Raw genomic sequence first — 288,358 nt, forward strand, 5'->3', positions numbered from 1 at the left:
TAATGTATCCAGTGTATCTAACAACAACCAGCCAACTTCTCTATACTTCCTATTTCCAAAAAACTCCATAAAGGTGTCAAAAACATTATTCTCCAGAGCCTGACTTTGTACAAGTGAAGCATTAGAAGAATCAAATGGTGATGTTTTGACTATCTCTTTGGCCAACTGACTGCATGGATTTGCAATGCCATTCTGATTATGGGAATTAGAGTCCTTAGTGCCTTTGGGACAGTCAGAGTAGAAAACCATTCATAAGAACTCATTTTTAAGATTCTGTTTCTTAAGAACCACTCCTGGTCCAATGTTGTATTAGAGTTCTCTAGAGAACAAGAATCAACAGGAAATATTTGTAAACATAAAATTTATAAAAGTGTCTCACATAACTGGGAATGTAGAGTCAAAATCTGTAGGGCAGACTGTGAAGCTGATGATTCCGACGGAGGGTCTTGATGAACTCCACAGGAGAGGCTTGCCGGCTGAAGCAAGAAGAGATCCTGTCTCTTCTGAATCCTCCTTAAAAGGCTTCCAGTGATTAGATTAATCATCACTCATTAAAGAAGACACTCCCCTTGGCTGATTGCAAATGGAATCAGCTGTGGATGTAGCCAATGTAATCATGACTTAATTCTATGAAATGCCCTCATTACAAAAGACAGGCCAGCACTTGCCCAAACAGACAAACAGGTACCACCACTTGGCCAAGTTGACCCATGAACCTGACCATGAGACAAATAAAAATGGTAGGAGACAGGAGAGTACAAGAAAAGTATATGTGCATACTATGAAGCTAAGTTGGTATCAAACCAAACATAATTATGACATATTTATGATGTTAACATTTAACCCCATGGTAACCACAAGGAAAACAGATTAATAACATATAGAAATAAGAAGGCAGTCAGTATGGTACAAAACAAGAAAGCAAATAAATATAAAAGTATGCTTTAAAGGAAATGAGGGACATAAAAGGTAAAAGACCCACAAATGTTAACTAGCAAAATGTCAGGATAAAATCCTGTATTATCAGTACTCACTTCAAGTGTAAATGGATTAAATTTTCCATTGAAAAGAAAGAGATTGCAGTACAGATTTTAAAAAACATGACTGAACTATATTTATCTACAGGAAGCTCACTTTAAAGTAAAAGATAAAGTAGGTCGAGGATGAAAGGATGGAAAAAGAATTCCATGTAAATAGTAGCCAAAAGAGAGCTGGAGTGAGTATGCTAATATCGGATGAAATAGACTTTCAGTCAAAAAGAGTTTTGAGGGGCAAAACTGGTCATTACATATTGATAAGGGGGTCAATTCAAATGGAAGATGCAATAATCATAAATATATATGAACCTAAAAGAAGAGCTCAAAAATATATGAACAAAATGTTGGCAGTATTAAAGGGAGAAATTGGTGGTTCTATATTAATAGAAATATATGATAATACACCACTCCCCATAATGGATAGAACACATAGTCAGAAGTTCAATAAGGAAATAAAAAAGTTGAATGATGCTCTAAACTAACTAGACCTAAAAGACAAAAAATAGAACACTTCATGCAACAAAAATAGATTACACATTCTTCTCATATGCACATGGACCATTCTCCAGGATAGATCTTATTTTGGATCACAAAACAAATCCCAACAAATTAAAAAATATTGAAATCCTACAATGTATATTCTCCAACCACAACTGTATAAAGCCAGAGATCAGTAACAGAGGGAAAATTCACAACTATGTAGAGATTGAACAAAATAATCTTTAACAAATAATGGGGTAAAAAAGAAATCAGAAGAGAAAATAGGGAATATCTTGAAGTGAAAGAAAATGAAAATACAACATACCAAGCTTATGGAATGCAGTGAAGGCAGTACTGAGAGAGAAATTTATAGCACTAAATGCTTACACTAAAAAACAAGAAGAACTTCAAATCACATACCTACCCTCAAAACTAAAAAAAGTATAAAAAGAAGAGCAAACTAAAACCAAAGTGAGCAGAAGGAAGGACATAGATAAAATAGAGATAAATGAAATAGAAAAAAATAGAGAATCAACCCAAGCAAAAGTTAGTTCTTTGAAAAAAATCAATAAATTAACAAATCTTTATCTAGACAAAAAATGAAAAAAGAGGAAAGATACAAATAACAAAAATCAGAAATGAAAAGGAAGATATTACATCTGACTCAGTCAAAATAAATAGGGCTACAAGAGGACACTATGAGCAACTGTATGCCAATAAATTAGATAAACTAGATGAAATGGACAAATGATTACAAACAAACAAAGCATCTATATTGACTCAAGAAGAAATGAAACATCTCAACAGACCAATTAATAGTAAATAGATTGAATCAGTAATCAAAGACCTTGTGCTAGTTTGAGACTGCTATGTACCACAGAAAAGCCACATTCTTCTAATCAATTCTTGTGAGGGCAAACCTACTGTTCAGTGGGCATTTTTGATTAGATTGTTTCCATGGAGATGTGACTCTCCTCATTCAAGGATGGTCTTAATCTGATTATTGGAATCCATTAAGAGAGACATTTTGGAGACAGCTATGGAAATCAGAACACAGATGTCTGGAGAAAGAAAACACCCCAGCAGATGCTAAGCTAAGAGATGAAATTCAGAGTTTGCTCCAGAGAAGCTAAGAGAGGACCCACATATGTTAAGAGAAGACCCACAGGACACAGAGAGAAAGCCACTGTAATCAGAAGCTGAAAGCAATGAACCAGGAGCAAGAAACAACAAATGCCAGCCACATGCCTTCCCAGCTGACAGAGGAGTTCCAGATGTCAGCTGCCTTTCTTCAGTCCAAGTATCATCATGTCAATGCCTTAATTTACATATTTCATGGCCTTAGAAATGTAAATGTAAATTTATAGATACAATGCCTAATTTATTACATGACCTAATAAATCCCCTTTGTAAAAGCCAGTTCATTTCTTGTATATTGCATTCCTGCAGCTTTAGCAAACTGAAACAAACCTCTCAACAAAGAAAAACCCAGGAACAGATGGAGTCATAGGGCAATTCTAAAAAATGTTACAAGAAGACAACTGCAATTCTTCTCAATCTCTTCAAAAAAATTGAAATGAAAGGAACCCCCGCAAACTCATTCCACAAGACCATCATTACCCTCATACCAAAGCCGAATAAAGATACCACAGGAAAAGAAACCTACAGACCAGTCCCTTATGAATACAGACATAAAATTTTTCAAAAAAATACTAGCAAACCAAATACAACATCCTATTAAAAGAATTGTAAACCATGATCAAGTGGGATCTATCTCTGTTAAAATCAACTAATGTAATAAACATTAAAATAATGAAGGAAAAAAATGACATGAACCAATTTGATGCAGAAAAGACATTTAATAAAATTCAGCACATTTTCTTGATAGAAACACTTAGAATACTAGGTATAGAAGGACACTTCCACAACATGATAAAAGGCATATATTAAATGCTTACTGCTAGTGTCCTACTTAATTGTGAAAGACTGAAAGCTTTCTGTCTGAGATTGGGAACAAGACAAGAATGCAAACTGTTAGCACTGCTATTCAACAGTGTACTGGAAGTTCTTAACTGAGTAATTAGGCAAGAAAAAAAAAAGACATCCAGCTTTGAAAGAAAGAAGTAAAACTTTCCCTATTTGTAAATGACATGATCCTATATACAGAAAACTCTGAAAAATCCACAAAAAGATCCTAAGCCAATAAATGAATTAAGCAAAGTGACAGAGTACAAGATCAACACACCAAAATCAATTGTGTTTCTATGCACAAGCAATGAACAATAAGAAGAAAATTTTATTCACAATAGCAATCACAAACATTATATATCAGTATAAATCTAACCAAGGGGCTAAAGTACTTGTACACAGAAAACTACTAAACATTATAAAAATAAACTAAAGAAGACCTAAATAAATGGAAGATATTTTGTGATCATGGATTTGAAGACAAAATATCATTAAGAAGTCAATATTTCCCAAAGCAATTTATAGATAAAATGCAATCCCAAACTTCTTTGCCAATATGGAAAATCAATCACCAAATTTATATGGAAGATTATGGGATGCTGAATATCTAAAGCCATCTTCAAAAGGAAGAATGAAGTTGGAGAAATCACACTTCCTGATCTTAGTAGTTATTACAAAGCCACAGTAATAAAAAGAACCTGATATCGGCACAATAATTGAGAACTCAGAAATCAACCCTTGCTTTCATGGCTGTATTAGTGAGGGTTCTCTAGGGAAACAGAACCAAAAGGAGATATGTGTAAATATGTGATTTATGAAAGTGTGTCACACAACTGTGGGGATGCAAAAGTCCAAACTCTGTAGGGCAGGCTGTGAGGAAGGCAATTCTGATAAGTGTCTTGAAAAACTTCACAAGAGAGGCTCACTGATTGAGGAAGCAGTGAAAATTCTCTCTTCTTCCTTAAAAGTCTCAACTCATTGGATCAAAACTAAGTGATTGGATTCCCTCATCTGTGGAAGACACACCCCTAGTTGATCATAGATGTATTCAGTCACAGATTCAATCAACTGACTGATAATTTTAATAAATTGACCTACTGGTTTATCAACCAGCCATGAATTATCCTTGCAGTAATGGTTAGGCCAATGCTTGCCTGATAAAAAACTGGGCACAATCACTTACCACGTTAACACCTGAACCCAACAATCACAATGGTCAGCTGATATTATTTTGTTATTTAAATGTTAAGTATTTAATTTTAAAAACAATTTTATTCACACACCATACAACCCATTTAAAGTGTACAATCAATGGCTCTTTGTGTAATCACATAGTTATGCATTCACCACCATGAACAATAAGAGGACATTCTCTTTTCTCCTAGAAAAAAATCCTATATCTTTTATAGCCCTTATTATTGATGCTTAACTTTGATATAATGCCTTTTTTACTATTAATGAAAGAGTATTAGAATGTTACTGATAATTATTGTCCTTAGTTTGCATTAATTGCATTTTTCCATACACCACTCTATTATTAACACTTTGTAATAGTGATGTACTTTTTAAAATTCATGTAACAACTTTCTTATATTTGTACAATTATCTACAGTCATTGTGGTAGTTAGATTTAGTTGTCAACTTAAAACCAGGTAAAGGTACCTAGTTCTGTTGCTGTGGGCATGAGCCAATGATACGTGAAACTCACCTGTTGCTCATTACATCTGCAGTCAGCAAAGAGGTGTGCCTGCCATAATGAATGATGTTTGATTTAATTGGCTGGTGCTTATATGAGAACGTTCAACATAGCACAGCTCAAGCAGCTCAGCATACCTCATCTCAGCACTCGCAGCTCAGCCCAAGCCTTTGGAGATGCAGAAAGAAATCACCCCGGGGAAAGTTGTTGGAACCCAGAGGCCTGGAGAGAAGGCCAGCAGAGATCATTCTGTGCCTTCCCACATAAGAAAGAACCTCAGTTGAAAGTTAGCTGCCTTTCCCCTGAAGAACTAATGAAATAAATCTCATTTTATTGAAAGCCAATCTGACTCTGGTGTGTCGCATTCCAGCAGCTAGCAAACTAGAACAGATTTTGGTACTGGAGAGTGTGGTGCTGCTGCAGTTTGCAAATACCAGATATGTTGGAACGGTTTTTTGGATGGCTAAGGGGAAGATTTTGGAGGAACTGTGAAGAGAATGGTGGTGAATTCCGGGAGTGCTTAAAGAGACTGTTGGTGTAAACAGACTCACTGCCAATCTGGACAAAGTGGGACACAAAAGGGACAAATTGGAGTTTGCAGAGTGAGAACCATGGAAGCTCAGGTTTGAAGCCAAGAAACCTCAGCCAGGAGAGTGGACCCACCCATATACATGGAGAGGATGAGCCTCCCACCTCATTGCAGTGGAAGGGTTGTGCCACCTCAGGCCTTGGAAAAGGTACAGCATGCTCCTTATGGACTTGGGAGAGCCTGGCTGCCACCACATGGAGGGGTTAAGCGTGTGCCCTGGAAATGGCAGAGAGCCTAGGTGTGGCCCCGATGCCTGGAGAGAGTGGAGCCAAGAGAAAGGTGGTCTCCTCAATGTTCCCCAAGGTTGATTTGGAAAGAGGCGGGCCACTGCATAGGTCCTTGGAAAGGGTGGAACTGCCACTTTCTAAAGCTGATGGAGAAATGACTTTCAGACTTTGAAATCCAATGGTGTTTGCCCTGAAGATTTTCCTTCCAGTTTCTCCCTATAGATCCTGTGACTGTCCTCCTTTGCATATTGGCTCCAGATAACTTGTTTTGCGATTAATAGGTCCACAGCCAGAAGAGATTTTTTTTGCACCTTAATATTGTTTGAGGTGATGTGTGTAGTTGCCAAATTGACAAGGGGTGGACATGTGGTAGTTAGATTCAGTTGTCAACTTAAAGCTAGGTAAAGGTACCTGGTTCTGTTGCTGTGGACATGAGCCAATGATACATGAACCTCATCTGTTGCTCATTACATCTGCAATCATCAAAGAGGTGTGCCTGCTGTAATGAATGATGTTTGATTTAATTGGCTGGTGCTTAAATGACAGCGTTCAACATAGCACAGCCCAAGCAACTCAGCATATCTCATCTCAGAACTCGCAGCTCAGTCCAGGTCTTTGGAGATGCAGAAAGAAATCACCCCAAGGAAAGTTGTTGGAACCTAGAGGCCTGGAGAGAAGGCCAGCAGAGATCATCCTGTGCCTTCCCATGTAAGAAAGAACCTAAGTTGAAAGTTAGCTGCCTTTCCTCTGAAGAACTAATGAAATAAATCCCTTTATTGAAAGCCAATCGTCTCTGGTGGGTCACATTCTGGCAGCTAGCAAACTAGGACAGTCATCATCCACTATAGGTTTTCTATGTTATACAGACCCATATTTTTATGCTCTAGATTTCCTTGTTGTGGCGTACATGACCCTTGCCGTCCCCTTTCAACCGTACTCAAACTCAGCATTATTACACTTACAGTATTGTGCCACCATCACATAGTATTGTGTTATCCATTTCTGAACTCTTACAATCAACCTTATTAAACATTCTTTACAAATTAAGCACCACTGCCATCTGATGATATTCAAGACCATAGCCTTCCCCTTTCAACAATTCTTACATTTCTTAGATTACTTAGGTTTAGTTTTCTGTTACTATCATGCAGTATTGTGCTATTAATTTCTGAACATTTACACTCAATCTTATTAAACATTCTGTACTCCCTAAGCATCAATTGCCCAATATTTATCCTCTTTCTAGCTCCTTGTAACCTATACTGTAGATTTTAACTCCCAGAGTTTGCTCATTATAATAAGTTTGTATTAGTGAGACCATGTAATTTTTGCCCTTTTGTGTTTAGCTTATTTCACTCAACAAAACATCCTTAAGTTTCATCCATGCTGTTGAATGAATCAGGAATATCTTCCTTCTTTGTTTCTAGCTAAGGGTTTGCCAATTTTACTGATTTTCTCAAAAAATCTACTTCTGTTTTTTTCTCTATGTAGTTTTTGCCCTCCATTTCATTAATTCCTGCTCTACTTTTTATTTCCCTCCTTCTGTTTCCTTTGTTTTTGGTTTGCTGTACTTTTTCTAATTCCTACAGATATGAAGTTAGGTCTTCTATTTTAGTTCTTACTTCTTTTTTAATATAGGCATTTATTGCAATAAATTCCCCTCAGCACTGCCTTCACTGCATCCCATAAGTTTTGATTTGTTGTGTTCTTATTTTCTTTTGTCTCAAGACATTTACTGATTACTCTTGTATTTTCTTACTTGATCCACTGACTGTTTAAGAATGTTTTCTTTAACCTCTCTAAATTTGTGAATTTTATAGTTCTCTACCTGTTCTTGATTTCCAGCTTCATTCCATTGTGATCAGAGAAAGTGCTTTGTATAATTTCAATAATTTTAAATTTAGTAATTCCTGTTTTGTGGCACAGCATGTGGTCTATCCAGGAGAATGATCATTGAGCACTTGAGAAGAATGTATATCCTGCTGCTATGGGGCACAATGTTCTATATATGCCTTTTATGTCTAGTTTAGCTATCATATTATTCAGGTTCTATGTTTCCCTATTGAATCTCTGTCTAGATGTTCTAGCTATTGATGAGAGTGGTGTAGTGAAGTCTCTATTATTGTAGAAATGTCTATCTCTCCCTTCAGTGTTGTCATTGTTTCCCTCATGTATTGTGGGGCACTCTGGCTTGGTGCATAGATATTTATCATTGTTATGTCTTCTTAATGAATTGTCCCTTTTATTAATAATATCCTTCTTTGTCTCTTTTAATTGTTTTGCATTTGAAGTCTAATTGGTCTGATATTAGTATGGCCACCTCTGCTCTTTTCTGGTTGTTGTTTGCATGAAGTATCCTTTTCCAAGTTTTCACTTTCAACCTGTTTTTGTCCTTGTGTCTTAAGTGAGTCTCTTGTAGACAGCATATAGCTGGAACATATTTTTATCACTTCTACCAGCCTATGTCTTTTGATTGGAGAACTTAATCCATTAACATTAAAGATCTTATGGTAGAAGGTGGTTTCCTAAACCTCACAAGCAAAATACAAGCAATGAAAGAAGAAATAGACAATTGAGATCTGCTCAAAAATTGAATACTTTTCTACACAAAGGACTTTATCCAGCAAGCAAAAAAGCAGTCTATGCAAATGGGAGAAAATAATTGGAAGCCACATATCAGATAAGGGTTTAATATCCAGAATATATAAAGAGATATTACAACTCAACAACAAAAAAGATAAACAACCCAATTTTAAAATGGTTAAAAGACATGGGTAGACAGTTTTCTAAAGAGGAAATACAAATGGCTCAAAAACATATAAAAAGATGCTCAACTTCACTAGCAATTAGGAAAATGCATATCAAACCCACAATGAGATATCAGCTCACATGTACCAGAATGGCCAATATAAAAAAAAAATAGAGAACTGCATATACTGGAGAGGATGTGGAAAAATAGGTATACTCGTTCACTGTTGGTGGGTTGTACAATAGTGCAACCTCTCTGGAAGGTAATTTGGCCATTCCTCAGGATGCTAAGTACAGAATTGCCATATGATCCAGCAATTTCTTTACTAGGTATATACCCAGGAGAACTGAAGGCAGGTATATGAAAGGACATTTGCACACTGATGTTTATAGTAGCATTATTCATGATTGCCAAGGGAAGGAAACAGTCCAAATGACCATTAAGTGGTTAAGCTCTCCATACAAAAGGCAGGGATTGGAAGCATGGATTAAAAAGCACGATGCACCTATATGCTGTCTGCAAGAAACTCATTTTAAAGAAAAAATACAAGTAGTTTAAGGGAGAAAGGATGGAAAACATATACCATGCAAGCAATTGCCAGAACAGAGCTGTGATATTTATACTACTCTTGAATCAAATAGACTTTAAGTCAAAGCAGATAGAAGGGACAAAGCTAGTCATTATATACTGGTAAAGGGGATATTTCAACAGAAGGATGTAACAATTAGAAATATATTTATTTCAAAATAAATATATATATTCTAATATATATTTTTCTAATACATTTTTCTCATATGTACATGGATAATTCTCCAGGATAGACCATATATTGGGTCACAAAACAAGTCTCAATCAATTAAAAAATAGTGAAGACACATAATTAATACTCTCCAAGAAAAATGGAAGGAATCTTGAAATCAATAACAGAGAGAGAAATGGAAAATTCACAATTTAGAACTTAAACAACACTTTTAATAAAGTAATGATATAAGGAGGAGTGCAGAAGTGAAATTAGGAAATATCTTGCAGCAAATGAAATTGAAAATACAACACACCAAAAGTTATGGATGCAATGAAGGTAGTACTGAGAACAAAATTTATAGCTTTAATTTTTTTTTTTAATTTTTTTATTAATCAAAAAAAGAAAAGAAATTAACACAACATTTAGAAATCATTCCATTCTACAAATGCACTCAGTAATTCTTAGTATCATCACATAGATGTATGATCATCATTTCTTAGTACATTTGCATCGATTTAGGAAAAGAACTAGCAAAACAACAGAAAAAGATATAGAATGTTAATATAGAGAAGAGAATTAAAATAATAATACTAATAATATATATATATATAAAAAGGAAAAAGAAAAAAAACAAAAACAAAAGATACAAACACACAAACAAACAAACAAAAAACCATATTTCAGGTGCAGCTTCATTCAGTGTTCCAACCTAGTTACATTACACTTAGGTATTATTGTGCTGTCCATTTTTGAGTTTTTGTATCTAGTCCTGTTGCACAGTCTGTATCCCTTCAGCTCCAATTACCCATTATCTTACCCTGTTTCTAACTCCTGCTGGTCTCTGTTACCAATGATATATTCCAAGCTGATTCTCGAATGTCGGTTCACATCAGTGGGACCTTACAGTATTTGTCCTTTAGTTTTGGGCTAGACTCACTCAGCATAATGTTCTCTAGGTCCATCCATGTTATTACATGCTTCATAAGTTTAGTCTGTCTTAAAGCTGCATAATATTCCATCGTAGGTATACGCCACAGTTTGTTTAGCCACTCGTCTGTTGATGAACATTTTGGCTGTTTCCATCTCTTTGCAATTGTAGATAATGCTGCTATAAACACTGGTGTGCAAATGTCCGTCTGTGTCTTTGCCCTTAAGTCCCTTGAGTAGATACCTAGCAGTGGTATTGCTGGGTCGTAATCCATTCTGCCATTCTATGTCTTTTGATTGGGAAATTCAGTCCATTAACTTTTAGTATTATTACTGTTTGGATAATATTTTCCTCTAACATTTTGGCTTTTGTATTATATATATCATATCTGATTTTCCTTCTTTCTACACTTTACTCCATACCTCTCTCTTCTGTCTTTTCATATCTGACTCTAATGCTCCCTTTAGTATTTCTTGCAGAGCTGGTCTCTTGGTCACAAATTCTCTCAGTGACTTTTTGTCTGAGAATGTTTTAATTTCTCCTTTATTTTTGAAGGACAATTTTGCTGGATATAGGAGTCTTGGTTGGCAGTTTTTCTCTTTTAGTAATTTAAATATATCATCCCACTGTCTTCTAGCTTCCATGGTTTCTGCTGAGAAATCTACACATAGTCTTATTGGGTTTCCCTTGTATGTGACAGATTGTTTTTCTCTTGCTGCTTTCAAGATCCTCTCTTTCTCTTTGACCTCTGACATTCTAACTAGTAAGTGTCTTGGAGAACGCCTATTTGGGTCTATTCTCTTTGGGGTGCGCTGCACTTCTTGGATCTGTAAATTTAGGTCTTTCATAAGAGTTGGGAAATTTTCAGTGATAATTTCTTCCATTAGTTTTTCTCCTCCTTTTCCCTTCTCTTCTCCTTCTGGGACACCCACAACACGTATATTTGTGCGCTTCATATTGTCATTCAGTTCCCTGATCCCCTGCTCAAGTTTTTCCATTCTTTTCCCTATAGTTTCTGTTTCTTTTTGGAATTCAGATGTTCCATCCTCCAGTTCACTAACTGTAGCTTCTGTCTCTTTAGATCTACCATTGTAGGTATCCATTGTTTCTTCCATTTTTTCTTCTTTGTCTTTCACTCCCATACGTTCTGTGATTTGTTTTTTCAGATTTTCTATTTCTTCTTTTTGTTCAGCCCATGTCTTCTTCATGTCCTCCCTCAATTTATTGATTTGGTTTTTGAAGAATTTTTCCATTTCTGTTCGTATATTCAGCATTAGTTGTCTCAGCTCCTGTATCTCATTTGAACTATTGGTTTGTTCCTTTGACTGGGCCATATCTTCAATTTTCCGAGCGTCATCCATTATTTTCTGCTGGTGTCTGGGCATTTGATCAGATTTCCCTGGGTGTGGGACCCAGCTGGTTGAAAGCTTTTTCTGTGAAATCTCTGGGCTCTGTTTTTCTTTTCCTGCCCAGTAGGTGGCGCTCGTGGTGCTCGTCTGTCTGCACGGCAGTCGGCCCGGGAAACCGCGCGTGGAGGGCGGGGGGGGTGTCGCCGGCCGCCCTGGCTTGGGGGAGTGCCGGTCCTAATTGCCCAGCTGGCCCGAAACGCCAAGCGTGAGGGGAGGGCCCCGCTATCCAACGTCCCCAGTCAGACCGGGGAGCCACGTGCGTGGAGGGGACCCCAGTCGCCAGCCGCCCCGGCCGGGAAAACGCGCGCCCCTCGGGTAGCTCACCGCAGCAGATTCTCCCTGCCCGTCAGCTGTTCCAGAATGGGGTACGCTGTCTTTTTGGTCTCTGTCGTGACTCCGGGAGCTGTTTCGTATTGTTTCTGTTTCTTTAGTTGCTTTTCTGGAGGAGGAACTAAGACCCGCGCGTCTTACTAAGCCGCCATCTTCTCCGGAAGTCTCTATAGCTTTAATTTAATATAAAAAGGAAGAAAGATTTAAAATCAAAGATCTAACTTTAAAACTGGAAGAACTAGAAAGAAAAGAGGAAACTAAACCCAAACAGGCAGAAGAAGAACAAACGTGGGTTAAAGATTAGCAAAATACAAAGCAAAAACTAATACAGAGAATCAACAAAACCAAACTTTAATTCTTTTAAATGATCAATAAAATAGATAAACCTTTAGATATACTGATGAAGTATAAATAAAAGATTACAGAAATAATTAAAATCAGAAATAGGAAGGATGGCATTACTATCAACACCACTGAAATAAAAAGAACTATAAGAAGGTACTATGAACAACTGAAAACCAATATATTAGATAAACAAGTTGAAATGGATTAATTCTTAGAAGCACATAAAGTGTCTACATTAACTCTAGAAGAAATGGAGATTTCAACAAACTAATAACTACTAAAGAGATGGAATCAGTGACCAAACCCCACACCACAAAGAAAAGCCCAGGACTAGATGGCCCCACAGGGGAATTTTACCAAACATTGAAAGGAGGATTAAAACCAACCATTCTCAAATTCTTTCAAAAAAATTGAAGAGGTGGGATCTCTCCCTAATTCATTCTACAAGGCCAAGAATACCCTCATACCAAAGTCAGACAAACATAGCACAAGAAAACAAAATTACAGAACAATATCTCTGATGGATATAGATGCAAAAACCCTCAACAAAATACTCCAAACAGAATCCAAAAATACATTAAAAGCATTATATGCCATGATCAGATGGGATTTATTCCAGGTATGCAAGGGCAGTTCAACCAAATAAAATCATTTAATGTAGTAAACATTACATAGAATGAAGGAATAAAAACACATGCTCCTCTCCATTCATGCTGAATAGATATTTAACAAAATCCAGCATCTCTTCTTGAACAGAGCACTTACAAAATATGAATAGAAGGAAACTTCCTCAACATAATTAAAGACATGTATGAAAAATCCACAGCTAACATCCTACTTAATGCTGAAAGCTTTCTCTCTAAGATCAAGAACAATATAAGGATGACCACTGTCTCTACTGTTGTTCAACATTATACTGGAAATTCTAGCCAGAATAATTAGGCAAGAAAAAGAAATAAAATTCATTCAGACTGGAAAGGAAGAAGTAAAACATTCCTTGTTTACAAATGACATGAACCTATATACAGAAAATTATGAAAAATCCCCAACAAACCTCCTAGACCTAATAAATGAAATCAGCAATGTGGCAGATACAATATTAACACCCCAAAATAAATAGTGTTTCTATACACAATGAACAATCAGAAGGAATTAAGAATAAAAAAACCCATTCACAATAGCAACTGAAAGAATCAAATTTATAGGAATAAATCTAACCAAGGATATAAAGGACTTGCACACAGAAAACTACAAAACAATGCAAAAGGAAATGAAAGGAGATCTAATTAAATGGAAGGACATTCTATCTTCATGGATTGGAAGACAAAATATCATTAAAATGTCTATTCTACCCAAAGCAGTACACAGATTCAATGCAATCCCAAGTAAACTTACAACAATTTATTTGCAAAAATGGAAAAGCTAATCATCAAATTTATATGGAAGGGTAAGGGTCCCCGAGTAGCTAAACCTATCTTGAAAGAAATAATGAAGTTGGAGGAGTCACACTTCCCAATCTTAAAACTTATTACAAAGCTACAGTAATGGAAATATGTTACTGGCACAAGGACAGGGATATGGACAAATGGGATTGAATTGACTGCTCAGAAATCAGCCATAATATTTAGACCAACTTAATTTTGACAAGAGTGCAAAGACCCTTCAATTTGGAAACTATAGTTTTCAACAAATGGTGGTGGGAAAACTAGATTTTCATTTGCAAAAGAATGGATGCAGAACCGTACCTCACACCATATACAGAATTCAACTCCAAATGAATCAAAGACCTAAATTTAAGAACCAGAACTATTTAAACTACTGGAATAAACATAGTGAAACACTTTCAAGACATTGTGGTAGGCTATGGTTTTAAGTAACAAAGAAAAAATAGATAAATGAGATCTCATCAAAATTAAAACTTTTGTGCCTCAATGGGATTTATCATTGAAGCAAAATGACAACATACACAATGGAAGAAAATACCTGGAAAGCACATATCCAATAAAGGTTTAATAACCAGAATATGCAAATAAATCTTTCAACTCAGCAATAAAAAGATAAACAGCTCAATTTAAAAATGGCAAAAGACTTGAATAGACACTTCTCCTAAGAAGATATACAAATACCCAAAAAGCACATGTAAATATGCTCAACTCTATTAGACAATTCAAATTAAAATCATAATGAGATTCCATTTCACACCCACTAGAATGTTTGCTATTCAAAGAAAAACAAAAAGTAACAAGTGTTTAGAGAATACAGTAAAGTGATAAAACTCATTCATTGCGGGTGGCAATGTGAAATAGTGCATCCACCATGGGAGACAGTTTGGCAGTTCCTCACAGAGCTAAGTATTTAATTCTCTTATGATCTGGCAATTCCACATCTAGGTATATACCAAAAAATTTTGAGAGCAGGTATAGTTAATAGTAAAAATTTTCAAATGTCTTTTCCTTAATTTTGACAAGTGTATTACATGAATGAAGGGTGTTAATAATAGGATACTATAAAAGAATCTTATATTTTATGCATAATTGTTCTGTGGAACAACAACTTGTCTAATAAATTAGTAGGTAGTGAGTTGTGGCTTCCCCTTTAGAAGGAGTATGAATTTAGTTCATCACAGCCTCCATCATTTTATTTTGACTTACAGCCTGTGTGCATTATATAATCCTTTGAGTTTATAACCCTTTCAACGAACATATCATTTAAGAATATAATGTAAAAAATCCTAATTCAATGGTGTATTGAAATAATAATATATCAGACACAAATAGGATTTTATCCAAAGATGGAAGGATTGTTTATATTAGGAAAACTATTAATTTTCTGTATCATACCTTTATTATTCATACATTATCATGTTCCAGAAAGATTTTAATGTGGCTTAAGTAGTATATGAAGTGGAGGAGGTAAAATATATGTTGAGTGAGAAGGAAAAAATAAAAATAAAGGCAATTTAAATGGAGTCAACATGGTCATCTTAATAGGCACTGAAAAGGGATTTGATAAAAATTCCAAAAGCCATTTTTATTTTACAAATAAATCTTCAAAGAGCAGGAATAACTATGCTCTTATCATGACAAGAATATCAATCTTAAATCAAGTCAATATTATACTGAATACTAGAAATACCCCCACTAAAACAATAGATTAAAACATAGATATCTTTTGCAACCATTATGATTAAATATAGTTTGGAAAGTTCAGACCAATCTGATAAGATATGAATTAGAAATAAGTATAGAGATTGGAAAGAAGAGAAAATTACTCTTAATAAAATACAGCACTACCTAGAAAACCTATCAATTATAAAATCACAATGGATAACATTTCTAAGTGCTCATCATATATGTGCCAGGGACCGACCTAAGTACTTTATACCTTAACTCATTTATTCCTCTTAACAATTCTATAATTAGATACTATTATCCCCAATAGACAGGTGAAGGAATGCAGGATAAGATATTAAGTAACTTGCTTCTGGAATTACATAAATGTCCAAGACTAGATTCAAACTCAAGCAGTTTGACTCTAGGTAATGGCTCTTAACTGCTACCCTATATTGCTTCAATAGGATAGAATGAAAAGACGCACAGCATGACACATGGCCCTTGGAACTGTCTCTTGCATCGATAATGTCTGGCTGCAACAGATCCACAGAATGTCCCTCTCTAGCCTCCAAGCATCCTCTGACTTTCTCCCCAATCGCATCCTCCAGAACTATTTTCTTGGCCATCTCATGCTTCATAGGGTAACCAACAGTTATATTGTGTTTAGCTGCATTTGACTGAGCAACTATGAGAATACAGAGCCACCAGAATCATTCTGTAGATGTTGAGGCTGTCATTATCTGTCTGTGGCAACATGTATCAAGCATAAAATTTCCCATTTTAACCTAATTGAAGTACACAATTCAGCGGTATTAATTATATGCATGATGTTATACTAATATCATCATCATCCATTACCCAAATTTTTCATCACCACAAACAGAAACCCCGCATTCATTAAGCATAAATTCCTCCATACCCAGCCCTTCCCATTTCTCCTGGTAACCTGTAATCCACTTTCTGTCTCTATGAATTTTCACATTCTAGTTATTAAATATAAGTGAAATTATACAATATTGTCTTTTTAGATCTGGCTTATTTAGACTCAGTATGATGTCTTCAAGGCTCATCCATATTGCAGCATGTAGCAGAGCTTTGTTCTTTTTCATGGCTGAAGAACATTACATTGTGTGTAGATACCACATTTTGTTTATTCATTCATCCATTGATGGGCACTTGGATTGCTTCTACTTTTTGGCCATTGTGAACAATACTGCTAATAACATTGGTGTACAAATATTTGTTTGAGTCCCACATATACTTTGGGGTATGTACCTGGAAGTAGGATGGTCGGATCATATGGCAATCCAATACTTAACTTTCTGAGGAATTGCCAAATTGTTTTCTATAGCAACCGCATCAATTTACATTCCCACTAACAATGGAGGAAGTTTCCCATTTTCCCACTTCCTTGCCAACATTTGTTGTTTTTCCTTTTTTAAACAGTAGCTATTTTAGTGGATGTGAAAAGATATCTCACTGTTGTTCTGATTTGTGTTTCCCTAGTGGTTAATTATGTTGAGCATCTTTTCATATACCTATTTTCTATTTGTATCTCTTCTTTGGAGAAGTATCTATTCAAGCATATTGACTTTTTTTTTGGCATGGGCAGGTTCCAGGAATCGAACCTGGATCTCCAGCATGGCAGGTGAGAACTCTGCCACTAAGTCACCATTGCACCACCCTTGACTTTTTTAACTGGGATCTTTTTCCTTTTCATTGTTGAGGTTCAGGAGTTGTTTATATATTTTGGATATTGAACTCTTAAAATATATATGGTTCCTGAATGTTTTCTTCCATTCTATAGTTTGTCTTTTCACTTTCTTAATAATATCTTTTCATATTCAAAAAGATTTAAATTTTCTTGAATTCCAATTTAACTATATTTTCTTTTATTGCTATGCTATTGTTGTAAATTCTAAGACTTCATCATGTAATACCAAATACTAAAGGTATTTACCCATGTTTCCTTCTGAGTTACAAAGTTTTAATTTTTATAGATTTAGGATGTTGATAACATTTTGATTTAATTTTTGTATTGGTGTGAGGTACGGTCTATTTCATTCTTTTGCATGTGGATATCTAGTTTTCCCAGCAACATTTGTTGAAGAGAATACTCTTTCACCAATGATTGGACCTGTCACCCTTGTAAAAATCAATTGGCCATATGTGAGGGTTTATTTTTGAACTTTCATTCTATTCCATTGGGCTGTATGTCCTTCCCTGTGTCAGTATGCACCAGGCACTTGATTACTCTAGCTTTGACATAACTTTAGAAATAAGGAAATGTGAATCCTCCAACTTTATTCTACTTTTTCAAGATGGTTCTGACTACTTAGGGCTTCTTGCCCTTCCATATGAATTTTCTAAAATTCAATTTTATTGAGATATGTTCACACACCATATAACCATCCAAAATATACAATTAATGGTTCACATTATAAGTACACAGCTGTGCATTCAACACAATAGATTTTTTTTTAACATTTCATTGCTTGAAAAAATAATTAAAATAAGAATAAAAATAAAAGTAAAGAAGAAAACCCCAAACATCCCATATCCCCTGTGCTGGTTTAAAAGGATGTATGCCCCTAGAAAAGCCATGTTTTAATCAAAATACCATTTCATAAAGGTAGAATAATCGCTATTCAATATTGTACGTTTGAAACTGTAATCAGATCATCTCCCTGGATGATGTGATTTAGTCAAGAGTGGATGTTAAACTGGATTAGGTGACGACATGTTTCCACCCATTTGGGTGGGTCTTGATTGGTTTATTGGAGTCCTATAAAAGAGGAAACATTTTGGAGAAAGAAAGAGATTTAGAGAGAGCCACAGACATAGCCACGAGAGCCCACAAGCCAGTGACCTTTGGAGATGAAGAAGGAAAATGTCTCCTGGGGAGCTTCATGAATCAGGAAGCCAGGAGAGAAAGCTAGCAGATGATGCCTTGCTCGCCATGTGCCTTTCCATCTGAGAGAGAAACTGTGATTATGTTCATCATGTGCCTTTCCAGATGAGAGAGAAACCCTGAATATCATCGGCCTTCTTGAACCAAGATATCTTTCCCTGGATGCCTTTGATTGGACATTTCTATAGACTTGTTTTAATTGGACATTTTCTTGGCCTTAGAACTGTAAACTGGCAACTTATTAAATTCCCCCTTTTAAAAGCCATTCTGTTTCTGGTATATTGCATTCTGGCAGCTAGCAAACTAGAACATCCCCTATTAATTATTTATTATTATCTTTATTTTCTTATGTATCTGTCCATACACAGGATAAAGGGAGTGTCAGTCACAAGGATTTCACTATCATACAGTTGCATCATAAAATCCATATAGTTATATAATCATCTTCAAGACTCAAGACTAATGTATTACAGTTCAAAGGTTTCAGGCATTTCCCTTTAGTGACTCCAATACCCCAAAAACTTATAATGCATAAGAATAATCTCCAGAATGATGTCTTGACTCCATTTGAAATCTCTCAGCTATGGAAACTTAATTTTGTTTCATTTCTCTTCCCCTTTTGGTCAAGAAGGCTTTCTCACTCCCTCAATGCCAGGGCCAGGTTCATCACCAGGAGTCATTTACAATGCCACGGAGATTTACAATCCTAGGGGTCATTTCTCATGTGGGGGGGATGGCAGTGAATTAAATGTGGAGGTGTGTTAGAGAGAGAGGCCACATATGAGCAACAAAAGATGTTCTATAGGGTGACTCTTAGGCATAATTATAAATAGTCTTAGCTTCTCCTTTGCAGTAATATGTTTCATAAGGGCAAACCCCAAGATTGAGGGCTTGGGCTATTAAGTTGGTAGCTCCAGTACTTGCAAGAATATTGTGTTTTCCCCATATTAAATACTAAACTGGGGAAGTTTAATATTTCCATATTTTCCCCCATTCCCTTAAGGGGCCTTTGCAAATACTTTTTAATCTTCTGCCCAGATTACTTGGAGATGTATCAGAGCATCACACTAACCTGTAAAAACCAACAATATCTCACTCCCTATTCAAAGTTCCATGTAATTATGGTGTTTGAATAAACTGACCATACAAATTAAATTAAATACTCTGCTACAAAAAATATAAATGTTGCTTCCAAAAACGTCTCTTCCTTTGGTCATACACAGAAGTTGAAGTTTTAAAATACAGTCAATATCATCCTTTACCCTTTAGTCTGATTTACTTAGTCCTAACCATATAGGCTTCATTCGTATCACAAATTGAAGTCTGATACCCTTTTGAGCTTTTTGAACAGTTGCTGTATGGGGAACTGTGGACATTCATAGCTGCAGAACTCTAGCTGTGAGTCTCAGGTGTCACTGAGACTCAAAGTTTCAGGGAATGACCAGGTTGTACACAAAGAGCTCAGCATCTCAGAATTTAGAAAAAACAATTACAACTCAGGAACAGATGTGACTGCTGTAAGAGCTTATAATGTATGAATCTTTATAATAAGCCTTCCCCTGATAACTTATGCTCTCACATTCACTTCTCAGTGTTTGCACATTGTATTTAGTCCATAATGGCGAGGCATTATAATACCTATTTGTTCCTGACTTATTTCACACAACACACTGTCTTCAAGGTTCATTCATCTTGTTGCATGCCTCACAACTTCCTTTTTGCAGCTGCTCAAAATTCCACTGTATGCATACATCACAGCTCACTCTTCCATTCATCAGTCAATGTAACCTTTGGCCACCTCCATCAATGGCAAATTGTGAGTACTGCCAACATAAACACCAGTGTGCAAATGTCCAATTGTGTCCTGTTTTCAGTTCTTCCAAGTATATAACCAATAATGAGATTGCAGAATCATATGGCAATCATGTACATTGCGTCTTGTGGAACCAACACACTGCTGTCCAGTGGGGCTGCACCATTTTACTTCCCTACTGACAGTGAATAGAAACATCTCTTTCTCAAAACTTTCTCCAGCACTTGTAGCTTTCTGTTTATTTTAAAACAGTTTTATTCACAAACCATGAAATCCATCCTAAGTAAAAGATCAATGGTTCCAGTATAATTACATAGTTATGCACTCATCACCACAATCTATACAAGGACATTTCCATGTTTTCGGCAAAGAAATGGGGGGGGGGATAAAGGATATAAAATAAAATAAAATAAAAAGAACAACACCATCAAGAATCTCCCCTCTTATTGATGTTTAGCTTTAGTATGTTGTCTTTGTTACATTTAATGGAAGCACATTACAATGTTACTGTTAACTAAGGACCCTAGTTTGCATTGATTGTATTTTTTCTGTATACCATCCTTTTTCAACACCTTGCACTGTTGACATTGATTTGTTTTCCCTCATGTAAAATCATGCTTATATTTGGACATTTAATCACCATCATTGCCCAGCCTAGGTTTTGCTAAGTTCTACAGTCCCTGTCTTTATCTTTCCTTCTGGTGTCATACATGCCCCTAGCATTCCTCTTTCAACCATACTCACACTCAGCTTTATTCAGTTTACTTACAGTACTGTGCTACCATTAGATAATATTGTGTTGTCCATTTCTGAATCTTTACACTCAATCTTGTTGAACATTCTGTACTCCTTCAACGTCAAATGCCCAATCTCTACTCACTTTCTATCTCCTAATAATCTGTATTCTCAACTTTTAACTCTCAAATTTCACTTATTAATGCTGGTTAATGTTAATTAGAATATACAGTATTTGTCCTTTTGTTTCTGGATAACTTTATTCAACATAATATCCTCAAGATTCATCCAAGTTATTCCATGTATCATGGATTTATTCTGATATATCATACCTTATTTTTCTCTCTTTTTACTCTTACTGATAGTCTTCATTTCTACATTCTTACCCAGACCTCTCTCTCCTGTCTTTTCCCTCTGGCTATAGTGCTCTTTTTAGTATTTCTTATAGAGCAGGTCTCTTGTTCACAAACTCTGTCAGTTTTGGTTTATCTGATATTATTTTAAACTCACCCTCATTTTTGACAAATATAGAATTCTTGGTTGGCAGTTTTACTCTTTCAGTATCTTGAATACCTCATGCCTTCTCACCTCCATGGTTTCTGCTTGAGAAGTTTCTGATCATAGTCTTATTGAACTTCCCTTATACGTGATGGATCAGTTTTCTCTTGCTGCTTTCAGAATTCTTTTTCTCTTTCACGTTTGACAATTTGATTTGTAAATGTCTTGAAGTAGGTCAATTCACATGCATTCTTTTTGGGGGTACACTTTACTTCTTGGATCTGAATTTTTATATCTTTCATAAGGCATGGAAAATTTTCAGGGATTATTTCCTCCATTATTCTGCTCCTTTCCCTCTCTTTTCTCCTCCTGGGATACCTATAACATGTATACTTGCATGTTTCATGCTGTCATTCAATTCCCTGAGACCCTGCTAATATTTTTCAATTCTTTTCCCTATTTTTTTCTTTCGTGTAAAGGATTTCAGACATCTTGTCCTCTAGTTCACTAATCCTTTCTTCTGCCTCTTCACAACTGCTATTGATAGAGACTTACAAAAAAAACAAAGACCCATTTTCTTTCGTCTGTTTTATTGTGCCTTTCATTCCCATAAGTTCTGCCATTTGTTTTTTCAAGATTTGAGTCTTTCATGGTCATACAATGTCTTCTTTATATCCTTCATATTTTTGCCATATCTTCCCTCAACTCATTGATTTGATTTTTTAATTGGTTTAGCATGCTTGTTTGAACATCTTTAATTAGTTGTTTCAACTCCTGCATCTCACTTAAAGTGTTTGTTTGTTCCTTTGGGCCATATCTTTGTTTTTCCTAGTATGACTCATGATTTTTTTCTGGTGTCTAGGCGTCTGACTTCCTTGATTTGTTTATTCTGGAGGTCATTTTCACTCTTTTTCCTAGGGGTTTCTTGTGGTTGTTCTCTATCTGTTCTTTGGCATTCAGTTCAATTTATTGTAGGCCTCAAGCATAGCTTCTGTTTAACTGACCAGAATTTTTCAGCTCTTGTTTTTCTGGTTCTTGCCTTGTATATATGGAAACTTTTTTTGTGGGGCATCTCCCCAGATACGATTAATCCCAATCAGATTTTCCTAGACAAAGCAGTATCATGTTTCCTTGAGGATGAGACCCAGCAAGTTGTCTGACTTTCCTATGGAGCCTCTAGACTCTGTGCTTTTACTATCCTGCTCAGCAGGTGGCACTTGTCAGTCCACAGCTCCCCACTGGCATAAAGTGGTGTGGAGCCTTTAATTGTTAGCCTGTCTGTGGCATGGTTGAGACAGAGGCTGAAGTGGAAGGCAAGCTTAAGCTGTTTCTGATACCTAGCTCCTGAGGTCTGAGTTCTCTGAGGAAAGGCTGACACTTGAGCTGGGCTCTGCCCCTTTTTTATTGGAGAAGAAATGCCCCATGGAGAATTACATCTTTCACCTGACTTGTTACTTTGTCTCTCAGACCTCTCTTAACTCATCCTTGCCTGGGTCAGCACTGACAATTTAAAATGCCTGAGGCTTTCTCTAATGAGTTATTTAGAATATTTTAAAAAGAGGCCTAAAAGAGAGAAATAAAATCCCTTTTCAAAGTCAGTCTCCCCAGTCCCCAGGGTTCACTAGTCAAGAGCTGGACTTGGTGCCTGGCTCTATGTGCACCTTTAATTGGGGCACAGTCCTTTTTCCAGTACTCTGAACTTGGCCAACTCCAAAAATCTCCTTTTACTTTTTTATTTATCAGCCCCATATCCTCTCTGCCAGAAGAGACCTCAGGTTTATTTTCCTGCTTTCTCTGTGTTTAATTGTGCTCAGATCTCATATTTGGCAGTCCTACTTTTTAAATTAAAACTGCAATTGGAGCTTGGTTGAGCTATATTTCCTTGCTCCTAATACAAACTGCTTCTTTTTTCCCGTGGGGAAGTGTCTCCAACAGAGCCTCCTGTGCCAGTGAGAGAGGAGAACCAGGCTTTGCGGTTTGGGAGCTTTACTTACAGTTCTGTGCTGTGATGTCAGCCCCTCCATCCATTCCAGACTGGTGTATGATGTGTGTCCTGTCGTGGATGTCCCCCAAAATGTTGTTCTACACAATTCTTGGCTATTTACTAGCTGCTCTAGAGGACTAACTAAATTCCACACCTAACCATGCTGCCATCTTGCCCCATATCCCCACATGAATTTGATGATTGTTTTTCCATTTCTGCAAAGAAGGCTGTTGGAATTTGGATCAGATGTGTTGAATCTGTAAATATCTTTGTATAGTCATTAGAATTATAATTTGCCATTGGTCTTCAACAGTTTACCATCTACATTTCAACTGTTTCAAAGTACAGTATTAAATTCTTTTTAGAGAAAGGTCTATAAATGCAGTTACTACTGACAATACAGGAAAGATACTTGCTGAATTCACTTTGCATGTCCAGGGGACCTGACTTCTTTAGACTTTTCCAATATTAATAATTTTCATGAGGATTTATTCTTATGTTTTATACCAATAATTTTAGAGTTTTAGCTGTTACAGTTAGGTCTAGGATCCATTTTGAGTTAATTTTTTCAAATGGTGTCAGGTAGAGCTCCAAATTCCTACTTTTGAATGTGGATATCCAGTTGTCTCAGTCCTACTTGTTAGACACTGTTCCTTCCTCATTGAATTAATCTTGACACCCTTGTAAAAAATCAACTGACCATATTTGTGAGGGTTTATTTTCTGACTTTCAATTATTTTCTATTGATATTTGTCTATCCTTTTTAGTACCCTCACTGTATTGATTATTTCAGCACTTTAGTAAGTTTTGAAATTGGAAAGTGTGAAGCCTCCAACTTTGTTCTTCAATATCAAGACTGCTTTGTTTTTTTCTGGATTCCCTTCATTTCTAAATGAATATTAGGTTAAATTTGACAATTTCTGCAAAGAATTCACCTGGGATTTTGATAGGGATTGTGTTGAATCTGTAGATCAGTTTGAAGAGTACTGTCCTCTTAACAATATTTCATCTACTGACCCATGAACATGGGGTGTCTTTCCATTTATCTAGATCTTCATTAATTGCTTTCAACAAGGTTTTGCAGTTCTTAGTGTACTAGGCTTGGACTTCCTTGGTTAAATTAATGCCCAAGTATTTTATTATTTTCATGTTAATGTAAATGGAATCATTTCCTTATTTTCATTGTGGATTGCTCATTGAAAGTGTAGAGAAATATGACTTTTTGTAAATTTATCTTGCATCCTGCAGGTTTGGGGAATGAGTTCATTTTTTCTAATAGTTTTTAATGAATTCTTTAGAATTGTTCATATGCAAGATCATGACATCTGCAAACAGAGATAGTTTTATCTCTTCCATAAAATCAGGATGTATTTAATTTAACTTAATTTTTTGCCTTATTGCCCTAGCTAAAACCTCCAGCATAATGCTGGATAGAAGTGGTGAGAAGAGGTATTGTTGTCTGTGTGTGATCATAGGGTAGTAACTGAAATTCTTTTACAATTAAGTATGATATTAGTTTTTGGTATTTCACAGATATTATTTATCAGGTTGAAGAAGTTCCCTTTTATTCCTAGTTTGTTGAGTTTTCTTTCTTCTTTTTTAATCATAAAGGGTTATTGGAGTTGTCAAATAGTTTTTCTGCATCTATTGAGAAAATCATGTAATTTTTGTCCTGAATTCTATTGATATGGTGTCACATTAATTGCTTTTTGAATATTAAACTTGCCCTACATTTCTTAAATAAATCCCACTTGGTACTGAGGCATAATATTTGTTTCACGTTTGGAATCAGTTTGTTGGTATTTTGTTGAGAATTTTTGCATATATATGAGACTTTTTGCATATATAAGAGATTCAGTTTATAGTTTTATTTTTGTGATGTGTTTGTCTGCTTTTCATTGCAGGGTAATAGTGACTTCACAGAATGAATAAAGAAGTGTTCTGTCTTCTTCTGTTGGAAGAGTTCATGAAAAATTGGTATTAATTATTCTTCAGACGTTTGTTACAGTTCCATCTAAGCCTTACAGTCTGGGAATTTTTTGTTGTTGTTGCTGTTGGGAGGTTTTCCTTTATTACTAACTCAATCTTATGGTTATAGATCTATTGAGAATTTCCATTCATTTTTGAATCAGCATTGGTAGTTGTATATTTCTAGGAATTTGTTAATTTCATCTAGGTTATCTAACTTGGTGTTCAATTGTTCCCCTTATTTTAGACCTATCAAAGCTTGTTTTATGGTGTAGCACATAATATATTCTGGAGAATGTCCCATATGCACTTGAGAAGAATGTGTATTTGGCTAGTATTGAATGGAGTCTTCTATAGATGTCTATTAGGGCTAGTTACATTATAATGTTGTTTAAGTCTTCTCTGTCCTTGTTGATTTCCTATCCAGTTATTTTATCTATCATTGAAAGTGGGATATGTGTTCCCAAGTGTTATAATCTGTTCTAGTTTGCTAGCTGCTGGAATGCAACACACCAGAGATGGGTTGGCTTTTAATAAAAGGGGATTTATTTAGTTAACATAGAGTTCTTCAGAGGAAAGGCAGCTAACATTCAACTGAGGTTCTCTCTTATGTGGGAAGGCACAGGGTGATCTTTACTGGCCTTCTCTCTAGGCCTCTGGGTTCCAACAACTTTCCCCGGGGTGACTCTTTTCTGCATCTCCAAAGGGCTGGGCTGAGCTGCGAGTGCTGAGATGAGGCATACTGAGTTGCTTGGGCTGTGCTATGTTGAGCTCTCTTATTTAAGCACCAGCCAATTAAATCAAACATCATTCATTGCAGCAGGCATGCCTCCTACCGGACTGCAGATATGATCAGCAACAGATGAGGTTCACATGCCATTGGCTCATGTCCACAGCAATAGAATTAGGTACCTTCAACTGGCCATGTTGACACCTGAATCTAGCTACCACATATCCACCCCTTGTCAACTTGGCAACTACATGTATCACCTTAGACAATATAAAAGTGCAAAAAATTGTCTTCTGGCTGTGAACGTATGAATCTCAAAACAAGTTATCTGGTACCAATATGCAAAGGAGAGACAGTCACAGGATACATATTTTCATTTCCATAGGGAGAAATTGGAAGGAACACATATGTTACAAGACCCAAATAGTTCTGAAAACCTATAGGGCAAACACCATTGGATTTCAAAGTCTGAAAGTCATTTACCTTCCGCTTTAGAAAGTGGTAGTCCCACCCTTTCCAGGGGCCTATGTAGTATCCCATCTCTTTCTGAATCAACATCTGGGGACATTGAGGAGACCACCTTTTTCTCAGCTCTACCCTCTCCAGGCATCAGGGCCACACCTAGGCTCTCTGCCATTTATGGGGCACATGCTTAACCCCTCCATGTGGGAGCAGTCAGGCTCTCCACTACATCTTGAACAACAAGGTAATATCTACTTAATGCGTAAGAATAACCTCCAGGATAACCTCTCCACTCTGTTTGGAATCTCTCAGCCATTGACACTTTGTCTCATTTTACTCTTCCCCCTTTTGGTCAAGAAGTTTCTCTCGATCCTTGATGTTAATTCTCAGCTCATTCTAGGGTTTTTCTCAGTCCCTTGATGCTGAGTCTCAGCTCATTCCAGGATCTCTGTCCCACGTTTCCAGGAAGGTCCACACCCCTGGGAGTCATGTCCCATGCAGAGAGGGGGAGGGTGGTGAGACTGCTCGTCATGTTGGCTGGAGAGAGGGGCCACATCTGAGCAAAAAAAGAGGATCTCTTGGGGGTGACTCTTAGGCCTAAATTTTAAGTAGACTTGACCTATCCTTTGTGGGGTTAAGTTTCATATGAACAAACCCCAAGACTGGGGGCTCAGCCTATAGCTTTGGTTGTCCACACTGCTTGTGAGAATATCAAGAATTCAACTTGGGGAAGTTGAATTTTTCCCCACTCTCACCATTCCCCAAAGGGGGCTTGCAAATACTTTTCCAGTCACTGATCAAATCATTCTGGGATTCATCGGGGGATCACTCTGGACAAACCAACAAAATCTCATGTGCTACCTGAGATTCCAAGTATTTATGACATTCAATCAAACGATCTACGTGAGTTATATTAGGAAATGCTCTAGTCAAAATCTAAATTTTTTAACAAATAAACATTTTTTGCTTTAGTCTCACACATAAGGTGACATTTTAAAGTATTAATTATCATCTATTTTCAGCACCCTGCAATAATGACATTCCTTTGTTCTTCCTCGTGCCAAAACATTTTAAAAATTTGTACATTGTACATTTCACTATTATTATACACTCTAGGCATTCCTAGATTATACCATCTCGATTTTTAACATCTTTCTTTCTGATTTCATTTATGTCCCCATCCCTCCTCCATCATTCTCGCATGCAGCTTCATTCAGTATTTTAACATAATTACATTACAGTTAGGTAGTATTGTACTGTCCATTTCTGAGTTTTTGTATCCAGTCCTGTTGCACAGTCTGTATCCCTTCAGCTCCAATTACCCACTATCTTACCCTATTTCTATCTCCTGATGGTCTCTGTTGCCAACGACATATTCCAAGTTTATTCACTAATGTCAGATCATATCAGTGAGACCATACAGTATTGTCCTTTAGTTGTTGGTTAGTCTCACTCAGCATAATGTTCTCAAGGTCCATCCATGTTGTTACATACTTCATAAGTTTATTCTGTCTTAGAGCTGCATAATATTCCATCGTATGTATATACCACAGTTTGTTTAGCCACTCGTCTGTTGATGGACATTTTGGCTGTTTCCATCTCCTTACAATTGTAAATAATGCTGATATAAACATTGGTGTGCAAATGTCTGTTTGTGTCTTTGCCCTTAAGTCCTCTGCGTAGATACCTAGCAATGGTATTGCTGGGTCATATGGCAATTCTATATTCATCTTTTTAAGGAACCGCCAAACTGCCTTTCACAGCGGTTGCACCATTTGACATTCCCAACAACAGTGAATAAGTGTGCCTCTTTCTCCACATCCTCTCCAGCACCTGTCATTTTCTGTTTTGTTGATAATGGCCATTCTGGTGGGTGTGAGATGATATCTCATTGTGGTTTTGATTTGCATTTCTCTAATGGCCAGGGACATTGAGTATCTCTTCATGTGCCTTTTGGCCATTTGTATTTCCTCTTCTGAGAGGTGTCTGTTCAAGTCTTTTTCCCATTTTTTAATTGGATTGGCTGTCTTTTTGTTGTTGAGTTGAACAATCTCTTTATAAATTCTGGATACTAGACCTTTATCTGAAATGTCGTTTCCAAATATTGTCTCCCATTGTGTAAGCTGTCTTTTTACTTTCTTGATGAAGTTCTTTGATGCACAAAAGTGTTTAATTTTGAGGAGCTCCCATTTATTTATTTCTTTCTTCAGTGCTCTTGCTTTAGGTGTAAGGTCTATAAAACCACCTCCCATTGTAAGATTCATAAGATATCTCCCTACATTCCCCTCTAACTGTTTTATGGTCTTAGACCTAATGTTTAGATCTTTGATCCATTTTGAGTTAACTTTTGTATAGGGTGTGAGATATGGGTCCTCTTTCATTCCTTTGCATATAGATATCCAGTTCTCTAGGCACCATTTATTGAAGAGACTGTTCTGTCCCAAATGAGTTGGCTTGACTGCCTTATCAAAGATCAAATGTCCATAGATGACAGGGTCTATACCTGAACACTCTATTCGATTCCATTGGTCAATATATCTATCTTTATGACAGTACCATGCTGTTTTGACAACTGTGGCTTCACAATATGCCTTAAAGTCCGGCAGCTTGAGACCTCCAGCTCATTTTTTTTTCTCAAGATACTTTTAGCAATTTGGGGGCAACCTGCCCTTCCAGATAAATTTGCTTATTGGTTTTTCTATTTCTGAAAAATAAGTTGTTGGTATTTTGATTTGTATTGGATTGAATCTGTGAATCAATTTAGGTAGGATTGACATCTTAATTATATTTAGTCTTCCAATCCATGAACATGGTATGCCCTTCCATCTATTTAGGTCTTCTGTGATTTCTTTTAACAGTTTCTTGTAGTTTTCTTTGTAAAGGTCTTTTGTCTCTTTAGTTAAATTTATTCCTAAGTATTTTATTCTTTTAGTTGCAATTGTAAATGGAATTCGTTTCTTGATTTCCCCCTCAGCTTGTTCATTACTAGTGTATAGAAACACTACAGATTTTTGAATGTTGATCTTGTAACCTGCCACTTTGCTGTACTCGTTTATTAGCTCTAGTAGTTTTGCTGTGGATTTTTCAGGATTTTCGATGTATAGTATCATATCATCTGCAAACAGTGATAGTTTTACTTCTTCCTTTCCAATTTTGATGCCTTGTATTTCTTTTTCTTGCCTAATTGTTCTGGATAGAACATCCAACACGATGTTGAATAACAGTGGTGATAGTGGACATTCTTGTCTTCTTCCTGATCTTAGGGGGAAAGTTTTCAGTTTTTCCCCATTGAGGACGATATTAGCTGTGGGTTTTTCATATATTCCCTTTATCATTTTAAGGAAGTTCCCTTGTATTCCTATCCTTTGAAGTGTTTTCAACAGGAAAGGATGTTGAATTTTGTCAAATGCCTTCTCTGCATCAATTGAGATGATCATGTGATTTTTTTGCTTTGATTTGTTGATATGGTGTATTACATTAATTGATTTCCTTATGTTGAACCATCCTTGCACACCTGGGATGAATCCTACTTGGCCATGATGTATAATTCTTTTAATGTGTTGCTGGATTCTATTTGCTAGAATTTTATTGAGGATTTTTGCATCTATATTCATTAGAGAGATTGGTCTGTAGTTTTCTTTTTTTGCAATATCTTTGCCTGGTTTTGGTATGACGGTGATGTTGGCTTCATAGAGTGAATTAGGTAGCTTTCCCTCCACTTCAATTTTTTTGAAGAGTTTGAGCAGAGTTGGTACTAATTCTTTCTGGAATGTTTGGTAGAATTCACATGTGAAGCCGTCTGGTCTTGGACTTTTCTTTTTGGGAAGCTTTTGAATGACTGATTCAATTTCTTTACTTGTGATTGGTTTGTTGAGGTCATCTATTTCTTCTTGAGTCAAAGTTGGTTGTTCATGCCTTTCTAGGAACTTGTCCATTTCATCTACATTGTTGTATTTATTAGCGTAAAGTTGTTCATAGTATCCTGTTATTACCTCCTTTATTTCTGTGAGGTCAATGGTTATGTCTCCTCTTCCATTTCTGATCTCATTTATTTGCATCCTCTCTCTTCTTCTTTTTGTCAATCTTGCTAAGGGCCCATCAATCTTATTGATTTTCTCATAGAACCAACTTCTGATCTTATTGATTTTCTCAATTGTTTTCATGGTCTCAATTTCATTTATTTCTGTTCTAATCTTTGTTATTTCTTTCCTTTTGCTTGCTTTGGGGTTAGTTTGCTGTTCTTTCTCCAGTTCTTCCAAGTGGACAGTTAATTCCGAATTTTTGCCATTTCTTCTTTTTTGATATAGGCATTTAGGGCAATAAATTTCCCTCTTAGCACTGCCTTTGCTGCATCCCATAAGTTTTGATATGTTGTGTTTTCATTTTCATTTACTGATTTCTCTTGTAATTTCTTCCTTGACCCACTGGTTGTTTAAGACTGTGTTGTTGAGCCTCCACGTATTTGTGAATTTTCTGGCACTCTGCCTATTATTGATTTCCAACTTCATTCCTTTATAATCCGAGAAAGTGTTATGTATGATTTCAATCTTTTAAAATTTTTTGAGACTTGTTTTGTGACCCAGCGTATGGTGTATCTTTGAGAATGATCCATGAGCACTTGAGAAAAAGGTGTATCCTGCTGTTGTGGGGTGTAATGTCCTATAAATATCTTTTAAGTCTAGCTCATTTATTGTAATATTCAAATTCTCTGTTTCTTTATTGATCCTCTGTCTAGATGTTCTGTCCATTGATGAGAGCGGGGAATTGAAGTCTCCAACTATTATGGTAGATGTGTCTATTTCCTTTTTCAGTATTTGCAGTGTTTGCCTCATGTATTTTGGGGCATTCTGGTTCGGTGCATAAATCTTTATGATTGTTATGTCTTCTTGTTTAATTGTTCCTTTTATTCGTAGATAGTATCCTTCTTTGTCTCTTAACTGTTTTACATTTGAAGTCTAATTTTTTGGATATTAGTATAGCTACTCCTGCTCTTTTCTGGTTGTTATTTGCATGAAATATCTTTTCCCAAACTTTCACTTTCAACCTATGTTTATCTTTGGGTCTAAGATGTGTTTCCTGTAGACAGCATATAGAAGGATTCTGTTTTTAAATCCATTCTGCCAGTCTATTTCTTTTGATTGGGGAATTCAGTCCATTAACATTTAGTGTTATTACTGTTTGGGTAGTACTTTCCTCTACCATTTTGCCTTTTGTATTTTATATGTGATATCTAATTTTCCTTCTTTCTGCACTGTTCCCCACACCTCTCTGTTCTGTCTTTTCATATCTGTCTCTAGTGCTCCCTTTAGTATTTCTTGCAGAGCTGGTCTCTTGGTCACAAATTCTCTCAGTGACTTTTTGTCTGAAAATGTTTTAATTTCTCCCTCATTTTTGAAGAATAATTTTGCTGGATATAGAATTCTTGGTTGGCAGTTTTCCTCTTTTAGTAATTTAAATATATCATCCCACTGTCTTCTCGCCTCCATGGTTTCTGCTGAGAAATCTACACAGTCTTATTGGACTTCCCTTGTATGTGATGGATTGCTTTTCTCTTGCTGCTTTCAAGATCCTCTCTTTCTCTTTGACCTCTGACATTCTGACTAGTATGTGTCTTGGAGAATGTCTATTTGGATCTATTCTCTTTGGGGTGCACTTCACTTCTTGGATCTGTAATTTTAGGTCTTTCATAAGAGTTGGGAAATTTTCAGTGATAATTTCTTCCATTAGTATTTCTCCTCCTTTTCCCTTCTCTTCTCCTTCCGGGACACCCACAACACATATATTTGTGTGCTTCATATTATCATTCAATTCCCTGAGTCCCTGCTCATATTTTTCCATTCTTTTCCCCATAGTTTCTGTTTCTTTTTGAATTTCAGATGTTCCATCCTCCAGTTCACTAATCCTAACCTCTGTCTCTTGAAATCTACCATTGTAGGTTCCATTGTTTTTTCATCTCTTCTACTGTACCTTTCATTCCCATAAGTTCTGTGATTTGTTTTTTCAGACTTTCCATTTCTTCTTTTTGTTCATTCCTTGCCTTCTTCATGTCCTCCCTCGATTCATTGATTTGGTTTTTGATGAGGTTTTCCATTTCTGTTCGTATATTCTGAATTAGTTGTTTCAGCTCCTGTATCTCATTTGAACTATTGGTTTGTTCCTTTGACTGGGCCATATCTTCAATTTTCCCGGTGTGATTTGTTATTTTTTGCTGGCATCTGGACATTTAATTACCTTAATTAGTTTATTCTGGAGATTGCTTTCACTTATCTTACCTAGAGTTTTCTTGCTAGATGAGTTTGTTGTCTATCTGTTCTCTGACCTTCAGTTCAGCTTTTTCTGGGCCTCTAGCTTAAGTTTTGTTTAACAGAGGGTAATTTTTCAGTTCTTATTTCTTGTCCTGCTTGTAAGGTGCCTTTTCCCTCCCCACCCTTAGGAGGGTCTACATAGGTATTATAGACTCCAGCCGGGTTTTCCCGGACTAAGCTGGCCTCCTATCAGGGGGAAGGGGTCACCTGCATCAGTTTTCCCTGAGGGTGAGACCCAGAAGGTTGAAAGACTTTCCTGTGAAGTCTCTGGGCTCTGTTTTTCCTATCCTGCCCAGTATGTGGTGCTTGTCTCTCTGCGGGTCCCACCAGTAAAAGTTGTTGTGACTCCTTTAACTTTGGAAGGCTCTCCCTGCTGGGGGCGTGGTGGAGACAGAGGAGTGGTTGTAGGCTGGTTTTAATGGCTTCAAATTGCCAAGCCCTGGGGTCTGATTTCCTTGAGAGAGGGATTCCACCTAAGTTGGGCTTCACCCCTCCCCTGGGGAAGGCACACATGGGAGATAGCCCTGAAAGCAGTCTGTTTCTGCCTATTCCTGGGGCAGTTGCAGCCCGAGTAGTCCTACCACTGAATCCAGAGGCAGCCAAGCCTCCGTAGAAACAGTCACTAAAACCTGTTTCATCCCCTTTCCTCTTTTTCAGTTAGCCCAATAAGCGACCTCCGCCTTGACCAGTTTCTCCTGAGCTGGGGGCCTATTTTTAGTAGTCAGAATTTGTTTATTAATGCCACAATTGGTGTTTGGTTGGACTGAGTCCCTGCTACTGTTAGAGTCTCTTTCCTTTCCCTCCAGGACACCGCCTATGGGGGACGGGTGCCAGGCGCTGGCCGCCGCGGCTTGGGGAACTCACTGTTCCGGAGACTTGCAGCCGGTCCAGCTGGTGCAGACTGAGGTACGCTGTGTGTCCAGTTACTATTTTGGCTCCAGGAGCTGTTCTGTACTTTTTCTGGTTATTTAGCAGTTGATCTGGAGGACGAACTAAAATGCACACATTGCTAAGCTGCCTCTTCCCAGCTCGGCTCAGCAATACATTTAATACACTTAAAAAAATCAGTTTAGAGATTAAAGAAAAATAAATATACCTTTATACTTGCTTTTATAATCATATAGTTACATTTACCTATTGTTATGGATGTCCCTGAAAAAAAATATTCAAGTCTTAATCCCCTATCTTGTGAATGTGATCTTATTTGGAAGCAGAGTCTTTGAAGATGTTGTTAGATAAGATGAGGTCAAACAGGATTAGAGTGGATCCTGATCCAATAAGACTGATGTCCTCATAAGAAGGGGTGAGGAAACAGGGATAAGGACACAGGGGAGAATGCTAAATGAACATGGAGACAAGAAAGAAGGCTATATGGAGATGGTGGCAGGAATGCACCTACAAGATAAGGAACACCAAAGGTTGTTGTCAAACTCCAGGAGCTAGAAGAATCAAGAAAGGATTCTCTTCTACAGGCTTCAGATGGAGCATTGCCTTGACAACACCTTGATTTATAAGACCTCCAGACAACAAATTTCTGTTATTTTAAGTAATTCATTTTTTAATACTTCCTTACTGAGCCCTAACCAACAAAGATACTAGTGCATGTGTATGTGTGTATATTTGAATTATTGTCTATTGTCACTTGCTTTCATTTAGTGTTTCTGGTAAAGACTGGTCTGTTAGCCAAACGTTCTCTCAGATTTTATCTCAGAATATATATGTTTCACCTTCAGTTTTGAAAGATAGCTTTGTTGGATATAGGATACTTGGTTGACAGTTTTCTTTCCTCTGAGTATTTTGAATATGTTATCCTACTGATTTGTGGTCTCCATTGTTTCTGATGAGGAGTCAGCTACTGATCTTTTGGGGTATCTCTTGTCTGCTGATTTGAAAGTATTATGTACCCCAGAAAAGCCATGTTTTAATCCTGATCCAATCATTTGGGGGCAGCTGTTTCTTTTAATCCTGACTCAATGGTATAGGTTGAAAACTTTTGATTAGATTATCTCTATGGAGAGGTGGCATGCCCAATTGTGGGTGAGGCCTTTTGATTAGCTGGACATGTGAGTCCACTCACTCTGGGTGGGTCTTGATTAGTTTACTGGTATCCTTTAAAAGAGGAGACATTTTGGAGAGGGTTATAAATGACAAAAGCCAACAGAAACTTCAGAGCAGAGCTGACACAAATGCTGATAATTGGAGAACAGAGACACAGATGTTTGGAGATGCTTGGAATCCAGCAGAAGTCACCATGAGATGTTAAGCAAGCTAGAAACTGGAGAGAACAAAGGGAAGCCAAGAGATAAAAGCAAACCCTGGGGAAGCAAAATGAGGAACTCCCATAGGAACAGAAGTTGAAAGCAATGGAGCCCAGGAGCAAGGGACCAGCAGGTGCCAGCCACCTGCTGACAGGTGATTTCCTAGCTGATAGAGTTGTTCCAGACCCATCAGCATTTCTTGAATTAAGATCTCGTTACTGGATGCCTTAGTTTGGACATTTCCATAGGTTTAGAACTATAAACTTGTAACTTATTAAATTCCCACTTTTCAAAACCATTTCAGTTCTGGTATATCGCATTTCTGCAGTTTGCAAACTAAAACACCTTGTGAGTATTGAGTCTTTTTTTTTACTGCTTTTAATATTTTCTTCTTGTAAAATAGTTCTCATCATTTTTACTATGATGTGTTTCTTTGTGAATATCTTTGAATTCAATCTACTTAGAGTTTGTTGAGCTTCTTGGCTCATAGTTTCTGGAAGAATATTAACACACTTCCAATATATGCTTGATGCACTTCCATTATGCACATGTTGGTGCACTAAAAGTTATCCCACATTTCTCTGAGACTCTGCTTATTTTTCTTCATTCTTCTTTCTCTCTGTTCTTTAGATTGCATATATTTGTGAATTACTTCTCCTGTCAGTTCAAATCTACTCATGTCCCTCTAGTGAGTTTTTCACTTCATTTACTATTATTTTTGAGTCAAGAATTTTCACTTGGTTCTTTTCTTTTAATTTCCACTTCTTTATTTTTATTCTGCACTTTTGTGGCATTGTCATCATACCTTCCTATATTTCTTAATCATGGCTTCCTTTAGTTCTTTAAGCATAATTATAATAGCTACTTTGAAGTCTTTGTTAAATCTGACATCACAATCACAGGCAGTTTATGTTGCCTGTTTTTTTTTTTTCTTGTGTGTGGATTATATTTTCCTATTTGCTTTCATATCTTTTAAACTTTTTCTTGGAAACTGGATATTTTAGATAATTATGTTGCATCAGCTCTGCAAACTGACCACATTTTTGGGGTTTGTTATTGTTATTTGCCTGTTACTTTTTAATGAATGATTAGATTATTTAGTGAACTCTAACCTACACACCTCCTGACATAGTGTGAAGCTCTGCTGTTGCACATCTTTGGATAGGTTCATAGTCACTCAATGAGAATAGGTTTCCCAGGGCTCTTTGACTGTCTATTTCTCTGAACAAACCTAGGCAAGTGGTAACCTCCAATATTTGCCTGATTTCCTCATTTTTTTCAGCAATGCCCTGGGACATAAAATGCTTCACAGTCTGTTCCAATCAAATTATGGCTTCTTTGAGGGCATATTTTCTAGGTCAATGTTGATATTTACTCTGACCTGAGAAGGGTTCATCCAAGATGTCTCCTTCTGTCATTTATATCTAGCAAACTAGTTTCACTATAGTATAGCTTATAATTCCAAGAAATCTATCAATCTCCCCCATTGCCGTTCACAATGACTTCACTGTTTCTGAGTGCGCTATTAGGCTTGAACTTACCCACACAAATGCAAATAAAATCAGTTCCTTTGAGGATAAATTAAGAATTATCTCTGCTTCTTCCCTCAAACAAAATCTTTGAGCCACAGCTCTGGTGCTGTAAGCAGGAAAAATGGCACATGTCTGGCTTACTGTCTTTACTGTGTTAGGATCTGAACACTTGGTTAAGAAGGGGGTCAACAGCCCCAAATGCTTTTTCTCTTACCTTTCTTGGTCTGGATCCATCACCCACGAGCTGTGGCAACAGTGACTTGGGACCCAGTTTTCTCAGTGAAACCATGACCAAACTAGAGGCTCCAGCCCCTGAGTGGAGGCTGGGCAGATTAAGTCATCCCCCACTTCTTAGCCACACGTGACCAGAATTTAGCCTCAGCAACAGGTAACAGGTAACAGAATAAGGAATGCTGACATACTTCCTGGTTTAGTTTTCTAAGCTGCTCAAGCAAATGCCATGAAATGGGTCAGGTTAAACAATGGGAATTTATTTGTTCATGGTTTTGAGGCTAAAAGAAAGTCCAAATCAAGGTATCATCAAGGCCATGCTTTCTTCCTGAAGACTGGCTATTCTGGGGCTGGCTGCTGGTGACCCTTGGTCTTTAGTTTATCACATGGCAAGGCACATGACAACACCCCTTCTCCTCTCCCTTATCTTCTGGGTTCTAGAGAATTTTAGTTTCTTGCTTTCTGTGACCTTCTCTCTCTGTCTGAATTTCATTCTGCAAAAAATGATTCCAGTAATTGAATTAAGATACATCCTGATTAGGCTGGGCCACACCTTAACTAAAGTAACCTCTTCAGAAGTTCCTATTTACAATGGGTTTACACCTATAGGAATGGATTAAATTTAAGAGCATGCTTTTCTGGGGTACATACGGTTTCAAAGCACCATACTTTCTCTCCTAGGAAGATTGCCCTCTGACTAGGAGTTGGGGTAACGGAGCCCTGTGTTCTTGGCTGTACCAGTTTGGAGTAGAGTCTCCATTTCACTAAACTGAATGCATTGAGGGAGGAAGGAGGTATTGTTTCAAATATCACACATTAACTGTTTTTACCAATTTTTAGTAGATTTTCTTGAATAAAGGTTTCTTAATTTGTTATATGCCCTTTGTACTCTTACCTAAAATCCAGAGATTTTAAATGGTTGGGTTTTTAAAATAATTTTCATTTGTTTTGTTGGGAGTGGGTCAGTAAAGCTCCTCATGCTGTCATGCTGTTAGCGAAACCTAATCCACTCATATTTGCTGTGGCTTGAATCATGTACCCTACAAAGGAAATGTTCAAGTCTTAATCCACATTCCATTTATATACCCATTTATAAATAGAACTTTTTGAAGATGTTATTATTAGTTAGAATGCGGCCAATTTGAATCAGTGTGATTTTTAATTCATATGACTGGAGGTCTTATGAGAGGAAATTCAGACACAGCCAGTAGAAACAAGAAACTAGAAGCTAGAAGTCAATGGAAGCTATAAGTCAGCAGAAATCAGAGGAAAAGACACAGGAGAGATAGATCACCATACGACAGAGGACTGCCATTGCCAAAAGGCCACTAACTTTGGAAGAAAGAATGGCCTTGCCAATATCTTGGTTTTGGACTTTTAGCCTGAAAATTATGAGATAATAAATTCTTGTTGTTTAAGCCAACCCACTGTGTGGTATTTGTCATGGCAGCTCTGGCAAACTAAGATAATATTAATGTTTATATTGATGTAGTTGGGTTTTCATTTGCCATTTTAATTTTGTTTTCTGTATGTCTCACGTCACTTTTGTTCCTCTATTTCTCTTTTCCTGTTCTCTTTTCCATTAAGTGAAATTTTCTAGTGGAGCCTTTAATTTCATTTTGTAATTTTTTTACTACTTTTTATTAGTTATTTTCCTACTGGTTGTCTAGAGCTTAGTATCTAACTCTCAATTTAGCAGAATCTACTTTAGTTTTATACTAACTTTAGTTCCTTTGAGCTATCAAATGTCTAGCCAAACCATCTAGCTGTATTTCCTCTCTTCCCTTTTGCCATTTTTGAATATCATTTACACCTATATAATAAGTTAAAATGTATAAACATAAGTTATGAAATATTTTTATTACATGTTTATGTTTATTACTTTAAAAATTTTTGTTTTAAAGAAGCTAAGAAGACATAAACTGTTTATTTGTAGATTTTGTTATACTAATTTTCTAATTTATTACTCTGCCCCCTCCATCCTAGGATTTTTTGTTTTTATTTTCTCCTTCATGGGGAGACCTGTTAACTTTTCAACCTTGATCTTCCATTATAATGCAATTTCTAAAGGACCAAAATAAAACAAATGATGAAGATAAAGAATGCAACATTAAAATGTTATATTACCTCTTTACTTAAATTGACATATTCAGATCATATTCATTTCTTTCTCAGTTTGCAACAAATTATTCTGTAAAATAAACAGTAAATAAACCAATAGTATAAAAGTTGAAATTGGGAACATATTATTTAAAATATATAATATAATAATGTATAATATTTTAAAATAATAAGCAATAATAACTAATAGGAGGTAAATGCTTACTTATCTACCAAGTAAACATTCCAGTGTTTTCATATCTAAACTCATTTTTGTTTTAGTTCATGAAATTTGCCCTACCTTCCCAATTAAGCCTTTGTTCACAGTGTTAAGTGGTGATTTTAATAATGAACGTATATTTCAGGACATGAGGCTAATGCTAAACACCAAGAAAACATTTTATATGAACATAGACATTTTAATAACATCCCTTTTATCTACCTAGTCATTATGGTCAAGGAAATAGCAGAGAATTGTGCCTTTTTATTTATTTATTGCTTCTCATCTCCAAATTCACCTTTATTGACTACCCTGCATGGGTATGTATGCTGTTTAATGGATGTATGCTGTTTAAATATTTTTTCTTTTGCATTGGGGCTTTTTCAGTAGAGGCCAGTAGAAAAACAGTGCAGGAAGAAAGAATTTTGCTTCCTGCTTCTGTTGTGCTCACTGGGCAGCCTTCTCCTACAGCTTTGTGCAGCTTCTTCAGTACCAGGATCCTGCTGCTTGTGCAGCTTTCTCCAGTGCTTGACTCCTGTGGTGCATGTTGTCAGATGCACCCTGCAGCTTTCCCTGCTAGCTTCCCTCTGATGGTTTTGTAGCAGACAGCCTTGTGCACATCTTTCCCAGGCCACTTCAAGGGCAGATTCCAGAGGGTGGGTTTCTAGCAATTACCAGAGGGCAGAATTCCAGCAACCTTCACAGGTTGAAGTTTCAGGAAGTTCTGCTTACAAGGCACCAGCGTCTTTCCTGTCATAGGGTGAGTCTCTGCTGGTTGTTTCCTCTCCAACAAGGTCTAGAGCTTATCTCTGGGCAGGAAGTGAGGGTGGAGGGTACGCCATCTTAGCTCGAGGAATGGTAGCTATTAACTTTTATTATATCTGCTATTATAACTGCTATTCATATATGCTTTAGAGTTCTCTTTACTCCTTACTAGCTAATCCTTTATTACGCGAATCTGTTATTATTAGTAATTCTTTATCCTAAATTTTCCCTGTCCAAATTACTGAGTGCTTTTTCTCTCCTGATTGCTCCCAAACTGATATAGAAGTGTTTCTGAAATAACAATACGACATACATTTTTTTTTTCCTATTACATGGGCAGGCACCCGGAATCGAACCCAGGTCCTCTGGTATCGCAGGCAAGCATTCCTGCCTGCTGAGCCACCGTGGCCCGCCCACAACATACATTTTGAAATATGGTGCAAATATATTCTCTCATGACTCTTCAGCAATTCCTGTGAACTATGCATGGCAAGCCTATCACTCATATTTAATAAATGAGGAATGAGGGTCACAGTATTTAAGTGACTTGTGTGAAGTCATATAGTTATTTTTATCACCTGTAAAAAGGGGATAATAATATAGCCTACCTCCTATGATTTTTGTAAAGATTAAATGAGACAAAATGCTCGGCACATGGTAAATGTTCCACAAAGGTTAACTTTTATTTGAACCGCACAAAATATTCAGGCATTTTGGAGATTTGCTAAAATACTTGCATTGAGTTGTCTAGGGCTTATATATCTTAGCAATATTTAATTTCTTTTAGTAGTGGCATTTATATATCAAGCACCATAATATAAAAACCAAATACAAACCTATCATTTTATAATGACCTCATGTGGTTTTTGCTTCTGGAGGGCAAAAAATGTAGTCAGAGTGAGAGCTAGCCAGCCTGGGCTAAATTTATGTCAGCATAATGAATTCTAGGTCCAAGGTGGTCAATGGCTGAGCTCTGGGTGGAGACACCAAATTACTAAGAACACAGCCCTAAATTTAGAAGGCAGCCTTCAAAAATTTGAATATTTAAATATAACTAATAAATACAGGAGACTTCTGGGAAGATGGCTGACTAGAGCAGCTCGAGATTAGCTCTGCTCCATGGAAAAGTTAGAGAAGGTATAGGAGGGGGACTTAGGTGGTAACTTGGGAGTGTAGCTGACCTGGGAGAGCCTTCTGCACCATATGCAGCAGCCCTGGTTGCAGAGGCTGAGGAATCAAGAGGGAGAAAGCTGGAGCCTGGCCTGGAGGTGCAGAGCCTGCAGTAGTGCACAGAGGGGAGCACGGGAATAGGAAGTAAGCCAGGCTGCATTCCTTGGGTGCAAGGAATTCCTGAACCCCTCCTGAACCCCTCCTGCAGGCTGTTGCAAGGCATAAAGGCTGTGTTTACTAGCCTCCATATCTAGGTTACCCCCACCCCCTGCCCACAGTGTCACACAGCCTCACCACACACTCTCTGAGCTCAGCGCATCCGTTTACAGGACTCCCAGGTCCACATGTGTGCATGGGCCCCCAATCATGTCATTCAGCTCTGGGCACCACACTTTATGGCAGTTCTAGAACTGTTCACATGCACAACTCTCAGCCTCACTTCCCAGCTCTGAGAAAGTGCTGACCTGCACAGCAGGTTCATATCTGCCCCCAATCCATGAAGGCATAATGCCGACCTGCTATCACAGCTCTACACATGTGGACAAAGAGTCCCATGACTTAAACCAATGCACCCAAACAGCTACATCCTCCCTGGCAGTTGGACGCCTATGTTCATAAGCATCAGTGTTACATCCCCAACCTGCACCCAAACCTGCCCTGAAATAACTCACCATACTGAGTGCTCCACCCCGTGCCCTGCCACCTGCTGTACAACCATTCTGCAAACACAAGCTTTAGATTACTGGAAGAAATCAATTCCCAAAGTAAATCAATCAAGGTATTCACATGTGATGAAGACAGCAGAAGATCACTAAGCATACCGTAATGCAGACATATATAGCCCTGCCAAATGACCAAATTAAATACCAGAGGAGACACACATGTTGGAACAAATAATCAAAGATGTTCATACAACTCTACTTAATAAAATAAGTGGTATCCCATAACAAATGACATAAAGGAAATCAAGAAGACAGTAGAAGGGCACAAAGAAGAACTTGAAAGAATAAATGAAAAAATAGTAGATATCATGAAGATTAAAGATTCTGTTGCCCAAATAAAAAACATAATAGAGGCACAGAAAACCAGATTTGAAGAGACAGGAGAAAGAATAAGTGATATAGAGGACAGGATAATTGACTTCAAAGGCTCAAAACAGCAAATGGCAGAAAAGATGGAAAAAATTGGATGGGAAATCAGGGAAGTGATAGACAAAACAAAGCACGCAAATATAAGAATCATTGGTGTCCCAGAAGGAGAAGAGAGGAGTAAAGGGCTAGGAAAAGTAGTTGAGGATATAATGGGGGAAAACTTCCCAACCCTCATAAAGGACAAAAATATGCAAGTTAAAGAAGCCCAAAGAACTCCAAACCGAATAAATCCAAAATGGCCTGCCCCAAGGCACATACTAATCAGTCTGTCAAATGTAGAAGAGGAGTGGAAAATCCTGAAAGTGGCAAGAGAAAAACAATCTACTACATACAACAGAAATCAAATAAGACTGAGCTCAGATTACTCAACTAGCATCCTGGAGGTGAGAAGGCAGTGGTGCAATATATTAAAGATCGTGAAAGAGACAGACTTTCAGCCAATAATTCTGTACGCAGCCAAAATTGTACTTCAAAATTGAGGGAGAGATTAAAGTTTTCACAGACAAAGAAATCCTGAAAGAATCTGTCGATAAGAGACCAACCCTAAAAGAAATACTAAAAGGAGTTCTGCCGGCTGGAAAAAAAAAAAAAAAAAAGGACAGGAGAGGGATGCCTGGAGGAGGGCAGAGAATTTAAGAGTACCACTAAGGGTAATTTAAAGAATACAAACAGAAAGAGGGGAAAGAATATATAGATCTGACAAATAAAATAAAAAAGATAAGATGGTGGAATCAAGAAATACTTTTGAGTAATAACTTTGAATGTAACAGACTCATCTTACCAATTAAAAGATACAGATTGGCAGAATGGATTAAGAAACATAATCCAGCTATATGCTGCTTACAAAAGACTCATCTTAGACACAAGGATACAAATAGATTGAAAGTGAAAGGATGGAAAAAGATTTTCCAGGCCAGTTGTAACCAAAAGAAAGCAGGAATAGCTAAAATAATATCGGACAAAATAGACTTTAAATGTAAAGACATCTTAAGAGACAAAGAAGGACACTATATACTAATTAAAGGGTCAATTCACTAAGAAGATATAACAATCATAAATGTTTATGCTACCAATCAAGGAGCCCCAATGTACATGAGACAGACATTGGCAAAACTGAAGCGAGCAATAGGTATTCAACAATAATAGTAGGACTTCAACACACCACACTCCTCTATAGATAGAACCAGATAGAAGATCAACAAGGAAACAGAGAACATAAATAAATTGATAAATGAATTAGACCTAACAGACATATATAGGTCATTGCATCCCAAAGGACAAGGTTATACATTCTTCTCTAGTTGCTCATGGAACATTCTCCAAGATAGATCATATGCTTGGGTACAAATAGGTCTTTATAAATTAGAAAACATTGAAATTATTCAAAGCACTTTGTCTCATCACTCACCATGGGATGAAGCTGGATCACAATAACCACCAAAGAATGAGAACATTCACAAATATATAGAGATTAAATAACACATTCTTAAACAACCAGTGGGTCAAAGAAGAAATTGCTAGAGAAATCAGTAGCTATCTAGAGATGAATGAAAATGAGAATACAACTTATCAGAACTTATGGGATATGGTAAAGGCTGTGCTGAGAGGGAAATTTATTGCCTTAAATGCCTATATTAAAAAACAAGGAAGAGCAAAAATTGAGGAGTTAACAGCAAACCTGGAGGAACTGAGAAAGAATAGCAAACTAACCCCAAAGCAAATAGGAGAAGAGAAATAACAAAGATTAAAGCAGAGATAAATGAATGGGAGAACAAAAGAACAAAAGAAAGAATCAATAAAGTCAAAAGTTGTTTTTTTGAGAAAACCAATAAAATTGATGGGCCACTAGCAAGAGTGAAAAAGACAAAAAGAGAGAGGAGGCAAATAAACAAAATCAGAAATGAGACGGGGTGTGTTACTACAGACCATGAAGAAAAGAAAAGAAATTATAAGAGGATACTATGAACAACTATACACTGACAAACTAGACAACTTAGATGAAAAGGACAAATTACTGGAGACATGCAAACAAGCTACACTGACTCAGGAAGAAATAGAAAATCTCAACAAACCAATCACAAGTAAAGAGATTCAATCAGTAATCAAAATCTTCTTACAAAGAAAAGCCCAGGGCCAGACGGCTACACAGCAGAACTTTATTAACATTCCAGAAAGAACTAACACCAATCCTCCTCAAACTTTTCTAAAAAATTGAGGAAAAAGGAACTCTACCTAACTCAATTTATGAAGCTAATATTATTTAATACCAACAATTGGGCATGGAAGAATTGGATATCAATAGCCAAGAGAATGAAAGATGCTATAAGAAAGGAAAACTACAAGCCAATCTCCTAATGAACATAGATGCAAAAATTCTCAATAAAATATTAGCAAATCGAATCCAACAGCACATTAAAACAATTATACACCATGACCAAATGGGGTTTATACCAGGAATGCAAGGATGGTTCAACATAAGAAAATCAATTATGTAATACAGCACGTTAATAAATCAAAAGGTAAAAATCACATGATCATCTCGATTGATGCTGAAAAAGCATTTGACAAAATTCAGCATCTTTTCTGATAAAAACACTCAAAAACAGGAATCAAATATAACTACCACAATATGATAAAGGGAAATATGAAAAACCGAGAGCCAGCATCATACCCAATGGAGAGAGACTGAAAGCTTTTCCCCTAAAATGAGGAACAAGACAAGGATGCCCACTCTCACCACTATTATTCAACACTGTGCTAGAAGTTCTAGCTAGAACAATCAGGCAGGAGAGAGAAATAACAGGCATCCAAAATGGAAAGGAAGAAGTAAAACTCTCATTATTTGCAGATGATATGATAATACACTTGGAAGATCCTGAGAAATCTACAGCAAAGTTACTTAAGCTAATAAACAAATTCAGCAAGGTGGCAGCATATAAAATTAATGTGTAAAAATCAGTAATATTCCTACACATGAGCAATGACATACCTGAGGAGTCAGTTAAGGAAAAAATTCCTTTCAAAATACCAACTAAAAGAATCAAACACTTAGGAATGAACTTTACTAGGAATGTAAAGTTCTTGTACACAGAAAACTAAACATTGCTAAAAGAAATCAAAGGAGATCTAAATAGGTGGAAAAATATTCCCTGCTCATGGATAGGAAGGCTAAATATAGTTAAGATGCCAGTTCTCCCCAAATTGATGTACAGATTCAACACAGTAGCAATCAAAATTCCAACAACCTACTTCGAAGATTTGGAAAAGCTTACTACCAAATTCATGTGAAAGGGAAAGAGACCCTGAATAGTTAAAAGCATCCTAAAAAAGAAGAACGAAGTGGGAGGATTAACACTCCCTGACCTTAAAACCTATTATAAAGCCACAGTGGTCAAAACAGCATGGTACTGGCACAAAGACAGAAGCACTGACCCATGGAATTGAATCAAGAGTGTGGAAACAGACCACCAAATCTATGGTCAACTGATTTTGACAAGGTCCCCAAATCCTTGGAACTGGGGCAATATAATATAGTCTTTTCAATAATTGGGCATGGAAGAACTGGATATCAATAGCCAAGAGAATGAAACAGGACCCCTACCTTATACCCTACACAAAAATTAACTCCAAGTGATCAAACACCTAAATATAAGAAGTAGCACCATAAAGCTTCTAGAAGAAAATGTGGAGAACAATCTTCAAGACCTAGAAATAGGAGGTAGCTGGCTAAACTTTATACCCAAAGCACAAGCAACAAAAGAAAAAAAAGATAAATGGGAACTCCTCAAAATCAAATGCTTGTGTACCTCAAAAGACTCTGTCAAAAGGTGAAGAGGAAGCCAACTCAATGGGAGAAAATATTTGGAAATCACATATTGGACAAAGGTTTCATTTTATATATATACAAAGAAATCATACAACTCAACAACAAAAGAACAAACAATCCAATTATAAAATGGGCTAAAGATATGAATAGGTGTTTTTCTGAAGAGGAAATACAGATGGTTCAAAAACACATGAAGAGGTGGTCATTTTCACTGGCCATAAGTGAAATGCAGATCAAGACTACAATGAGATACTATCTCACATCTATAAAACTGGCTGTTATTAAAGAAACAGGAAACTATAAATGTTGGAGAGGATGGGGAGAAACTGGGACACTTATGCATTGCTGGTTGGGAATGTAGTGGTGCAGCCACTATGGAACACTGTTTAGCAGTTCCTTAGGAAACTAAATATAGAGTGCCCTATGACCCAGCAATAACTTCGTATATACTACCAAGTATATACCAAACTACTTGGTATATACCCAGCAGAGCTGAAAGCAACAACAAAAAAAGACATTTGCACACCGATGTTCATAGCAGCATTATTCACAATCAGCAAAAGATGGAAACAAACCAAATCCCCATTAACAGATGAGTGGATCAACAAAATGTGGTATATACATATGATGGAATACTATGCAGCAGTAAGACAAAATGACGTCCTGAAGCATATGACAAATACAGATGAGCCTTGAGGACATAATGCTGAGTGAAATTAGCCAGACACAAAAGGATAGATACTGTATGATTCCAGTTTTATGACGAGCATAAGGGTGTAATCAGAGGCTAATAATATAGAATAAAGGGGACTTAGAGATGCATAGCAGCTAGAGATAGGTGAACTGTTAGCTAATGAGGTTGAAGAGAACAGATAGGAATAAAGGTGATCCTCTAGTGGGTCTAGAAGTAATATTACCACATTGAAGATGAACAAGATTGAAAGCGGTGAAAGGTATAGACCTGTGACCCACTCATATACATTAGAAATAGGAATGAGTTCCCATAACAATTACTTCAAAGATATGATTCTTATATAAAGAGTGTTTAAGTCCAGGGTACAGGGGGAAAACTGCTATTGCATGCTATGAGCTATGTTCAAAAGGAAACCATCAGCACTACCACAGCAACAGCAGAGGTAAATGATGGGGGGAGGGACAAGAGGTAAAAGGAGGTTTAGATTTCCTATATGGTCAGGGTGTGTTTATTGGTTTTCCATCTCTTGGGAACAATGAAATTATCTAAAATTGAGAATGTTGATGGACTGTGGACTTGGGCCCTCTACATGATGCCCAATGAATGCAGGTGACTGACGGACGTAATGAAGGAGAAGTAGATCGATGAATGATGGTGTACACTTATGAACGGAGTGGACTACTACAAAAAGGAAGAATGTCATGAGGCACGCAATGATGGGAATAAACATGTGGGACATTTGATGAAGCAAAATAAGCCAGAAACAAACAAAAAAACCAACAATGGTATGTCCACCTTTAGAAAATGGTTGTAAGAAAACAGGGGCCTAGATTATAATCTTTTAGAGCAGACACATTAAGTCACGAGTGGTGATTATTATTTCTGGATTTTGAGAGGCTATTTTATATATATAACCTGATATTTAGAGATAAGAACCAAGCCATACAGGTTGGGGTTAAAGTAATTCAGAACATAGGGGTAAGGAAGACAGTGTCCATATTTTAGAACCACACATACTCATTGAGACTAATGGAAGAAAGATTTATTTGATCTAGAACTGAAATTTTCTGTAGTGCAAAATCTAATTCAACCTATCTGTATAGTTAATTTGAACAACTGAAACACATGAAGCACAGAACAAGGAAGAGGTCCTTTAATCCTGTATAGATTATTGTAATACCTGGAAATATTCTAGAGTACATTAAGCAGGTAATCAAAATAGTGTCAAACTCCCCTGAGGGAGGGGAGAAAGATTATGGAACTGTTAAATCTTACCATCAGGGAATCTCCTGGTACTGTGACAAACTTTAGGGATACCCAAATTAATAGGCCATGCTCTTGATCATGAGGCTTGCTCTTATGAAACTTATGTAGGTAGCAGAGAAGCTTAGACTACCTATAGGCATGCCTAAGAGCTACTTCTGGAGGTCCTCTGTTGTTGCTCAGATGTGGCCTCAGCCTCTCTAAGCCCAACTCTGCAAGTGAAATCATGCCCCCCCCCCCCGCCACTATGTGGGAAATGACATGCAGGGGTGAAAGTCTCCCTGGTGGTGTGGGAGATGACCCCCAGGGATGAATCCAGACCTGGCACCGTGGGATCAACAACTACATCCTGACCAAAAGGGAGAAAAAAAATGTAAGTAATAAAGCATCAGTGGCACAGAGAATTTAAATAGAGTTGAGAGGCTACTCTGGAGGTTGCTCTTAAGTAAGCTTTAGGTAGACCTTGCTACCTATCATAACCTGCCAACCGCCAATCAGGACCATTCCAGCCAATCCTAAAGAACACCTAAGTCACTATATAAGATCCACAAGGGTTCCATGAACTAGAGTAACTTTCCAGAAACCTACAACTTCCAGATGGGTCCCTGGTCTAGATAAGTTCTGAAGCCTAGCCCAGCCTCTCCAGAACATTAGATACATCTATCTCCCTACCCCATATTTGTGACAGACCCTTCCAATATAAAAAATTTAGAATTGCCATAGCCCAAACAACTCCAAAGAGAGGTATGGTGTTCTAGTTTGCTAGTTGCTGGAATACAATATACCAGAATCAGAATAGCTTTTAAAAAGGGGAATTTAATAAGTTGCTAAGGCCGAGAAAATGTCCAATTAAAACAAGTCTACAGAAATGTCCAATCAAAGGCATCCAGGGAAAGATACCTTGGTTCAAGAAGTTCAGTGAAGTTCAGGGTTTCACTCTCAAGTGGAAGGGCACATGGTGAACAGAGTCAGGGCTTCTCTCTCAGCTGGAAGTGCATGTGGCAAACACAGTGTAATCTGCTAGCTTTCTCTCCTGGCTTCCAGTTTCATGAAGTTCCCCGGGAGGCATTTTCCTTCTTCATCTCCAAACGTCACTGGCTGGTGGACTCTCTGCTTCGTGGTGCTGCAGCATTCTCTGTTCTCTCTGAATCTCCTTCATTCTGCAAAATGTTTCTTGTTTTATAGGACTCCAGAAATTTCTCAAGACCCACCCAAATGGGTGGAGACATGTCGACACCTAATCCAGTTTAACAACCACTCTTGACTAAATCACATCATCCAGGGAGAGGTTCCAATCACAGTTTCAAACATACAGTATTGAACAGGGATTATTCTACTTTTATTAAATGGGATTTTGATTAAAACATGGCTTTTGTAGGGGGTATACTTCCTTTCAAACCAGCACATATGGAAAGATCAAAGGTGATGGTGGAATTATATATAGAGAAGATAGGACTTAACAAATGAATATGAATGTCCAATCATTAAATTGCTATCTCTATTAGTCTCCAGTATTTTAGGGCAACTGGAAGTAAAAACCCAAAATTGTGAAATTGTAAACCACGTCAAACTCTGAAATATGTTCTACAACTAATTGTGGTGCTGTGCTTTCAAATTTATAGCTTTTTCGTATATATGTTATTGTTCACAGAAAAAAAAGAAGGAAAAAAAAGTCGATTGTGAGGATACAAAAAGTATTTAAGCCCTCTAGCCTCCTACATTCTGGAGCAGCTAAAAGGAAAAATGTGTGCGGATTATATGGTAGCCCATGTCAAACTCTTTGGATCTGTCCTATATTCACTTGTTGAAGAGTGCTTTGAAAACTATTGCTTTCTTATTTCTTTGCTTTGTATATATGTTACACTACACAATAAAATAAGTTAAAAAAATAAATGCAGCTTAAACAACATTTCTAGTCTTGTCAGAAGACATTTCTAGCCTTATATTAGTTACTTATTTTGATCAAGGCTTGAGATGGGAACAAGATACTAAGGAAAATTAGGGAACGAAAGAGACCCAGTTTACTCTGTCTTCCCAATTATTATCTGCTACAAACTCATTGATCAGTAAACCTTTCAGTAACCAAATACTGTGCGAAGAGCTCGGGGTTATATATTAAACAAGCGGAGTTACAAACCTTTAGAAAACTACCTCACAAGAAATATGCAATTATATCTATCTACACATACACACATACAGACCACACATATATATTACCTGCTTAATGTATTTGAGCAGTATTTGAAAACAGGACTGAAAAATTTCCTATAGGAATGGGAAAGAGATGTGTTAAACTTTCATTAACTTTATGGCTGATTGAAAATTTCTCATGAAATATTCACCAGAACTGTGGGAAATTCTTAGAACTATTATTTCCTTTATCAATTTAAGCCTCGCACTCCGGGTCAGTTAAGGCAGAGCATTTTCATCTGGTACAAACCATTTTAAGGAGAAACAAGTGATGAAATAGGGGGCCTCTTTCCCTCCCTCGGGGATAAAACCCTTTAGTAGCCAGTCTCCATTCAGTAAAGTAGGGGGGAAACCGCTCTTACGCCCCAGGCAGCTCAGTTAAATGACATCCTCACAAATACTCAAGGTCAGGCCGAAAGGAAACGGTTCTCAATGGGAAAAGATCCGACTGTCCCGACACGAACCGCAACCGATGCAGGGATGCATCTAAGCGAACGCCACCACAGAGTTCTACGGCGATTGCCAGAGCGTCCGACGTCAGCTAGAGCCTCCTTCCTCCTCTTCCCCTGAGCATTACTGAGGCAACAATCGGCCCTCTGGGAGAGCAGAGGCCAGGCGGCTGCGTTAGCGCCCCTGGCGGCTAACAACCAGCGCTGCTGCAGGCCCCTCTCACCATTTTTACCCCGCCCCTGTCTCAACATCACCCCCCCACCCCCGCCCCGCACTCGCTCAGCCACTTTGGCTCCTCCCTCCTCTTTTCTATCTCTTCTTCCTCCTCCGCCTCCTCAGCTCTTGGGCTAGAAAATCTATGGGTCGAAACGTGATGCGATGAATCTGAGAGAGATCGAAACTGGGACGAGGAGTGCGGCGGAAGCGGCGGGATTCCTGGGCATGGGGGCTTCACCACAATAGAGGCAGTCCACACACCACCCCCCCGCCAGTCCCTCCGGAGCAAAGCCCCCAAACCCCCTCGGGAAAAGGATGGCGGCGGCCCCTACCCAGATCGAAGCCGGTGGGTAGCAGTATACAGGGCTTATGGGTTGCGGGTTTAGCATGAGGGCTGTCAGTTTCTTTGAAAAAAGCTTCTATTGCTCTTCTTTACCTCCCGCTCAACCTCTTTTTCCCCTTTTCCTCAGAGCTGTATTACCTGATCGCTAGGTTCTTACAGTCCGGACCCTGCAACAAATCCGCTCAGGTGAGGGGGAGAAGGAAATCTGGTAGTCGCGGGGAGTGATCCCAGTGGGGAAATCAAGGCAGCGGGGTGAACGGTTCCTCTCAGAGTGAGGGATAGGCCGGCCTTGACTAGTCCTCCCGTCAGCGGCTGCGTTCGAAGTGGGGAGGGAAGAATGGGTTGATGGCCCGAGCTGCTCCTCATATCCGTGTTTCCCTTTTGCTCAGGTGCTAGTGCAAGAGCTCGAGGAGCATCAGGTACGGAACCCCTCCGGAAAGGGGTGGGGAGGGTTGGGGTGAGACTGGAGGAAGGGGAGGGCAAGTCAGGGCGGAGGGCATGAAGTAGGACGGAGACTTGGATCTGGACACCCATAGCTGTTGTCACAGGAGTGAACTGCCTTCTTCTCTCAAAAGGGGTGGACAACGCTGGGGTTTTAACTCGCCCCCCTTTATGCCTGTGGGAGGTGTTTTTTCAGGATTTCCTCCCCCCCTCAAACACCCCCCCCCCCACACACACAAATATATACACACTCTTCTAGCTCTGAGGCAATAGCTACCGGATCAAGGGAAATAAAGACGCAAAATGGTCAAGGACCGGGACCTAGCTGGGGTCGGGTTGATGGGAAGCGGAGGCTTTGCCTTTATCGTTTGCCCCCCCCCCCCTTTCTTTTCCTCCGGCCCCAGCTGATTCCGCGGCGCTTGGACTGGGAGGGGAAAGAGCACCGAAGAAGCTTTGATGATCTGGTGAGTAAAGTTTTCATTTCAACTTAACCAACTCTTTCACCACTCCCTCCCCACCTTCTTCCCCCAACCGCCCCGGACCTCTGCCACCGACGAGCTAGGTGCCCAGCCCAAGAACGACTGCCCCTTCCCCCCTCCCTGCGAGGAGGAGAAAGGGTACCTTGCCCAATCCCCGGCCTCTCACGTTTCCACCCGAAAACTTTGAAGAATGTGAATTCCTTACCAGAGGTGTCTTATTGTGGATTATTAATATGTTACAAACATTAGGGAAGGCCCATTGTAGGAGAAGAGAGAAACCAGGGGGTTATCTTGGGGCACGTACCAAGGACTGACGCTGGCCAATGACAGCGTTGTTAACAGCCTGGAGTTCCGGATTATTGGAAGAAAACTGATTTCTGGTTGGCCCTGGCTTGAAATACGGGAACTGAGGCCAAGCTTGGTCTTTATTTCATTTTATTTTTTTTTGGGGGGGGTGGGGTGGGGTGGTGGTGGTGGCGGTCGTGAACAGCGTAGTTGACGGACCCTGGGCTGGGGAAAACCACACTATTAAAAATAGACGAGCGAATTCCAAAATTTGCCAGTTTTGGATAATCGACTACCGAATAAAAACAAAATCACATTTGTACAAATGCATTTCCACTAAATAAAAACTATGGATTGTGACCTTTTTGAGAGGCGGGGAAACACAATTTGGGGTTTTCAAAGGGACAACAATGGTCGTATGTTGTTTTTCCTGCAAAAATAATTCATGGTATAAATACACCTGTTTATCATTGCTAAACCAAAAAAGGTAATTTTTAAATTAAAAAAAAATAAGGTATTGCCTTGTGTTACTCTCTGGCACAGTGAATTGGAGGGGGAAAGAAGTGGTGTTACTAAAATCTGAATTCAGTTGTTTTTCCTTCAAATAAGATCTAAATGGAGGAAAATAGGGCAAGTTAAGGAAAGTTTTAGGGATATGGTAGACTTGAAATTAAAATATATATTTAAAATTTGCTTGCGATATGAGAGTATTTAAATTCCTTATGTGTTTTTCTGGTGTTTATCTTTTTATTAAATTATAATAGTTAGGCCCCATATTTATTACCAAATCTACTGACCAAAATTTTTGCTTATTTTTGCAAATCACAATGGTATAATAATTGTGATAAGGATAAACTTGACTCTCTGTAGTATTAATGGTAACAATTACCGAAATGAGTGAAAATTATTTTGAGAAACTGCACATAATGCCAGGTAATTTAATTTGTAGTCCAGACTTTTTGAAGGTCTTAATTAAGTCTTGCCTTGTAAAAACAAGGCAAAAACAGCAGTGCCTACCAGTAGCTGTTCTAACACTTTATAGCTCCTATTTGAAGATAAGTAAAATTTTACATGAAGTATATTCAAAATGTTTTTGTTTCCATTTGTCCATCTCACAGACTACATGCGTTTCGAGGCAAACAGTGGCATATACTTGGGCAAGTGGCAAAAGGAGAGTTAAAAAAATTTTTTTTTAACTAATTTGAGAGTGTTAAAAAAAAAAGAACATCAAAATAGTTAAGATACAAAGGCTTCTCACCAACATCTGCTTTACTAGACTTTTCATTTTCTTATATTGTAAAGGCATATTTTGATATAATTTTAATCAGTCTACTTTATGTTCTATATTTTAATGTTTTTATATATGCTTATCTGTGTATTTGAATAGTCATTTTAATGGTAAATTGTATTAAGATGCTATCTTATGATTCAAATGTGGTTAAATTTTAGATGGTATATATAGGATACCAGATAGAAATTAGAAGGAAAAACCCATGGAACTGCACGGCACAGTGAACCCTAAGTTAAAATACAAATAGTTAATAGTACAATTTAAAGTATGCTATCCTCTATTATAACAAATATTCCACGCCAGCACAAGGTCTTGGTGATGGGGTGGTATAGGGGAATCCTAGTATTTTATGCATGATTGTTCTATAAACCTATAACTTCCCTAATAAAAATAAATAAATGGAATGTCCCACTCCCCCAAAAAAGATTTTCTAATATATAAATGAAAGATATATACTCATTTAAAAAAATTATTCTCCAGCACAAATGTGACTGTTAGATGATTATCACACATCTTTTTCCTAATATTGTAATATAAACTGAACTAAGAGGGAGTAGAAATAAATATGTATTGCATATACACACCAACACTTCCAAAAGCCCTGCAAAACCCAATAGATTTAGTAAGGACAGAATTTGAGAGATTTTACTGGCCCCAAAACTTGGCTTTGTAAGTTCCTTTAAATTTAAAAATTGTTGTTACCATTTAGTGTTTATCCAAGATCTACTAGACCCTGTTAAGTGCTTAACAGATATTCTGATCTTCTCTATCACCATGCAGAGTAGGTATCATCATCCCCATTTTACACAAAGGAAAAATGAAGCTCAGAAAACTTAAAATGCTTGCTGAAAACCACAGAATTAATAAGCAGTAAAGACGGAGATCAAACCCAAGCGCTTTGCATTTTACCGTGTTTCCTCAAAGCTGTCAAGAATAGGTTCTGACTGACGCCCTTTGTGGAAAATCTAGGATATAAATAAGTAAGTTAAATGAATTAAAGTAGATTTTGTCTTTCTAAAATAATAAAAGATAGTATCTATTTGAATTGAACTTCCAGCAGAGCATTTGGGTTACTTCCAGTTTTTCAGTAATATCTTTGCATAGTTACGTGGTCTTTTTCTTCTTTTTCTCTTTACCTTATTTTTAAATTTTCCTGGACTTTAATCCTTAACATGGAATTATCAGGTAAAAAAGTCTCTTCAATTTTATAGCTCTTGTCATATATTGTAGATTGTGTTCCAGAAGTTATACTATTTTTATACTGTACACCTAGGTTTTTATTTTTCAACATTGTTATCCAGTTTTTCTAGATTTATACCTTGCTGATCACCATACCGTTTTTTTAAGTCAAATGCCTATTTTCTACTTATAGATCGTTTTGTAAGAAAGGTGGGGCAAATTTGAGTGCAAATTTGAACAGAAGGAAAAGGAGACATGTAGTGGCTGAGAACTGAATGTGCAGGGTTAAATTGATTACTAGATTCATCAGTTGAATTGTTGATTAAAATTCACATCTGACTTCTGCTTTTCAGTGTCTTCATTGTGAAAGAAATGGATTTTCTCTTTGGGTAGATATTTTTTAAAGTGCTGATAGAACAATGGGTTCATACAATATGATGTTTGATTTAGCTACATGTTCTGCTTTGAAATTTAGGACAAAGTATTAATAAATACTATAATCTTGATTTATCTGATGTGTTATAGTAGTATTTCAAATTTAAGTTGTACTAAGTTTAAAAAAAGAAAAATACAAATACCTAATAAAGAGGTGAAGAACTGTAAATGAGCATAACAACATGCCGAATTGGGGTCGAATAGTGGTGGTTACAGCATATTTGAAATAAAAATTCTGCATTTCTGTCCATATGTATGATTTCCACTCATTTTAATTGATTTTTAATACCACTTAGCTTAATTTATCCAGAAGAATACTAAGATAATGGGAAGTTGGATTTCATTATTAATGTTACTATTACATATTCTAGAAAATTCCCATTTTTCATCTGATTTAGGGTTTTACATATGATTTAGAACACAGGGGAAGGTGCTTTTTAGATAAAGCTACTGGCAGGCAAGTATTGACATATCCAGATCTGAAGTGCCTTTTAAAAATTATGAGTCTGTACATGAAATTTTTGTCAGTTTTTGTTGAACTGTAAGGCTTTTGAATATGGCTTTCAAAATAAAACATTCTAAATTAGTTTTCAGAATTTTAAGTAATGATATAGGGAGAATGTTCAGGTAATGGTATTGGTTTTGAAGTTTGTTCTGATCATTTTTGCTTTATTTTCTTTTTCCTAGTTAAGTGTTATTGATAACAATAGAACTAGATGATTTGCTCATTGCAAATAATCTTAAAGTAGAGCATTTAAAGAATTACAGATGTTCTTTCATTTGTGGTGACTTTATTGAATTGTTGCCTATTTTATTACTTCCTCCTTGGAGATTTATTGGGGACAAGAAACATAAAGTAATTGTGTGTATGTGTGTGTGTTTAAATGAACACATTTGTCAATATATAAATTTTATATTTTGAAATGATTTGGAAACTTTTTTTTTTTTGCATGGGCAGGCTCTGGGAATTGAACCTGGGTCTCTAGCATGGCAAGCAAGAACTCTACCACTGAGCCACTATTGCACCACCTTAGAAACTTTTTTAAAGGCACATTTAAAAGACTTGAATCGTTTTCAGGGGACTCCTATTATAAGACTGAACCCAGGGCATAATTATTTTTAGGTGTACTATATATTTTTACATTTATTCAGCATTTCTTCTTATCCATAGATTTGAAAGTGCCAGTTAATGCTTACGTTTGGAGTGACAGAGATTTTCTTACTCTTATTTTGTATATAAAAGATTTGAAACAATTTTATGTTAATTAAAAAAAACTTTTATCCAGATTATGTGTTCATTACTGACTTTTGACAGTTTACATTCATGTATGAGAACAGATATTAAAATAACTTGCATCTGCATATAACACATTTGAGTTTAAAAGTGTTTCCATGGTACCTCATCTGATCCTCACCAGCCACTACTGTATTTGAATTCCAGACATACGTGTATTTTTTTGTCTTACCTAACCCAACTGTTATTCTACAATTACTAGTAATAGCTTAAATTGTCTGTTAGAGCAGGAGAATGATCTTTGTGTGCTGGTAGCATAGTTACTGCATTTCTAAGAGTGGAAGCAGTTTAAGCATGTATGATTTATTAATTGCCATGTAGATACAGAGCCATGGTTTGTAAGAACAGAACATATTGTGGGAGAGCAAAAAGCGTATGCTGTTCAACCCTAGTGCAGTATAGGGTAGCTGATAAATATTATAGCAGAGAGCAATCAATGTCTGGAGTTCCAGTATTCCTTACTACTGACTTGCTCGGACTATGTATATTCTTGCTTTCTGTAACATGTAAAGGTAGGCTTCACCTACTTTTCAGGATTAATCCTTGGCTGTTTTTCAACACTTGTGCTCTAGGTACATACCTTCAATCATTAAAATCTTTTAGATTTATCATTACTCGTTGGAAAACTGGTATCTCAGTACAAATGAAAAAGCAATTTGAGAGTGAAGAGAGTTGCTGTTAGGGAGAAAGAATTTGATGAATTGATTGAATTTTCCTTACAAAGATTTGTCACGAAAATATCTTTGTCTCTTTTGGATAGTAGAGGGTTTTATTTTTTTGTTGTTGTAGTTGTTTATTTGATTTCAGCTGTTGTTAATTACTGGTTGATTAAAAATATTTCTTTCTTTGTGGGGAGCAAAATAATAATTTAAGGCAATGTAGTGTTTGTCATATTTTAGAGATGTTCTTGTTGGACATTTCTCACAATGGGATTTTGTGAGTGTCATGGTCAGGTTCATGTGTCAACTTGGCCAAGTGGTGGTACCTGTTTGTCTGGTTGGGCAAGTGCTGGCCTGTCTGTTGCAATGAGGACATTTCATAGAATTAAATCGTGATCATGTCAGCTGCATCCACAGCTTGGTTCCATTTGTAATCAGCCAAAGGGAATGTCTTCTGCAATGAGTGATGCTTAATCTAATCACTGGAAGCCTTTGAAGGAGGATTCAGAAGAGACAGGCTCTCTTCCTGCTTTGGCCAGTGAGCTTCTCCTGTGGAGTTCATCCAGACCCTCCATTGGAATCATCCGCTTCACAGCCTGCCCTGCGGATTTTGGACTCTGCATTTCCATGGTTATGTGAGACACTTTTATAAATTTTATATTTGCGAGTGTTTCCTGTTGATTCTGTTTTTCTAGAGAACCCTAACTAATACAACTTGGTACCCGAAGTGGTTCTTAAGAAACAGAATCTTAAAAATGGGTTTTTATAAATGGTTTTCTACTCTGACTGGACTCAAAGACACTAAGTACTCTGATTCCCATAATCATAATGACACTCCCAATCCATGGAGTGAGTTGGCAAAAGAGATAGTCAAAATATCACCATTCGATTCTCCTAATGCTTCACTTGTACAAAGCCAGGCTCTGGGGGATAATGTTTTTGACACTTTTATAGAGTTTTGTGGAAATAAGAGGTGTAGAGATGTTGGCTGGTTGTTGTTAGGTACACTGGATACATTAAGGAGTGAGAGGGGTGGGCTTAAGGCTTCAAAGGAGAAACTTAAGCACCGTCTGACAGATGTAGAAGTTTATGTGAGTATCCTGAAGGAAAATCTTATTTCCTGTAGCCGTAGACTTTAGATCTCTGAAAATCAGACTCAGAATCTTATTGTTAGAGTAGCAACTTTACAACGTAAACTGAAATCTCAATGTTGCATGGTGTCTGCCATCACAGTGAGTGCATTGATTGGAAAGGAGTGGACACTGAAAAATGGGATGGTGACATATGGATTGATAATGATAACGCCAGTGAGGTTGAAACCCTAGGTCATGCTGAGTCTTCTCTAGATAACCTATAATAGTCTGCCCTGAGGACATAGCTACCCCACCTCCAGCCTGCCTTGAGGATTGGCCACCCAAACTCTTCCTGAAGGGATTAGCCCTAGAGTGATTAACCCTTTTTCACCAGAAGAAACTGCAAATGAATGCCCTGAAGCAAATGACTTGGAAGATATTTCTAATTCTTTTCATAACCCGCCCCCACCACCCCTCATTTCTTCCAGACCTATAACTAGACTAAAGTCCCAACAGGCCCCTAAAGGTGAGGTACAAAGTATCACACATGAGGAGATAGGTTATACTCTGAAAGAACTGCGTGAGTTTTCCAATTTATATAGACTGAAATCAGGGGGATATGTGTGACAATGGATTTTAAGAGTGTGGGATAATGGTGGGAGGAATATAAGGCTGGATCAGGCTGAATTTATTGATATGGGCCCACTAAGCAGAGATTCTGCATTCAGTGTTATAGCTCGAGGGGCTAGAAAAGGTATTAACAGTTTGTTTGGATGGTTGGTTGAAACATGGATCAAAAGGTGGTCGACATTACCTGAGGTTGAAATGCCAGAACTGCCCTGGTATAATGTTGATGAGGGGATCCAGAGGCTTAGAGAGATTGGAATGTTAGAGTGGATTTATCATGCAAAGCCTGTTCTTACACCCCAGGAATGTCCAGAGGATGCACCTTTTACTAGAACAGTGAGAAATAAATTTGTGAGACTAGCACCATCATCCGTGAAGAGCTCTGTAGTTGCACTTCTCTGTAGGTCAGATATTACTGTAGGAACTGCTGTCACTGAGCTGGAATCCTTAAACACAATGGGTATGATGGGATTCCAAGTTGGCAGAAGCCAGGTGGCAGCACTTAATCGCCAAAGACAGGGTAGACGTGGCTAATAATAGACAGCAAACTCAAAGCAGGAGTCAGAATTATATGACTTGCAGAGATTTGTGGCATTGGCTAGTAAATTACGGGGTACCTAGAAATACAATAGAAGGACAGTCTACTAAATTCTTGTTCAAGCTGTATAAACAGAAGAGTTCTAGGTCAAGTGAACAGGAATCTAACCTGAATTACAGAAACACAGAGTTGTGGCCCCTTAATCAATTTCCAGACTTGAGACAGTTTACAGACCCAGAGCCCCTTGAATGAAGGGGAAACCAGGTCCATCTGGAGGAGAACCCTGTTACACTGCCACAAATTTATACTGTTAATCTTCCTCCAAGCCTTCCCCAAGGAGACCAATGGCCTTTTACCAGGGTAACTGTGCATTGGGGAAAAGGAAATGATCAGATATTTCAGGGATTATTAGACACCGGTTCAGAAGTGACATTAATTCCAGGGGACCCAAAACATCACTCTGGTCCACCAGTCAAAGTGGGGGTTTATGGAGGCAATGTGATCAATGGAGTTTTAGCTCAGGTCCATCTGACAGTGGGTCCAGTGGTCCCCCGGACCCGTTCTGTAGTTATTTCCCCAATTCCAGAATGTATAATTGGAATAGACATACAGAGCAACTGGCAGAATCTCCCCTCTCTAACTCGTGCAGTGAGGGCTATTATGTTAGGAAAGGCCAAGTGGAAGCCACTAGAACTGCTCCTACCTAGCAAAAAAGTAAATCAAAAGCAATACCAGATTCCTGGAGGGATTGCAGAGATTACTGCCACTCTTAAGGACTTGAAGGATGCAGGGGTGGTGATTCCCACCACATCCCCATTTAACTCTCGTATTTGGCCTGTTCAGAAAACAGATGGGTCTTGGAGGATGACTGTGGATTATCATAAGCTCAACCAAGTGATAACTCCAATTGCAGCTGCTGTTCCAGATGTGGTATCATTGCTTGAGCAAATCAATACGTCCCCTGGTACCTGGTATGCAGCTATTGATCTAGCAAATGCTTGTTTTTCAGTAGGTGTTAGTAAGGACCACCAGAAACAGTTTGCTCTCAGCTGGCAAGGTCAGCAATATACTTTCATTGTCCTACCTCAGCGGTATATTAACTCTCCAGCCCTATGTCATAATCTTGTCCGCAGAGACCTTGATCTTTTCTCCCTCCCACAAGACGTCACACTGGTCCATTATATTGATGATATGTTGATTGGACCTAGTGAGCAAGAAGTAGTAACTACTCTAGACTGAATGGTAAGGCATTTGTGTGTCAGAGGATGGGAGATAAATCCAACAAAAATACAGGGGCCTTCCACGCCAGTGAAATTTTTCAGTGTCCAGTGGTGTGGGGCATGCCGAGATATCCCTTTTAAGGTGAAGGATAAGTTACTGCATCTGGCCCCTCCTACTACCAAAAAGAGGCACAACGCCTAGTTGGTCTCTTTGGATTTTAGCGACAACATATTTATTCCTCATTTGGGTGTGCTATTCCGGCCCATTTATTGAGTGACCAGAAAAGCTACTAATTTTGAGTGGGGACCTGAGCAAGAAGAGGCTCTGCAAGAGGTCCAGGCTGCTGTACAAGCTGCTCTGCCACTTGGGCCTTATGATCCAGCAGATCCAATGGTGCTAGAAGTGTCAGTGGCAAAGAGAGATGCTATTTGGAGCCTTTGGCAGGCCCCTATAGGAGAATCACAATGCAGGCCCTTAGGATTTTGGAGCAAAGCCTTACCATCTGCTGCAGATAACTACTCTCCTTTAGAGAAATAGCTTTTGGCCTGCTACTGGACCTTAGTAGAAACTGAATATTTAAACATGGGCCACCAAGTTACCATGAGACTTGAGTTACCTATCATGAGCTGGGTGTTGTCTGACCCACCAAGCCATAAAGGTGGGCATGCACAGCAGTACTCTATTGTAAAATCAAAACAATATATACAAGAAAAGGCCAGAGCAGGTCCTGAAGGCACAAGTAAGTTACATGAGGAAGTGGCCCAAATGCCCATGCTCTCCACTCCTGCCACATTATGTTCTCTTTTCCAGACAAGAGCTATGGCCTCTTGGGGAGTTCCTTATAGTGAATTGACTGAAGAAGGGAAAACTCAGGCCTTATTTACAGATGGTTCGGCATGATATGCAGGTACCACCCGAAAGTGGAAAGCTACAGCACTACAACTTCTTTCTGGGGTGTCCTTGAAGGACAGTGCTGAGGGGTAGTCCTCCCAGTGAGCAGAACTTTGAGCAGTGCACCTGGTTCATTTTACTTGGAAGGAGAACTGGCCAGAGATGCGTTTGTATACTGACTCATGGGCTGTTGCTAATGATTTGGCTAGATGGTCAGAGCCTTGGAAAGAATATAATTGGAAAATTGGTGACAAAGAGGTCTGGGGAAGATGTATGTTGATAGACCTTTCTGAGTGAACAAAAACATGAACATATTTGTATCCCATGTGACTTCAGCAGAGGAAGGTTTTAATAACCAAGTGGATAAGATGACCCGTTCTGCAGATACCAGCCAGCCTCTTTGCCTAGCAACTCCTGTCATTGCCCAATGGGCTCATGAACAAAGTGTTCATGGTGGTAGGGATGGAGGTTATGAATGGACTCAGCAACCTGGACTTCCAGTCACCAAGGCTGACTTGGCTAGAGCCACTGCTGCGTGCCCAATCTGCCAGCAGCAAAGACCCACACTCAACCCCAGACACGGCACTATTCCCTGAGGTGACCAGCCGGCTACATGGTGCCAGGTGATTACATTGGAGTACTCCCTTCATGGAAGGGTTAGTGATTTGTTCTAACGGTAATAGACACATACTCTGGATATGCATTTGCTTTCCCTGCATACATTGCTTCTGCCAAAACTGCCATCTGTGGGCTTACAGAATGCCTTATCCATCGTCATGGTACTCCATGCAGCATTGCTTCTGATCAGGGAACACATTTCACAGCAAATAAAGTGCAGGAATCGGCACATGCTCATTGAATTCTCTCGTCTTACTGTGTTCCCCATCATCCAGAAGCAGCTGGATTGATAGAACAGTGGAATGGCCTTTTGAAAACTCAATTATGATGCCAATTAGGTGGCAATACCTTGAAAAAAAGGCTGGGGTAATGTTCTCCAGGAAGCGTTATATGCTCTGAATCAGCACCCACTGTATGGTGCTGTTTCTCTCGTAGCCAGGATCCATAGGTCCAGGAACCAAAAGGTGGAAATGGGAGTGGCACCACTCACTATTACCCCTAGTGATCCACTGGGAAAATTTTTGCTTCCTGTTCCTGCGACCCTGAGCTCTGTTGATCTACAGGTTTTAGTTCCAAAAGGGGGTGTGCTTCCACCAGGAGAAACAACAATGATTCCTTTGAACTGGAATCTAAGACTGCCACCTGGTCACTTTTGGCTACTCATGCCCCTGGATCAACAAGCCAAGAAGGGGATTACATTATTGTCTGGGGTAATTGACCCTGACTATCAGGAGGAAGTAGGACTGCACCTACACAATGGAGGTAAAGAATAGTTTTCTTGGAATATAGGAGATCCTCTAGGGAGTCTTTTAGTACTACCATGCCTTGTGATTTAAATCAATGGAAAACTGCAACCCAATCCAGGCAGGACTACCAATGGCTCTGAAACTTCAGGAATGAATGTTTGGGTCACTCCAGCAGGCAGAGAACCACGGCCAGCTGAAGTGCTTGCTGAGGATAAAGGGAACATGGAATGGGTAGTGGAAGAAGGTAGTGATGAATACGAACTACAACTGTGTGATCAGTTACAGAAATGAGAACTGTAATGCTGTTTTGTTCATGTTATACTATTTAAATTGTAAGATACCAAGTTTAAGAATGAATATTACCCAAGTACTTGCACCCTATTCTGGAGAGATTGAATGTGTTTCCAGTTATATGCAGGACAGTTGAGTATTGTTAGGTGAAAGAAAAACTGCCTGTTTTATTGTTTTTTATTTAGAAATTATGTATAGTTTAAGGTGATATGTATAGCTGCCATGTTGAGAAGGGGTGGACGGTCATGGTCAGGTTCATGTGTCAACTTGGCCAAGTGGTGGTACCTGTTTGTCTGGTTGGGCTTGTGCTGGTCTGTCTGTTGCAATGAAGATATTTCTTAGAAGTAAATCTTGATCGTGTCAGCTGCATCCACAGCTGATTCCATTGGTAATCAGCAAAGGGTAGTGTCTTCTGCAATGAGTGATGCTTAATCTAATCACTGGAAGCCTTTGAAGGAGGATTCAGAAGAGACAGGCTCTCTTCCTGCTTCGGCCGGCAAGCCTCTTCTGTGTAGTTCATACAGACCCTCCATTGGATCAGCTTCACAGCCTGTCCTGTGGATTTTGGACTCTGCATTCCCATGGTTGCGTGAGACACTTTTTTAAATTTTATATTTGTGAGTGTTTCCTATTCATTCTGTTTCTCTAGAGAACCCAAGTAATGCAGTGAGTTTTAGACAAGACTATAAGATGTAGTCTGGAAGATAGTCTTTTACTTACTGAGGCAAGTTACCAAACTTCTCTGAGCCTCATTTATAAAATGCAAATTCCTACCTGTTTTACAAGATTATTTTGTTGACCAAATGAGTTAAATATGAAAGGATGTATTCTGTTAATTGTAAATGCTAAGCAAATGCATTGATTGTTACATTTTAAAGGTAGGATAAAGAAGTTGAATAACTAGCAAGTAAACCTAAAAAACTATAACCCCAGAATTTATATTTTCTTAGCTAGCTAGTTATCACTTATTTTTCTAATATTTTTATAAGGTGATGGACATATAAGACAGTATTATAAAAATTTCTCAGAATTGAACCTAAAATGAGTGTTTTGCAATGCAATGTGTTTACTCAGACAAAAAAATATGATTGTTATGTCAAAAGATATTTAGTATTATTTGCATTTTTATGGATTATGTAAACATAAATCATTCAGGTGTAGTATTCACTTCATTTTTGAAAAACGGTAGGTATAGTTTGACTCTTTCAGGTATCTTACTGTAGGGATACTCAACCCTTCTGCTTGATTTCTTCTTCCCTGAAATTATTTTCTACACATTATTGATAATTGTTTTCTTATATTTTAAATTATCTTGCTGTAGGTATTTTCCAATGTGCTTTATAATTAGCAGGCAAGCTCTCAATTATGATTTGTTCAAATTTCTTAACTTTTGTTATAAACATTTCATGATATATTTTTTAGGCTTATTTAATCTGCTAGCTGATACTCACGTTTTTTTTGTTGGTTTGTTTTTTGTTTGGAATTTTTTCTACTGAGAAACTTCTAGAATGTGAGTGGGTCTCCTGTCCTTGACTTGATTTCATCTGCCCTCAAGGTTGTAGTACTTTTAGTGCTTTCTTGAGGCAGTATAACCCTGAGAATACTTGAGTCTAGATGGGTTGCTCTGACTGTCTTGTTCCTTGGGAAATTTTAAAACTAAAAAAAAGAAGTGGAGAAATTATGAGCAATGATTAAAATTTTCAAAGTCTCTAAAATCTTAACACTTTTTAGCCCACCCTGCTAACCAGTGATATGACCAGAAAAGAAAGTCCTGCCTGTTCTCTTTCTCATTCTTTTAATTTGTCCCCTCTCCTTCAAATTCAGCAAACATTAAAACCCAGCATTTAAATTATAAAGATGTACTATCAGGAAACATTTTTCTTTTACTGAAGAATGCTAAGAAGAAAATAAATGACTGTTAATTTTTTTTTGTTTTCTTTCAGTCTTTTTTTTCTTGTACAATTATGCATTTTTTTCTCTTTAAAATTGATCATACTCTGGATAGAGTCTGGTATTGCGTTTTTTAAACAATCTTATAGGGGAACACATTGAGGAAATATTGTATGCTAGTCACTGTGCTAAGTGCTTTTACTGGGTGGGGGTGCCTTTTTCCTTGTCTGGAATCCCTTTGTCCTGTGAATTTCTACTTATTCTTCAAGTGTAAAATTGGACATGAACCCCTACCAGAGGAAAAATTAGACACTTCTTTGCTTTCTTAGCTCTGTACTAACCTCTGAGCACTTAGAGCTTTGATTTTTTTATATTTACCAGTTTTTCCCTTTCTCAGACTTTTGGTTCCTGTAGAGCAGCAGTTCCATCTTTCTGTTACATTCCTATACTCTGAATGTCTGAATGCGTGATTTTGGTTTTGTCCTAACCAAATTATATGAGGTAGTTATTACCCCTATTTTATGGTTGAAGAAGCTCAGACTCAGAGAGGTAAGTAATTTTGCCAAGGTCACATTAGGGACTTGGGAAGCTGGAAGGATTTGAACTTAAGTCTGGTTTCTAGTATATTATCTTTCCACTGTATCACAACTGTTAGAAAAGAGTAGCAGTAAATTTTAGAGTCTTAATAATCCGGCTGTCAGACTTAAAAGTACCCATGCTTATCTTTATACTACACTTATGTTGATATATTCAAAGCCTTCCTGTAGTTTGCAAAATCTGTTTTCTTTTCTGTCCCTAAAGATTAAGAAATTATATGACTTTTTTTGTGCCTCTTCACACTCAAACCCCGAATTAAAAATATCAGAAAAAAAATCTATGTCACATTTTATTTCTATAGCATCTGATCCTAATTTGATTCTTTTTCTCCTACGTCTGTGGTCATGATCCTAGTTAGAAAACAAATACACACATACTCATACACACAAGATTCTTTGTTATATTTGTTTTTCTGACTTACATTTCAGATCCTGTTATTTCTGGAAGCCAGGATAAATATGATATTATTGTCATATGAAAAGTGGTACTTCAAATGTAGTGCCTGATGTTCGCCTGGCCTTTTGAGATTGAATACCTTTTGCATTTTACTTGGTGTTCCTCTGAGTTCTGTTTAATTAGTTGTGATAAGTAGGATCAACTTGGTGAGCTAGCTTTCTGTTCTTCGCAGTTGACATAATGATTTTGAAGTGTGGTAATGTGTTAGATTTGCTCTTTAGGTTAGCTAATCTTGGTACTGGAAAGCTTTTAATCTAGTGTTCATTTGATTTCTTTCGGTTTATTCAGATTTAAAGTTTTCATCTCTTTGCAGTCTGTGTTAATGATCTCTATCTTACTACTTATTCAATTACATTAATGGGCCAGTAGTGGAAAGAGGAGTGGGCAGACAAGATGCAGATCCTGTTCCACATTGTGACAATTGGACAAGGCATGTCATTTCTCGATCTGTTTTCCCTTCTGTAATGTGTGAAGTTAGATTGAATTTACATAAGGAGCCTTTCAGATTAAAAAATTATATAATTTAGCTCCTTGAAGCTGTTTTACAGAATAATACAGAAGTTTGTGTTATACTCTTGAGCTTTTTTTTTTTTAGAGAATGCTTTTCTGCAGATCTCAAAGCACTTGGTAAGTATTACTTGTTGGTCATTATATTCTAGAGAGAAATGTGGTTAAATGACTTGTCCTTGGCCAGCATGACACACTAAGTTTTAAGAAATGAGAATGTTGAGCTTTAATTGAAAACAGTGGATTAGAATATTAAACAATGCATTTTAATAGAGCAATTTAAAACACATACTTTTATATAATAGTTTGTTATAGAAATAATATTTATATGCAATTTTAATACAGAATTGTTAAAAACTTGAAAAAAATAAGAGTAGCTAAGGGTTCTTATGCTAGAAAAGATCACCTTTAAAAAACTTCAGCTTTAATCAAAAGCAAATGAATTCAAATAAATGTTAATTACCACTTATAAGTCCTGATGTCTGGTTTAGAAAAAAACTGTTATTGTAAGAATTGTACTAATATAGCCTAGAAACTTATGAATGTTGTTTAAGGAAGCCAGCATGTTTAAGCTGTATAATCGCCATTGTGTTGATAGAACTTATGTTTTTCTAGTACTATTTAATAATCAAATTTTTACTGATTTTGGAGGAATGGAATAGATCACTTGGAAATTTAGTAATTTTCTATTATATAGGGTGGAAATCAAATTTACTAGTTTATAAGACAGATAGATCTTCAAAGGGGGATCATTGGGGAGTAGATAAGCCTTATTTTGGTTGGTTAACATTATAGACTGATATGTAACCATTAATGGTTCTGTGTTTTTGAGTTTCTACTAAGAACTGTTGAAAGTTTTTATATAATTAGCTGAAAATCAAATGTCATTGTTCCTCTAAAATAAAGTAACCAAGGGGCTTTAAGATGTCAGTTTAAGATATAATTCTGACAGATATTCTCTGTTGGATAATTCTAAAAACCACAATTATGGAACTCCCGGTTTATGGAGTATATATTGTACATTTATTACAATTTTTAGTGTGATTAGTTTTTTTGTAGCAAATGACTAACACTTGAGTTGGTCAGGGGATTAAAAAAAGAAAATGGAAGAAATTTTCCAGTAAAAACATCAACTATCACAGAATATAAAACCATCATATAGCATTTTCTTGATGAAAAAGTAATGGCTGATGTTTGTATCCCAGTTTATCTAAGACGGTGTTGGGGAAAAACAAGGCATAATCTATGGATGTTAATATACAGTACTTTAAGGTTTTTTTTAAAAAGCTATTTGTATTTAAGTGTATTAACTATATTTGTATGTAGGCATACTTAGGAAGTGCTCTAATATATGAAGGGTATGAATTGCATACTAGTATTTTAGTGTCTATCAATATCTGTTGGTAGCAAGAAAGCCTTTTTGGATTGAATCATCAGCTCCTTTGACTTTAAAATTATCTTTATATATATATTTTTTTTTTTGCATGGGTAGGCACTGGGAATCGAACCCGGGTCTCCGGCATGGCAGGCGAGAACTCTGCTTCCTGAGCCACCGTGGCTTGCCCTATCTTTATATTTTATTGGAAGATAATTTTATATAGTTATTTGCTTAGAAAACAAAACAAGAGATGTCAGAAGTAGTTGAAATAATTTGCTTGATCCTCTGTTCCTGTCTAGAAGCCAAATCTTGTAGATGCAAATAAAAAATAATCAGGTTAAGTTTCCATTATTCGTAAGCATCATGACAGTTGCCCATACTCCAGTTGTTTTTTGTAGGAGCTTACAAAATAATTAAGTAATTAAATAATTAAAAATAAACAATAAATAATCACAAAAATAAACCCTTCTTCCCAGAATACTGAGTGCGTGTTAGTTTGTAGTTGCTTAATCATTGTTTTCTACAAAAACAAAAAAGGCGTGCTCATTTGAAAATCTTAAGATTTTTCACCTATGAATTCATATGATGGCATTGCATACAGTTAGATTTCACTTTGATTTTTATTTATTTATTCATTGATTCATTGGCTCATTCAGCAGGTATTTATTCAGTGCCTATTTTATTCCAGGTACTTTTCTGGATAGTAGGCATACAGCAATGAAGAAAACAAAATTTCTCTCTCATGGACATCACTGGGAATGATGTACAAAATTACTCTTTTGTATTGCACGGTTGTTCTTGACCTGGTGGTAATATACTGCTGTGTGATCCATGTGGTTAAAATATAAAATTTTTGGATTTTAATGTAGAACTTATAAAAGTTGACATTTTAGCCAGAAATAGATTATTATCAGGACCTTATGTCAAGATGGCAATGTAAATCCCAGAGTGATTTGAACAGTGAATAAAAAAGTATTTGCAAAGTCCCCTTTGGGGAATGGTGAGAAAGGGGGAAAATTCAACTTCCCCAAGTAGAATTCTTGATATTCTCACAAGCAGTGTGGACAACCAAAGCAATAGGCTGAGCCCCCAATCTTGGGGTTTGTACATATGAAACTTAACCCCACAAAGGATAGGTCAAGCCTACTTAAAAATAGGCCTAAGAGTCACCCCCAAGGGAACCTCTTTTGTTGCTCAGATATGGCCTCTCTTTCCAGCTAACACAGTAAGCAAACTCACTGCCCTCCCCCTGTCTACGTGGGACATGACTCCCAAGAGTGTGGACCTTCCTGGCAACGTGGGACAGAAATCCTGGAATGAGCTGAAACTCAGCATCAAGGGATTGAGAAAACCTTCTCGATCAAAAGGAGGAGGAGCAAAATGAGATAAAATAAAGTGTCAATAGCTGAGAGATTCTAAACAGAGTCGAGAGGTTATCCTGAAGGTTATTCTTATGCATTAAATAGATATCACCTTGTTAGTCAAGATGTAATGGAAAGGCTGGAGGGAACTACCTGAAAATGTAGAGCTGTGTTCCAGTAGCCATGTTTCTTGAAGATGATTGTATAGCTATATCAAAGCTATATTGAATGATATAGCTTTCACAATGTGACTGTGTGATTGTGAAAACCTTGTGTCTGACAACTCCTTTTATCTATGTTATCAACAGATGAGTAAAGCATATGGAATAAAAGTAAATAATAGGGAGAACAAATGTTAAAATAAATTTAGATTGAAATGCTAGTGATCAATGAAAGGGGTTGGTATGTATGAATTTTTTTCTCTTGTCTTTTATTTCTTTTCTGAATTGATGCAAATGTTCTAAGAAATGATCATGATGATGAATAGCCAACTATGTGATGATATTGTGAATTACTGATTTTATATATATAGAACAGGATGATCATAAGTTAAGAATGTTTGTGTTTGTTATATTTTTTTAAAAAAATTAAAAATTAATAAAAAAAGGTGACAATGTAGATGTTCTTTTTAATCTAAGGATTTTTAATATTCTAGTTTTCTCTGTTTACTGTTTTAATAATTGGGTATTTATTAAATACATCAGGGATTTGAACATTAGTTTAGATAAAAATGGAAATAACAAGTTTTTGTTGTTATTGTCTCATCCCTATCTACATATGTAGCCCATCTCCAGACATGTATTTACATGTTTTTGAAAATGAATTCATGTTACAGTTAATTTTGGCTACATAGCTCAGTTCAGAGCATGATATTTATAAAATTTATAAAATATTTAATTTGATATCCTTTTAAGACCAGTTAACTTTCCTGGGAAAAGACATTCTGCTTTATTGTGCATGTATACTCTTAGTCCTAAGCTGTCTAGAATGAGAGCTTGGTGCAAGTAATAATACCTTTCATTTGCATTCTTATGCATATAGATTGTGGATCTTCTGATTCTTAATCAGTTCATCATCACTACTGAATAAAATAAATAGTAATAGAGTTTACCTAACACCTTTGTACATTTTTTGATATTAAGCCTGCTTACATTTGCTGCTTTATAACACTTATTTTATGAGACTAACAGCTAAGCAAATGATTTATAAAAAGCATGTAAAAGTGAGTTAAAGTGCCATGTCATTTACCTGTATTTAATTTTTGTAGCTGTTTCTTAACTGTGGTTGAAGTATTAAATATTTGAAATTTTATTAATCTAATTCTATATTTTAAAATTTTCATAATTTGTGCCATGATGGGACAGTTTTGTAGTGGAATACATTGACACTTTTAAACCAAATTTTTTTCCTGTTTTATGTCTTTTAGGTAGCAGCCAATGCACACATTCCTCCAGACTACCTCCTTAAAATCTGTGAGCGGATTGGTCCCTTACTAGATAAGGAAATCCCTCAGAGTGTTCCTGGGGTACAAACATTACTAGGTGTTGGTCGGCAGTCTCTGTTACGGGATGCCAAAGGTAAGAGTTTCACAATTCTAAAGTACAGATATCAGAGGAAGGAGTGAAGAGCAACATATTTTTATGTTAAGTAAATGTTCCCATGTCTTTCTAAATACTCATTTTATTTTAGTTTTTATTTTACTAATCTTCTTATTTTTTTAATGCACTATATTAATTTTTACAGATTTAAAAGTAGCCTTTTTCTGTGAAATGGTGAATACTGTTTCAAGTAAAGAATAAAATCCCTTTGCAATCCTTTGGCGTAGAGATCTCCACAATTGCTGCCTTGGCATAGAGATCCCCACAATTGCTGCTTTGAATAGTACAGTATAAATGCTTAAGAATCTTTCATTACATTATAATGTTCTTACTGATAATACCATCCTATAGTAACAATACTGTTACATTGCACCTTTCATAAGCGTTAAATGAAATTTATGATATGTAAAGATTTTTATAATTGAAAATATTTAAACAAAAATACCAGCCCACTGGGATTTTTCATAACATTTTCTCTAATTCAGAAATTTTAAATTTTTTATGGATTTTCTCCTAAAGTTTTACATGGACCCTCAATATGGAAAAATATGTGACGTGATCTAGAAAACATAAAAATGTGAAATTGTGGTTAAGGATGTCTCTTGAATTAATAAATACTTTAACTCTAGAAACCCATTTGTACCTATGTTTTGTTTTATTAGTGTGATTTTTAAAAAAAATATAATTCACAAAGATAAATAGTTGCGTAAATGAAAAGTTTTTGAACATTTCATTTTATAATTCAAGGAGATTCTTCAATCCAATTAATTCGGAAGCTTTGAAGGGAGCCGTAGGATATTTTTCTTTCAAAACGGAATTATTCAGAATATTTAATATTTGCTTGAATTCCTGGACATAAATATAAAAGTAAGACAAAAACCACAGCTATTTATAGTCAAGTGTCATATGAGATGCATTGTCATTACATAATATGGCATGGCTGACAGGTACTCTATAACCTGAAGTATAATTGACCTGAATTTTGCCTGGCACACTTATTCTAAAGTAGTACCTTGATTTAAATAAGCAGTTTTATTTTAGTGGACATGTGTATGCATAAAGATCAAGAAGGACCAATGCAAACTTAAAACCTTATTAATCAGTGACGTATTAACCAAAGATTCACATATATGCATAAGAAAAACCTTAGTTTGGGATCAGCCCAGAAATAAAATATCCTGATGATATGTTAAGGTGTTGTTGGATACCAGTCATAATTTGGTTTGTGTTATATTTAAATATATTCATGTTATTTATATTGTGTTTCTAATGGTTAAACATAAAAATAAATGAAATTGAAATCAAACACTTACCTACCTCTAAAACATAGTTAAAAAAATCACCACTCTATTCTTTCACATAACTTTTGATCATTTTGTATAGACTGTAAGAATACACTATGGAATGGGTCTGCTTTTGCCGCTCTTCATAGAGGCAGACCTCCAGAACTACCTGTAAATTATGTGAAACCTCCAAATGTGGGTGAGTAATATACAAGTGTTATGAACACATCTTAATTCATTCCTTCCTGAATGCATTAGAAAGCCAAAAATGGGTTTCAGATTTAAATTTGAAGTATAAGCAAACTGGTTACATTCTTGAGGAGTTTCATGGCCTAGATTTTTAAAGCATTTATACCTAAAGCAGATGTAATCTTGGTTTTGTGAGAGGTGACCTTTTTTCTTTCTTTCTCAGCAGAAACATTTCCTTCTTATAAAGTACAAGTGCTTGTAAACATATGAATGTCTGTTTACTTGTCTAAGTGCTCAGCTTGTCAGATATTTTATAGGAAAGTATATAAAGATGGTGTTCAAAAGGAAACAACAGTACATTCTACTTACATTTGTTTGCTAAACTTACGTTATATATTTTTATATATCCTTATTAAACCAAAAAGTTTTGAAGAGTAGTTTTTGTTTTGAAAACTTTGTAGTAGATAAAATTAGAATTTGAAAGTAAAGCAAACTCTGTTGCTGAGCTATTCTGTCATTTCAGAAGTAATTTGAAAGGGTGTTTCATGTCTATTTGAAATATATATTTGGAAGAGCTAATATTGTAATTATTATCCATCATGTAAAAATTTCAGAAATTTTCTTAATTATATTGTAAAAAATTTTCACAAATTCTCAGAATTGGCAACAGAATGGCTTTTTCATTCTAATTTGAGACTGACTTGCTTCAGGAACAAATGTTCATGCTTGCTGTTTTAAAGTGAGTCAAGGGTCTGATTTAATAAGACTGTTTTTAAACCTTTTTTTTTCTTTCTCTTTTCAGTACAATTGGCATATAGCAATGTCCTGTAATTTAGTTAGTAGGCCTTTAATTAACATTGCATATTGCTCAGGAGGCTTGCATTAATTCTAAAACCGAATTAATATTTACGTGTTGCCATGAACTTCCATTTAGCATTGATTGGCTCTTGACTTACTAACCTTTACATAGTTCTGTGTCACACTTAATGGGAAAATTCACTTGGAGGTGAGAAACCTTTGTCTTGTTAATATGCAAATGTAAATTGAACTAAGGTTGTTTAATTTAAACCCATTTTTATCTGGCTGAGGTGATTGGGTTTTTTGCCAGGAATATTTTGTCATTTTCCCTTTCTGATTTTGCATAGTTTCTACATCTTCCCCATGGATTACACTTTTGCAAGGCCTTGCTTTGGTTGTCCACCACCCTCCACTTAATACTTTCCTCCTTTTTGTACTCACATGATTGTGCTTAAAAGAAGTTGTTTCTAAAGGCCTTACTTTTATGTATCCGGAGAGAAGCAAGGGATACCTGTCACACCTGCAAGTAATTAGAACTGGAATATAAACTCAGAATCTTTTGTATGTGCCACATTGTGGGTGCTCACTAAATATTAAATGAATGGATGTGCTATAATTGCTGCCATATGGAAGGTGAAACTCCCTTTTAAGGCATTTATATTTTTTTATATATAACTCATATGAATTTTTAGCCCCTTCTACCCATTTCTGGAATCAATATTGCATTAACATTAGGATTAATAATTTTAATATCTTCATTTAAAAGAAAAAAGAGTTTATATTATATGGGTGCTTTTCATCATATAAAATATAATGAAAAAATAATTTGTCTGTTTAGTCGTATTGTGAATATATTTTTCTTTCCTCATTATTCCTTATCATTCTTTTAGCTTGTTCTTTTCAGCACGCACCATTCTAAAAGAATCTTTTGCTATTTGTCCTATACATTTAACTCAGTACCTCATAGAGATGGAACTTTTATTGTTGTCAACAGAGAGAGGAAAAGGCAGTCTAAAACTTGTTGTAAAATAACCAAATCAGTTTAAAAGGTTTTAAAAAGGAAAGAAAAGTAAAGATTTGGGATATTTATTCCCAAATTATATTAAGTAAGCCTTGAAGAAAGTTTGAATGAAATTGGAAATAAGGGATCATTTTTGGCTATGTCTCACTTAATATTATCCTAGCAATTAGTACGTTCAATGATCATGAATATCAATAGCCTTACTAGGTACAACATAAATAGCACTAGGACATACTGTGTTGTACTGTGGAATGTGTTGTGACATGAGATTAGACTCAGTCTTGAAGACTGTAAAGCTTTTACTATGTGTAATTAAATTTTTAGAGACATAATTTGATCCATAGTAGCATCAGACCCATGAGAGAAATAATTCTTTTGTTTTGTGCCTTCCTGGAATTTTCATGCTTTAGTCACATTCATTTTTGCTTCTTTCAAGACTTTAAATCTATATTAATTTTTTTTGGTTGATAGAATGTTTTTTGGAAATCCCCCATCAAACTTCCCACAAAAAGCCCTACTAAACATTGTAAATCTAGATTTTATGGGTCACTTTTCCAGTGTTTTTGCCAGAGTAATTTCTCAGCCTATTATTGTCCTTTCTACTTATAGAAACCAAAATATTTACTGTATTTTAAATAAACAGAAGGTTGCGTGTAGCTACTCTATTTTCTGAATTAAAATTTTTTTAAATACAACTATTAACTTTGACAAAGTAACTTTTATTTATTTACTTTTATTTTTTAGCAACTTTTTGTTAAAGAAGAGGAAATACTAATCTAAGATATTTTATCCCTGTTAATTACAGCTTGACTTCTGAAAAATTCTTTGTGTTTGAAGATGAGGATATTGATGGTGATAGTTGTAGTATAAGAAGCCTGATTTGTGAACACCAGTCTTTCTGCCTTCTATGTATAAAGCCTTAAGACGGTTATTTGGTATGCATTTATTTGCTGAGACTGGTATTGTTTTTTATTCAGTCTTAAGCTTTTGTTGGAAGTACCCTTTTTCCTGCTTTATCCCCTAACCCCATCCCAACATTTTTAATGTTTGTATTTGAGGTAGCTTTGCCCCTACTATTTCTTAGAAGTTGAAAACTCTGCTTTAGTGGATTTAAGAAACATTTTTTCTTAATCCTTTAGATATCATATTAGAACATTATTTTGGTACCCCTATGTCTTTCATTCCCCTCATAAAGCTGGCCAAGCAAAATTGGGTTGAGATCATTATTTAAAATAGCATCGTCTATTTTCTAAAGCCTTTTTTGTAAAGAAGCACTTGAAACCTGGGTTGTTTCTGTCGCACTGACTATCTAAAACAGTATTTTTAAGCAACTTTATTAAAGCTTAAAACATAATTTTGTCTTATTATTTACCATGTAACAAATAAAATATGGCTTCTATGGATATGAAGTTAGCTTGATACATGACTAAAACAATTTAAGTTCTCCTCTGTTGTTTTGGTTTGTTAAAATTACTGGAATGCAATATGCCAGAAATGAGTGGCTTTTAAAAAGGGGATTTATTACATTGCAAGTTTACAATTCTAAGACCATAAAAATGTCCAAACCAAGGCATCAAGGGAAAGATACCTTGACTCAAGAAAGACCATGGTCCCGGAACACCTCTGTGAATTGGGAAGGCACATGGCTGGCGTCTGCTTGTCCTTTGGCTTCTGGTTTCAAACAGCTTCCCTGGGGGGCATTTTCTTTCTGTGTCTCCAAACATCTAGGTTTCCTATTGGCTCTGTTGCTTGTTAACTCTGTACCTTTTTCCGAAATGGTTCCCTCTTAAAGGACTCCAGTAAGTAACCACACCTTGAATAGGTGGAGGCACATCTCCGTGGAATCAGCTAATCAAAAGGTTCCACCCACATTTGGGTGGGCCACATCTCCATGGAAACAACTTAATCAAAAAGATCCCACCCAACAATATTGAATCAGGATTAAGTACATGTCTTTTCTCGGGTACACAACGATTTCAAACCAGCATACCTGTGAAAAGAAAATCTAATTTGTCTTTCAAAATTCCATTTACTAAATAATTGGAAACATTCTATCATATATGTATAATTTGTATTAAAGTTTAAAAAGTAGAAGTTAGCAAATTATACAGGAATTTATGAACACTGGGTATTGCACCATTCATTATTAGATTTTGTTTATAGGTGATAGATAAAATTGCTCAAGATTCATGTGACCCATTTATATTAAAAAGATAAGATAATATTGCCAATTTCTATACTTCTGGTTTTATCAGGAGCTTTGTTCTAAATTGATGATAAATTCTTTCTCAGTAGATATGGTATTTACCTGTTTTGTTTTAGCCTAGAAACATTTTCTGACACAAGTTCAAAGTTCCATTTCTGTGTAAAATAGTTTTAATATAGTCAGATTTTTTAGAGAATGAATGAAGTAGACTAGTGGTTTAAAAACTCTGATTTGACCATCTTAGAATACTTTTTGGATCTTGGCGAACTCTCCAGTGGAACCCAATTTAGTAGCCACCAGGGTTTCAGCTGATTGTGTAGTGTGCCTTTTGAGGATAGAGGTAAGATCAAGGAATATAATGTAGAATTCTGCTGGTAAAGTTATTTCCTATTTCAGGCTCATAACAGATTATTTATATAAGGTTATTAAGTAGAGAATGTTGAAAAATGGGAAGAATACTGAACTAGAATCAGGGGACCTGGATTGAACCTAGTGTCTGCCACGTATTGGTTCTTTGATAGACAAGGCATTTAGTTTCTTTAGACTTTAATTTCCTCATTTATAAAGTGAAGAAAATGCTTGTCTTCAAATCTTCAGGATTACTGTGAACTCAAATGAGATGCCTGTGGAATTCAAGTATAAATTTTAAAATGTTACACAAATGTAATTTGTAATCATGATATTGGATTATAGGTAATGATAATGTTTCTCATGATAATAATAGCTCAGAGATTAAAAATCCAGTATTTAAGTTATCTTCATGAAAAGACTATTTAGTTCACATGCAGCTATAGCAGGTTCTATTTTAATATCCAAACTTCATCAGAGATCTAAGTATTTTGTCTCCAAATCCAGTGCTCTTTCCACTAAATTACCTTTGCAAATTAATTAATATCCATTTCCTAGTTACCATAATGGAATCTATTGTCAACCATTTCAGGTGCTCTGAGATATTTATAATGCACGCATTTGCTGCCTTTTTTGCAATTAGTTTCCAGCCTCTGATTTCTGTTTAAAATCATACTTTTCACTTAGTTGTATTTATTTTAAATAAGACATGATAGAATATAGTGGGACTTGGAAAAAGCTATCATTTTATTTAATATACTTTGAGCCCCTGATTTATCAGGTATAGATCCTTAAAATAATTTATGGTTAATAAATAGAGAAGGGCCTCTTTGTTGAAGTTTGATGCCATAAGAGCCTAAAGTTTGTGTCAGAAAATGAAACCAGAAAGGTAGGTTGAGGCCCAATTATTCTGAAACCCCTGTATTAAGAGTAGTCAAACTTTGTATAAAAGGCTAAATAGTAAATATTTTTGTCTTTTCAGGTCATTTGGCTCTGTCACAACTACTCTGTTGCAGCAGGAAAGCAGTCAAAGACAATATGTAAATGAATGGGAATGGCTGTTTTCCAATACATTTTTAATTACAAAAACAAGTGGTGGACTGAATTTGGCCTGTGGTCCTTAGTTTGCCAACCCTTGCTCTACATTATACTAAGGATTTTAGATTTTATCTATAAGTACTGAGAACCATTTGATTCTTTTTAACTTTTTTATTGTATAGTATAACATATATACAAAGCAAAGAAATAAAAAAGCAATAGTTTTCAAAGCACTCTTCAACAAGTAGTTACAAGACAGATCCCACAGTTTGTCATGGGCTACTATATGATCCTCTCAGATTTTTCCTTGTAGATGCTCCAGAATATAGGAGGCTAGAAGACTTAATTTTTTTTTACATTAGATGCTTTTGAATAAGACAAGTATATGGTCAGATTTTTATTTTGAAAAATTTCAGTTGACAAAGTGTAGGATAAATTGGAGAGGAAAGACTGGAGGAGATAGGCAGAGGAATCAGAGGGGAACCTATTACTATAGGTATAGATGGGATGATAAGTCTAGAAGCAGTAGTAATAGAAATAGAGATATCAAGATTGATTATAGTGAGAATAGAATTTGGTTGGGATATGGGACATAAAAAAAAGAAGGGTTAGTGATAGAAGTAAGGAGAGAAGGAATATAGGATGCTCGTGATGAAAGGATGATAAAACTTGATTTGCGAAATCTCTTCCCCTGTGGTACATCCAGGTAGAGGGGATGGATGTCTGTTAGGTAGTTGAAAATATGGGCCTCTAAGGTGACAAGTAAAGGTTAAAAGTTAAGATTAATCAGGAATTAGTATGTAGGTAGGTATGATCACTTATGGAGAGGATGAAGAAGAGGGAGAAGAGAGCCCAGAATAGAATTTGAAGAAACCATTGGCATTTCAACAAGGGTAGGTCAGGATAGAACAATCCAATATAAGAAACTGAGAGGCAAGGTTTAAGAGAGGCAAGAGGAGAATCAGGAATGATATGTCTTAAGAGAATTTAAAGATTTGATCAACATTCCCTATAAGACTTACTTTCTCTATGGAATTTATATTATCAATAGAATTGGAAGGTTAAATGATAATCAGAATTACTTATCTTTCTAAAAATGTGGCTTACTCAATTCAGCAAATAATTGTTGAACACCAAATATATACAAAGCATTTTCCAAGGTGTTGAGGGCAAGTCCTTGCTGTCAAGGAATTTATTATTTGATTGGGAGGGTTTAGACATATGCTCAAAGGGAAGATTTAGATACATGCTCAAAGCTAATAATAATGTAAGACATAGACTAAGCGAGTTTTCGGAAATATGGGGTGTAACAGGTGTTCAAAAGGGATTGATGAAACTCATCATAGAAACGAGGAAAGGTTTTAAGGAATAAATGGGCTGTGAGATGAACTTTGAAGAGTTAATTGTAACTTGAAGAGTGGAACATACCAGGTGAAAGGATATATGGGTATGCCAGAGGAGGAAGATGTTGGATATCAGGTGGAGAATTTATATCTTGGAAGACTAGGAATTATAGTTAGCTATTTTAAGATTAATTAATTACTTTTTTGCCTCCGAGAACTGAGTTAGTCAATGCATGATATATTAGACATTAATCCCTATCCTTAAAGTGCTTAAAATCTCAGAGAGATCAGAGATATGCTTAAGTAACTAATACAAGATAGACCATGATAAGGTCTAGAAGTGAAGCAGGAAAAGTTCACTTTTGGCTGAAGTGATTGAGGAAGGGGTCATGAGAAAGGAGGTACTTTTAGACTATGCCTGAAATAGTAAGTAGGATTTTGATAGGCTAAAATGGTGTAAGCTAAAAGAATAGTAAAAGCATAGGTGCTGGGGTGGTGAATTGGGAGAAGTTTGCTTTAATAAGACTCGTGAGATTGTCTGTGGTTGTATTAGATGTCCTGAGTTTTATTTGTATTTATTTATTTATTTGTATTCATTTTGGTATGTGTGTGTGCATATGTACTAAGGTCTATACAGTTTTTAATCACCTGTGCAAGCACCACCATAGTAAAACTAACGAATGATTTCATCACCACAAGGATCCTTTATGTTGCCATTTTATAACTATACCTACCTGCCTCCTGTTTGACCCCCTTTCCAATTCTTGTCAGTTACTAGTCTGGCAAAAGATGGTATGGAGTGTGAGATTTTATAAGAAATAATCATTTTAATTTTAGGATGGAACCTTTTTGAATAGGTTAGCAAATAGAATAGAACTCTTAAGATACTTAGGAAATTGAATTCTTTGTTAAGTAAATAAAATATAAAACCTTAAATTTAGTGTACAATGACAAAATTTTATACCTGATTATTATTCCCAGTTCTTAAATTATTTAGTACTTTAAATTTTTTTGCCTCTGCCCATTGTATAATTGTTTCCATATGTCTCAGCATAGGTTTCCTCATCTTATTTGGACTAATAATATAGGGAATAACTTAGGGAACGTGCTTTGAGATATTTTTCATAGAAAATACACATTTGCAACGCTCCTTCTATTTCTTCTTGCTTACTGACCTGGGTGTTTTGATGCGATTGACTGAGTGTAGGAATACAGGCTGCAAGCTTAAACTGTGGTAGGAATAATATGAAGCATTTACAACATTTTCTTAGTACAACAGCCCTCTAATAAATCCTTATTTGGGGGATTATTAAATGCCTTCCCCCCCTTAGGTTTCTTTATTATCAATTAATATTCAAGGGTCCGGTTCTATGTTTTTAAGTCAAGATTGTAAATCATGTACATCATGTACCACACTGTATAAATATTCTAGAATAGGCACACTTTTTTCAAACACTAGGGTTTTTAACAGATTATTGGTAGCTCTTTTCTCTATATAATCTGATTGAGTGGATAGCTAATGGAGAGGACAATGAAGACAGAAGTAAAGTAAAAAAAAAAGAATCATATCTTATAATAGATACAGGATACCACATGGTTAGGACGGCAAAGCTATCATTGAAGAATACATGAAGACAGTATTCATCTGAAGGAAACAGAACCAACAGGAGATGTGTGAAAATATGAGATTTTATAAAAATGTGTCATGCAACTGTGGGGATACACGAGTCCAAATTCCATAGGGTAGGCTGCAAGCTGATTATCCCTGTGAATGTTTTCGATAAATTCCCCATGACAGGTTGGCTGGCTGAAGTAGAAATGAAAATTCTGTCTTCTGATTGCTGAAGTCATCACTTCTCCTTTTAAAGCCTCCAACTGATTGGATTAAATGCCTCATTGCTGAAGACACTCTCCTTAGTTAATTGTAGATGTAATCAATCATAGATGCAAGTTAATGATGATTTAAGTCCAAGAAGTGTCCTCACAGTAATGGTTGGGCTAGTGCTTGCTTGACCAGAAAACTGGGCAACGTTACCTGACCAAGTTGACACATAAATATAATCATCACACTGGTGAAAGAACCCGGTTTTAAAAAATATAAATGATGAAAGATAGCAGGTGTAACATAGAAAGAAGTTGCACTGTGGAGGAAGTGACCAGTAATTCACAAGAGAAAACTTTAAGGGTTGGACAAAATATTTATATCAGGTATAATACAACAAAATGAATGAGAAAATATAATACAAGGAGATATAGAAACTTTGAATGCTTAAAATGTGGTAAAAGTGGGTATATTTGTTCCTAAATGGATGTAATAGATGAAGAGTAGCAAGTTAAATGTATTAGACATTTGCAGACCAAAATATGGTTATAGTATGAAAAATGGTGAGTGCAGGTAAAAGGAATGAGAAATCTGAGAATATACTACAGACTGACCAGATGAATAGTATGTATGATGCTTTCCTAATGGGGAGGCAAAAAAACAGTATACCCAGATCAAACCAATGCTTGATGCATTTCCCCAACACATTCCAATTATAGCTATTATATTGAGCCATATGAAACTGTAAGTGTAACAAAAAGGTTGAATATCAGCAATTTGATATGGTTCAACCCAATAGGAATATCTGAAAGGACTTTTAAAGTTCTTATTAACATATAGGGAGGGGACCTATAGATTTATTGCATGAAATAGATGGCATGATATATATAGATAAAATATAAAAGCTAGAGAAGTCATAGTTTGCTTTAGTTTTTGCTATTAAGCAGATGATATAAAAAGTAGAAAGTGAAGAGAAAACATGGTTAAAGGAAACAAACCAAGATACGTAAGTACTAGCTGCTTTAAGAGGCCCAAATGAATTAAATCCTGGTATACTGAAATAGTTTTCACTGGCAAATATTCTTGGTGAAATTAGAGCATATTGGAGAAATGCAAATGACCCACGGAACAAGTATATAAAAGGGAACAAAGAGTAGATTTCAGAATCATTAGATTAGTGAATTAGCTTTAACTCCAGGCAAAATTATAAACAGTTTTATTACAGGTGGTTTATCTACTCTTAGAAAAGAGAGGTGATCAGTAGGAACTTAATGTATCTTTATTAAGAAAGAGTAATGTCAAATTAATTGTATCTCCTTTATTTTGATCGCAAGATATTCGAAAGCAGCTGATTTAAGAAATGTAATGCAATCTTTTGTAATCTTGAGCTGTATTAATAGAAGTATAGTTTTCTGAATAAGGGAAGTAATCCCTGTACTCTGTGCTGATCAGACCACTTAAATATTTTGCTCTGTTCTTGTTATTTTAAGAGACTTAGACTTTGATGAACTAGAGACTGCCCAGAGGAAAATAACTGTTCTAGTTTGCTAGCTGCTGGAATGCAACACACCAGAGATGGATTGGTTTTTAATAAAAGGGGATTTATTTCATTAATTCTTCAGAGGAAAGGCAGCTAACTTTCAACTGAGGTTCTTTCTTACATGGAAAGGCACAGGGTGATCTCTGCTGGCCTTCTCTCCAGGCCTCTGGGTTTCAACAACTTTCCCCGGGGTGATTTCTTTCTGCATCTCCAAAGGCCTGGGCTGAGGTGCAAGTACTGAGATGAGGTATGCTGAGCTGCTTGGGCTGTGCTATGTTGAGTCTCTCATTTAAGCATCAGGCAATTAAATCAAACATCTTTCATTGCAGCAGGCACGCCTCCTAGCCAACTGCAGATGTAATCAACAACAGATGAGGTTCACATGCCATTGGTGCATGTCCACAGCAATAGAACTAAGCACCTTCACCTAGCCAAGTTGACACCTGAATCTAACTACCACATGTCCACTCCTTATCAACTTGGCAATTACACTCATTACCTTAAACAGTATTAAACTGCAAAAAATTCTTTTCTAGCTGTGAACCTATGAATCTCAAAACAAGTTACCTGGTGCCAGTATTTACAGGAGGATATTGACAGGATACAGGTTTTTGTTTCCATAGGGAGAAATTGGAAGGAACACAGATGTAAAACCTGCAGGACAAATGCCATGGGATTTCGAAGTCTGAAAGTCATTTATCCTTCGGCTTTAGAAAGTGGCAGTCCCACCCTTTCCAAGGGCCTATGCAGTGGTCCACCTCTTTCTGAATCAACCTTGGGGAACATTGAGGAGACCACTTTTTCTTGGCTCCACTCTCTCCAGGCATCGGGGCCACCCCAGGCTCTCTGCCATTTCCGGGGCACATGCTCAAACCCTCCATGTCGTTGCAGCCAGGCTCCCCCAAGGAGCGTGTTGTACATTCTCCAAGGCCTGCGGCTGCACAACTCTTCCACTGCAACAAGGTGGGAGACTGATCCTCGCCCTTCAGGGTAAACTCACCCTCTCCATGTATATGGGTGGGTCCACTCTCCTGGCCAAGGTTTCTTGGCTTCAGACCTGAACTTCCATGGTTCTCACTCTGCAAACTCTAATTTGTCCCTTTTGTGTCCCCCTTTGTCCAGATTGGCAGTGGTTCTGTTTACACCAACAGTCTCTTCAAACACTCCAGGATTTCTCCATCATTCTCTTCACAGTTCCTCCAAAATCTTCCCCTTAGCCATCCAAAAAATCATTCCATCATATCTGGTATTTGCAAACTACAGTGGCACCCCACTTTCTGGTACCAAATCTGTTCTAGTTTGCTAGCTGCCAGAATGCAATATATCAGAAACGGAATGACTTTTAAAAGGGGGCATTTAATAAGTTGCTAGTTTACAGTCCTAAGGCTGAGAAAATGTCGCAGTTAAAGCAAGTCTATAAAAATGTCCAAGCTAAGGCAGCCAGGGAAAGATACCTTGGTTCCAGAAGGCTGATGACATTCAGTGTTTCTTTCTCAACTGGGAAGGCATATGGCCAACGTGGTGATGTCTACTAGCTTCCTCTCCAGGCCTCTTGCTTCATGAAGCTCCCTGGCAGCATTCTCCTTCTTCATCACCAGAGGTCACTGGCTGGTGGACTCTGTGGTTCTCTCATCATTCTGTCGTGGGTCTGTGGCTCTCTCCTCATTCTCAAAAGGGTACTCTTTCCAAAATGTCTCCTCTTTTATAGGATTACAGTAAACTAATCAAGACCCATGTAGAATGGGTGGAGACATGTCTCCATCTAATCAAGTTTAATTCCCGCAATTGATTGAGTCACATCTCTGTGGAGATGACCTAATCAAGTTTCCAACCTATGTACTGAATAGGGATTACAAGAAACTGTTGCCTCCAAAAGATTGATTAGCTGCCAGAATCCAATAAACCAGAAATAAAACAGCTTTTTAAAAGAGGAATTTAATAAGTTGCAAGTTTACAGTTCTAAGACTGAAAATATCCAAATTAAAGCAAAACTAGAGAAATGTCCAATCTAAGGCATTCAGGGAAACATACCTTAGTTCAAAAAGGCTGATGACATTCAGGGTTTCTCTCTCAACTGGAAAGGCACATGGCAAACATGGCACATCTGCTAGCTTTCTCTCCTAGCTTCTTGTTTCATGAAGCTCTCCTGGGGGCATATTCCTTCTTCATCCCTCAAATATCTATGGCTGGCAGATTCTCTGGCTCTCTTGTCATTCTGTCATCATTCTCTGCTCTCAGAAGCTCAAACCTTTCCCAAAATGCTTCCTCTTTTAAAAGATTCCAGTAAAGCAATCAAGACCCACCTGGAATGGGTGGAGTCACATCTCCCTCTATTGAAAAGTTAATATCCATATTTGGGTGAGTCACATCTCCATGGAGATAACTCAGTCAAGTTTCCAACCTACATAACTGAATAGGGATTAAGAGAAATGGTTTACCCCACCAGATTAATTAGGATTAAAACATGGCTTTTCAAGGCCCATAAATCCTTCCAAACCAGCACATATACCAAACAATACACAATAATACCGGCATTTATAATTACCCAAAGGGTTACCTTTACCAAGGTCTTCATTTCTTTATGCAGCTTTGAACCACTGTCTAGTGTTCTTTCCTTTTTGTCTGAAAAACTTCCTTTAGTATTGCTTATAGGGCTGGTCTAGTGGTGATGAACTCCTTCAACTTTTGTTTAGCTGAGAATGTCTTAATCTCCCCTTCATTTTTTTCAAAGAGAGTCTCACCAGACATAAAATTCTTGGCTGGTGTTTGTTTTCCTTCAGGATTCTAAGTATTTTAACCCATTGCCTTCTTGTCTCCATGGTTTCTGAGGAGAAATTGGCGTTTAACCTAATTGGGACTCCCTTTTAAATAACAGATTGCTTTTCTCTTGCAGCTTTCAGTATTCTCTCCTTGTCCTTTGCATTTGATAGTGTGATCAGTGTATGATGGGGTGTGTTTTTCTTCATGTTTAGCCTGTTAGAATGTTCTCTGAGATTCCTGATGTGTATATGCACATCTTTTGCTGAGCTTGAAAAGTTCTGTATCATCATTTCTTTGACTATTCCTTCTGCCCCTTTCTCTCTTTCTTCTTCTGGAAATAACATAATGTGCATAAATGGTGAACTTAATTGTGTCCCATAGCTGTCTTTGGCTATTTTTATTTTTACTATTTCTTTCTTACTTTACACTCCTTAGTCTGACTTACTTCAAGTGCCTTGTCTTCAAATTCACTGATTTTTCCTCCTGTAGCTCCACTCTTCTGTTCAAATCCTCCTGGGCATTTTCATTTCACTTATTGTGGTTTTCAACTCCAGTAGTTTGGTTTGGTTCCTTTTAAAAATTTTTCATCTCTTTACTTAGATTCTCATATTGTTCATTCTTTGTTTTCCTGATATCTTTAGTTCTTCTTCTGTACCTTCCTTCAGCTCCTTGAGCATTTATAGGATCATTTTTTTAAAAGGCTTTGTTCTGTATATCCATATTCTTGTCTTTTTCTTGGTGTTTTCTTCTATTTTTATCCTCTTTCTTTGGATGGGCCGTTATCTCCTTCTTCTTTATCTTGTATTCTTTGGTTGCACACTTTATTATTTTAAAATGTTAACTCTGGGGTCTATTCCCTGGGATATCTGTTTCTTGGTTTTATAACTAGCTGGGGTTGAGACAGATATTCTTGAGTTTCAGCCCTTCTATCAAGAAGGTCTGCCCAAGACAAATGCAGTGTACAGGGTTTTCCTTGTCTTTCTGGGCTTATGTCTTATCCTGGGCTTCTGCTTAGTTGTTTTAGAATTCCCCTGTTTATAGGAGTTTGATTGTCTATTCTGTTTCCCAGGAGTCAGACCTCACTCTCCTGGGTGGTTGAAGCTGGGCAGGCCTTTGTCCCAGACTGTTTGCTTCTATAGTTTTTTATATTCCTTTTGTTTATTTAAGCTGCTTTTGTCTGTCAGGAAAATTCTGGGAGTAGGGTCACCCCAGAATGTATGTTTCCAAGTCAGTGTTTCACAGCCATAATAGGGCCACCGGCCCATGAAGAGGGCACAGATTGGGTGCACTGTACCCTTGGGGAGGTCAGGAAGTATGCAAAAAGCTTCTCCCAAGGCTCACCAAAGCTGAACTTACCTGGCCTGCCCAGCAAATTCAGCCCTTCAGCTAAGTGTCCCCAGCATCCCTGAGGAAGTACTGCTTCTTTCAATTTCCACCACCATTGCCCCTGTCTGGGGAAGATTGAATCAATGGCTGCCACTGCCTTTGTCCAGGGGCAGGTTGAAATAATAGCTGCCACCAGACCTGGGCCCCCAGTGATCTTAAACAAATGCTGTGATCAGCGATTGGCTGTGCCCACCCCTATTCTTGAGGAAGAGGACTTTTAAGTCTTTTTCTGCCATCAATAAGCTAACTAGGTAGTGGACTCCATGGTGGTCTGCTGTGTGAGTGAGGGATAGGTTCCAGTAGCCACTGCAGGGAAAGAGCAATTTATTGTTCTTGACCATAGTTCACCAACCTCTTCCTTCTAATCTTCTGTGGATGCTCTATAGTGTTCTTTTGGTCTCTGAGGTTTCAAAAGAGTTGTTTCAGACTGTTCCTTTCATTGTTGTTTTGGTGGAAGGACTGAGTCCTGGAGCTCCCCACTCTGCCATTTTTCCTGAAGTATCCTCTTGCCTTAATTTTGCCTTGCTTAAACATAAAGCTATTATCATTTGTACTGTATTATTTATGAAGTGAAATAAAATGTCACCTTTCCTGAAAGTGACTTTGAACTTATAAGGATACTATGTTTTGATTAAAATATACTGTGGTTAGTATTAACTATTTTCCTTGTATAAGGGAAGATGGGAGACATTTTACAGGGCATGTGGATGGTTGTAAATCCTTACGTGGGGATTCCCATTTCAGGGAAATGAGCAGAATCCCGATGGTATTGTGAAGAGAATTTTGCAGATTTATTCTGTATTTCTTGCAGCTTTTTAAGAAAATTAAGAGCAAGGCAAAAACCAGCAAATAAAGAAACAAGAGAGGATCTAAGATGACCTTATAGGAGATGAAGCCTCAAAAGTTCATTGATGACTAGAGGGAGGGAGAGCTTCCAGATTCAGAAACCAAAATGAAGAGAGCTCATAAGCAAGCCTAGAAAGGATTATTTGTTATGTAAGACCAAAGTGGTATCATCATTTCTCTTCTCTTTTCACAATATAGGTCTCTTGGATTTCTCTCTAGTTTTTAGGGACAGCTATATATGGGGTAGATGGGGGTGAAGAGGGAGACATGAGTTCTTAAAAACTTCTTTATAATTTTAAAAGATGTATTATATTCAATCAAATGTAGTTTTCATTCCCTGTGGTATAGTAAGATTTACCTATATATTTAAAATGACAGTGTCTTTGACCATAGTGTATTGAGAAAGACAAAATGGGGATGTGCTTAGGAAACTACAGTGAGGCAAACAAGGATTTAACAGAGCAGTGTTCTTTAGGGCAGTGAACTTGGTCCATAAAATCATGAAGTTTATGAATTTAGAATTCTCACAGGGTAGAATCGCTTTGGTGTGTTTATCCTATTTTGTTTCAACTTAATATTTAACATTTAACTTAATGCAGTAGGTTTCAGTTTTAGGTTTTAAGAGGTAAATCTCCTATTTTTTTTTTTTCCAGTGAATATCACCTCTGCCCGGCAATTAACTGGATGCAGTCGCTTCAACCATATTTTCCCTTCGTCTGCTTACCAGCACATTAAGATGCATAAGAGGATTTTGGGGCACTTGTCATCTGTCTACTGTGTAGCATTTGACCGAAGCGGGAGAAGAATTTTTACAGTAAGTTTAAAATTTATGATATTTTAGCACATTAGAGATTTATAATGATTGATTCTAGACTTTACGGCATTATAATATGTTTTAGAAACATTTCTACCTTTTCGGATATATGAACTCTGAGAAAGTTTAAATGGAAATTGGAAATATTTTTTCATTCTATATAAGCAAATGGATGAAACCTGATGTCCACTATCTTTGGGGAAATTTAATTTCAAAAATTAAGTCTTCATAGGGCTTCATTTCATATTAGCAATCATTTATTAAACTGAATTTTCCATTTGTAACTTGGTATAATTGCTACCAGTTTTGCTTAATTAATGATTATATCATCCTTATGATTGAATGTTTAAACTACACAGTAATAAAAATTATAGTTAATACTGGTTATTTTTTAAATTGTTTTTTTATTGACCAGATCATGTATGCTTTTGAGTACAAAATTGTAGCACACTAATATTTCTCAAAAGAGGCTTAGTCTCATTGCTTCAGTACTAAGTTAAGTTAATAAAGAAGTAAGGGTAATGGCATCATTTTCTTTTTATATTTGTGTGCTAAAATAAAGGAAGTGGTTTTACAAACTCTTCCATTGACTTCATCATGATTCCAGATTGTAACACCTCAGCAATTGAATGAAGATGATCATAATGAGGATAATGATTGCCATATTTTTTAAACAGATAATTATTTAATAACTTATCTAGCATATTAGAGTAGAATTGATTTTAACTATTTTTTAAAACTCTTTTGAAATTCTTAATAGAAAGTTCAACTTAATATTTTTACCAGCATTATTAACAACCTCATGTTTACTGACAAATGCATACAGTCTTTAGATTATATTTATAAGTATTTGTAGAGAAAAATGTTCAAGTTTTTAAGAAAAAAGGATGCCACGCCTAAAAAAAATAATGCAGAGATGGTTAGTAGTACATCATTTAAAAGTGAGTTAAAAATATTTTGAGATGTATGTGTTGAGTTCTTCACAAATGCCATTGTCAGTTTGGACAATGCCTTGTTGGTGCTGTCATTTGGTCATTATTTATATTTACTACTGGATGCATACTGTAGACAGAGGAGACTAAAATGTAAAAGCTTATAAGTAATAATAAAATCCTTCCTTTGTCTCTTTTTTGTGGGGGGGGCAATTTCTGCTTCACTGTAAATCTGTCCTTTTGTGTTACTATAGGGTTCAGATGACTGTTTGGTGAAAATATGGGCTACAGATGACGGACGCCTCCTTGCAACACTTCGAGGGCACTCTGCTGAAATTTCTGACATGGCTGTTAACTATGAAAACACTCTCATTGCCGCAGGCAGCTGTGATAAAGTTGTAAGAGTGTGGTGTCTTCGAACTTGTGCACCAGTTGCAGTCCTTCAGGGACATTCAGCTTCTATTACTTCCATACAGGTAAGGAAAATGAGAACATACCTCATTAACATATATAATAACGATGAAAATTCTCTCAGTTATATCGTGTCAGGGTCATCCAGAGAAACAGAACAAATCAGATGTGTGTGTGTGTGTGTTAAGAAATTTATTATAAGGAATTAACTCATGAGATTGTAGGGGCTTGCAAGTCCAAATTGATAGGGCAGGCCAGAGGCTGGAAATTTTGGTGAAAATGGTGTTGAATTTTTAAGACTGAACTACTCAGGCTGTAAACTCAGAAAGAAGTGGACTATTACTCTTGAGGCAGAATTCCTTGTCATCTCTGGAACCCTTAGTTTTTGCTGTTAATATCTTCAACTTATTGAATGAGGCCTACCCACATTGCTGAGGATAGTCTCCTTTATTTAAGGTCAGCAGATTGTAGATACTAAATCCCATCTATAAAATAACTCCACAGTAACAGCTGGGCCAGTATTTGACCAAACAACTGGATACCATAGCACAGCCAAGTTGACATATTAAATTAACTGTCACAGTAGGACAAAGAATAGCAACAGAAAGATGTTGCTTCTTTAAGGGCTTTGCTCCCATCCTGCGGTCAGATTTTTTTTTTTGTAAATACCTTTTCACATGAATCTGCTTCCTTTAGAGATAAGCTATAAGATGATTGAAGAGGTTCTTCAAATTCAGGGTGAAACATCTTATGCATTTCATTTGACAGTTTGCAAAGAAGGGAGAAGACTTGTAAATACCATAAGGAGCACACTAATACCTGTCTGTCAGGATATAAACAAGTTCTAACTTGAATATTTGCATAGTTTGTGGTAATATTTAATACAAGATGTTTGTCAGTCACATTTGGCAAGTGTGTGTCTGTGTCTCTGTCTCATTGTGTAGTTTGATGATAGGGAAAATTTTATTCTTAGTTTCAGTGAGTTCTTATTTTAACTCTTTGTTTGACATATACAACTTTAATATAGATACATTGGTTTCTTTTAAATATTTGTCCATCTAGTGTTTTTACCAGATGTTGGTAATGAAAGTCCTGGATACCCCCCCCAAAAAAACACTTTTATTCAATAAAACTAAGCAGGATTGTACTCCTCTTTGTGTTGGGAGCAAATCAGAAGAATCCTTCTGAAACTGTCTTACTTTGGTCAAGGAGACTGCTTTCATGGGTGAGATAAGTACTCCCATTGTTTTTCTTTGTTTTTTTTTTTTTTCAGTCGAGAATGAGTATGCCAGTCATTTTTTTTGTATTATTTAAATAGAATTTCACCTATTTATGGGGAGCTAGCAAAAGTTGGTGTCAATATGTATTGGATATGAAAGATGTCACATCAAAATTTTTATCAGGTGAAATTATTTCATGGATTTTGTTTTGAAAGATTACCAATTACTTGTCTACCGACCATCTGTTCTGATTACTTCTGGAATTTTGAGATACTCTCATAGAATAAAAAATGATTGTTTGAATACACTGAAAAATGTTTGTGATACTGTTTAAGCTCCTTCATAGTTTCATTAGCTTGTTTTCTCTCATTTCGTTTACTTCTGCACAGAGTTCAAGTACTCTCATACCCTATAGATTCATGGACTTCTTCTTTAGCACACTCTTTCCCTTCGAATTTCATAGAATTTCATGGCTTTTTTTTTTTTTTAGAATTTCATGGCTTTTAATGTCATTTATCTCCATCTTGGACCTTTCATTTATCTCCATATTTGTGTATTCATCTACCCACTTGGCATTATCACTGAATGTTTATTAGGCATCTCAGATTTAGCATATTCAGTTTTTTCTGTTTTAAACTTTATTGTGAAATTTTCAAGCATACATGAAAGTAAACAGAGTCTTAGACTCCCATGTAACTATCACCTACCTTCAACAATTATTAACATTTTGCTTGTCTTGTTTTTTTCTGAAATATTTTAAAGCAAATCCCTCACCTTGTTTTATTTATTTCACTATATTTTAACATATAACTTTCAGATAAGGAAATTCTGTTTAACAATAATGCTACCATATTTAATAGAATTATCAATATTTCCTCCATATCATCTAAAACACAGACCCATGTTCAAATTCCTCCATTGTCTCTAAAGCATCTTTATATAGTAGATTTGTTTGAATTGGGACCTAAAGGAGGTCGACTCATTGAATTTGATTGATGTGTTTTTAAGTCTATTTTAGTTTGTATCAGCTTATCCCCCTCACCTTTTGTCATGCTATTTATTTGTTGAAATAACTGGCTCAGTTACCCTGTTGAATTTACCACATACTGAATTAGGATAATTGCTTCTTTATGGTCATTTAACTTTATCTATCCCCTATATTTCCTGTAAATGGGTAGTTAGAGCTAGAGGCCTGAATATGAATTCAGCTTGAATTATTTTGGTGGTACTTCCTACCGTATCACATCAGAAAGATTGTTATGGTTGTCTCCTCTTTAGTGATGCTAAGTTTGATCATAGGGTTCAGGTGCTATCCATCTGGTCCAGCCATTATGCTATACACTTTTAAAAACTTTATTGTAGTAACATACAACACACAATATCCTATTTAATCACTTTCATGTGTACAATTCAGTGATATTAATTACATTCACGGTACTATGCTATCACTATCATTCATTCCCAAAATGTTTAATCAATCCAAATAAAAACTCTTTACCCATGAAGCAATAATTCCCCATTTCCCCTCCTCCTCCAGCTCTTGGAAACCTGTAATCTTTGTGTCTCTGTGTTTGCTTAAACTAGATATTTCATATGAGTGAAATCATACAACATGCATTCTTTTATGTCTGGCTTATTTTACCCAACATGATGTCTTCAAGGTTCATCTATGTTATTGCAGATATCGGAACTTCATTCATTTTCATGGCTGAATAATATTCCATTGTGTTGTATACATAGCCATACTTATGCTCCTAGGCCTTAGGCTTCAGATTCTTCTTGACCAAACTAGGCCTCAGTTAACTTCCTCTCTAGAAACGGCCCCAGCTTTCAGCTATCTGCCCAGCAACCTATGACAAGTATATCACCCCACATGCTAGCTACCTCTTCATAGGATAGCATAGTAACCGCATATATCACCTCATAGCATACCATCCTGCCTCTCATACCTGATAGGACAAAAGCTAACCACACATTATAATGTTGCTTAACTCATTAACATAACTGCTTAACTCATTATCATGCTAATATAACTATACGTGCAAACCCCGCGCCCAATCGGAAACAAACACATATCCTACCCAACCAATCACTATCAGACACCATCCCTTCTCCCAGTTATCTCCACCCTCTCCTTACCGCTATATAAACCCTTGTATTTCCTCAAATAAACGTCCTGGTGTGCAGACTTGCTATCTCCTCCTGGTCCCGTGGTCGTCATTTTCTCTCGTCGACTGCGCGCACTCCGAAACCAGTTCGAGCCCCCCGGAGGCGACTGATCATCGCCACCGCCGTTCGCTGGCGCGGAGACCCCTCGAGACCCGGACTTAGCAAATCCCGGCCTCCCCAGGCCGGCAGAGCGCGAGAAAACTCGGCTGCCGACCCCGCACCATTGTATTTATGTACTACATCTTGTTTATACATTCATCCATTGATGGACACTTGGGTTACTTCCACCTTTTGGCTATTGTAAAGAATGCTGTCATGAGCATTGGTGTATAAATAACACATTCAAAATCGAACTCTTAATCCTTCTTTGACAGATCTGCTTTTCCCAGTGCTTCCCACACCTTAGCAAATGGCAGTTTCATCTTTCCAATTTCTCAGGGTAGAAATCCCTGACTTTTTACACCCCCCCCCCTTATTCTCTGTATCTAACTTATCAGCAAATTATGTTGGCTCTACCCTTAAACTATATCCAGAATCTGAAAAATTCTCACAACTTTCATCACTATCACCCTGATCCGAGCCAATATGATCTCTAGCCTAGATTGTTGAAATAGTGTTTTAGATGTTCTTTGTGCTTCTTCCCTTCCCTTCCCTCTCCACCCCAGCCTAACTTCCGCATAGCAGCCAGAATGATATCAAAGTGGGGGTTAGATTGTGGCACTCAGAACCCTCAGTGGCTTCCAGTCTCAGAGTTAGAGCCATAGCCTTTACAATGACCTGCAAGGCCCTACATTCTCAGCCCCTTTGTTCTCTTTCACTTCATTTCTCTTTCTTACGCTGCTTTAGCAGCTGGCCTCTGCTTTTTTACTTGAACAATCTAAACAGACCCCTGCCTTTTTTCTTATTGCTTCCCGTCTCTGGAATGGTCTTCTTTGAATATCCACATGGCTTTTTCCCTCATTTTTTAAGTGCATTATGCACATGTCACTTCTTAGGGAGACCTTTTCTGACTACCTTACCACTATATTTTAAATTACAGTCCTCTCCTCCGTACCCAGGAACACTGTATTTCACTATTTTAGTTTCCCTTTGCTAAAACAAATACCATACAATGGGTTGGCTTAATAATAGACATTTTTTGGCTTATGGCTTCAGAGGTTAGAATGCTTGTTTCCTCCCTTTGGTATCATATGGCTGGCTGGCAGTCTTTGATGTCCCTTGTCTTTTCCACCCATTAGCAATACACATGGCTATGTCTTATTTCTCTTCTGGGTTCCATTGACTTCCAACTTTTAGCTGCTTCCTGTGGCTTCTCTCTCCGTGTGTCTGAATTTCATGCTACATATAAAAGACTCTGGTAATCCAGGTTAACCTGATTCAGGCACAACCTGAATCAATTAGGTCATACCTTAACTGAAGTAACATCTTCAGGAGATCCTATTTACAGTGGGTCTACACCCAGGGGACTAGTGATTGGGACCTGAACATGCCTTTCATGGGGACCATGATTCAATCCCCAATGCTGCCCTTCTTTAATTTTATTTTTGTCCATAGTAATGGTCACTGTTTCACATATTATATGATTTACTTATTGTTTTGACTGTCTCTACTAGCATCATGGTATATTATCCTCTCGCTTCTTTCTTTCTTTCTTTTTTTAATTTGCAAAGTTAGAATACTATTGCTTAAGGTTAATAGTGGTTGTCTCTGGGGGGTAGAATTATAAGCATTTTTATTCTGTTTTTCTGTATTTCCTACATTTTCTACAGTAAATGTGAATTAAAGTATACATCAGAATTGAGCACAAGTAAATGTTTTTTTTTTTTCATTTCTAGCATGATTTCTCATTGAAAAACAACCCAGTTAAGGTACATTTGATGGGCCACATCTCCCCCTACTTGTGATTGATGAAGCAATTTAAATATAATGGGGATAATAAAAGCTTCAGCATTTCTTAAAACTTTATTCTTTTTCATATTTAATGATTTCTTTCCTATAGATCAGAGTACAGCAGACTTATAGGCCATATAGTAAATATTTTGGATTTTGTGGACTACACGGCCTCTGTTGCAAATACAGCACTGCAGTTGTATTGCTTGAGAACCCTTTGACAATACTGTTAGGTGGCTGTGTTACAATAAAAACTTTATTTACAAAACCAGGTAGTAAACTGGATTTGGTTGGTCTATGGGCCATAGTTTGTGGACTCTTGCTGTAGATATAGATTGAGCTTTCTAATGCAAGGTTCTCTATATTAGAAATGGAAATATAGGCATGCTACCTGAGTACTGGTTTCTTTTCTGTGAATATATTGTTAATCTGTAGTCTTTAGGAATTCTGTATTTACAAAGAAGAAACTGGGTAAATAACAGCAAATATTTATAATGATTGTTTTCTGTTGATTTGAATTGAAAATGAATTCAAATCTTGTACAACCTGATCCATTATCATGATCTCAATGGAAGTTGTTCATTATCTTTTTTGCAATTTTTAAAACTCCAAAACTCAGCATAATATATAGCCTGGTCTGAATTTAATCTTTTCCTGTGTCCAAGGCATCAAGAGTCCAGTGGCTCTTCCGTCCTCTGTGATTCCCTTCTGAGAGGGTATAATCTAGAGTCAGAGTCTGACAAATTTTTATGATAAAGGTCATGGTCGAGCAGGAATAGTAGTAGCCCTTTTAAGTTGGCAACTGAAGTGTACTTTTCTTAATCTATTTTTCTCATGATATGAACAAAGATTTCACTATTCTTCAAAACAAATTAAAATGGGCCAAATTTTGAAGGGACAAAATTATGCCATTGCAGTAGAATTTCAAACTAAAAACCCAAATGCTTAGCAATTAACTTTCCTAATCATCGTTTTTAGATTTATTTTTGATGTTCTGTCTTTATGAGCTATAAAATTTCCACAGTTGTTGTTATATAAGTATATATTTAGCAAATTTGTAATGATTTAACTAGTAGTGACTTTATGAGACAAAAATATTAAAGTCTGATGTGGAATTATTTTAAAGTAAATTTTTTTTAGGAGTAAAATAGTTTATCCTAAATTCAACTACTGACATTTAAAAAAAACTTTTTGGATGGTTTTCATTAATCTAGGAAATTTAAATTTCTAAACTCTTGAAACTGAAATTCTTAACTGAGTTTGTTTCAAATTTTTATTAGAGTTATTATAATTTAAACTATATATGTTTATATATAATTTAAATTATATATGTTTGAAATGATAAGTTTTAACATGAAAGCTATCTATTTGAATTTCTTTTTAAGTTTTGTCCATCAACTAAGGGCACAACCAGATACCTCACTTCTACTGGTGCTGATGGAACAATATGTTTTTGGCAGTGGCATGTCAAAACAATGAAGTTTAGGTAAGTATGGAAGTGGTTTAGAAATTTTGTGAAACAGCAAGCATATCTATTTTTATTTAATACTTTGAGAGATTCTTAATAGTCCCTGTATTTAAATATATATAAATATAAGTAATATATATGTATGTATAGTATATATATATATATATATACTTGTATATGTATATATAAATTATATACTTCAATTGGATATTAGAGATATGTTGGAATAAAATTTTTGTGAAGCTGATGTTGATGAGACTTAATGATATGTAAAATTTTGGTAAGGAGTATTTGTTTCATTTCATCCCTTGGTAAGACATTGAACTACTCATAATAGTGATAGTAAGTGACATGGTAATTTGTTTGAAAGGCTATGGTAATAATACTAATGTTATAAAGTGTATTTGCTAGGTTAAATGCATTTTTTTTCCTGCTGTTGAGAATAATACTTATTGACCACTTCAATTTATGGTTTCTATAATAATGATGCAACATCTGTTAATATCAAGTGCTGTGCTGAGATTTTTGCCCATTGCATGATCATGATGAAAAAGAAAAACACCTTTTCTCTTTAGAGATCGCCCAGTGAAATTTACTGAGAGATCCAGACCTGGAGTTCAAATATCTTGTTCATCTTTCAGTTCCGGTAGGCATAAAAATGGAATATTTCTAGTGCCTAATATATGATTCAGTTGTAAAAGATAGATTTTTCTTTTTTTTGAAGGAAAAAAATGCATATGTTTCAGTGTTAATGGAAGCATATGAAAAATGTTAACCGTAGTTATAACCCTTTTGAATACTAATTAATATGTAATAGCAGTTCAGTTTTTACACTCTATGGCCACTATAGAGGAGATTTTAGATATGGTTCACTTTATAAATAATTTTGCAACATTATGTTTTTGCATAAAATATAAAGAAATTAATTCCTCAAAGCTGTGACCTTTAATACTTATGATCCAAAGGCCTGTATTTGGTATATACTTGGTGGATTTGGTGGGTGATTAATATAGTTGTCCCTTAAATATTTTTTTTTAATGAATTTTCTTTTTCTCTGAAAACTTAGTATGTCTTTATTGGTTAAAATATAGTCTTGTGTTTCTTGAAGCTCTTTCACTTATATTGGGTAGCATACCACTAGAGAAGCCATCAGAGTGTTTTTAAAATGTCTTTGTATTCTTTCTCTCTTTTTTTAATCCTCTAGGTGGTATGTTCATTACAACAGGTAGCACTGACCATGTGATTAGAATATATTATTTGGGTTCTGAGATCCCTGAGAAAATTGCTGAGTTAGAATCACATACGGTAAGAACAAAATGGGAACCTTAAATATATTGCTTTCTTTTTTAACATCCCTGGAAACTTGGTTCTTATTTCTTTATTTTTTTCTGCTGTGTACTCTAGTTTAATATAAATTGATGTTTTAAAAGCTTTATAACAAGAATGTCTTTTTAAATTAGTGGAGAAAAATATGAAATTCTGGATTTAGTATCAGGTAGTATTTAAGATAAATTGTATTTGACTATATGGAGAAAGAAAAAATACACACACGCACACACAACAGTAATATTTGTTAAAATCCTTTTTTAGTCTGCTGAATTTAATTAGTTGTATAAGCTGCTTGTGACTTTAAAATCTGCACACTTAATAAAATATGTTAAATATGTCTACAGAAATTCTTTTTTACCACTTTTGACCTTAGTATGATTTTTTTCTGAATGTCATCAAAAACTTATGGAATCTAATCCCAATTAGTTATCAATAACAGTCTTTCATACAGGGAACAGCTGTATAACTGGGATGAAAACCATTCTTGGTTGTCACTCCCCTGTGCCTTTTTGGGTAAGCTTGGAGCCACTATTGCTTAGTTATATCCCTGTTCACCTTTCCTACATGTATTCCTCTTCTTTCTTTCCCTTCCTTCTTCTCCAGATGATTTTTTATTGTGAGTGATGGGAGTATGTTATGCCATATTGTCAAAACTTTATAGTCAGGAATTGAAAGCATTCAGATTTGCAAGTCTTAATGTTACTATTCTAATAACTATTGACACTTCATTTGGAATAGTATTAGTACACAGTAATAAAACACGTTTTCCTTGAAAGATGACTTTTACAGAAAATAAACTTTTTGAATTGCAGAATCAGTCATGTTCTTGAAAATTGTCAGAAAATAGACCCCTAATAAAAATCTACTTGAGATTTTGCAAGCAGTCTCCTGCTTTTGGTCTTATCATACAAATGTAATTGGACAGTCTTCTTGTGAAGACTTATGGAACCCAGCTGTGCTCTCAACTTGTTGTTACTTGTTTTTGGACCCTAAAATCCTGGAATATCATTTAATTTGTGAAAGAGAAAAATTTAGGAAATATTTAAAGGTCTTGATCTAAGACAATCCAGGGGGAAAAGTTCATTTATGATAGAGCATGCAAAGGAGGCATCATTGCAATTACCACCTAAGCAGGGTGTGGGTATATATAAAAGTGCTATCAAGTTCATCGAAAGCTTAGAAGGAGGGAAAAATTGAATGGGAGGGAATTAGTTGATGAAAAGATGAGGAAAAATTGATGAAGTTTTATTTGCAATGGTCCTGCTAAGAAGTCAAAAGAAGTAAACACTCCCTGCTGGAATTAGTGGCATTTTTAGTGACTGAAGATAAGATTTCCCTTCAGAACATCTAAAACCAAACATTGCAGCAATCATCAAGAATCCAAAATCTCTCAGATGAAGTAGTACAGTGAAATCTTAGAGCAGTATGAATTAGGGATACTTCTGAACATATGAAAACAGTTTGTTAATTTTTTTAAATGAAAAATAATTAAAGTCATTTAGTATTTTGGAATTTTATTAGAAGTTAAGTTTAAATGCAGTTCAATAATTGCATAATTAATGAAAATGTGTCCAGCATTTGTGGGTACATTTTAGCTTTATTATCCAGAAATAAAATGAAGGAAAACATGCATTTTAGTTTACACTTTAATCTTCTCATCACCACTATACATGTCATATTTATAAAGGTCTGGGTTAATCATTTTCAAAGAAGAATCAAACAGTAGTATCTAAACTATAATGCCTGTAGGCTATTGCATGAATTCATTGCAAAACAATTTTTAAAACCATGGGAAATTTGATTTTATTAAATTTTTTAAAAAGTAATTTGAAAATTTAACTACTATTAAATCCATTATTTTAAAGTTGTGTCTTAGGTTAGCGTGCTGTCTTATTATGAGGGACATAGTAAATAATTACTTATTTAGAACTACCTGGCTTATGAGATTATGGTTTCAAATCAGGTCTGCTTGTGTGGTTTATCTCACATTACTGCTGACAAATAGGTCTCTTAGTTAACTAATACAATGTTTCAGTGCTCATTAAGATTCTTTTATAGAAAATTAGAGTTTTTTAAAGAAAACTATAACATTAAACTATTCATCCCATAATGCTTTTTCATGTACATTGTTTTGGGAAAAACACTCCACTTGGTTTACAAATAAATTAATTCTAACCAAAAATGTTGTTTTATGTCTTAGGACAAAGTTGTTGCTGTTCAGTTCTGTAACAATGGAGACAGGTAATTATGTAGTATATATCTAAGAAAACAGATGTTTGATATGTTTTATGATACTATTCCCTCAGAAGCACCTCACTTTGCCTCAGACACCTTATTTCTGTCCAGCCACTTAGGTTCAAAGCCCTTTCTGTCTGTAATGACATTCTTACCTTAACCCTTCCAAACTCCCATCTCATTCAAGTAGTAATCATAGTCTATTAGTTCTTCCTTGTTTGATTTTTTTGTTTGTTTCTTTTGCTCTTTCAAATTCTTTTGTCACTTACCTTAGTCAAGAATTCCATTATGGAATAATGTCATAGTTTCTCTGCCTTCAGTTTTCTTTCTCCTTCTGATGCAACCTGAGCAGCTCTGCCAGATCAGTATTCCTGAAACATTGCTCTATTCAGAAATCTATAGTGTCTCTTCCTTGTCTATAGAATAGAATTTAAATATGTTAATCTGGCATTCAGAGTTTTCAGCAACATGACTTAGACCATATTTTTCACTTTTATTTCTCTATATAAATCTTTAGATGCAGCCTAATTCGTTTACTCATTTTTCCTTTTAAATATCCCATGAATATTTTTTCACTCATTTCTTTTCTTTTATTTTTCCTCACACCATTCCTACCCAGAAATGCTTCTCCCTGCTTTTCCCTTCCCTCTTTCTCTTTCCTTTCTACTAATTGTCTCTTTACCTCCCTTCTCTTTCTCTTCTGACATAAATCCTTTCTTCTTTTTTCTTCCTATCTTTTTTTAAGTTTATACCCTACCTGAAGCCATTTCTGATTGCTCAAACTATTAACTTTCTTGTTTTCCTTTGAATAGTTGTATCCTTATTGTCCCTGCTACCCATGTGATACATATTTCCTACATTTGTAAAATTTCAGAAATTATATACAAATGTCAATGTATCCCCAAAATTGTCTGATCCCTAAAAGATCATAATCTTCTGCCCTGAGCTAAAAGTTTGCCTTGAACAGACTAAAAAATTAAACCACTTTGCATAAATTCGTATCCACATATTTCTGTAAAAACTTTTTGTCTTTTTTTTTTCATTTTATTTAAAATTTTTTTCATTTTATTTTAATTTCTGCTTTGTTTTTATTAGGGAACTTTGGGGTTTATAGAAAAATCATGCATAAGATACCGAGTTCCCATATGCTACCCTATTATTAACACCTTGCATAAATATGGTACATTTGTTAACATTGATGAAAGAACATTTTTGAAATTATACTTTTAACTGTGGTTCATCATTTACCAGAGAATTAACTGTGTTATACTGTCCGATTATTTTTGTTTTTATGCTATTAACATATATACAACCTAAAAATTTCCTCTTTAACTACATTCAAATATATAGTTCAGTGCTGTTATTTATGTTCTCAATGTTGTGCTGCCATCATCGCCATCCATTTTATTTTTAAGTATTTATTTCTTGGGCAGTAGTTTGAGGACAATGATTAATTTGTTTATCTTTGTTAGATGCTGGGAGAGTAAATAATGATCACAAAAAGTGGTGTTTATTTAAGAATAACAAAACCTTCAAGTAATTTTTGAGGTTTATTTATTGCAATATATTGAGTACATCTGAGGACTTGTACAGCTACTATTTTTTCATGGATGAGGAGTATTAACTTTTTATTCCTTACCTCCTTTCTTATGAGAGAAACACATTACTTTATCTTAATTATTTATGTGGACAAAAACACATCAAGAGACTTCCAGGAAGATGGCCAAATAGAGTAGCTCAAGATTAGCCGTGCTCCATGGAAAAGTTAGAGAAGGGACAGAAGGGCGACTGAGATGACGATTCCGGAGTGTGGCTGACCTGGGAGAGCCTTCTGCACCATATGCAGCAGCCCTGGTTGCAGAGGCCGAAGAACCGAGAGGCAGAAAGCTGGAGCCTGGCGCGGAGGTGCAGAGCCCGTGGGAGTGCACGGACGGGAGCCCAGGACTAGGAAGTAAGCCAGGCTGCGTTCCTTGGACGCGCTACCCTCACCAGTGCAGCCCCATGACAGGTGACTCATCTCACACCCCATGCACCCTAACCCCTTCACCCGCTCCCATTCCCTGTGCTCCAGGCTCCCCCACCCCACCAGCCCCCAGTGCATGTACCTGCCCCTCGCCTCCACGCCAAGTGCAACCCAACCCACCTCTCCTGCACCCCTCCTGAGCACTACCTCCCCCTCCCTGTTCCCTGCAGGCTGCTGTCAGCACATAAAGGCTACGGGCACTAACATCCATACCTAGGCTACCCCTGTCGCCCTGTCCGTAGTGTCCACAGCCTCAATCCCCCCTGCCTGACCTCTGCACATTCATTTATGGCACTCCCAGGCCCACGCATGCACACGGGCCCACCATTACATCATTCAGCTCTGGGAACCACGCTTTACAGGAGTCTTAGAACTGCGCATGTGAACAGCCCTTAGCCACAGCTCCCAGCTCTTAGCAAGTGCTGAGCTGCACAGCTGGGTCTCATCTGCCCCCAATCCATGAAGGCATAACGCCGACCTATTGCCATAGCTCTGCGCATGCGAACAATGGGTCCCATGCCTTAGAGTAGCACACAACAGGGTTACACCCCCCAAACTGGTGCACCTGCACAGCTACATCCTCCCTGGCTGCTGGGCACCCATGTTCACAAGCATCAGCATAATATCCCCAACCTGTACCTATACCTGCCCAGAAACAAATCACTGCACTAAGTACCCCAACCCATGCCCTGCTCCCTGCTGTATAACCATCTTGCAAACTCAAGGCCTTATACTACTGAAAGAAATCAGCTCCCAAAGTAAATCAATCAAGATATTTACATGCCACGAAGACAGCAGAAGGTCACTAAGAATATCATAATGCAGACAGATTTAGCCTTGCCTAATGACCAAATTAAAACACCAGAGGAGACACACACACATTGGAAAAACTAATCAAAGATGTTCATACAACTCTACTGAAGAAAATGAATGGGATAGCAAATAACATAAAAGAGATCAAGAAGACAGTAGAAGAGCATAAAGAGGAACTGAAAGAATAAATAGAAAAATAGTGTATATCACAAAGATTAAAGACTCGACTAAATAAAAAACATACTAGAGGCACACAGCTCCATTTGAAGAGACAAAAGAAAGAATAAGTGACAGGATAATTGAGTTGGAAGACTCAAAACAAGAAATGCGAAAAAGGCTGGAAAAAATTGAATTGGAACTCAGGGAAATGATAGAAAAAACAAAGCCCACAAATATAAGAATCATTGGTGTCCCAGAAGGAGAAAAGAGGAGTAAAGGGCTAGATAGAGTAGTTGAGGATATAGTGGGGGAAAAGTTCCCAAACCTCATAAAGGACATAAATATACAAGTCAAAGAAGCCCAGAGAACTCCAAACAGAATAAATCCAAATAGGCCTTCCCCAAGGCATATAGTAATCAGTCTGTCAAATGTTGAAGAGAAGCAGAAAATCCTGAAAGTGGCAAGAGAAAAATAAGGGAAATCAAGAAGATTGAGTTCAGAGTACTCAACTTGCACCCAGGAGGTGAGAAGGCAGCGGTATGATATATTCAAGATCCTGGAAGAGAAAGACTTCCAACCAAGAATTCTGTATCCAGCCATACTGTCCTTCAAAATTGAAAGACAAAGTTTTCAGACAAAGAAGTCCTGAAAGAATTTGTCAACAAGAGACCGGCCCTATAAGAAATACTAAAGTTCTGCCAGCTGAAAAAAAAAAAAAAGACAGGAGAGGGAGGTCTAGAGGAGGCTAGAGGATTGAAGATTACTACTAAGGGTAATTTAAAGAATACAAAGAGAAAGAGGGAAAAGAATATACAGATCTGACAAATAAAATAAAAAAGATAAGATGGTAGAATCAAGAAACGCCTTTTCAGTAATAACTTTGAATGTTAACGGACTAAGCTTACCAATTTAAAGAAACAGATTGGAAGAATGGATTAAGAAACATAATCCAGCTATATGCTGCTTATAAGAGACTCATCTTAGATGCAAGGATACAAACAGTTTGAAAGTGAAAGGATGGAAAAAGATGTTCCATGCAAGTTGTAACCAAAAGAAAGCAGGAGTAGCTATACTAATATCAGTAGGTATTTGGAAATGAATGAAACTAAGAATACACTTATCAGAATTTACGGGATGGGGCAAAGGCTGTGCAAAGAGGGGAATTTATTGCCCTAAATGCCTACGTTAAAAACCAGAAAGAGCGAAAGTCGAAGATTTAACAGCACACCCAGAGGAACTTGAGAAGCAACAGAAGACTAACCCCAAAGCAAATAGAAGAAGAAAAATAACAAAGAGTAAAGCTGAGAAAAATGAATGAGAGAACAAAACAATAGAAATAATCAATAAAACCAAAAGTTGGTTCTTTGAGAAAATCAATAAAATTGATGGGCCACTAGCAAGACTGACAAAGAAAGAGAAGATGCAAATAAACAAAATCAGAAATGAAAGGGGTGCATTACCACAGACCCTGTAGAAATAAAATAAATCATAAGAGGATACTATGAACAACTAGACGGCAACAAACTAGACAACTTAGATTAAATGGACAAATTCCTGGAGACATACAAACAAGTTACACTGACACAGAAAGAAATAGAAGATCTCAACAAATCATTCTCAAGTAAGGAGGTTCAATCAGTCATCAGAAATCTTCCTACAAAGAAAAGCCCAGGGCCAGATGACTTCACAGGGGAATTTTATCAAACATTCCAAAGAGAACTAACACCAATCCTGCTCAAACTTTAAAAAAAAAGAAAATTGAGGAAAAAGGAACAAAGATAGAAGTATTGGCCAATGGAATCAAATTGACAGTTGAGAAATAGACCACCAAAGCTGTGGTCAACTGATTTTTGACAAGGCCCTCAAATTCACTAAACTGGGACAAAATAGTCTTTTCAATAATTGGACATGGAAGAACGGGATATCAGTAGCCAAAAGAATGAAAGAGGACCCCTGTCTTACACCCTACACAACTCATAATGGATCAAACACCTAAATATAATAACTAGCACCATAAAGCTTCTAGAAGAAAATGTAGGGAAACATCTTCAGGACTCTAATAATACGAGGTAGCTTTCTAAAGTTTACACCCAAAGCACAAGCAACAAAAGAAAAAATAGATAAATGGAACTCCTCAAAATCAAATGCTTCTACACCTCAAAAGAGTTTATCAGAAAGATGGAAGAGGCAGCCACTCAAGGGGAGAAAATATTTGAAAATCATTTCAAATGAAAACATTTCAGACATATGTTTGATTTCCTGTATATACAAAGAAAGCATACAACTCAATAACAAAAGAACAAACAACCCAATTATAAAATGGGCTAAAGATATGAATAGGCATTTTTATGAAGACTAAATACAGATTGCTGAAAAGCACATGAAGAGATGCTAATTTTCATTGGCTATAAGGGAAATGCATATGGAGACTACAGTAAGATACCACCTCATACCTAAAAGAATGGCTTCTCTTAAACTAACAGGAAACTAAATGTTGTAGAGGATGTGGAGAAACTGGGATACTTATGCCATGCTGGTGGGAATGTATAATGGTGCATCCACTAGGGAAGACTGTTTTGCAGTTCCTTAGGAAAATACGATGAAGTTGCCCTTTGACCCAACAATAGCACTACTTGGTATATACCCAGAAGAGCTGAAAGCAATGACATAAACAGATCTTTGCACAGTGATGTTCATAGCAGATTCACAATCGCCAAAAGATGCAAACAAACCAAATGCCCGTCAATGAACGTGTGGATCACAAAATATGGTATATTCATACGATGGGATATTATGCAGCAGCAAGACGAGATGACATCCTGAAGCACATGAAAAGATGGATGAGCCTTGAGGACATAATGCTGTGTGATATCAATCAGACACAAAAGGATAGATACTGTATGATTCTACTTTTATGACCAGCATAAAGGTATAATCAGAGGCTTATAATACAGAACATAGGGGACTTAGAGATACATAGAAGCTAGAGATGGATGATCTGTTAGCTAATGAGGTTGAATTCCAATGAAAGGGAATAGATAGGATCAAAGGTGGTTCTCTAGTGGGTCTATAAGTGATATTACCATATTGAAGATGAAAAAGATTGAAAGGGGTTGTATGGACCTACGTGTCCCACTGATTAACACTAGAAATATAAATTAGTTCTCCCAAGAATTACTTCAAAGATATGATTCTTATATATAGAGTGGTAAATTCCAGGGTACAGGGGGTAAACTGCTATTGCATGCTGTGAGCCATGTTCAAAAGGAGACCATCAGCACTACCATAGCAACACAGAGGTAAATAATGGGGGAAGGGACAAGATGTAAGAGGAGATTTAGATTTCTTATTTGGCAATGGTGTGTTTATTGGTTTTCTGTCTCTTGTGAACAATGAAATTTTCTAAAATTGAGAATATTGATCAACTGTGGACTTTGGGCCTTTTACATGATGTCCGATGAATGAGGTGGCTGAGGATGCGCTGATGGAAAGTAGATTGTCGAATGATGGTGTATACTTATGACGAAGGTTGTGGTGCTACAAAAAGGAACAAAGTCGTGGCGTGCAACGATGTGAATGAACATATGGGACATTTGGTGAGGCAAAATAAGTCAGAAACAAAAGAACAACAATGATATGGTCATCTTCAGAAAATGCTTCTAAGAAAACAGGGGCCTAGAGTATAAGCTTTTAGAGCAGACACATTAAGTCTGGAGTGGTGATTATTATTTCTGGATTTTGTGGGTCTGTTTTATATATATAACCTGATATTTAGAGACAAAAACAAAGCCTAACAGTTTGGGGTTAAAGTAATTTTAAACATAGGTATAAGGAAGACAATGTCTATATTTTAGAACCGCACATACTCTTTGAGACCAATGGAAGAAAGGTTTATTGGATCTGGAACTGAAATTTTCTGTAGTGCATAATCTAATTCAACTATCTGTATAACTCATTTGAACAATTGAAACACAGGGAGCAGAGAATAAGAATGTAGTCCTTTAATCCTGTATAGATTATTGTAATACCTGGAAACATCCTAGAGTATATTAAGCAGATAATCACAAAGGATTGGTGGCAGTGCAGTGGTGGCCCACTGGCAAGAATTCTTGCCTTCTGAGGTGGAGAACCAGGTTCGATTCCCGGTACCTGCCCATGCAAAAAAAAAAGCATTGGCAAAGTCCCCTGAAGGATGGGAGAAAGACTGTGGAACTATTAAACCTTACCATCAGGGAATCCCCTCATATTGTGTCAAACTTTGTGGATTCCGAAACCAAATGGGCCATGCCCTCAATCATGAGGCTTATTCTTGTGAAGCTTAGGTAGGTAATGGAGAAGCTTACACTACCTATATACATGTCTAAGAGTTACTTTTGGAGTACCTCTGTGGCTCAGATATGGCCTCAGTCTCTCTAAGCCCAACTCTGCAAGTGAAATCATTGCCTTCCCCCCTACATGGGACATGACATCTAAGGGTGAACGTCTCCCTGGCAACATGGGAGAGGACTCCCAGGGATGAATCCAGACCTGGCACCATGGGATCAACAATTACATCCTGACCAAATGAGGGAAAAGAAGTGTAATTAATAAAGTATCAGTGGCAGAGAGAGTTCACATAGAGTTGAGTGCGTACTCTGGAGGTTGCTGTTATGCAAGCTTCAGGTAGACCTTGCTACCTATCATAACCTGCCAATCCACAATCAGGACCATTCCAGCCAATCCTAAAGAACATGTAGGGCAATATATAAAATTCCACAAGGGTTCCATGCACTTGAGTAACTTTGCAGAAACTTACAACCTCCAGATGGGTCCCTGGTCTAGATAAGCCCTGAAACCTAGCCCCGCCTCTCCAGAACCTCAGATAGTTTCATCTCCCTAACCCATATTAGTGACAGACCCTTCCAATATCAAAAATGTAGAATTGCCATAGCCCAAACAACCCCAAAGAGAGGTATGGAAAGATCAAAGGTAATGGTGGAATTATGTAGAGAAGACAGGACTTAACAAATGTATATGAATGCTGAATCATTAAATTGGTATGTCTTTTAGCCTCCAGTATTTTAGACCAGCCAGAAGTAAAAAACCTAAAAGTGTGAAATTGTAACCCATGTCGAAGTCTAAAATATGTTTTACAACTAATTGTGGTGCTGTGCTTTGAAATTTATAGCTTTTTTGTATATATGTTACTTTTCAGAAAAAGAGTCGATTGTGATGATAAAGTATTTAAGGGCAGGCCATGGTGGCTCAGCAGGCAGAGTTCTCGCCTGCCATGCCCGAGACCTGGGTTCGATGCCTGGTGCCTGCCCATGCAAAAAACAAAACAAAACGAAAAACAAACAAACAAAGTATTTAAGCCCTCTAGCCTCCTATATTCTGGGGTAGCTAGAAGGAAAAACATGAGAGGATCGTATGGTAGCCCATGACAAACTCTGGGATCTGTCCTGTCACCACTTGTTGAAGAGTGCTTTGAAAACTATTGTTTTTTTATTTGTTTGCTTTGTATATGTGTCATACAATACAATAAAAAAAAATCTTACCATCAGGGAATCCCCTGATACCGTGTCAAACTTTAGGGACACCCAAATCAATAGGCCATGCCCTCAATCATTAGGCTTACTCTTGTGAAGCTTTTGTATATAGCGGAGAAGCTTAGACTACCTATAATCATGCCTAAGAGTTACTTCTGGAGGACCTCTTTTGTTACTCAGATGTGGCTTCAGTCTCTCTAAGGCCAACTCTGATAGTGAAATCATTGCCTTTCCCCCTATGTGGGACAAGACATCTAGGGGTGACAGTCTCCCTGGCAATGTGGGAGATGACTCCCAGGGATGAATCCAGACTTGGCACTATGGGATCAACAATTACATCCTGACCAAAAATGGGGAAAGAAGTATAATTAATAAAGTATCATTGGCAGAGAGAGTTCAAATATAGAGTCGAGAGGCTACTCTGGAGGTTGCTCTTATGGAAGCTTCAGTTAGACCTTGCTACCTATCATAACCTGCCAACCCCCAACCAGGACCATTCCAGCCAATCCTAAAGAACACCTAGGGCAGTATATAAGATTCCACAAGGTTTCCATGCACTAGAGTAACTTTCCAGAAGCCTACAACCTCCAAATGGGTCCTTTGTCCAGATAAGTCCTCAAAACTAGGCCAGCCTCTCCAGAACATCAGATAGTTCCATTTCCCTACCCGTTACTAATGACAGACCCTTCCAATTGAAAAAAATTTGAATTGCCATAGCCCAGACACCCCTAAAGAGAGGTATGGAAAGATCAAAGGTGATGATGGTGGTATACGTAGAAGATAGCATTTGACAAATGAATGTGAATGCTGAATCAATAAATAGATATCTCTTCTAGTCTTCATTATTTTAGAGCAGCTAGAAGTAAAAACCTAAAATTTTGAAATTATAACTCACGTCAAACTCTGAAATATGTTCTACAACTGATTGTGGTGCTATACTTTGAAATTTATAGTTTTTTTGCATATATGTTGTTTTTCACAAAAACAAAAGGTAAAGTCGATTGTGATGATAAAAAAATATTTAATCTCTAGCCTTGTATATTCTGGACCACCTAGAAGGAAAAATATGAGCAGATATTATGGTAGCCCTTGACAGCTCTGGGATCTGTCCTGTAATCACGTGTTGAAAAGTGCTTTGAAATTTACTGCTTTTTTATTTCTTTGCTTTGTGTATATGTTATACTATACAATAAAAAAAAGTTTAAAAAATGGGGAAAACCACATCTTGGCAAACTTTCAGAAAATAAAATTGTTTATATATTAGTAAAAAAAGGAAAATAAAAAACATCAAGAGATGTCTAGTTTTACTAGTAATCAAATAAATGCTAATTAAATAACAGTAACATAATTTTTCTATCAGAAAGTCAATATAATAAAGAAGGATAATATCCAGTATTGTCAAGGCTTAGGGAAAATTTACACTTCCTTCCAATTTTTGACAAGAATATAAATTGTTAACATAGAAAACTATATCTAGGTAACAATTTGGTAATACCCATCAAAAGATTTAAAAATATTCCTACCCTTTGATCCAGCAAAGATATGTATAAGATTCTACAAAGATATGTACAAAAAATGGTCATTACAACATTTTTTATACTGGTGAACATTGGAAACGGTATATATTCATCATTAGGGAATTGACTAAATAAATTTTGATATATCCATACAATTGGACTCTTTTTAAAAGAAATAGGAGGGATTTGTGAGGAGATAGTAAAGTAGGTAGCTCCAGGAATCCTTTCAGCAGAACAACTGTTAAACAGGCAAGAATTGTCTGAATCAAGTATTTTGAAACTCCACACTTCAGTAAAATGCTGTACATCATCCAGAGAAGAGAAGGAGGAAGAGGCTTGTAAATTACAGTAAATAATTGTAAGGTTTACATTCCACATGGTGGTTACCAGTACCTAACCCCCACTCTCATGGCAGACCACAGTGGGGTCTAGTCACTGATGTAACTTAACTGGTTCCAAAAAAGGACAAAATCCACTTCCACAAGATCTGAGGTGGACACAGGCTGATAACCGATCACAGCTTTTGATTATTCAGATCATTGGCCCAGCTTTGAGGGTGGCCATCGTCCCAACCTGCTCTGAACAAAGGCAGCAGAGAAGACTTAAATATGATAGGCTTCCTCAGAGCTTCAGAGGACAGGTTTACTGAACAGATCAAGAAAGCTCAGGTTTGGGGGAGCTTTGGAAGAACCTCCTTGTGCCCTTCTTGGCCACTCCCTCATCCCCACTACAGAGAAGTTTGGAGTCTTCCTGCAGTCCCTTTCTGGGTCCCTGGCCTTGTTCCCACGGTGTAACCCTGACTTGGGAAACTTTTCTCCAGCATGCTCCCCCTCCCTGAATTTGTCTTCCATTCACTACAGCTTCTTATAGTGTAAGAAACAATTGAGATAAAGAGGAAATCCCAAAGGAAAGTAGGAAATATCTTGAGGTAAATGAAAATGAAAACACAAAATGGCCAAACTTATGGGATACAGCAAAAGGCAGTGCTGAGAGGGAATTTTATGGCTTTAAATGTTTACATTAAAAAAGAAAAACTTCAAATCAGAGTCCAAACCTGAAATCTGAAAGAAGTAGAAAAAGAAGAGTAAACTAAATGCAAAAGTGAACAGGACTGGGAAAAAAAAGAAAATCAAAACATTAATGAAATGGAGAAAAAACAAGAGAATAGACAAAACTAAAAGTTGGTTGTTTGAAAAGATCAATAAAATTGGCAAACCTTTAGCTAGACTGACAAAAAGAGGCAGAGACACACTTAACTAAAGTCAGAAATGAAAAGCGGGACATAACTGACTCCATTGAAATTAAAAAAAACTATGAGAAGATACTATGCACATGTTTATACCACCAAATTAGATAACCCAGATGAAATGGACAAATTTCTAGAGACACAAACTATCTACACTGATGAAAGTGACATAAAAGTGCTCAACAAGCCAATAACTAATAAAGAGATTGAATCTAGTAATTAAAAACCTCCTAACAAAGAAAAGCCCAGGACCAAGATGGTTTCATAGGGGAATCCTACCTAACATTCTAAGTGTTAACTCCAGTTCAGCTCAAACTGTTTGCAAAAATTGAAGTGGAGGGGACACTCCCTAACTCATTCTAGGAGGCTAACATCAACCTCATACCAAAGCCAGATAAAGATACCACAAGAAAAGAAAACTACAGACCAATATCGATTATAGATATAGATGCAAAATTCCTCAACTAGCAAAATTGAGGTCTCCATTTGCAAAGGAATGAAGGTGGACCCCTGCCTCTTTCCATACCAAAATCAACTCAGAATGTACTATGACGTAAATATAAGAGATAATATTATCAAACTTCTTAAATAAAAAATAGGGAAGCATCTTCAGGACTTTGTGTTATCACTGGTTTCAAGCAACAAAAGAAAAAGTGGATGAATGGTACTTTATCAAAATTTAAAGTGTTTGTACCTCAGAGGAGTTTATCATGAGAGCAAAATGTCAGTCTACAAAATGGGAGAAAATATTTGGGAACTCATATCTGGATAAGAGTTTAATATCCGGAATATATGAAGAAATCCTTCAACTCAACAACAACCACAAAAAAAAGACAACCCATTTAAGATATGGGCAAAATACTTGAATGTACATTTCTCCAAAGAAGTTATATAAAGGGCCAAAATACACATGAAAAGATGCTCAACATCATTAGCCAAATGCATATTAAACCACAATGAGATATAATAATAATAATTATTATTATTATAGTAATAGCTATTATTTAAAGATGTGAAGAAATAGGAATGCTCATTCTTTGCTTATGGGAAGATAAAATGTTGCAGCCACTGTGGAATACAGTTTGGCAGTTCCTCAGAAAGTTGAGTTTAGAATTACCATATGACCTGGAACTCTTACTTCTATGTAAATACCCAAGAGAATTGAGAGCAGGAACTTGAACTGTTATTTTCACACTGATGTTCATAGTAGAGTTAATCACAATTGCCAAAAATGGAAGCAACCCAAGTGTCCATCAACCTATGAATGAGTAAACAAAACCGTGGCATATACATACGATAGAATGTTATTCAGCTGTATGAAGAAATGAAGTTCTGGTACATGCAACAGCGTAGGTGAATCTTAAGATGTGTTGAATTAAATTAGCCAATCACAAAAGGACAAATATTTGTATGATTTCACTGATGTGAAATACTTCTGGATAAGCAAACTCATAGAGTCAGAATCTTGAATATAGGTTACTAGGGGATGAGGAAGGTGTAGGGAATAAGGAGTTAAGTCTTAAAATGCAGCTTCTACTGGGAAAGGGAGGAATGTTTTGTTAATAGATTGTGGTGGTGGTAACACACAATCATGTTTGTAATTATCAGCACAAATTTATCCGAATTTGGTTGAAAGGGGAAATGTTAGACTGTATATATGATACTAGAATAAAAATTAAAAAGAAAAATCCATGCAACTGCACAACACAGTGATTCCTAAGTTAAACCATAGACTACAGTTAATAGTACAACTATAAAAATATGCTTTCATCAAACTTACAAATTTTCCACACCAGTGTAAAGTGTTAATAATAGGGGTGGTGTTTGGGAATTTGGTATTTGGTGCATGATTGTTGTGTAAACCCACAACTTCTCTAATGAAAAAAAAAGTTCTAATAGCATATATTGCAAATGATGGTTGTAGAGATTAATGAGGTAATACATGTAAATCACTTAGACTAGCACTTAGCAGTTAAGAATCACTCAGGAAACATTAGCCATTTGTATATTTTTCTGTATTTCATTTCTCGAAGTCCTGTACAAATGGCAATTAGAATTCTGGTCAGCCTGAAGAATTACTGCTTCACAGAGTTTTTCAATTATGTCAAAATACAGGGAACATTTTGGTCTGCCTCTGAAACTTAATTAAAAAATAAAAGTATTTAAAAAAACTGATGGTATTTTTTGTGCCTCAAAAGACATTATCAAGAAAGTGAAAAAATGTATATAATGGGAGAAAATTTTGAAAATCATATATTTGATAAGGGTTTAGTATCCAGAATATATAAAGAGCTACAACTCAACAACAAAAAAGAACAACTCAATAACAATGAGAAAAGAATTTGAATAGATACTTCTCCAAAGCAGATACAGAAATGGTTGGAAAGCATGTGAAAAGATGCTCAATATCATTAGTCATTAGGGGAATGCATATCATAACCACAACGATCTGCTACCTCATACCTACTTGGATGACTATTATCTTAAAAAAAAGGAAAATAGGTGTTGGTTAGTATGCAGAGATATAGGAACCCTTGTACATTGTTGGTGGGTATGCAAAATGGCTTAGTCGTTGTGAATGTCAAATAGATAAATACAGAATTACCTATGACCTGGCAATTCCACGTCTAGGTATAACTCAAAAGAATTGAAAATAGGAACTTGAAGCAATATTTGTACACAATGTTCATAGCAGCGTTATTCACAATAGCCAAACACTAAGAGCAACTCAAGTGTCCATCAACAGATGAATGAGCAAACAAAATACATTGTGTGTGTGTGTGTGTATATATATATATATATATATATATATAAAATCAAATGTTATTCAGTAAGACAAAGGGATGAAGTACTGCCGTGTACTATAATGTACTTGAATCTTGGGGACATGTATGAAATAAGCCAGATGCAAAAGACCAAATGTCATGATTTCGTTTATATGAAATACGTGGAAGAAACCAATACAGGTTACCGGTGGCTGGAGGGGAATTAAGGGGAAGTGTGAGAAAGGAGAGTCATTGCTTGATGGGTACAGAATTTCTGTTTGGGGTGATAGGAAAAGTTTTGGTAATGAATAATGGTGTTGGTAGCACAATATTGTAAATGTAATTAATATCACTGAATTGTACACATGGTAGTGGCTAAAATGGGAAATTTTGTATTGTTTATATGTTACCACAATTAAAAAAAACGGTGATGTTAGTTTTGTGCTTTTAGACATAGAAATATATCTACAAAATACAGTTGTTAGGGAAAAACAAAAAACATGCTGTATAATTCCATTTTCTTTGGGGGAAATATAAATATATTCATATATTTTAATAAAGTCTGAAATAGAAACTAAAGTCTTAACTGTGATTGAATTATGGCTGCTTTTACTTTATTGCCCTGAAATTTCACAATAAATGTATTACTTTTTTTGACAACTTCATCAAGATATAATTACGTACCACAAAATTGATTGGTTTTTAGTGTAAAGAATTATGTAACCATTACCACAATGAATTTTATAACAGTTTCATTACCTCCAAAAGGAAAACCCATAGCCTTAATCCATACCTTTTAGCCGTCACTCCCAATCCTTCCATCCTCCTCACCCTCAACTTTAGACAACCACTAAACTACTTTCTATATGTATAGTTTTTCAATTCTGGACATTTCATATAAATGAGTCACAGAATATGCAGTCTTTTATGACTAGCTTCTTTCACTTACCATAATGTTTTCAAGGTTCATCTATGTTGTAGTATGCATGAATTTCTCATTCCTTTTTGTTGCTGAATAATATTCCATTACATGGATATACCACATTTTGAATGTCCATCAATTGATGGACATTAAGAATTTTTATTATGAATAATGCTGCTATGAACATTTATATGGAAGCTTTTACACGGACATATATTTTCCTTATTCTTGCATATATATCTAGGATTGGAGTTGATAGGTCATATAGTAATTCTGTGTTTAACTTTTTGAGGAACTGCCAGACTCTTCCAAATTTGCTGCAACATTTCACATTCCCATGAGGATGAATGTATTACTTTTATAATCACAAGAGAGTGATTTCCTTTTTGGCAATAAAAAATAACAAGTCTATTTTCACTCTTTGTCTGCAGTTTAAGATTTGTTAGTGGAAGTAGAGATGGAACAGCAAGAATTTGGCAATATCAGCAACAAGAATGGAAGAGTATAGTGCTAGATATGGCTACTAAAATGACTGGGTAAGAATGGATATTAGATATTTCAGTAGTTCTCATATGGTATATTATCTTTTAAATTATTTTAGTATATTAGGAAATGAACAAAAAGTTATCTTTATAAATTAGTAAATGGTTTGAAATTAATTGGCACAAAATATTTGTATTTTTATTCTGTCTCTAAGTGTCTTTTCTTGTTGATTGACAGACTAGATGATAGAAACTTGCTGATGCATTAAAAATTCTGGTCTGTAGTGACTCAGAGATTCCTCTCTGCAATTGCCCACATAGTCTTTTCTGTAGATCATTTAAAAAATTATGTATCTACTACTTTTTACCTTAAGGGTTGTCCCTATTAAATGTCACCATTTACCTTTATAATATATCATGGTGTTAGCATTCCTATTCAACATCTGTATATTTATTCAGCATTCTGGTTCATCATTCACTGTTGATTGGAAGATATATAATTACCTTTTTAAGATACTAGAATTTCTAAAGGATATGGCCCTGAAATTGTCTTAATTTTAATAATATAGAACTGATTTTGTAGCCATAGTTATATTGATGGTATCATATTAGATTAAAATGAAAGTTACCAAACTTTTTACTGTTTTTATAAGGCATGTCACTTAAAGAAATATATTATTTAAGAGACTAAAGGACATTATAAGTTTTCATATTTTCCGTTTGTTACCATAACTGTTTTGCTTTTCAAGGTATTTGTAGAATTCTTTCTAGTTTACCCTTTTTATTCTCAAAGAGCTATTTGTTTATCAAATTATTGTCATTTTGAGTCATTTTTCTCCATGAAATAAGCTTATGGGTATTGCCCTACATGTATACATTTATTTTTTTCTTTTATGAGTACTTAATATATTTTAGGATTTTTTATCTAAACAACTGCATGATCCTGAGGAAATTGTTATAATTTGGTATTTTACATGTATCCTTGGTATAGTTGGACAAGGTGTGAATATTTAAAATTATTTTATTTAGGAGCAGTTTGCCATCCGGAGAAGACAAGGTCACTAAACTTAAGGTGACTATGGTGGCCTGGGATCGCTATGACACCACAATTATTACTGCAGTGAACAATTTCCTTTTAAAAGTATGGAATTCCATTACAGGGCAGCTTCTTCATACTTTATCTGTAAGTATTCTATTTTTAGAGAAATTAAAATGGTCAAAAAGGGATTTATTCTAGGAGGCAGAAAATTTAAGTTCTATTTTGTTTTCTATGACTTTGCCCTTGGGGAGGGTACTTAATTTTGTGGGACATCTGTTGACATTCCTGTAAAGTAGAGATAATGCATGGCAAATATATACCAAGAGAACTTTCTGAGGTCCTTTCCAAGTCTAATATCTAGTTATTTATTATGGTATAGTATGCAGAATCTAAATTATTTTGTTTTTACCAGGAATTAGGACTTTTTGTTGTTATTACTGTTTTGGGGTTGAGGCTAGCCTTACTTTAACAAGCATGTCCTTTATACTCTTCCTTCAGGGATTAGTTTTTGGAAGAAGTAGGAGATAAAAGTGTTTCTTCCTCTTTTTTATAAAAAAATATATTTGTCATAGTTAAAGACTGATATTGGTATTTTAAAAAGTTGGTAGAGGATTAGTAGCAGAAATCACATGAATGGCGTTGATGATTGCCAGTTTATTATTAATATGGGTTGACTTTAGATTAAATTGCATTTAAAAGCTTTATTTATTCCCAGTCTGCTTCAATTATGGATTCATTAGCATTTTAAAGAGAGAGACCATGTAATTGTGATATGTTTATGCAGTGGTGAGTAACAGGAGAAAGCCCAGTTTTCATGACTCTTTTCTGTTTTTAGTATACCATGCTGCCATCTTTCTTTGACTCCTATATGAAATAATTTTAGCATAAGACCTCTCAGGTTTCTAAAATTTGTTTTTCAGATTTCCAGTTTAACTTTCATATATCTTTCAAGTCTTCTTTCCTATATATACTCCTACTACTGTGTTGGTGGAATCCTAGGTTCTTCCTTTTATCTGTTAAGCCAGTACTTACTTGGTTCTGTTTTACCCTATGCCCTGATAAATTTCAGTTAATTTATCTGGGAAATGTATACTGTTTGCTTGACTCTTTATTAGGACATGTTTGTAGCAGCACTGTCCAATAGAAATTTAAGATACATATGTAAATTTTAATTTTTCTAATAATGGCAATAATAAAACGAATGAGGTGAAATTAATTTTGATAATTGATATATATCCAAAATACTAGCATTTCAACATGTGATTAAAAAAATTATTAATGAGGTATTTTACATTCTTTTTTGTACCTTGTCTAAAATCTAGTGTATATTTTATACCTACAGAATATCTCAATTCATACAAGCTACATTTCAAATACTTAATAGCCACAATATGATCTACTATCATATTGGACATCACAGGTCTGTGTCTTTAAAATCACAATTTTAAAGGCCATATTGTATCCACTGGTTTTATAAATCCATGTAAAACTCCACTTTAATAGGTATTTTAATGTAGAGTCCAGTTTAGTGGCACTCTTCCCATGGGTCATCTGATTTTGGTGAATTTTTTTGAAGAAATTTTAGCCCTGAGTTTTTTTAGTCCTTGCAACAGTCAAATCTACTTAGTTTTGTTGTAATAATTTGTATGGCAGGGTTTTAGTGGAGTATAAAGTTCTTCCATTCAGCAAATACTTATTGAACATGTACTGCATACAGGCACTGAGCTATATGTTAGGGATAAATGTTAATTAAACAGAGTCCTTGTTTTGGAGCTGATGACCTGTTAAGAGATAAATAACCTTTAATCCAATAAGTGCTAGGAAAGTACAGTACAAGATGCAATGTAAGCTTCTAACAGAGTGCCCTAATCTTGTCTGGGAAAGTAAAAAGCTTCCTGAAGAAGTGAAGTTTGGATTAAGATTTGAAAAGTGACTAGAAATTATCCGTCTCAGCTTAAATATCCCCTTTTTGACAAGACCTTCCCCACTCAAACAGTCTAAAATAGCTTGCAGTCTTGCTCTTATTAGATCACCTTGCTTTATTTTCATCATAGTATATATCTCTACCTGGTATTTTCCTGTTTACTTTCTATCTCTATGCGGCAGGGGCTAAATAAATATTTGGTGAATTTCCTATGTGAGGAAGTTGGTAGGTTTTTCCAAGAAGGGGGAACTGCACCTGCAAAGGTTCTAAGGTAGAAGGGAACTGATAAAAAGCCAATCTGGCTAGTTAACAGAGAGCAGAAACAGTGCTACCAGATAAAAACTGAAGAAGTGGACAGGAGCCAGACCATTCAGGGTCCTGTAGGGTCCATCCTAAGACCAATAGGAAACCATTAAAGCATTTAAAGCAAGGGAATGACATATGAGTTTTCCTTTTGAAAAATGTCTTGTAATTCTGGCTACAAGATAAAGAGAATAGAAGGAGTAGGAATAAGAGTGACTGTGGGTAACCTGTAGAAGTTGATTGTAGTAGCCAGGATGAGACGTGATGATAATTTTTACTTGTTTTCTGGTGGTGGAAATAGGTGCTTAATTTAAAACATATGTGATGAGGGAATTAAGGTAGTTATCAATTCTTGGGGAGGGTTATATATGACAAACAGGAAAGTTTTAGGGTATAAAAGGGTCAGGTACTTTGAGTAAAGTAACAGTGGAAAGGATAAATACAAATACCACAGATGATATATCTTAAGATGTTACTGAGTTTTACTAGGTTTTGCTCTCCATAATCCAATGTTTATGCCTTCACCCTAAGGCATATAACTAAAATATAAAACTCCCTGTTTAAAAACCACTCTTTCCCAATGTATACTGAAGTAGTTGCATCATTTAAACATTCTCAACAAAATAAACCATGCTTCCCTCCATTCACTGTAGCAATAGGTTTCCATTTCACGATACTTAACTTTTTTCCCTTTATTAGAGAAGTTCTGGTTTTACAGAACAATCATGCATAAAATACAGGATTTCCATATACCACCCCACCACCAACACCTTGCGTTGATATGGAACATTTGTTACAATTCATGATAACACATTTTTATAATTGTACTACTAATTACAAAGTCCATGGTTTATCTTAGGGTTTACTATTTGTGAAGTGTAGTTCCATGGATTTTTAAAAAACTTTTTATTGTTACCATATATGCAATTTAACATAGTGTAGTTCCATGGATTTAAAAAAAAATGTTTATTGTTACCATATATGCAATTTAGCATTTCCCCTTTTAATCATATTTAGATACATATTTCATATCCTTAAGTTTAACAAAGTAACCTTATTGTTTATTGGTTAGGAACCTGAGAAAATATTGGCTATATCAAATTGATTATTCAGGAGGAATTTTTTATAACAGATACAGAGCTTTTTCAGTAGTCACTGGGAAAAGAGTTTTGGTAAACTTTCATTTGTGATAGGATTTTACCTACTCGTAACGCTCTGCGTTTTGAGTCACTCTCCCACTATTTCTTAATAAGGTTTATTATTTTTTTTTGTTCAGAGTTGTAATATGGTAGGATACTGTATTAGTCCATTTTTTTAATATCATGATTTGGGTTAAATGCCATTTTGGGGCATTTAGTGTATGGTCACTTCTACAAGCACTTGATGTATATATAATATGCTGATATTTTCCTAAATGAAATGCCAACTTCAGGATGTTGTGTATACTTTTTTGAGATTTCGCCTGTTGTAAATCATGTACTTTCTGGTAAGGCGTTAGGTTTTATGAAAATCAACAATGATCTAAATGAAGAGTTGGTAAACTTTTTCTGTAAGAGGCCAGACTTCTTAAACTTTGTAAGCCGCATGTGTCTCTATTGCATATGTGTTGTTTTTTCATGTTTTTTTTAATATCATTTTAAAAATGTAATATCATTCTTAGCTCATAGGTTATATGTGCAAAAATGTCTCACACCTGAATTTGGTCTGCAGGCTATAGTTTGCCAACCCTTGATCCAAGGTCTCTATATACTGGTATACATTGATTGATTGGGAGGGAAACGTAACATAGAGCATTAGTTTTCAAACTAATGTATTTTGTAGTAGCAAATCCAATGTTCAGATAACATCTTAAATGGAACCTCCAAACATAAAACAGATATAGAACAGATCCATTGAGCTTTTTCCTAGAATATATTATGGGCCCTCCCCAAATACAGTTTAAATACCACTGATACAGAGTGCTGGATGAAGTAGAATAAAGGTTTGTCTGTTTTCATTGTGGCAGAATTGGATGTTAATGAAAGATTCTGATTTTTTTGTCACATTTTTTGTGTTCTTTTAAATAGCAGAGTCCTGGAAATACCAATTATACTTCATGGGCCTGGTTAAATAAGCTGTGACTGTTGGACTATGCAGTCTGTTGATACTTTATAAAATCAGCTATTGTGCATATAAGTAATTTTAACTAAATTATATTATTCATGTAGTGTCCATGTAGTAAATACAGTTAAATTGGTAAGCATGGATTCATCTGAACCAAATTGATAACTCTTATAATATAAACCAGATGTTTGATTTTACTTTTCATTTTTAATATTGATTTTATCATAGGGACATGATGATGAAGTATTTGTTTTGGAAGCACATCCATTTGATCAAAGGATCATACTTTCAGCAGGTCATGATGGAAACATTTTTGTTTGGGACCTTGACCGGGGGACCAAAATTCGAAATTACTTTAATATGGTAAGGAAAATCTGTGTTTTGATTCATATTGAAACTTACTTCTCTTATATGATAACTTGGTAATTAAAGTATACCTACTGCATATAACCTATTGTCATCTATGTTTAAATCTATAAAGTAATTCAGGAAGTGAATCAAGACCTGAGAGTAAAGGGACCAGAATAAGACCTTCCAGGGTGACTCTATTATCTTGGCATTGTCCACATTTTCCAACTTTTGGTCCCCAACTCTGAAACTCTAGAAACTCAAATTCATTAAACTTTTAGAGTTAACATTAGCTGAACTCATAAAAGCATTAATGCTTAAACTATAATCCTAATTTATGAATGACTGTAGTGACTGTCAGTACTTGTGTCTGCCTCCCATAAACCCCATAATGGCTTAATCAGTAATCAGAAGGTTGTTTGGTAAATATGGAATTGGAGATATGGATACTCTCAAAAATATATTTCATGCAAACCATTGAAAAATCTGGTGAGCTACCTCTTTTCCCAGTAGAACACCCTTCTGTAGTGATAGACCCTTCTATAGTGATAAGAATACACATGATTTCCATATTTTATTTCCCTCTCTGAAGAACAGTTCTAACACTTCTAAACTGGTGCCCTTTGAGCTCCCTTTTATAAGCTTTATTCAGATCCACAGTGTTAATAATACTCTCTCTTTCATTAGTAAAATTGATTTGTGTTTTAATTTTAAGATGATTATTTTAAAGCTTAATTGAATTACAACAGTAGATATGAAGGTAATATATTAACTTTGCTGAGACTGCATCCTTCTCAATTTGGTTGGGTATAGGTCTTTTTAAATCTCTTCAGTCATCCATTAACTATTTCTTAAGGTGTGACATTGCTGGTAAGGATTAATGTCATCCATTGCATTTTGATTCTCCCTAATTTCTCTCAGAGCTTTTCTGACAAGGGTTCTGGCTACAAAAGCCAGAGAGTACATTGGAATGTTGATGCATCACAGAATCCAAGGTATTAGCAAGGAGAAGCTATCACCTATATATTATTTGAAAATTACTCATAAGATGACTTAGAGAAACTCCTGAATTTCAGATTGAAGGCCAAGGCCATGGTGCAGTGTTTGATTGTAAATTTTCACCAGATGGAAACCATTTTGCCTGCACAGATTCTCATGGACATTTGCTGCTTTTTGGTTTTGGATGCAGTAAATTCTATGAAAAGGTTAGTATATTTAATTTTTGTTGTAGACTGAAATTTGGGATTATATCATTCATAAATTTTGTTTGAAGTCTTCCAGTTTATTAGGATAATTATGTATCAATATATGTAAAGTAAGAAAGTTACCTTTCTTGGTCAGTTTTTCCATCATTGCCTGCACATCGGGCTTGGAGTAGGAACAATTCTTAACATATATGGTCATATAGATATAAACATTCATTAGGGAATCCTTTTGCTTGGAACAGATTCTCTGGACTGCCTTTCAGGTTTAACAGGGAATGACTCAGATTGTATCCTTGGCTTACAGTAATTTATTTGCATGGGAATAAAGATCTGGTGACTCACTATATATATTTTCTTGGTTGGCTATTTTACCTGTTATTGATCCTGTTAAAATAATTTGAAAGATAACTTAATTGGTTCATTACAATTTATTAGCTGTGAGTTTGGAATAGATTTTAGCATCTTAGTTTTGGCAGAACTCCAAAACATGAATTTTGCTCAATAGTTGTATCACCTGTTAGGACATTTGATATTTGCTGGCTAACCATTTATATTATACTTCATTTATCATTATTTGAATAAAATAAGCAAGAAAAACATGTAGATTTTTGCAACTTAAAAAAATAATGCCGGGCGGGTCATGGTGGCTCAGCAGTCAGAGTTATCGCCTGCCATGCTGTAGACCCTGGTTCGATTCCCGGTGCCTGCCCATGCAAAAAAAATAAAATTAAAAAAAAATGCCTAATTTTATTCACTGTACTCGGGGTAAGGGCCAATCTTCCAATATCTGTGGGGAAAATATGGGGCCACGACTACAAGAGAATACTTGATTTAAAAAACACATTTTCTCTAGTAATGAAATTAAGTGCTATGAACTCCCTGTGTATTTTAAATACTAAAAAAAATTGTCATTAAGATTCCAGATCAAATGTTCTTCCACACGGATTATCGACCTCTTATTCGTGACGCCAACAACTATGTATTGGATGAACAAACCCAACAAGCTCCTCACCTCATGCCTCCTCCGTTCTTGGTGGATGTTGATGGAAATCCTCATCCCACAAAATTCCAACGGCTAGTACCAGGACGGGAAAATTGTAAGGATGAACAACTTATACCACAGTTGGGATATGTGGCTAATGGTATGTTATCTCCAAAATTAAATTTAAAACATTTTATAAAATGTTATACTTGTTGCTGTTCTCTTTATGATGTATGCCCCCTTGCTAAACTCTGGAGTAAGTTATAATATATATTTGCTTAATACTTACATTAATTTTCAGTTGTATAATACATTTTACCTTACAGAATATTTTTATATTGTTTATCTCACCTGAACACAAATAAGCAGGTTAGTACAAACATGTATATGCTCAAGCAGAAAATAAGGTGAGCTACCTCCCTAGAAATACTGAATATATGATTCTGTTGTTCCCTATAATGTTTGTGTCTAATAATAATTAAATGAACTAACTTTACTGTATTAAGCTTTTATTTGCAGTCAACTTCCATTACTCCTAGTATGGTATTTTAGTTTGAGGGTCTATAGTTAATGGACCTTAGAAGAAGGAACTTCAAAAACCCCAAACTGAAAAGTAGTTTATTTGCCTATCTTCATGTTTGAAATGCAAAGAATTATTGTGTGTTGGGAAGGGGGCAGTGAGGATATTGAGGAAGCAAAGACGAGTGTGCTGCATGATGGTAGGATAGAGTAAGAAACTGAATAAGCTATTCTATATTAAAACAACTTGGATTCTTCTGATTGGCCCCCATCCTCACTCCTGAACCCCCTAAAATACTTTCATGTCTTAATTTGTTATATGCAGATTTTCTTTCAGGTATGATGTGGTGAATTACTTATTTGCAGATAAAATTTTATTTCTTTACCAGATCTTTATAGGGTGAAATGCTGCATATTCATTTAATATGTTCTCTCTAGCAAGGGTCTGTAGAGAAATGAAATGGTATTAAATATGTGCTAATAATTTCTCTGATGGTGTTATATTTATTAAACCAGAGGAAAAGTGAATATTAAATAAGAGATGAATTGAAAAACATCTGAGTAAAAAGGTGTATTTTAAGCATACTTCATTTTGGATAATATCTGATCTCTTGGTCACTATCAGATACCATTAGTCTGACTAGAGCACAAGATGAAAAATAGGTCTAAGATGTATTTAAGAAAGAAAAAGATTATAGAAGTCAATAAACTTTGTATTTATAAGTGATCATTAAATTTCATATATCATAAAAATTAATTTTTCTACTCATAAAAATACTGAGGTCTTACCAAAACACAGTATGTGAAAGACCATTATTTTGACTTCTTTCAAAAAGGAAATTCTCATGCAAGAAAGATGCGAACCATTTTAGGTATCTGTGGGTGAGCTTAAGTAAACTTCACTTGAATCTCTATTTCTGACTTTTAGCTTAGAATTTACCATGGAGAAAATTAATTTTAACTTCAGTAATTATTCTTTAAAATGAGAAGGCCCTCAGTAATGACTAATTTGGAGACGTAAGTATTAAATCAAACACTCAAGCTGACACATCAAACATTTTTAAAGTTCTTTAAAAAATGTATTGTTTGATATATAATTTATTTTAACTTATTCCTGTTCTTTATTATTAGTCTAGAAATTAGTGGACAAGTTTGTTTTTACTGTACTTTGGGTATATGTAGTGTACTTAATTTAATTGGTTTTTATTTCTCGTCTTGTTAAGGTGATGGTGAAGTGGTAGAACAGGTAATTGGGCAGCAGACGAATGACCAAGATGAGAGTATTCTTGATGGAATAATCAGAGAGCTACAAAGAGAACAAGATCTGAGACTAATGAATGAAGGAGATGTTCCACATTTTCCAATTAACAGATCATATTCTGTTAATGGTGGTGGTAAGTATTTATATATTTGTAAAGGGTATGTACTATAATCATTTTGCTTGTATCAAGTCATTACATGTGAGGAATATTTTATGTTTTTAAAAAAGAATAACAAAACCAAACTATAAAGTTTTCAAAATTAAAAACTATCTTAAGTTTAGAAATGATTACGAAAAATATACCCTCCATTGTTGAGAAGAAAGCAGCATATCACCTTCCTCCCTTGAGCTTATAAAAATACATCAGAAGACAGAAAGCTTTCTTAAGAAATGCAGAGGCAGCTTATCAATTGACTTTCTCAACGGTTTGATTGTAATACCAGTAGAAATTACCGTATAATCGATTTTTCTATCTTAAAATGAATTCTCTATAAGCTATTGTATTTATTCCTTTACTTTATATGAAATGTACCTATGCAGCTGAATTTTATATAAATTATAGTGTCCAATTTTAAGTTTATTAAGAGCTATTAGTTCTTCAAAGTGCAGTCTGTTTGTGGGAATTGGGTGTTTTTGTTTTTCTACACTTACGTAATACATATGGGGATCATTTATTTGAGTAATCTGTCAATTTGAGGTCTGCAGAAATGAATAAGGAGTTTCAATTCATGGTGATTCACAATATTTTACTCATTTCCTAATTTCTTCAGTATCCCATACAATTAAAATTAAAACCATTCTTCATTCAATTGGAGCACCTAGCATAAATAAATAAGCTTTCCTGAACCTGGAACAAAATGAAAAGTGGCCTCATAATCCTATATTCAGGCCCTTTGTTCCTAAAATGTAAATCTTAGAACCCTGATTTAGAAATCCATTAATTAAGTCAGCATTCATATATATCTGCCTTTAATACTGGATTTCTGTGGATAGATTTGAAAGGCCATTAGTTAAAGGGACCATTTTGACTTCTGTTTGCAATATTCATTTCTTTTTTTTAAGTTTCTATTTTTGTTTTATTTGCAAATATAAGAAAAATAAACTAAGGCTCTTTCTGGAGGATTAAAAAGAATAGTAAAAATTATGTTACTTCTTATCTTTCATTGTTCACCAATCTTGAAAATGAACTTTTGATAGTTAAAATCTTTATTTATAATTTTTCTCTTAACTATTTTGGAAAAGTTTTATTTATTTAAGCTTTATTCAGAAACCTTTTAATGGAGTAGATGAAGAAAGAATTTAGATTAAAAAGCTGCTTGCTGATTGACTTACTGACTTAGTACTAGTAAATAGTAAACACTGTGAATCCCTGAAGTCGTGTTAAATACACTTTTTGTAATTTTTGATCATTTAGTAGATGACAGATGTGGAAGTGCTTTGACAAATATTAAAAGAACTATGGCAACTTTAAACATTTATTGAATGCCTGCTTTATTCATAACATTAGAAAAATATAAAGAGGATACAAAAAATGTTATACAAAGGAATATTAATATTGTCCAGCAGTACCATCTTTGAATCTTCTATTTTACTTAGGGCTCTGATCTGGAAAAGTTTGGTGCCTTTGCTCAGAAAGTGGTACCTTTCTCTCTCTTTATGTTAGCTCTGAGAAGTCCAAATATGGACATATCGTCCCCAAATATTGGACTCCGACGTAGTGGTCAAATTGAAGGTGTCCGACAAATGCATAATAATGCACCTCGGAGCCAGATGGCCACTGAACGAGATCTCATGGCATGGAGCAGAAGAGTGGTGGTCAATGAACTAAATAATGGGATTAGTAGGTAAGTCAATAAGGTAACATTCATAAGAAAATTTAAAGCTGTATTTTTTAGTAAATAAATCAAAGTATACTGTTTAAACCTCGTTAACTGAAGTTTTTCTTTATCCAAGTAAGTTGTACGTTAGTATTTCTACATTGTTCCCATTAGATCATTCTTTAAGAAATATTTAACAATTATCTTCAATTTGTGCTAAATTCTTTAGGGGATGCTGAAAACTGCAAAACATGGTCTCTGTCTTCCATAAGTTTATATTCTAGAATATAAATATTATTAAATATATGAGATCATATGTGACTAAATTAGGTGAGTCATATATGGACCCCAGATTTAACAGTGGTTCAGAGGAGAAGGACATCAGCTCAGTCTTAGAGCAGTATGGATATGTGATATAAATATGTACAATGGTACTTAGGAGATGTTTAGAAATGACATTTGATTAGACCTTATGGATGAAAGGATTTCATTAGGATAAATTCCATAATTAGAATTCTATTCTTATTTGCAAACTTTAACATTTGCTGTAAAGTCAACTCTAGAAAATCCATAGCAATAGGAAATAGATCTAGAAAAGTGAAAAGAGATATAAATATAAAATTCATTTTAATCGCTTATTTCCCTAATCAAGTGTTTTACTTGTAGCAAAATTAGTTTGGTGTCACCTTTTTTTTTTCTTCTGCTTTCTGCCAAGTAGACAGCAGTAATAAGAAAAAAGAAGAAAGCTAATTTATGAACCGAATGCTAACCCCTCACAGTAGAACAATTTAGAAATATTTTTTTCACTCAACCTTTAAAAGTATTTTTGTTATCTAGCTCTTAGATTATTGGCTTACTTTATGATGATTTTCTGTTACTTAAGTTGACTTTTGATTTGTTATTAGTGTTCAGGAAGAATGTCGAACTGCAAAAGGTGACATAGAAATTAGTCTTTATACAGTTGAAAAGAAAAAAAAGCCATCTTATACTACTCAAAGGGTAAGTTTGTTTAATAGTACTTTCAATACACTGTTGCAAATGCTTACAAATACCAGGTTTTTGAAGGTGGCAGTTGTGTAATGTAGTTAAGGCACTGTTTTGTGTGTGGGGTAGGGTGTTAAGGATTGTGCATATGCCTCCATTCTGGAGACACTTCTTGAACTCAAAATTGAGATGTTTATTATTAGTAAGAATAAAATTATACAATGTCAAGGCTATTCCAAAATCATAGCTATGTGGTCATCATAGCTATGAGTAGCTATGAGGTATTATATTAAAATGCCATTTTCATATTGTTCAAGTAGTACCTTAAAAATGTTGCTTCAACAAATACTTGCCAGAGGTTGTCAAACTATGGTCCATGGGCCAAATCCAGCCTCTTACCCTTTTCTGTTTAAGTAAAGTTTTATTGGAACTTATTCCAATAAACTACGCTTATTCATTTGTATGTTGTGTATGGCTGCTTTCATGCTATAAAAACTGAGTTGAGTAGTTGCAATAAATAACATATAATCCACAGAGCTGAAAATACTCACTTTCTGGTCCTTTGCAGAAAAAATTGGCCAACACCTGCCCCAGGTCCATTCCTGGCCTACCTATTCATATGGGAGCAAAATCAGTTCTATACATTTGGAAGTAGGACTCATATTCCCAGTAGAAACTGCTAAGCAAAGAGCAGGATTTTAGTACTCCATTAGGTACATGGTAAGCTCCTTTCTAGGATTCTCAGATTCACCAAGCTAGGGACATAAGAATGTGCACTTTTGCTCTCAGATCTAATGATAACTCTTGAAGAGCTAACTTGGAGAATCTAGGCTGATTTTGTTAAAGAAATCTAGGAAATGGACCCTAATTTTAAATGATTTTTCACTGTTAATGAATAATTTTAAGTAGTTATATAAGAATATATCCAAATATTAGATAATCTTGATGCTGGCTTTTAAAATTTCTTTTGTGATGGAAAAAACATTTCTTTTGTGGTTTTGTTAACTCATTTGATATTCTCTGGTAAAATTATTTTGTAGAAATTTTGAATGACACAGATCTATGATTTTTATCCTTTTTTATTGCTAAACTGATTTCTTAAAGATCAGATTTGATTGAGGTGGTGGATAGTATAATTGGGTCTGTAGACATTTTTATTTATATTGAAAATGAGGAAGATTTACATATTAGATGAGAAATTAGTCCCTGACATTGATTTAAAAGACCTAAACTTGTTTACTTCTAATGTAAACTTGTTTAGTTCTAATACCTAGTTCTCCTAAAAGTTTTTTAGAGAATTAAAGAATATATTAAGATATGTATATATACACACACAGATGTAGATATCTGTACATACATACACATATATATACACACATAGCTATAAATATCTGACTTCTTTCAGTAATAATAATAATAATGATATTGTACTTCTAAATTCTAACTGAGCAAATTTTTGCAGCATAGACTTTCAGCACAATCTTTAATTTGATCACAAAATTCTCAAAATAGGAAAGTGATTAATATTAATGGAAAATAGGTTGAATATTTCTAAGTATAGTTATATCTTGTTTATTTTTGTATAGTCACTGAATTCTTGATTTTCGTTGTTTTAAATCTCTTTTTCTTCTCCTTTACAGAATGATTATCAGTCTAGCTGTGTGCGGTCTTTACGAAGGACACAGCGCAAGCGTCAGCATACTTATCAAACACGTTCCAACATAGAGCATAATTCACAAGCATCATGTCAAAATTCAGGTGTACAGGAAGACTCAGACAGCTCTTCAGAGGTTAGATATTTGCTGCTGTTTATTCACTGTAATTTTTAATTTCCCATTTCATTTCTTCAAATTGGGTTTACTTTTTTTTAATGCAATTATTTTATTTAATGCAAATATTATATATTCACATACCATTTCATCTAAATTGTACAATCAATGGTTCACTTTTTTTTTTCTTTGCATGGACAGGCAGCGGGAATCAAACCCCGGTCTCCAGCATGGCAGGCAAGAGCTCTGCCTGCTGAGCCACCATGGCCCACCCTCAGTGGTTCACTTTTAAGTGTCACTTCTTTAATAGAAAATCATTTTAGTCATTTTCTTATAAAAGGTTTATTCATTAATAAGGCATTTGATAGAAAAGTTATCACATCATATAAAAGTTAGCATATCATCTTTACATGTCTTACCTGATTTGTACCAAAGATATTAACTTGGGGAGGGTATCAAACATGCCAGCAAAAATTTGGCTTTGGGAAAATGAGAAGGCTAGTGAAGAGCAATCTGCCTAGAAATCGAAATTGACAGACTATAAACAGTGATAACATGTTAAAAATAGTCCCAGAAATACTTGGCTGTATAATCAGTGTAATATACATATTTTCTATTATTGTTGATTTTACCAGTCATGGAAATTATTGTATATCAATTGTTCTCAGATCTACCCATTTCATATTAATGGAATAAAGAGAATAGCAGTTCTTTTCTTTTTGTTCCTCTCTTCTCCAGTCCTTTCCTTTTGTTTTCTTAACAACTTTAGTTTTTAATTGCATAATGAGGGTTTAATCATGCATTAACAATGTATGCCACACTCATTCTTCTCCTGACTGACATTTTATAATTCTTAAGCTTCTTCTTATATAAAACATGTCTCCCAACAGGAAAATCCTGATCTTAAAAGAATTATCACACGGCAGTGTGACAGTGGCTCAGTGGCAGAATTCTCGCCTGCCATGCCAGAGACCTGGGTTAGATTCCCAATGCCTACCCATGCAAAAAAAAAAAAAAGAAGAAGAATTATCACATATTCAGCAATTGATGGTCTTTTTGTAATGTGATACTGGTATTATATTGTGGTTGTGATTTAAGAAAAGAATCTTGATCTTTACTTAGTAAATATTTTGGGGTAGAATGACTTTTTGTCTTGAACTTTCTTCAAAATAATCCTTAGGGTATGAGGTAGTGGGTGAAGGTATAAATTAACAAAAAATAGGCCATTAGTTAATGGTATAAGTTGAATATTGTTTACAAGAGATTCATTTTCTATTCTCTCTAATTTTGTATATGTTTGAAATGTTATATAATAAAAAAGTTATTTTTTTCACAGAGTAATTATATTAATTTCGTGGCGGCATATAGCTAATTTTAATGCAACGCTCTTGGCATTTTAAGAGGGCTTAAGGAGTCTCTTTAGTATTTGGAATATTAAATATCACATATCAATAAACTAATATATGGCAGAATTTTTAAAAACCTGGTAGGCTTAGTAGTGAGTTACAGATATATGTATAAAGGTGATTTATGTATATTTTAACTATAATGTTTTGGGACATAATAGAGGAAATGTTAAGCAGGTAGCATCCACTAATTAATAATATGCTAATTAATAATAGCCATATATCTCAATTTTTTGCTCTTATTGCAGGAAGATGAAACTGTTGGCACAAGTGATGCTTCTATAGAAGATCCTGTCATTGAATGGCAAAGTGAAAGTTCCTCCAGGTAGTTTAAATGTTTTGTTTTTGGTCACAATTATTCATCAACACAATTATGTCATTGTTGGATTTTGGTGAAGCCAAAGTTAAAATATTATGGTGTAAGAGAAAGAATACTGGGCCGGAAGCCAGGAGACCTGTGGTTTCATCCTGGTTCTTCTAATATATTTTTGGGTCTATCACTATGGGCTATAGATCCTTATCTATAAAATGAGGTCCTTTTTAAAATCCACAATTCTATGTCTTGGCAGGCTGTGTATATTTATTTCAACTTTTAAAAACTATATAGAACCATTTCCAAAATAAGGGTCCTCTTTAAAGAAGCTGTTGTGGTGTGAATAGGAATTTTAGATCCTGTTATAGAAAACTAAGCATTATACTTTATCCAAGAAGCATTTCATTAAAATCACTTAGTTAACTATCAAAAATCTATATTATTTTTTCTCTTAGTTTGAACAAAATCAAACCATGTCATTTGTATTGCTGCTTAATTACAAAATGATCATCTTTCAGTTATGAGGCAAATTGTTCTTTTCTAAACTTAGGTATTCATATAATTTTGATTTGCTTACAGTGATTCATCAAGTGAATATTCTGATTGGACAGCAGATGCTGGAATAAATTTACAGCCTCCAAAGAGACAAACTAGACAGGCAGCTCGGAAAATATGCAGCAGCTCTGAGGAGGAGAATTTGAAGTCACTAGAAGAAAGGCAAAAGAAACCTAAACAGACTAGGAAGAAGGTCGATAATTTTACAGTTTTTGTTTCCTTTTATACTTGAATATTTAACTGTAGCACTCAACTTTCTCCTAAAAGTAACATTCCATTTGGGAAACTTAAGTAAAAGTCTTTTAAATGACTATAAAATATAAGAATTTTTTGAAACCTTTCTGTTACCAAAATTACAGTCTAGAATGTCTTTTTCATTATGATTTTAATTACTATTAAAACATGATAAATGTTTGTTAAAAAGTAGTAGAGTTCTAAAGTAATAGGCCACTTTAGTATAAAAATGTTGTTCTTGTTTGTGTCACTGGTCATAAATTCCTATACAGTTTTTACTTGAAAATGAGGAGTATGATAATTAAATTGTGTAGGGTTCTTCTTGCTTTTCTTTCATCTTAATCACTGTTTATTTTACCCACTGTTATTTCATTTACATGAAATAAAGACTTAATCCACACATCTCTTTATGTTAATTTAAAAATTTCTCATCTAAATAGTCGGTAGCCTTTGGTTATAGTAGACAGGATTGTCTTCTTCATTACCATTGTATTATTAGCCAAAGTTATTGTGTTATTTGAATTCATCTTGTAGTCTTGGTATCAAAGAGTAAAATTTATGGTTTTTAGATAACATATGGTATCAAATTATCATCTGCCAGCCTAAACTGAGCAACATATTGAATAAGTCACTTAGTTATTTTACTGGTACAAAAGCTGTGCATTTTGTTAAAGGAAAATGTTTAAAATTTGTATATTTTAGGTTTTATTGCAATTATGTTTCTAACATTTTCCACCTGTAATTTTTCATGCTATTGATCATACAGTCATGGTTTATATGTTTGCAAACTATGTTTTAGAGAGGAGGACTGGTTTCTATGGCAGGTGAACCCAGTGAAGAATGGTTGGCCCCCCAGTGGATCTTGGATACCATCCCTAGACGTTCCCCATTTGTCCCACAGATGGGAGATGAGGTAATTGCTACCCGTTGTAACCCTTTTATCTTGAAACCCCAAGAACACTTTAATTAGTCTTAGGGCATTTATATTATTAATTTTATTATAGTTATATATACTTTTAGCTGCTCTGTTCAGTTGTATCTTTCTTGTGGACAGTGACTGAGTCTTATTAGTCTTTTTATCCTTTGTAGAGCCTAGTAAAGTGTCTTCAATATAGTAGTTGTTCAGTGAACATTGTGATAAGTCATAAAAATAATTATCTTTATTTTTAGGCTAACTGCCATTTACTAGAATTGAATGCCATTTTGAGAACTAATTCAAATCCTAATATTGTTTTAAAAATCCCATGCTCTACACACTTTCAGTGCATAGGGGAATGTCATTTTGCAAACACAGCTTTCCTGTTAGCTTATGATTAAACATAAACAGCCATTTTCATGATTGTTCAGTCAAAAATTAGTTAAAATTGTGCCTGTTAAAAATTTTTAATTTTAATTTTCTTATGAAAATTGTGGTAACATTTTGGAATATTTGACCTCAGGTTGTTGGCTTGTATAGTCTCTAACATATTTACTAATCTTTTATTTTTTTCCTACTTTTTTCTTAGAGAAGTTATAGGTTTACAAAAAATCATGCCTAAAGTATGTAAAATACTGGGGTTCGCATATAACCTCCTATTGTTAACACCCTGCATTAGTGTGCATATTTGTTATAATTCATTGATGAATGCTTTTATAATTGTACTTTTAGCTATAGTCCATCTTTTCCAAATAGGTTTCACTGTGTTGTACAGTCCATGTTTTTTTCTTAACTTTTATTTTAGTAACATTTATACAACATAAAATTTTCCCTTTTAACCATTTTCACATACATAAACCACTGCTGTTAATTACTTTCATAATTTTGTGATACCATCACCATCAACTATTACCAAAACTTTATAATTATCCCAGAAAGAAACTCTGTATAATTTAAACATTTTCTCTCCATTACCTAACCCCAGCCCAGCCCCTGGTAACATATATTCTAGATTCTGACTCTGTGAGTTTGTTTATTCTAATTGTTTCATATCAGTGAGATCATATAATATTTGTTCTTTTCTGTCTGGCATATTTCACTCACCATGTTGTCCTTAGGTTTCATCCATGTTGTTGAATGTATCAGAACTTTATTGCTTTTTATTGCTGAATAATGTTCCATTGTGTGTATGGACTACATTTTCCTTATGCTATCATTGGTTGATAGACACCTGGGTTGTTTCCATCTTTTGGCAATTGTGAATAACTTTACTGTGAACATTGATGTGCAAATATCTGTTGGAGTCCCTGCTTTCAAATCAATTTCAATTCAATTCAATTTAAATACCTAGAAATGGGATTGACAGGTCATATGATAATTCTTCTCTTAGCTTTCTGAGGAACTGTCAAACTGTCTTCCATGGCAGCTTCACCATTTTACATTTCCACCAACAAGAATGGATGCTCCTATTTCTCTACATCCTCTCCAAACTTGTAATTTTCTATTGTTTAGTAATAGCCATCCTAGTTTTGTGAAATTACATCTCATTGTGGTTTTGATTTGCATTTCCTAACAGCTAATGATGTTAAGACTCTTTTCATGTGCTTTTTGGCCATTTGTATATCCTCTTTGGCAGAATGTTTGTTCAGGTATTTTGCCCATTTTAATTGGGTTGTTTGTCTTTTTTAAGTTGTGAGATTTCTTTGTATATTCTGAATATAAAATCCTTATCAGATATGTACCTTCCAAATATTTTCTCTCATGGAGTGGGTTGCATTTTCACTTTCATGATAAAGTCCTTTGTTGCACAAAAGGTTTCTTAAATGTTGATGATGTTGTCTATTTTTTCTTTTGTTGATTGTGATTTGAACATAAAGTCTAAGAAACTATTGCCTAACACAAGATCCAGGAGATAGTTCCATAAGTTTTCTTCTAGGAGTTTTTTTTGTCCTAGTTCTTTTATTTAGGTCTTTTATCCATTTTAAACTTATTGTTGTATATGCTGTTAAATAGCGTTCCCCCTTCATTCTCTTGCATATGGATATCCTGTTCTCCCAGCACCATTTGTTGAAGAGACTAAATAACTGTCTACTTCATCTTACTATTAAGCCCTCATTATTTTGCCTGGAATACCCTACCCGTAGATCTTTGCCTCTCACTCAAAATACTCATTCTTCCAGGTCTAATTCAAATGTCAACTTTTTCTGGATGTTAGCTTCCTTATCTTCCATGTGCCTGGTCCTCCATCCTCTTTCCCACCTAAATTATTTCTCTATTATGATACATATTACATTCTGTCTTGCATTGTAATTACATATCTATGTATCCGTTAATCTCTTTAGGAGAGGATTTTATTTTTATTCCTCATCACAGCAACCTATGCCATACACAAGGATGTTCAATCAATATTTAAATATAGGAATGAAATATGACAAAAGATTTATGAATAACATAGTCAGTATTGTTTTTTCTAACCCCCAAATAATTTTTATTCTCTAAGATTTAAATGTATCTCATTTTCTACTTTTATCTTTAGCTTTTAGAAATTCTGATTTAGATGATGGCAATTGGTAGTTTATAATGGTGTACTTTTATAATGTGTAGTATGGCAATTTTTATATTACTTTCTTCTATTTATTTATCTCTACCAACACTTTAAATTTAATGGGGAAAATAAACTTTTTTTAATGAATTGAGAATATGGTTGTAAATGCTGTATTAAAAGCTGAAGGGTCTTACCAAATACTTGAATTTATTTTCCTTACATATCATGCCAATATTGCCCTGAATTCTTTTTTTTCCCTGAATTCTTATAACAGGAATTTTAAAATTTAAATCTTGAAATTACTTCATTTAGTAGCCTGTGAGTAGAAATATATATATAAATTTTATAAATTGAAAATAAAATGTTGATATTTAGAATATAAATTATATTTGCAATAGAGTATTTTAAAATACTTTTAAAAATGTAAAAACATTTTTACATTTTTTTGAGTGTACATTTGTCATTAGTCTCTGTTTCTTCAGATTTATAAAGCTGCAGGAGAAAAGGGACAGTATGTGCAATATTTATACATGACTACATGGGCAGGACTACTGTATGAACATCACTAGGAGATAAAATCCACCTCTACTATTATTATAACATTTTTATCAAAATGATAATTATATATTTTTGTTACAAACAAAAGATAATATTTGTTGGAAAGTATATTAAGATGTATAGAATTGTCACATAAGATATTGCAATTCAATACCTTATATATTTTATTTTAGCTTATCTATTTTAGGCAAGGACATGAAGCTTATGTGCGGGCTGTAAGGAAATCAAAAATATACACTGTTAATTTACAGAAACAACCATGGAATAAAATGGACCTCAGGGTAGGTTTGCCAGATTCATAAATTATGCCATTAAAGTAGCTTTGGAATTAAGTTACTTGCTTATAAGATTTTTTTCTCAATTCCATGCATATGTTACTGTTGATTGTGTAGTCCAAGATGATTTACAGTTTTTTCAACAATTCAGAATTGTGGGTCATATTTTATATTTTTCCTTAAATTTATATGCCCTCTATTGTCTTGATCATTTGACCTAATTTCTTTTGTTTTTTAATTTTTTATTAGCACAGTTGGAAGTTTACAGAAAAATCATGCAGGATGTACAAAGTTCCCACAACCACCATCCCCCCCAAACACACACATAGTTTTCCCTATTAACATTTTTTCTGTGATTCATTGTTTTTCAAAAGTAGAAACCCTCACCAAGCTCATACATGTACACATACCTCTGCATACTTGCATACTTTATTTCTGCTAGAGGAGTGATTCTTAGCAAAGGGGAGCATCATAATCCCTTTTTTTTTTTCCCAAATATATGTGACTGGACTATATTCCAGACCTACCAAATTAGATTCTATAAGACTAGGATTTAGGGACATGAATTTTCAAAAGGTTCCCCAGGAGATTCTGCTGCTTATCCTTGGTTTTTAAACTACAACCTCCAAGTAAGAGTGACGACCCATGTTTTATTACCTTTAATGCTTGGTTTAGTGCCTATCACTTGGTGGGCAGTCAATAACTATTAAGTTATTCAATTATTAATAAATATTATTTGAGTAATAGGCATATTTATATTGAAACTAATAATTAATGGTTATTCTCATGTATAGGAACAGGAATTTGTTAAGATTGTAGGAATCAAATATGAGGTCGGACCACCGACACTGTGCTGCTTGAAGCTTGCATTTCTGGACCCCATTTCAGGCAAAATGACTGGGGAATCTTTTTCTATTAAGTGAGTAGCTGCCTCTCATTGAGTGTGTATTTGTGTGTATATTTTAATACTTATTCTGTATTCTGCAGTTCTGCAGAGTATACGGCTTGATGGGAGAGGAAACACTATAGGCTTTAGAGTTATAAAGAGCAGAGTTTAATTCTTGGTTTCTCCACTTAATATCTATATCACCATGAACAAGTTAATTAACCTCTCTGAATCTATTTCTTCATCTGTAAAATGGATATTTATATCTTATTCAGAATAGTTGTGAGGAATAAAAGAGAAACCTTTATAAAATGACTAGTAGTACGCTTGAAACATGATAGTTGCTTTTATTTCTGTTAATAAGTCAAGGCACATTTCTTGAAATTTAGATGAGGTTTAGGGAGTTGAAAGAACATCAATTCATAACCCAATTTATACTCTTTTCAAAAAGTCCTTTATAAAAGAATACCATTTATTAAGCTTTAATTTTATCAAAATGATAAAACAGTAAGCAGGGCACTCCAAAACATATAATAGCAGATGGGATTTAATTTAAGTAAAGACTTTTATTGTGACTAGAGCTTTTCAAAATTACTTGATGGCTCCACAATAAAAGTATTTCATTAAATATTTAGTAAGTAACATATACTCGGATCTTTTTGTAGATTCATATATGCTTTGTTTTCTGTACAGGTACCATGACATGCCAGATGTCATTGATTTCCTTGTGCTGCATCAGTTTTATAATGAAGCCAAAGAAAGGAACTGGCAGATTGGTAAGTAGAAAATTGTCACTTAATAACGTAAATTTTTTTTTTTTTTTTTTGCATGGGCAGGCACCGGGAATTGAACCCGGTCTCTGGCATGGCAGGCGAGAACTCTGCCTGCTGAGCCACTGTGGCCTGCCCAATAACTTAAATTTGAAGTTGAGTAAGTAACTTTTATACTCATATTTAACAGAAGGAAACTAGTGTAACACGTAGATGGAAAAAGATGTTAGCCAAATTAGAAAAATTAAATTGAATTTTCCTTTTGATTTATTGTTCTGTTATTTTATGCACAGTGTGCAAGGCATATGACCTCTAGGCCTTCTACAAATACCTAATTCTATTATAATACTAATCTGAATAAATAGTAAATTCTCAAAAGTCAGCTGCCCTAAAATAGAGTACTCTACACTTGGACTGTTAAATAAGCTGATTATGATTTGCTTCTTCCTTCCCTTCCTTCAAATAGAAAAATCAATAAAAAATGATGTTAGGAAAAAAGATTAAAGAAATTTGCCGGATGAAATATAAGGACTTTATTGTTATATACTGTCTTTGCACATTCACTTATAAATATATGAATTTTTAAAATATATTTATACTCATAGAAGCTACATAATTTTGAGAGTGTAAGGTCTGACAGTCTGAATTGGAATCCTGGCTCTAACACTAGGTGTTTGATCTTGGGCAAGTTTTTAACTTCTCTCTGCCTCATTTAACTCAACTTTAAGATGAAGATTACATCAGTACACACCTGCAAGGTTGAAGTGAGAAGTAAACGAGTTAATATATAGAAACCACTTAAAATGGTACCTGGTTAGAACATTGGGTGGGTAGATAGCAGGCTAGGAATCTCCAGGAATCCCTCCACTGAAAAATTATTGACCTAGCAGAACTCTCTGAATCAGCTATTTTGAAACTCTGGAATCTAGTTGAACGCTGTACAGCATCCAAGGAGGGACTGAAGGAAGAGGCTATTAAATTGTAAATGTTGGTGAATTTCATCTTCACTGCAGTGGCTACAATCCCCTATCACCCAGCCAAGTGGCAAGCACAAATAAGGACTGTAGCCCAGGATACTGGTACAACTTGCTGGTGCCACGGTAGGATATAAAGACCTAGACCACCAACTCAGGGATGTGAGGGTCTGATCTCTGATTGCTTTTGATCAGCTACTTTAGATTGATGGGGGCTGGCTCTGAGGGCTGCCATTGTTCCAAGCCCCCTCAGGCAAACGTGGCAGAGAAATCACAAAGACAGTACCTTTTCTAAAATCTACAGAAAAATTTAAAGGCCTGGAATAACTGGGTGAATTCTCATTCAGGAAAATGCAGCTTTAAAAGCCATGGGAGAAGCTCCTGGTGCCCTTGCTGGACTTTTTCCCACCCCTTCCACAACTGAGTGTGGAGACAGACCATGTTCCCATTGTGGGTCCCTAGCCCTATTCCACAGGGAGCAGAGTACCAACCCCTATGTGCATACTAGGATGGCTATATGTAAATACCAACCATCCTGTGGAAGTCCTGAAGGCAAAGTAGCTTGCAGAGTATTCTAGTTTACTAAAGTTGCTGGAATGCAATATACTAGAAATTGGTTGGCTTTTTCAATAGGGATTTATTAGTTTACAAAATTGCAGTTCTAAGGCCATGAAAATGTCCAAATACCTTCTCTGAGGAAAGTCTGCTGCCACCTGTGTTTCCTCCATCACATGAAGAGGCTCATAGTGACATCTACTGGTATTTCTCTCCTGGGTTCTGGTTTCAAATTGGCCCTCTCTCTCCAAATGTCTCTGGGCATTTCTCTCTTAGTTTCTCTGAGCTCTCTGAGTTTCGTCTATCTTTTATCCTCTCATAAAGGATTCCAACAAGGGTATTAAGATCTTCCTTCAATGGGTTCGGTCACATCTCCGTGGAAGCAACCTAATCAAAAGGTCCCACCCAACAATAGGTCTACCCGCACAGGGATGGATTAAGATAACAGGGCCCTTTATGGGATACGTAACAGCTTCAAAACAGCACACAGATGAAAAGACTACCTGCATTAAGTCACACAATAGAGAACCAAGGATGGGATGAAAGTCTATTTCAAAGGGAGAAAAGGGGACATTCAAACTCCTGTAAATGGGAATTCGTAAGATCACCAGCAAGCAAAAGCTCAGGAAAAGAAACAGGCTTCAGGGCTCCGTACAGGCTCAGATAAGACTTAGAGGACCCTGAACTTTGCATTTGCTTTGGGCTAATCTTCTTTAGCGTAGTGGAATAGTTTGGGTAATGGATAGTAGTACAACACCGTGAGTGTAATTAACAGCAGTGAATTATATATTTTATGCGGGCAAAAGGAGAATGTATGTTGCATGTTTGTTAATAAAGTAAAAATTAATAAAACAACAGCATAGGACTGTACAACACAGTGAACCCTAATGTAAATCGTGGACTATAGTTAATAGTGCAATTATAATATTTTTGTCAATTGTAACAATTATACCACACTTAATGTAAGGTTTGCTAAAGTTGCCAGAATGCAATATACCAGAAATGGAATGGCTTTTAAACTTATTAAGTTGAAAGTTTACAGTTCTAAGACTATAAAAGATGTCCATACTAAGGCATCCAGAGAAAGATACCTTGATTCAAGAAAGGCCAGAATACCTCTGTCAGCTGGGAAGGCACATGGCTGGCGTCTGCTGCGATCTTTTGCTTCTGGTTTCAGAGAACTTCCTCAGGGGCATTTACTTTCTGCATCTCCAAACATCTGGGTCTACTGTTGGCTCTCTGTCAGCACTCCAAGCATCTTCAACTCTATGCATCTATGTCAGCTCTGGTTCCTGTCTAGCTTCTGTTGGTTCTGAACTCTATCCAAAATATCTCCCCTTTTAAAGGACTCCAGTAAACTAATCAAGACACACCTTAAATGGATGGAGTCACAGCTCCAAAAGGTCATACCCACAATTGACTGGATTATATGTCTATGGAGACAGTCTAACAAAAGGGTTCTACCCTAAGCGATATTGAATGAGAACATGGCTTTTCTGGGGTACATAACATTTTCAAACCAGCACAATGTGTAAGAAACATTTTTGTCCATGATTGTTTGATTTTGTAATCTTTAGCCATTTAGAAGCAGAAAACTTGTATGAAGATATTTTTAAAGCCATAAAGCTAAAAGCAGAAAAGACACAGAAAAAAACAACTGTATTAAGACACATAGAGTAAAATAAGGAGTATACCTAATGATGATTCAAGTAATTGATAAAAGCTAACTTATGTTTAGTAGCATTTATTTAAGATGTGGAAATATGTGATTTATTTCAGAAAGATTTCCACCATTTGAATATCAAAACACTTAGAAGATGGTAAAATATAAAATTCACTTATCTGGAAAACTCAGATGGAAACCTCTGATAATACTATATACGATGCTACTTCTGTATTCAACCAGTTGTAGTAACCTAGAGTGAGGATAAAGCTTATATTCTCAAGAGCATCCTTTTAAGAATTTCTTCCAACATTATAGGTGATAGATTCCGCAGTATTATTGATGATGCCTGGTGGTTTGGGACTGTGGAGAGTCAACAGCCTTTTCAACCAGAGTATCCTGATAGTTCTTTCCAGTGTTACAGTGTTCAGTAAGTGTGGTTTTGGTCTGTTATATTTGATATAGTACTGTAGTAGTATATGGGATTTCTGTAAATCTTATGAGGAATACCTTTTCTTCTGACTTATCTAGTCTTCTGATGTACATATAAGGAAGAAATTTGATGATATCCCTTTTGGTCCAATATGCATGTTAAAAGTAAAGTCAGAACTGAAGGCTTATTACTACCTCCCCTCTGTCCTTATTTTTACTTAGATATTTCTACTTTAGACAAGAATTGAAACCATATTTTTTTTCATGAGAATACCAAAATTAATTCAGTGTTTAAAGTAATTGTTACAGCTGAAATATAGCAATGAATGTTAGTATCTGTTCTTTAATGGTATGATTACAAGGTAGAAGTGATTGCATTATGCTGGTAGATACTACTTGTCTACAATATTTACTATAATTCTTCATGAGATCCCAGAGTTCTAGGAGTCCTCATGAATGAAGTTTATCTTCTCAAGCATAAAGAATGAAATATATATTCTGTGAAGATTGACTTTAGTCTCCATATTGCAGATCAAAAGGGAAAAATTAAAATTCTGGATGTTCTTTAGTAGTTAAGCTATATAAGATAAAGTAGATTATTTCTCAGAAAGAAATAATATGTTAAATTGACTTTCATAACTAAAAGATATTGTCCAAGGTATCTTCTAATTTTTTTCCTGGCCTAATATTGAATATATATATGCTTAATGATAGGGAGAAAAAAGTAACAAGTAAAACTGATAGTAGGCTTACTGCCCTCTAAGTTTCATATTGTACCATGTTTTCTTTGTTAGTGAATCATTGTTAATCTTTATGTAAACAACATTGTGCTTTAAAGAAAACAGAATTTCCCTTTTCCAAATTTCACCCCCTAAAAGATATGCAAATTATGCTGGTATATAAAAGCAGGTGTCACATGAATATGATTTACATCTTGTTATTTTTTTAATAGTTGGGACAACAATGAGAGAGAAAAGATGAGCCCCTGGGACATGGAGCCAATTCCAGAAGGAAGTAAATATGGTTTTTGTTTCACATGGGCAGGCACCAGGAATCGAACCCGGTCTCTAGCACGGCAGGCGAGAACTCTGCCATTGAGCCACTGTTGCCCGCCCAATATGTTTTTTTAAATAAATTATAATTGTTTTAAAAAAATTTTATTGTGATACACATATACCATAAAATTTGCCATTTGAACCATATTTAAGTGTGTAATTCACTATATAATTCTTGTAATAGTAAAATGACAATAGCATGATATTGAAAACAAATTATTTATGATTTTTATCTCACACCTAGCTGCCTTTCCAGATGAAGTTGGTGCTGGTGTTCCTGTCTCCCAGGAGGAGCTGACTGCTTTGCTATACAAACCCCAGGAAGGAGAGTGGGGGGCTCATTCTAGAGATGAAGAATGTGAACGGGTTATTCAGGGCATCAACCATCTTCTTTCCCTGGGTATGGTGAATGTGTAAGAATATTAGGAGGATGGAAGGGAGCTAGGAAAACCAGCAGAATTTTAAGTTCTAGAAAATAAAATGCATTTTCTCACTGTACTTCTCACTTTTTTAAATTGTTATCCATGTTGCAAGTTTTTTTTTTCCATGCCAGCATCAAGAAAAGCCTGTTCTATGGTTTGAGTTTGTAGTTTCTGCTTGGATAATGTGCTAATAATTATAGTTCTACTTCTTATTTACATACTTCTTTCTCTTTTAAATTATAAAGGGCTACTCCTATTTTGTTGCTTCAGAACACCACATTTTTAATTTGAGGCACAGCGATTCTAGTTTTAATATTAACATTTTTATATGCTTGGCCAAAGTAATGACTGATAAACTTTTCAGCACTCTTGGGGCTGATAGTAAAGGCAGGCATACAGATGTCTTTTTCTGAAGTCATTTTGGCTCTAACTATTCCCAGAGCCTGACTTTGAATGGGTTCCTTGGTAAAGAGAGTGGGGTGAGTAATCCATTTTACTTCCATGAATAATTATATTTCCTATAGCATATCACTTCAGAAGTTTGGCTTTTATCCAGGAAAGACATATAAATCTGAATGTAAATACAGTGCTCTTTTGGATTTGTCATTTTATCTGTTTGAACCAGAGTATCATGTATTATATATATATATTATGTCCTCCCAAAAAGAATAGCATTAAGAGAGTATTGGTGTAATATTCAGACAATTGAATTATCATTTTAGATATGTAATATATTGCTCCCCCAACTTTCTTATATTTGAACTTGTGTTTGTTAACATAAATATTAATGCCCTTTATAACTGCTTTTTTTGATTTTGGTAATTTTATAGATTTTGCCAACCCTTTTGCTGTTCCGGTGGATCTTAGTGCCTACCCCTTGTATTGTACTGTAGTTGCTTATCCAACTGACCTCAATACTATCAGGCGGAGACTTGAAAACCGCTTTTACAGGTCTGTTTGGTTTTATCATTTAATATAAAATTTACAGCTTTATGTCTTTGGCTTTCCTTTTTGCGGAATGATACATTGAAATCTGTTTTCATAGTGTAAGATAATCATTCAAAAGACCATTTCAAAATTTCTTCAAAAAATTTGAAACACTAATTTCCCTTTACTCAATAGATTCTTAGTCTTCCAGAATAATAAGTGGGTAGGGAAAGACAGGAAAGAAACTATGGGTAGCATAAATCATATTTAAAACAAGACTACAGTTTATTTTTTTTTAAATTTTTTATTAATTAAAAAAATTACAAGAAACACATACACTCAGCAGTTCACAATATCATCACATAGTTGCATATTCATCATCATCATGATCATTTCCCAGAACATTAGAATCAATTCAGAAAAAGAAATAAAAAGACAACAGAAAAATATGACAAACGGAAAAAAACAATTTTACAGGCCATACCCCTTACTGATCCCTTTCATTGATCACTAGCATTTCAAACTAAATCTATTTTAACATTTGTTCCCCCTATTATTTATTTTTATTCCATATGTTCCTCTCATCTGTTGACAAGGTAGATAAAAGGAGCATCAGACACAAGGTTTTCACAATCACACAGTCACATTGTGAAAACTATATCATTATAAATCATCATCAAGAAACATGGCTACTGGAACACAGCTCTACATTTTCAGGCAGTTCCCTCCAGCCTCTCCATTTCATCTTGGATAACAAGGTGATATCTACTTAATACATAAGAATAACCTCCAGAATAACCTCTCGACTCTGGAATCTCTCAGCCATTGACACTTTGTCTCATTTCACTCTTCCCCCTTTTGGTCGAGAAGGTTTTCTCAATCCCTTGATGCTGGGTCTCAGCTCATTTTGGGATTTCTGTCCCATGCTGCCAGGAAGATCCACACCCCTGGTAGTCATGTCCCACGTAGACAGGGGGAGGGTGGTGAGACTGCTTGCTGTGTTGGCTGGAGAGGCCACATCTGAGCAACAAAAGAGGTTCTCTTGGGGGTGACTCTTAGGCTTAATTTTAAGTAGGCTTGACATATTCCCTGTGGGGTTAAGTTTCATATGAAGAAACCCCAAGACTGGGGACTCAGCCTATAGCTTTGGTTGTCCACACTGCTTGTGAGAATATCAAGAATTAAACTTGGGGAAGTTGAGTTTTCCCCCATTCTCACCATTCCCCGAAGGGGACTTTGCAAATACTTTTCCACTCACTGATCAAATCACTCTGGGATTCATCAGGGCATCATCTGGACAAACCAACAAAATCTCATGTCCTATACAAAGTTCCATGTACTTAAGGTGTTCAATCAACTATCTACATAAGTTATATTAGGAGATGCACTAGTCAAAGTGTAGATTTGTACCAAATAAACATTTTTTTGCTTTAGTCTCACACATTAGTTGAAATTTTAAAATATTAAGTACCATCTATTTTCAGCACACTGCAGTAATGACATTCTTTTGTTCTTCCTCATGCAAAAACATTTTTAAAATTTGTCCATTTAGTCACTGTCATTATACACTCTAGGCATTCCTAGATTACACCATCTGAATCTTTATCGTCTATCTTTCTTTGTGATTTCATTTATGCCCCAGCCCTCCTCCCTCTATCATTCTCATATGCAGCTTCATTCAGTGTTTTAACATAATTGTATTACAGTTAGGTAATATTGTGCTGTCCATTTCTGAGTTTTTATTTTCAGTCCTGTTGCACAATCTGTATCCCTTCAGCTCCAATTACCCAATATCTTACCCTATTTCTATCTCCTGATGGTCTCTGTTACCAAGGAAATATTCCAAGTTTATTCACTAATGTCAGTTCATATCAGTGAGACCATACAGTATTTGTCCTTTTGTTTCTGGCTAATCACACTCAGTATAATGTCCTTAAGGTCCATTCATGTTGTTACATACTTCATAACTTTATTCTGTCTTACAGCTGCATAATATTCCATCTTATGTAAATGTCACAGTTTGTTAGGTCAACTGTCGGTTGATGGACATTTTGGCTGTTTCCATCTCTTGGTAATTGTTAATAATGCTGCTATAAACATTGGTGTGTAAATGTCCATTTGTGTCCTTGGCCTCGTGTCCTTTGAGTAGAGACAGCATATAGATGGGTCCTGTTTTTAATCCATTCTGCCAGACTATGTCTTTTGATTGGAGAGTTTAATCCATTAACATTCAATGTTATTACTGCATGAGTAGTACTTTCTTCTACTATTTTGCCTTCTGGATTTTATATGTCCTATCTAATTTTCCTTCTTTTTACCTTTACTCATAGTCTTCCTTTCTACACTCTTCTCCACACCTCTCTCTTCTGTCTTCATATCTGTCTCTAGTGTTCCCTTTAGTATTTCTTGCAGAGCTGGTCTCTTGGTCACAAATTCTCTCAGTGATTTTTTGTCTGAAAATGTTTTAATTTCTCCCTCATTTTTGAAGGACAATTTTGCTGGATATAGAATTCTTGGTTGGCAGTTTTTCTCTTTTACTAATTTAAATATATTATCCCACTGTCTTCTCGCCTCCATGGTTTCTGCTGAGAGATCTGCGCATAGTCTTATTGAGCTTCCCTTGTATGTGATGGATTGCTTTTCTCTTGCTGCTTTCAAGAGCCTCTCTTTCTCTTTGACCTCTGACATTCTGATTATTAAATGTCTTGGAGTATGTCTATTTGGATCTATTCTGTTTGGGGTATGCTGCACTTCTTGGATCTGTAATTTTAAGTCTTTCATAAGAGTTGGGAAATTTTCAGTAATAATTTCCTCCATTAGTTTTTCTCCTCCTTTTCCCTTCTCTTCTCCTTCCAGGACACCCACAACACGTATATTCATGCGCTTCATATTGTCTTTCAATTCCCTGAGTCCCTGCTCATATTTTTCCATTTTTTCCCTATAGTTTCTGTTTCTTGTCGGATTTCAGATGTTCCATCCTCCAGTTCAGAAATCCTATGTTCTGTCTCTTGAAATCTACCATTGTAGGTTTCCATTGTTTTTTTCATCTCTTCTACTGTGTCTTTCATTCCCATAAGTTCTGTGATTTGTTTTTTTCAGACTTTCAGTTTCTGCTTTTTGTTCTTTCCTTGCCTTCTTTATATCTTCCCTCAGTTCATTGATTTTGGTTTTTGATGAGGTTTTCCATGTCTGTTCGTACATTCTGAATTGTTTCAGCTCCTGTATGTCATTTGAATTGTTGGTTTGGTCCTTTGACTAGGCCATATTTTCAATTTTCCTGGTGTGATTTGTTATTTTTTGCTGGCATCTAGGCATTTAATTACCTTAATTAGTTTATTTTGGAGATTGCTTTCACTTCTTTTATCTAGGGTTTTCTTGCTGGATGAATTTGTTGTCTATCTGTTCTTTGACATTCCGTTCAGCTTTATCTGTTCCTTTAGCTTAAGTTTTGTTTAACAGAGGAGAATTTTTCAGTTCTTGTTTTCTTGTTTCTTGCTCTGCTTGTGTGGTGCCTTTTTACCCCCACACACTTAGGAGGGTCTACTTAGATATTATAGACCCCAGCCAGATTTTCCCAGACCAAACTGGCCTCCTATCAGGAGGAAAGAGTCACCTGTGTCGGTTTTCCCTGAGGGTGAGACCCAGCAGGTTGAAAGACTTTCCTGTGAAGTCTCTGGACTCTGTTTTTCTTATCCTGCCCTGTGTGTGAGATTTGTCTGACTGCAGGTCCCACCAGCATAAGATGATGTGGTACCTTTAACTTTGGCAGACTCTCCCTGCTGGGGGCGTGGTGGAGACAGAGGAGAGGTTGTAGGCTGGTTTTAATGGCTTCAAATTACCAAGCCCTGGGGTCTGAATTCCTTGATGGAGGGATTCTACCTGGGTGGGGCTTCACCCCTCCCCTGGGGAAGGCACAGGCTCCAGATAAGCCCCCCAAAGAGCTCACTTCTGCCTATGCCTGGGGCAGTTGCAGCCTGAAAAGTCCTGCCGCTGTATCCAGAGGAAGTCAAGCCTTTGTAAATACACAGCCACAAAAACCTATGTTTCCTTCTTTTTTTCCCCCCTTTTTCTGTCAGTCCTGCCCCCTTGGCGCCAGGGCAAAAATGAGCAACCTCTGCTTTGATCAGGTTCACCTAAGCTGGGGGCCTATTTTTAGTAGTCATAATTTGTTAATTAGTTCCACAATTGGCGTTTAATTGTGCCCAGTCCCTGCTGCTGGTAAAGTCCTTTCCTTTCCCCTCTGGGACGCAGCTTGTGGGGGAGGGGCACTGGCCCCCAGAGCTTTGGGAACTCACGGTTCTGGGGGGTGCTCACAGCCAGTCCAGCTGGTCCATGCTGTGTGTCTGGTCATTGACGTGGCCCCAGGAGCTGTTCTGTACTGTTTCTGGTTTTTTAGTAGTTGTTCTGGAGGACGAACTAAAATGCGCACATTGTTAAGCTGCCATCTTGACCCGGAAGTCTCAAGACTACAGTTAACTTTGGATTATTAAGGACAATAAGCGATTTGTGGATTCATCGTGCCTAGGGATGCTACAGAGATTTAGAGCATGCTTAAATTCTCTGCTGGCAAATTAGGCAGCAGTTAATTAGATTTAACTGCAAAATGCATATAGGAAAAGAGTAAAGTTAATTTTTGCTTTGTTTTGGTTTTGTTTGGGGACAGTGATTACAGGTAGGTTGTGGGGGGCAGCTATTAGCCTCTCTCTCAGGGTCCACTGTGTCATAACCACAATTATTCCATGAATACCAGTTATTAAACCTCTTAAAATTGAGAATTTGTTGTATTTGTGTAACATTATATATTATTTCATTCAGAATAAAAGTAATTAGATAAAAAAAATCTGTCTTTTTCTACAATAAGCATTTTTTTCCTTGTTACTATGGACTTTTTTCCCTGAAAACTAACATTCTCTTATCAAAAAAACAATTTGCTTCCATTTTTTTTGTTTGTTAGTTTCTCTTTTCACCTCTTTTATTTTTTTGATTTTTGTCAAATCACAATTTACCTATAATGTTCTGACTCAGTTTTATTCTAGGTTTTAATGTACAGTTCAGTGGTTCTAAATTCTTGCCTGTACTTCAAATATTGTGACTATATCATCTCTCTTTAGTGTACTTCAGTCACATATTCATATAGGAATACTTCAGCTTATCATAAGTGCCTACTTCTTCAATGTTGCCTCTTCCTAGAATATACTTAAAACATATCAGCCAAGACTAACAGATGGTGTTTTTATTTCATAGGAGAATATCAGCATTAATGTGGGAGGTACGCTACATTGAACATAATGCCAGGACTTTCAATGAGCCGGATAGTCCTATAGTTAAGGCAGCCAAAATTGTAACTGATGTCTTGCTTCGCTTCATTGGGTAAGGAGTAGTTTTATCTTCCATTAGAGCTAAAATCTGATTTTTTTCTTTTAATTATTGAAATGTATTTTGACTTATCTTGTTTCTTAGGGATCAGAGCTGTACTGATATACTGGATACTTATAATAAAATTAAAGCAGAAGAACTAAACAGTACTGATGCAGAGGAGGTAAGAATTGCAACATAATTAGCAGGAATGAATTCCTTTACTGAAATCAAAAGTATAGTAACCATTACATGTAAGTGTTGAAATTGGTTGTGAGCAGTGAAAACAGATTTCTGAAGGTTGGGTAAGCACCTACATCTTTTATTAAGAGTTTTATTAAACTCTTTAACTTATTTTAAATGGCATATCTAAAAATGCAGTAGTGCTTCAACATTTAGTCAGACAGATGGCCAATCATCCTGTTTGATTCAGTGGGTTTCAGTGATGAGAAATGAGCACTATTTTTTCAGTCCTTGACAATGAGATATTTTTGTCAGTATTTTTAAAAGAATGTTTAGTTAATGGGGATTTTAATATTAATTTAATTTCTGTACGTTGTATATAAAATATTCAAATATTTTAAAATAACAAATTTGAGCAACCCAAATTTTAGTAGTTTAATGGACTTGCTACTTGATTTGCTTTTTTGGAAATTTCTAAACATAAATGAGTCTTTTCTTAATGAAGTAGAATTACTACTATCAGCCTACCCCACATATCTGATTTTCCCATCTATCTATCTCCCTAATTTAAATAAAGTAATTTTTTATTTGAGGCTACAGTATAGAAAAGCAAAAACCTAGATAAGAGGGTAGAATAAAAATGGAAATTCAAAAATCCTTAGTAGAAATCAATTCACATAGGGATAGGTGACTCAAATATGCTAGATTCTAATGTAGTAGAATTAGCTATTTTGCCTGCTTATATTGTCTGTATTGTTACTTTCCAGAAGAGTAATTCTACAAGTTTCTTTACTATTTCAGGAAAATGTATGTGACTATCAAATGCTATCTTATTAGATTTAAATGTTATTTACATAATAATAAGGATGACCCAGATACACCAATTAGATACTATCCTCCTGAAACCTATAAAAATGTATTATTCATATTCCTTATATTTTCTCTGAACTTTCACATAAATGCATTTTGACTCAGGATTTGATATGGCAAAATTTCTCCTCAGAGTAGCACTACTCAGGTTAGAATAGAAAATTAAAGTGAAATGTAATTCAATAGTTTTATTTTATTAGAAAGGAATTCCAGTAGCTCATGAGCAACTTTTATTTGCTCTTAGGCATAATTCTTATAATTTGATTTCCCATCACCAGATGAATAGTGGTACCTAGGCCTTGCCTCTTTTTATTAAAAACCTATCCAAAGAGGGATAAATAACTTAATCTTAGGTTATAAAATACATTTATATTTTTGCTTTAAAATATAGAATTATTTCTTAAAATAGCAAAGTAGTGATCATGAGTAATTCATATTTTAGTATATTAACTTAGCATTCCATATAGAATTTTTTTTAAATACTAACATTTATTTCAATGCAATTTTAGTAAATACCAAGCACTACACTGTTTCCCTCATTTCGTATTCTGATTTAGAAAATAAATCAAGTCTTCCTCTCCTGGTGTATTTTCCAGCTTATACATAGCATGTTGGCAAATTTTGAAGTTAGACTCTCTCCAGCTTTTGTTCCTCTCCCTGCTCTAATGAAAGAAAGTTAATTGTAATTGTATTTGCCATTCATTTGTAAATGTCCATCTAACATTTAAGACTTTAAGTGTAATTTAACATCTTCTCCTACCCTCCCCTTTAATTTTAGGATACAGAAATGGTTGATTTAGATTCAGATGGTCCTGGAACTTCATCTGGGAGAAGGGTGAGCAAACTTCTGAGAAGAAATAATTTCAAGCTTCTTGTGTTGGGTCTTAGGGAAGACCACCCCTATATTTAGAGAGTCACTAGAAGGACTCACAGTGTATAGTTATATTTATGGCTAAGATTTATTATAGCAACATAAGAACATGCAGCTAGATCTTAAGGGAGAAAGATATAGGTAGATCTGGAAGAATCGATTAATGCCAGGCAAGAATAGCTTAAGACAATGAAAGTTTTTAAAACTATACAGGTGGACAAGCTGGGACAAAGGACTGTCATTATGCTCTGTTCCTCCTTTGAAGAGTCACACTGAGTGTACTCTTAACCCATCAATGAAAATGTAGCAACATGTATGATGTTTCTGCCCAAGGAAGTCCATTAGACTCAACTTCTGTGATTTTTACTGGAGGCTTATGATGTTGTCAACCTCTATATAGCATTTATTAAAATTCCAGACTCCCAAAAGGAAAGCAAGTATTCAGCCCCAAATATATTATTTGTACAAATGGTCTAGGCATAGTAAATCACCTTATTATTTAGGAAATAGTTCAAGTGCCAAGTTCTCAGATACCAGCTGAGGGTCATCCTTGCAAGCAGACCCTTCTAAAATCAGGAGCCTCAAGCCTGCTATGTTAACTCTTTACTATATACTTTCCCTCTATTATAATTAATTAGACATAGAGTATTTCTATTTAAAAAAGAAATTCCTTTGAAATCCTGAAAGATGTCATAAGAAAAAAAAGGCCTCATATACTAAAGACCAGAATTTATCGTGACCACAAAGATTTACTAAAATATATATATATATATATGTATATATACATTTTAAGTATGATTTTGCCATTGTCAAGTATCCGTAACTACCAGCAAATACTAAAGCATTATAACTGTTAATCTGGAAGTGCAAAAGACATTTCATTCTTCTGTTCTTTTTTGAGATCCAGATTTTCTTAAAGTGAAAATCCAGGATATTAGCGTTCTTGCCATGTACATAAATTTAGTGTCTAGCTTTTGTTTATAGTTTGTGAAGGAGAACACTATCTTATCTAAGCTAATATCTTTTACATAGTTTATTAATATTAGGAACACCTGAGAAAATCAGTATTTGAAAGGTTAAGCAAAGAACATTTATATATAATTCCGTTAAAATCTACAGGTCAAATGCCGAGGCAGAAAACAGTCTTTAAGATGTAATCCTGATGCCTGGAAAAAACAGTGCAAAGAACTTTTGAGCCTCATTTATGAACGTGAAGACTCAGAGCCATTTCGACAGCCAGTTGATCATCTTTTTTACCCAGTAAGCATACAGATGTTTAGATAATTGCCAATACCAGTTAACATAAATGTGCATGCTAAGATCTAATTCAGCCATTTTTTCCCTTTATTCCTCCCTTCCTCCCTTTCTGTCTTCCTAATTTATGTATCTATAAATCCTGAAAATGGGTAGCATGATTAGCCAGGATTTTTTTTTAATGCCTGTCATGTAATAAGTGTGTTAAATATACAGTTATAAAGCAAATTTGGATCTAAATTTCCTTTCTATTCTTTCTTGCTTTTATTTTGCATATTTGTTTAATACATTTTAATAACTTCTGTATACTACAGATGATCAGTGACATATGTTAATCATATTTAATTTGTCCTAGATATATTATCCAATATGGTCACTTAAAGTACCAAAGTGCCACTATTTCTTTTCACTGAACAGCAAAATATGAAAACTTACATTTTACGATTCCTATTCTAGAAGTATGTCTATTTATATGTTGAAGTGCTTTTTATTGAATAGTAAATATATTTTAACTTTTTCAGAGGAAAGGTGCAGCATTATTTATTTCAGAAATATATGAGACTATCATCTGAGTTTAGTGTGCATTAGTATTTTTCTTTCCATAAAACGGTTTTATTTGGACAAAAACGTCATTCAAATAAAGAAAAAATATTATGTTCAACAAAACCTTTTTGTTTCTTTGCTTGTTTGCAGGGAGTTTGGATAAAATAAATGAACTTGTGTATTTCTGTAGGACAGCTTTCTGACTGTAGAATCCTTTCACCTTAAAGTAGAGCCAGAAAAAGCATAATTCCTATTTATGGACCTCTAAGCCTTAAATCTTAATTGTATTACAAGCCTTGGTATTTTGATATTTCATTATGGTGGTTTGGACACAAAATATATGCTCTTTACCCTGATAGGGCCTTCAAGAGCAAGAGGGAGAATCCTCACAGTCAGTTACAGAAAGACAACAAGATCCATCTCTTTCTGAGGTAGGTCTAATAGTCTCTTAAAAGACATATACTGGTTGTTTTTGTTTTATTTTCTTTTAAAAATCTCTGTACTATAAATGAACTTTTTATACTATGATAAAATTGTATTCTCCATGTTTTGTGGAACTTCCCCAGGAAGATGGTAGAGTGGGATCTCTAGGATCAGTCCTTCTGCCAGTACAACTATTAAACAGGGAGAAACTGTCTGGAACAACTATTTTCAAACTCTGGAGGTCAGAAGAACACTGTACAGCATCCAGGGAAGAGTGGGAGGAAGAGGCTGATAAATTACAGTGAAAAGTAAATTGCACTGTCTGCATGGGGGCTACTGGTGCCCGTCCTCCACTCTCGCAGCAGGCTGCCGTGGTGTGTTAGGGGGACTCCAGCCTCTGCCTGGCTCACTGGTGGCAGAAAGGGACATAAACTTGTCTTCCCCAAGATCAGTGATGGGCAAAACCAATCACTGATCACGGCTTTTGATTGGTGAATTCATCATTACTGCAGGCTCAGCTCTGATGTCAGCTATTGTTTCAGCCTGCCCTGGACAGGAGCAGCAGAAACCATTGTTTCAGTTCTCCCTGGACATGAGCAGAGGCTATGGAGATTTGAAAATGTGGAGATTTGAAAGTATAGTTCTTACTCAGGGCTGCTGAGAGCAGTTAGGTTGGAGGGCTGTATTTGCTGAGCAGGCCAGGAGAACTCAGCTTTGGGAACCTATCAGAGAAGCTCTTGGCACCCTTCCTGATCTCTTCCCCAGGGCAGCGTGGAGGCCATCAGTGCCCCCTTCATGGGTCCCTGACTCTGTTTTGGATGGGAAAGACTGATTTGGTAACGTCTTCTCTGAGGTGACCCACTTCCCAGAATTTTCCCTCCAGGCAAGAATAGCTTAAGACAATGAAAGTTTTTAAAACTATACAGGTGGACAAGCTGGGACAAAGGACTGCCAACTACAAACACCTTGGAGAGTGAGATCTGTCTCCTAGTAAACAGAAGGGACAGCCAAGGTCCTGTAAACAGGGAAACTCGAAAACAACTAACAAGCAAAAGCCCAGGACAGAGGCTCAGGAAGACAGGGAGTATACAGCATACTACATTTGCCTTAGGCAGACCTTCCTGACAGGAGGGCTCAAGATAATCTCCGTCTTTTCTCCAGCTGGTTACGAAACCAGGAAACAGACATCTCAGGGAATAAACCCCACAGTTAACATTTTAAAACATGCAGTGTGCAAATAAAGTGTACAAGACAAAGGAACAGGAAAAAATGGCCAATCTAAAGGAAAAGAATAAAAATACAGGAAACACCAACAAAGAAGATGGAATGTAGACATACGGAACAAAGCCTTTAAAAGGATGATCTTGGAGTGGAGCGAGTTCACTCCTGCTCCGTGAAACAAGATAGGAGACTGCAGGTCTAGGGTGTGAGTAAGCTAGGAGAGTCTTTAGATAGTTTTGGGGAGGAGAGTATTGGCAGACTAGGGGAGAGCAAGTGGGTTGAGTGACCAGAATCCCCACTGGGTGGGCTGCGGTGCACTGGAGAGGTGCAATTGGAGGCAGCTGACCCTCTTCGGCTCCAGCCTGCATAGCTGCCTGCTGGGGAAACCTCCCCAGGTCGGTAGCCCAGAAGCCTGTCTACTGTGGGGAAAGCCTTGGGGTAGGGGGAGTGAGGTAGGGGGAGTGATCACCTGGTCTCGAGCTGGAAGAGCCAGCCTGCAGTTCCGGTGTCTGGCAGACCCACCATCGCTGCAGATCAGCCGATCCACACACGCTGGTCCACTCCCCACTCCCCCTGGCAAGAGACCCACCAGCGGCTGCCCCTAGTGGAGCAGCCCCCCTGCTGAGCACACCAACCTCAAGTCTCTTTGACCAGGAGGGGTGGGGCTGACGGAGGAGGAGCCTCCAGTGTGCCATCTGCTGGCCGGATGCAGTTAGTGCAGGTAGGCTGCACCAGACAGGGAGGGGAGAGCTTGAGGGAGAGGGAGCCTCATGGTCACCACCTGCTGGGGAGGAGGTATAAGTGCAGGCAAGCTAACTCCCTATCTGCCTAGGTCTTTATTTTTATTCATTTTAAATTTTTTCTTTTCAGCATTATTTTGCATTCTCCCCCTTTTAAAACATATTCTGTTTATGCATTTTATTAGTAATATAATTGTCCTTTTCTTTTTAAATTTTTATTGATATATTTTTATTCTTTATTTTCTGTTTTTTATTTCACATATTTTTTTATTGTTCCATTTCGTTATTATTATTATTACTATTGTTATTTTTCTCTTACATTTTTTCTCCCTCTGGTGGGCACCAGCCTGACTTCACTCCCAGTATATCCTGGCATGTCTCCTTTTGATTTTGGTGCCTACCACTGTTGAGGTGTATTTTACTCTGGTTCTTATTTTTGTGTTTCATATTTTTATTATATTATTATTTTACTTTATTATTATTATCTATTTTTTCTTCTTTTTTGGTGCATAGGCTGGGAATCGAGCCTGGGTCTCATGCGTGGTGGGCAGCCATTCTGCCACTGGAGTACCCGTGCACCCTGGCCTAGCTTCTAATAGACCTTTAAGTTGAATTGTATCCCCTACTTGAGATCCAGACTTTGATTTGGCAGAGAATAACTGACAAAGTGCAAAAAGAAACATTCAGCAAAACCAAATAAATACAAAACTTAAGAAGAGTAAAGGAAACCAACTTGCAAAATAATCATATCAAAATAATCAAATGCCCCAAACACAACAGAAAATAACAAAGCTCATGAAAATCCAAGCAGAAATGGCCCAGCCAAACAACCAAATCAAAATTCCAGAGGGGACACAGAATATGAAGCATATACTCCAGAGGAGACATAGAATATGGAGCAGTTACTCAAGATATTTATAAAGAAATAAAGGATATCAGGAAGAAACAAGAAGAATTTGGGAGGTTAGGTAGAAAAATGACAGATCTCACAGAAATGGAAAATACAGTAGACCAGATAAAAGATGTACTGGAGACACATGATAGCCGATTCAAAGAAGTAGAAGAAAGAATAAGTGAGCTAGAAGATAGAACAAAAGAACTAGAATGCACAAAAGAACAAAATGGCAAGAAAAATGGAAAAAAATGCAACTAGATTGTAGGGAAATGATGGATAACAAAAGATACACAAATATAAGAATTATTGGTGTCCCAGAAGGAAAAGAGAAGAATAAAGGGTTGGGAAACTTAGTTGAAGATATAATCAGAGAAAACTTCCCAACCCTTATAAAAGACATGAATATGCAAATCAAAGAGGCCTGGTGAACTCCAAATAGAATAAATCCGAACATGCCCACTCTAAGACACAGACTAACCAGACTGTCAGGTTTTGAAGAGGAACAGAAAGTCTTGAAAGCACAAGAAAAGCAATCTACTACATACAAGGGAAAACACATAAGACTGACTTCAGACTACTCAACAGGTACCACGGAAGCAAGAAGGCAGTGGTATATTTTTAAGATCCTGAATGAGAGAGGCTTTCAACCAAGAATTCTTTCTTCAGCCAAATTATCCTTCAAAATTGAAGGAGAGATTAAGCTCTTCAAAGACAAAGAAAGATTGAGAGAACTAGTCAATGAGAGACCAGCCATACAAGAAATACTAAAGGGAGCCCTGTCAGCTGATAAAATAACACAGGAGAGGGAGGTCTGGAGGAGGGCACAGAATTGAAGAAAATGAGTAAAGGTAATTTAAAGGAAAAGAGAAAGGGAAGGAAAATAATATACAGATCTGACAGATAAAAACTAAAGGATATTATGGTAGAGTCAAGAACTGCTTTTACAGTAATTACTTTGAATGTTAATGGACTAAAGTCACCAATTAAAAGCTACAGACTGACAGAATGGATCAAAAAACATAATCCATCTATATGCTATTTATGAGCAACACATCTTAGACTCAATGACACAGTTAGATTGAAAGTGAAAGGATGGCAAAAGATCTGTGCAAGTTGTAACCAAAAGAAAGTAAGAATAGCTATACTGATATCAGATGAAGTACACTAAATGTAAAGACGTCATAAGAGACAAAGAAGAACACTACCTATTAATAAAAGGGACCATTCACCAGGAAGAAATGGCAATCATAAATGTGTATGCCCCCAGTCAAGGAGCACCAAAGTGCATGAGGCACATATTGGAAAAACTGAAGGGAGTTATAGGCATATCAACAGTAATAGTGGGAGACTTCAATACACCACTGTCCACTGTAGATAACCACACAGAGGATCAACAAGGAAATAGAGAACCTAAACAGTGAGATAAATGAATTAGATCTAACAGACGTATATAGATCATTACATCCCAAAACACCAGGATACACATTTTCCTGTAGCGCACATGGAACATTCTGCAGGAAAGATCAAATACTAGGACATAGACTGAGTCTTTATAAATTTAATATGATTGAAATTATACAGAGCACTTTCTATGATCACAATGGATAAAGTTGAAAATTAACAATCACCAAAGAACTAGAACTTCCACAAATATATGGAGAGGAAACAAAACACTCTTAAATAATCAGTAGGTCAAGGAAGAAATTGCTAGAGAAATTAGTAAATATCTGGAGATGAATGATAATGAGAATACAACATATCAAAACTTATGGGATGTGGCAAAGGCAGTGCTGAGAGGGAAATTTATTGTCCTAAATGCCTATATTAGAAAAGAAGAATGAGCAAAACTTGAGGATTTAACTGTTCACCTGGAGAATTTAGAGGAAGAACAGAAAACTACCCCCAAAGCAAATAAAAGACGAAAATAATAAAGACTAAACCAGAAATAAACAAATTGGAGAACAATAAAACAATAGAAAGAATCAACAAAACTAAAAGTTGGTTCTTTGAGAAAATTGATAAAATTGATGGTTCCCCTAGCTAAACTAACAAAGAAGAAAGGAGAGAGGACACAAACAAAATCAGAAATGAAAGGGGGGGTTATTACCACAGATCATGAAGAAATTTAAAAAATCATAAGAGAATATTATGAGCAACTATATGCCAACAAACTAGACAACTTAGATGAAATGGACAAATTCCTAGAGACACATGAATTACCTTTACTGACTCAAGAAGAAATAGAAACCTCAACAAACCAGTTACAGGTAAAGAGATCTTATCAGTAATCAAAAATCTTCCCACCAAAAAAGCCCAGGACCAGATGGCTTTATGGGAAAATTTTATCAAACATTTCAAAAAGAACTAATGCCAGTCCTGCTCAAACGTTTCCAAAATATTGAAGAAAAAGGAAGGCTACCTAATTCATTTTATGAAGCTAACATCACTCTAATACCCAAACTGGATGAAGATGATACAAGAAAAGAAAACTATAGACCAATCTCCCTAATAAACATAGATCTGAAAATTCTTAACAAAATACTAGCAAATCATATCCAACGCCACATTAAAAGGGTGGTTCAACATAAGAAAATCACTGTGATAGAGCACATTAACAAATCAAAAGGGAAAAATCACATGATCATATTGATTGATGCTGAAAAAGCATTTAACAAAATCCAGCATCCTTTCCTGACGAAAATACTTCAAAAGTTAGGTATCGAAGGAAACTTTCTCAGTATTGTAAAGGGCATATATGAAAAACTCATAGCCAGCATCATACTTAATGGTGAGAAATTGAAAAGCATTCCCGTTGAGATCGGGGACAAGACAATGATGCCCATTGTCACTACTATTATTCAACATTGTATTAGAAGTACTAGCTGGAGCAATTAGAAGAAAGAAATAAAAGGCATCCAAATAGGAAAGAAGGAAGTAAAACTTTCATTATTTGAAGATGACATGATCCTATACTTAGAAAACCCTGAGATATCTACAGCAAAACTACTTGAGCTAATAAACAAATTCAGCATATTGGCAGGATACAAGATTAATGTACAAAAATCAATAATGCTTCTATTCACAATGACCTATCTGAGGTGACACCTAAGGAACAAATTCCATTCAGAATAGCAACCAGAAGAAATAGGTATCGAGGAATAAGCCTAACCAGGGATGTCAAGGACTTATACACAGAAAATTACAAAAAAATTGCAAAAGCAATAAAAAATGACTGAAATAGATGGAAAGATATTCAATACTCATGGATAGGAAGGTTGAATATCATCAAGATGTCAATTCTATCCAAACTGATCTACAGATTCAATGCAATACCAATGAAAATCCCAACAACCTACTTTGAAGACTTGGAAAAACTGATTATCAAATTTATATGGAAGAGAAAGAGACCTTGAATAGCTAAAGACATCCTAAAAAAGAGCGAACTTGGAGGTCTATTACTTCCTGATTTTAAAGCTTACTATATAGCACAATGGTCAAAACAACATGGTACTGGAGGAAAGACAGAAGGACTGACCAGTGGAATAGAATCAAACATGCAGAGATTGACCACCAAATTTATGAACATTTGATCTTCAATAAGGCCCCCAAATCCACTGAACTGGGACAGAATAGTCTTTTCAATAAATGGACATGGGAGAACTGGATTTCAATAGCCAAAAGAATAAAAGAGGGCCCTGACCTTACACCCTATACAAAAATTAATTCAAAATAGATCAAAGACCTAAATGTAAGAGCCAGTACCATAAAACTTCTAGAAAAAAAAGGTAGTGAAATATCTTCAAGATCTAGTAATAGGAGGTAGCTTCTTAAACTTTATACCTAAAGCACAAGCTGTGAAAAAAAAAAAAAGACAAATGGGAACTCCTTAAGATCAAGAGCTTCTGCACCTCAGAGGACTTTGTTAAAAAGGTGACAAGGCAACCAACTCAATGGGAGAAAATATTTGGAAACCACATATCAGAGAAAGGCTTGATATCCTGTCTACATAAAGAAATTATACAGCTTAACAACAAAAGATCAAGCAATCCAATTATAAAATGAGCAGAGGAAATGAATAGGTACTTTTCTGAAGAGCAAATACAGATGGCTAAAAAGCCCATGAAGATCTGCTCATCTTCATTGGCTATAAGGGAAATGCAAATTAAGATGACAGTGAGATATTACCTCCCACCTATAAGAATGACTGCTATTAAACAAATAGGAAACTGTAAATGTTGGAGAGGGTGTGGAGAAATTGGAATACTTATTCACTGTTGGTGGAAATGTAAAATGGTTCAGCTGCTGTAGAAGTCAGTTTGGCGATTCCTCAGAAAACTAAATATTGAATTGCCCTATGACCCGGCAATACCAATATTCCATATATACCCAGAAGAGTTGAGGGCAGTGACACAAACAGACATTTGCACACCAATGTTCATAGTACTATTCACAATTGCCAAGAGATGGAAATAATACAGATGTCCATCAACAGACGAGTGGATAAACAAAATGTGATATATACATATGATGGAATATTATGCAGCATTTAGAAAAAATGATATCCCAAAACATATGATAACATGGATGAACCTTGAGCGTGTAATGCTGAGTGAAATGTCAGATGCAAAAGGGCAGATACCGTATCATTCCATTATTATGACTCTGATAAAGCTGCCAGTGTTTTGGAGCAGCTAGAAGGAAAAAATCTGAGATGAGGGCATGGTAACCCATGACAAGCTCTGGGAACTGTTCTGTAGCTGCTTGTTGAAGTGTGCTTTGAAACCTTGGAAATATTTAGTAACATAGCTCACTACTATAGCAAAATTGATATTTGCAAATTACTTGATATTTTGAGAATGCTCACAGTTTTGATAGTTAATCAAATGATATTTATGGTAGTGTTTAATATTTAGAATTTTTAAAACTGATATCTCTATAGATTTTTTCTTTCTTTGATTTAATTTTAAATTGGTTTATGAAGCATAGTGTACAAATAGGCTTTAAGATGATTATGTAGATTTTTTTAGATATGCCTATGGATAAGCTAACTAATACATTCATTTTAGGTGGTTAAGAGTTTCATATGTTAATTGTAAAAATATCTGTGTCTTCATATTTTCCTGACTTCATTGGTTATTACTAATTGCAATGCAGATAATTGTAAGAACTTTCTACTTGATATTTTGAGAACGTTCATAGTTTTGACATCTGATCAAATGGTATCTAAGTTAGTGTTTAATACTTTGAATTTAAGAACTTTGCTATCTGAATTTGTAGATTTTTTTTCCTTGTTGCCTTAATTTTAAATTGGTTTATGAGACTTAATTTGCAAACACAGTCTTTACAATGATTATATGGTGTCTGTATTTAAATATGCCTGTGGTTAAGCTAACTAAGATATCCATTTTTGGTGTTCTAAGTGGATTGTTTTCTTAAAAAATGAGAGACAAAAAAGGGATGATCTTAAAAATGCTCAAGGAGATGAAGGAAAATACAGAAAGAACTGAAGGATATCAGGAAAACAATGATTGATCAATATGAGAGTCTGAGTAAGGAGATAGAGATTTTAAAGAGGAACCAAACAGAACTATTGGAGTTGAAGACCACAATAACTGAAATGAAGAATGCCAAGGAGCATTTCGAGAGCAGACTGAAGTGGGAAGAAGAAAAAATCGTCAAACTTGAAGACAAGGCCCTTGAAATGGGTCACACTCAGGAGCAGAAAGAAACAAAAGAAATATTAGAGGCGAAAGTAGCCTGAGGCAGTGCTGGGACACCAACGAGCACACAGAAATAAGCATTATGGTAGTCCCAGAAGGAGAAGAAAGAAAGGGGAAAAAGGGATAGTCAAAGAAATAATGACAGAAAATTCCCAAATTTAGCAAAAAATATAAATATGCATATCAAGAAGTTCAGAGAACCTAACAGGATAAATATGAAGAAAATTACAACTGTTCTAGTTTGCTAGCTGCCAGAATGCAACACACCAGAGATGACTGGCTTTTAATAAAAGGGGATTTATTTTGTTAGTTCTTCAGAGGAAAGGCAGCTAACTTTCCACTGAGGCTCTTTCTTACATGGAAGGCACAGGATGGTCTCTGCTGGTCTTCTCTCCAGGCCCCTGGGTTCCAACAACTTTCCCCGAGGTGACTTCTTTCTGCATTTCCAAAGGCCTGGGCTGAGCTGCAAGTGCTGAGATGAGGAATGCCGAGCTGCTTAGGCTGTGCTACATTGCACTCTCTCATTTAAGCACCAGCCAATTAAGTCAAACGTCACTCATTGCAACAGACACGCCTCCTAGCCGACTGCAGATGTAATTGGCAACAGATGAGGTTCACATACCGTTGGCTTATGTCCGCAGCAACAAGATTAGGTATGCTCACCTGGCCAAGTTGACAACTGAATCTAACTAACACAACAACCCATAATATATTGATTATACTTTCAAATGCCAAGGGCAAGGAGAGGGTTAAGAAAGCTGTAGTAGAAAAATAAATGGTTTCAATTAGATTCAGTGCCAATTGCTCATCAGAAACCATGGAGGTAAGAAGACAGTGGATTTAAACATTTAAAGTGCTGAAGAAAAACAACTGCCAGCCAAGAATTTTATATCCACTGAGATTTTTTTCAAAAACGGGCAGAGATTCACATATTCTCAGACAAACAAAAGCTGATAGAGTTGCTCACCAGTAGACCTGCCCTACAAACAATACTAAAGGAAGTTCTTCAGACCGAAAGGAAAGGACAATAGACATTGGTTCAAAGCTGCATAAAGAGATAAAGACCTGCGGTTAAGGTAACCATTTGGGTAATTATAAATGCAGTATTATTGTATTCTATTGTTTGCTGTGTACCTCAATTTCTTATTTCCTACAGATGCTAAAATTGCAGTTGTGTAAAGAATAATAATAAATATAAGTTTTTTGACATACAATGTACAAAGATATAAGTGATAAGAAGTACAGAAAAAATAGGGAAACAGGGGTGTAGGAAAAGTATATGTGCATGCTACTGAAGTTAAGATGTTATCAAACCAAAAATGATTGTTATGTATTTAGGATGTTTAATTGTAACCCCAAGTTAACCATGAGGAAAATAAATCACAAATATATCCAGATAGATAGGCACTAAATATGGTACAACATGAAAAAAGCAAATAAATATAAAAGTAGGCGCTAACAGAAGTATGGGACAAAAAAGTATAAGATTTACAAAGGGTAAAGAGCAAAATGGTGGAATACAGTCCTCTATTTTCAGTAGTGACTGTAAATATAAATGGATTAAACTTTCCAGTCAAAAGACAGACATTGACAGAATGGATAAGAAAGCACAACCCAACTATCAGCTATACGTAAAAGACTCATGTTAAATTTAAAGATACAAGGAGGTTGAGTGTGAAAGGATGGTAGAAATATATACCATTAAAGTAGTACCTAAAGGTAGCTATAATAATATTGGATAAAATAGGCCTTGCTTCAAGAACAGTTACAAGGGACAATGATGGTCATTATATAATGATGAAGGGGACAATTAAACAGGAAGATAGAACAATTTTACATATATATGCACCTAATAGCAGACCCCCAAAACATGTGAAGCAAATACTGACATATTTGAAGGGATAAATTGAAAGTTCTTCATTATTAATAGGATACTTTAACACACCACTCTCAGTAATGGAAAACATGCCTAATCAGAAGATCAATAAGGAAGTATCAGACTTGAATGATACACTAAACCAACTAGACCTAATGAACATATATGGAACATTGTACCCAGTGACAACAGAATACACATTCTTCTTGCATGCACATGGACCATTCTCCAGGATAGACCATTTGTTGAGTTATGGAAAAGAATGGAGTGGCTCAATAGGACCAAAGGTTTGTTCTTTGGAAAGATCAATAAAATTGAAAGACCTTTGGCTGGACTGGCAGGCAAAGATAAAGTGGATACAAATAACAAAAATCAGAAATAAAAAGCGAGGTATTTCTACCAACCCGTCTATAATAAAAAGGGTTATGGAAGGATATTTTGAGCAACAAATTGTATGCCAATGGCCTGGATAACCTAAATGAGGTGAACAGGTTCTTAGAAAGAGACGCAAACTACCTTCATTGACTCAAGAAGTGTAAGATGTCAACAAACCAATTACTGGTATAAAGATTAAATCATGAATCAGGGGCCTCCCAGCAGGGAAAAGGTCTAGGACTGATGGCTTCACAGAGGAATTCTACCAGACATTCCAAGAATACAACTCCAATTTTGTTCAAACTCTTCTAAAAAGTTGAAGAGAAGGAAATACTTCCTAACTCATTCTGTGAGGCCATCATTATCCTTGTGCCAAGGCCAGATGAAGATACCACAAAAAAGAGGGCTATAGACTAACATCTCTTATATATATAGATACAAAACTCCTCAACAAAATGCTGGCAAGCTAAATCCAATGGCATATGAAAGGCGTTGTATGCCATGTTCAGGTGAGATTTGTCCCTGGCATGCAGGGTTTGTTCAGAATGATAAAATCAATTAATGTGATACATCACCTTGGTAGAATGAAGGAAAAAGAAAACACTTGCTGCAGAAAAGGCATTTGACAAAATACAGCATCCTTTCTTGGGAAAAACACTTAGAACACTAGAAATAAAAGGAAACTTCCTCAAAATGAGAGTGGGCATGTATGAAAAGCCCACAGCTAACATCCTACTTAATGATGAAAGTTTTCCGTATAAGATCAGGTACAAGACAAGTATGCCCATTGTTACCACTGTTATTCAACATTGTCCTGGAAATTCTTGCCTGAGTAATTAGGCGAGAAAAAGAAATAAAAGATAATGAAACTGGAAAGGAAGAAATGAAACTTTCCATATTTGCAGATGATATGATCCTACATACAGAAACTCCTGGAAAATCACACAAAAAAATCTCCTAGAACTAATAAATTAATTCAGCACAGTGATGGGGTACAATATCAACACCAAAAATCAGTAGTGTTTCTACACACAAGCAAAGAACAATTGGAAGAAGAAATCAAGAAAGAAATTCCACTCACACTAACAACTGAAAGAATAAAATATCTGGAAATAAATCTAACCAAAGATATACAGGACTTTGTACTCAGAAAACTACGAAACATTGCTAAAAGTAATTAAGGTAGACCTAAGTAAGTGGGAAGGCATTCTGTGTTCATAGATTGGAAGGCTAAAGATCATCAAGATGTCAATAATATGCAAACCAATTTATAGATTCAGTGCAATCCCAATCAAAATTCCAACAGCCTTCTTTGCAGAAATGGAAAAGCCAATTGTCAAAAATATATGGAAGGATAAGAGGCCTCAAATAGCTAAAGCAATCATGAGAAAGAAGAATGTTGGGAGGACTCACACTTCCTGATCTTAATACTTATTACAAAGCCACAGTAATCAAAACAGTATGATAAGGGGCCATGAATAGCTGAAGCCATCTTGAAAAAGAATGAAGTTGGAGGACTCACTATGTGAACTTAAACTTATGAAATTACTGTAATAAAAACAGCATGGTGCTGGCATAAGGACAGGCATACAGACCAATAGAATAGAATTGAGAGCTCAGAAATCAGCTCACATTAATGACCAACTGATTTTTAATAAGGTGGCAAAGAACACTCAATTGGGAAAGAATAGTCTCTTCAACAAATGGTGCTAGGAAAACGGGATCTCCGTTTGAAAACAAGCAAACAAAAAAGCAGGAGCTTTATCTCACACCAAATACAAAAATCAATTCAAAATGGATCAAAGACCTTACTTACTTAAGAGGTAGAACTAATGAACTCCTAGAAGAAAACATAGGGAAGCATCTTGAGGACTTTGTATTAGGCAATGGCTTCTTAGACTTTACACCTAAATCACAAGCAACAGAAGAAAAAAATAAATAAATGGGACTTCATCAAAATTAAAAACTTTTGTGCCTCAAAGAACTTTGTAATGAAAGTAAAATGACAACCTATACAATGGAGAAAATGTTTGGAAACCACATATCTGATAAATGTTTAATAACCAGAATATAGAGAGATCCTTCAATGTAATCACAAAAACAAAAAGAACCCCTTTTTTTTTTGACATGGGCAGGCTCCAGGAAATGAACCCAGGTCTCTGGCATGGCAGGCAAGAATTCTGCCACTGAGTCACCATTGCACCACCCAAGAACCCAGTTTTTAAATGGGCAAAATAATTGAACAGATATCTATCCAAAGAAGATATATAAATGTCCAGGAAACACATGAAAAGATACTCAACATCATTAGCCACCATGAAAATGCATATCAAAACCACAAAGAGATACCATTTCACAACCATTAGAATAGCTGCGATAAAAATCATGAAATTTTTTATTTCATGTTGGAGAGTATTCAGAGAAATAGGAACACTTATCTGTTGCTGATTGCAATGTAAAATGGTGTAGCTGCTGTGGAAGACTGGCAGTTCCTCAGAAAGCTAAGTATAGAACTACCACATAACTTAGCAATCCCATTGCTAGTTATATACCCCAATGAATTGAAAGCGGGGACTCAGATATGTGCACACCAATGATCATCGCACCATTATTCACGATTGCTGAAAAATGGAAGAAAGCTAAGTGTCCATCAATTGTGGAATGGATAAACAAACTGTGATATATACATACAGTGGAATATTATTAAACCATAAAAAGGAGTGAAGTCCTGATACATGTGATAACAAGTATGAGCCATGAAGATGTGTTGGATTGAAATAAGCCAGACACAAAATGGCAACTATTGTATGAGCTTACTGATATGAAGCAATTAGAATTAGCAAACTCAAGAGTCAGAATCTAGAATATGGGTTACCAAGGGATGGGTATGGAATACAGAATGGGAAGTTAATTCTTAAAATGTACAGGGTTCCTATTTGGAATGATGTAAATGTTTTGGTATCGAATGGCAGGATGTTGGTGATGGAATAGTGTGTGGGAGCTCTTATTTGTCCATGATTGTTCTGTGGACCCATGGCTTCTCTAGTAAAGAAATAGAACATTTAAAAAGGGAAAAAAAATAGAGAAAAAAAAGGTCATGCTTTGAGTCACTTTGGTCGCTATGTCCTACCCATGCCCAAAGATTTTGAGATAATAATTGTATAGTAGTTAAGGGCACAGGGTCTGGAGGCACTTTCTGGATTTAAATCCTGGGCTACATTGTTTAAATAGCACAGTGGCATTAAGTGAATTACTCACTCTTCCTGTCTAGAGCTTTCTCATCTATAAATCATGTACATATATATAAAGAGCTTAGAACAGGGCCTGGCACATAATAAGTGCTATATAGTGCTATATGTATTTCTCTATTTTTCACATTTCTCCAAAATGTGAAAGTAGATGATTATGTATTAACTCTAGCAATGCAGTTTTTATATCAAGATTTTATTCAAAATGTTTTCATTCATTTAATAGCCATTATTAAGTATCTCCTCTGTATCTATCTGGCACCAAACCAGGCAGTAGAAATACAGTAATTAATAAGTGTGCATGGTTCCTTTTCTCATGAAGCTTACCCATGAAGTGATCAGTTAAAATCTAGTGGATAACAGGAGAAAGGAAAGAAAAGCCATTCACCGGAATTTGGCTAGGTACAAACTAGTAAAGGTTTTATCTCAGTTCAATTCAATCTTGCAAGTAAGTCTTGCAAATAATATATATATTCTTTGTTGGAGAGGTCGTGCGTTTGCAGAATGGTCATGCATGGAATGCAGGGTTCCCATACATAGCCTCAACACCAGGCTACACCAACATTGCGTTGGTGTGGGGAATTTGTTGCAACTGATGTTAGCCCCTCAGAAAGGAGTTGTTTAAAACAAGTCTTTGAATATCACTTTGCAATTTCAAGATGAAATAATTAACTTCTCCGACTCCAGTTAATTGTGTGATTTATGTAGTGCAAACATTTATAAAAGTCCAATTGCTTTTAGAAAAAAAAACTGCATGCAAACTCTACTCATTGTATTTTTCCTTGTTTGGCTTTTTTGTTATTGTTTATTTTTAGTTTTTTAAACAACCATCTGTTCTCAAGAGTGTTTTTTAGCATCCACATAAATATGTATTTGTTTATGTAGACCTAAAGCTAGTACAGCAGAGTAGAAAACCTGGATTAAAACAATATAATTGTGTCTGTATTGTGGTTTATTTTTCCCAATGGGAGTTCTTTCGTCAGGCTGCCTGGGTCTTTTGAGTTTTGATCATCATATTACACCAGTTTCACCATTGTTCTTCTGTGGAAAATTTAGTGTTTCATAAGCCATCCTATGTTGCAATACACCTTGGTTTTTATAGTTTAACAAAAAAATAGATGCATTCAGCTCAATTGTGGTTTTTCATAATTGGAAAAAATATTTTTTTTTCTTTTTATAATAACTTTACTCTCCTTCTAGTTCATTGGCTTTCTCCTTTAGGGGAAATATGGTGATTTTATAATGTAATGAATCTAAATAGAGTGAGGAATCTAATACTGACTATAGTTTTCACCCCAAAATATGTTGATTTATTGAGGGGTGTGGTGTATATAGGTGTACATTTCAGATGTAATTTCATATGATAACACTAGGAATATCTTACCTAGATTTGAAAGACTTTGGTTAAAGTAGAAAATATCTCCCTTCTCCCCTAAACAAAATGAAACCTGATTTTGAATCTTTGAGACTGATAATCTTAATATGAAGCAAAAGTATTCAAGTTGATTAAAAAAAAAAAAAGATAGGGGAGGAGTACAAACATGGCCAATTTGACTTTGACTCTCAATTAACACTTTAGGTAGACCGTCCTCATAGCTGGGAATATTTTGCAAATATGTAGTTATATTTACTTGTGGTTAGAATTGTTTACCTATAAATGAGAAATCCCATCTTCTAACTTCATTAAGCTGTTTGCCAGAGGGTTTGGGTGTTGCATTAGCCTTTAAGCAAGAACTGGAATTCCAAATTATGGATTCTAGGGAGCGAGTCAGTGGCTATGGATTTTCTGTTCTTTCCCTTCAGAGTCATTTAGCGCTATTGATTTCAGGGTGGGGGCTAAGGCTCTCCCTCAGTCCCCTACTGTTTTCCTAAGCCCCAAAAGACCTTTAAGGGAATGGTTTAGATCTGAGGGGTAGTTGGTGAATTGAAACTCAAAGTGTTTAGTTCATTGTGGTTTGTTAGCAATAGGTGATAAGAATTTCGGTCCCATTGTATTATTTAGTATTGTTACAAAGTTTGGATATTTATTAACACATTCTTCTTTGTAGGATCATCAAGATGTTATAGATACTCCTATGGACTTCAGCACTGTGAAAGAAACTTTGGAAGCAGGAAACTATGCTAGCCCGCTGGAATTTTATAAGGATGTTCACCAAATATTCAGCAACTCCAAAGCTTATACCTCTAATAAAAAGTCAAGGGTATGAGAAAACAACCAGATGGGTTAATTATCTGAGCAATTAGTTATATATATCAGGCAGTTTTCTTGCGCTAGTTTAAAAATTGCTGAAATATATACTACAATTCTGACATATTTACTGAAGTTTGAGTATCATTTTCTTTGAAACATGGCTTGTTTATTAGGTGTTTATAAAGATTCACTTAGCACTGTCATTCTGAATTTTAAGCACCTCTTCCTTTCTCTTACCTGCCTGTTCTTACTCATTCTTAATACTCATATCTACCAGAGAATGGTCAAGGAAGGCAGAGGTAGTAATTTGAGAACCTTTTAATATGCCCAATAAATAATCTCAGAAATAAAGATGATTGACAGTATGAATTTATATGAAATATTTAGATTAACTAGCTTTGAATGCTCATGTTCCCTTTATTATACAAATAGTGCACTATATTGGGGAGTAGAACTTTTTATTCATAGTCATATTCAGCAGTTTATGTTTTGTCAGAGCTTAAATATCTTAAGAACAAAAAAAATTAGTAATAATTTTTGCATTTTGTAATCACTGGTATCTGTGTAACTTTTAAATTAGTTGTACAATAGGTATATACTTTCTTACTTCCAGCTCATAGAAAGTGAATTTTCACTAGTTTCTGCAGGCATACTTTTTTTTCACATTTGATTTTTCAATCCCCTTAATCCTGATTATTAAAGTAGCATATATTCACTATAGAAAGTTTGGGAAATGCAGAGAATTATAAAGAAGGAAAAAAAATCACCTATAAATCCCATGATTAGGCTCTTTTTTTTAGCTCTTTAATTTGATATACTTTCAAACATACAGGGCAGTTGCAAAAATAATACAAAACCCTTACAGAGAACTCCAACATATCCCCACCCAGATACCCAGGTCCATCAACTTTTGACATTTCGCCTTACTTGCCAAGTCATTATTCTATCTCTCCATCCATCCGATACAGTCAGCCAGCCAGCTGTCCCATGACCTATTTTTATTTACAATTAATATTTAATATATTTCCAGTATTTTCTACACATGCATATATATTTACATATTTCTGTGTATATATATTCTTTACAACAAGTTTCATATTTTGAGGACTCTTTAAAAATCTTTTACATTATGAACATTTTCCCATGTCATTATGATTCTTCTAAAGCATAAATTTTAATGGCTGCATAGTAATCTACAGTGTGGTAGTTTTACGTTATTTAACCAGTGTCCTGTTGCTAGAGATTTAGTTTCTAGTTTTTCACTTTACATGAAATAATGCTTTGGCTAACATCTTTAACAGCCTTGAAAATAATTTTTATGCACGTGCAATTTTCTGATATCGCCTTAGGATAAATTCCAAAAATTGAAATCATTACCTAAAGAACGTGCATATCTTTAAGGCTTTTGGTATATAGTGCCAGATTTTTCTTTAGCGTATTGTTCTAGTTAAAATTTCCACTGGCAGTAGTATATGAGTCTTTCCTTTTCCTATCCTTCCAACATTAATATTTTCTTTTAAGAAATCTTTACAAATTTTTTAGTGAAAATGGTATCTTGTTTTATTTCTGCAGGTAGAATTTTTATAATGTATGAAATAGTGTATATATTTTGTTTGGAATGATGTAACTGATACTGTTCCAGGCATGTTGATACCTTTTATTTTTTTTATATAACAAATAGTTGGTAAAACAAGACTGCAATTTCCATCTTTTCAGATATATAGCATGACGCTGCGATTATCTGCCTTATTTGAAAATCATATTAAAAATATCATCTCTGAATATAAGTCAGCAATCCAGAGTCAGAAGAGAAGAAGGCCACAGTACCGAAAACGTCTAAGAAGCAGCAGCAGTTCCTTATCTAGTAGCAGAGCTCCTAGGTATATTACATGGATTTTTTATATTTTAAAAGAATTTTGAAAATGTTACCTAACTTCTTAAAGTTTATGAATAATTTGAGGGGCTCCAAAGAGATCTTTTTTCTTAGGACCCTTGTGCCTGTGTAAAGGTGGAGTTAACAACCCAAAGCATTGTTTATGTAGATTTTGCTCTATTAAAAACCTTTTTCTTTTACAAATGAAATTTAACTTTGTCAGATTACCTATTTGAGGTATTTTGTTTGAATTTTAGAGTATTTCCTCTTTGGTCAACTTAAGCATTTGTATCATACTGTCATAATATATTGCTAACATAGAAAAAATGCTCATTGTTACTTCTTTTTACTTGTAGTCCAAAAGGAAAACAGAAACAAATAAAGTTGCAACCTAAAAATGACCAGAATACCTCAGTGTCTTATGTCAGAACTAACTCTCCTTTCTCATCTCCTGGTAAATATGTCTTTTGTTTCTGGTATTCTGTATCTCATTTTAGTACCGATATTAAGGATATAGAAGAAGCAGCAAGGTTTATAGAACAAAAAGCAATGGATTTGGATTTAGAAAAGTTGTGTTTTAATGCTAATTCCATTTGCTAGCTGTGTAGCCATAGTTAAGATATTAGGCCTTAGGACTGTAGTCTCTTCATTTATTAAATGAAGATATTACACTAGATAAATTTTAAAATCTCTTTTAGTTTTAAATTCTGTGACTTTATGGTTTTTAAATAAATCAAGACACTCATCTATAATGTATTTGCGAACATGAAATTGAGGATTCATTATTTGTAGAGATGGATTCCTTGGATGAGTGTTTCTAACACTTTATGCTTGAAAGTTTGTGTTGATAAACCATTTGTTCTAAAAATATTCATATTTTTCCCTTAGGAAATTTTGATGTTAGAGGAAAATAATTGAATAAGATACAAGTTTAAAAATAGAGCACATTTAACTTTTCTGCAAACATAATAATTATGTTAACATTACAATCCTTTTAAACATAAGTTTCAGATGCTGCTGAAGGGCTTTCACTATATCTTTTTGACGATGAATTGGATGGGCCATTTTCTTCATCAAACTTCAGTGGATATAGCCGAAGTGGAAATAGCCATGATCCAGGGAAAGCCAAATCATTCCGTAATAGAGTTTTACCAGTTAAAGAAGGTAGGATATAAGTATGGACAAGTATTTATTCTTTGTTTTCTTACTGAGTGCAGATGAATTATTTAAGTGCTAATGTACTTAGATAGTAAAAATCTAGCTTGTCCTTATAGTTAGTGAGGATTTTAATATTGTCAAATTTTAGTTCAATAGGATTTCATATCCACAACTAGGAAGAGGCTGCTAATAGATTTCTAACAACTATTTTCAAACATATTTAAAGTCTGTTAAAATAAAATATAAAATGAATGGGGAGAAGAAAACTAAATGAACAGTTCTTTTCCCAAGCACATAAGAACCAGATGTTAGATTCATTTAGAATTGTTCATTTATTAAACCATAGTAGTAATTATTAATAACAATTAATAAAATTATCCAATGTCATCTTTAGTTCTAATTTGTATGGGCCACCACAATAAACCAGAGTTTGGGTTGAGAAATAAACTTCTTTAAATGAGCTCCCAATTCTACCAACTTCCTTTGATTTTCTAGTTACATAACTCAGATTCTGCCATCCCAAGGGACCTTCTCAGTGGCTTTCAGACTGTACTTTGCCAGTTTCTAGGGGATCCTCTGAGGTACTTCAGAAACTCAGAAGAGCCTTGCCTATTCAACCAGAACAGCTGTTTTTTTTTTGTTTGTTTCATATAATAGGCTTCCATAAAACTTTTTATTTGACTAAAAACTTCCTTGCTTAAAAAGAATTGCTGACCTAATTCATTATCGTGTGCATCCATCTTGGACCATAGCAAGGAGCATCAGCTCTCAGAAGTATTTGAAGGTTATTGTTGTTGTGTGAGCTTTCTTCTTACGCTTAGTCCTATGGTATTGGACCTGAACATGCTCAAAGAAAGTTCTAGTGTGTTCAGCTGTTTAAAGTTTGTGAAAAATAGTTCTTATGCTTTTACAGATATTTTATAGGAATATAGAGTTTATTTTATATGAATTTTTAATGAACGATCAGGTAACTTAACCATTTTTAATTATGCATCAAATAACTTTTAAAATAGGCTTTCCAAAGCTATATTTTATATTGGTAATATGAGAGAGCTGCCATTGAAACATATCTTATTACTTTAAAATAATTAGCACCTTTATTTCTCCCATTTGTATCTTCACTCTTTCTTCTGATTGTGCTGCGCTTTGTACTCATGCCATTTCCTTCCCTCATTTTGCCTTTCCCTTGACTATCAAGCTTTTCAATAGTAGCCTATATTCAGTACCTCTATTTTCTTTCTATCCACACATCCCTTTTTCCTTTGGAGTCTGGCTTATGTCCCCACCAATCCCCTAAAGTTCTTTTCTCCAAAATCACCAAGAATCTTCCCTTCCAACCCAGTATCCTTTCCTTAGTCCCTATCCCCTTGAACTTTCTGTATCATTGCATACTGTTAACTACCTTTTCAATAAATTTCTAGTTCCTGGCTCTATAGTGATTCTCCTAAGTCTTTGTTACTTTCCTAGTTCTTGTCATTGGCCTCACTTGCTCCCAAGTTGCAGTGTTTCCCACTTTCTTTGTCTTCTGCAAAAAAAGGAATCTGATGGTTGTTCCAATCATCTTTATGCTGATAACTCCCCAAATTTATAAATCTAGCCCTAACATCTCTTTATTTTACCAGTATCATTATTAATTGCTTCCTAAAAAAATTTCCTTTGGGTGCTTATTTGCTACAGTCACTATTTTAGTTAATGGTACCATCTTCTTCCTAGTTGCCCAACTTAAAATATTGCACTGCTGTTTGACTCTCCCTTTACCTTTTATCTAGTCAGTTGCCAAGTTCTGTGAATTCTACAACTCTTTAATCATCTTGTCTACAGTTTCTAATGCTATCAACTTAGTCTTTAGCCTAGACTATTTAAAATAATCTTGTAACAACTTCACCACAGAACCCTAATATTTCTTCCTTGCAATCCTTATGATCCACTCTCATGTTTTTCTCCTGCCTGAGTAGCCAGTCCTTCTCAATTATCTCTGCTAGTTCTCTCTTTAAGTGTTGGTGTATCCCAGGTCTTGGACCTCAGCCACTTTCTTTCTCTTTACTGCCTCCAGTGAGCTCACCCAGTTCTCATGACTCTAAATATTATATCCTTTACTGAAAATTTCCAACATTTTATTTCCAGCTTCCATCTCTCCCTTAAGCCTCTGACTGTTATATCCCCCTGTTTTGTGTGTGTGTTTTTCTTTCCTTTTTATGACTCTACTTGGATCTTGAGTAGCATCAAAAACTAGAATTTTGTTTTCTCTACCCCTCTGCCCAAACCTGTTCTTCTTCAGTTGTTCTCCAATTTAGAAAAATTGCTCACAGGCCATAAAACTGTGGATTCAGGCTTAATTCCATTCTACACACTTGATATCCAATCCTCCACAGTTCCTGCAATTTCCACCTTTAAAATTAAAGGTCGGTTCTGGTGACCCCTCTAGAAGGATATATTCCAAATTAATCATTCTTCATCACTTCTGTTGTGATGTGATCATTTTTCATCACTTCTGTCCTCATGTCTAATCTAAACTACTGCAGTAGTAGTACTACTTCCAATCTTCCTCCCTCTATAATCTGTTCTCTACCAGAATACTCTTAAAATCAGATCCTGTCATTCTCCATCTTAAAACCCTCAATTGGTGATCATCTCTAATCCCTCCCAGTTTTTGTATTCCACTCTAGCCACACTGGCCTCTTTCTGGTTCCTTTGCTGGAATATTCTTTCCCCAGATATAAATTCATTCAGTTCTTTGCTCAAATACCACCTCTACAGAGAAATTTTCCCTATTTAAAATCCTTCCCTCCCCTACATACTCACTATTTTGTTTTTAACTTTCTTTTCTTTTTCTTTGTAGCACTTAACACTACTTGAAATTATATAATTTATTTATTCACTTGATTATGTGTCAGTCTTGCCCAACTAAAATATAAATTACAAGAGCAGAGCCTTTGTCTCATTCATCACCATATTCTGAGCTCCTAGCAATGCCTAGTCCTTTGTAGGTAGTCAGTAAATATTTGTAAGTGAATGAATGAATTCTCGTTCCCAGATAATTCTTCCTAACATTCAGCCTTTAAAATTTCTGCCCAACTCCCTCACCATCCATCACCAACCCACCCCCAATAAGCCCCCTGTTCTAGTTTGCTAGCTGCCAGAATGCAATATACCAGAGACGGGACAGCTTTTAAAAAGGGGGAATTTAATGAGTTGCTAGTTTCAGTTCCAAGGCCGAGAAAATGTCCCAGTTAAAGAAAATCTATAGAAAAGTCCCATCAAAGGCATCCAGGGAAAGATATCTTGGTTCAAGAAGGCCGATGAAGTTCAGGATTTCTCTCTCAAGTGAGAAGGCACATGGTGAACGTGGTGTCATCTGCTAGCTTTCTCTCCTGGCTTTCCTGTTTCATGAAGCTCCCCGGGAGGCATTTTCCTTCTTCATCTCCAAAGGTCACTGACTGGTGAACTCTGCCTCTCATGGCTATGCCGTTCTGCTCTGCTCTCTCTGAATTTCCTATTCTCCAAAATGTTTCCTATTTTATAGGACTTCAGAAACTAATCAAGACCCACCCAAATGGGTGGAGACATGTGGTCACCTAATCCAGCTTAACAACCACTCTTGACTAAATCACATCATCCAGGGAGATGATCTGATTACAGTTTCAAACATACAGTATTGAATAGGGATTATTCTACCTTTATGAAATGGGATTTTGATTAAAACATGGCTTTTCTAGAGGGCATACTTCCTTTCAAACCAGCACATTCCACCCTCTGGCCCCTAAAAAAGACATGTTTTTCCCATATACAAAATGTATTAAGTTCATAACAATATCACAAATTTTAAGCCTTTCAGTAGCAATCCAAATGAAGTACAAAATTAGAGAGAGTATAAAATCTCATCAAGTCAGTTACAGGTATGTTCTGTTCTAAGGCAAAGTTTTCTGGCTCTGGACCTTTGAAAGCTTATAACAAGTTATTTGCTGCCAACATACAAAGGAGGAACATTCATAGGATACATATGCACATTTCCATAGGGAGGAAGGAACACAGGGGTCACTGCACCTAAGCAGTTTTGAAAACCTTCAGGGCAAAGTCCAATAGATTTCACAGTCTGAGAGTCATTTATCCTTGAGGCTTCTGAAAGCAGCAGTTCCACCCTTTCTAAGGGCCTACACAGAGGCCTGCCTTTCGTCAAATGCAACCTTGGAGGACATTGAGGAGACCACCTTTTTTTCGGCTCCATCCTCTCCAAGCATTCGGGCTGCACCCAGACTCTCTGCCATCTCCGGGGCACACACTCAACCCCTCCATGTGGTGGTAGCCAGGCTCTCCCAAAACCCCAAGGAATGCGCTTCACCCTCTCCAAGGCCTGAGGCATCATTACTGTTCCACTACAACAATGTGGAAGGCCCATTCTCTGCCTTTGGGGCAAACTCACCCTCTCCATGGGCTTGGGTGGGTCTGCTCTCCTGGCCCAACTCTTCTTGACTTCAGACCTTGGCCTCCATGGTTTTGCCTCTGAAGTTATTTTTCCTCCAGTGTGTCCCTTCTCTGAACTCTCCAGTCCAGACTGGTGGCGGCTCTGTTTCTACAGGTCCCACAGCATTCTCGTTGGCTTTCTATGCAGTAGCCTTGGATCATGCCCATCAGACATAAGGAGTTTCCCAAATCCTTCCTGGATAACTCCATGTCCAAGCCTGGCTTTCTCTGAAATGGCTGACTAGTTTCACATTTGGCCAAATCCTCATGTGGGGCATTGTTCTCTGGGGTCTCCCTTCCAGGAATCCCAGAATTCTCCAGAACATCAACTTCTGGTTTCTTTTTACCCAAGAGTTCAGTTCTCAGCTTATCTCTTTCCTGTCTCATTTCACTATAAGCTACGAGGAGAAACCAGACTACACTTTCTACATTTAATTTGAAAATCTCTTCTGCTAAATATCCAAATTCATGGCTTTTAAAAACTGTCCTCCAGCCAAAATCACTAGTTAGTAACCCCTCCCAGTTTTTGTATTCCACTCTAGCCACACTGGCCTCTTTTTGGTTCCTTTGCTGGAATATTCTTTCCCCAGATAAAAATTCATTCAGTTCTTTGCTCAAATACCACCTCTACAGAGACATTTTCCCTATTTAAAATCCTTCCCTCCCCTACATACTCAACACTATTTTGTTTTTAACATTCTTTTCTTTTTCTTTGTAGCACTTAACACTACTTGAAATTATATAATTTATTTATTCACTTGATTATGTGTCAGCCTTGCCCAACTAAAATATAAATTACAAGAGCAGAGCCTTTGTCTCATTCATCATCATATTCTGAGCTCCTAGCAATGCCTAGTTCATTGTAGGTAGTCAGTAAATATTTGTAAGTGAATGAATGAATTCTCGTTCCCAGATAATTCTTCCTAACGTTCAGCCTTTAAAATTTCTGCCCAACTCCCTCACCATCCATCACCAACCCACCCCTAATAGCCCCCCCCAAAGCAAACAAAACCCATAACTTTTAGTATTTTCCATTTCTGGCAAATTTAAGTTCATACTCCAACACCCTCCATGATCTTACCCCATATATCTTTTTGCACTAAATATTTTTTTATAGACTGTTTATTTTACTTTTGAACCTAAATAACCATCTTTTTAATGTCAGACCTTAACCTCTGAAAATCCTTCATCTTGATTTAGATCACTCCTTTGACGGACCCCTTACAAATGGTGATGGCAGAGAGCCCCGGACAGGAATCAAGAGAAAACTACTTAATGCATCAGAAGAAGATGAAATCATGCGAGGAGAAGAGAAAGAGAAAAAAGAAACAAAAGAAAAATCAAATTTATCCTCCTCAGAGAGCGGAGAGTTAGGATCCAGTTTAAGTTCTGAAAGTACCTGTGGTTCTGATTCTGACTCTGAATCAACTTCCAGAACAGATCAAGATTACTTAGATGGAGACCATGACTATAGCAAATTCATACAAACGAGACCTAAAAGGAAACTCAGAAGGCAACATGCCAATGGAAAAAGAAACTGGAAAATGAGAGGCACAGGAGGAAGAGGCAGATGGGGCAGATGGGGTAGATGGAGTAGAGGAGGAAGAGGAAGAGGTGGCAGGGGACGAGGGGGTCGAGGAAGAGGTGGAGGTAGCACAAGAGGGAGAGGAAGAGGGAGAGGAGGAAGAGGTTCTTCTAGAGGAGCCACCAGAGCCAAACGTGCACGTGTTGCTGATGATGAATTTGATACCATGTTTTCGGGACGTTTCAGTAGACTGCCTCGAATTAAAACAAGAAACCAAGGCAGGAGAACTGTTTTATATAATGATGATTCTGATAATGACAATTTTGTATCCACTGAGGATCCTCTGAATCTTGGTACATCCAGGTCAGGCAGAGTGCGTAAAATGACAGAAAAAGCCAGGGTTAGCCATCTCATGGGATGGAATTATTAAGAGTTGATAAGTGTAGAATAATTTTAAAAATTCAATGGCCTTCTACTGCAGGGAATTTACCAGGAAATCTACGAAGCAAATTGTGTGGGGACATCTGCTTCCTTTCACATTGGTGCTTTTCCATTATGCCAGTATACATTTGTTTCAAGACCAGATCTCCACACGTCATTTGTTTAAATAAGCCTTACTCATTAGGCCTTAAATTAAAAGAAATTCTGCGTGCACACACACACATACGCACACACACGCACACACACACACACACCCCATACAGACACACTACATATTTACTACATTGAAGGAGCATTTGCTTCTTAAGAGTAGCATGACATTTTTATCTCAATGGATTATCAATATCTCTCGTTTGCTTTTGTATTACAGAAGTATAGCACCTTCTTACAGAGTTTTATATAGTTTGTTTTTGCCATTTTGATTCCTATACCCAGTAATAATAACTTTTGCACAATACACCAATCCTAAAGGCAGCTATTAAATGTTTACAGTTTCTATATTGTAAGAACGATCTGGATTATTTTATTCTTCCCAGGCCAAACTTTCATGAATTGTACTGAACTGAAGTATATATTTATGCTACAGTTTGTTTGTTTGTTTGTTTGTTTTTTTTGGGGGGGCTTGATATGCTTTTCATTGATTTGCTTAATTCATGTTAAAGATGAGAAAGGGTTGGTGCCTTGTAAATATGTAGCAAATCTTTGTGGTGTGTCCTGATGTGTGCATTAACTTTATTAAAAAAGAATACTTGAGGTATCAATCTAGACAAGGTGCCAAATGCAAAAGTTTCTTGCATCTATTTTCTTTTTCTTCTTATATTTTATTGCATTAATAGAAATTGTGTAGCTTAAAGAATAACTTAAACATTTGAAAAATCCTCATCCACAAAGAATGACTTCCTTGAATAGTAGCTCAGCTACCTCTATTAACTACAACTACTGGGAACATTAAGGAAAATAGATGCTGTTATTCATTATTGACTAGGGAGAAATAAATAGAGCTTGGTAGGAATGGATACTCATAAGTTACAAGCTGAGAGGTTGTTAAAATTATGTTGGTTCTCAAATTAAAGGTTGTACTTAACAAACTTTCATAAGTATAGTATGCTCCACTTTAGGCTTTTCTTAGAATATATTTGTGTAAGTAGACTTGGACTACTACTTATATATCTCTGCTATCACTTACTATTTAACAGCTGTGATTTACTGGTTTTCATTTGAAACTTAAAATTTAACAAAGCACCTAATTTGAGTTGGAATGTATTGGCTAGTTAGTATTTTGAATCAACTTTAATAGGTTCTGTTCATACCATTCCAAATGGTTCTTCTGTTATAGTCTTTCAAAAAAAGAACCTCATTGCACTGCACACTGATATTTTGAATCATTATTTTATAGATGAAAAAGTCTTTAAAATCCTTAAGGTCATGTTTACAACAGTAGAATGCACATGGTCCCATAAGTGAGCTTGAATTTTAAGATCAATTTTACTCCTCAAATTTGAGAGATTTCAAATAATTTGTTATAACAAGAAACTTAGATTTTGGGGTGAGAGGAATAATATTGGTCTCTGTTTTTGTAATAGAAGATTTATTACAGTTAGATCAAACTTACAGGATAAAACAAACTTTTGATGTATACCTAGGCATCCTAGGATATTTCTTGAGCTAATGAGTTTGTCTCATACTTTCAATCATTTCATGCATCTGAAAATCCATAAGTACAGAGGAAGGAGTATACATACACATAATTTTGCTCTTTTGGTAGGGTGAGGGAGTGGGGTTTATTTTGGGGCTAACATCTTTAAACAGTTTTCGCTTGCAGTAGAAATAATGTTCAGGCTTTAAGAAAGAATTATTGTGAATTATTAATGGCACTAATTTTTTTTTACTAGTCAGTAGACCAAGCTCATATTTTTCTGCTGTTATCTTTTTTTCACTAAACCAAAACTACTTCCGGTTGTAACTCAGCTTCTACTTTTAACCATAGTATAGATTAAAAAATGTTTCATTTTTGAAACTCTGCATTTGATTTTTGTTAAAATATACTATTTGAGTTATTTATCTCTTGGGCATTTACACTAAATAAATTGTGCCTGTGTTTTCCTGGAATCAATAACACTTTGGCCTACCCTAATCAAAGTAACATAGTTACTTAAAGTCATGGATATACCCAAATGTGTATCACGTGTATCATTTTAGTGTGAAATTTTTGTTGACATTCTTCTATGAAGAGCTGACCTCTTGCAATATAGAAGAATTGCCATTTGTGTGATTTTAGCTATCTGGAGCTTTATTTATAATTTATTTTGAAAATATAAATGCCACATATATTCTCCAAATGTCAAGAATTTTTAGGTTTAGATAATTAGAATAATAAGGCTGAAGACATTTTAAAGCATATTTTATATGTAGTGAAATACTGTGAAAATACTAGTGAGAACAGCATTTTGCTGTAGTGTTGATTTCAGTTATTAGGATTTAAAAAGTTAGTCACCAGAGTATATTGGATCAGCATAATTATCATTTATTATAAAACAGATAATTTTCCATTTGCATGCAAATTATTTTAATAAGTGTGAAAATAAAAGCTTGGAATATAGTATTTTTACTTTTAAATCTGGGTTTTCTTGTTTGTTTTTCACTTTATATTTTGCTTTTTTTGCAACACCACCTCCTCTGAATGTGTCATAATTTGCATCACCTTGAGTACTTTATCACTTAAATTTTTTAGTGGCGCTTTAAACCTAAATAAGATCTTGGTTCAGCCATAGCAAAACAAGTAGGAAATGAGCTAAAAATTTTGAAAAAAAGTTTAAATCTTTGAATTGCTAAGAAAAACCACTGTTATATTTAGGTCCATGAGAACACACACATGTTTAAATCTAATCTTATGCTGGATATTAATAGTCTATGAGCTGTAATATTTCTCATGAATGCTAATAATGTTTCAGTTCCCAGCTTTAAGATCTTAGCATGTGTATGTTTATGAAAACTGAATTGTGTGTTTCACCAAAATTATGGCTTGCTACGTGTATCTCTTCCAGCAATAGGATGCTTCCACGGCACTCATTAGCTTAGCCTACTAGCCTAATGACTAAATATTTTGTGTGTGTGTGTGTGTATGTATGTTTTTCCCCCCAACTCGACACACTTGATCTCAGACCTTTAAAAATAAATATTTTATATGGAGGGCAGCCATATTCACTGTCTACCAGTTCTTTGCCTCTTCATTCCTCCTAGCCAATATATACACTGTTTGATCATGCATTTCATCATACCTTCTAGATAATCAGCCCAATTTTGCTGTTGTATACCTGTTTCCCTCTGCTCTTGTAACTTCATTTACCCTTTTATTTGTGTATTTTTCTGTTTCCCTCCCCAGTAATCGGCTTGTGCTAGAATTCTGTCTACAGCCAGAGGCTAAAGAAACTAAGTAAAATTCCCAAATCAGGTTCTGCACAACTGTGTGCTCAGATATCTAACTCAGCTTTCCAATACTTTGAATTAAATTTGAGTGATTTATCTTTATTGGTTGTTTTCGCTTTAATTCCATGGATAGTTTGTCATCAGACAACAACAGAGTGATTGGAAGAGAATGCCACTTCTAACTTTTTGATAAAAAACCTTTTTGAGCATTTTTCAAAATTTGTATGTTTGTGGTAAAGATAAATTAAACACCTTATTACTCATGTATATATATTGGAAATCATTTTATGCACAGTTATCAACTGGTACGTATCTTCAAAGTTGGAATTTTCGCATCCACAAAATGGAAATTTACATCATGTTTATTACCAGTATACTTTGATATCCAGAATTTTAAACAATTACTGTATTTTGAGTTCTGAAATGAATAATTTTGTTTTGGGGGAAGAAATGAAACTGTTGACATTTAAAATCCATTTAAAAAAAATACTAACCCCATACATAATATTTAGTGGAACATGAAGTTTTGTGAAAATATTATTGAAAATAGAATATTCAAAAATCACCTTCAAAGTTTGTGTTAAAATTAATGGAAAAATTTTTGATACATTTTTACTTTTCATCTCTTAGTGAATTTTCTTTTACAGCTTGCCAAATTTTGTTTAAATTCCAATATAAAGTTAAAGATGTTTCATGGTGCAGTATTGTAGAATATGGATAGCACTCAGGTTTCTATATTTCTTGTATAACCTTATCCTTGATTATTTCCTTTTCAATCTTTGCTCCACTGCTGACTTTTATCCGCACTTTTGTTTCTGCAATAAAAACTACACCTACTTTAGTATACTTCAACAACACTAAAAATTTCTGATTCGCTGATGGGAGAAGTTCAGCAGTAAGGCCCTTCAATTTAAAGTTGACATGTGTTTGTTATTTATATGTATGCCCATTTGTTATCTTAATTAAATCCAGACGATGAGACTTTAACATAAAAAAGCCATGATAAGTATTTTCTAAAATTAAAACTATTCATACATATTGAAATCTCCATTGATAATTGATTTTTAAAAATCGCATACAAAATTTTCAGAAACACAGTTGGGAAATGTGTTTTTACATGTATCACCAAACACATTAGGCAGTACAGAAAATGTTAATTCTTTAAACAATACTGTTGGTGATGGCAATCAGTAATTTATTTATTTGTCCTGTAACTTATCATTCTTGTCCTTTGTAATCCCTTACACAGTATTAACAAAACTGTACCTTATGTTTGTTCTTAGAATCCAAAAATCTTAACATGGAAGATCATTTAGTTAATACCTGATGACCTGATGTAACATTGTGTATATGGGCAAAATGTCCATTAAACTAAAATTCTTTAAAGAGAGGTAAACTAAATTGGCTTAGTTTATAAAAGATATTTTGTTTGGCAGTTGTCAGTCATTATAAGCAATGATAATTCAAAGAAAAAACTGGACTAATTTGTTGCCATTCTTTATGGAATGTTTACAATAAAATTCCAAGTTGTTTGGAATTGTTTGGAATCAATTGCATTCTTGCTGCTTTATGCCTTTACTCATGTATAGGACATGAATGAGAAAAGCAAAATATGGAATTATCATTTCCGTTATCCAGTCTTAGGGACTGTATCATGTCTTTCCTTTCTTGTTTCTTCGTCAGAATGTTCTAATTTTGTTTTTTAATCAGAGAAATTTGGGTGCTTCTTCTTACCAAAGAAAATTAAGACTTTTTTTTGCCTTGGTCATTGAAGATATTCTTTGGGGCACTTTTAGGAATAAATATGATATTAACACTTCAAATGTGGGCTGCTTGGTGTGTTAAATAACAGTCTGCAAAGCATTAATCTACACTTAATTTTGAAGAACATTTAGAAATGAATAATTTTCTAATGTCTTTCTTTATGGCTTTAAGTTTTACCAGTTCAACTATGCATCCCTGGCATTTTTCTTTATAATGAAATTGCTAAGTAACTCAACCATGTTATAAAATGGTGATATAATTCAATGTAACTGTGGGAGAGAGGGGAGAAGTTGGTTGAGGTGAACTTTAAGAGCTGAAAGACCCAACAGAAACATTCATCTAGTTTTTAACCTATGTGGCTACCTATAATTTTCCTCCCAATGTCATGTGTCATTGGGTTACTAGTATTAATTGATGGGATTTATTCATTTTTAGGAATGAATTTGTGTTTGGCTTTTGTCATGTTGCAATTCTAAGAAGAATTTGTATAGATATATATTTTGTGTGTCAAGTAATTTAAGACTTTAAAACTCTAAGTTTTTTTTTTTGTTTGGTGTAGGGATGTGGGGACTTTTTAAAACAAGATTCGAATATCATGCAAAAATGAGATTCCCAGCCCAAGAGCTACAATAATCTTTGAGGGACATAGTTTGTTACTCTTGGTAGCATTCCTCTAAAATATTAATAATCCAGGCTTGTAGTTCCTAAATGTTTCTCAGATATTAAATTTTAATTCATAGAGTAAACCATGTATACAAAAGCATGTTTCCAATTTTGTGTAATTGGATCCTATAGAGTAGAAAATATACCCTCCACACTACCCTAGTCACATTACCAAGTAATCCTTTCATTTTTTGAGGTTGGCTTTCATTTTTATTCTACATGCAGTTAGTAGTGCTCATGATAAAGAAAAATAATTAAGGGAAAACATCAAATTCAAGTTGATGCATTTTTTCTTACCAATCCCCTCAAAAATGTAAGACTAGTGACTACAATAAGTTTTCAATACTGTAAAAATACTAGTCTAGTATAACTTTATTATAATTATATAAGCAAAAATTATGCCAGAAAAATATTCTGAAATGATGAGTCAGATTCTTTCTCCCAATATGAATGGGGATCTCAATAGAATATATTTGCCAGCAGTAATTTATGGCCTATATTCTTTTTACAACAGTGATAACATGGATTGCTAAAGAGAGACTGGGCTATCCCTTTGCAGGACTTGTTCATTTGTTTATTTATTCATTCAGTATTTAATGAGTAACTGCTTTGTGCCAAGCACTAAATTGATGAAGAGTATTACAGTTTGCAAAGTGCATCTCTTGAACATGGTGTAGGAATTATCACCAGAATGACACTATCAGTAAATTCCATTTTTCAGATCAGAAAAAAAGAATTTCAGTGAAATCAAGTTGTTTGCTCAGGCTACACAGCTGGTAAATTAAAAGGCCTTTACATGTCCAGGCTATCTGATTCCAGGTTTTCTAAAGTTTTAGCTTTTTTATGTTCTTGTTGATGGGATGATGTTTGGTCCCATCGTCCTCCTTTCTAGTCTCCATGAAATGGAGACTCCTGAGGCATGCTTGTAGTCTCCCACAAGCTTGAAAATCTTTATTTCTTTTGCATATACCTAAGCTTAATAGCAAAGACATTGAAATGTGGATCTTCATGCATCTTAGTTCTTTGGGGACGTGGTAACTGGGGGTGAAAATATTTAATGACACCAGTTTCAGAAATAGAAAAATGGATGAAGCTTTTCAAGTGCATCTTTTTATTCTTTTATTTTCTTTATTTTATTATAGCAGTTGTAGGTTTATAGAAAAATCATACAGAAAGTAGAGTTCTCATGTACCACCCCACACAGTTTTCTCTGTTATTAACATTTTGCATTAGTGTGGTACCTTTGTAACACTGATGAAACAATATTATTGTAATTATATTACTAACTGTAGTCCATAGTTTACCTTAGGGTTCACTGCTTGTGTTGTAAAGTTCTATGAGTTTTTTAAAATGTTTTAATCTTGTAACATATATACAACCTAAAATTTCCCATTTTAACCATTTTCAAGTGTGCAATTCACAATCCAGTACCAAAATTTTACTATCACCTCAAACAGAAACTGTACCAATTAATACAGCTTTATTTTCTAACCTATTTCTGTGGACATGTCTAAATTTTTTATTACAGAAGTTATGTTTACAAATGAATCATGCATGAAATACAGAGTTCCCATATACCACCCTATTATTACACCTTGCATTAGTGTGATACATTTGTTGCAATTCCTGAAAGAACATTATTATAATTATATTATTAATTTAGTCCATCATTTGCCATAGGTATCACTATGTTGTGCATTCCTACGTTGTTTTTCTAAAGTTTTTATTCTAGTAACATCATTTATACAACCTAAAACTTTCTCTTTTAATCACACTCACGTATATAATTCTGTACTATCAATTACACTCACAATGTTGTGCTACCATCACCACATCCATTTCCAAACTTTACAATCAACCTAAAAAGAAATTCTTTACAAATTAAGCATTAACTCCACATTCTCTACCCCTAATCTGGTCCCTGGTAACCTGTATTCTAGATTCTAACTCTATGAGTTTGCTTATTCTAATTATTTCATATTAGTGAGATCACACAATATTTTTGCATCTGGCTTTTTTCACTAAACAATATCTCCAAGGTTCATCCATGTTGTCACATGCATCAGAACTTCATTCCTTTTTACTGCTCAATATGCAAGCTTCCACAAAAGTAGATACCAAAAATAAAAAGAAAAAATGATTTACTCCTGCATTATTGTTGCAAAAGGCAATTTTGCTGATAATATATATCTATGTCCTTTACAGTGAATGGCAAAAAATTTATCAGTTAAGCTGCCTTCACACTACAGGATGCTTTGCCAGTTGCAGAACCTAGACTTTTTTCCCTTCTGAGTTTTATTTTTCCATACTTTAAAAATACAGCAGAGTTCCTGAATTCATGCCTTAGGTTAATTTAGTTTAGCATTGTTTTAGCATTTTTTGGCTGCTCAAGCATTTACCATATGATGGGTTGTACTAAACAAAGGAATTTATTAGCTCACAATGCTGACATTAGAAGTCCAAACTAAGGCATCCTCAAGGTGATGCTTTCTTCCCAAAGACTGGTATTCTTGGGATGGCCGCTAGTGTCCTTGGTCCTGCGCTCCTCTGTCACATATGGTGACCTCTTCTGGCCTTTCCCTTCTCTTCCAGTTTCCATTGATATTCAGCTTCTTGCTGCAACCTCTGGCTTTCTGTCTATCCGAATTTCAGTCTACTTATAAAAGACTTCAATAATAGGATTAAGACACATCATGAGTTGGGCTACATCTTGCCTAAAGTAACTGCATCAAAAGGACCTACTTACAATGGGTTCACAGTCACAGGAATGGATTTTTATTAGAGAAGTTATGGCTTTAATGACCAATCATGCATACAATAAATTACTCTGTTATCATATATTACTCTGTTAGCACTTGCATTAGTATAGTACATTTGCTACAATTGATGAATGTGCGTTTTCAGAATTATATTAAGCACAGTACATTGTTTGACTTAGAGTTCATTGTTCCATGCATTTTTTAAAAAATTTCTGTTACCTTACATATAACCTAACATTTCTTCCTTTAATCACATTCATATATATATTCCAGCATATATACTCACAATGAGCTACCATCACCACCATCCGTTTCCAAAATATTTCCATCTTTACAAACATAAACTCTGCATTTTAAGTCTTAACTCCCTATTCCTCATTCCCACCTCATCCCCTGGTAACCTATATTCTAGATTCTGACTTTAAGAGTTTGTTTATTCTAATTGTTCCCTATCAAGGAGATCACACAATATTTGTCCTTTTGTGTTTGACTTATTTCACTCAACGTGATGTCTTCAAGATTTATGCATGCATATATCAGAATTTCATTCCTTCTTGTGGCTGAATGATAGTATTTTGTGTGTATATACAGTTTAGTTACCATTCATAGGTTGGTGGACACTTGGGTTGCTTTTGGCAATTGTGAATAATGCCATTATGAACATCGGTGTGCAAATAACTTTTGAATCCCAACTTTCAGTCCTCTTGGGTATAAACCTAGAGGTCGGATTTCTAAGTCATAGGGCAATTCTATACCTCACTTTCTGAGGAACTGCCAAACTGTCTTCCGCAGAGGATGCATCATTTTTCATTGCCACCGGTGATCAATGAGTGTTCCTGTTTCTCTGCATCCTCTCCAACACTTATTTTCCTTTTATTTTTTAAGTATCAGCCATTCATATTGGTGTTAAATGTCATCTTATTGTGATTTTGATTTACATTTCCCTCATGGCTAATGATGTTGAGCATCTTTTCATATCCTTTTTGACCATTTGTATATCTTCTTTACAGAGATGCCTATTCAAGTCTTTCACTAATATTTTGATTGGGTTTTGTGCTGGTTTGAAACTATTATGTACCCCAGAAAAGCCATGTTTTAAAACTGATCCAATCTTGTGGGGGCAGCAGTTTCTTTTAAATCCTGATTTAATATTGTAGTGTGGAAACTTTTGATTAGACTATTGTCATGGAGGTGTGATACACCCAATTGTGGATGTGACCTGTTGATTAGATTGAGATGTGACTCCTTGTGTCTTGATTAGTTTACTCAAGTCCTTTAAAAGGGGAGATATTTTGGAGAAACCTCAGCTGCAGACACAGACATAGACACAGATGTTTGCCAATGCAGATGCAGATGCTTGGAAAACATTTTCTTTAGAGCTGACAGAGACATGGATGTTTGGAGATTCTTTATAATGGCCATTCTAGTAGGTGTGAAGTGATAGCTCATTATGGTTTTGATTTGAATTTTCCTGATAGCTATGACATTGAGCATCTTTTCATGTGCTTTTCAGTCATTTGTATTTCCTCTTTCAAAAATTGTCTATTCAAGTCTTTTGCCCGTTTTTAAATTAGGTTATTTGTCTTTATATTTTTGAGTTGTAGGATTTATTTATATATTCAGGATATTAAACCCTTATTATATATGTGGTTTCCAAATATTTTTACCATTCAGTAGGCTGGCTTTTCAACTTTTTGAAAAATTTCTGTGATGCACAAAAGTGTTCATTCTTGAACAGGTTCCATCTATGTATTTTATCTTTTGTTGTTTGTGCTTTGGGTGTCAAGTCTAAGAAACCTCTGCCTACCAGAAGCTCTTGATGATGTTTCTCTACTTTTTTTCTAGAGTTTTACTGTCTTAACTATTATAGTTAGGTCTTTGATCCATTTTAAGTTTATTTTTGGTATAAGGTGTTACTTTTGTATAAGGTGTGAGATAGGGGTCTTCTTTCATCCATTTAGATATAGATGTCCAGTTCTCCCAGTACCATATATTGAATTGACTGTTCTGTCTCATTTCAGTGGATTTGGGGGCCTTGTAAAAAATCAATTGACCATAGGTCTTAGGGTCTATTTCTGAACTCTCTATTTGATTCCATTGATCAATTTTCTATCTTTAGGCCAGTACTAAAGTGTTTTGATCACTGTGGTTTTGCAATATGCTTTAAAGTCAGACAGTGTGAGTTCCCCAACTTGTTCTTCATTTTCAAAATGTTTATGGCTAATTAGAGCCTCCTGCCCTTAACAAATTTGATGATTAACTTTTCCATTTCTTAAAAGTAAGCAATTGGAATTTCATCTGAGAATCAGTTGAATGTGTAAATCAACTTGGATAGAATTGATATCTTTATATGTAATCTTCCAATTCATAAACATGGAATATCCTTACATTTATTTGTCTTCTCTGATTTCTTCTAACAGTATTCTGTAGTTTTCTGAGTACTGATTCTTTATATCCTTGATTAAATTTATTCCTTTATGTTTGCTTCCTTTAGTTGCTTTTGTATATGGAATTTTTTTCTTGATTTCCTCCTGAGAGGGTTCATTACTATTGTAGAGAAAACATTACTGATCTTTGTATGTTGATCTTATAGCCTACCACTTTAGTAAAATTGTTTATAATTTCTACTAGCTTATTCATAAAATTTTTGAGATTTTCTCTATATAGAATTATGCCATCTGCATACAGCAAAAATTTTACTTTTTTTTCCTATTTGGATGCCTTTTATTTCTTTTTCTTACTGCTCTAGGTAGGACTTCTAGCACAATGTTGAATAACGGTGGTGACAGTAGTCATTGTTATCTTTTTCCCCATGTTGAAGGGAATGCTTTCAGTTTCTCACTCATCACTGGTTATCATGTTAGTTGTGGGTTTTCCATTTATGCCCTTTATCGTAATGAGGAAGTTTCCTTGGATTCTATCTTTCAAGTGTTTTCATTAAGAAAGGATGCTGGGTTTTGTCAGATGCTTTTTTCTGCACCAAACATAAGATACTGTGTTTTTCTTTTCCCTTCAATTTTTTATTTTGATGTATTACATTGATTTTCTTCTGTTGAACCACCTTTATGTATATCTGGAATAAAACCCACTTCATTGTGGTGTATGAGTCTTTCAGTGTGTTTTTTTATTCTATTTGCAAGTATTTTCTGGAGACTCTTTTCACCTATATTCATAAGTTAAATTGGTTTGTAATTTTCTTTTCTTGTAATATCTTTACTGGCTAAGATGTTAGGGTATGTTAACTTCATAGAATGAATTAGGTTGTGTTCCCTCCTCTTCAGTTTTTTTTTTTATCAGTTTTAACAGGATTAATATTAAGTCTTGGGAGAAGATGGCGGCGTAGTAAGACACGCGGATCTTAGTTTCTCCTCCAGGACAGCTACTAGGGGAGTAGAAACGATACAGAACAGCTCCCAAAGCCACAACAGAGATAAAAAAGACAGCGTACCCCATCCTGGAACGGCTGGCTGGCTGAGATAACTAGCTCTGGTGAGATCGCCGAGGGGAGCGGGCTTCACCGGGCGGGGCGGCAAGCGGCCGGAGTGATTCCCTTCCCCCTTCCCGGGCCGGCTGGGAGAATTAGACAGGCAGTCCCCTCAAACCGCGGTGGCTGGTGCCCACACCACACGCGGCCCCCCGGACCAACTGAGAGAATTGGATCGGAAATCCCCAGGCCATGGAGAACGGTGACGGGGGGGGCCCTTCCAACCCCGTGACTCCCCGGGAACGTGCACTCTCCCGGGCGGGCCGCTGAGGCTGGCGCCCTCCCGCCACGCTTGGCGCCCCGGGCCAACTAGGAAATTTGGACGGGCGCTTTCCCGGGCTGCGGTGGCCAGCAACCCTCCCCGCGATCGGACCCGGGGCCAGCTGGCACTCTTCCAAGCCGCTTCAGTTAGCGAACCTCCTGGACGGCGAGAGTTTTCCAAAGTTAAAGGACCCACAGCACCTTTTACTGGTGGGACCCGCAGACAAACGTGTGCCACGAGCGACACCTACTGGGCAGGATAAGAAAAACAGAACCCAGAGATTTCACAGAAAAATCTTCCAAACTTTTGGATCCAACACCCAGGGAAATCTGTCTAAATGCGCAGCGCCAGCAGAAGATAACGGATTACGCTCAAAAAATTGAAAATATGGCCCAGTCAAAGGAACAAACCAATAGTTCAAATGAGATACAGGAGCTGAGACAACTAATGCTGAATATACGAACAGAAATGGAAAACCTCTTCAAAAACGAAATCGACGAATTGAGGGAGGACATGAAGAAGACATGGGCTGAACATAAAGAAGAAATAGAAAAACTGAAAAAACAAATCACAGAACTTATGGAAGTGAAGGACAAAGTAGAAAAGATGGAAAAAACAAGGGATACCTACAATGATAGATTCAAAGAGACAAAAGATAGAATTAGTGATTTGGAGGATGGAACATCTGAATTCCAAAAACAAACAGAAACTATCGGGAAAAGAATGGAAAAATTTGAACAGGGTATCAGGGAACTCAAGGACAATATGAAGCGCACAAATATACGTGTTGTGGGTGTCCCAGCAGGAGAAGAGAAGGGAAAAGGAGGAGAAAAACTAATGGAAGAAATTTTCACTGAAAATTTCCCAACTCTTATGAAAGACCTGAAATTACAGATCCAAGAAGTGCAGCGCACCCCAAAGAGATTAGACCCAAATAGGCATTCTCCAAGACACTTACTAGTTAGAATGTCAGAGGTCAAAGAGAAAGAGAGGATCTTGAAAGCAGCAAGAGAAAAACAATCCATCACATACAAGAGAAACCCAATAAGACTATGTGTAGATTTCTCAGCAGAAACCATGGAGGCTAGAAGACAGTGGGATGATATATTTAAATTACTAAAAGAGAAAAACTGCCAACCAAGACTCCTATATCCAGCAAAATTGTCCTTCAAAAATGAGGGAGAAATTAAAACATTCTCAGATGAAAAGTCACTGAGAGAATTTGTGACCAAGAGACCAGCTCTGCAAGAAATACTAAAGGGAGCACTAGAGTCAGAAATGAAAAGACAGAAGAGAGAGGTATGGAGAAGAGTGTAGAAAGAAGGAAAGTCAGATATGATATATATAATACAAAAGGCAAAATGGTAGAGGAAAATATTATCCAAACAGTAATAACCCTAAATGTTAATGGACTGAATTCCCCAATCAAAAGACATAGACTGGCAGAATGGATTAAAAAACAGGATCCTTCTATATGCTGTCTACAGGAAACACATCTTAGACCCAAAGATAAACATAGGTTGAAAGTGAAAGGTTGGGAAAAGATATTTCATGCAAATAACAACCAGAAAAGAGCAGGAGTGGCTATACTAATATCCAACAAGTTAGACTTCAAATGTAAAACAGTCAAAAGAGACAAAGAAGGACACTATATACTAATAAAAGGAACAATTAAACAAGAAGACATAGCAATCATGCACCAAACCAGAATACCCCAAAATACGTGAGGAATACACTGCAAACACTGAAAAGGGAAATAGACACAAATACCATAATAGTTGGAGACTTCAATTCCCCACTCTCAACAATGGACAGAACATCTAGACAGAGGATCAATAAAGAAATAGAGAATCTGAATATTACTATAAAGGAGCTAGACTTAACAGACATTTAGAGGACATTACATCCCACAACAGCAGGATACACCTTTTTCTCAAGTGCTCATGGATCATTCTCAAAGATAGACCATATGCTGGGTCACAAAGCAAGTCTTAACAAATTTAAAAAGATTGAAATCATGCACAACACTTTCTCGGATCATAAAGGAATGAAGTTGGAAATCAAAAATAGGTGGAGTGCCAGAAAATTCACAAATACGTGGAGGCTCAACAACACACTCTTAAACAACGAGTGGGTCAAAGAAGAAATTGCTAGAGAAATTAGTAAATACATCGAGGCGAATGAAAATGAAAACACAACATATCAAAACTTATGGGATGCAGCAAAGGCAGTGCTAAGAGGGAAATTTATTGCCCTAAATGCCTATATCAGAAAAGAAGAAAAGGCAAAAATGCAGGAATTGACTGTTCACTTGGAAGAACTGGAGAAAGAACAGCAAACTAATCCCAAAGCAAGCAAAAGGAAAGAAATAATAAAGATCAGAGCAGAAATAAATGAAATTGAAAACATGAAAACAATAGAGAAAATCAATAAGACCAGAAGTTGGTTCTATGAGAAAATCAATAAGATTGATGGGCCCTTATCAAGATTGACAAAAAGAAGAAGAGAGAGGATGCAAATAAATAAGATCAGAAATGGAAGAGGAGACATAACTACTGACCTCACAGAAATAAAGGAGGTAATAACAGGATACTATGAACAACTTTACGCTAATAAATACAACAATTTAGATGAAATGGACGGATTCCTGGAAAGACATGAACAACCAACTTTGACTCAAGAAGAAATAGTTGACCTCAACAAACCAATCACAAGTAAAGAAATTGAATTAGTCATTCAAAAGCTTCCTAAAAAGAAAAGTCCAGGACCAGATGGATTCACATGTGAATTCTAACAAACGTTCCAGAAAGAATTAGTACCAATTCTCCTCAAACTCTTCAAAAAAATCGAAGTGGAGGGAAAACTACTTAATTAATTCTATGAAGCCAAAATCACCCTCATACCAAAACCAGGCAAAGATATTACAAAAAAAGAAAACTACAGACCAATCTCTCTAATGAATATAGATGCAAAAATCCTCAATAAAATTCTAGCAAATCGTATCCAACAACACATTAAAACAATTATACATCATGACCAAGTAGGATTCATCCCAGTTATGCAAGGATGGTTCAACATAAGAAAATCCATTATGTAATACACCATATCAACAAATCAAAGCAGAAAAATCACATGATCATCTCAATTGATGCAGAGAAGGCATTTGACAAGATTCAACATCCTTTCCTGTTGAAAACACTTCAAAAGATAGGAATACAAGGGAACTTCCTTAAAACGATAGAGGGAATATATGAAAAACCCACAGCTAATATCATCCTCAATGGGGAAAAATTGAAAACTTTCCCCCTAAGATCAGGAACAAGACAAGGATGTCCACTATCACCACTATTATTCAACATTGTGTTGGAGGTTCTAGCCAGAGCAATTAGACAAGAAAAAGAAATACAAGGCATCAAAATTGGAAAGGAAGAAGTAAAACTATCACTGTTTGCAGACGATATGATACTATACGTCGAAAACCCGGAAAAATCCACAACAAAACTACTAGAGCTAATAAATGAGTACAGCAAAGTAGCAGGTTACAAGATCAACATTCAAAAATCTGTAGCATTTCTATACACTAGTAATGAACAAGCTGAGGGGAAAATCAAGAAACGAATCCCATTTACAATTGCAACTAAAAGAACAAAATACCTAGGAATAAATTTAACTAAAGAGACATGCGGCTTGGGGCTTGCCTAGCCCGACCTCACTGGGGTCTCGTCCTCGGATGTGGTTCGGCTGGAGAGCGGCGTCAGCCGAGACCACGGGGCTCGAAGGTTTGGAGGGCGCACGAGCACAATAAACCGAGACTAAAGAATAATAGTAGTAATTTATTGCATAGGGCTCGCGGGACTTAGCTGGCTGGCAAGGCTTACAGGCTAAGACCCCGACAGGAGGAAACACAAAGAATATATAGGGTTGGTGAGGGGGAGTTAATTAGGGGTGAAGAAACTTTGATGGGCAGCTGGTATGGTGTCGTATAGGATGTGGATTGGTTAGGAGGTGTGTTGAATATTATAATGGGTGGTGAGGTGAGGAGTGTACATGGTCTAATGAAGAAGAGGTGAAAAGGTGGTGCAATATATGCTCAGGAGTTGTTAGGCAGGGGGTTAGAATAGCAAGGCTTGCAAGAACGAGAGATGTCTGGATATGTTAGGGCATATTAAGGCAGATAAGAGGCAACAGTTACAAATATATGCAGCAATTCCTCCCTTGTATTTAATTAAAGAGCGGAGAGGAAGGGGCGTCCTTGAAGGCTGGTACGCAAGGTTTCCGAGGGGCTCACGCGGACTAACTAGTATTGCGTTAGCCACGCTCCCCAAGGGTGAGTAGTTTTTATTTTTAGAAGGAGGTAGAAGAGATGCATTTGGGTTTTAGCAGGGTGGCAGGCGGTCCACTAAGCTCCCGAGGGGCGGAATGCGGATTAACCGGTATTTGCACCCGCCACGCTCCCACAGGGTGATCAGTCCTGAGGGTGGGCAACACTAGCTAACCATACCTGCGCTTGCTGCCGATGACCCGCATCTGAAAAAGGATTTTGAAGTTCAAGAGCTGCCAGGGCAAGAAGTTTAGTTTGCTGTTTATGGCGAGAGAGCTGTTTGCATATATATTTGAATATAATAAGAACGATAATTAGGGCAAGCAATAGGATTCCATAGAAAATGAGATTTGAGGGTTGAAAGAATGAGGCGAATTTGTTTATTAGTTCAGTGAATATGGAGGCTGAAACTTTGGGAAGTATGGTATTTTGAAGATTTAGTATGTGTGTTTGTAGTTTGTGTGTTTGGTTCCAGTATGAGTCGTTGTATGCGGTGAAGATCCAGTCTCGCAAGGAGAGACGGGGCATGGAATGGTTAACCGGGACAGGAGTAACACAGAGCTTAGTGAAGGGGTATCGCCCATCACAAGCGGAGGAGGCAAGTTCATAAAGGGCTTCTATGTCTAGAGCAATTAAGTCTATTTGCTGTTGTAAGTTGAACACAGCGCTATGCATTAGATGGTTGATATTTTCTTGCGTCCCAACAGCTTGGGCGGCCGTTTGGGACACGTTGAGGAGGGTTTCAGCAGTGGTAGAGGTTTGAGTGAGGGCTATGGCGGCAACAGTACTGGCTGCTACAGCGGCGACGATGGCGGCGGCGATGGCGGCGGAGATACCGAAGTCTCGTTTTGTATGCTTTAAGTCGGGTAAGCTGTCCGTGCCTAGAATGTAAGGGAGTTGGGGGGCCATCCAGGTGGTGGCGTTGACCGGAATCCAGAGTAACCTAGGCTGCAAGACGATAAAGGCATAAGGGTAAGAAGTGTTCCAATAGTTAGCCAGTATGCATTTTGATGAGGGGGGGGCTTCAGGGCACAGAAAGAAAAAGAAGGGGGGGCTTACGAAAATATAGGTGGTAATGTTGATGCAGCTTGTATAGTTAGGCTCACACCGGTGTGTTGTATCATATATGGTGGTTCCGTTGCAGAGCTGACAGTTTTGGACGCAAGTGAGGGGGCGGAGGTCGAGGCATGCATATTTGCCACAAGCATAATGGGAGGAAAAAACGGGTACACCGTATACGGGGTCTGAGGAAACGTCTCTGGAGTTAGTAGGGAGAGGAAACGGGATGCTGATATTGGTTTTAACAGTGATAAAGCTGATATTAGGGGCAGCCATGGGTAGGTTTGGGGAGTAAAGTGCGTAGGAGGGTGTGACTATAAGTGGCTCAGGGCGATGGCACTCAAGCCAGGTAAATTTGTTGATTGGCAGAGAGCGCGGAGGATGCATTTTGTTTGAATGTGGGCTAGAACAAGGCCGACCCGGAGGAGTTGTGTGGGTGGAGGTGACGTTTGCCTGAGGCTTAGGGGGAATTGGCCACCATGCAGAGCGTAGAAAGTATGCAGACATTTGTTTCGGGTTGGGGAGTGCGTTTTTTATGAATTTTTCTATGAAGTTTTCATTAGAAAAGGCTTGTACGAAGAGTTCCGACCCGTTATTACAAAGTAGGGGGAAGCAGTTTGGGAAGGTTGGAGGGCAAATAGAATTTGATTTGCAGGGAAATTGGCCTGGATTAGATGTTTTGTTGCTAATAAAAAGGAATGCTGAGCGGGGCGGATTAACGGAGATGTTGAGTGGACTTTCACTTTTTATGTGAAGAGGGTTACAGGGGAGCTGGAGATTACATGAGAAGTGCTGCAGTTGAGGAAAAAAAGGGCTGTCGGGTGTGAGGAACAGGACTCCGGGGGGGTGCTGAATGGCTGCCCAGAGTTCCCTGGGTGTTGTTGCGGATGCTGTGGGAAGAAGCGTGAGCATTATTAGAAGGATTTGCTTTAAGCTAGAAGGGGGGTTACCACAACGTTTTCGAGCTTCATCATAGAGATGAAGAAGTTGTCGTTTCATTTCCTTATTTGGGTTGTGGCAGAGAGGCTCTGTAGATTTTAGATCTGTATGGGTTAGCTGCCAAACCAGGCACCGAGCATGTCGGCGTACGCGCCTGATTTTGGCAGCTGTTGGGGGTTGCTGGGGTGATGATTGGGGTTCCTCAAGGTGGAGGCGGTCTAGCCTCTTTTTCAGTTGTCTCAGTCTGCGTCTGTGGCGTCTGCTCGGTCGCCGTGGCCGGACGGATGTTTCTTCCGGGGATCCAGATTGGCTGGGATTCATTTTCTGGAAAGACACAAGCAAAACCGCGCCCCTGGGCAAGGAGAGGGGCGGGTCCTTGCCACGTATTGGTGGCTGGATCACGCCAGTAAACTGAAGGGACTAGGGAAGGCCTGTATGAAGGTCCCCAGTGTTTATGTAGGGGAGATAGCCCTTGTTTATCGAATGTAAGCAAGTTAAGGTGTATGAGGGCAGCTGTGACAAGGTCACTTGGTGAGGCTTGGGGAAGATTATTCTTCTCCTTTTCTATTTGGATTTTTAGCCTGCGATTTAAAGATTCTACCATAGCCTGCCCCTGTGGGTTATAAGGGATTCCAAAGTGGTGGGTGATGTTATATAGGCGCAGGAAGGCTGTGAAGGAGGCGCTGCGGTAGGCAGGGCCATTGTCTGTTTTCAGGTCCCAGGGAATGCCCATAAAGAGAATTCCTTGGCGAAGTGCCTTGATGCAATGTTTGGCAGTTTCGCCCGGTAGGGGGACTGCATGGCACATGCTTGAATAAGTGTCTATAATGACATGTAGATATTTAAGACGCCCAAAGGAAGAGATGTGGGTAACATCCATTTGCCACCTGGCATTTGGCTTAAGGCCACGGGGATTGACTCCTTGCGGTTGTAGAGGCCCAAGTGGCGCAAAGGGCGCGCAAGTGGCGCAGCTGCGAACTATATGTTTGCAGGTTTCCTTGGGCAGACCGCAAAGATGATGTAGGGAGTTGGCTGAAAAGTGAAACCTGGAGTGGAGTTGTTTGGCTGTATTAATGGAGTCACCGAGTGTGTTGGCAGCTGAGACAGAGACTGCTCTATCAGCTGCTTCATTGCCGGCCGCAAGCGGTCCGGGGAGGCCGGAATGGCTGCGGATGTGAGCGATGAACCAGGGGGCTTGTCTTTTTTCAAGCTGATTTTTTAATGAGACTAAGGCTCTATCTATGGCCTTGGAAGTATCTGGAAAGAAGGTAGCTAGCGCCAACACTTTACAGACTTGGTAGGTGTATAAACTGTCTGTGAAGATGTTGAGTGGCGTGCTAGGAAACTTTCTGAAGGCTTCTTTTACTGCGAGAAGTTCGCCTACCTGCACAGAGTATTGATGGAACTGGGTAAAACAAAGGGGGTCCTTTTGTTCTGGTAGGTACACCACAAGGGCGAACTTGGTTTTTGACGCGTCCGTAAAGACGGTGGTTTCATTTGGGATAGGGGAAGAAGATGGGAATGGGAAATAAGGACATTTGGGCGGCAGTGGGAAGTGAAGCACCGTCTGAAATATTTTGTGTGATGGGTAATGGTTGTCAAAATTACCAGTAAAGCCCTCCATTAGAAGTTGCATGTCTACATTACTTTGGATGAGCCATGTAGTCTGTTTCTCATCAAAAGGCCAGATTATGGTGTCGGGAGGACGCCCAAAGAGGTGTATAGCTGTTTTGACTAAGTCGAGGGCAAGGCACACCCACATTTTTGTTTGGGGGCAGATTTTTCTGAGTTTACTTTTGGCAGGGTGGACCCATAGTAGGGGGCCTTCCTGCCAGAGTACCCCTGTGGGGGTAAAATATGTATTTAGGACTAGCCCCTGAAGGGGGAGCTCCGGTTTAAACCGATCGAGCTGGCTTTTGGAGAAATATTCGTTGAACGTTTGGAGAGCCAGTTTTGCCCAAAAGTCTAACTTAATGGGCTGTGTGATAGCTTTGGATGTTTGCTCTCCAGTTTTTAGGAGTTTGAATAGTGGCTGAAGCTCCGCTGTGGTTATTGGCAGGGCTGAGCGCACCCAGTTTATTTGCCCGCACAGTTGCTGCCGTTCATGTAAGGTTAGTTTGTTGGGGATAGTGAACTGAAATTTTGTAGGGGTTACCTTTTGGTCTATAGTGAACCCCAGGAAGGTATATGGTGCGCAGAGTTGGATTTTGTCTGGCTGAACTTTAAGCCCTAGACCTTGTAAGTTGACTTGTAACTGTGAAACAAGTTCCTTGAGCTGCTCGGAGTCCTCGGTTGCTACGAGAATGTCATCCATATAATGAATGATGAGGGCCTGGTCGCGCAGTGGAGACACTGCGGAGTCGACATAGGCCTGGCAGATAGCTGGACTATTACGCATGCCTTGGGGGAGCACTTTCCACTGATAACGCTGCGCTGCCCCCGCGTGGTTGGTGACTGGAACTGTAAAAGCAAATTTTGGCTTGTCAGAGTCATGTAATGGAATTGAGAAAAAACAATCTTTGATGTCTATTGTGGCCACGTGAAGATGTGCTGGGATGGCTACCGGGTGTGGCAGCCCAGGCTGTGGAGAGCCCATGGGGAGTATGTGTTTATTAATCTCCCGGAGGTCATGAAGGAGTCTGAATTTGTTTGCGGCCTTTTTGTGAATAACAAAAACAGGCGAATTGTAGGGGCTGGTGGAAGGTTCGATATGCCCCGCTTCTAGTTGCTCTAGGACGAGGGTTTTGAGTATATTTAATTTATGGGAAGGTAAAGGCCACTGCTCCACCCAAATAGGCTCCTCTGTATCCCATTGAAGAGGAGTGGGTGCTGGAGGTGTTATGCGAGCAGTGGCGCAAATTATTGGGGGGGCTGTGTGGTAACACTGGCCCCCGTAGCTGTGGGAATGGCTCGTCCCCAGAGGGCTTGGCCAATGGTGGTTAGGAAGCATTCTTGGGGGGGCTGCGTGGTAATATATGCCCCCGAGGCTGCTAGAATGTCTCGCCCCCATAAGATTTGGTCAATGGTGTTTAGAAAGAGCGGCCGGAAGGTACCGGAGTGACCTTCATTATCTTCCCATTTAATGGGAGAGGCGGCGCGCAGGGAGGGAGCAGAGCCCGTGGCTCCGATAACGGAGGGTCCCTCCTCTGTTTTCCATTGGGCTATAAGGCGGGTAGGCAGACATGAGATTTCTGCCCCAGAATCAACGGTGCCTGTGTACCAGCGACTGTTTATTTTAATTTCGCGGGTGGGCTTGTTGGGGGTTATAGGGATTGACCACATTATGGTTTGGGGCCGGTCTTGGCCCGGGTCTGTGTCTCTTGGGGGCGGGGCTGAGACATGCCCCCTTTCAAGTTTAAAGGCTGCGCTCTGTTATTAGCGCGGCAGTCTCGAGCCCAGTGATAGCCCTTGTTGCAGCGAGGGCAGGGCGTAGGGGGCTTGCGCTGCTGCCACTGTGGCTTGGTAGGCGGCGGGCTAGGGGTGGTACAGTTTTTTGCAAAATGCCCCGTTTTTCCGCACCTGAAGCAGCCAGACGTTAGGGCCATGGCAGTGGCAATGGCCTGAGCTAAGGAGGCCGCACTAGAGTCTATATTACTGCAAGCGAGCACCCAGTCATGCATGGCCTTTTCTTTGATGGGCAGTATGGCCTGTTTGCAGGCCGGACTTGCTCCTTCAAAAATAAGCTCTTTGGCAAGGGCAGTTTGTGCTTGTTCACCCAGAACTTTGCGTTCACATGTCTCAGTAACCCGTGAGACGAAGGAGGCGAAGTCTTCGTCTTTGCCTTGTGTAAGTTTAGTGAATTTTTCGGGCTTAGCTGCAGAACAGGAGCGGAAGGCCCGCATGGCGACTTCCCTCAGTTGTATCCAGAATCCATTTGGGGCTTGCAGGTATACTGCAGGATTAACATAGGGGCCCATCCCTAAGAAAGCTTCGAGAGGCACACCGAGACCCGGGGGCTCAAACTGGTGCATGAGTGTGATTTGCTTTTCCGCCTCAGCATTAAAGTGGGCCCTCCAGTCAACGTACTGGCCAGGTGTAAGAATAGCCCGTGCTAAGGAGGTCCAATCATGGGGAGTACACAGGTTTGTTGAGATTTCTTCAAGGAGGTGGGTTGCATACGGACTGGCAAATCCATCCTCCTTTACCACTTTGCGCAGCCGCTTGGTGTCCTCTGGTTCCAAGGGGTACCAGGGGAGTGGGCGCTGCGGTGTAGGGGCAACGTTCATAGGGAAGCAAGCGACCGGCGGTGGCAAAATAGGTTGAGGGGCAGCCGGGCCGTTAGATGCGCCAGCGTTGAGCGGCCATAATGACGCTGCCGATTGAGGGGCGGAGGCGCAAAATAATGGGCCTGGAGAGTTGTCCGGTGCAAAAGATGGTGGCCAGGAAGGCACTGCCGGCAAGGAGGCCGGAGCACAAGATGGCGGACAGGGTGGGGCTAGAGCACAAGATGGCAGACAAGGCTCCTCCCTCTGTGGAGGGGGGGCAGCCGGGAGGCACCTCTCCTTTTTGATTGAAGAGAAGGAGGAAGTGACTCACCGGATGGCACGAAACCGCCATCTTTAGGAAGGGCAGGATACACGAAACCGCCATCCTTAGGAAGGGCGGGATGCGTGAAACCGCCATCTTTAGGAAGGGCGGGATATAGGCACTTCCGGTTTTCTTTGTCTTTGCTCGAACAAGAAGGAGGAAGTTTGCCATCTTGGTCTGTCGCCAGATTGTTAAGTTTAGGAGGACAGAGCTTGAGCTCGTTATTTAGCTGCTCAAATAAGGATTCAGAGTCCGGGTCGGAGTTATTATGAGACTCCTCTGAATTAGCAGAATTTGTTGCTGATAAGGCTTCCTGGGGGGCGCTATCGGACGGTGGCCGCGAACCGTGTAGGCAAGAACGGATGGTAATAAGCGTGGGCAGGAGCCCGGGGGGGAAACGTTTGTTTTCATGCTCCATTTTTTGGGTGACCCGTTCGATAAGTTGGTCATAGGTAGCCGGGTCCCACAAGTGGCAATTGACAAGCCATGGGTTGAATGGGAGCAGAAGGTCCCAATAAACTTGGAGCTGGCGAACTGAAACCTTGCATTTATGAGTGTCTAACAGGGCTGCCAGCGCACGGACCTGCGGCGCCTGGCGTATTGAAATGCGATTGCCCATGATAAGAGGTAAGTTGTAGCAGTGAGCCGGAGGAGGATGGGGGCTGAGTTCTACCGATTAAGGGAGAAAAAGTAGCAGGGTAATACACCCTACGGCGCAGAGAAACGTTATGGCAAGCAAAAGTCTTTTTACTAAATTCCAATCTTTAGGGGCGATTTGTGCTAATATTGCTGCCCACACTAACGCTAAGAGAGATATTAACAAGAGCTAATAATTCATTTATACTAGTGAAAGGTTGGAGGGGCTCTCAGCCGGAGAGAGCGGGGGCCCTTACCTTGTCGAGCGGCGGCTGGAGAGGGGGAGACGAAGAGAGGTCCCTGTTCGGGCGCCAATTGCGGCTTGGGGCTTGCCTAGCCCAACCGCACTGGGGTCTCGTCCTCGGATGTGGTTCGGCTGGAGAGCGGCGTCAGCCGAGACCACGGGGCTCGAAGGTTTGGAGGGCGCACGAGCACAATAAACCGAGACTAAAGAATAATAGTAGTAATTTATTGCATAGGGCTCGCGGGACTTAGCTGGCTGGCAAGGCTTACAGGCTAAGACCCCGACAGGAGGAAACACAAAGAATATATAGGGTTGGTGAGGGGGAGTTAATTAGGGGTGAAGAAACTTTGATGGGCAGCTGGTATGGTGTCGTATAGGATGTGGATTGGTTAGGAGGTGTGTTGAATATTATAATGGGTGGTGAGGTGAGGAGTGTACATGGTCTAATGAAGAAGAGGTGAAAAGGTGGTGCGATATATGCTCAGGAGTTGTTAGGCAGGGGGTTAGAATAGCAAGGCTTGCAAGAACGAGAGATGTCTGGATATGTTAGGGCATATTAAGGCAGATAAGAGGCAACAGTTACAAATATATGCAGCAGAGACAAAAAACCTATATAAAGAAAACTACAAAAAACTGTTAAAAGAAATCACAGAAGACCTAAATAGATGGAAGGGCATACCGTGTTCATGGATTGGAAGACTAAATACAGTTAAGATGTCAATCCTACCTAAATTGATTTACAGATTCAATGCAATACCAATCAAAATCCCAACAACTTATTTTTCGGAAATAGAAAAACCAATAAGCAAATTTATCTGGAAGGGCACGGTGCCCTGAATTGCTAAAAACATCTTGAGGAAAAAAAACGAAGCTGGAGGTCTAGCGATTCCGGACTTTAAGGCATATTATGAAGCCACAGTGGTCAAAACAGCATGGTATTGGCATAAAGATAGATATATCGACCAATGGAATTGAATAGAGTGCTCAGATATAGACCCTCTCATCTATGCACATTTGATCTTTGATAAGGCAGTCAAGCCAACTCACCTGGGACAGAACAGTCTCTTCAATAAATGGTGCCTAGAGAACTGGATATCTATATGCAAAAGAATGAAAGAAGACCCATCTCTCACACCCTATACAAAAGTTAACTCAAAATGGATCAAAGATCTAAACATTAGGTCTAAGACCATAAAACAGTTAGAGGAAAATGTAGGGAGATATCTTATGGATCTTACAACTGGATGTGCTTTTATGGACCTTAAACCTAAAGCAAGAACACTGAAGAAGCAAATAAATAAATGGGAGCTCCTCAAAATTAAACACTTTTGTGCATCAAAGAACTTCATCAAGAAAGTAGAAAGACAGCCTACACAATGGGAGACAATATTTGGAAATGATATATCAGATAAAGGTCTAGTATCCAGAATTTATAAAGAGATTGTTCAACTCAACAACAAAAAGACAGCCAACCCAATTACAAAATGGGTAAAAGACTTGAACAGACACCTCTCAGAAGAGGAAATACAAATGGCCAAAAGGCACATGAAGAGATGCTCAATGTCCCTGGCCATTAGAGAAATGCAAATCAAAACCACAATGAGATATCATCTCACACCCACCAGAATGGCCATTATCAGCAAAACAGAAAATGACAAGTGCTGGAGAGGATGTGGAGAAAGAGGCACACTTATCCACTGTTGGTGGGAATGTCAAATGGTGCAACCACTGTGGAAGGCAGTTTGGCAGTTCCTCAAAAAGCTGAATATAGAATTGCCATACGACCCAGCAATACCATTGCTGGGAATCTACTCAAAGGACTAAAGGGCAAAGACACAAACGGACATTTGCACACCAATGTTTATAGCAGCATTATTTACAATTGCAAAGAGATGGAAACAGCCGAAATCTCCATCAACAGAAGAGTGGCTAAACAAACTGTGGTATATACATACGATGGAATACTATGCAGCTTTAAGACAGGATAAACTTATGAAGCATGTAATAACATGGATGGACCTAGAGAATATTATGCTGAGTTAGTCTAGCCAAAATTTAAAGGACAAATACTGTATGGTCCAACTGATGTGAACGGACATTCGAGAATAAATTTGGAATATGTCATTGGTAACAGAGTCCAGCAGGAGGTAGAAACAGGGTAAGATAATGGGCAATTGGAGTTGAAGGGATACAGACTGTGCAACAGGATTAGATACAAAAACTCAAAAATGGACAGCACAATAATACCTAATTGTAAAGTAATCTTGTTAAAACACTGAATGAAGCTGCATCTGAGCTATTGGTTTTTGTTTTGTTTTGTTTTGTTTTGACTTTACTATTATTACTTTTATTTTTGTCTCTATATTAACATTCTATATCTTTTTCGGTTATGTTGCTAGTTCTTCTAAACCGATGCAAATGTACTAAGAATTGATGATCAGGTATCTATGTGATGATGTTAAGAATTACTGATTGCATATGTAGAATGGTATGATTTCTAAATGTTGGGTTAATTTCCTTTTTTCCGTTAATTAAAAAAAAAAGAGAAGGGGTAATTGGAGCTGAAGGGATACAGACTGCACAACGGGACTGGATATAAAAACTCAGAAATGGACAGCACAATACTACCCAATTGTAATGCAATTATGTTAAAACACTGAATGAAGCTGCATGTGAGGTATAGGGTTTTTTTTTCTTTCTATTAATGTTTTAATTCTTATTCTGTTGTCTTTTTATTTCTTTTTCTAAATCGATGCAAATGTACTAAGAAATGATGAATATGCAACTATGTGATGTTATTAAGAATTACTGATTGTACATGTAGAATGGAATGATTTCTAATTGTTTTGTTAATTCTTTTTTTAATTAATAAAAAAACTATAAGAAAAAATAATGGTGATGGTGATGAATACACAACTATGTGATAATATTAATTGCCATTGATTGGACACCATGTATGGACTGCATGTGTGTGAAGATTTTTAAATATAATTATTTAAAAAAAGAAAGAAAGGGGTTACCTCTCAAGGAGGAGGGAAAATGATTGATGGGAAGAAGTTTATGGAATGTTGGTAATGATCTTGTTCTGGGGGGTGGTCAATTTACAAACACAAGTAAGTTCTCTTAGTAAAATTCACTGAGCTGTGTACCTTTCTGAATATATAAGAGAATAAAAAAAGTTACCTAAAGATTTTTACAAAACACCTTTACAGAATTAATATTTTTTCATGATAGTGTAGAAGTCAGTTAAAAATTTAAATGCCCTAATTAAACTATCATACTGCGTAATTTCTGAAACTGTGAGTGCAGTTCACACTGGCAATTTGTATTCTCTTCAAATTTTCACAAATGCTTCTTTTTAATAGTTTCCCCCATATGATCACATTATCTTTACCATGTACTATTTTTCACCCATTCTTCAGTAAAAATGATAAAACATATGGAAATGTAATATTTTAAAGTCATGCTTAAATTAAAAGTTTGGTTTGAGCATTTGACAACCTGTGAGCCAGTAGTGCTCCTATTAGGAACTTGAGAATATAAAATTTGAGTAAATATGTCTGTATAGATATTTAAGAGCATTATTTATCAAAACATTAGAAATCACCTATATGCTTAATTATTAGAAAAATGGTTATTCAAATTATATTAAAATACTAATATCCATTAAAATAAACTCTAAACAAAAAAACAAGCACCATATGGCTTCAAAAGTGAATTTTAGCAATCTTTCCAGGAAGACTTAATTTTTTTTTATTAATTAAAAAAAATTAACAAAACATTTAGAAATCATTCCATTCTACATGTACAATCAGTAATTCTGAATATCATCATATAGTTGCATATTCATCATTTCTTAGTACATTTGCATCGATTTAGAAAAAGAAATAAAAAGACAACAGAATAAGAATTAAAACGATAATAGAGAGAAAAAAAAACCATTACCTCACATGCAGCTTCATTCAATGTTTTAACATAGTTGCATTACAATTAGGTAGTATTGTGCTGTCCATTTCTGAGTTTTTATATCCAGTCCTGTTACACAGTCTGTATCCCTTCAGCTCCAATTACCCCTTCTCTTTTTTTTTTAATTAACGGAAAAAATGAAATTAACCCAACATTTAGAAATCATACCATTCTACATATGCAATCAGTAATTCTTAACATCATCACATAGATGCATGATCATCGTTTCTTAGTATATTTGCATTGGTTTAGAAGAACTAGCAACACAACCGAAAAAGATATAGAATGTTAATATAGAGAAAAAAATAAAAGTAATAATAGTAAAAACAAAACAAAAACCTATAGCTCAGATGCAGCTTCATTCAGTGTTTTAACATGATTACTTTACAATTAGGTATTATTGTGCTGTCCATTTTTGAGTTTTTGTATCTAGTCCTGTTGCACAGTCTGTATCCCTTCAGCTCCAATTGCCCATCATCTTACCCTGTTTCTACCTCCTGCTGGACTCTGTTACCAATGACATATTCCAAGTTTATTCTCGAATGTCGGTTCACATCAGTGGGACCATACAGTATTTGTCCTTTAGATTTTGGCTAGACTAACTCAGCATAATGTTCTCTAGGTCCATCCATGTTATTACATGCTTCATAAGTTTATCCTGTCTTAAAGCTGCATAGTATTCCATCGTATGTATATACCACAGTTTGTTTAGCCACTCGTCTGTTGATGGACATTTTGGCTGTTTCCATCTCTTTGCAATTGTAAATAACGCTGCTTTAAACATTGGTGTGCAAATGTCCGTTTGTGTCTTTGCCCTTAAGTCCTTTGAGTAGATTCCCAGCAATGGTATTGCTGGGTCGTATGGCAATTCTATATGCAGCTTTTTGAGGAACCGCCAAACTGCCTTCCACAGTGGTTGCACCATTTGACATTCCCACCAACAGTGGATAAGTGTGCCTCTTTCTCCACATCCTCTCCAGCACTTGTCATTTTCTGTTTTGTTGATAATGGCCATTCTGGTGGGTGTGAGATGATATCTCATTGTGGTTTTGATTTGCATTTCTCTAATGGCCAGGGACATTGAGCATCTCTTCATGTGCCTTTTGGTCATTTGTATTTCCTCTTCTGAGAGGTGTCTGTTCAAGTCTTTTTCCCATTTTGTAATTGGGTTGGCTGTCTTTTTGTTGTTGAGTTGAACAATCTCTTTAAAAATTCTGGATACTAGACCTTTACCTGATATGTCATTTCCAAATATTGTCTCCCATTGTGTAGGCTGTCTTTCTACTTTCTTGATGAAGTTCTTTGATGCACAAAAGTGTTTAATTTTGAGGAGCTCCCATTTATTTATTTGCTTCTTCAGTGTTCTTGCTTTAGGTTTAAGGTCCATAAAAGCACATCCAGTTGTAAGATCCATAAGATATCTCCCTACATTTTCCTCTAACTGTTTTATGGTCTTAGACCTAATGTTTAGATCTTTGATCCATTTTGAGTTAACTTTTGTATAGGGTGTGAGACATGGGTCTTCTTTCATTCTTTTGCATATGGATATCCAGTTCTCTAGGCATCATTTATTGAAGAGACTGTTCTGTCCCAGGTGAGTTGGCTTGACTGCCTTATCAAAGATCAAATGTGCATAGATGAGAGGGTCTATATCTGAGCACTCTATTCGATTCCATTGGTCGATATATCTATCTTTATGCCAATACCATGCTGTTTTGACCACTGTGGCTTCATAATATGCCTTAAAGCCAGGTAGCGTGAGACCTCCAGCTTCATTTATTTTTCTCAAGATGTTTTTAGCAATTCGGGGCACCCTGCCCTTCCAGATAAATTTGCTTATTGGTTTTTCTATTTCTGAAAAATAAGTTGTTGGGATTTTGATTGGTATTGCATTGAATCTGTAAATCAATTTAGGTAGGATTGACATCTTAACTGTATTTAGTCTTCCAATCCATGAACACGGTATGCCCTTCCATCTATTTAGGTCTTCTGTGATTTCTTTTAACAGTTTTTTATAGTTTTCTTTATATAGGATTTTTGTCTCTTTAGTTAAATTTATTCCTAGGTATTTTATTCATTTAGTTGCAATTGTAAATGGGATTCGTTTCTTGATTTCCCCCTCAGCTTGTTCATTACTAGTGTATAGAAATGCTACAGATTTTTGAATGTTGATCTTGTAACCTGCTACTTTGCTGTACTCATTTATTAGCTCTAGTAGTTTTGTTGTGGATTTTTCCGGGTTTTCGACGTATAGTATCATATCGTCTGCAAACAGTGATAGTTTTACTTCTTCCTTTCCAATTTTGATGCCTTGTATTTCTTTTTCTTGTCTAATTGCTCTGGCTAGAACCTCCAACACAATGTTGAATAATAGTGGTGATAGTGGACATCCTTGTCTTGTTCCTGATCTTAGGGGGAAAGTTTTCAATTTTTCCCCATTGAGGATGATATTAGCTGTGGGTTTTTCATATATTCCCTCTATCGTTTTAAGGAAGTTCCCTTGTATTCCTATCTTTTGAAGTGTTTTCAACAGGAAAGGATGTTGAATCTTGTCAAATGCCTTCTCTGCATCAATTGAGATGATCATGTGATTTTTCTGCTTTGATTTGTTGATATGGTGTATTACATAATGGATTTTCTTATGTTGAACCATCCTTGCATAACTGGGATGAATCCTACTTGGTCATGATGTATAATTGTTTTAATGTGTTGTTGGATACGATTTGCTAGAATTTTATTGAGGATTTTTGCATCTATATTCATTAGAGAGATTGGTCTGTAGTTTTCTTTTTTTGTAATATCTTTGCCTGGTTTTGGTATGAGGGTGATGTTGGCTTCATAGAATCCATTAGGTAGTTTTCCCTCCGCTTCAAATTTTTTGAAGAGTTTGAGGAGAGTTGGTACTAATTCTTTCTGAAGTGTTTGGTAGAATTCACATGCGATGCCATCTGGTCATGGACTTTTCTTTTTAGAAAGCTTTTGAATGACTAATTCAATTTCTTTACTTGTGATTGGTTTGTTGAGGTCAACTATTTCTTCTTGAGTCAAAGTTGGTTGTTCATGTCTTTCCAGGAATCCGTCCATTTCATCTAAATTGTTGTATTTATTAGCGTAAAGTTGTTCATAGTATCCTGTTATTACCTCCTTTATTTCTGTGAGGTCAGTAGTTATGTCTCCTCTTCCATTTCTGATCTTATTTATTTGCATCCTCTCTCTTCTTCTTTTTGTCAATCTTGATAAGGGCCCATCAATCTTATTGATTTTCTCATAGAACCAACTTCTGGTCTTATTGATTTTCTCTATTGTTTTCATGTTTTCAATTTCATTTATTTCTGCTCTGATCTTTATTATTTCTTTCCTTTTGCTTGCTTTGGGATTAGTTTGCTGTTCTTTCTCCAGTTCTTCCAAGTGAACAGTCAATTCCTGCATTTTTGCCTTTTCTTCTTTTCTGATATAGGCATTTAGGGCAATAAATTTCCCTCTTAGCACTGCCTTTGCTGCATCCCATAAGTTTTGATATGTTGTGTTTTCATTTTCATTCGCCTCGATGTATTTACTAATTTCTCTAGCAATTTCTTCTTTGACCCACTCGTTGTTTAAGAGTGTGTTGTTGAGCCTCCACGTATTTGTGAATTTTCTGGCACTCCACCTATTTTTGATTTCCAACTTCATTCCTTTATGATCCGAGAAAGTGTTGTGCATGATTTCAATCTTTTTAAATTTGTTAAGACTTGCTTTGTGACCCAGCATATGGTCTATCTTTGAGAATGATCCATGAGCACTTGAGAAAAAGGTGTATCCTGCTGTTGTGGGATGTAATGTCCTCTAAATGTCTGTTAAGTCTAGCTCCTTTATAGTAATATTCAGATTCTCTATTTCTTTATTGATCCTCTGTCTAGATGTTCTGTCCATTGTTGAGAGTGGGGAATTGAAGTCTCCAACTATTATGGTATTTGTGTCTATTTCCCTTTTCAGTGTTTGCAGTGTATTCCTCACGTATTTTGGGGTATTCTGGTTTGGTGCATGATTGCTATGTCTTCTTGTTTAATTGTTCCTTTTATTAGTATATAGTGTCCTTCTTTGTCTCTTTTGACTGTTTTACATTTGAAGTCTAACTTGTTGGATATTAGTATAGCCACTCCTGCTCTTTTCTGGTTGTTATTTGCATGAAATATCTTTTCCCAACCTTTCCCTTTCAACCTATGTTTATCTTTGGGTCTAAGATGTGTTTCCTGTAGACAGCATATAGAAGGATCCTGTTTTTTAATCCATTCTGCCAGTCTATGTCTTTTGATTGGGGAATTCAGTCCATTAACATTTAGGGTTATTACTGTTTGGATAATATTTTCCTCTACCATTTTGCCTTTTGTATTATATATATCATATCTGACTTTCCTTCTTTCTACACTCTTCTCCATACCTCTCTCTTCTGTCTTTTCATTTCTGACTCTAGTGCTCCCTTTAGTATTTCTTGCAGAGCTGGTCTCTTGGTCACAAATTCTCTCAGGGACTTTTCATCTGAGAATGTTTTAATTTCTCCCTCATTTTTGAAGGACAATTTTGCTGGATATAGGAGTCTTGGTTGGCAGTTTTTCTCTTTTAGTAATTTAAATATATCATCCCACTGTCTTCTAGCCTCCATGGTTTCTGCTGAGAAATCTACACATAGTCTTATTGGGTTTCCCTTGTATGTGATGGATTGTTTTTCTCTTGCTGCTTTCAAGATCCTCTCTTTCTCTTTGACCTCTGACATTCTAACTAGTAAGTGTCTTGGAGAATGCCTATTTGGGTCTAATCTCTTTGGGGTGCGCTGCACTTCTTGGATCTGTAATTTCAGGTCTTTCATAAGAGTTGGGAAATTTTCAGTGAAAATTTCTTCCATTAGTTTTTCTCCTCCTTTTCCCTTCTCTTCTCCTTCTGGGACACCCACAACACGTATATTTGTGCGCTTCATATTGTCCTTGAGTTCCCTGATACCCTGTTCAAATTTTTCCATTCTTTTCCCGATAGTTTCTGTTTGTTTTTGGAATTCAGATGTTCCATCCTCCAAATCACTAATTCTATCTTCTGTCTCTTTGAATCTATCATTGTAGGTATCCCTTGTTTTTTCCATCTTTTCTACTTTGTCCTTCACTTCCATAAGTTCTGTGATTTGTTTTTTCAGTTTTTCTATTTCTTCTTTATGTTCAGCCCATGTCTTCTTCATGTCCTCTCTCAATTTATCGATTTCGTTTTTGAAGAGGTTTTCCATTTCTGTTCGTATATTCAGCATTAGTTGTCTCAGCTCCTGTATCTAATTTGAACTATTGGTTTGTTCCTTTGACTGGGCCATATTTTCAATTATTTCAGTGTGATCCGTTATCTTCTGCTGGCGCTGCGCATTTAGACAGATTTCCCTGGGTATTGGATCCAAAAGTTTGGAAGATTTTTCTGTGAAATCTCTGGGTTCTGTTTTTCTTATCCTGCCCAGTAGGTGGCGCTCGTGGCACACGTTTGTCTGCGGGTCCCACCAGTAAAAGGTGCTGTGGGACCTTTAACTTTGGAAAACTCTCACTGTCCGGGAGGTTCGCTAGCCGAAGCGGCTTGGAAGAGTTCTAGCCGGCCCGGGGTCCGAACGCAGGGAGGGTTGCTGGCCGCCGCAGCCCGGAAAAGCGCCCGTCCGAATTTCCTAGTCGGTGACAAGCGTGGCGGGAGGGCGCCCGCGGCAGCGGCCTGCCCGGGAGAGTGCACGTTCCCGGGGAGTCACGGGTTTGGAAGGGGCCTCCCCCACCCGTCACCGTTCTCCGCGGCCTGGGGATTTCCAATCCAATTCTCTCAGTTGGTCTGGGGGGCCGCGCGTAGTGTGGGTGCCAGCCGCCGCGGTTTCAGGGGACCGCCTCTCCAATTCTCCCAGCCGGCCCCGGAAGGGGGAAGGGAGTGACTCCGGCCGCTTGCCGCCCCACCTGGTGAGGCCCGCGCGCCTCAGTGATCTCACCCGAGCTGCTTCTCTCAGCCAGCCAGCCATTCCAGGATGGAGTACGCTGTCTTTTTTATCTCTGTTGTGGCTTTGGGCGCTTTCTGTATCGTTTCTACTCCCCTAGTAGCTGTCCTGGAGAAGAAACTAAGATCCACACGTCTTACTAAGCCGCCATCTTCTCCCTGGTTCACCATCACCATTTTTTAACATTTGTATCACTCCAGAAAAAGAAATGAAAAGAAAAAAACTCATAGATACAATATCCCTTACCCTCTTGCTCATTGACCTCTAATATTTCAATCTACCCAATTTAATTTATCCCTTATCTCCCTAATATTTATTTTTTATTATTCATATTTTTTTACTCACCTGTCCATACCCTGGATAAATGGAGCATCAGACACAAAGTTTTCACAATCACACAGTCACCAGTCACATTGTAAAAGTTATGTCTTTATACAATCATCTTCAAGAATCAAGGGAACTGGAACACAGCGCAAAAATTTCAGGTACTTCTCTCCAGCCACTCCAGCCACTCCAGTACACGTTAAACTACAAATGAATACCTATATAATACAAAGGAATAACCCCCAGGATAACCCCCGACTGTCTTTGAAAACTCTAGGCCACTGAAACTTTATTTTGTCTTATTTCTCTCTTCCCCCTTTTGGTCAAGAAAACTTTCTCTATCCCAAAATGCTGAGTCTCTGTGAATCCCAGGAGTCTGTCCCACATTGCCAAGGAGATTTACCCCCCTGGGAGTTATGTCCCCAGGGGGGAGGGGGGAGGCCAGCGAGTTCACCTGCCAAGTTGGCATAGAGAGATAGGCCACATCTGAGCAACAGAAGAGGTTCTCTGGAGGTGACACTTAGGCATAATTTTAAGTAGGCTTAGCCTTTCCTTTGCAAAAATAAGTTTCATAGAGGCAAACCATAAGATTGAAGGCTAAGCCTATTGATTTAGTTTTCCCCACTTTTTGTGAGCATATCAGAAATTCTCCAAATGCAGAAGTTGAATGTTTCCTCCTTTCTCCCCAGTTCCCCAAGGGGCTTTGGAAATACTTCTTTATTCACTGCCAAAATTGCTCTGGGATATATTGGGGCATCATGCTGACCTGGACAAACCAACAAGATCTCACACCCTATTCAAGATTCCATGTACTTATGGTGTCTACTAAACTGACCATACAAGTTGAATTAGACAATGCACTACCCAAAATATAAATTTTACACCAACTAAACATCTCTTCATTTAGTCTCACACAGAAGTTGAAGTTTTAAAATATGAACGATATCATCCTGTACCCTGTATTCTGATCTACCCACTCTTATCCAGATGAGCTTCATTCATATCTCCAGTCGAATTCTGATCCCTTTTTCAACTTTTTAAACAATTCCTGTGTGGCATACTACTGACTTTTATGGCTTCAGAGCTCTAACTCTGAGTCTGTTGTGTTACATAAATACCTGAAGTTTCTGGGAATGACCAGGTTCATTATCTCAGTATCTCAGAATTTAGAAATAACAGTTACAACTCCTGAATATATGTGAATGCTACAAGAACCTACAATCTAGGAGCCTTTATGATAGGCCCCAACCTAATAACCCATACTCTCACATTTAGTTCACTGAGTTTTTATATTATGTTAGTCCATATGGTAGAGGCATGATAATATTTGTCATTTTGTTTCTTACATTTCATTAATCATACAGTCCTTAAGTTTCATTCACCTAGTTGCATGCCTCACAGCTTCGTTCTTTCTGGTGGCTGCCTAGTAGTCCTTTGTATGTATACACCACAGTTCTCCTTCCATTCTTCAATTGTTATACCTTAGGCCACCTTCATCCATTGTGAATCACAAACACTGTCACCACATATACCAGTGTGCAAATGTTCATTCATATCCCCACACTCAGTTCCTCCAGGTATATACTGAATGACCGGGTTGCTAGATCATATGGCAACCCCACCCCTAACCTCCTGTGGAACCCCCATACTGCCCTGTGAGAGCTGCACCTCTCACTTTCCCTACCAACAGTGAATAGGTACATCTCTTTCTCTCCATTTTCTCTAGCACTTGTTTCTCTCTGCTCAGTTTTAAACAGTTTTATTTGCACATCATACAATTCAACCTAAGTAAAAAGACATGCTTTCACCACTGTAATCTATATGAAAACATTGCCTTTTCTTTCACAAAGAATCCATACCCATCTCCCATGCCCCCTGCCTGTTGACATTTAGCTTTGGCATAATGCCTTTGTTACATTCAGGGGAAGCCTATTACAATATTACTTGCTTGCATTGACTGTGATTTTCCTGTATACCATCCATTTACAACACCTTACAATGTTGACATTCCTTTGTTCTCCATCATGCAAATTTATTTATTTAATTTGTACATGTAATCACCATCATTGTCCACTCTAGACATTCCTTAGTTATACTATCTCCTTCATTTTCCTCTATCTTTCTTTCTGGTTTCAGACATGCCCCCAGCTATTCTACCTCAATCATACTCACATTCAGCTTCATTCAGTGTACAACTTACTTATATTATTGCGTGACAATCAGGTAGTTTTGTGCTATCCAATTCTGAATTTTTACAGTCAGTCCTGTTGCAAATCTGTATTTCTTCAGCACCAAATGTCCAATCTCTACCCTAATTTCTATCACCTGATAATATGTGTTTTAAACTTTAACTCTCAATGTTAACTCATTAATATTAGTTTATATTACTGCCAATTTTGATTTTATTTATTTGCATCCTCTCTCTCTCTCCTTTGGTCAGTGTAGGTAAGGGTCCATCAATTTCTCAAAGAATCAACTTCTTGTATTGTTGATTTTTTAATTGTTTTCATGTACTCAATTTCATTTATTTCTGCTGTTATCTATGTTATTTCTTTCCTTTTGTTTGCTTTGGGGTTAGTTTGCTATTCTTTCTCTAATTTCTATAAGTGAACAGTTAATTCCTCAATTTTTGCTCTTTCTACATTTTTAATATAGGCATTTAAGGCAATAAAGTACCCTCTCAACACTACCTTTACTGCATCAAATTAATTCAGATATGTTGTGTTTTCATTTTCACTTGCTTCAAGAATTTTTTTTATTTCTATTATAAATTCATCCTTGACCCTTTGGTTATTTGAGTGTGTTATTCAGCCTCCATATATTTTTAATATTTTTTATTGTATAGTATAACATGTGTACAAAGCAAAGAAATAAAAAAAATCAATAGTTTTCAAAACATTCTTCAACAAGTAGCTACAAGACAGATGACAGAGGTGGTCATGGGCTATCATATGATCCTCTCAGATTTTTCCTTCTAGCTGCTCCAGAATATAGGAGGCTAGAGGGCTTAATTATTTTTTTATCATCACAATAGACTTTTTTCCTTCTTTCTTTGTGAACAGTAACATATATACAAAAAAGCTATAAATTTCAAAGCACAACATCACAATTAGTTGTAAAATATATTTCAGAGTTTGACATGGGTTACAATTTTACAATTTTATGTTTTTACTTCTAGCTGCTCTAAAAAACTGAAGACTAAAAGAGATATCAATTTAATGATTCAGCATTCAGATTCATTTGTCAAATGCTATCTTCTCAGTATAAACCCACCATCACCATTGATCTTTTCATACCACCCTTTAGGGGTGTTTGGGCTATGGCAATTCTAAATTTTTGATATTGGAAGTGTCTGTCACTAATATAGGGTAGTGAGGTGGAACTAACTGATATTCTGGAGAGGCTGGGCTAGGTTTCAGGACTTATCTGGATCAGAGACGTTTCTGGAGGCTGTAGATTTCTGGAAAATTACTCTAGTCAAGGAACCCTTGTGGAATCTCATAAATTGCCCTAGATGTTCTTTATGATTGGCTGGAATGGTCCTGATTGGGGATTGGCAGGTTATGATAGGTAGCAAGGTCTACCTGAAGCTTGCATAAGAGCAACTTCCAGAGTAGCCTCTCAATTGTATTTGAACTCTCTCTGCCACTGATACTTTATTAATTACACTTGTTTTACCCCATTTGGTCAGGATGGAATTGTTGATCCCACAATGGCAGGTCTGGATTCATCCCTGGGAGTCATGTCCCTCATTGCCAGGGAGACTTTCACCTATGGATGTCATGTCACATGTAGGGAGGAGGGAAATGATTTCACTTGTAGAGTTGGGCTTAGACAGACTGAGGCCACATATGAGCTACAAAAGAGGTCATCCAGAAGTAACACTTAGGCATGCCTACAGGTACTCTATGCTTCTCCAATATCTACATAAGCTTCAGAAGAGTAAGCCTCATGATCAAGGGCATGGCCTATTTATTTGACTTTCCCTAAAGTTTGACACATTATCAGAAGATTCCCTGATGGTAAGGTTTCATAGTTCCACATTTTTTCTCCCCTCCCTCAGGGGACTTTGCCAATACTTTTTGATTATCTGCTTATTATACTCTAATAATAATAATGTAATGCCTGGATGTATACAGGCATTACAATGATCCATACAGGATTAAAGGACCTCTTTCTTATTCTGTGCTCCCTGTGTTTCAGTTGTTCAAATGAGCTATACAGATAGGTTGAATTAGATTATGCACTACAGAAAATTTCAGTTCCAGACCAAGTAAAAGTTCTTCCATTGGTCTCAAAGAGTATGTGTAGTTCTAAAATATATACACTGTCTTCCTTTCCCCTATGTTTGAAGTATTTTAATCCCAACCTGTTCAGCTTCATTCTTATCTCTAAATATCAGGTTATATATATATATATATATATATATATATATATATATATATATATATATATATATATATATATATAACAGTCTCTCAAAATCCAGAAATACTAATTGCCACTCCAGACTTAATGCATCTGCTCTAAAAGCTTACAATCTAGGCCCCTCTTTTCTAATGAGCATTTTCTAATGGTGACCATACCATTGTTGTTCTTTTGTTTCTGACTTATTTTGTCTCACCAAATGTCCCACATGTTCATTCACCTCCTTGCATGCCTCAGGACTTTATATCTTTTCGTAGCAGCACAACCTTCATTCATAAGCATACACCATCATTTGCACAATCTACTTCTCCATCAGTGCGTCCTTCAGTCACCTGCATTCATCAGGCATCATGTAGAGGCCCCAAAGTCCACAGTCCATCAACATTCTCAATTTTAGATAATTTCCTTGTTCCCAAGAGAAAGAAAACCAGTTAACATACCCATGACAAATAGGAGATCTAAAACTCCTCTTAACTCTTTTCCTCCCCCCCATTATTTACCTCTGCTGTTGCTATGGTAGTGTTGATGGTTTCCTTTTCAACACAGCTCATAGTATGCAATAGCAGTTCTACCTCTGTACTATGGACTTAAACATTCTTTATACAAGAATAATATCTTTGAAGTAATTCTTGCAAGAACTACTTCATATTTCTAGTGTTAATCAGTGGGACACAGAGGTCTATACAACGCCTTTCCATCTTGTTCATCTTCAACATGGTAATATTACTTAGAGAACCAACTTCACTCCTATCTATTCCCTTACATTGGAATTCAACCTCATTAGCTAATGGTTCACCCATCTCTAGCTTCTATGTATCTCTAAGTCCTCTATATTCTACACTATAAGCCTCTGATTATACCTTTATGCTGGTCATGAAAGTAGAATCACACAGTATCTATCCTTTGTGTCTGGCTAATTTCACTCAACATTATGTCCTCAAGGCTCATCCATCTTGTCATTGCTTCAGGACGTCATTTTGTCTTACTGCTGCATAATATTCCATCATATGTATATACCACATTTTATTGATACACTCGTCTGTTGATAGGCATTTGTCTTGCTTCCATCTTCTGGCAATTGTGAATAATGCTACTATGAACATCAGTGTGCAATTGTCTGTTTTTGTCGTTGTCTTCAGCTCTTTTGGGTATATTCCAAGCAGTGCTATTGCTGGGTCATAGGGAAATTTGATATTTAGTTTCCTAAGGAACTGACGAACAGTCTTCCATAGTGGCTGCACCATTATATGTTCCCTCCAGCAGTGCATAAGTGTCCCAGTTTTTCCACATCCTCTCCAACATTTATAGTTTCCTGTTTGTTTAATAGCAGCCATTCTTATAGGAGCGAGGTGGTATCTCATTATAATCTTGATCTGCATTTCCCTGATAGCCAATGAAAATGAGCATCTCTTCATGTGCTTTTGAGCAATCAGTATTTGCTCTTCAGAAAAATGCCTATTCATATCTTTAGCCCATTTTATAATTGGATTGTTTGTTCTTTTGTTGTTGAGTTGTATGATTTATTTGTATATACAGGAAATCAAACCTTTGTCCAATATGTGATTTCCAAATATTTTCTCTCATTGAGTTGGCTATTTCTTCACCTTTTTCACAAAGTCTTTTGGAGTGCAGAAGCATTTGATTTTGATTTTGAGGAGTTCCCATTTATCTATATTTTCTTTTGTTGTTTGTGCTTTGGATGTAAAGTTTAGGAAGCTACTTCCTATTACTAGGTCTTGAAGTTATTTCCCTACATTTTGCCAAGAAGCTTTATGGTGCTGTTGCTTTATAATAGGTTTTAAAGTTAGGTAATGTTAATCCTCCCACTTCATCCTTGGTTTTTAGGATGCCCTTATCTATTCAGGGTCTCTTTCCCTTCCAGATAAATTTGGTAGTTAGCTTTTCCAAATCTCCAAATAAGCTGTTGGAATTTTGATTGATACTGTGTTGAATCTGTAGATCAATTTGGGGAGAATTGATGTCTTAACTATATTTAGTCTTCCTATCCATGAGCAAGGAATGTCTTCCCACCTATTTAGATTTCCTTTGATTTCTTTTAGCAATGTTATGAAGTTTTCTGTGTACAAGTCCTTTATGTCTCTAGATAAGTTCATTCCTAAGTATTTGATATTTTAGTTGTTATTTTGAATGGATTTTTTTCCTTAACGTACTCCTCAGCTAGGTCATTGCTTGTGTATAGAAATGTTACTGATTTTTGTGAATTAATTTTATATCCCACCACCTTGCTGAATTTGTTTATTAGCTCAAGTAACTTCGCTGTAGATTTCTCAGGATCTTCCAACTATAGTATATATCATCTGCAAATAATGAGAGTTTTACTTCTTCCTTTCCAATTTGGATGCCTTTTATTTCATTGTCCTGCTTGATTGCTCTAGCTAGAACATCTAGCACAATGTTGAATAATAGTTGTGACAGTGGACATCCTTGTCTTGTACTTGATCTTAGGGGGATAGCTTTCAGTCTCTTTCCATTGAGTATGATGCTGGCTACCGGTTTTTCATATATTCCCATTATCATATTGAGGTAGTTACCTTTTGTGCTGTGTTACATTAATTGATTTTCTTGTGTTGAACCATCCTTGCATTCCTGGTATAGGCCCCAATTTTTCATGGTGTATAATTCTTTTGACATGCTGTTGGATTTGATTTGCTAACATTTTATTGAGATTTTTGCCTCTATATTCATTGGGGAGACTGGCATGTTGTTTTCCTTTATTATAGCATTGTTACCCGATTTTGGTATTAAAATGATATTAGCTTCATAAAATGAGTTGGGTAGAGTTCCTTTTACCTCAATTTTTTGGAAAAGTTTGAGCAGGACTGGTGTTAGTTCTTTCTGGAATATTTGATAAAATTCCCCTGTGAAGCCATCTGGTCCGGGCTTTTCTTTGTAGGAAGATTTTTGATGGCTGATTGAATCTCTTTACTTGTGATTGATTTGTTGAGATCTTCTATTTCTTCCTGACTCAGTATAGCCTGTTTGTGTGTATTCAGGAATTTGCCTATTTCATCTAACTTGTCTAGTTTGCTGGTGTATAGTTGTTCATAGTACCTCTTATGATTTATTTTATTTCTTCAGGGTCTGTGGTAATGATCCCCTTCTCATTTCTGATTTTGTTTATTTGTATCCTCTCTGTTTTTTTCTTTTTCTGTCTTACTAGTGGCAAATCAATTTTATTGATTTTCTCAAAGAACCAACATTTGGTTTTATTGATTCTTTCTATGGTTCTTTTGTTCCCCATTCATTTTTCTCTGCTTTAGTATTTGTTATTTCTCTTCTTCTATTTGCTTTTTGGGGTTAGTTTGCTGTTCTTTCTCAAGTTCTTCAAGGTGTGCTGTTAAGTCCTTGATTTTTACTCTTTCTTGTTTTTTAATATAGGCATTTAGGGCAATAAATTTCCCTCTCAGAACAGCCTTTGCCACATCCTGTAAGTTCTGATATGTTGTATTCTCATTTTCATTCATCTCTAGATAGCTACTGATTTCTCTAGCAATTTCTTCTTTGACCCAGTGGTTGTTTAAGAGTGTGTTATTTAATCTCCATTTGTTTGTGAATGTTCTTGTTCCTGGGTGGTTATTGAGATTCAGCTTTATCCCACTGTGATAAGAGAAAGTGTTTTGAATAACTTCAATGTGTTGAAATTTATAAAGACCTGTACAAAACAGGGTATGGGGTGGGGCACTCAGTGTCCCAGCATATGATCTATCCTGGAGAATGTTCCATGGGCACTAGAGAAGAATGTATATGCGTGTGCTTTGGAGTGCAATGACCTATATATGTCTGTTAGGTCTAATTCATTTATCAAGTTATTTAACTTCTCAATTTCCTTGTTGATCTTCTGTCTGGTTGTTCTATCTATAGAGGAGAGTGGTGTATTGAAGTTTCCTACTATTATTTTTGAAATATCTACCACTTCCTTCAGTTTTGCCAATGTCTGTCTCATGTCCTTTGGAACTCCTTGATTGGGAGCTTAAACATTTATGATCTTCGATTAGTTGTTCCAATGTCTGTGTCTCCTCTGGTTTTTTAATTTGGTCATTAGGCAGGGCTATATCTGCCTGCAATGTGATATGCTTAGTGATCTTCTGCTATCTTCATGGCATGTACATATCTTGATTGATTTCCTTTGGTTTATTACAGTAGTCTAAGGCCTTGCATTTGCAGGATGGTTGTACTGCAGGGAGCAGGGTATGGGGTGAGGCACTCAGTGCGGTGGTTTGTTTCATGGCAAGTATAGCTGCAGGTTGGGGATCTTACACTGATGCTTGTGAATGTGGGTGCATGTACCTTTGTATGTATGTATGTAGCTTTGCAGGTGCACCAGTCTGGAATGCATAACCCTGGCATATACTGGTCTAAGGCATGGGGCCCTGTGATGGTTTGAAATGATGTATGTACCCTAGAAAAGCCATGTTTTAATCCTTATCCCATTTTGTAAAGGCAGCCATTTTTTCTAATCCCTATTCAGCATTGTATGTTTGAAACTGTAATTAGATCATCTTCCTGGACATGTGATGCAATCAAGAGTGGTTGTTAAACTGGATTAGGTGACGATATGTCTCCACCCATTCGGGTGGGTCTTGATTAGTTTCTGACATCCTATAAAAGAAGAAACATTTTGGAGAATGAGAGATTCAGAGAGAGCTCAAGAAGAAGGACATTCCCATGAGAAGCAGAGATCCCACTAGCCAGCGACCTTTGGAGATGAAGAAGGAAAATGCCTCCCAGGGAGCTTCATGAAGCAGGAAGCCAGGAGAAGAAGCTAGCAGATGATGCATGTTCGCCGTGTGCCTTTCCAGAAGAGAGAAACTCTGAATGTGGTTGCCATGTGCCCTTCCACTTGAGAGAGAAACCCTGAACTTCATCAGCCTTCTTGAACCAAGGTATCTTTACCTAAATACCTTTGATTGGACATTTATATAGACTTGCTTTAACTGGGACATTTTCTCAGCCTTAGAACTGTAAATTAGCAACCTATTAAATTCCCCTTTTTAAAAGTCATTCCATTTCTGGTACGTTGCTTTTCAGCAGCTAGCAAATTAGAAGAGGCCCTTTGTGGGTATGTGTAGAACTATGACAGGTCGGCATTATGCCTTCATGGATTGGGAGCAGATGTGACCCAGCTATGCAGGTCAGCACTTTCTCAGAGCTGGGAAGTGTGGCTGAGTGCTATGCACATGTGCAGTTCTAGGACTGCTGTAAAGTGCGGTTCCCAGAGCTGAATGACCTGATTGGGGGCCTGTGCATGTGTAGGCCTAGGAGTGCCATAAACTGATGCACAGAGCTCAGGGGGGATGGAGTATGGCTGTACAATACTTTGGGCAGAGGGCAGGGGCCCGGGGCTAGCCTGGGTCTGGAGGTTAGTGCCCACAGTCCTTATATGCTGACAATAACCTGCAAGGAACAGGGAGGGGGAGGTAGTGCTTGGGAAGGGTGCAGGAGAGGTGGGTTGGGCTGAACTTGGGTTGGGGGTGTAGGGCAGGTACGTGCACTGGGGTCTGGTGGGGTGGGGGAACCTGGAGTGCTGGAAATGGGAACAGGTGATGGGGTTTGGGTGCATGGGGTGGGATCAGTCACTGGTCGTTTGTCTGCACTGGTGAGGGTAGTGTGGCCAAGGAATATGGCCTGGATTACTTCCTAGTCCCCAGCTCCCATCCATGCACTCCCACAGGCTCCATGGCTCGGTGCCTCCACACCAGGCTACAGCTTTCTGCCTCTCAGTTCCTTGGCCTCTGCAACCATGACTGTCCCATGTGGTGCAGAAGCTATCCCAGGTCAGCTGCACTCTGAAATCACTGCCTCAGTCGCCCTCGTGTCCCTTCTCTAACTTTTCCCTGGAGCAGGGATAATCTCAAGCAACTCTATTTGGCCATCTTCCCAGAAGTTCCTCTCCCTCAGTTTTGAAGGAAAATTTGGCTGGGTACCGAATTCTTGTCTGGAACTCTTTCTCTTTCAGGATCTTGAATATATCATACCATTGCCTTCTTGCCTCCAGGATGCTAGTTGAGTAGTCTGAACTCAGCCTTAATTGGTTTCCCTTGTATGTAGTAGATTGTTTTTCTCTTGCTGCTTTAAGAATTTTCTGCTTCTCTTCAACATTTGACAGACTTGGGGAAGGCCTATTTGGATTTATTCTGTTTGGAGTTCTTTGGGCTTCTTTGGCTTGTATATTTATGTTCTTTATGAGGGTTGGGAAGTTTCCCTCATTATATCCTTAACTACTCTTCCTAGGCCTTTGGCTCTCTCTTCTCCTTCCAGGACACCAATGATCCTTATATTTGTGTGCTTTGTTTTGTCTTTCATTTCCCTAAATTCGACTTCAATGTTTTCCATCTTTTTTGTCATTTGCTGTTTTGAATCTTTGAAGTCAATTATCCTGCCCTCTGTATCACTTATTCTTTCTTCTGTCTCTTCAAATCTGGTGTTCTGTGCCTAATCTCCATTGTATCTGCTATTTTTAATTTATTCTTTCAAATTCCTCTTTATGCTCTTCTGCTATCTTCTTGATCTCCTTTAAATCATTTGCTATCCCACTTATTTTATTAAGTAGAGTTGTATGGACATCTTTGATTCATTGTTCCAACATCTGTGTCTCCTTTGGTATTTTAAATTTGTCATTAGGCAGGGTTATATCTGTCTTGCAATGTGATAAGCTTAGTGATCTTCTGCTATCTTCATGGCATGTAAATATCTCATTTGATTTACTTTGGTAGTTGATTTTTTTCAGTAGTCTAAGGCCTTGTGTTTGGTGGGATGGTTGTACAGCAGGGAGCAGGGTATGAGGTGGGGCACTCAGTGTGGTGATTTGTTTCAGAGCAAGTACAGGCACAAGATGGGGATGTTACGCTCATGCTTATAAACATGGGTGCCCAATGGCCAGGGAGGATGTAGCTGTGCAAGTGAATCGGTCTGGGGGCTGCAACCCTGGTGTACACTGGTCTAAGGCATGGTGCCCTTTGTGTGCATGTTGTTTTGTCTATCATTTCCCAGAGATCCAATTCAAATTTTTCCATCTTCTTTGTCATTTGCTGTTTTGAGTTTCAAAGTCAGTTATCCTGTCCTGTGTATTGCTTATTCTTTCTTCTTTCTCTTCAAATCTGGTGTTGTGTGCCTCATATTTTTTTTTGTCAACAGAGACTTTAATCTCTGTGGTATCTGTTATTTTTCTATTTATTCCTTCAAATTCCTCTTTATGCTCATCTACTGTCTTCTTGATCTCCTTTATATAACTTGCCATCCTGCCTATTTTATTAAGTAGACTCATATGAACAACTTTGATTAGTTGTTCCAGTCTCTGTCTCCTCTGTTGTTTTAATTTGGTCATTACACATGGCTATATCTGTTTGCATTGTGATATGCTTAGTGATCTTCTGTTGCTTTCATTGCATGTATATATCTTAATTGATTTACTTTGGGAGTTGATTTCTTTGAGTAGTCTAAGGCCTTGTGTTTATTGGATGGATGTACAGCAGGGTTCTAGTTTGCTAGCTGCCAGAATCCAACACACCAGAGACGGATTGGCTTTTAATAAAGGGGAATTTATTTCATTAGTTCTTCAGAGGAAAGGCAGCTAACATTCAACAGAGGTTCTTTCTTATGCAGGAAGGCACAGGGTGGTCTCTGTTGGCCCTCTCACCAGGCTTCTGAGTTCCAACAACTATCCCTGGGGTGATTTCATTCTGCATCTCCAAAGGCCTGGGCTGAGCTGCGAGTGCTGAAGATGAGGTATATTTAGCTGCTTGGGCTGTACTACATTGAGCTCTCTCATTTAAGCACCAGTCAATTAAATCAAACATCATTCATTGCAGCAGATACAACTCCTAGCCGACTGCAGATGTAATGAACAACAGATGAAGTTCATGTACCACTGGTTCATGACCACAGCAACAGAACTAGGCACCTCCACCTGGTCATGTTGACACCTGAACCTAACTACCACAAGCAGGGATCAGCATATGGGGTACAGCACTCAGTGCTGTGAGCTGCTTCAGGGCAGTTATAGGCACAGGTTGGGGATGTTACACTGATGCTTGCGAATGTGGGTACTCAGTGCCCAGGTAGGATGTGGCTGTGCAGGTGCACCAGTCTGGGGGGCATAACCCTGGGTGTGTGCTGGTCTAGGGTGTGGGGGCCCTTTGTGCACTTGTGTAGAGCTGTAGAGTCAGCATGTCACTGTTATGCCTTCATTGGTTGGGGCAGATGTAATTAGGCAGTGCAGGTCAGCACTTTCTCAGAGCTGGGAAGTGTGCCTAAGGGCCATATGCTGAGCAGTTCTAGGACTGCCATAAAAGTGAAGTTCCCAGAGGTGAAGGACATGACTGGGGGCCGTGCACATGTGCGGGACTAGGAGTACCATAAACTGATAGGCAGAGCTCAGGGTGGGGGTTGGGGTGAGGCTGTGTGACACTATGGGTAGGGGGTGGGGGGTGAGGGTATGCTGTGCATAGAGGTTAGTGCTCACGGCCTTTACACACTGGCAACAGCTTGCAGTGAGCAGGGAGAGGGAGGTAATGCTCAGGATGGGTGCAGGAGAGGTTGGTTGGTTGCACTTGGGGTGTGGGTGTGGGGCAGGTATATGCACTGGGGACTTGTAGGGCAGGGGGTGCCTGAAGCATGGGTAATGGGAGAAGGTGATGTGGTTCAGGTGCATAGGGTGTGGGGTGGTTCGGTGGCCATGGGGCTGCACTGGTGAGGGTAGCACGCCCAAGGAACATGGCCTGGGGTACTTCCTAGTCCTTGGCTCCTGTTGTGCACTCCCGCTGGCTCCATGCCTCTGCACCAAGTTCCAGCTATCTGCCTTTCAGTTCCTCAGCCTTTGCAACTAGGGCCACCCTATGTGGAACAGAAGGCTCTCCCAGGTCAACTGCACTCCTGAATCACTGCTTCAGTTGCCCTTCCATCCCTTCTTTAACTTTTCTGTGGAGCAAGGCTGATCTCGAGCTACTCTATTCAGCCATCTTCCTGGAAGCCCTCTCTCCCTCAGTTTTGAAGCACAATTTGGCTTGGTACAGAATTTTTGGCTGGAAATCTTTCTCTTTCAGGATCTTAAATAAATCATTCCACTGCCTTCTTGCCTCCATAGTGCCTGTTGAGTAGTCTGAACTCAGTCCTATGTGGTTTCCCTTATACGTAGGGATTTCTCTTAGTGCTTTCAGATTTTCTGCTTCTTTTCAATGTTTGACAGACTGTTCAGTATGTGTCTTGGGGAAGGCTGTTCTAGTTTACTAGCTGCCAGAATGCAACAAACCAGAGACGGATTGGTTTTCAATAAAAGGGGATTTATTTAGTTAACATATAATTCTTCAGAGGAAAGGCAGCTAATTTTCAACTGAGGTTCTTTCTTACATGAGAAGGCACAAGGAGATCTCTGCTGGCCTTCTCTTCAGGCCTCTGGGTTCCAACAACTTTCCCCAGGGTGATTCCTTTCTGCATCTCCAAAGGCCTGGGCTGAGCTGCGAGTGCCAAAATGAGGTACGCTAAGCCGCTTTGGCTGTGCTAGTTGAGTCTCTCATTTAAGCACCAGCCAATTAAATCAAACATCATTCATTACAGCAGTCACACCTCCTAGCTGACTGCAGATGTAATCATCTTCAGATGAGGTTCACATGCCATTGGCTCATGTCCGCAGGAATAGAAGCAGACACTTTCACCTATCCAAGTTGACACCTGAACCTAACTACCACAAAGGCCTATTTGGATTTATTCTATTTGGAGTCCATAGATCTTCCTTGACTTGCATATATCTGTCCTTTATAAGGGTTGGGGAGTTTTCCCCCATTATATCCCAAACTAACCATCTTAGCCTTATAGTCTCTTCTTCTGGGACACCAATGATTCTTATATTTGCATGCTTTGTTTTGCCTGTCATTTCCCTGAGGTCCAACTCAAATTTTTCCATTTTTTTGCTATTTCCTGTTTTGAGTGTTCAAAATCAGTTGTCTTGTCCACCAGTTCACTTATTCTTTTTCCTGCCTCTTCAAATCTGCTGTTGTGTGTCTCTACTGCGCTTTTTATTTGGTCTACAGCATCTTTAATCTCTGTGATATCTCCTATCTTTCTATTTATTCTTTCCAATTCCTCTTTATACTCTTCTAGTGTCTTCTTGATCTGCTTTATGTCATTAGTCATCCAATTTATTTTATTTAGTAGAGTTCTAGGAACATCTTTGATTAGTTATTCCAAAGTCTGTGTCTTCTCTGGGGTTTAATTTGGTCATTAGTCTGTGCTACATCTGTCTGCATTTTCATATGCTTAGTGATCTTCTATTGTCTTTTCAGCATGTAAATATCTTGATAGTTTGACGTTGAAAGTTGATTTCCTTCATTAGTCTAAAATTTTGTGTTTGTAGGATAAATGTGGAGCAGTATGCAGGACTCTTGACAGAGCACAACAGTGTGATGATAAGTTGTAATGCAGGTATATGCACAGGTTGGGACGCTATGCTGGTGCCTGTGAGCATAGGATGTGGGTTGCAGGGTTGTAGAAGTGTGGTGCTCCATCATGGGTATATGCTACAGCTCAGGCAGACCTTAGAGTGCAGAGCAGGGTGCAACATATGGGAAACAGAGGTAGAGTGCTGAGGGAGGTGGATGGGGAGGCTGTGGAGGCTGGTGTTCAGGTTGGATGTAGGTGGGCTTGTGGCACATGGGGATTGTGCATTTCAGGGTGTAGGATATGTGGCTCAGAATTCGGAACATGGGGGCAGGGCATGGATGTGTCCTTGTGTGGGGGGTATCCAAGGACACTGAGGGAGGTATCCAGAGGCACTGAGGGATGTATCCAGAGGGCACTGAGTGCAGATGTGGGAATGTGTAGAGGTGGGCACAGGTCACAGGGGTTGAGGGATGTGGGGGTGTGGCATTAGGTGGGTGGTGTCCTGGTGTAGATGTGGGTGTGGAAGGGGGTTGGTGCAGGTGTGCACACATGTGCAGGATGGGACTATTTAGCACAGATGTGCATAAGAGCACCTGCCAGGTGTAGGAATAAAGTGCTTGTGTGGGGGTGGGTGGGACAAGTGTGCACATTTGTGAGGCAGGGGGTTGGGGTGCAGGGGCCAAGAAGTTAGTGCATGAATGTGTGGGCACCTAGTGATGGGGAGGATGTGGTTGTGCGGGTGCGCGCATCTGCTAGCTGTGCTGTAATAGCTCTTCCAGCTCAGACATTCTATGATTATTTGTTTTAAAGAATTTTTAGTGACTGGATTGTTCAAATCCTGCTTTCGGGAGCTATTTTCTGGGATCACAAGTATATCGGAACCACCTTTGTTATGATTATGTCCTATTTGATCCTAAGTGTGGTGAAATGGAAAGAGTATTGGACTGGGAAGTCAGAATATCCAGATACTTTCCTCTAGTGGTATTTAGAGATACAGAGGAATACTAGTAAATCTTCAAAAGCAATGCAAACAGTACAGACAGAACACTAGGTGGCAGCCATAGAAATAGATTGAATAGCAGAAGCAAGTGGGCTAGATGCCCATACTCACCACTTCTCACCCTTCTTATGGTATAAATTCTCACCCAGTTTACATAAAAATATAATATTCATTTGTAGAAAAACATTAAGTTAATTTTTAGATTAAAATGTCTGTATTTAAACATCATTAATCTAATAACCCCTCTAGAACACTTTCTCTCCATTTTATAATCAGAAGAAACAAATGAAAGGAGAAACTAATATGTGGGATGAGAAAAACTTATGTAAACAGCTGTTAAGACCCTTCTACTTTCCAGTACAAACAAAAGGTTGAAATGATCCCAAACACTATATATTTTGTGTTCTTGGCACTGCAGAACAGAGGATCAAGTTAATTGCATCCCCTGTGGCTAATTGGAAAGTGGCAAATGACTAAGGTTAATGCACACCACATTAATACATATATTCAGTTGGAGCCAGAGGGCTTTGAACCACTTGTACATCCATTTTGCCCTTTCTAAATACAGTTTACAATAGTAGAGAACAAACAAAGCTCAGGTTAGCTTTGTTTTGATTTTGTCCTGCAAATATTTGTTGAGTGCCTTGTACATTTTGGTGCTGGATTAAATAAGACATAAATCATCCTCAAGGAGCTCCAGTCTAATGTAGAACACTGAAGATATTTATGGTGTAGTTATATATATATACTGCTAAAAGGAAAACACAGGGTATTAGAAGAACATTTCAACCAAGAAATGGGAGATAGCAAGTATGGGGGCTATATATAGAGGGAAGCATAAGAGCATAAGTGTAAAGACACTTCCATAAAAGAGGAGGTTTTGGAACCTGCAACATATTCAAAATTCTTAGGATGTTGTGGCAGCCAAGAAGAGGGAATGTAATATAATAGAGGAATGAAGCTGAATGGTAAGCAGGGCCCAGATCTTGAAGAATCTTGCGTATCATAATACATATTTGAACTTTATCCTGTAAGCAATGGCTAGTCTTTGAAGCAGTTTAAGCAAGATATTGACATGATAATATTTTGTTTTTTGGGGGGTGCATGGTCTGGGAATCAAACCTGGGTCTCCCACATGGAAGGTGAGCATTCTACAACTGAACCCCTGTGCACTCATGCACCCCACCCCTACTTTTTTGGGGGGTGGGGTGGGCAAAGTGCGTGGGCTGGGAATCAAACCCAGGTCTCCAGCACGGAAGGCAAGAAGCCTGCCACTGACCTACCCCAGCACCCCTAATATTTGTGCTTTAGAAGGATTTCTTGCTACAATTTGTAGGCTATATTGGGTGGCTAGGAAGGGAGGATGTCAGTAGATGCAAGAGGATAGGCAGAGACACTAGTTGAGCAGACTCACATTCCATGCAAGAGTTGAGAGATACTGTCTGTACTAGAGCAGTGCCAGTGAGGCTGGATAAAAGTAGATGGAGCCAGAGATGTAGAATCTGTCAGTCTTGGTGACTTATTGAATGTGGAAGATTTGAGAGATGTTTTAGTTTGCTTGAGCTTCTCTCACACATGCCACAAACTAGTTTTAGTTTAAACCAATAGGAATTTATTAGCTCATGTTTTTGAGGCTGGAAGAATAAAAAAATCCATGCATCGGTAAGGTGAGGCTTTCTCCTCAAAGTCTGTAATATTCTGTGCTGGCTGCTGGCAATACATGGGGTTTTTTACTTTTACTTCTGCATTCTGTCACATGGTGATGTCTCTAATTTCTATCTTCTGTGATTTCCCAGCTCTCTTTCAAAGGCCTCTCTCTGGCAATTGGTTTAAGACCCATCCTCATACAGAAGGATCACATCATAATTGAAAATAACATCTTCAAAAGTGCCTACTTGCAGTGGGTTCACACCCACAGGGACTTGTGCAGCTTGGATAGAAAATACATGAGATGGAGGTAGTTGGGAGTAAGAAAGAAAGATGATAAATTCAGTTTTTGACATTTTAGTAGTTTGGATGATGGCCTCCTAAAATATATGTCCACCTAGAACCTGGAAATACTACCTTATTTAGCAAAAGATGTGACTAAGTTAAGGATCTTGAGAGAGGATATTATCAGTGTGGATGCTAATTGTAATCACAATAGGCTTAAAAGAGAGAGGCAGAGGGAGATTACAGAGATGCACCAATGATTCACCATGTGAAGACACAGATATGGAAAAAGATGGTGATAGTGACTGGAGTTATGCTGTCACAAGCCAAGTAATGCCTGTGTTCAGCATAAGCTAAAAGGGCAAGGAAGGATTTTCCTCTAGAGACTTCAGAGGGAGCTTGGCCCTGCCAACAGCTTGGTTTATTTCTCTTAGTCTCCAGAACAGTGAGAAAATAAATTTATGTTGTTTTGAGATACCCATTTTATGCTAATTTGTTACAGCTGCCTTAGGAAACTAATACAGACGTTGAATTTAAGGTAACTATGTAACATCCAAGTAGAGCAGGCAGCTGGTTATGAAGGTTTTGTCTGAGGTGGAGACTCAATTGGGTGTCATCAGTATATAAAATTCGTAGCTAGAACCCTAAGAACAAGTCAGATTGATCATAGAAAGTATGTAAGTTGAAAAGAAAAGGGTTAAGGCTAACATTACAAGTAATACCAACACATAAGTGATGGGTGATATAAGAGGAACTTGCAAAATTAAAAAGAGAGATTCAAGGATACTTAGATGGCAAAATAATGATCAGGACATAAATGTCTGTTGGATTTGGTAATTGGAATGTGTAGGTGATCTTGATGATAGCAGTTAAAAAAAGAGTTGGGAGCATAAAGCTATATTCCAGTGGTTTGAAGAAGAAATGGGAAGAGTTGTTGTAGCAGTGTAGTGGAGTAGATATATTGAGGGGATTTGTCACAAAGCATCAATCAGGTCTTGAATAAGAAAGGTGCTTAATGTATTGCTGAACTCATAGTAAGAGAGAGTTTTTAGGCACCCAGGCTGCTAATCAAAGAGGTTTTAAGCTGAAACTAGAGCAGGTAGCCACAAACAAGCTGAAAAATGGCTTAGATGGGAGGGCAAATGTTACAGGTACCGACATGGATCAGAAAACTAACTTTGGGCCTGCATCAAGGAGGGAAGCTGAATTTGAGGCTGTGGGCATTAAGCCAAGATCCAAAAAAGGAGCTAAAATGATCCAGGGTTAGTAGTGTACCTTGGGATACACAGAGTCAAAAGCAAATTCTTCTATTTACACTCCTTGGAGTCCCACAGATAAGGATCAATAAAACATGAGCACACAATAAAATGTCACAAACACACAAGAACAAAAAATATTATGAGTGAGCACTGACAGGAAGAAACAAATAATAGATTTAAACTCCCAAAGACTTCCTTAAGTTACTGAAATAATGATCAGATAACTACATATAAACCGTTTCCTGAAATACAAGATGGAATTTTTTAAAATTGAGTAAGCAACAAAGGCTTAATAATAATAATAATAATAATAATAATAATAAAGACTGGGGCTCCATGAGCCAGGCCCCCACCCCAGTCTAAGCCCCCGAGGTGGGTCCACCCCAGCTGCAGCCTGGAGAGCGGTGCCCAGCAAGGCCCAGCCCTGGTGGAGTATTTGGCGATGCCATGTTGGTTGGGCAGTGGAGCAGTGTAATGATGGCTACTAGGAGCCTGGGCCACTGCATGGGAGGCAGCAAGGCCACTCCTTTGCACAGGCACACAGACAAATCCCAGGAGCAGTAATGCAGGTGACACGCTCAAAACATGGAAGCAGCCACCGCCACTACAAGGATGACTGCAGCAGCAGCAGCAGCAGCTAGTGGTGCCATGCTGAACAATTGATATGCTCTGTTTGCTGCTTTTCCTTTTAGAAGCTACTAAAGGTTGTTGGGGGATACTTCTGCCTATTATGAAGGCCAAAAAATCCTGTTTACTAGGGCTGATTTTAATCTTTTCATATTTACAGAGAATGAAACTGTATGGTAGTGACTGAACAATGGCCAAAAGTCTTTCTAAAGGTTCAAGGTTCATAAGAACATCTGATCACATTCATTACCATGGAAAATATGAAGATCCTAAACTTTGATGACCTCCTGGCAGTATTTGACATCCCAGACATGGTGGACCCTAAAGCAGCTATGGAGTCTGGGCATATTGACCATGAAAGCCACATAAGCAGAACGAACATGTAGAAGGTGACTCCCATACCTCATCCTCTTCTGACATTGGCGTCAGTGCTATGAAGAATATTCAGAACCTTGATTCTTCCAAGGGCATGGAGATAGATGGCCATTATTACACAGGCAATAGCTTTCATTATGGGTTCCTTGTAGCATCCTCTCTAGATAGTTACAAGTAAAGATGGAATGAAGTCCTTGAAAGGAGATATGCCTACCTTAGAGGTGATGTTAAGGACTCAGCTTTCAGCCAGTTTAGTCCTATCTCAAATGCTGAGGAGTTTGATGATGATGAGAAAATAGAAGTGGATGACCTCCTGACAAAGAGGAATTGTGTTCAAATTTTAGGTCAGATGTGTTGACAGGATCTGGTTCACAACAAGACAATGTCAAAATCATGACACTTGGAGGGGAAACAAGCAACACAGGAATTTCTACTTTAGGCAACATAGATAAAAACAAGGCTGTTAAAAATTCTATAAATCTGGGTGTTTATCAACCTTTTAGAAAACTGTAAGATAAATGGAAGGAAAACTCTGTAAATGTGCTTGAAAACAGGGTATTTTATATAAAATTGAGCTCTGAGAAGAACATTCATGTGTCAGCCTTGCACAAAGATAAAGTCATCCACCGAGTTTTCTTCATGTACAGCTGCAATCGTGGCACATAATGCTAAAAAGCCTGCCTCAAGATTCTTGCAAAGAAACAGTGACCAATCCAAGGGAATTCTCTCTAGTACCAAAAGAAGTAAACAATAGTCCAAGAACCATTGAAAAGTCTCCTGAATCCCAGAGTCTTATTGATAGGGTGATAAAAGCATCCATAAAGCAACCAGATAGTCTCAGGAGTGTTTTAAGTGGAAACAGCAGCAAGGGATCACTGTCATCTCCTACTGGATCAACACCAGCAATTCCCAAGGTCTCATAAAAACCATTAAGTATTCTTTGGGGAGATAAAGAGACAGTGACCAGAGTCTTACCAGAAGTCAATCCCAATTCTGGAATAAAGACTTCAGAACAGGTGACATCCATGATGGCTTCTGTGACATCCCTTTTTTCCTTTTAAACTTCAGCTGCTTTTCTTTCCTCTCCCCCCAGAGCACCTCTCCTCTTGGCCATTGTCACCAATGCCATTTCTCCTGAGAAGCCAACACCCAAATAGGTAAATTTTAAACCTGTGGCTATTACATTCCTCCCAATTTCTTCTTGAAGATGACAGGATCCCAAGTCATTAACTTGAAGCTTGCTAACAACATGATGGTGAAATCCATGTTTATATCTGCTGCCTCTCTCTAGAGTGACTACATCATCATCCAGCAAAAAATGGTTGTGGTACCAGCATCCAGCCTAGCCAACACCAGACTCATGCCAAAGATGGTGCACCTTGGCAACCTTAATCTTCTGTCTCAGGGTGCTCAGGCCACCTTGGAACTCTGACAATTGCTAGCCAACTCTCAACGACAAATAAAGTAGGCAATAATCAATGCAACAGCCTAGCAACCACCCAAAAAACTACCCCAAGTCCTGTTGATGTCCTCCATGCATAGTTCTGTGGTGGAAGCTTTCAACAAAGTGCTGAGTAGTGTTAATCCAGTCCCAGTTTACATTCTGAACCTCAGTCCTCCAAATGCAAGTATCATGTTACTGTCTCCTGGTTATAAGTGCTTGAAATGTGGTGACATTTTTGCTCTGGAAAAGAGTCTGACTCAACAATATGAAAGGTATAGAATGCATGTTGAAGTAATGCATAACCATTGTGCAAAGACCATAGTTGTTTGCAATAAGTGCAGTGTCCTTTCCCATGCTCACTGGCACATCCAGAAAGGAGTTGTCATGCAGTGCTATCACTTAATTTTAAAGCCATTTCCAGCAGATCAAATGATAGTTTCTCTGTCTAGCAATGCTTCTGCTTCACCTTTCACTCTTCAGGCATCTGTGGGTGTTGGTACACACTCTGTGACAAAAATTCAGTCTAGCATAACCAGAAAGATTATTTCCCTTCCTTCATACTATGCCTCTAGATGAAGACCTGTCCAAAGTTTGTAGACTTAGTCTAAAGTGCTTGGAGTGTTTTCCAGGATGAGAATTCACTTGCTACCCATTTCCAGCAGGCAGCAGATAGAAGTGGACAAAAGACATGCACTATCTGCCAGATGGTGTTTAACACCTGATAATCCATCAGCTCTGAGTGTGGGGCCATCTCAAGACCATGTCAACAAAAACTACAATAAATATGGAAAGGTGGCTTTCAATGTATACATTGCAATGATTTGTACTCTGACACGGATGCTCTGATATCTCAAATTTAAAGATCTCACTGTGCAGTCTTCTACAAGTGCCTTATTTATACAATGATATTTAAGTCTGTCCCATGCTTACACACAGCATCCTGGCATCAAGATAGAATTACCAAAAACAGTATATAAATATTCCATGTGTAACACTGTATTTACCCTGCAAACCTTGGTGTATCAAACTTTGACCAACGCAGTGAAAACCAAAAGGTATATATTTTCAAGTGTCAAGACTCCTCTCTTTTTATGCGCAGAAGTCAGTTATAGATGGGCCATGTCAGTCTGTGCATAGAACATTGAAAAATATTGAAGGGCCTCCAAACTTGGGTATAAGCTCACATTTAAGCATTAAGCCTGCAACTAAAAAATTCAGCAAACTAAAAGAAGACATTGGGATGGTTAGGTTCTGGTGTCAACTTGGTCAAATGATTATGCCCAGTTGTCTTGTCAGGCAAGCATTGGTCTGGCTGTTGCTGCAAGGATATTTCATGGCTGGTTCATTAAATCGTCAGTCAGTTGATTGCATCTGTGGCTGATCACATCGTCAATCAACTAAGGTATGCATCCCACAACATGATATTCCAATCAGCTGAAGCCTTTTAAGGAAGGAGCGAGACTTCTTTCAGTGCTTCTTCAGCCAGTGAGCCTCTCATGTGAACTTCATCCAGACCCTTTGTTGGAGCTGTCAGCTTCACAGCTTGCCGTACAGATTTTGGATTCTTCCATTCCCATATTTGCTTGTGACACTTTTATAAACTTCAAATTTACAGAGCTATCCTGTTGGATCTGTTTCTCTAGAGAACCCTGAGTAACACAGCTTGGTACCACAAGTGGGGTTCTTGAGAAACAGAGTCTTAAAAATGTGTTTTTATATTTGACTTTCTACTCTCACTGGGCTCAGAAGCACTAATGATGTTTCCAATAATCAAGATGGCACTGAAAGTCCATGGGTGAGCTGACAAAAGAGATCATTAAAATATCATTAGATTTTGCTAATTGTACACTTATATGAGGGAAGGCTCTGGTTGATAATGTTTTTGACACCTTTGTGGAATTTTGTGGAATTAAGAGGTGCAATGATAATCATTGGCTGTTAGATACACTGGATACAGTGATCAGTGAAAGAGATGAGCTGAGGGCTTCAAATTTGAAACTTCAATGCTGTATGAATGATATAAAAGTTTCCATGTGTGCCCTGAAAGAAAATCTTCTTTCCTGTGGTTGCAGACTTGAGATCTCTGAAAACCAAACACAAAGCCTCATTGTGTGAGTAGCAGATATACAGTGTAAACTAAAATCTCAATCTTTTAGGGCATCTGCTATTAATGTAAGGGCTTTGATTGGAAACAAATGGGATCCTGAAATGTAGGATGGTGATATATACCTTGATAATGATGGTGATGGGGAGAGGGAATCCCTGGAATCTGATGAGACTTTGCTAGATAGATCTGTAATGGACTGCCTTAAGGAAAGAACTTACCAACCTCTAGGCTGTCTCTAGGAAAAAGCTTACTGGCCTCCAGTCTCCTCAGAGGAGTCAGCCATCCAACCTCATCCTAATGAAAGTAACCCTTCACTGCCTGCTAATTCTGTTACCACCTCCCCTGGAGAAAAAGCCCTCACTCCTCTGTCTGGAGCAACTGATCTTGTTTCATCAGATGAAACTGCAATAAAATGGCCTGAGGTAATTGGCTTGAAAGTCACTTCTATTTCTTTTCATGACACACCCCCACCGTCTTTCATTTCTTCAAGATCTATAACTAGACTCAAGTCCCAATAGGCTCCAAAAGGTGAAGTACAAAGTGTGACCCTTGCAGACATACACCATACTCCAAAAGAACTGCATGAGTTCACCAATCTGCATAGAGAGAAATCAGGGGAATATATGTGGGAATGTATATTAAGGGTATAAGATAATGATGAAGGAATATAAAGTTAGACTAGATGGATTTATTGATATGGTCCACCAAGCAGAAATTTTGCATTCAGTGTTGTAGCACAAGGGGTTAGAAAGGACATTAACAGTTTGTTTGGATAGTTGGCTGAAACATGGATCAAAAGTGGCTGACATTATCTGAGGTCAAAATGCCATAACTGTCCTGGTATAATGTAGATAAGGGGATCCAGAAGCTTAGAGAGATGGGAATGTTAGAATGGATTTATCATGGAAGACCTGCTCACATACCCTGGGAATGCCCAGAGGATACATCTTTCAAAAAAACTTGAGAAATAAATTCATGAGGCTAGCTCCATCAGCCTTGAAGATCTCTGCAGTTGCCCTTGTCTAAAGAGCAGATATTACCGTGGAAACTGCTGCCACTGAGGTGGTAACCCTAAACACCATGGGAGTGATTGGATCCTGAGTTGGGAGAAGCCATGTGGTGACAGATAATCATCATAGATAAGGCAGGAATGGCCACCATAATAGACAGGCTCAAAGCAGGAGTCAAAATAATCTGACTCAGAGACTTGTGGTGCTGGCTAGTAGATGGTAGGGTACCTAGAAGTAAAATAGATTGGCAGTCTACTAAATTCTTGTTTGAGCTGTATAAGCAGAAATATTCTAGGTCAAGTGAACAGAAGTCTAAATTGAATTATAAAAACAGAGTGTCACAGGCCCTTAATTCCCAGACTTAAGAAAGGTTACAGACCCAGAGCCCCTTGAATGACAGGAGAGCTGGGTGTCCTTGGGGAAGGACCATTTTGCACTGCCCAAAATTTACACTGTTAACCTTCCTCCAAGTCTTCCCCAAAGAGACTCACAGCCTTTTACCAGGGTGACTCTGCACTACAGAGATCAGGAGAGTGGACCCACCAGTGCACTTGGAGAGGGTAAGTTTGCCCTGAAGGCAGATGCTGGGCTTTCCACCTCAATGTTCAGGAAGAATTTTGGTGCCCCAGGCCTCAGAGAAGATGGAATACATTCATTTGGGATTGGGGAGATCCTTGCTGCAACCATATTGTTCTGAGGGTGTTGAGCCTGTGCCTCAGGGACATCAGCAGAGGGCCCAGGTGCTGCCCAATGTTTGGAAAGGTGAAGCCAAGGAAAAGGTGGTCTCCCCAATGTCCCCAAATTTGCAGCCCTCACCCCAGCATTTGGAGAGAATAGGACCACTGCACAGGAGCTTGGAAAAAAGCTGTAAGGATGAATGACTCTCAGGCTTTGAAATCTAATGGAGTTCACCCTGCAAGTTTTTGGAAGTGTTTGGGTCTGGTGTCCCCAGTTTTCATTCCAATCTCCCACTATGACAATGGGATTGTTTAACCTATGACTGTTTCTTCTCTGCATGTTGGCAGCAGATAGCTTATTCTGAGTTTTACAGGTACTGAGCCAGAGAATTTTTTGCCTTAGGATAGACCATGATTGTAGCTGACTTTTGATGAGATTTTGTACTGTTTTTGACTTTGTATTGTTACTAAATTAGTTTAAGGTCTTTGTGATATTGTAATGAAATGAATGCATTTTGCATATGAAAAGGACAAAAAAAAGTAGATTGAGGCTGGCAGAAGAAAGAATCAGTGGACTCAAAGATGAAACAATTGAAATGAGTCAGGCTGAGGACTGGAAAGAGAACACATAAAAATGTAAAATAGCTTAAGATACCTTTGGGACACCATCAAGCATACCAATATGTACTCTATGGGAGTTCTAGAAGAAAGAAAGGAAGAAAGTGGCAGGTGGAATATTTAAATAAATACTGAGACAGAATATCTCAAACTTAGCAAAATACATGAATATGCACATCCAAGAATCTCAGAGCACAACAGGATGTTAAACATGAACAAAAATAACACCATGTCATATACCAATCAAACTGTTAAACTCATAGGATAAGAAGAGAGTTCTGAAAGCTGCATGAGAAAAGAAATGGGTTATGTACAAGGGACACACTATTATATTGAGTACAGTTTGATTTATCATTAGACATCATGGAGGCCAGGAGAAAGTGGATTGAAATAATTAAAGTGCTGAAAGAAAACAACTGACAAACAAGAATTTTATATATGGTGTGATGGTTGGATTCTGGTGTCAACTTGGCCAAATGATTAGGCCCAGTTGTCTTGTCATGCAAACACTGACCTGACCATTGCTTCAAGGTTACTTCGTGGCTGGTTGATATACCATAAAGCTGGTGTACTAAGTCATCAGTCAGTGAATTGCATCTGTGGCTGAATATATCTGTGGTCAACTAAGGCATGCCTCCCATGAGATAGTCCAATCAGCTGAAATCTTTTAAGGAAAAAGAGAATCCCTTTCACTACTTCTTCAGCCAGTGAGACTCTCCTGTGGAGTTCATCCAGATCCTTCATTGGAGCCACCAGCTTCACAGCCTGCCCTTTGAATTTTGTACTCTTCCATTCCCTCGATTGCATGAAGCACCTTTATAATCTTATATTTACAGATTTCTTTGTTGGTTCTGTTTCTTTAGAGAACCCTGATTAACATATATGGCAAGACATTCTTTCAAAAATGAATGAAAGACTAGGACATTCCCAGATATACCAAAGCTGAGAGAGTTCATCACCACTAGACCTCCCCAACAATGCTAAAGGGTGTTCTCCAGACTGAAAGGAAAGGACACAAGACAGTGGTTCAAAGTGGCATAAAGAAATTAACATCTCCATTAAAGGTAACCATTTATGTAATTATAAAAGCTAAATTATTGCTTGCTGTGTAACTCCTCCTTTTTCTTCCTACAGTGCCAACATTCAAGTTCATGAAAAAGTATCGATAAATCTATGGCTTTGGACATACAGTATACAAAGATATAAATGGTAAGAAGTACAAAAAATGTTGAGGAGACAGCAGTAATTCAGAAAGCTATGTTTGTATGATATTGAAGTTAAGTTGGTATCAACCCAAATGAGATGGTTATGTATTTAGGATGTTAAATTTTAATCCCATATTACACAAGAAATTAGATTAATACACTATGCAGCTAGAAAAGAGAGACATTCATTATGGTACAACTCAAAATCAAATAAATATAAAAATAGACATTAATAAAAGAGTTGAACAAAAAAGCATAAGACACACATAGGCTAAAGAGCAATATGGCAGATGAAAGTCCTGCATTATCGGTAGTGACTTTAAATGTAAATGGATTAAGCACTTTAGTCATAAGGCCAAGATCAGAAGAATGAATAAAACAGCATGACCCAACTGTATGCTGTCTATCAGAGACTCACTTTACATTAAAAGATAAAGTAGGTTGAAAAAGAAGGGATGGAAAAATTGCATAATATGCAGTAAAAAATAATAGGGACCTAGGGCATTTATACTAATATAAGATACAGTAGACTTTAAGATATATGCAGTTACAAGGGGCAAAGACAGCCATGTACAGATAAAGGTGTAAATTAAACAAGCAGATGCAGCAATTACAAATATATATACACCTAACATCAGAGCCCCAAAATATATGAAGAAAATATTGACAGATCAGAAAAAGAAATGAAGATTCTTCATTAACAGTAGAAGACTTTAATATGCCACTTTCTATAATGGATGGAACATCTAGTTAGAAGGTCAAAAAAGAAATGCAAACATCAATCACACTCTACACCAATGGGACCCTGCAGACTATGTAGAACACTTCACCCAACAAAAACAGTGCACATGGTTCATTGTCCATGATAGGCCATACACTAAGTCACAAAATAATATTCAATAGATTAAAAATATTGAAATCATAAATTGTATATTTTTACAAAAATGGAGTGAAACAATAAATTAATAACGAAGAAATAGAAAATTCACAAATATGTGGAAATTAAACAACAAACTCTTAAACAGCCTATAGGTTTAAGAGAAAATTGTGAGCAAAACTAGGAAATACCTGAGGCAAATGAAAATTAAAATACAACATGGCAAAACTTATAGACTACAACAAAAGTGGTGTTGAGTTTAATCTATATCTCTAAATGCTTAATTAACAGAAGAAAGACTTTAAATCAGAGACCAAACCTCAAAACTAGAAGAACTAGAAAAAAAGATGGAAACTAAACCCAAAGCAAGCAGATGGAAGGAGTTAAAAAGTATTCCAAAGGAGATAAATGAAATAGACAACAACAGAGAGAATCAATATAATCAAAAGTTATTTCTTTGGAAAGATTAACAAAAGTGACAAACCTTTAGCTAGACTAACAAGAAAAAAGTGAGAGGATGCAAATAACAAAAATTGAAATTAAAAGAGGGATACTGCTACTGACCCCACTGAAATAAAAAGTATTTTAAGAGGATACTATAAACAACTAAGAGGATTCTATATATTAGATAAGCTACATTAAATGGAAAAATTCTTAGAAACATACAAACTATTCCTAGAAACACTACCTCTATTGACTCAAGAAGAATTAGAAAATCTCAATGAATGAATGTTCTAGTTTGCTAGCTGCCAGAACGCAATATACGAGAAACAGAATGGCTTTTTAAAAGGGGAATTTAATAAGGTGCTAGCTTACAGTTCTAGGACTTAGAAAATGTCCCAATTAAAACAAGTGTATAGAAATGTCCAATCTAAGGCATCCAGGGAAAGACACCTTGGCTCAAGAAGGCCAATGAAGTTCATGGTTTCTCTCTTGGCTGGAAGGGCACATGGTGAGCACAGCATCCTCTGCTAGCTTTCTCTCCTGGCTTCCTGTTTCATGAAGCTCCCAGGAAGTGTTTTCCTTCTTCATCTCCAAAACACTGGCTAGTGGATCTCTGCTTCATGATGCTGCAGCATTCTCTGCTCTATCTGAATCTCTCTCATTCTCCAAAATGTTTCCTCTTTTATAGAATTCCAGAAACTAATCAAGATTTTCCCAAATAGGTGGAGACATGTCGTCACCTAATCCAGTTTAACAACCACTCTTAACTAAATCACATCTCCAGGGAGATGATCTGATTGTAGTTTCAAACATACAGTATTGAATAGAGATTATTCTGCCCTTATGAAATGGGATTTAGATTAAAGCATGGCTTTTCTAGGGGACATCCTTTCAAATCATCACAACCAATTACTTGTAAAGAGATTGAATTGGTCATCAAAAACCTCTCATCAAAATATAGCCTGCACAGATAAATTCTAGCAAACATTCCAAGGAGATTTAACTGCAATTTTGCTCAAATTCTTCCAAAAAATTAAAGAGGAGGGAACACTACCCAACTCAATCTATGAGGCAAACATCACCCTCATACTAAACCCAGATAAAGATACCACAAGGAAATAAAATGACAGAGCATTATCACCTTATGGATATAGATGCTAAATTCCTCATCAAATACTAGCAAACTGAATCTAACAGTATATTAAAAGAATTATACACCATGGCCAAGTGGGATTTATGCCTGGTATGCAAGATTCAACATAACAAAATCAATTAGTGTAATACACCACATTAACAGAATGAGGAAAGAATCATATAATCATATAAAATGATACAGAAAAGGCATTTGAAAATCTACAACACTCCTTCTTCATAGAAACACTTAGAACAGTAGGAAAAGAAGTAATATAAGATCAAAACCCAAAAAGCAGTAGTGCTTCTGCAAAAAGGCAATGAAAAATTGGAAGAAGAAATCAGGAAAATAATTTCACTCACAAAGGTAACCAAAAAAAGAAAATATCTAGTAATAAATCTACCTAAGAATGTAAAGGACCTATACACCAAAAAACCTACAAAACATTGCTAAAATAAATAAAAGAAAACCTAATAAATTGAAGGTTATTCTGTGTTCATGGACTGGAAGACTAAATATTGTTAAGATGTCAGTACTAACCAAAGCAATTTATGGATTCAATGCAATTCCAATCAAAATTCCAACAACTTTCCTTGCAGAAATGGAAAAGTCAGTCTTCAAATTTTTATGGAAAAATAAGGAATGCCCCCCATAGCTGAAGCCACCTTGAAAAAGAATGATTAAGTTGGAGACTCCCACTTCCTGATCATAAAACTTACTACAAAACCACAATAATCAAAACAGTATGGATCTGACACAAGTACAGATATATAGAACAATGGACCAGAATTTAGAGCTCAGAAATCAACCCTCATATTAATGGCCAACTGATTTGTGACAACATGGCAAAGACCATTCAATTGGGAAAGTATAGTCTTTTAACAAATGGTGATGGCAAAACTGGATCTCCATCTGCAAAATAAAAGGAGGATCCTTACCTCAAACCTTATTCAAAAATCAATTCAAAATGGAGCAAAGACCCAAATATGAAACTCAAAACTATAAAACACCTACAAAGAAACCTTGGGAAACATCTTCAGGACCTTTTGTTAGGCAATGACTTTTTAGGCTTTACACCCAAAAGACAAAAAAACAAAAGGAAAAACAGAGAAATGGAATTTCAGGAAAATTAAAAACTTTTGTTCCTCTGAGGACTTTATCATGTAAGGAAAATTGACCACCTATAAAATGGAACAAAATATTTGGAAACCTGCTAAAGAATTAGTGTTCAGAATTGGGGTGCAAAGGTAGTTCAGTTGTAGAATTCTCACCTGCCATGTGGGAGATCTGGATTCAATTCAGGGCCCATGCACGTCTCAAAAACAAACAAACAAACAAAGTAAAAACAAACAAACAAAAATCAACAAATGGTGCCAAAATAACAGGATATTCACAGGGAAAAAGAATGAAATGTGATCCCGGGCATGTAGCATACAAAAAAAAAAAAAGAAGAAGCATCCAGAATATATAAAGAGATTCTTCTTTTCCACTTAACAAAATGAAGTCAAACAACCCGGCTAACAAATGGACAAAAGGTTTGAACAGAAATATCTCTAAAGAAGATATACAAATGCCAGAAAGCACATGAAAAGATGCTCAACTTTGTTAGCCATCATGGAAATATAAATCAAACTATGAGATACTATTTCACACCTATTAAAATGACTGCTATTAGGAATATGGAAAACAACAAGTGCTGGAGAGAGTGAGGAGAAATAGGAACACTCCTTCATTGCTTGTAACAATGTGAAATAGAGCTGTCACCGTGGAAGACAGTTTGGCCATTGTTCTGTAAACCCAGGACTTCTCTAGCAAAAAAAAAAAAAAAATTAAAAAATCAAGGAAGAAGTTAAATCAAAGAACTAACTGTATACCTAAAAGAACTAGAAAAAGAACAGAAAAGTAAACCCAAAGCTGGCTGAAGGAAAGATATAATAAAAATTAGTGTAGAAACAAATAAAATAGAGAATGCTAGCAAGACAGAATTTTAACAAAACCAAAAGTTGGTTCTTTGAAAGTAACAATAGGATTGACAAAATTTAACCAGACATTGTATCTAGTCCTGTTGCACAGTCTGTACAAAAACTCAAAAATGGACAGCACAATAATACCTAATTGTAAAGTAACCATGTTAAAACACTGAATGAAGCTGCATCTGAGCTATAGGTTTTTGTTTTGTTTTGTTTTTTTACTATTATTATTACTTTTATTTTTTCTCTATATTAACATTCTATATCTTTTTCTGTTGTGTTGCTAGTTCTTCTAAACCGATGCAAATGTACTAAGAAACGATGATCATGAATCTATGTGATGATGTTAAGAATTACTGAATGCATATGTAGAATGGTATGATTTCTAAATGTTGGGTTAATTTCTTTTTTTCCGTTAATAATAAAAAAAATTAACCAGACTGACAAAGAAAAAATGAGAGAAGATGCAAATAAATAAAATCAGAAATTATAGGGGGTACATTACTATTGACCCCATAGAAATAAAAAGGAACATGAAAGCATGCTATGAACAATTGTGCTCCAGAAAATTAGACAAACTAGATGAAATGGAAAAATTCCTAGAAATGCACAAACAACATATACTGTCTCTTAGTTAAATAGAACATCTCAATGTACCAATTTTACAAATAAAATGTTTGAACCAATAATGAAAAATCTCCCCAAAAAAGAAATCCCAGGCCTGGAAATCTTCACAGGTGATTTCTACCAAATATTCCACGAAGAATAAATATCAATTCTTCTCAAACTTTTCCAAAATATTTAATAAGAAGGAACGCAACCTAACTCCTTCTGTAAGACCAATGTCACACTAATGCCAAAGCCAGATAAAGATACTTCAAATTACAGATGATCTTTTTATATGAATATACATGCAGAAATACACAACAAAATACTAGAAAATTGAAATCAACAGCATGTTAAAATAATTATATGCCATTATCAAGTGGAATTTATCTCTGATGTGCAAGGTTGGTTCAATATAAGAAAATCAGTTAATGTAATATACCACATTAAGAGAACAGAGGGGAAAAAACACATGACCACATCAATTGATGCAGAAATGACATTTGAGAAAATCAAGTCTGCTGTCTTGATAAAAACACTTAAAATACTAGGAATAGAAGTAAATTCCTTCAACATGATAAAAGGCACATATGAAAAGCCCACTACCAATATCATATTCAATTGAGAAAGACTGAAAACTTTCCCCATAAGATCTGGAACAAAAAAAGGATGCCCACTGATACCACTGTCATTCAACATTGTTCTGGAAGGTCTAGGTAGAGCAACTATGCAAGCCAAAGAAACAAAATTAATCTAAATTTTAAAAGAAGAAGTAAAACTTTCAATATTTGCACATGACATAATTCTATATATAGAAATTCCCAAGGAACTACAACAAAGTTTCTAGGGCTAAGGGGACACATTCAGCAAAATGGTAGTATATAACATAAACATGAAAATATCAGTAGAATTTCTATACATTTCTATGAACAATCTGTTGAGATATCAAGAAAAATTCCATTTATAATAGCATCTAAAAGAATCAAATTCCTACAAACAAATCTATATAGGATGAAAATGACTTATGCAGGGAAAACTACAAAATTTCCTAAAAGAAATAAAAGTAACTCTAGATATATGAAAGGACATTCCATAACATGGATTGGAAGAACAAATATTGTTAAAATATCATTTCTACCCCCAAAGGATTTACTGACACAATGCAATCCCAATCAAAATTCCAACAACCTTATTGCAGAATGGTAAAGCCAATCATGAAATTTGTATGGAAGGGTAAGGAACCCTGAGTATCTAAAGTCATCTTGAAAAGAACAAAGTTGGAAGGCTCATGCTTCCTGACTTTCACATTTATTACAAAGCTACTGTGGTCAAAAGAGCTTGGTATTGGCTCAAGGATAGATATATGACCAATGAGATGGAATTGAAAGTTCAGAAATAGACCCTCACATATATGGCCAATTGACATTTGACAAGGCTGTGAAGTTGACACAATTTGGAAATAATAGTCTCTTCAAAAACTTGAGCTGGGAGAAAAGCTATCCATATGCAACAACAATAAAAATGAATTGGGACTCCTAACTCACACCATATACAAAAATTAATTGAAAATGGATCAAAGGTCTAAATATAAGATCTAGTATTAAAAAAACTCCTAGAATAAAACATACGGTTACATCTTCAGGACTTGTGTTAGGCAATGGTTACTTAGACTTTACACCCAAAGCACAAGCAACAAAAGAAAAAACAGATAAATGGTACCTCATCAAAACTGAAAATTTTTTTGCATTGAAGAACTTTATCATGAAAGTGAAAAGACAGTCTACCAAATGGGAGAAAATATTTGGGAACCCTCTATCTGATAGAGGTTTAATGCTTAGAATATATAAGTAAATTCTTCAACTCAACAATAAAAAGACAGACAACCTGATTAATAAACAGGCAAAAGTCTTGAATAGATATTTCTCCAATGAGGATATACAAATAGTTGAAAGCCTATAAAAAGATGAACAACATCATTTGTTATTAGGGAAATGCAAATGAAAACCACAATGAGAAACCATTTCACTTGCACTAGAATGGCTGCGGTTAAAACTGCAGAAAATTACAATTGTCGGAGAGGATGTGAAGAAATAGGGACACTCATTCATTGCTAGTGTGAATGTAAAATGGTGCAGCCCCTGAGAAACACAGATTGGCGGTTTCTCAGAAAGTTTAGTATAGTATTATCATATGACCCAACAATCTAACTTCTAGTCATACACCCAAAATTATTGAAAGCAAGGAACAGAACTGATTTGCACCCTGATTTTCACAGCAGAATTATTCACAATTGCCAAAATATGGAAGCAACTCAAGTGTTCAATTGATGAATGGATAAATAATATGTGGTATATGCATACAACGGAAAATTATTCAGTTATAATAATGAATGAAATTCTGATACATGCAGCAACATAAATGAACCATGAAGACAGATATGTGATGTGATACAAGCCAGTTCTAAAAGGACAAATACTGTATGATCTCATCGATATGAAATAATTGGAAGAACCAAAATCATAGAGTCAGAATCAAGTATAGGTTACCAGAGTTCCTGTTGGGGTTAAGGAATGGGGAGTTAATGCTTAGTTGTATAGACTGTTTATTTGGGTTGATTATAAAGTTTTGGTAATGAGTGATAATGATAGTAGGACAAAATACTGAATATAATTAAAAGTACTCGATAATATATGTGAATATAGTTAAAAGGGAAATTTTTAGATCGCATATATGTTACTAGAATAAAAATTAGAAAAATAGGGCTGTACAACAAATGATTGCATTATATTGCAAACAATGGACTACAGTTAATTGTATAATTATAAAAATGTTCTTTCATGAATTGTAACAAATGTACCACACACTAATGCAATGTATTTGTAGGAGGCACCTCTGTATTATATGTATTTTCTTCATGACTTTGCTGTAAACCTACAATAAAAAAAAAACATGTACAAACAAAAAACAGATATATGATTTCCCCTCAGGAAGAATTCAGTATGGGTAGGAAGAGCACATGCAAAAGACAGAGCCTACTTTATTAGTGGGCTGGGGATCAGGGTACTAGTAGGCCATAGATACGAATTATAAAGGGGTAGTATCCTCAACTTTGGTTCTGACCTCTGCAATACTTAAGGTTGTTTATATGAAAGATGCTTTGGGGGGACATGGTTGCATATATTCTGAAAAGTAGTGCAAAATTTTAAAAGGAAACAAATGTTTACAACAATGATTGAGAGTGAACTTGTGCATCAGAATCACCTGGACAAATTTGTCATCTTCTTTCCACTGATTAAAGAAAGAGCTCTTCATTTGCCACAAGTGTACTACATTATCAGGGTACTTCTGTTCTTTTTCAAAAACAGATGCTGTGTAGGTGGGTGTTTCAGTTTGCTAAACTGCTGGAATGCAATATACCAGAAATTGATTGACCTTTACAATGGGAATTTATTAAGTTACAAGTTACAATTCTAAGGCCATAAAATATTCAAATTAAGGCATCATCAAGAGGATACCTTCTTAGAGGAAATGTTTTGAGCATCCAGGTCTCTGTCACATGGGAAGGCATATGATAACATCTGCAGTTCCTTCTATCCAAAGTGTCTCTGTGGCTATTTTCTTTTTTATAAAGAAATAATGAAAACTGCATTTTATTATATATTTATGAAAGACAATCATTTATAGTTTATAAAAAATACTGTCCTACTATACACAAAATTTCCTGATAATGAAAATTTAAACACAACTGCCTCCACTTTCTCATGATATTGTGTTGCCATCGGATAGTATTGTGCTATCCATTTCTGAATTTTTACCATCAATCCTGTTGCACAAGCTCTACTCCTTCACACTAAATGCCTAATCTCAGCCTTCTTTCTATCTCCTGATAGCCTGTGTTCTTGACTTTAACTCTCAAAGCTCACAAGTTCACTCATTAATGTTAGTTCGTATTGGTGAGACCACACAGTATTTGTCCTATTGTTTTTGGCTAATTTCACTAAACCTAATGTCCTCAAGGTTCATCCATGTTGTTACATGCTACATGACTTTGTTATATCTTAAAGCTGCATAATATTCCATCATTTGTATAGATCAGAGCTTGTTTAGCCACTCACCCATTGATGGGCATTTGGCCTGTTTACATCTCTTGGCAATCATAAATAATGCTGCTATAAACATCTGTGTATTAGTTAGGGTTCTCTAGAGAATCAGAATCAACAGTAAATATTCATAAATATAAAATTTATAAAAGTGTTTCATGTAGCTGTGGGAATGTAGAGTCCACAATCCATCAGGCAGTCTGTGAAGCTGACAATTCCGATGGAGGGTCTGGATGAACTCCACAGGAGAGGCTCACTGTCTGAAACAGGAAGAGGGCTTGCCTCTTTTGAATCCTCCTTAAAAGGCTTCCAGTGATTAGATTAAGCATCATTCATTGCAGAAGACACTCCCATTGGCTGATTACAAATGGAATCAGCTGTGGATGCATCCAATGTCATCATGATTTAATTCTATGAAATGTCCTCACAGTAACAGACAGGCCAGCACTTGCCCAGTCAGACAAACAGGTACAAACAGACAACCTGGTCAAGTTGACACAGGAACCTGACCATGACAGTCCACCCCTTGTCAACTTGGCAGCTATACTCATAACCTTAAACCATACCTAATTTCTAAATAGAAAGCAATGAAACACATTTTTCCCCTCATCTAACAATACTCAGCTGTCCTGCATATAACCGGAAGCACATTAAATCTCCACAGAATAGGATGCAAGCCCTTGGGTAATATTCATTCTTAAACTTGATATCTTACAACTTAAATAGTATAACATGAATAAAACAGCATTATAGCCCTCATTTCTGTAACCGATCACGTGGTCGTAGTTCATATTTATCACTACCTTCTTACACTACCCATTCCATGTTCCCTTTACCCTGAGCAAGCACTTCAGCTGGCTGTGGTTCCTTGCCTGGTGAGGTGACCCACACCTTCATTCCTGAGGTTTCAGAGCCATTGGTTGTCCTCTCTGGATTGGATTGTTGCAGTTTTCCATTGATTTTAATCACAGGGCATGGTAGTATTAAAAGATGCCCTAGGGGATCTCCTAAATTCCAAGAAAACTCTTCTTTACCTCCATTGTGCATTTGCAGTCCTATTTCCCCCAATAGTCAGGGTCAATCACCCCAGCCAGTAATGTAATCCCTTTCTTGGCCTATTGATCCAGGGGCATGAATAGCCCAAAGTGACCATGTGGCAGCCTTAGATTCCAGTTCAATGGAATCATTGTAGTTTCTCCTGATGGAAGCAATCTCCCTTTTGGAACTAAAACCTGCAGACCAGCAGAGCTGAAGGTCGCAGGGACAGGGAGCAAAAATTTTCCTAGTGGGTCACTAGGAGTAATAGTGAGTGGTGCTACTCCCATTTTCACCCCTTGGTTTTTTAGACCCATAGATCTATGGAAGAAACAGCACCATACAGTGGACAGAGCACACATAGCTTCCTGCAGAACATTACCCCAGCCTTTCAAGGTATCGCCACCTAGTTGGCACCATAATTGAGTTTTCAAAAGGCCATTCCACCTTTCTATCAATCCAGCTCTTCTGGATGATAGGGAACATGGTAAGGCCAGAGAATACCATGAGCATGTACCCATTTCTGCACTTCATTTGCCATGAAGTGTGTTCCTTGATCAGAAACAATGTTATGTGGAATATCATGAAAATGGATAAGGCATTCTGTAAGCCCACGGATGGTAATTTTGGCAGAAGCATTGCATGCAGGGAAAGCAAACCCATATCCTAAGTATGTGTCTATTCCTGTTTGAATAGACACTGCACCGTCTTTGGTGATTAAGTGCTGCCACCTGGCTTCTGCCAACTTGAAATCCAGTCATCCTCATTGTGTTTAAGGATCCCAGCTCAGTGACAGCAGTTCCCACAGTAATATCTGACCTACCAAGAAGTGCAACTACAGATCTCTTCAAGGATGATGGCATGCATCTCACAAATTTATTTCTCACTGTTCTGGTATAAGATGCATCCTCCGGACATTCCTGGGGTGTAAGAACAGGCTTTGCATGATAAATCCACTCTAACATCCTAATCTCTCTAAGCCTCTGGATCCCCTCATCTACATTATACCAGGGCAATTCTGGCATTTCAACCTCAGGTAATGTCAGCCACCTTTTGATCCATACTTCAGCCAACAATCCAAACTGTTAATGCCTTTTCTATCCCCTTGAACTATAACATTGAAAGCAGAATCTTTGCTTAGTGGGCCCATATCAATAAATATAAGGCATGATCCAGCCTTATATTCCTCCCACCATTATCCCACATCTTTAAAATCCATTTGCCACACATATTCCCCTGATTTCTGTCTATATAAATGGAAAACTTGCACAGTTCTTTTGGAGTATAATGTACCTCCTCATGTGTGATAATTTGCACCTCACCTTTAGGGGCCTGTTGGGACTTTAATCTAGTTATAGGTCTGGAAGAAATGAGGGGTGGTGGGGGTGGGTCATGAAAAGAATTCAAAATATCTTCCAAGCCATTTGCTTCAGGGCCTTCATTTGCAGTTTCGTCTGGTGAAACAGCATTAATCACTCTAGGGCTAATCCCTTCAGGTGGAGGTTGGTTGGTCAACTCCTCAGAGCATGCTGGAGTGGGGCAGCTATATTCTCAGGGCAGACTATTAAAGGGTTATTTAGAGATGACTCAGCATGACCTCGAGTTTCAACCTCACCACCAATATCATTATCAATCCATATGTCGTCATCCCATTTTTCAGGGTCCCACTCTGTTGTGGGGCACACTGAAAGAGAGACCACATAATTCAAAACTGCAAGCCAATTTGGAGTCTTAATAGCCGGCCAGTGACTGGCTCAGAAACTTCCAAGAAGGAAGATTCAGGGAGCAGCCCCACACACTTTCAAGGTGTGCTTATAAAGGCTAAAGTCATGTTGTGGTTTTGCAGTTGCTAGCAAGCAAGCGTATCATAGAAGCAGAAAAACGCTGTTAGCTGTTGTCAAAACGCATCCTGTTCTCTCAGTTTCCTAACTTTGGTTATTGTTTAACTCTTGGGGACATTCTGCCCCAATGTTGTGGGGACTTTCCCTGCTTGGGCTTGATTGATTGTTCCTGCTTGGGCCTGACTGATGGCTTCTGGCCCACCACACACTCCATTCCAATCAATGCTCTCACTTTATCGGCAGACACCATGCAAGATTGAGATTTCAGTTTATGTTGTAAAGTTGCTACTCTGACAATAAGATTCTGAGTCTGATTTTCAGAGATCTCAAGTCTACAGCTACAGGAAATAAGATTTTCCTTCAGGACACTAATAGAAATGTTTACATCTGTCAGATCTCAGTGAAGCTTCTCATTTGAAGCTTAAGCCCATCCCTTTCACTCATTAATGTATACAGTGTATATAACAACAACCAACCAACATCTCTATACTTCCTATTTCCACAAAACTCCATAAAGGTATCAAGAACATTAGCCCCCAGAGCCTGGCTTCGTACAAGCAAAGCATTAGTAAAATCAGATGGTGATATTTTAACGATCTCTTTTGCCTGCTCACCCCATGGGTTAGCAATATCATTCTGATTATATGGGAATCAGAGTCGTTAGTGCCTTTGGGTCCAGTCAGAATAGAAAGCCATTCATAAAAACCCATTTTTAAGATTCTGTTTCTTAAGAATCAGTCCTGGTACTGAGCTGTATTAGTTAGAGTTCTCTAAAGAAGCAGAATTAACAGGAAATATCCGTAAAATATAAAATTTATGAAAATGTCTCATCTAACTGTGGGAATGTAGAGTCCACAATCCATAGGGCAGACTGTGAAGCTGACAATTCCAATGGAGGGTATGGATGAACGCCACAGGAGAGGCTCACAGGTGGAAGCAAGAAGAGGGCCTGTCTCTTTTGAATCCTTAAAAAGCATTCAGTGATTACATTAAGCATTATTCACTGCAGAAGACACTCCCCTTGGCTGATTACAAATGGAATCAGCTGTGGATGCAGCCAACATGCTCATGATTTAATTCTAGGAAATGTCCTCGTAGTAACAGACAGCCAGCACTTGCCCACCCAGACAAACAGGTATCCCCACCTGGCCAAGTTGACACATAAACCTGATCATAACAATCTGTATGCAAATGTTTGTGTCCTTGCCTTCAGTACTTCTGAATATATACCTAGAAATGGAATTTCTGGATCATATGGCAATTCTATACTTAGCTTCCTGAGGAACCAGAAAACTGCCTTCCAGAACAGTTTCACCATTTTACATTCCCACCAACAGTGGATAAGTGTGCCGCTTTCTCCACATCCTCTCCAGCACTTTCTGTTACCTGTTTATTTGCTAATGTCCCTTCTATTGGGTGTGACATGATATCACATTGTGGTTTTGATTTGCATTTTCCTAATAACCAGTGAAATTCAGCATCTTTTCAAATATCTTTTAGCCATATTTCTTCTTCTGAAAAGTGTTCATGTCTTTCACCCATTAAATTTTTTTTTGTCTTTTTGTTGAGCTGTAGAATCTCTTTATATCTGATATGTGTGTTTCCAAATATTGTCTCCCATTGCCTGGTCTGCTTTTTAGTCTTTCTTGACCAAGTTGTTTTGATGCACAAATATGTTTAATTTTGAGGAGATCCCATTTATCTGATTCTTTTTTCATTGCTCATGCTTTGGGTGTAAGGTCTAGGAAACCACCTCTTCTCACAAGATTTATAAGATATTTCCCTACATTTTCTTTTAAAAGTTTTGTGTTCTTAGCTCTACTACTTAGGTTTTTGATCCATTTTAATTTAATTTTTGTATAAGGTGTGAGATATGAATCCTGTTTCATTCTTTTACTTATGGATATCCAGTTATTGAGTTGGCTTGACTGCCTTATCAAAGATCATATATTCAGAGATGAGAGGGTCTATTTATGTCTACTCAATTCAATTCCATTGGTCAGTATATCTATTTTTATGCCAGTACCATGCTGTTTTGACCAATGTAGCTCTTTACAGTTTTTAAAGTTAAGTAGTGTGAAATCTCCCACTTCATTTTTCTTTCTCAAGATATTTTTAGCTATTTGGGCAACTTGACCTTCCAAATAAATTTGGTTATTGGTTTTATTCCTTTTTTGTTTGCATGGGCAGGCACCAGGAACTGAACCCGGGTTTCCAGCATGGCAAGTGAGAACTCTGCCTGCTGAGCCACTGTGGCCCACCCTATTGGTTTTGTATTTATGAAAATTAAGTTTTTGGCATTTCTGCAAATTAAGTTGTTGGTATTACATTAAATCTATAAATCAGTTTGGATAGAATTGACACCTTAACTATGTCTAGTCTTCCACTCCATGAACACTGTATGCTTTTCCATTTATTTAGATCTTCCATGATTTCTTTTAGCAAGTCTTATAGTTTTATGTATATAGGTCTTTTTTGTGTTTAGTTAAATTTATTCCTAAATATTTTATCTTTTTGGTTGCTATTGTAAATGGATTTTCCCCTTGATTTCCTCCTCAGATTGCTCATTACTAGTGTATAGAAACACTATTGATGTCTGGGTGTTGATCTTGTCCCCTACCACTTTGCTGTACTCATTTATTAGCTCTAGTAGCTTTGTTGCAGATTTTTGTTTTGGATTTTTGGCATATAGTATGTCATCTGCAAATAGTGAGAGTTTTACTTCTTCCTTCTAATTTGAATGCATTTATTTCTTTTTCGTGTCTAATTGCTCTGGATAGAACTTCCAGCACCATGTTGCAAAACACTGGTGACAGTGGGCATCGTTGTCTTGTTCCTGATTTTAGCAGGAAAGCTTTCATTCTTTTCCCATTGAGTATGATGTTAGCTGTGCATTCATAATAAATTCCCTTTATCATGTGGAGGAAGTTCTCTTCTATTCCAGTCCTTTGAAGTGTTTTCATCAAGAAAGAATGTTGAATTTTGTCAAATTTCTTTTCTGCATCAATAGAAATGGTCTTGTCATTTTTACACTTTGACTTATTGATAGGGTGTATTACACTAATTGATTATCTTGTGTTGAATCAGCCTTGCATATCTGGAGTAAATCCCACTTGGTCTTGATGTAAATTCTTATACACTTGATCTTAGTCAAAAGGCCAAGAAGTGATGATGTAAATTCTTTTAATGTGCTGCTGGAATCTATTTTCAAGTACTTTGTTGAGGATTTTTGCATCTATATTCATTAAAGGGACTGTCTGTAATTTTCTTTACTTGTTGTATCTTTGTCTTTGGTATTAGGGTGATGCTAGCGTCATAAAATGAGTTAGGTAGCTTCATTTTTTTTGAGGAGTTTGATCAGGGTTGGGACTAATTCTTTCCTCTATACTTGGTAGAATTCACATATGAAGCCATCTGGTTATGGGCTTTTATATTTTAGGAGTTTCTTGATGACTGATTCAATCTCTTTATTTTTGATTGGTTTGTTGAGGTCATCTATTTCTTCTTGAGTCAGTGTTGGTTGTTGTTGGATTGAGCCTATTTGGATCTATTTTGCTTTGGGTATGCTGCACTTCTTGGATCTGTCATTTTATGCCTTTGATTAAAGAAGGGAAATATTTAGTGATTATTTCCTTCATTAGTGTTTCTGCTCCTTTTCCCTCCTCTTTTCCTTCTGGGGCACCCATAACACATATATTCATATGCTTCCTGTTGTCATTCAATTCTCTGAGATCCTGCTCATATTCCTTTCCCTATATTTTCCTTTTGTCTGTGGGATTTCAGATGTCCTGTCTTCTAATTCACTAATTCTTTCTTCTGTCTCTTCAATTCTATTGTTGTAGGTCTCCATTGTTTTTTTATATCTTTTATTTTGCCTCTCATTTCCATAAGTTCTGTGATTTGTGTTTTCAAAATTTGAGTTCTTTTTGTTCCCCTGATCTTTTCTTTATATCCTTCAGCTCTTTAGTCATATTTTCCCACAACTCATTGATTTGATTTCTGTTGAGATTTTGCCTGTGTGTTCTAATATCCTGAATTAGTTGTTTAATCTCCTGTATCTTATATGAAATGTTGGTTTGTTTTTTTTGACTTGGCCATATCTTCTATTTCTTTAGTATGACTCGTTATTTTTACTGATGTCTAGGCATTTGATTTCCTTAATTAGTTTATTGTTGAGATTGTTTTCACTCTTTCACCTAAAGTTATCTTGTTGGATGGCTTTATTCTCTACCTGTTCTCTGGCATTCACTTCTATGTCTTCTAGACCTCTAGCATAGATTCTGTTTAATTGATCAGAAATTTTCAGCTCTTGTTTTGCTGCTTCTTGCCCTGCCTATATGGAACCTTTTTTTTTTGAGGAGGTTCCCCTAAAATATGATCAACCACTGTCATATTTTTCCAGACACAATAGGCCTATGCCTCAAGTGGAGAGAGTAGCCAGAATCATATTTTCCTAAGGGTGAGACCTAGCAGGCTGTCAGACCATCCTATCTAGCCTTTAGACTCTGTGCTTTTTCTATTCTGCCCAGCATGTGGTGTTTGTCTGCCTGCAGCTTTTCACCAGTGTAAAGGGATGCAGTGCCTTTAATTTCAGCAGTTCTCCCTGTCAGTTTTGTTGTTGAGACAGAGGCTGAGGTAGTATGTGGGCTTAGGTTCCTTCTCTTTTCCAGACTCTGGGGACTGAATTTCCTGAAGGAGAGCCATCACTTGAGCTGGGCCTTGTCCCATCTTTTCTTGGGGGAAGACACACCCTTTAAGGAGTTAATCCCATTCTCTTGACTAGTGTCATAGTTAGATTGAGGTGTCAACTTGGCCAGGTGAAGTTGCCTAGTTCTGTTGCTGTGGACATGAGCCAATGGTACATGAAGCTCATCTGTTGCTGATCACATCTGCCATCAACTAGGAGGTGTATCTGCTGCAATGAACGATGTTTGATTGAATTGGCTGGATACTCAAATGAGAGAGCTCAATGTAGTACAGCCTAAGCAGCTCTGCATACCTCATCTCAGCACTCGCAGCTCAGCCCAGGCCTTTGGAGATGCAGAAAGGAATCACCCCGGGGTAAATTGTTGGAACCCAGAGGCCTGGAGAGAAGGCCAGCAGAGATCACCCTGTGCCTTCCTGTGTAAGAAAGAACCTCAGTTGAAAGTTAGCTGCCTTTATTCTGAAGAATTACACATTTTTAACGAAATAAATCCCATTTTTATTAAAAGTCAACCACCTCTGGTGTGTTGCATTCTGACAGCTAGCAAACTACAACAATTGGTTACTTTGTCTCTTAGACATGCCTTAATTTCACCCTTTCCTGGGGCAGTGCTGGAGCATGAGAGTGCTCACAGTTGTAGCTATTGAACTGTTAAGAAATTTAAAAGGAAGCCTTTTCAAAGCCAGACCCTGCTCCTCAGGTTTGCCAATCAAGAGCTGGAGTTGATACATGGCTGCATATATCTCCAAGCTCTGTGTGCCCCCTTTTCTTGGGGTCCAGCCCTTTTCTGTATTTTGTGCTGTGCAACCCAAAATGCCTCTGTTTATTTTTCCATCAACCCCACCCATTTTCTGCCAGGGTGAAACCTCCTGGTTCCTTTGGTACTTAATTCAGTTTTTTCTTTGCTCAAGTCCTGTTTATAGCATTCAGGATTTTAAAATAAATTCTGCAATTGGATCTTAGTTGAGCTAATTCCTTGCTAGTAATAAAGTCTGTTTGCTTTCTCCTGGGGAAACCGGCCTGCTGTGCTGGTGAGGGGAGGGCACAAGTTTCCTTAGCTTGGGAGACTACAGTTTTGTGTGGGATCATAGCCATTCCACCCATTCCAGACTGGTGAATGATATGTGTCTGGTCACTGATGTCCCCTCCGACAGTTGTTCCATATAGTTCATGGCTGTTTGCTAGCTTCCCTGGAAGAGGAACTAAATTCCATACCTCACAATGCCACCATCTTGCCCCACCTCTGAGCATTTCCACTTTAAGCTCTTGTGGGTTGTTACTTGCTTCTCCTGGGGCATTTCTTTCTCTCTTCACTTCTCTCAACTCTGAGCTCCCTTCAAAATGTCTCTCCCTTAAAGAACTCCAGCAAGCATGTTAAGACTCACCATGAATGGATGGGGTTGCATCTCCATGGAAACAATTTAATCAAAAGGCTCCACCCAAGAATAGGTCTGTCCCCACAAGATTGGATTAAAAGAAGATAGTTTTTTCTGGGGCACATAACAGATTCAAAGTGGCACAATGGGAGAGAGAAAAGCCAAAAGTAGGAGACTTTTGTAAGTAGGATATTCACAACACAAAGATACCCTTGGTAATCCAGAGCAAATCTGGCTCAGAAAGCTACATATGGAATCATGTATAGAATGCTCTTTAAGAGAGCATTCAGAAGGAGGGGATTGGAGGGTAGCAGAGGAATAAAGACTACTTATCTGTTTTGTCCGTTCTGAGTTTGAGAGTTTGTACCATAATGTAATCATGTAGGAATCACCCAGTGCAGTTACCTCTATATAATAATGTCTGAAAAATTTCTTTAATTTGGAACTTATGAAACCAATGAAACAATTTAGAGAGTGCTTTAAGACTAGCTGTCTTAGAGAATTATATGTCATTTATTCTAACTTCAGACTAAATAACTATATTTATATTCACGATAAAGATACTTATCAGAGTTTTGAGATGGGCTTCCCATTCCTCCTCACTGAGGATCTGGAGAGAATCTAAACCTGTGTAACTAAGAAGATAATTCACTCTGATCCAATCTAGAATCATCTTCACCCTGGTTCTGCTGAACCTTTTTTATAACTGGCTATCTTCATGTTCCTCAAAGATTTGAGCTAGAATTGGTCAAATATTTTGTAGATTGTTCATTGACATTTCTTAGACAATTCCTCAAATTTATCTATAATTACATTTTTCATAGTATATTTCCATGAGAAATTTGTTTACTTCAATATTTCTTGCAAAATCCTTTCTGACTCCTTTTCTTGTTAACAAGGAAAATAGTCTGGTCTTTATTGACTCTCACCTCTCTATCTAATTTAAGTACTTTTTTCCGTCCTAAGTTCCTTGTCTCAAGTAGTGTTCTTTTACCCTGTTATTACAAATGGGCTTGAAATGGAAGTGATCCGAAGTCAAACGAGCTTTTTATACATTCAATTTATTCTTCTCCTTTTGTTAAAAGATATCTGTGTTAGTTGGCAAGCTGACATAATTTGATATACCAGTACTGGAACAGTTTTTAAAAGGGGGAATTTAATAAGTCACAATTTTACAGTTCTAAGGAAGAGAAACTGTCCAAATTAAGGCCCAACAAGCAGTTACCTTCACTCAACAAAGGCCATCTGGTCTGGAACACCTCTGTCATCTGGGTAGTCACATGCTTGGCATCTTCTTGTCCCTTGATCCTGGACTCTGTTACTTTCAATCTCTGTTCCTGTGGAAGTCTCTCACTTTTCTTCCCCAAGGCTGACTTTCATCTCTTGGCTTCCCTTTGCTGTCTTCAAGTTCTGGCTTGCTTAACACCTTATGGCAATGTCTGCTGAGCTCCAAGCATCTCCAAACATCTGTGTCTCTGTTCTCCATGTGTCTGTATCTGTGTCAGCTCTGCTGTGAAGTTTCTGTCAGCTCTGAGGCTTCTGTCATTTCTCTGGGCTCTGTCATTTCTTCAAAACGTTTCCTCTTTTAAAGGACTCCAGTAAGCTAATCAAGACCCACCTGGAATAGGAGGAGACACATCTCATCTAATCAAGTGTCACACCCACAATTGGGTACGTCATATCTCTGTGGAGATAATCTAATCAAATTTCCAGCCTATAGTGCTGATAGGGATTAAAAGAAATGACTGCTCCTACAAGATTGGATCAGGATTAAAACATGGCTTTTTGGGTACATAATACTTTCAAACTAGCACAGTATCATATCCTGATCACACTGGATAAAAATTCTCTCTTGCTTCACTGAGCAGTACCATACTTCTTCCTGCAAACACCATTACAGGTCTGCTATTGCAGTAATGTATCCAGTATTGCATTTTGCACACCTATGTATAACTTTGTGATGCATTGAACTAAGGTTTCAGACTGTAATAATGTCCAAATATTAACCTACACCGTTTAACAACACAGCATTTGTTGTCAAATATAATATCTGTAAAAACAGGGGTCCACTTACTATGGCTAAGAACTTTGTATTTAAAATTACCTCCCAACAAGTGGGTTCTTTAGATAAGTTGCTGGTAAGGGTAGGGGAATTTTAATCAAATCTGGGCTAAAATTCATGGATCTGAGATATTTGGCTCTGTCCTCTTTCTGAAGTGTGTGAGAAGCTACAATGTCTAAGAAAGATCACCTTGGTACAGGCTAACATTACTACTGGGATGACGACAAGTAAGGGGCACAACAGTATATACATTTTTCAAGCTACTATGCAGGGCAGAAATTTAGTGAGAATTTTTTTAGGATTTTATTTTTAAAAACATTTTTATCATGAAATATAGCATATATACAAAAATGCTATAAATTTTGAAGTGTATTGTAACAAGTAGTTCTACAACAGATTTCAAAGTTTGGCATGGATTACAGATCCAGAATTTCAGATTCTCCCTCCTAGCAGTTCCAAGATACTGGAGACAAAAGATATATAAATATTATGGTTCAGAAGTCACACTTATTTGTTAAATACTATCTTCTATGGTACATCCTTCTTCTCTTTTGATCCTTCTCCTAATATTTAGGGGTATTTGGCCTATGCCAATTTTAACTTTTTTATGTTGGAAAGGGATGTCAATAATATGGGATGGGGGATGGAACTAGTTATTGTTCTTGGAACTAGTTAATGTTCTCTGTTTCAGGAATTATTTGGCCTATGAACCACTGGAGAGTGTAGGTGATCTTAGTTTGTGAAACTTTTGAGAATCTCAGATAGAGCTTTTGATGTTCTTTCAGATTAACAGGAATGGTTTGGATTAAGGTTTCATAAACTGTGGTAATTTCCAATATCTACCTGAAGCTTGCATAAGAGTAGCCTCCAGAATACCCTGTCTTAGCCATTCTTACTTTTTATTAGTGAACATTCTTAGCCATTCTTACTTTTTATTAGTGAACATTCTCTAGAGAAAAAGAACCAACAGGACTTATCTGTAAATTTAAGATTTATAAAAGCGTCTCATGCAATCATGGGAACGCAAGAATACCAAATCTGTAGGGCAGGTTGTGAGGCTGGCAACTATGATGAAGGGTCTGGAGGAACTCTGTAAAATGTATTTCAAATAGTGATTAGGTCAGTGCTTGCCTTACCAGACAACTTGGTACCATCACCTGGCCAAGTTGACACCAGAATGTAACAACCACAGTCCATACACTTGGCAACTTGGCAACTATACACATCACATTCACACATGTTTAATTTCTAAATAGAACAAAATAACAGGGATATGTTTCACCTAACAATACTCAACTGTACCACATACACTGGAAATGCACTAAATCTCTTCAGAATAGGGTACAATTACTTAGGTAACATTCATTCTAAAACTTGATATATATAAATACTTGATAACATAAATACTACAACATGAAGAATACAACTTATGTCATATGATAAGAAGAAAACAAGATATTTACTTTAAGTACAAATTCAAACATACTCATAACACAACAAGAAGGGAATATTCATACCATCATACTTCTCCTTGCTGAATCTGGTTACATGGTCTTAATTCACATTTGTCACTATGTTCCTCCATTACCCATTCCATGTTCCCTTAATGCACAGCAAGTATTTCAGCTGGCCATGGTTCTTGCCTGGTGGGGTAACCAAAACCTTCATTCCTGAAGTTTATGGGGCACTGGCAGTTCTGCCTGGACTGGGTTGTTGCAGTTTTACATTGACTTTCATCGCAGAGCATGATAGTACTAAGAGACACCCTAGGGGATCTCTTGTCCTCCAGAAAAACTCTTCTTTACATTCACTGTGCAGCAGTCCTATTTCCCTTGGTAGTCAGGATCAATCACACTGGCCAGTATAATAATCCCCAGCCTTGCCTTTCATTAAGGGGCATGAGAAACACAAAGTGGCCAGGTGGCAGTCTCAACGTCCATTTCAATTGAATCATGGCTGCGTCTCTTGGTAGAAGAATTCCTCCTTTTGGAACTAAGACCTGTAGACAAGCAGAATGTAAGATTTCAGGGACAAGAAACAAAAACTTTTCTAGTAGATCACTAGGGATAATAGTGAGGGGTGCCACTCCCATTTCCACTTATTTGTGCATTCAGGATCTGCTCAAGCCTTAGCTCTAATATACCATTTCCATTTTATGATTGAGTGTTGATGTCCATGCCCAAATTTATGGCTTGGTGGGCCACACAACACCCTGCTCGTGATAGGCAATTTTCAGGTATCATGATAACTTGGTGGCCCATGGTCAAGTATTCAGTCACTACTAAGACCCAAAAGCAAGCCAAAAGTTGTTTCTCAAAAGGAGAGTAGTTATCTACAGTGGATGGTAAGGCTTTACTCCAAATTCCTAAGGATCTGTATTTTCATTCTTCTATAGAGGCATGCCAAGGTCTCCAGAAAGGATCCCTATTTGCCACTGATACTTCCAGCACCATTGGATCTCCTGGATCATATAACCAAAGTGACAGAGCAGCTTTCACAGCAGCCTGGAACTGTCACAGAGCCTCCTCTTGTTCATGTCCCCACTGAAAACTAACAGCTTTTCTGGTCATCCAGTAAATGGGCTGCAGTAACACACCCAAATAAGGGCAATGTTGTCTCCAAAATCCAAATAGACCAACTAGGCATTGTGCCTCCTTTTTGGTCATAGGAGGGGCCAGATAAAACAGCTTATACTTCACCTTAGAAGCAATATCTTGACATGCCCCACACCACTGGACACTTAGAAATTTCAAGAGGTGGATGCCCCCTTTATTTTTGTTGAATTTATCTCCCATCTCCTGATACACAATAAGTGTAGAGTATTTGCTTCTTCTTGTTTGTTAGGCCCAATAAAGATGATATCATCAATATAATGGACCAGTGTGATGTCTTGTGGAAGGGAGAAACTATCAAGGTCCCTGCATACAAGATTGTGGCAAAAGGCTAGAGAGTTTTTATACCCCTGAGGTAAGACAGTGAAGGTATCCATCTGGCTTAGTCAGATAAATGCAAACTGTTTCTGATGGCACTTATTAACAGCTATTGAGAAAAAAGCATTTGCTAGATCAATAGGTGCATACTAGGTACCAGGAGACTTTTTGTTTGCTCAAGCAGTGAAAGCACATCTGGAATAGTGCTGCAATTGGAGTCACAACCTGGTTAAGTTTATGATAATCCCCTGTTATCTTCCAAGACATGTTTGTTTTCTGCACAGGCCAAATAGGAGAGTTCAATGTGGATGTCATGGGAATCAACCCCTTGTAAACTTCAAGTACTGAAGAATGACTCTAATCTCTGTAATCCCTCCAGGAATATGCTATTGCTTGTGATTTACTATTTTGCTACTGGCTTCCATTTTGCCTTTCCTACCATAATATCCTTACTCCATGAGTCAGGGAACCAATGTGGAGATTCTGCCAGTTCCTAAGTATGTCGATTCCAATTACACATTTCAGAACTGGGAAATAACCACAGAATGGGTCCAGGGACACACTGAACACACTGTGAGTCAGACCTGAGTTAAAAGACTATCCGTTCACCTGAATTTCATAAGCCCTTACTATGACTGATAGACCAGGGTGATGTTTTGGGTTTCCTGTAATTAATGTCACTTCTGGGCCAGTGTCTAATAACTTCTGAAATATTTGATCATTTCCTTTTCCCCAATGCAATGTCACCCTGGTAAAAGGCCATAGGTCTCCTTAGAAAAAGATTGTAGGAAGTGTAATTTTGGGCAGTGTAACAGGGTCCTTCCCCAAGTGTACCTGGCCCTCCCCTCATTCAAGATGTTCTGGGTCTGTAAACTGTCTCAAGTCTGGGAATTGATTAAGGGGCTGCAGCTTTCTGTTTTTGTAATTCAAGTTAGACTTCTGTTCACTTGATCTAGAACTCTTTTGTGTATAAAACTCAAACAAGAATTTAGCAGACTGCCCATCTACTTTACCTCTAGGTGCACCATGATCTACTAGCCAACCCCATTAGTCTCTGTGACTCAGATTATTTTGATTGCTGCTTTGAGTTGCTGACCATTATGGTGGCCTCATTCATCTTATGTATGGCTACTAACTGCTGCCACATGGCTCTGCCTCTTTGGGATCCAATCATTCCTACTGTGCTTAAGGATTCCAGCTCAGTGACAGCAGTTCCTTAAGTAATATCTGACTTACAGAGAAGGGTGACTACAGAGCTCTTCAGGGATGATGGATCTAACCTTGCAAATTTATTCCTCAAAGTTTTGGTAAAAGGTGTGTCCTCTGGACATTCTCAGGGTTTATGAGCAGGTCTTCCATGATAAATTCATACTGACATTCCAATCTCTCTAATCCTTTGGATTCCCTCATCTACTTTATACCAGGGCAGTTCTGAAATTTCAACCTAAGGTAATGTTGGCCACGTTTTGATCCATGTTTCAGGGAACAAACCAAGCAAACTGATAATGCCCCTTATAACCCTTACAACACTGAATGTGCAATCTCTGGTTATTTGGTCCATATAAAAAAAATCATCTTGATCCAACTTTATATTTCTCCCTCCATTATGTCACACTTTTAATATCAATTCCCACAGATACTCCCCTGATTTCCATCTATAAAAATTTGAAAATTCATGCAGTTCTTTTTGAGTATAGCATACCACCCCATGGGTCACACTTTGTAGTTTGCTTTCAGGGGCCTATTGGAACTTTAGTCTGGTTATAGGTTTTGAAAAAAGAGTGGTCATTGGAGTGGGCCATGAAAAGAATAAGAAGTGTCTTTCAAGCTGAATTTTTAAGGGCATTCCATTGTAGTTTAATGTGGTGAATCAGGATTAATCTCTTCAGACAGAGGAGTGGGGATTCTTTACCCAGTGAGGGTGGTTACAGGTTTAAGAGGCACTGAAAGGTTAACCTCTTCAGGTGGATGTTGGATGGCTGAATCCTCAGGGTGTACTGGAGGCCAGGAAACTGTTTCTTTAAGACAGGCTGGAGGTCTGGAAGCTCTTTCCTCAGGGCAGATTGGAGGTTGAGTAGATTTCTCCTCAAGGCAGGCTGGAGGTGAGCTGGCTGTTTCCACTGGACAGTCCATTACAGGCCTATCTAGAAATGCTCAACAAAATCCACTGTTTTCATGTCCTCAATGCCATTATTATCAACCAAAATGTCCTCATCCTAAGTTTCAGAATCTCATTCTTTTCCAACCAACGCCCTTAATTTAAAAGCAGACACCATGCAAGGTTGAGAATTTGGTTTATGTTGTAAACCTGCTACTCACACAATAAGGCTCTGGGTCTGGTTTTCAGATAGCTCAAGTATGTGACCACAGGAATTAGTATTTTATTTCAGGACACACATATAAACATTTACATCTTTCTTATGGCACTTAAGTTGCAAATTTGAGACCTTCAGTTCATCCTCTTCCCTCATAACTGTATCCAGTGTATCTAAGAACAACCAGTCAACATGATTATAACTCTTAACTCCACAAAACTCCATTAAGGTACCAAAGACACTCTCACCCATAGCCTTACCTTGTATAAGCATATAATTATCAAAATCAAATGGTGATATTTTGTGTATTTCTATTACCAACTCATGCCATGTACTGTCAATACCATCTTGATTATAGAAAACAGAGTCGTTCGTTCCTTTGAGTCTAATCAGACTAGAAAACCAATTGTAAAAATCCATTGTTAAGCTTCTGTTTCTCAAGAGCCACTCCTGGTACCAAGCTGTGTTAGGATTCTCTAGAGAAACAGAAACAACAGGAGATAACTGTAAATATAGGATTCATAAAAGTATCTCATACAAACAAGGGATTGCAAGAGTCCCAAATCTGTAGGGCAGGCTACAAGGTTGATATCTGTGATGTAAGGTCTTAGTGAAATCCAAAAGAGGCTTGCTGGCTTAAAAAGCAGTGAAAGTACTTTCTTCTCCTTTAAAAGTCTTTAACTGAATGCCTCAAATTCAACTGATTAGATAATCTCTTTTGTGAGAGAGGTGCCCTTAATTGATTATAGATGTAATCAGCTACAGCTGCAATCAATTGACAGATGATTTAATAACCCATCCTTCTGGTTTATCATCCTTGCAGTAGCATTAGGCCAGGGGTTGCCTGACCAGACAATTGGGCACCATTACCTGGCCAAGTTGACATCAGATCTTAAACATCACATACCTTGTTTTGCTATATTTATTTCCCCTATTCTGGTCATAAAGGTTTTGTCAATCCCATGGTGCCAGGGCCAGGCTTGTCCCTGGGAGTCATGTCCCATGTTGCTAGGGAGACTCACACCCATGAATCTCATGTTCCATGCAGGGGGAAGGGTAATGATTTCCCTTGCAGAGTCGGTCTTGGAGAAAAAGGTCACATCTGAGCAAAAAAACAAAAAGAAGCTTTCTGGAAGTAACCCTTTGACATAAATACAAATAGGCTTAGCTTCTCTGCTACAGAAATAATCTTAGTAAGAGCAAGCCTCAAGATCAAGGTCTTGGCCTATTGACTTTGGAGTCCCTAATGTTTGAGATAGTATCAGGGGTCTCTGTGGTGGTAAATATTAATAGTTCCATATTTTTTCTCTAGTCCCTCAAGGGACTTTGACAATGCTTTTATTATCTCCCCAACATCCTCTGGGATGTACCTAGATATTGCATTAATTCCATAAATCTATGGAATTGCAAGCCCTCATTCCTATTCTGGGCTCCATGTGTCTGTGTTGTTTAAATGAGCTACCCAGACAGGTTGAGTTTGATCAGATGCTACAAGAAAATTTAGTTTTTTTGACAAAATAATCCTCTCTCCTTTTTGTCTCATACAGTAGGTGAAATTCTAAAAAATACAGACAATGCCATCCTTATCCTGTATTCTGATTACCTAAGTCCCAACCTGATTGGCTTAGTTCTTATCTCTAATTGAAGCCTGGTTTCTTTTGCAGCTTAACAGTTGCATGTAGCAATGCTAACTTTCAGAGCTGTAGAACTCCAACTCTGAATCTTAGGTGTCACACAGGTAGCCAAAGTTCCAGGGAGATACCAGATTATACATATATACTTCAGCATCTCAAAATCTAGAAATAACATTTACAGCTCTGAACTAAACATGACTGCTATAAGAGCTTACAATCTAGGCCCCAATTATCTTATACAAATTTTCTAAAAGAGACCATACTACATTTTTTCTTTTGTTTCTGGTTTATTTTGCACTATATATTGTTCACAAAGTTCATTCACCTTGTTGAATTCCTTACAACTACGCTTGCTCCTGTAACTGCACAATATTCCATCATATGTATACACCACAGTTCACCATTCTATTTCTCAGTCAATGTATTCTTTAGCTAAATCCATCAATTGGGAATTATGGATAATTTCCAAAGTAAGCAATCATCATCCCACATTATCCTCACTTAGCTGTACAATCATCAACACTCTCAATTTTAGACAATTTTCATTTCTGCAAAGAGAATGATAATCAATAAACACATCCTCACCAAATAGAAAATTGAAACCTCTCCTTAACTCCTATCCTTCCCTCCCTCCCAATTATTTACCCATTGTATTGATATGGTACTGTTGATGTATTCCTGTTAATCATAGCCCATAGCATGCAGTTTTCCCACAAACACACATTTTTGAATTTTGTGCAAGGTTCATATCTTTGAAGTACTTCATGCAAGAACTTATATTTATAGTGTTAATTGGTTGGATACATCGATATATACAACCCCTTTCAATCATGTTTGTCCTAAATATGGCAATATTACTTATGAACCCTTAATGTAAAGCTTTCACTACTATCCATTCCCTTACATTTAAGTTCAACCTCATTAGCTAAACTTTCACCATCTCTAGATACTGTGTACTTCTAGTTCACCTATATTCTACATTATAAGCCTCTAAGTTTACCTTTACCAAGGTCATAAAAGTGAAATTGTACAGTATATATGCTTTTGTGTCTGGCTTATTTCATTCAGCATTATGTCCTCAAGGTTCATCCATGTTGTCATATGCTTTAAGACCTCATTTCATCTTACTATTGCATAACATTCCGTTGTATGTATAAACCACATTTCGTTTATCCATTCATCTACTGATGGGCACTTGGATTGTTTCCATCTTTTGGCCATTGTGAATGATGCTTCTATGAATATCAGTATGAAAGTGTCTCTTTCTGTCACTGCTTTAAGCACTTCTGGATATATACCTAACAGTGACCTTTCCAAGTGATAAGGCAACTCAACATTTAGTTTTCTAAGGAACCGCAAACTCTCATCCACAGTGGAGAGGCATTACATTCCCAAAAGAAGTGAATAAGTGTTTCAACATTTCTACATCCTTTAAAAGATTTGTAGTTTCCTGTTTGTTTAATAACAGCCATTCTTACGGGTGTGAGGTGATATCTTAGCCTTCCACTGCATTTCCCTTATAGTTAATAAAGATGAGAATCTCTTCATTTGCTTTTTTAGCCATCTGTTTTTGCTCTTCAGTAAAATGTCTATTCCTATTAATAGCCCATTTTAAAATTCTTTGTTCTTTGGTTGTTGAGTTGTATGATTTGTTTATGTATACAAGATGTTAATCCTTTATCCAATGCATGATTTCCAAATATTTTTTTATTGATTTGGCTGCATATTCATCTTTTTGACAAAGTCCTTTGAAGCCCAGGAACATTTGATTTTGAAGAGCTTCCATTTATCCATTTTTTTCTTTCATTGCTTGTGCTTTGGGTGTAAAGTTTACGAAGCTACGTCCTACTACTAGGTCTTAAAGATGTTTCCCTATATTTTCCTCTAGGTGTTTTATGGTACTACCTCTTATGTTTAGGTTTTTCATGCCCTTTCAGTTAACTTTTGAATAGGGTGTAAGGGAAAGGTACACTTGTATTCTTTTAATTATTGATATCCAGTTCTCCCATGCCCAAAGTGATTTCCCTCTCAGCACTGTTGCATGAACAGACTATTTTGTCCCAAATAAGTGGATTTGGGGACATTGTCAAAGATCAATCTACCATACATTTGTGTGGTCTATCTCTGCACTCTCGATTTGATTCCATTAATCAATACTTCTATCTTTTTGCCGTTACCATGCTGTTTTGACCACTGTGACTTTATAAGCTTTAAAATCAGGAAATGTTAGTTCTCCCATTTTGTTCTTCTTTTGTAGGATACTTTTAGCTATTCAAGATCTCTTTCCCTTCCAAATGAGTTTGATAACTGGCTTCCCCAAGTTTGCAAAGAAGGTTGTTGGGATTCTGATTGGTACTGCATCGAATCTGTAGACAAATTTTGGTAGAATTGACATCATAATTACATTTAACCTTCCTATTCATGAGCAGAGAATGTCTTTCAACCTATTTATTTATTTATTTTTTTATTAATTAAAAAAATTAACTAACACAACATTTAGAAATCATTCCATTCTACATATGCAATCAGTAATTCTTAATATCATCACATAGATGTATGATCATCATTTCTTAGTACATATGCATCGATTTAGAAAAAGAAATAGCAAGACAACAGAAAAAGAAATAAAATGATAATATAGAGAAAAAATAAAAATAAAAATAAAAAATACAAAATACATAAGAAAAAAACAACTATAGCTCAGATGCAGCTTCATTCAGTGTTTTAACATAATTACATTACAATTAGGTAGTATTGTGTTGTCCATTTTTTTTTTTTTTAGAAATCATACCATTCTACATATGCAATCAGTAATTCTTAACATCATCACATAGATGCATGATCATCGTTTCTTAGTACATTTGCATCGGTTTAGAAGAAATAGCAATATAACCGAAAAAGATACAGAATGTTAATATAGAGAAAAAAAAATAAAAGTAATAATAGTAAGAACAAAACAAAACAAAACAAAACAAAACAAAAACCTATAGCTCGGATGCAGCTTCATTCAGTGTTTTAACATGATTACTTTACAATTAGGTATTATTGTGCTGTCCATTTTTGAGTTTTTGTATCTAGTCCTATTGCACAGTCTGTATCCCATCAGCTCCAATTACCCATTATCTTACCCTGTTTCTAACTCCTGCTGGACTCTGTAACCAATGACATATTCCAAGTTTATTCTCGAGTGTCGGTTCACATCATTGGGACCATACAGTATTTGGCTTTTAGTTTTTGGCTAGACTAACTCAGCATAATGTTCTCTAGGTCCATCCATGTTATTACATGCTTCATAAGTTTATCCTGCCTTAAAGCTGCATAATATTCCATCGTATGTATATACCACAGTTTGTTTAGCCACTCATCTGTTGATGGACATTTTGGCTGTTTCCATCTCTTTGCAATTGTAAATAACGCTGCTATAAACATTGGTGTGCAAATGTCCGTTTGAGTTTCTGCCCTTAATTCCTTTGAGTAGATTCCCAGCAATGGTATTGCTGGGTCGTATGGCAATTCTATATTCAGCTTTTTGAGGAACCACCAAACTGCCTTCCACAGTGGTTGCACCATTTGACATTCCCACCAACAGTGGATAAGTGTGCCTCTTTCTCTGCATCCTCTCCAGCACTTGTCATTTTCTGTTTTGTTGATAATGGCCATTCTGGTTGGTGTGAGATGATATCTCATTGTGGTTTTGATTTGCATTTCTCTAATGGCCAGGGACATTGAGCATCTCTTCATGTGCCTTTTGGCCATTTGTATTTCCTCCTCTGAGAGGTGTCTATTCAAGTCTTTTTCCCATTTTGTAATTGGGTTGGTTGTCTTTTTGTTGTTGAGTTGAACAATCTCTTTATAAATTCTGGATACTAGACCTTTATCTGATATGTTGTTTCCAAATATTGATTCCCATTGTGTAGGCTGTCTTTCTACTTTCTTGATGAAGTTCTTTGATGCACAAAAGGGTTTAATTTTGAGGACTTCCCATTTATTTATTTCCTTTTTCAGTGCTCTTGCTTTAGGTTTAAGGTCCATAAAACTGCCTCCAATTGTAAGATTCATAAGATATCTCCCTACATTTTCCTCTAACTGTTTTATGGTCTTAGACCTAATGTTTAGATCTTTGATCCATTTTGAGTTAACTTTTGTGTAGGGTGTGAGATATGGGTCTTCTTTCATTCTTTTGCATATGGATATTCAGTTCTCTAGGCACCATTTGTTGAAGAGACTGTTCTGTCCCAGGTGAGTTGGCTTGACTGCCTTATCAAAGATCAAATGTCCATAGATGAGAGGGTCTATATCTGAGCACTCTATTCGATTCCATTGGTCGATATATCTATCTTTATGCCAATACCATGCTGTTTTGACCACTGTGGCTTCATAATATGCCTTAAAGTCAGGCAGTGCAAGACCTCCAGCTTCGTTTTTTTTCCTCAAGACGTTTTTAGCAATTCGGGGCACCCTGCCCTTCCAGATAAATTTGCTTATTGGTTTTTCTATTTCTGAAAAATAAGTTGTTGTGATTTTGATTGGTATTGCATTGAATCTGTAAATCAATTTAGGTAGGATTGACATCTTAACTATATTTAGTCTTCCAATCCATGAACACGGTATGCCCTTCCATCTATTTAGGTCTTCTGTGATTTCTTTTAGCAGTTTTTTGTAGTTTTCTTTATATAGGTTTTTTGTCTCTTTAGTTAAATTTATTCCTAGGTATTTTATTCTTTTAGTTGCAATTGTAAATGGGATTCGTTTCTTGATTTCCCCCTCCGCTTGTTCATTGCTAGTGTATAGAAATGCTACAGATTTTTGAATGTTGATCTTGTAACCTGCTACTTTGCTGTACTCATTTATTAGCTCTAGTAGTTTTGTTGTGGATTTTTCCGGGTTTTCGACGTATAGTATCATATCGTCTGCAAACAGTGATAGTTTTACTTCTTCCTTTCCCATTTTGATGCCTTGTATTTCTTTTTCTTGTCTAATTGCTCTGGCTAGAACCTCCAACACAATGTTGAATAATAGTAGTGATAGTGGACATCCTTGTCTTGTTCCTGATCTTAGGGGGAAAGTTTTCAATTTTTCCCCATTGAGGATGATATTAGCTGTGAGTTTTTCATATATTCCCTCTATCATTTTAAGGAAGTTCCCTTGTATTCCTATCCTTTGAAGTGTTTTCAACAGGAAAGGATGTTGAATCTTGTCAAATGCCTTCTCTGCATCAATTGAGATGATCATGTGATTTTTCTACTTTGATTTGTTGATATGGTGTATTACATTAATTGATTTTCTTATGTTGAACTATCCTTGCATACCTGGGATGAATCCTACTTGGTCATGATGTATAATTGTTTTAATGTGTTGTTGGATACGATTTGCTAGAATTTTATTGAGGATTTTTGCATCTATATTCATTAGAGAGATTGGCCTGTAGTTTTCTTTTTTTGTAATATCTTTGCCTGGTTTTGGTATGAGGGTGATGTTGGCTTCATAGAATGAATTAGGTAGTTTTCCCTCCGCTTCGATTTTTTTTGAAGATTTTGAGGAGAGTTGGTACTAATTCTTTCTGGAATGTTTGATAGAATTCAGATGTGAAGCCGTCTGGTCCTGGACTTTTCTTTTTAGGAAGCTTTTGAATGACTGATTCAATTTCTTTACTTGTGATTGGTTTGTTGAGGTCATCTATGTCTTCTTGAGTCAAAGTTGGTTGTTCATGTCTTTCCAGGAACCTGTCCATTTCCTCTAAATTGTTGTATTTATTAGCATAAAGTTGTTCATAGTATCCTGTTATTACCTCCTTTATTTCTGTGAGGTCAGTAGTTATGTCTCCTCTTCCATTTCTGATCTTATTTATTTGCATCCTCTCTCTTCTTCTTTTTGTCAATCTTGCTAAGGGCCCATCAATCTTATTGATTTTCTCATAGAACCAACTTCTGGTCTTATTGATTTTTCTCTATTGTTTTCAATTTCATTTATTTCTGCTCTAATCTTTGTTATTTCTTTCCTTTTGCTTGCTTTGGGATTAGTTTGCTGTTCTTTCTCCAGTTCTTCCAAATGGATAGTTAATTCCTCAATTTTTGCCTTTTCTCTTTCCACCTATTTAGATCTCTGATTTCTTTTAGCCATATTTTGCAGTTTTCTGTGTACAGTCCTTACATCCTTGGTTAAGTTTGTTCTTAGATGCTTCATTCTTTTAGTTGCTATTTTGAATGAAATTTTTTCCTTAATTGTCTCCTCAGTTAGGTCATTGCTTGTGTATAGAAACATTACTGATTTTTGCACTCTAATCTTGTGTCCCACCACTTTGCTGAATTTGTTTATTAGCTCAAGAAACTTTATTGTAGGTTTCTTAGGATTTTCCAAGTATTGTATCAAGTTCATCTGCAAACATGTAAGTTTTACTTCTTCCTTTACAATTTGGATGCCTTTTATTTCTTTTTCCTTCCTGATTGCTCTTGCTATAACTTTCAGTAGAATGTTGAATAATGGTGGTAATAGAGGGTGTCCTTATCTCATTTCTGATCTTGGGGGGAAGGCTTTCAGTCTCTAACCATTGAGTACAATGTTGGCTGTGGATTTTTCATATGTACCCTTTATCATATTGAGGAAATTTCCTTCGATTCCTACCATGTAAAGTGCTTTTATGAGAAAAGGTTGCTGAATTTTACTGAATGTTTTTTCAGCATCAATCAAGATGATCATGTGATTTTTCCCTTTCAATTTGTTTATGTGTTGTATTGCACGGATTGATTTTTCTTGTGCTGAACTGCCCTTGCATTCTTGGTATAAATCACTTGGTCATGGTGTATAATTCTTTTAATGGTCATTAGTTTCAATTTGCTAGAAGTTTGTTGAGGAATTTCGCATCTATGTTCATTCAATTTTGCATGCATATTCATTTGAATCTACATTCATAACTTGGCCTGTAATTTTCCTCTCTTGTAGCATCTTTATCTGGTTTTGACATTAGAGTGATGTTAGCTTCATATAATGAGTTAAGTAATGTTACTTTTTCCTCATTTTCTGGGAAGAGTTTGAGCAAGATTGGTGTTAGTTCTTTTTGGAATGCCTGATAAAATTCCCCTGTGAATCCATTTTACCCTGAGCTTTTCTTTATTGAAAGATTTTTGATGAGTGATCTAATGTCTTTACTTGTGTTTGATTTTTTGAGATCTATTTCTTCTCAATTTATCCTCTATCATTCAGGTATTTGTAGGAATTTTTCCATTTCATCTAAGTTTTTCAGTTTGTTTGTGTATAGTTGTCCATAACATCCTCTTATGATCATTTGTATTTCTTCAGTGTCCCCCCTCATTTCTGATTTTGTTCATTTGCATTCTTGCTCTTTTTTCTTTGTCAGCCTAACTAGTGGTCCATTGATTTTATTGATTTTCTCAAAGAAATAACTTTTGATTTTATTGAGTCTTTCTATTGTTTTTTCCATTCCATTTATTTCTGCTCTAATCTTTGTATTTCTGTTATTCTATTTGTTTTCAGGTTAGTCTGCTGTTCTTTCTCTAGTTCCTCCAGGTGAGCAGTTAAGTTCTTGATTTTTGTTCCTTCTTCTTTTTCAATATAAGCATTTAGGGCAGTAAATTTCCCTCTCAGCACTGTTGCATGAATAAGTTCTGTTATGTTGTACTCTCAATTTTATTCATCTCAAGATATTTAGCAATTTTTGTAGCAATTTCTTCTTTGACCCACTGATTGTTTAAGAGTGTATTATTTAGTCTCCATATATTTGTTACAGTTCTGGTTGTTTGCTAGTTATTGATTTCCACTTTCATTCCATTTTGATGAGAGAAAGTGTCTTGAATAATTTCAATATTTAAAAATTTATGAAGACCTTTTAGCTTCTCAGTATATGATCTCTCCTTTAGAATGGTCCATGAGTCCTAGATAAGAATATATATCCTGTTTTGAGGTGTAACAATCTATATATGCCTGTTAGGTCTAATTTATTTATCAAAAATTTAAATACTCTATTATCTTGTTGATCCTCTGTCTGGTTCTTCTATCTATAGAGGAGAGTGGTGCATTGAAGTCTCCCACTATTATTGTTCAATTTCCTTTCAGCTTTACTAATGTTTGCTTCATGTACTTTGGAGTTCCTTGATTCAGAGCATGAATATTTATGGTTTTTTTTTATTTCTTCTTGATGAATTGAACACTTTATTAATATGCAGTATCCTTCATGTCTCTTATGATATATTTGCATTTAAAGTCTATTTTATCTCATATTAGTGTAGTTACTTCTGCTTTCTTTTGGTTACAACTTTCATGGAACATATTTTTCCATTGTTTCACTTTCAATCATACAAACAATCAATCTGTTTGTATGCTTGGGTCTATGTTGAGTCTCTTGTAAGCAGCATAAAATGGGTCACATTTCTTAATCCATTCTGCCAATCTGTATCTTTATTGGTGAGTTCAGTCTGTTAACATTCAAAGTTATTACAGTAGAGCCATTTCTTGAATCTACCATCTTATCTTTTGGTTTGTATTTGTCAGATTTATATATTCTTTTCCCTCTTTCTATTTGTATCCATTAAGTTACTCTTACTGGTATTCTTCAATTTTGTGCCCTCCTCCAGACCTCCCTCTCTTGTCTTTTTTTCAGCTGAGAGAATTCCTTTTAGTATTTCTTGTAGGGCTGGTCTGTTGTTGTCAAATTCTTTCAGCCTTTGTCTGTCTACAAAAATTTTAATCTCTCTCTCACTGTTGATGGAAAATTTAGGTGGGTACAGAATTCTTATCAAGAAATCTTTCTACTTCAGGATCTTAAATATATCATACCATTGACTTCTCACCTCCATGGTGCCCATTGAGTAGCCCTAACTCAGTTTTAGGTGGTTTCCCTTGTATGCGGTGAGTGAGTTTTCTCTTGCTGTTTTCAGGACTTTCTGCTTCTCATCAATATTTGACAGACTGATTAGTATTTGTTTTTTGGAGTAGGTCTATTAGGATTTATTCTATTAGGCAATTTTTGAGCTTCTTTGATTTGCATATTTCTATCTTTCATAAGGGTTGGGATGTTTTCCCTCATAATCTCTAAACTATTCTTCCTAGCCTTTTACCCTTCTCTTCTCCACCTAGGACACTGATGTTCTCATATTTGTACACTTTGTGTTGTCCATCATCTCCCTGAGATCCATTTCAAATTTTTCTGTCATTTTTGTCCTTTGTTCTTTTGTGTGTTTGAATTCAAATGTCCTTTCCTCTAATTCATTTATTCTTTCTTCTGTCTCTTCAAACCATCTGTTGTGTGTCTCAAGTCTATTTTGTTAATTTGGTGTACAGCATCTTTCATCTCTGTGATATCTGCTATTTTTCCATTTATTCTTTCAAATTCTTCTTTATGCTATTCTAGTGTCTTTTTGATACTTTATGTCATTAACCTACCCATTTAATTTATTTAGGAAATTTGTATGAACATCTTTGATCAGTTGTTTTAAATTCAGGGTCTCCTCCACTGTTTTAATTTGCTCATTTGGGCTGGGCCATATCTGCCTGCCTCTTCATATGCTCTGTGATTTTATGTTGGAAGCATTTGATTATCTTGATAAGGTAATTTTGAAATTGATTTCCCTTAGTCATCTAAGGTTCTGTAGTTGCTTGATTTTGAAGGTTTCCTTTTAAACTTTCTTTGTTAGTAATTCCCTGCTGCACCAAGGCCTGGATCTCATGCAGGGAGTGCAGCTCCTAGTTGAGGATCTGTTTGAAACTTGACACATAGAGAGTTTGTCAGACTGCACTTTCCATTTTTCCCCCAGCAGATGGTGGTCTTGGGCCTCCCCTTCCCCACAGGCCCACCTCTCCCTGAATGTGGCAGCTAGCTGAGCTGGTTGGAGACCTGGTGCAATTCCAGTCTGGTCCATTGGTGCCAGTGCACACTGAAAGCTGCCAACTCCAGGGCTGGGGGGGGGGCGGTGAGCAGTGTTCAACTCAGTGGAAATTCTGCTTGTGGGCCTGATGGGTCTGGTGGCACTCAGGCTCTCTCTTTGAATGACCTTGTGCTATGGGACTCTGTATTTCAGCTGCCTGTTTTCCCAGTCAAACAAGAAATGCCTTCCAGATAGGTGTGGCATGGGGCATGGGATGTGGGGTCATGGGCTGTGTGGCACAGCTTGCTTCCTCATCTCTGCCTCCCCAGTCTGTGCGCTCCTAAGGTATCCAGGCCTCCATATGGAAAAGGGATTGGTAGGCTCTGTGCACTAACTGGATGGTCTCTATGAGCAAGGAAAAAAGTTTTCTGGCTCCTGCCTACCCAAAGGGAACTCTGGGCTGTGGAGCTGAGAGAGCTGAGCTCCTAAGCCAGCTGCAAGTGCAGGTACTTTTCTGGGAATGGTCTCTTGTCCCCAGTGGAGTAATGACTGAGCCCACACATTCCATTCTCTCAATCATAATTCCTTAACTTCTTCATTCAGGACCTCTCTATTTAGTGTAGAAGACCCTCTCATATCACCCACACCTTGGAACAGCTGTCCCAGTAATTTCTCTGTCCACTTCTCTAATTGTTCTGTGGGCAGGGGTGAATTCAGCCTCTCCTATTCTGCTGTCTTCCTGTAAGCCAGAAGTTAATATGCTTTTAAGTCTGCATATGGATTTTTTTTTATGGATTTGTGTTCTTTATGAAAGTACTCTGTTTCTTTCCTCTGATATTTTGTTGTTAATAAAAACCGCAAAATCTTTGAAGACATGTAACTGTGTTAGAATATATTTTCCATTCATTCAGAACCTGTTTTCCTGGTTATTCCAACCTGAAATGAATATAAAAGAGTTTCTTATAAAAAAGTTTCAAGCAGAGGAATGATTACATCTGTTCAATTTCTTGTACATCTGCATTCTCCTGTCATATGTTTTGGGAATTCCTCCAGCTCAGGGAAATTAATTATTCTTTTTCAACAAATTTAATTAACCTAGGGATATTTGGAAAATAAAAATTACCTAGTTATCTCAATATTTGGCTGGAAGATAATATGAACAGGTGTTGAGAGCAGAGATGTGTGAGTGAAAATTTACCACCAAGTGAAATTGTATTCATTGTTGTTTTGTGCTAATCATGCTCTTTAAGATTGTGTGAGGTACTGGCTGTTTAAGGAAACACAGTTCATTAGGTTTAATTGAGGAAAATACCATGATGAATTTCATGTGCCTCCTTGGAGAACACAGAGGATTTAGTGAATTCCATGCTAGCAAATGAGTAAACAGTTTCAAATGTGACCCTTGATTAAAATTATGTTGAGTCCATGCAATTATGTAATTCTGGTAGTTGCTAGGAAAAGAAATAGTGATAACACATTTTGAAGGAAATTAGCTAGCTCTCTCTCTTTCTGTGACATTAGTGGCTGTCTAAATAGTTTGTATTTGAATCCCCATTTTGTATGCATTGTGAAATTCAGTCTCCCTTCTCTCCCCACCTGGGATAGAAGAAAGGTGATGCATTATATGACAATGTTTAACTAATCTGAGCTTTGTGATCCTACAAGACATGAATTTTTGAGAAATCCTCCACCAGTTTGTGTTCCAAAGGACAATGCTACCTTTACATACTATGAGTACTAACAGAACTAACCACCTCAACCTCTCAAACAAGACTTGCTGTTCACCCTTCCTCATGACTTCCTGTCTAATTGCCTTCAAAAAAAGCCCATGCCACTTTCCTTTACTTTGAGCAGTTCCCCGGTAATGAGCATTCTCCCTATTACAATATACTGAATAAAATCACCTCCTTAATTGCATGATGCATTCTGCCTTTGACAGTTTGGTTCCGTGACTCCAATGGAATGCAACCTCACTTTAGGATTCCTGTTTACTCTACCTAGGCAATGAGGCCTGTCCTAACCCTTTATACATTTTTCTGGTAGGTGATCTGAGGACCCAGTGGTGAATGACTCTTAATATACTGTGTTGCAGACTCTTGTCAATTGGTAACATGGTGAAGATTTTATTTCAATAGTTTCTGAGTACTCATTTGATTTCTGGTACCAGCTTATCTTGGTTTCATGGTCCGAGCATTCAGGTTTCTCTGTAAAAGATTAATGGTTCATAGGGATCTTGTCTCTGTTGAGTAAAAGATGGCAGGATATATAAATGCGTCTGTCTTTTCTAGTTATTTTGTCTTTGACTAGACATAGTTTGAACTCAAATCTATTATAGATTCCTACTCACTGGGAAGAGAACTCTTTGATATGGATTGGAGAGTTTTGTTATTTTGTGTTTGCTTTTGATCCAGTACTGAAGTCTTAGAATTGAAATACAGGCTTTGTTTATGTAAGTGTATGTTTGCTTATGTTTACCTTTCACTGTATGAATGTATAATATTTTTCTATATCTGGACACTATTGCCAAAATAGATTACAAACCTCTTAAAGAAGATATATATTGTTTGGCTTTAAAGATAAGTAAACATTTATATATATTAAATATTTTACAATTTCCAGAAAGTAAGTAAACATGTTAACAATAAAATGCAAATTTGCAGAAATAAACTCAGAAATGTTTTAAGAATTCAAGTTCACAAAATTTAGGTAAATCTTTGACAATTTAAACTTGTTTACTATTTTTTAATAAAAATGCTATATCTTCTCTGATTTATAAGTGTTAAGTATAATAAATATGCAGATATTTCTTAAATTTAGGTATGTTCTTCTTAAACTTACACAGCCTTGCTGACTGTAACAAACTACTGTTATTTCAACCTAAATGTTTGAGATTATGAAAAGTGTGAGTTTATATTTAACTAAATTAAATCATTATTCCAAAAACATTATTTCAAAAGTAATTATGATAAGTGCTGGAGAAAATGTAGAGAGAGTGATGTACCCATTCACTGTTGATAGGGAAGCACAGTGGTACAACCCCTTTAGAGGGGAGTTTGGTGTCTTTACAGGAAACTAGAGGTGGGGTTACCATATGATCCTTCAACCCCATTGTAGGTGTACACTTTGAGGACTGAGAGTGAGGACATGAATAGACATTTGCACACTGTTGTTTGTGGTGGCAGTATTCATGATTTTTAATGGATGGAGGTGACCTAAGGGCACATCAACTGAGGAATCATGGAAGATGTGGAATAAATACCACAAAAAAAATCAAAAAGAAAAAAATCAGAACTCCTGGAGAAGGAAGAGAAGAAATGAAGCTTTCTGCTGGAAGTGAAATAATTGCTCAGAAAAGGGCAATCTTAAGGATTGTACTTAATAACCAGTGCAAGAACCAGGTGCAAAAGACCTGAGGAAATCTGAACAGTTAAACTCTGGCTAATCTAAAGTTTCAGCATAAATTGAACCAGCATCAAGTAAGAGCTGTAACACATAGACAATCTAAAATAAATGTTATGTTAAATACATTCATGTGCTCTGCTAGTGTACTGCAAAATATGTGCAACAGACAGTTAACAATTAACCATCTCTTTGCAAAATAGATGTTATTATAGTTAAAGGTTATAATCTATATATGTGAATGATACTCTACTAGGAGCAATAAAAGCAAAAAGATGCAACTATGTGTGTTAGATATTCAGTACGTGTTTTTTTAAAGGGTAAAAGACAGTAATTTGTTCTAATGTAAAATGATTGGTTGTTAAAAAAGAAAATTTTATCTACTAAGGTTTAATGGGATTATTCAAGAGACTTAAAAAAAAAGCTTGTGGATGTCATCATCATGACACCTAAGGCATTCCTGGAAAAGCCTCCACTCAGAAAAAAATAACTAATAAAAGGACAAATCCTACTTGCTTTGAATTCTTGAAGATTTTAGAGTCAGGAAAAGGACTGCACAAATGCTGAATTGAGAAAAAGCAAAAAAAAAAAAATCACCAAAACAGTATATGGGATCTATGGCCTGGACCTGACAGTCTGTATTCTTCCCACTCAATCCCATGCAGGTTGAGTCATACAGAGGCAGCCAAGCTTTGGTACTTCCTGCAACAAATGCATACCATAGAGCTACTCATAGCAGCATTTGGAACCCGTTGTATATTCTGGCACAGGGACCCAAGTCTTTAGAGGCCCAGGGTGGAGCACATCTGATTGACTACCATGTATGTATGAAAGGACCCCTCTTCCCAAATAAATGAGACCATGATAGAACTGTTGGAAAGAAGGACACACTTTCAGCCTAGCCTCTGAGTAATGCATCACCTAAATGATAAAATGGACTTTTTTTGATTAACCTAATCTGGCTTGATGGGGCATGGTAACTTATTGAAGAAGGAACCAGAGGCAGATAAACCTCATGGAAATAAAAGGCAGGGGGCTGAACTGCTGCAAGATAGAACAGGTCCAAGAACTGGAAAATGTAATAAAAAGTGGTCACTGAGTGAGGGAGACAAGTGAAACAAATCATGGAAGATATGGAATAAATATGACAAAATAAAACCAAACAGAAAAAAATCAGAACCCCTGGAGAAGGAAGAGAAGAAATGAAGCTTTCTGCTGGAGGTGAAATAATTGCTCAGAAAAGGGCAATCTTAAGAATTGTACTTAATAACCTGTGTAAGAACCAGGTGCAAAAGACCTGAGGAAATCTGAACAGTTAAACTCTGGCTAATCTAAAGGTCCAGCATAAGTTGGACCAGCATCAAGTAAAAGTTCTAACACAGAGACAAATTAAAATAAAACACTAGGCAAGAGGGAGAAACTGATCTTCAGAGTTAGCACAGCAAAATAGTAATATGCCCAAACATCAGCAAAAGCTTACAAGCCATGCTAAAAAACAGAATTTTATGCCTCAGTGAAGGTAATAAATTAAAAATTCAGAGGAGAACCAGACTTTGGAACAACTAATCAGAGATGACCAAACAAACCTCCTAAACCAACATAAGGATATGAAGGAAAATATCAATATAAATAAACTAATGGTGGATACAGAGCTAAAAGATATTAAGAACACAATTGTGAGCAAAGAGAAGAATTAGAAACTACAAAAAGAAATACAACAGAATTTATGGGAATGAAAAGCACAATAATGCAGATGAAAGATACACTAAAAGCATATAACTGATTTCCACAAGCAAGATTAAAATCTATGAACTAGAAAATAAGATAATTGAAACCATACAGTCAGAAAAGCAGATAGAGAAAAGAATATTTAAAAAATTGAGCAGGTTCTAAGGGACTCATGTAACATCATGAAGCATACCAACATGCACACCATTTGAGGAAACAATGGCTGAAAATCTCCCAATTCTCATGAAAGACATGTCCAAGAAATGCAAACCACTCAAAAAGAATAAACCCTAATAGACTTTCTCTGAGACATTATTATTTTTTTCTGAAAAAAAACAAAAGAAAAGGAGTTCATCACACATAAGGGATCCTCAATACATTGAAGTGCTGTTTTCTCATTTAAAAAATCATGTAGATGAGAAGGCTGCCATATGATATATGTAATGTATTGAAAGAGAAAAGCTGCCAGCCAAAAATACTCTATCCAGCAAAACTGTCCCTCAAGTATGAGGGAGCTAATACATTCACAGATACATAGAATCTTTGAGAGTCCATCTGCAAAATACCTGTCCTTCAAGAATAGCCAAAAAGAATCCTTCAGATTGAAAGGAAAAGACAGGAGAGAGTAGTGTGAAGAAGTATTAATAAGTGAAGATCTTCAATAAACGTAACTAAAAGGGTAAATGAAAAACCCAATATTACTGTGTTCTCAATATTCTTTAATTCCTGTAAGAGTTAGAATATAGTTGAATGAGAAATAATCATATTTCCTTTAATGGACATGCAAAATATAAAGAGCAGATGTAGGGCAAAAACAATACAAAGAGGGTAAATATATGGATATGGGAGCAGAGAAGATGTATACTATGGAGGTTAAGGTGGTATCTTTTTCAATTAGTAAATTATAGATAAAGGATTTTTAATACAAACACCAGGATAGCAGATAAGAAAGTATTTTAACAATATCTGAAATAAAAAATGTGATGGGAATAGTCAGATACATAAAAATAAACTATAAAGAAAAAGATGCTGCAATAAAGAATAAAGAGACAAAAAGATGTTAAATGTTAACCAAAAGATAAATGACTGAAGTATTGCCTTTACAGTGACAACACTGAATATTAAGGGGTTGAACTCACTAATCAAAAGACACAGTTTGTCAGAATGGAGTAGAAAGTATGATCCAACTATATGTATATTATTTTAAATTGACAGTTTTACTGAAATACAACTGACATACAATAAACTACATGTTAGTACAATTTGATTGTATTTTTATATGCATGCATCCATGACATCATTACCACAATCAAGAGAACAAATAATATCCTGTCACACTGCACTCCCCAAATGTCCTCATACCCCTTTGTAATCCCTCCCCACATCAAGTGCCCAAGCAACCACTGATCTGCTTTATCCATTCATCAAATGATGGCCTACTAAGTTTCTTATATGTTTTGGCAATTGTAAATAATGCCACTAAGAACATAGGTGTGAAAATGTGTTTGCATCCTAGCTTTTAGTTCTTCTGAAGCTATACCTAGCAGTGGGATTGACAGATCATATGGCAGGTCTATACTCAGCTTCCTGAGGAAATGCCAAACTTTCATCCACAGTGGATACACCATTATACATTCCCACCAACAATGTATAAATGTTCTATTTCTCTACGTTCTGTGGAACACTTACAGCTTTTTGTTTGTTTGTTTTTGTAATAGTGGTCATTTTAATAAGTGTGAAATGATATCTCTTGTAGTTTTAATTTACATTTCATTAATAGCTGTTGTGCTGCTTTGTAAGTATTATGCACCCCAGAAGAGCCATGTTTTAATCCTGATCCAATCTTGTGGGAAAAGCCATTTCTTTTAATCCCGATTCAGTACTGTGTGTTGGAAACTTGAAAAGATCATCTCCATGGTGATGTAATACACCCAACTGTGGGTGTGACCTTTGATTAGATGGAAATGTTACCCCACCTTTTCCAGGTGGGTCTTGATTAATTTGCTGAAATCCTTTAAAAGAAGAAACATTTTGGAAAGAGCCAGAAATGACAGAACCAAAAGAAACTTCAGGGCAGAGCTGATACAGAGATAGGGACGTTTGTAGATGCTAGGAGTTCAGGAAACATCGCCATGATATGTTAAGCAAGCCAAAACCTGGAGAGAGCCAAGGGAAGCCATCTCCAGAGAAGCAAAACAATGAACTCCCACAGAAACAGGGGCTGAAAGCAACAGAGCCCAGGAGCAAGGGACCAGAAGATGCCAGTCACATGACCTCCCAGCTGAGAGAGGTTATCCTGACTGATTGGCCTTTCTTGAGTGAACATAACCTCTTGTTTCATGTCTTAATTTGTATACTTTCACTTCCTTAGGACTGTAAACTTGTAACTTATTAAATTCCCCCTTTTAAAAGCCATTCCAATTCTGATATATCACATTTTTGCAGCTTGCAAACCAACACAGCTGTGATGTTTAACATCTTTTCATGTGATTTTTAGCCATTTGTATATCCTTTTACAAAAATGTCTATTCATGCCTTTTGCCTATTTGTAATTGGATTGTCTGTATTTTTATTGTTGAGTTGTGGGATCTCCTTATATATGCTGGATATGAAACCACTATCAAATTTGTGGTTTCAAAATATTTTCTCCTATTGAATAAGCTTCATTTTCACCTTTTGATAAAATCCTTTGAAGCACAAAAGTATTCCATTTTGAGGAGATCCCATTTATTTTTTTCTTTCATTGCTTGTGCTTTGGATGTAAGTTCTAAGAAACTAATTCCTATGATAAGATCTTGAAGATGCTTATCTATATTTTCTTCTAGGAGTTTTAGAGATCTGGATTTTATATTTAGGTCTTTTATCTACTTTGAGTTAATTTTTGTGTAAGGTGTGAGATAGGGGTCCTCTTTCATTCTTTTGTTTATGGATATGCAGTTTTCCTAGCACCATTTGTTTGAGAGTCTATCTCTGTTCCAATTGGGTGTAATTGGCAGCCTTTTCAAAAATCAATTGACCATAGATATGAGGGTCTATTTCTGAAATCTTAATTTAATTTCATTGATCAATGTGTCTATCTTCATTCCAATATCCTACTGTGATTACTGTAGTAGCTTTATAATTAGATTCAAACTCAGGAGTGAGTGTCCTCCAACTTCATTTTTCTTTTTCAAAATGTTTTTGGCTATTCAAGACCCTTTATCCTTCCAAATAAATTTGTTATTAGGCTTTTCCAATTCTGCAAAGTATACTGTTGGAATATATATATATATATATTTTTTTTACATGGGCAGGCACCAAGAATCAAAACCGGGTCTCAGGCATGGCAGGTGAGAACTCTGCCTCTGAGCCACTATTGCCTGCCCTGCTGTTGGAATTTTGATTTGGATTCCATTGCATCTGTAGATCAATTTGGGTAGAATTGACATCTTAAGAATATTTAGCCCTCCAATCAATGAACTTGTAATGTACTCTATTTATTTAGATCTTCTTTGATTTCTGTTAGTAATGCCTTCTAGTTTTCTGAATACAGATCCTTTACATTCCTTGGTAAGTTTATTTATAAGTAATTGATCCTTTTAGTTGTTTTTTTTTTGCATAGGCAGGCACTGGGGAATGAACACGGGTCTCTGCCATAGCAGGCAAGAACTCTACCTGCTGAACCACCATGGCTTGCCCTTTCAGTTGATTTTTAAGTGAAGTTTTTCCTTATTTGCTCCTCAGATTGCTCATTCTCAGTGTACAGAAAAACTACTAATTTTTGCATATTGATCTTGTATCTTGCCACTTTACTGAACTCTTTTATTTGCTTTATTAGTTTTGTTGAAGATTTGTGGGGTCTTTCTATATATCATTTCATCTGCAAATAGTGAAAGTTTTACATTTTTTTCTGATTTGGATACCTTTATTCTTTTTCTCACCTAACTACTTTGGCTAGAACTTCCTGCCCAGTGTTGAATAATAACGGTGACATTGGGGAAATTGTCTCATTCCAGATCTTAGAGGGAAAGCTTTCTGTTTTTTGCCATTGTGTATAATGTTATCAGTCTTTTTTTCCTGTATGCCCACTACAATGTTCCTATTTTTAGAAATGTTTTTATCCAGAAATGATGCTGGATTTTGTCAAATGCTTTTTCTGCATCAACTGAAATGATCATATGGTTCTTCTTCAATTTGTTAATGTAGCATATTACTTTGACTTGATTTTTTTGTGTTGAAACACGCTTACATACCTGGGAAAAAGTCCTCTTGGACACGATGTATAATTCTTTCATCGTGCTATTGGATTCAATTTGGAAGAATTTTGTCGAGGATTTTTGAATCTATATTCATTAGAGAAATTTGCCTGTGATTTCCTTTTTGTAGAATCTTTATTCAATTTTCCTATTCTGGTGATGTTAGCTTCATAGGCTGAGTTAAGTAGCATTTCCTCTTCTTCAATTTTCTAGAAGATTGGAGAAGCATTGGTATGAATTCTTCTAGGGAAGTTTGGTAGAATTCACCTGTGAAGCCATCTGGTCCTTTGCTTACCTTTGTTGGGAGGTTTTTTATGAGTGTTTCAATCACTGTATATGTAATTCATTTATTGATGTCTTCTATTTCTTCTGAGGTCAGTACAGGTCGTTTGGATTTTTTTAGAAAATTGCTCATTTCATCTAAGATGTCCAGCTTGTTGGTGTGCAGTTGTTCATAGTATTTTTTTTTTTTTTTTGCATAGGCAGGCACCGGGAATCGAACCCGGGTCTCCAGCACAGCAGGGGAGAACTCTACCTGCTGAGCCACTGTGGCCTGCCCTCATAGTATTTTTTAATGCTGTATCTTTAAATTTCCTCATGGTCAGTAGTTATAGCCTCTTTCGCATTTCTGAATTTATTTGTATCTTCACTCTTTTTTTGTTTGTCAATCTATCTAAGGGCTTGACAATTTTGTTGGTCTTCTCAGAGAACACACTTTTGGTTTTGTTGATTCTCTCTTTTTTTCAATTTCCTTTATTTCTGCTTTGACATTGTTATTTCTTTCTTTCTGTTTGCTTTGGGGTCAGTTTGCTCTTGTTTTTCTATTTCTTCCAGCTCTATTTGCAGGTCTTTGATTTGAGATCTTTCTTCTTTTTTTCATATAGGCATTTATGGCTCTAAATTCAGCTCCCAACATGTCTACATGCTGTGTTCTCCTTTTCATTACCTCAAGATATTTATTGATTTCTCTA

The 288,358-nt window shown here is 36.8% G+C and overlaps 2 protein-coding genes, 1 long non-coding RNA gene and 1 pseudogene across 5 annotated transcripts; 2 read left to right on the plus strand and 2 right to left on the minus strand.

Moving 5' to 3' along the window:
• Window positions 1-47,704: 47,704 nt before the first annotated feature.
• Window positions 47,705-51,080, minus strand: LOC143671646 (uncharacterized). The gene is made up of 3 exons (XR_013169628.1): window positions 50,782-51,080; window positions 50,447-50,494; window positions 47,705-49,389 (listed from the first exon to the last, which is right to left on the minus strand). It is a non-coding gene; the product is annotated as an uncharacterized LOC143671646 (long non-coding RNA).
• On the plus strand, window positions 50,892-184,668 carry BRWD3 (bromodomain and WD repeat domain containing 3). Of its 3 annotated transcripts, none has more exons than XM_077146879.1 (41): window positions 50,892-51,431; window positions 51,556-51,614; window positions 51,818-51,847; window positions 52,274-52,333; window positions 71,112-71,262; window positions 72,667-72,765; window positions 88,517-88,677; window positions 89,864-90,085; window positions 96,685-96,785; window positions 97,343-97,413; window positions 97,972-98,072; window positions 100,297-100,337; window positions 115,736-115,840; window positions 116,816-116,969; window positions 121,384-121,518; window positions 122,580-122,708; window positions 123,625-123,850; window positions 125,433-125,603; window positions 127,134-127,314; window positions 128,193-128,286; window positions 129,912-130,061; window positions 131,695-131,771; window positions 132,339-132,507; window positions 133,348-133,461; window positions 136,741-136,848; window positions 137,637-137,761; window positions 138,422-138,504; window positions 142,009-142,120; window positions 143,075-143,136; window positions 143,422-143,577; window positions 144,430-144,550; window positions 149,771-149,896; window positions 149,987-150,065; window positions 151,713-151,769; window positions 152,925-153,065; window positions 153,962-154,033; window positions 170,149-170,301; window positions 172,008-172,171; window positions 172,521-172,618; window positions 173,170-173,328; window positions 178,984-184,668. In XM_077146879.1, the coding sequence occupies exons 1-41, from the start codon at window positions 51,401-51,403 to the stop codon at window positions 179,736-179,738; spliced, it is 5,403 nt and encodes a 1,800-aa protein (XP_077002994.1). In that variant the 5' UTR covers window positions 50,892-51,400; the 3' UTR covers window positions 179,739-184,668. The 3 variants fall into 3 exon arrangements, with proteins under 3 accessions (XP_077002994.1, XP_077002995.1, XP_077002996.1); XM_077146880.1 differs by having other exon boundaries at window positions 143,434-143,577; XM_077146881.1 differs by lacking the exons at window positions 50,892-51,431; window positions 51,556-51,614; window positions 51,818-51,847; ... (1 more) ...; window positions 71,112-71,262; window positions 72,667-72,765 and adding an exon at window positions 87,835-88,013.
• Window positions 184,669-196,203: 11,535 nt separating this feature from the next.
• Window positions 196,204-198,817, minus strand: LOC143671608 (uncharacterized). The gene is made up of 2 exons (XM_077146853.1): window positions 197,488-198,817; window positions 196,204-197,376 (listed from the first exon to the last, which is right to left on the minus strand). Exons 1-2 carry the CDS (start codon window positions 198,745-198,747, stop codon window positions 196,573-196,575), a joined length of 2,064 nt encoding a protein of 687 aa, XP_077002968.1. The 5' UTR covers window positions 198,748-198,817; the 3' UTR covers window positions 196,204-196,572.
• Window positions 198,818-233,017: 34,200 nt separating this feature from the next.
• LOC143671923 (zinc finger protein 532-like) lies at window positions 233,018-239,561 on the plus strand (annotated as a pseudogene).
• The last annotated feature ends 48,797 nt before the right edge of the window (window positions 239,562-288,358 follow it).

This window comes from Tamandua tetradactyla, chromosome X (genome assembly GCF_023851605.1).
Source record: "Tamandua tetradactyla isolate mTamTet1 chromosome X, mTamTet1.pri, whole genome shotgun sequence".
NCBI classification, from domain to species: domain Eukaryota; kingdom Metazoa; phylum Chordata; class Mammalia; order Pilosa; family Myrmecophagidae; genus Tamandua; species Tamandua tetradactyla.

Excerpts from the sequence above, each read along its gene's own strand:
- BRWD3 (XM_077146879.1), top strand. The coding sequence starts at position 51,401 with ATGGCGGCGGCCCCTACCCAGATCGAAGCCG. Across the intron at positions 123,851-125,432 it reads GTTGGGATATGTGGCTAATG|GTGATGGTGAAGTGGTAGAA; the intron begins GTATGTTATCTC and ends CGTCTTGTTAAG. Across the intron at positions 172,172-172,520 it reads TCTAGTAGCAGAGCTCCTAG|TCCAAAAGGAAAACAGAAAC; the intron begins GTATATTACATG and ends TTTTACTTGTAG.
- LOC143671608 (XM_077146853.1), bottom strand. The coding sequence starts at position 198,747 with ATGAATCCCAGCCAATCTGGATCCCCGGAAGAAACATCCGTCCGGCCA. Across the intron at positions 197,377-197,487 it reads ACATTACCACCTATATTTTC|CCTAGGTTACTCTGGATTCC; the intron begins GTAAGCCCCCCC and ends ATCGTCTTGCAG.